Source organism: Lissotriton helveticus, chromosome 1_1 (genome assembly GCF_964261635.1).
Source record: "Lissotriton helveticus chromosome 1_1, aLisHel1.1, whole genome shotgun sequence".
Lineage (NCBI taxonomy): Eukaryota > Metazoa > Chordata > Amphibia > Caudata > Salamandridae > Lissotriton > Lissotriton helveticus.
Window position 1 is genome coordinate 1,067,422,382 of NC_136057.1, and position 288,358 is coordinate 1,067,710,739.

Below are 288,358 nucleotides of genomic sequence, written 5' to 3' on the forward strand. Positions count from 1 at the left end.
AAAAAAACATTTTCAAGGCGTTAGCCCTACCCATAAGAGAGAGTAGATTATCTAACCGCCGCAGATCTTTTTGCATGGCACTCAGCATTGGTTTCACATTTAATTCCACCAAACACTCAAGTTTGGATGTGATGGAGATACCCAGGTATGTCGCCTCACTAACCACCAAAGGGTCATTCATCTCTATCTCCTTATTCACAACAATCTGAGTCTTCTCCTGATTGAGTGCGTAACCCGAAACTCCTCCAAATCTAATCGCCTCGCTGGTAATAGCTGACATATCAATAGTCGGTTTTGTAGTCACAATGGCTATGTCATCAGCATAAGCCAAGATTTTTGGTGGAATAGCCCTATGATATAATTGGGTCTATCTCACTATTTCTTTCCAATCTCCAAATGTAAGGGTCAAGACACAGCGCAAAAAGTAGGGGGGAGCATGGGCTCCCATGCCGGGTTCCTCTAGTTATAGTCAGTTCCTTTGTAAGAGTACCATTCACCATTACCATAGCCCTGGGGTTAACATATAGTTTTTGTACTGCTTGAATAAATCCTGTAGGGATACCCACCCTGGCCATGGCACACCACAAAAATTGCCAAGAGACCCTATTGAAGGTCTTCTCGGCGTCGAGATGAAGCAACCCCATAGGGTCTCCGGCAACTTCAGAGTGGTCAAATAGCGTAATCACTCTTTGAATGTGATTAGCCGTAGATCTTCCAGGCACAAAACCATGCTGATAATTAGCTATAACTTTATGGATGATAGGGGAGATTCGATTTGCTAGAAGCTTTGAAAAGATTTTGGAGTCTGCATTTATAAGTGTGCTCGGCCGATAAGAGCCTAGCTGTTCTGGCGGTTTATTTTTTTGGGGAAAATTACTATCATTGCGCTAGACCATGACTTGGGGGGGTGGCCACCTTTAAAGATATAAATAAATAGGTCCAATAAGATTCCCTTCAATTGATCCAAAAAGACTAGAAAAATCCGGATGGTAAGTTATCTAAGCCAGTTGCTTTTCCTCTCAGTAAATTTTTAATTATAGTAACAATCTCTTCCATATTAGGATTTTCTTCTAATATGTGTTGATCTATTTGAGTGAACCTAGCAGCATCACTACTATCTAAATAATGTTGGATCTCTGCACCATCTCCCCCCCTCCTCAGTGTACAGAGTACTATACAATTGCAAGAAAGCCTCCCTGATCAATTCTGGGTCAGTAATAAAACCTTTCACTGGGTCCGCTATTTCCCGAATCAGGTTAGCAGAAGCCTGCTGTCTCATACGGATAGCTAGCTGGTGGCCAACCTGCTGATTAACCTCGTAAACCAAATCGTTATTAGCTGTGGCTTTTTTTATGGCTTTCTCTGTAAAAATATCTGTGATAGCAGCCTTTGCTATAGCAACTAGGTTCTGTTGTCTATCAATCTCTTCAATCCCTAAATTTCCCATAGTTGCCTTTATCAAACCTTCCTCTGCCAACCTGAGTACTCCCTGCAGCTCTCTCATACTCTCTTTAGCAATTCTATTAGCTTTTAGTGAAAATTGTAGCGTTTCACCACGAATACCTGCCTTTAGGGCGTCCCACACAACTTCAATAGAAGCTCTCCCCAGGTTATCTTTTAAAAAATTAGTGATCCATTCTCGCATATGTATACAATACCGATGATCGGACAGCAACGATTTCTCAGACGTCCACAAGCTTAGGTTTGGATACCTTTGGGTTAAAGTCAATGTGCAGATTAGGGGGTTATGATCTGAAAGAACTCTAGGTAATTTCAAAATTTGGGTTTTAGTTTTTACTGAGTTGGAGATCTAAAAGTAATCTATTCTGACGTGCAGTGATGGGGATTTGAAAAGAATGTATAGCCAGGGTCAGTAGCATTAGAATTTTGCCACCCATCAATGAGCCTGTGAGTATGACACATGTATTTTATAGCCTTAAAGACTTTGGGCTTACGTCCCTTGTACACCCAATCCTCCTTTATTGACCAGTCGCTAGGTAGATTAATATTGAAATCCCCACAAATCAATAACGGTAAAGACCAGAGCAAGAGTTCATTGGAGACATCATTAAAAACAGTAGGGTCGTCTATATTGCTCCCATATATGGCACAGATCATTATCTTCTGCCCCGTCTATTCTGACATTCAGTGATTACCCATCGGCCAAATTTGTCACTCTTACTGCGGGGGAAAGTATATCCTGTGCCCTTGGCTAAAATTGCAACACCCCGGACCCGAGCCCCTTGCGTTGTTGCACAAATCAGTTTATAGCCAAGTGATCTTAGAAGATATGTTTGGGAGCCCTCAATGTGGGTCTCCTGTAGACAAACAACATTGGCGCCCATAGATTGCAAACCGATAGCTACATTTTACTGTTTTTTTACATCATTCAGGCCGCATATGTTTAAAGATAAAAACCTTAGTGCTCCCATTTTTTATATTCCTTTTTCCCCCTCATTTGCACACTCAAGTTTAGCCCCGACCCAACCTTGTGCCATTTTCTGAAGGTTCCTACAAACCAGATAGCCCGGTTTTGCTTGCGCTTATGTCTCCTTGTGTTGAAAACTTGCCTAACCTGTATCAGTTCAGTCCCCACCTGCACCCCCCACCCCCACCAAAACTTGAGGTTACCTGGCCAGCCAGGGCCAGGTATGTGACGTCCGTCATACATTACCCCAGTGAGATGGTCCGCTGAGACCACCTCCCAGAAAATACTTATCATAGAAACTTCAATCAAAAAAACTACTACTACACAAACATAGCACACAACAGCCCCTCAAGCCCATGAACCCTGCCAAACATACCCGTGCTCTGAATCTTTTTGCCGCCCTTACTTATGTCCCAGAAGTTCCTCCAAATACTTTTTGGCCTGTATTTCAGATATGAAGCCGCGAGTGATCCCTTGATGAACAATTTTCAGCCTTGCAGGATTCTGCAGATACACTGTAGCCCGAGTTTTTGAAAGGGGTCAAAAAGTTGTCTGAGCCTCCACCTGCGTACTTTCTTATGTGTTGGTCTTGCGAGATCATACAATGTTTGCCGCTGTAAAAAGTTGCCAAAAAAGAGCAGCATAGCACGGGGGTATGGCTGCGTTGAGGAGTTACGTTTCGCAGACGTTAGGGGGAATCTGTGTGCTCTCTGGATTTCCTTGTCCCAGACTAATGATTGTAGCTCGGGGAATGCTCCCTTAAGAAAGAGACCATAAATTTCCTTGGATCGTCCTTTTCGACACCCTCCGGAATCCCCAGGAAGCGCAGATTATTCTGCCTTTGCCGGTTTTCCTGCTCCTCCAGCTTCCACAGATAGTCTTTGATTGCCCCCTCATGTTCCTCTGTTTTAATTTTGAGTGAGGTAACATCCTTCGCCAATTGCTCACTTCTATCTTCTACTGCTCTGATACAGTCAGAAATTTCGGCACAGGTTTGACCTACTTTCCTCACTGCACCTTGTAGTTTCCTGGCTGCCAGACGAGATCTACGGCTGTCTGCTTTAACTTCGGCTTGAAAGTTTTTAATAGATTGCAAAATGTCAATTAAAGCAGGTTTGTTCTTTCGCCCCCCCCGGCGGAGCCCGTTTCAATAGCAGTTTGATTGCCTCCTGAGATTCCAGAGGCGTTAGAACATATAGTTAGAGATTTATCATTATAATCCCATTTGAGCTCAGTATCCTCCTTGTCTGAGAGTTCATTTATCCTTTTGTACTGATCTCTCATTTTCTTCTTTTTGGTTTTTTTTAGACCGAAGTTTGTGGCTTTGTGCTTCTGATTTAGAGCTATTACTCCATTTGCTTTCTTCTTCTCAAATTGACAGAGAGATGCTCACATCAGATAGTTCAGACTCATCTGTGAGAGAATAGAATTGATCCTGGTTGTCCCGGGATCTTGGCTTGAAGCCGCACTGGGTGGTGTCAGAGTCCAGGGAAGAAGCTGCGGCCACAAAACTGTCTACCTCTTTGATATGGGAAGTCTCCAGTCGGGGAACCATGATGTTATTGCCCTTGTCACTGTCCGCAGGAGTGCTTACTAGCTGAAAATGAGGTGCAGATCCAGATCCGCTTGTGGTAGCCAGGACCGAAGAGGGGGGAGCCTCAAAGAACGGTGGAGCTTTCACCAATAAAGCATTGGATGTGGCCGGGGTGGGGTGCTCTGTAAGTTCACCTACCTTGGGAGCAGATTCATACATTTTGGGGTCGCGCTCCTCCCACTTAGTAACAGCCCTGGCAGTAAAGCTACTCGTAATCAGTGGCTACCCACCGTCATTCTCCTTTGTGATGCGGGCAAATGTTCTTTTTGCGGGGATATTACTTGTGGTTTCGCTCCCCCCGGGGCTTTTCTCAGAGCTTTCAGCTCCGTCTTTTTTCACATCGTTTTTACTCCCATTTTTGTTACCTCCACACCGACCCTTGGCTCCTGTAGGCTCTGGTTTCTTTTGGCGTAAAGCTGTCAGGGTAGCAGTAGTAGTATTATTTCCTGCTGTGGTGTTCGCAATATTTTTAATTTTAGAGGTGCGGCCCCCCCTATTAGCCATCCTTACTTGGATATCTGGAATGTCTTGAAGAAAAAGGGAGAGCTGCAGTGAGGCGGTGCTGGAACAGAGAAAGGATCGCTGGTTCTTGAGAGGAGATGAACTTGGGTCTCTGCTCTGCACTCCTTGATGCTCTGGACCCGGCTGCCAGTTTTGCCGCTCACCACTGCCAGCTGGATTCTCCGATCTCCATCGGGCCGTGCGATGCGCAGGGGAAGGTTGATCATGGATGCCTGATCCGGTGCATCGTCCTCGTGGCTGGGAGGGTGTTTCTCCCCTGACTGATGCCGCCAAATCATGTAAAAAAAGTATCTTGGCTTAAAGTTTAGCTTGGGGGAGCTGCTGCATATTTGTGCACCTTTTCCCACGGATTTTTAATTCCAATGAATTTTGTCTTCGCAAGGTAATGCTCAGGGAAGCATCACAAAGGTGCTGCCATCTTGCCTCCTTCCTCTTTCAGTGAATTTCTAAGGTTTTTAAATTGTTAATTTCTAACTATGCCTACATAGGTAGGACATATGCAGAAAGAGGAAGAAAGGCACAGAAAGAAGCAAGAGAAATGCAGAAAGAGGCAACAGAAGTCCAGAAAGACGAAGAAAGGTGTAGAAAGTAGCAAGAGATATGCAGAAAGAACCAACAGAGGTGCACAAAGAGGCCGTGTTGCAAAGTCATCCTATGCCCCCATCTTTTTTTCTCACTGGTACTGGTGGTAACTGACTCTGACTAACCAGGCCTGGAGCCAGTGGTATGATAAAAGACACTTAGAATACAGTGAAAACACGTACATATACTAGGGTACACTATGGGTTAGGGTACACCTGTGACTGGCATGACTTCCGCTGTAAGGCCCTAGTACATAAAAGGGCAGGGGGATTAAAACTACCTCTAAGTCAGAGGTGCAGAAAGAAGCAAGAGCAGTGCAGAAAGAAACAACAGAGGTGCAGAAAGAGGCAAGAGAACTGCAGAAAAAGGCAGGAGAAGTACAGAAAAAGGCAAAAGGGATACAGAAAGAGGCAAGAGGGGTGCGGAGAGAAGCAAGAGAAGTGCAGAAAGAAGCTACAGAGGTGCTTAAAGAGGCAAGAGCGGTGCAGAAAGAGGCAAGAGAAGTGAATAAAGAAGCAACAGAGGTGCCGAAAGAGGCAAGAGAGATGCAGAAACAGGCAAGAAAGGTACAGAAAGAGGGAACAGGGGTGCAGAAGAAGTAAGAGGGATATAGAAATTTGCAAGAGAGGTGGAGAAAGAAGTAAGAGCAGTGCAGAAAGAAGCAGGAGAAGTGCAGAAAGAAGCAAGAGAGGTGTAGAAATAGGGAAGAGGGTACAGAAAGAGGCATGAGGGATGCAGAAATGTACAAAAGAGGTGCAAAAAGAAGCAAGAGAAGTGCTGAAAGAGGCGGGAAGGGTGCAGAAAGAGACAAGAGAAGTGCAGAAAGAAGCAACAGCAGTACAGAAAGAGGCAACAGAGGTGCAGTAATAGGCGGGAAAGGTGCAGAAAGAGACAAGAGGGGTGCAGAAAGAAGCTAGAGAGGTACAGAAAGAGAAAAAAGGGATGCATAAAAATGCAGGAGAGGTGCAGAAACAAGCAAGACAAGTGCAGAAAGAGGCAAGAGAATTGTTGAAAGAAGCAACAGAGGTGCCGAAAGAGGCAAGAGAGGTACAGAAACAGGCAAGAAAGGTACAGAAAGAAAGAGGGAAAAGGGGTGCAGATAGAGGTAAGAGGGATGCAGAAATTTGCAAGAGAGGTGGAGAAAGAAGTAAGAGCAGTGGAAAAAGAAGCAGGAGAAGTGCAGAAAGAAGCAAGAGAGGTGTAGTATTAGGGAAGAGCGTGCCGAAGATGCATGAGGGATGCAGAAATTTACAAAAGAGGTGCAGAAAGAAGCAACAGAGGGAAAGCTGCAGAAAGAGGCAAGAGGGGTGCAGAAAGAAGCAAGAGAGGTACAGAAAGAGATAAAAAGGGTACTGAAAGACGCAAGAGAGGTGCAGGAACAAGCAAGAGAGGTGCAGGAACAAGCAAAAGAAGTGCAGAAAGAGGCAAGTAAGGTACAGAAAATAGCAAGAGAACATCAGAAAGAGGGATGTATAAAAGGGAAGAAGGGTGCAGACAGAAGGAAGAGAGGTGCAGAAAGAAGCAAGAGAAGTGCATAAAAAAGCAACAGAGGTGCTGAAAGAGGCACAAAGGGTGCAGGAAGACGCAATAGAAGTGCAGAAAGAAGCAACAGCAGTACAGAAAGACGCAACAGAGGAGCAGAAAGAGGCAGGAAAGGTGCAGACAGAGGCAAGAGGGGTACGGAAAGAAGCAAGAGAGGTGCAGAAAGAGAAAAAAGGGGTGCAGAAAGACGCAAGAGAGGCGCAGGAACAAGCAAGACAAGTGCAGAAAGAGGCAAGAGAACTGCTGAAAGAAGCAACAGAGGTGTGGAAAGTAGCAAGAGAAGTGCAGAAAGAGGCAAGTGAGGTGCAGAAGGAGGCAAGAGAAGTACAGAAAATGGCAAGAGAACAGCAGAAAGAGGGATGCATAAAGGGAAGAAGGGTGCCGAAAGAAGGAAGAGCAAGAAAAGTGTAGAAAAAAGCAACAGAGGTGCTGAAAGAGGCACGAAGGGTGCAGAAAGAGGCAAGAGAAGTGCAGAAAGAAGCAACAGCAGTACAGAAAGAGGCAACAGAGGTGCATAAACAGGTGGGAACGGTACAGAAAGAAGCAAGAGAGGTGCAGAAAGAGAAAAAAGGGATGCAGAAAGATGCAAGAGAGTTGCAGGAACAAGCAAGACAAGTGCAGAAAGAGGCAAGAGAATTGCTGAAAGAAGCAACAGAGGTGTAGAAAGTAGCAAGAGAAGTGCAGAAAGAGGCACGTGAGGTGCAGAAGAAGGCAAGAGAGGTACAGAAAATGGCAAGAGAATAGCAGAATGAGGGATGCAGAAAAGGGAAGAAGGGTGCAGAAAGAAGGAAGAGGGGTGCAGAAAGAAGCAAGAGAAGTGCAGAAAGAAGCAAGAGAGGTACAGAAAGAGAGAAGACGAGCGCAGAAAGAGACAACCAGGGTGCAGAAAGAGACAAGGGGTGTAGTAAGAAGCAAGAGAGGTGCAGAAAGAGACAATAGAAGAACAGAAAGAAGCAAGTGAGGTGCAGAAGGAGGCAAGAGAACTACAGAAAAAGGCAAGAGAGTTGCAGAAACAGGCAAAAGCGGCACAGAAAGAGAGAACAGGTATGTAGATAGAGGCAAGACAGGTGTAGAAAGAGGGAAGAGGGTTGCAGAAAGAGGCAAGAGGGATACAGACATTTGCAAAAGAGGTGCAGAAAGAAGCAAGAACAATGCAGAAAGAACCAACAGAGGTGCCAAAAGAGGCAAGAGTGGTGCAGAAAAAAGTAGGAGAGGTGCACAAAATAGTAAGACAAGTACAGAAAGAGGCATGAGGGGTGCAAAAAGAAGTAACATGTGCTGAAAGAGGCATGAAAGGTGCAGTAAGAGGCAAGAGAAGTACAGAAAGAAGCAACAGAGGAACAGAAAAAGACAAGTGTGGTGCAGAAAGACGGAAGGGAGGTGTAGAAAGAGGCAAGAGAATTGCACAAAAAGGGAAGAGGGGTGCAGAAGAAGCAAGTGAGGTGCAGAAAGAGGTAGGAGAGGTACAGAAAGAGGCAAGAGTGGTACAAAAACAGGCAAGAGAAGTGCAGAAAGAGGCAAGGGAATTGCTGAAAGAAGCAATAGAGGTGTGGAAAGAAGCAAGAGAAGTACAGAAAGAGGCAAGTGCGGTACAGAAATAGGCAAGAGATGTACAGAAAGAGGGAAGACAAGTGCAGAAAGAGACAACAGGGGTGCAGAAAGAAGCAAGACAGGTGCTGAAAGAAGCAAGAGAAGTGCAGAATGAAGCTACGGGAGCAGACATTTGCAAGAAAGGCGCAGAAAGAAGCAAGAGCAGTGCACAAGAATCAACAGAGGTGCAGAATGAGGCTAGTGAGGTGCAGAAGGAGGCAAGAGAACTGCAGGAAGAGGCAACATCGTTGCAGAAATAGGCAAAAGGGGTGCAGAAAGAGGGCACAGGTGGGCAGACTGGGGTAGGAGAGGTGCAGAAAGAGGGAAGAGGGGTACAGAAAGAACCAACAGAGGTGCGGAAAGAGGCAAGAGGTGTACAGAAAGAGGTAAGTGAAGTGCAGAACAAAGTAAAAGAGGTGCAGAAAGAGGCAAAAGAACTGCAGAAAAAGGCAAGAGAGGTGCAGAAAGAACCAACAGAGGTGCTGAAAGAGGCAAGAGGAGTGCAGAAAGAGGCAAGTGAAGTGCAGAATGAAGTAAAAGAGGTGGAGAAAGAGGCAAGAGAACTGAAGAAAAAGACAAGAGGGGTGCAGAATGAGGCAAGAGAGGTGCACAAAGAGGCTAAAGGGGTACCGAAAGAGGCAAGAGGGATGCAGAAAGAAGCAGGAGAAATGCAGAAAGAAGCAACAGAGGTGCTGAAAGAGGCAAGAGGGGAGCAGAAAGAGGCAATAGAAGTGCAGAAAGAAGCAACAGTGGTGCAGGAATAGTCAAGACAAGTGCAGAAGCAGGCAAGAAAGTTACAGAAAAGGGGAACAGGGGCGCAGGGGTGCAGAGAGAGAAAGGGAAGAGGGATACAGAAATTTGTAAGAGAGGTGCAGAAAGTAGTAAGAGCAATGCAGAAAGAAGCACAAGAAGTACAGAAAGAAGCAAGAGAAGAGGACAAAAAAGGTAGAGGGGTGCAGAAATAGGCAAAAGGGATGCAGAAATTTGCAAAAGAGGTGCAGTGCAGAAAGAACCAACAGAGGTGCAAAAAGAGGCTTATGACATATTGATCCATGCAGTACCATTTGCTTCTCTAGAATCTTAGGGTTCACCACTGGCGTGCTTGCTGCAGGGAGTGGAGAGGTATGCTATGTGGGCACATATGCTCTGTGAACTGCTGGTCTGTCTTCAGGTCCTTCTGACCCATGACGTGAGCCTTGTAAACCATTGCAGAAGCCTGTCCTGCAGTGCAGTCACTTGCTAAGCACCTACATGCATTGCCAGAGCTTGGGGACAAGATGGCATGACTTCACAAATGTTTAGAGTTAGGGACAAAACAAGCGGGAGAATTAGAAAAATATATATATAATGAGAATAAAACAGGAACATATACAAAGGCAAGGGGGCTTGAGGAGGCTGACAGTTGGAGTGTTTGAAAAAAGGCAAGTAATATAGAAAACAGAGAAGATGCACACAAATAAAATGGGAAAAGATGGGCAGAGGGGCAGAAGGGGAAAAGAGACAGAGTGGTCAACTGTCACAAAAGATTAAGATAGATAGAAAATGAGAAAAGACAGACAGAAACAAAGGTAACAAGAAAAACACACAGATTAAAAAAAAAATCACAACAAAGAGACAGTTATAGTGAGCTATGGCTAAAGCGGAGGCAGGCAGATAGAAAAATAATGCAAAAAGATGAACGAATATTCAGCCGGACAGGTGCCACACAGCAAAGAGACACAGGAAGGCAGATAAAAGGCAAAGAGAATCTAGCTATCGAAAAAGTAAAAGCAAACAGAGAATGACAACAAGGGAGGCAGACAGTTAAAGAAGGTATACACACAAGTAAACCAGGAGGGGAAAATGAAGAAAGGCAGGATAAGGGACAGATACAATAATATATACAAAAAAGCAGTTTAAAAAAAGCAACAAAATAGGTTTAATCAGGCAGACAGACGAACTAAAAAATTACGAAAGACAGAATGAAAACAACCATTAAGCAGTAGGAAAGAGGATAGGCAAATGGCACACAGACGCAAAAGGGTAAAACTGAAATTCAGCAAAAGACAAATGAAATGACAAGCGAATGGGAACTCAGACAGAAAACGGCAACCACACATTTGGGCAGTCATGCACAGCTTGAACATAGGAGAGTCGGGCAGACAGAGAGACACTCATGTACCTATTCACCAACACATGCAGCCACTTACACACCAACTGACAGACTGATGCAGACAGTCACACAGATTAGTCACTCACCCATACATTCACCCAGACACTTATAATCATTCATTCATACAGTCAGTCACACACTGACTGACTCATCATATATATATCACATTCTTAAACTTTTTAGAAACACTCACAGTCACTGGATGATGTAATCAGTGATATAATCAGTGATGTCATATGAGATGTTATCAGTGATGTCACTGACCATGTCATGAGTGATGTAATATGTGACGTCATCAACTGTAAAAAGTTCAATCGGGTCGGGGACAATCGATATTTGCCCGGCGGTATTGCCTCTGTGACCCTCTAGTTATTAAATCAAATGAAGAGGCAGGCGCTGGAGACTGGAAAGCAGGAAACAAGGTTTTTTATTCTCTCCGGAGGAGAACACAACGAAACGGACAGAAGGTATCGTTCTGAGGTGCTCTAACTGTATTCCTGAGGCCTGGCCTCTTATACACACATTTATGACTTTATTGTAGTTTACACATACATGTTAAAGCTTTGATGTACGGAAAAGACATTCTCGGAACTCCCCTTTGGGCCCGTTCCCATACACATTTACAGTTGAAGTCCCCACCCTAGTCACAACAGGTGATGAGCATCGCGCAGCTGGATAATCCGCCGATTCACGGAATGTGGGGGGTTTGATCGGGTCTCATGGGGTGGGGGCTTTGATCAACCCGGGGATTCTTTGATGGGGGAAGCTTTCTATTGTACGGGGAGGGGCAAGGATGGTATCGGCAGAGCTGGGTGTCGGCTTGGGAACGGGGAGGACAAAACGGGCACACGGGGAAAAAGGGGGTTTGCATCTAAGGGCCGGAGATCATGAAAGGAAAGCAGGGAGGTGTCGCGCTGGGAACAGGATGAGGGCCTGGGGCAGAGCAGCGCCGAAGAGGGGTTTATGACTCAAGGCAGGTGCAAGCAGGGGGTGGTCAGCGTGCAGGCTTAGCGAAGGCAAAGGGCTATGTCAGGGGCCAGCGGCATGCAAAAGGGTTTGTTCTGATCGGGGCATCTTAAAATGGCGGGCGCGCACGACAAAAGTGTGGCATCAGGGGAAGAGGCAAGATGGCGCAGATAATGTTCACCAAAACGTACTAATTTTCAACAGTCCTCCCTTTAACATATTCAAGACATCTTGCTGGTTCATTTTCTACTCGGGTCTATTGTGGTGGGCATGAGAAGGAAAACGGTAGGAACCCTAGATGAAAAAATTGTAAACAATACATTTTGAGATTTCTAGTTTTTAGGAGGTGGGCCTATTTGATAAACTTTGATAAACTTGTTCAGCAGGAAGGTCATAGGAATGTAATACAAAAAACGGTTCTGTAGCGAGCAGCAAGTACACATCATAACGTGAACTGGCAGGTTATTACATATTTCAGATTCGGATTGGAGCAGGATCAATACAATGGCGGCTGGGAGAGAAATGAGGCATAGCAAAAACGGTGATTGTGGATGTCAAATGTTCGAAGTTTTACGAGTTCTCATTGTTCTTTGTGGTCTTTCGTTGGCGCTGTTGAGCACCGGCGGTGGAGCTACGAGTCCAGCTCTGTTCTAAGTTCTGCGTTGCAGGGCACGACCCTTTCCTCGCGTTTCTGGTCGGTAAGGTCCTTTTCGCCCTGTGTCCTTTGAGGTGATTGTCAGAAAGTTCCGATGGAAGAAGAGCGTTCAAAACAGTCCATAGGGTAGGTCAGAGGAAAAAGGGGGATGGAGCAAGGCCAAATTGGGAACAAACTAGGGGAACGAGAGACTTCAAATAGGCGGGCGTGTGACAGAATTCAGAGAGCGGGGACTTGTCGACAGGCACTGGACGTCGAGCAGGGGCATCAGGTCGACCCTTTCTTTTCATGCTGTCGAAAACAGTGCCTCGTCCTGCAGCTCTTTTCTGTCGTGGTCTCGCCTTGGCTAATGTCGCAGGTGTTCCTTAGTCTGCAGTCAGGCCTCGTGCTCCCACATCCGGTCCTTCTCTCCTCCAACAGCAGTACCCTTAAACAAGTTTGAAAAGACAGTCTTTAGAAAATTTGCAGATGGAGATAATCAAAAAGTCTATTTCTCTCCCAGCTCCAGGCAAAGAATGAAAATGCTCGTTCTCACAACTGGCATATGAAATGACCGGTGACGGGCCTGTTGGATTTACTTATGACTTTCCTTCATAATTAGTTCACGACAGTTCATCTGATGGTGACCCACCTTCGTGAGACGAACCTGGCGAAGATATGCTGTTCTCTAGAGTTTTACATTTACAAAGGGTACTGTGAGTCATCAACATGGTACTACACAGGTATTTTGCTGAGAGACGAACATGACTAAAACATCTCCTTTCTATAGATGCATCCTGCTTTTAAACTACTACGGGGTTCATTTCGGTTATTTCTTTACCTTGGGCTAATCTGTTAACCTTGTAAAACATCATTCTGGATCCTACGTAACCTTTTACAGCCCGATTACTTAATCAGGAAGGACAGGGGTTTTATGGGAAACAACCAGGGACATATACAGGGGAGGTAACGGGGGTGATCATTTTTTCGGCTTGGGTATTGCGACAATTCGGGGAGGGGAGGGTCGCGTATTCTGAGGTCCTTGTTTTATACTATAGGAGCCGTTGACATGTAGTTCCCTTATTTCGGGTCAGATTAGGGAACCTCTGTCGTCTTACCTGTCCTTTCCCTTACGGCCCCACCTGGGTTCATTGACTTCTAGCGGAAAAGGAGAGGTAACGACGCGGTCTCAGGGTGATTGTATTAAAGACAAGTTTTTGTGCAAATACTGACGGTATTTGAAGCCAATTAGGTGGGGTGCTAGGGGTGGCAGTCTGCCAATTTCGGGGCTAACCACTCAGAAGAGTGGGAGTGCAAAAATAGAGGGAGAGGGAGAGAGAGAGAGAGAGAGAGAGAGAGAGAGAGAGAGAGAGAGAGAGAGAGAGAGAGAGAGAGAGAGAGAGAGAGAGAGAGAGAGAGCAACGGCAGGCTAAATAGTACACGTGCAACAGAGAGGGTGGCAGTGTATTCAAGAAAGGCTATTTAGTGCATTACACAGTAAAGGGCATTCGCGGGTCTGCGTTAGGATCTTGTAATCATGCAGTTTGAGCATTAGACAGGGTAGAGGGGACGCGCCTTGAGAAGAAGGAAAGAAGAAAGGAGGTACCATTTTGTCGCACTTCTCGCATTCTCGGTCCTTCGACCAGTTGGGTCGACGCCTCAGTCACACACACACATTCCCTCATAGTTTCGCATCATACGTGACATGGGTTCATTCGTCCGGTCTGGTTTAAGGGTGATCACTTTGTATCAGGGTTGTGCTAATTTTTCGGGTTTGTTCGGTACGTGAGTAGTCTGCAGGCATGCTTAGACGCCACCTTGCGGCGCTAGTCCGTTTCGTGCATTAGACATGGCAAGGTTTCGGATCTTCGCCACACCTCGGCTGTAATCTCTGATGTAACCTGCAGAGGGAGGAAAAAAGGGGGGGGGGTGGGAGACAGCATTCGCGCACATTCAAATACATGGATTCATAAGTCCTTTACTTACCTCTTACTCGTCTTTCCTCCTCGGGGCAGGGTCCCTGGGGATATGGTTTCTGGAGTCGAGGGGGGGGGTAGTGTGTTCATATAGGTCGTGTGCGGGGAAACGTAAAAAGGAAACCAGAGGTGCCTAGTGCGAGGTATCTAGTCAAAAGGATGTATCTCACTATCGGGGTCCTTAAACCTCTTTCAACGCTGTGGCGTTCTAAGGTTCTTCGGTTCTTGGGCCCCTGATACTTTGGAACGTGGTACTTTATAATATTTACATTATTTTATTTCTCCCTCCTTTTACATTCCCTCATTTACACCGTTCGTTTTACCCATCCTTGGAAGTCAAGGTCTTCCTCTACGCGAGAGTTCATGGGTCAGTTGCGTACTTTGAAGGCGGAGTGTCGTGTTGTTGATCCGATCCGTCCTCCAGGGCTGGGTAACCATCTTCCTTTAACCTTAAAGAGAGAGCAGAGTAGGGTGCACAGAAAAAAACTTTCCCACCGATCCCACATTTTTTAAAAATAAAGCATGCAATACCCGTCCATAGTTTCAAAGACTTTATTTTGCAAAATCATTTCAGCATATGGATTATGAGGGTGCGGTCGTATTTGGCCGGTCGTGGCAATGGCTAAAGTGCATACAGTGGGGGGTTTCGCTTGCAGCAATAAAAACATCGGAAAGTTTTACTCGTTCATTTGTAAGTAACTAAAACGTCTATTAATTGGTTGGGGGTTCGGGGGCATTTATTTTCCTATATGCATACCGTACGTGAGCGTCGTAAATGAGGTTTACATCAGTTATAAAAATATAATACATTGTACATTTGTAATCAACATTTGTAACGGGGATCCTTTCATACTGTTCGTCGTGTGAGTTCTCCTTGTCTTTTCTAGCCAAGTGTACAAAGGATCATATAAAATCTCAGAACATCAAGTTTATATTAGTGCGAAGGAACACCACGAGGTGTTCGTAAGTTCCGATTGATACCAGCGCCATTTTGGGCGGGGCCGGCACAGTCCGGAAGCAGCATCAGGGGGAAATGTTTCCATTACTGGCAGTTTGGACCAGAGTCCTTTTCGGCAGTTCTAGAATTCACGCTAACAGAAGGTGTGGCAATGTCATGTTTGTTTCGTTGGCGATCAAGGCAGCCGTCCCTTACCGGAAACCTGCAAAGGCCGAAGGTTCCGCCGGGGACCTTTGTATGATCTTCAAGGCTGCGGAGATGCTGTCGGAGATGGGGGCTCGTGCTCCATGGGACAAATGTTCGAGTTATATGGCTGGCCAAAGTTACTCTAGTGGCCGGGGCCCGCCTTCCAGCGGATCCAGACGCCATTTTGAGGCCCTACAGGGGCCACTCTCGTCGAGTTTGCAAGAATGGAAGAGATCCTTCGGAGTGAAAGGAAGAGGTCCCTGTTTTGTGTAAGCGGGACGTTCAGCTGGGGTGCAGCTGTGATGCCCCCACCTGGGGGGGCGAGGGAGACTCGTTCACATCGTCTCCTTCTCCCGGTGCACTCCATGCCGCTCCTTTTCATCGCCCCGCATGAAGGTCTCTCCACATCCGGTGTTCCCCAAGTGCCACCATTGTACGTTCGGTGCTGCGCAAGTACTGGGGTGCCACCATTGTACGTTCGGTGCTGTGGAAGTATTGGCACCATCGCCTGACTGGGGGTGTTCGGCGTCGGGCCGGGGGCTGGGAAACCTCCTATCGGTGGAGGTGGGAGAGGCTCGTCCGCGTCGCCTCTCCCTCCCAGCCCAACTTGGACAAATTGTTGTGGAGGTACGTGCAGGACATCCCGCCGTCCAGGACTGCTGCGGCTGTGACGGAAGAGAAAAGGAAGAGGTGCCTCGTTCTCCTCTGGACATGTGGCGGGACTACCTTAGTCTTTCCAGGCCCGTTGCGGCCGGCCAAGGAGACATGTGGCGGGACTACCTGCAAATGCCCAGGCTGCGGGCTCCTGCCTCTCCTCCGGCTCCCCCATACGTTAAGATTTCCTGACCAAGAGTTGGCGGCCGGGCTCGCCTTATATGGGTTGCCGTTGGTTGGGCGTAGCCGTAACCCTGCCCTACTTTGGAAGGTTCCAGAATGGGGGGGGGCGAATGTTCTGTTTGACTTTCATTTTCTACAGTTTATCGTTATTATTCCTTGTTTGTTGTGTTAAATTAAAAGTTCAAGTTCATTAATGGTCTACGGATTTTGTTTTACCATTTCTTTCTTTCCAGGTTGCTTTTATGCTAAGTTTCTGCTAACAGAGGTCGAGTAACACGGAAACACGTATAGAGGGATGACGCAGTTTTGTACATTACATACACACAAACTCAGACGGGGGACAGTACAAGTACGACATACAAAGACCCAAGACAAATATAAAAACAGTTATTGGTCATAATTATCTCTTTCCGTCTGTGAATTTTAAACGAGGCTGGGTTCCCGTCTTGACATTGCCCGACCTAGGAGAACTTGAGCATGCCGCTGAGATTTTCCTGGCGAAATCTGTGCCATCGGGCATAATCAAACGTGGTAGTTCTGTCTGGTCTGTCTATGTAAGTCGGGTTCTTCTTTGTCTCGCGCCTTTTCTCGTACTGTCGGTCTGTCGTTCTTGTCGGCCCTTTGCCTTTACTCACGCTCAGTAGAGTCGGGCATTGGGCTTTCCAGTGTCCGACATACCTACAAAAAGCGCATTGGTCTGACCCTAAGTCTGGTCGTCCTTTGCATAGTGTCGGGGGATAAGTCGTGGGTAGCGGTGTCCTGGGGTTGTCCTGTCGGTATATTTCTCTACTTTGTTTGTCCTCGTCTTTTCTCAGTCGTTGCATAGCCTCTCTGCGCCACATACCGAGACTGTCGAGCATAATTGGCGTTGTCTTATTATTTCGAAGGGCTATTTCTAACGTTTCTATTTTATCAAGGTCAAAGGATCCTGCCAGTGGCCACTGTTTGTCTTGACTCTCTTCGGTATACCTGTGCCATAATTTATTATAAGCTATGGTGACTAACCCATAGTTTATGAACATGTCCTTATTAGGGGTGCCTTCTAGTGGAGCTATATGGTCCACCTCTAACACCCGGTCCGGGCTAAACAGGCTATTTATCAGTGGGGAGAAGACAGACATGACGGCTCATAACGAGGGACTAAAAAGTCAGCACTGCCTATCTTATCACTAGGTGCAAAGACTAGACAGAATATTTCTATTCTACGTTGTTTGCAGGCAGTGAATACCTCATGGACCAAAAAAACCAAAAGACCGATAAATAACAATGGGGAGAATGAGTAGGTCCGCAAAGATCTGCGTTACCTACCCTTTTCACTATCTGCAAAAAGGGTGGTCACTTCCCTGTTTGCAGACAGGGAATCTCCAGGAAACAATATTTTTGCGAACAACAGTTCAGTTTCAAGCAATTATTAAGTGGGGGAGAAAGAAAACAAGCACGGCTGCTACCCTACCTATCCTCCACTGCTTGCAAAGAGAGAGAGCCTGTTGTTTCTCCGTTTGCAGACAGTGAATCTCCAAAATAAAAAAAATAAAAATAAAACGAGCAATACTAGTATTTTTGAACAATCAAGCAATCAAACAAATTTTTTCGCAACTTGTCGTGGCAACACGACCTTACCCGGACCATGTGGACAGTTTCTTGTCTTCCGAATCCAGCGCCCGATCGTCCTCTTTTTCTCGTATTTCTCACGGCACTCCTGATGGTTCCCAGTCAGGACCGTAGATCACTCGAGAGAGGTCTGTTCGGAACTAGTGAAGTTCGGATGATCGGCTGCCAGACGAGGGTCTATTGGGCAAGAGCTCTCCCGATCGTTGCAGTCGTTCACTCTGTCGTCGGGACCTCTCCCACTGGATCCACGAGTCGCTGATGGGCCCCACGCTTGGGACGCCAATTGTAAAAAGTTCAATCGGGTCGGGGACAATCGATATTTGCCCGGCGGTATTGCCTCTGTGACCCTCTAGTTATTAAATCAAATGAAGAGGCAGGCGCTGGAGACTGGAAAGCAGGAAACAAGGTTTTTTATTCTCTCCGGAGGAGAACACAACGAAACGGACAGAAGGTATCGTTCTGAGGTGCTCTAACTGTATTCCTGAGGCCTGGCCTCTTATACACACATTTATGACTTTATTGTAGTTTACACATACATGTTAAAGCTTTGATGTACGGAAAAGACATTCTCGGAACTCCCCTTTGGGCCCGTTCCCATACACATTTACAGTTGAAGTCCCCACCCTAGTCACAACAGGTGATGAGCATCGCGCAGCTGGATAATCCGCCGATTCACGGAATGTGGGGGGTTTGATCGGGTCTCATGGGGTGGGGGCTTTGATCAACCCGGGGATTCTTTGATGGGGGAAGCTTTCTATTGTACGGGGAGGGGCAAGGATGGTATCGGCAGAGCTGGGTGTCGGCTTGGGAACGGGGAGGACAAAACGGGCACACGGGGAAAAAGGGGGTTTGCATCTAAGGGCCGGAGATCATGAAAGGAAAGCAGGGAGGTGTCGCGCTGGGAACAGGATGAGGGCCTGGGGCAGAGCAGCGCCGAAGAGGGGTTTATGACTCAAGGCAGGTGCAAGCAGGGGGTGGTCAGCGTGCAGGCTTAGCGAAGGCAAAGGGCTATGTCAGGGGCCAGCGGCATGCAAAAGGGTTTGTTCTGATCGGGGCATCTTAAAATGGCGGGCGCGCACGACAAAAGTGTGGCATCAGGGGAAGAGGCAAGATGGCGCAGATAATGTTCACCAAAACGTACTAATTTTCAACACAACAGTGCATTGCGGGGGCGTGAGTTAGAGTTAGCTCCGCTAACTATAACGGCTGAATTTCTCTGGTTTTGTATGAGTGAAATGTCAGACTAACTATAACTTCCCTGAAACCTGTGTTTTTTTCAATGAATTTTATGTATATATGTATTTAATCTCCTCTCACTCTTACAAGGAAGGAATCAGCGCTCAGGTTGTAGTTTGGAAGTATTTAATCTGCAAAGGAAGCGATCCACGCGTTTTGCCTCGTCCGAACCTTGATAACGATACAAGACGTCATTGTGCTTCCTTATTTAAATGTACAAATGCCTTTAGTTGCCAACATTAACAAAGGACTACATATTACTTTAATCCAAAAAGCTGGCGGCCATATTGGCCTGGTCACGATGTGAAAATTCAGGAATTGATACAAGAAAGAGAAAAAAACAAGTGTTAATATGCACACAGTGTCATTTCAGCATACCTTGCCCGTGACCACCATACCTGTATGTTCGTCAACGTGACTTATGCATAATAAACATACTTAGGATTGAAAACATCAACATAAACAATGAACAACACATCACTTTAAAGTGAAAGGCTATCAGCCATATTGACCTGGGCACGTTGCTTATTATAATGGTTCTTACATGAAAGAAAAGAAAAAAAGGGTTGTTAATATACACACACTATCCCTAAATAAAGTTTTAGCGATTATAGTTCCATTCCATTCACAGCTTATTTGAGATGTCATGAGTGATGTAACTGACCATGTCATGAATGATGTAATGTCTGAGGTCATTAGCAGTACATTGCGGGAGCGTAAGCTATAGTTAGCTCAGGTAACTATAACTGCTGAATTTCACTGGTTGTGTATAAGTGAAATCTGAGTCGAACTGTAACGTCCCTGTAATCTTTGATTTTTTCAGCACATTTCTAGTTTTTTTTAATGTTAAGTAAGATGCCTATCACAATGGATGGTGGGGCGTTGGAAGCAGGTCCTGGCCTGGCATTGTGCTGCCCCCACGCAAGCTTGCTGCTCTTGCCTCCCCTCCTCCTAGCCATCCATTGTCCAAGTCCGTGTCCCTACTCCCTTATTACAGCCCTGTGTAGCTGTTGTTCTGCCACTGGCCTTCCTGTCTTCTCTGAACAGTTAGCTTGCTGCCCCATCCACCTCCTCCCTATCCTCTGTTGTCTGAATCCATGCACTAGCCTCCTCCCTCCTACCATGAATGGTCTGATGTGCTGCCACTGCCTTCCATTTAGCATGATGTCCCAGTCCATTCCTCCTGCCCTCCACTGCCCAATTCTATGCCCCATCATTGACCTCCTGCTTAACCTCTGTGCTTATCTTGCTGCCCTACTCTCCTTCCCCCTGCCCTCCAATATCTGTGTGCATGCCCCTGCTCCATCCTTTTTGCCCACGATGTTCCATGGACCTGCCCCTCCTATCTACTCTGAGTGTTCTGTTGAGCTGCCTCTCCCCTCCCACATGCCTAGCATTGTCAGATGGCTGTACGCTGTCCCTGCCACCTCCACCCTGCCTGTCCACATTCCATGCCCTTATCCCCTTTCTCCTGTCCTCCATGGTCCATTTTACTGCCACACCCTTCTGCCCTCCCTGGTCTGTTGTGCTGCAACTTCTCTTCCCGCCTGCCCCACGTGGTCTGTTGTGAGGCCCCTTCCCCTGCACTCTCTTGTCTGTGCCCAGCTCCTACCCCTCCCTTATATCCTCTATGGTCCTTTATGCCCATCATGGCCATTGTGGCTGCCACTAACCCTCCCACTTTCCATGCATAGTCTTCAGTGCTGCCACAGCCCCTCCCACCTTCCCTGTGTGGTCAGCTAACTGCCCTTGACCCCCTCCCACCTTCCGTCCATGGTCTGTGAATGCCATTATAGTCTCACTGTTGCTCTCCATGGTGTGTCTTCTAGTGCCCATCCTGCCTGACTGCCGTGGTCAGCTTGCTGCTCCTGCCCTGCCCCCTTGCCCCAAGCCCTCTGTTTTCCATGTGCAGACCCCTATTCCCTCCCTCCTGGCTTGTCTGTTCCATCGTAATGCCCCTGATACCTCCATCCTGCCCTTTATGGTCCGTTATGCTGCAGCTTTCTCTCCTGTCTGTCCATTACGGTCAGCTAGCTGCCATTGCCTCTTCCCCTCTGTTGTCCATGCGCATGGTCCTGTCCCCTCCCTATTGCTTTCAATTGAATGTTATGCTGCACTCCTGCCCCGTCCCTCATGCTCTGCTTGGTGTATTATGCTGCTGCAAACCCTGATACCTGCTCAGTAAGGTCAGTCTGGCACACCTTTCCATGTCCCTCCAGTTCTCTATTATCCGAGTCCATGTCCCTACCCCAATTCCTCCTGCCTTCCATGATCCAATGTACCAAACTTGCTAACATTTTGAACTTGGTTAGAGGGAAATTTTGAAAAAACAACTGGGGTATTGATTTGTCCCATTGACTTACATTGAAAAAGAGGGGCTTGTAGACAAGAGACAAATCAAATAAAGCACATTTGGACTTAAAAACATTGTGTGTTTCCTGGCTGAATCGGGTCTGTTGGCATGTATGGTTGTACTACCACTGCCTCTTCCTTCTGCCCACAATGGTCTATTATATAGCCACAGCCTCTCTTGCCTGTTCTGTATTGTTGGTTTATTGACCCTGCCCCCTTTCCACTGCCCTCCATAGTCCGTTGTGCTGCCACTGCCCTTCTTGCCTGCCCAGTGTGGTGAAATTGTTGCCTCTGCACCCTCCTACCTGACTTTAATTTTCTGAGTCCGTGCCCTTGGCCTCTGCCTCTCAACAGTATCCTAATGAACAACAAGATTGCTATCATTCTATATTTATTACAAAATTGTGGCACGCCTGATGTCATCTTGATGTAATCAAAACTGTAATACCTAGAGCATTTCCTTTAGAAATTACATAGATGAGTGGGTCTTATATACATCAAAAGTATGGTTAGTGCTCTAAAGAACTAAAATGAGGACATATTTTCTGAGTTTTCAAATAGTGACAAAGCACTTGTAAATTGTTTGTTATCTTTATGTTTTTTATCCAGTTAACCACTTGATTAAGTGTTGCACTTAGGGGAGAGGATGTGGTGTTACTTCCAGAGCTGCAGACTGCAACTGGGGATCCAGGTTGGAGTTTCTGCTTCAGCTCGACATTCTGTGATTCTGGTCAAATCACTTAATCTCCCCATGTCTACAACCAAAATGAATTTGTCCTTGTGTGATGTAACCAATGCTCATGTAAAGCACTCCAATACCTGACCAGTCTGCACTATATAAAACTGCAAAACACAAAAAATAAAAAGTGTTTTGCACACTTCTGTCATTGGGCTACACGTGGGATATATCTGGGTGGTATTTGTGCTACATTTGGGTTCTTTTGTCTCTGGTGGCCATCTTGGGAGATTTATTTGTTATGAAGTTTCCTAATTTCCTCATTTACTGCAATCTCCTCAGTAGGAAATGCTTTCAGTTTTTTACTTTGATTCCATCAAGAAGGCTCTCAGATATGTCACACATTTGCCATAAATTCTGAATGTTAGCACTCTAGTTGCTCATTAGATGACTGTAGTAAAACTACTGCTCACTAGGGAAGTCTGCTGCCAGTAGTGAAAGTGCACGCTTCAGTCTGCATGCCAACATTTTTTAATGAAATAGAAGAGGATTTGAGAAGTCACTCAAAATGTGCCCTAATTTTTCTTTCTTCGGCACTAATCATAATTTCTTTGGCAAAATGAACCCCCTAATTGTTTTCCTTTTTAAAGTAAATGTTTTAAGTGTTACCAGTTTATTCCAATCAAGATTGCTCCAAGTGTGCCATACTTTTGTCATAAGTAAGACTGTTAGCGCTCTCGTTGATCTTTAGAACATTCGGGGACATTCTGTCTTTGGGCTATACGTGGGCTACATCAGGATGATATTTGTGCTGCATTTGGGCTCTTTTGTCTCTGGTGGCCATCTTGGGAGACTTATTTGTTATGAAGTTTCCTAATTTCCTCACTTACTGGAGTCTCCTTAGTCGGAAATACTTTCAGTTTTTTACTTTGATTCCATCAAGAAGGCATTCAGATGTGTCACACATTTGCCATAAATTCAGAATGTTATCACTCTAATTGCTCATTAGATCACTGTAGTAAAGCTATTGCTCACCAGGGACGTCTGCTGCTGGTATTCAAAGTGCATGTTTCAATCTGCATGTCAGAATAGTTTAATGAAATAGAAGAGGATTTGAGAAGTCACGCAAATTGTGCCCTAATGTTCTTTCTGCAGCCCTAATCATAATTTCTATGGTAAAAAGAACCCCCTCATTTTGTTCCTTTTTAAATGAAATGTTTTAAGAGTTACCACTTTATTCCAATCAAGATGGCTTCAGGTGTACAATACGTTTGTCATAAGTAAGACAGTTAGCTCTCTAGTTGTTCTTTAGAACACTCTGGGAAGCTACAGTAGAACACACAGGAATCAACTGACAGTCTCTGCCCTTGTTGGATGTACATGTTTTACTGAGAATGTCAGACTTCATTCTCACATGACTGAGAAAGATAATGTAAATTTACAGAAAATATGCTCTCATGTTAGCTTCTAGATCACCTTCCAAACCTCTGTGGGAACGTATAAGAAAATAGTTTTCTCTCACACAAGATTCATGATATCCCAGCAAAAAGTTTTTTACAGGGTAAAATCAACTTAGAACACCCCATAATTCTATTACAGGACCGGAGGCTTCGGATTATGCTTACGATTTCTTTTACTGTCAACACAGCAGCCAATGAAAAACGTTCGTTCAATAACACAAACTACTTTTCCCAATAAGAGCCATCATCTTGACAGTTGACAGTAAAAGAAAGAGTAAGCATAATTCTCGCCTCCATGTCCTTAATAGATTGAAAATTCTTGGCGCGAATGCTAGCAAATTTCTTATTCCTAAAATGTGTATGGTACCATCAACAAATGATTTATAATGTAACTAAAGTCTTATCACCCTTTATACGTTCTCCTTTTGGTGACCCTCAAAACCTTCTACTCACTGCAATGCTTTTTAATGGAGTGCTATCATGTATATTGGTCCCAAGATGGCTGCCAACACTTCTTGGATGAACGTGCTGACAGCCAATCAGACCTCACGATGTGATGTGTGGTTAGGCTCCGCCCAGATATATAAATTACTTTTTCCTTTATTATTTAAAAAACTACTGAACGGATTTACATCATTTCACAAAAAGGGCTCTTTCTGAACCAAGAGCTACCTTTCTGCCAAATTTGGTGTAATTCCGTTCAGCAGTTCGGGTTGTAGCTTTGTTTAAAGTTTCTCTTAGATCTGGGGGTCTCTAGTTGGCAATGGTATTCACCTTTGTCCAAATAGGGACCCTTACATCTAAGTCAGGATAAGGGGATTACACTCCTTAATAACCCCTGCTCACCCCCTTGGTAGCTTGGCACGAGCAGACAGGCTTATCTCAGGGGCAGTGTGTTAAGCATTTGTGAATACAATGCGAGAAAGTATATTTCCTAGGCAAATATTGGATAATAGTAACAGTGCTATATGGAGGACTCAACAAAAACCAGAAGAAACAATGTCTAAAAAATGCAGTATATTTTTTATTTTATCTTGTATGCCTAGTACAGTCATGAAAAACATCCTTTTTTTTGCCTTCGACTGCTGGCAATACATCATACACCTTAATTAGGCCCTTTTTTCGTATTAGTATATAGTTAACCAATAGAGACCGAAAGCTGACTATATAAAACTAGGATCCACCCGGAACTGATTAATGGACCACTTCCGTTCGTGACGTCAGACGCTGGAAGCTTGCCGATCGGAGCTACGTTGCAGCAAACATCAGAATATAGGTAATTCGAGTTGTATGCCCCGTAATCCTCATCTTGCTATTCATATTGCTTCACATTAGATTTTACCATTCACTATTAGTGATCAAGGCATGTTCTCTTTACATGTTGTTGTTATAGCAGTAATCTTTGTTCTACGCCGTGACTGATTCATCCATCGGTACCGGCTTCCATTACTTAAACTATCGACTGCACTCCAGGTTTCATGACAGTGCACCCTACCTATCAAGATATCCGTTGTAGCTCTGTGACGTTTGTCCATATAAACAATTCAAGGTAAATTAAATCTATCCATACACAATCATTATTAGTCCATCTATCGTGCCTCAACATATCCGTCTCGATAGTAGCTTAGGTTAATAAGAGAGGTAGACCCTTAGAGAAAGCTTATTAGTCTCTATATATAACAACAGCCATCATTAGTCAGAAGTCTTTTTGCTATCTGGTCGATGGCCGGGCCAGCTTTACTTATGTAATGTCAATTCGGATTTAGATGTTGTCATCATTTGTTACAATGCTAGCTTCATATAGGGTTACTATCTATTACAATGTTTGGTTTAGAGACTGACTCCCTATCCTGGAAACAGGTGGTTACCACGGGGCAGTTTTTCATAGAGACACATTTAATTTAAACAAAGTCTTTAGTTTTGAACAACCAAGGCCTCATAAGTAGTTTCAGTAACCAAGTTAAAAATCAGTAATTTTATATGTTACCTAGGGTCAACTTATTTCTTAACTATTAGGCTATAATGTAATCTAAAAAATATTTTTGTTCACAGAGACTACATGGTCTATATTGATGATCGTTTTTAATTAATCATGTATCTCTGAAGATATCACAGAACAGGATTATCGCTATAACATAGCTTCTCAAGTAAGTTAAATATCAGTTCATGAGAGCTAGAGTGAGCGTTTATATTTGTGATATTCACTAAATGTCTCCCTAAATAATGTGACTCTGTGCCTTTCAGAAACATAACTATTGAGAACATATCTTCAGGCAATATAGCAGAGCCATCCATGCCTTGCTTTGTTTGCTGTTTTTAAGTAAGTCGACCCCCATAATAGTGTTAGAAAAGGATCAGTACATCTTTCTGACCACGATATAATATCCTATCTTCCTATCCTGTAGCTGATCTTATAAAACCCTTATTCCCCCCCCTCTTATTTTTTTAGGATTTTTCGTTATCAAGAATTGATAATGTCTACCTAGTACTGCAGGACTATACATGTTTTGCATGATCATACATAAAACTAGTAAGTGTATTTCCTCCCTCCTAATCCTCCCGTCACTTTTAATATTTATTGCCTCACGTGGCCTTCCCAGGCCTCTATTATTATTCCTCATATATGGTCGATCATAATATATCCTTCTCCATCACGGAGGCGTCCTAGGCCTTTCTACATAAATTGTGCCTGCATGAATTTCTGTGTCGTATTTTTCAAGTGTCACGTGCTTTAGCCTGTATTCTTATAAATAGTGCGTTCATATTAGTATTATTTTTTGACTGAGTCATGTACCCTTCCCAGCTCTGTTTTGCTTTATTTTGTACTTCATTGTATTTGCTCCCTCCTAATCCTCCCGTCACTTTTAATATTTATTGCTGCCTCACGTGGCCTTCCTAGGCCTCTATTGTTATTCATCGTATATGGTTGATCATAATATTACCTTCTGCGTCACGGGGCCCTACTAGGCCTTTTCTAAATAAATTGTGTGTGCATGAATTTCTGTATCGTATTTTTGGATTGTGCCCCGTGCTTTAGCCTGTATTGCTCCAATTTGTAAATTGATATTAGTATATTTTTTTACTGCGTCACGTGCCCCTCCCAGCCGTTTTACTTTACTTTTGTGCGGCACATGCTCTGTGCTTCATCGTATTTGCTCTCTCCTACTCGTCCCGTGACTTTTAATGTTTATTGCTACCTCACGTGGCCTTCCCAGGCATCTATTCTTATTGATCATATATCGTTTATCATAATTATCCCGTTTACTGCGACCCTTCTTTCGGCGCAGTGCGGGCGTTCTGAAGAGTGGGCGGGGCCGCGTCGGACGTTGAACGTTTGCAGCACCAGCCAGGTAGTGCTCCGGATGTTCAGCGGCCGACGGCAGCATCAATGGTTGAATAAATTGTGTTTGCACGAATTTCTGTGTCGTGTTTGAACTGTGCCCCGTATTTTAGCCTGTATTGGTCCAATTTGTGCATTCGTATTAGTATTATTTTTTTACTGCGTCACGTGCCCCTGCCAGCCATTTTGCTTCACTTTTGTGAGGCACATGCTCTGTGCTTCATCGTATTTGTTCCCTCCTAATCGTCCTCTAACTTTTTATATTTATTGCTGCCTCACGTGGCCTTCCTAGGCCTCTATTCTTATTGATCATATATCGTTTATCATAATTAACCCGTTTACTGCGACCATTCTTTCGGCGCAGTGCGGGCGTTCTGAAGAGTGGGCGGAGCCGCGTCGGACGTTGAACGTTTGCAGCACGAGCCAGGTAGTGCTCCGAATGTTCAGCGCCCAACGGCAGCATAAATGGTTAAATAAATTGTATTTGCACGAATTTCTGTGTCGTGTTTGAACTGTGCCCCGTGTTTTAGCCTGTATTGGTCCAATTTGTGCATTCATATTAGTATTATTTTTTTACTGCCTCACGTGCCTCTGCCCGCCGTTTTGCTTTACTTTTGTGAGGCACATGCTCTGTGCTTCATCATATTTGTTCCCTCCTAATCATCCTCTAACTCTTTATATTTATTGCTATCTCACGTGGCCTTCCCAGGCCTCTATTCCTATTTATCATATATGGTTGATCATAATATTTCCTTCTGAGTGACAGGGCCGTCCTACGCCTTTTTTAAATAAATTGTGTTTGCACGAATTTCTGTGTCGTATTTTTGAATTGTGCACCGTGGTTTACCCTGCATTGGTCCAATTTGTGCATTCATATTAGTATTATTTTTTTACTGCGTCACATGGCCCTCCCAGCTCTATTTTCCTTTTTTTTTCTCCCAGGAATTTTAATATTTATTACTGTCTCACATGGCCTTCCCAAGCCTGTTTTCTTACATATTGTACTTTCATAAATATGTATGTTGCATTTTTGTGCTACACCACGTGCTTTGTCTTTCAGCATACGTACTCTCTTAATCGTCATATTTGCTTCTTTTTAATCCTCCCCAGACTTAAAATTTCTTGCTTCCTCACGTGACCTATAGTTGTTTTTTTCTGTGCTCTAGTTGGCCTATGAAAGTTTTGCCTCCTCAGACTAGTATACATTTAATTCATAATAATTGTTAGATTTATAATAAGTGTGGGCGGAAAATTCGTTCCGCTCGTGGAATTTGCAGAAAAATCCACGAGCGGGACGGATTTTCCAACACTGAAGTACATGAAGCACTTACAGAGTTACAGCAGGTGCCCAAGTTGAAGCTAATTTCTTTGTAACCATTTACAAAATGGTTACAAAGAAATTAACTTCAACTTAGGCACCTGCTGTGACCCGGTAAGTGCTTTCTGAGCGGCGCCTCCAGAGTTCGTTGCCTACTTGCAACTATTGTCTGACCCTGCTCTGACCCTCGAAGCAGAGTCAGAGAATAGTTACAAGTATAGCACAATGCTCCTGTCACAAAAATTAAACCGCAACAGGAAGCACTTACAGATAAGGAAGCAGGTGCCGGACTTGAAGCTCAAATTCAGTAACACGTTAAGCCCCAAATTAATTTGTCTAGGTTGAGGCTGGCCAGGTGTGCTTGCCCCCCCATAATCTACAGTGGCGAACCAGAGGGTGCTGTGATGAACCGGAAGGTGCAGTGGTGAACCAGAGGGCTCTGTGATGAACCAGAGGGTGGCTGTGATGAACCAGAGGGTGGCTGTGATGAACCAGAGGGTGGCAGTGGTGAACCAGAGGGTGGCAGTGGTGAACCAGAGGGTGGCAGTGGTGATCCAGAGGGCGGCAGTGATGAACCAGAGGGTGGCAGTGGTGAACCAGAGGGTGGCAGTGGTGAACCAGAGGGTGGCAGTGGTGAACCAGAGGGTGGCAGTGATGACCCAGAGGGTGACAGTGGTGAACCAGAGTGTGACAGTGATGAACCAAGGGTGGCAGTGATGAACCAGAGGGTGACAGTGATGAACCAGAGGGTGACAGTGATGAACCAGAGGGTGGCATTATGAACCCGAGGGTGGCAGTGGTGAACCAGAGGGTGGCAGTGGTGAAACAGAAGGTGCTGTGATGAACCAGGGGGTGCTGTGATGAACCAGAGGGTGGCAGTGGTGAACCAGAGGGTGGCAGTGGTGAACCAGAGGGTGGCAGTGGTGAACCAGAGGGTGGCAGTGATGAACCAGAGGGTGGCAGTGATGAACCATAGGGTGGCAGTGATGAACCAGAGGGTGGCAGTGGTGAACCAGAGGGTGCTGTGATGAACCAGAGGGTGGAAGTGATGAACCAGAGGGTGACGGTGATGAACCAGAGGGTGGCAGTGGTGATCCAGAGGATGACAGAGATGAAACAGAGGGTGCTGTGATGAACCAGAGGGTGGCCGTGGTGAACCAGAGGGTACTGTGATGAACCAGAGGGTGGCAGTGGTGAACCAGAGGGTGCTGTGATGAACCAGAGGGTGGCAGTGGTGAACCAGAGGGTACTGTGATGAACCAGAGGGTGGCAGTGGTGAACCTGAGGGTGGCAGTGATGAACCAGAGGGTGGCAGTGGTGAACCAGAGGGTGGCAGTGGTGAACCAGAGGGTGGCAGTGGTGAACCAGAGGGTGGCAGTGATGAACCAGAGGGTGGCAGTGGTGAACCAGAGGGTGCTGTGATGAACCGAACCAGAGGGTGGCAGTGGTGAACCAGACGGTGCTGTGATGAACCAGAGGGTGGCAGTGGTGAACCAGAGGGTGCTGTGATGAACCAGAGGGTGGCAGTGGTGAACCTGAGGGTGGCAGTGATGAACCAGAGGGTGGCAGTGGTGAACCAGAGGGTGGCAGTGATGAACCAGAGGGTACTGTGATGAACCAGGGATTATAAGTTTGTAGCCAGATTAAGAGAGTTATCAGTAAAATGCATGTTTGATGCGATGTCTGAAGAATTGATACAGTATCAATTAATAGTACAATCCAGGAATAAGAAACTCCAGGAGCGTCTATGGGCACCCAAGAATCCATCTTTAAGGAATGCCATATACGGCCATTGATGTTGAACAATCTCAGCTATGCATGAAGGAAATGGAGAGGAAAGAAAACTTTGTGGGAGAAGTAATGAGTGTCAGTAAAGAAGGAACAGAAGTTGAAGCAGTGATCAAACCTTCCACCTCTTACTCTAGGCCTGAACAATCCAACAGAGTGTGTTACAGGTGTGGCAGTGTGTACCATACAGCTGACTTAAAAAAACCTGGCTGTAAATAAGGATTGCAGGAAATGTGGTTAACAAGGCCATTTTGCTAACGTATGTAGGCAAGGTACCGGGTCCAAGGTAGCTGCTGTGGAAGATGAGTGTGTTGGTAGGGATTGCATACTTGTGGGGGGGGGAGATGCAGACTCTAAATTGACTAGACCTCTTGCATATTTTATCATCAATGTAATACAAGTCAAATTAATGGTTGATTGTGGGTCAATGTATACAATCATCCCAAAAAGCATGTTTTTGGCAGATTGGAAAACGTATCAGCTGTTGCACAGCGACATTCAGCCATGTGGGTATCAGGGTAGACCATAAACCTAATAGGTTTTATGGATGCAGACATCAAGTTTGAAGGTAGGACAACCAAGGGTAAGGTGTATGTTGCAGAATATGGCACCCCAATTCTGGGTTGGATGTACCAATACGATCTACATATCATAATTAATCTTAAGAGCACTCGTCAAGTAATGGTAGTTGATGATATATCACCTGCAAATATTTTGTCAGAAGCTAAAGTGGTCTTTAGAGCGGGATTAGACCTCCTTAAGGGTTATGCTCACAAAATTGTCTCAAAACCTCATGCAATTCCTGTTCAACATATGGTCAGAAGAGTTCCCTTGGTTTCTCAGGATGCTGTGAAAGAGTTATTGGATGAGATGCTTATAAATGGTATGGCTGAACCGTTGGAAGCTTCCACTTGGGCTTCTCCTGTGGTGATCACGGAAAAATCGGACGGGTGTTACAGGTTCTGTGTAGATTAGAGGTCTCTCAACCAAAATATAGAAGTTGACACTTTCCCTCTGCCCAACATAAATGAATTAGTGTTAGCATTGGGTGGTGATAGGTATTTCTCGAAGCTTGATTTGAGAAGTGCCTACCACCAAATCAAGCTCCATGAGGATTCCAAGTCGCCTACTTCTTTCATTACAGTGGAAGGAACATTTAGATTCACATGTATGCCAGTCTGACTATGTTCAGCGGCCAGCGTATTCCAAAGTATGATGAGTGAGATATTCGAAGGAATGTAGAAGATTTTGTACTTCCGAGATGACATTTTAATCTTTGGAAAGGTAATAATAAATTAAGGTACCCCCGAAATAATTTTAGGTCTAGAGGAGACACAGTTCAACAGCATAACTCAACGCTCAGGCCGACATTGCACAAGCTCAAGGATTATGGTTTGACTCTTCGTCAAGACAAATGTAAATGTTTGGTCCTGCAAGTAGATTATTTAAGGTACAGCATCACAGCAGAAGGAGTAAAACCCAAAGGCGATCTCCTGAAAGCTATTGAGATGGCTCCAACCCCTATGGACAAAGACATGTTGACGTCGTTCTTGGGCCTTATTAAAGAAAATGAGGGAGCTGTTGCAACTGTCCATGATGTGCTGGAATTAGATGGTGTGCGCACCATTACCAAGGAGGAGTGGTTGGAAGCCATGACTGGAGATACAGTGGTTGACGAGGTTAAGCGATTGTTGAAGTTGGGTGGAATGAGAGAGAGCTGGGTTCCACTCTGTTAGGTCCTATTTCAGCATTTCGGAGATGATATGGTCTGATGAGGGGCGAGAAGTTTGTACTGTCCAGGAGTCTCAGGTCCAGGTTAATATCAATAGCACATGAAGGGCATTTGGGGCCATCTAGGACTAAGAAGAGGTTGTGAGAGAGTTGGTGGTGGAAATGAATGGATGAACAAGTGGATAAATGGGTTGATGAGTGTGGAGTGTGTAAGGAAGGAGAGAAGAGACTCAAGGTAGGTGCTAAGTTGGATACGGGTCACATTCTGAATCCAGGCAAACCATGGCACACATTGAGCATGGATTTTAATGGACCTATGCATGAGCTGAGGTTAGATGTGAGATATTCCATAATGGTGGTAGAAGTGTACTTAAAATGGCTCATTGTTACAGGTTTAAGGCAAATCAGCACCAGGACTACCATCCTAGCATTAAGTTAAGAGACATTTTTCAGAGTAAGGGTGCCTTGTGTCACCATGATGGACAATGGTACACAGCTGGGTTTTTGTCTGGAATCATTTGGCATTCGAAACAATCACACGTCCTTTTACAATCCTCAAGGAATTGATATTTTGAAAAGGGTGAATAAATTGGCGAAGGGGTGTATTCAGATGGCGGTTGCTGGTGGGCATGATGTGGGTAACATGGTGTCGGACATGATGAATGCTTATCGTACAAACATACATGAGCCTACCCAGAAGTCCCCTTTTGAAATAATTAGAGGAAGGGTAGCAGGTCCAAAGTTATTACCAGCTTGGATAAGAGACAACACTTGGTTTGACAGTGAAGTAAAGGGGAATATGGTGACAAATCATAAGGATTCAAGCAACTTTTATTTCCAAGTTGGGAAGTGGGTCAAGAATCGCTGTCCTCAGAGGGGGGGTGGCTTGTCCAAGTTTAAGAGTCCGTTCAGGATCAAGGAGGTGTGACAGTTTTCTGTTTTGTTGGAAAATGGTGAATGGTGAAACCATAGACGTAGGGCGTTATATCAGAGAGATGGTCAGGGCTGCAGCCCTACCGAACAAAGGAACAACTCCTTTATGCTCTTGAGTGATCATGACATAATTGCTCATCAACAGCAAGCTAGTAGTTCCTCTTAGTTTGGCATAGCCAGTGATTCCCCTTCCTTAGGCACTGGTGTTGCTGGTGGTAAAGATCTGCAAAGTTCAAGTCCAAGAAGGCATCGTCCACCAGAATATCTGAGAGATTTTATTCACTGAAACATGTCCGCTGTATTGTGAATCAAGCTTATATGTTCAACGTTTTGTCTAGAGTTGCTCTCTTATTGTTGTACGTGTTGTGTATGTAAAGTGTTAAGATGTGTTGTGATCTCATGTTGTATATCATGCCATGTCTTGTTTGGGTGTCAACCAGATGGTGGAATGTTGAGTGTCTGCGACACTCTACATTCTGTGTGGTTCTGTGTGGTTCTGTTGGTGGGGAATTCTAGGATCGGTAGTTACTGCGAGCCTGGCAGTGAGGGAAACTGCTGTCTGGTTTGGGTGTTTTTTACTCCTAAATAAAACTGTTGTTTAACTTACCTTTGAACTTGGATCTTCATTCTACGTTACAAGACCATGCTCTACAGGATAACCTACTAAGGAGGTATGGGGCACCAAATATACCAGGGTGCTGTTGGGCCTCCAAACTTTAGGTGATAAATTAGTCCCATCTATCATATGTTATCTCTGTGCACTCATTACATGTCTTGGAATAGTTCTAGGTGTTTTTGAATGGCGCTATTCTTGTCGCACTGTGTCTGGCAGTGCCTTCAATAAGACTGCAAATATGTGATATACTTATCACAAAGGATGCGCGCATTCAACTTGAAACAGGAGAGTTTCTTCACATTGATTTTGCGTTTTCATGAAAAACAACTCGTAATCTGATTTTTCTTCAAGTTACTTCTTTTTAATTTACCAAGAAGGTTTTTTCTTCAAGTGTAATTACTTCATATCATATCCGATTTAATAATGATATTCTGATGGTTCACCGTACCCAATGCATTTCGGGTCAAATACAGTGACCCTTCATCAGGGGTCTGTTCAATGGAAAACAAAATACAGGACCTTAGCAGTCAGGTTCATATTACAATCCGATATATACATGTACAAGACATCACGCCGATATTGGGGGGAGTGCACTGGTGATAAAAGGTGGTGCGGATTTAAAGCGGTGTTTGAATAGGCTCTACTACGGAGTGGAAAGATACAGTTGAAACATAAAAGCATCAGGACATGGTGCCGTGAAGAACGTTATGGTGATGATATCAGAATCATGCTATATGCTCTCAGAGTTTCGACCACCGAGAACGTGTCCCGCTTGGGAGTAAGAAATATGCTACATATTAAACGGAAAAAATAAGTGCCTAGAACTCTCCACCAAGAACGTGTCGCACTTGGGAGTAAGGAATATGCTACATATTAAACGAATACAAGAAAAATAAGTGCCCAGAACTCTCCAAACAAACTTACTTCAGTGAACGCCGTGACGATAGTCTAACTTCCGGGTAGCGAAGCTGTGGATGCCTCTAAACCTTCATGTCGTGTGTTATACCGTGGTGACTCTACTCGCGTGATCAGGGTATGGCAGCTTCACAAATGGCGCCTGTAACTATAGTGATTGGCCGACGCTGGCGGAATGTGGGAGGAGTTGATTCAGAAAGTGGAACGGGTGTATAGAGCATAAAGAAAACCCAATCGTGCAGAATACACTAGCTGTCGTTAATGTTAATGTTAAAAAAGCTTATATAGCGCATGGCTACCCCAGCAACGGGGCGTCCCAGCACTAGCAGACAATTTGAACAAAGCCACTTAGCCCCAGGAAAAGACATGTGGCATTACCTAAAAGCCTTAAATAGAGGGAAACAGCCACGTTTTAATTTGCTTTCTAAATGCCAAGTAATTGTTTATAGCCCGCACCTCCGGAGGGATCGAATTACACAGTTTCGGAGCCAGATACCTGAAGGAGTGGCCTCCCGCTCTGCTCCTTCTGATTTTAATGGTGCAGGCAAGGTGGAGGTCCGCTGAACGGAGGGCACGTGTGGGGACATAAGAGGAGCACAGACTTCGCAAGATAGGGGGACCAGAACAATGGAAAATGTTATGTAGTAGGCAGAGGGCCTTAAACTGGATTCGTTGTGTCACCGGTAACCAGTGTAAGCACCGCAGAATGTGAGACATATGACAGTATTTAGGCAGCACAAACAAAATGCGGGCCGCAGCATTTTGGGCCCTTTGGAGTCTGTTAATAACTGTCTGGTTGGAGCCCAACAATAGAACATTGCAGTAATCTATATGTGATAGAACAAGGGCTTGGACAATGGTCTGGCGTACAGGAGTATCGAAGAAACCCAGAATAGGTTTAAGCGACCGTAGGCGTCCATAGCATACGCCAGCCACTCTTTTCGGGTGTGACTCTAGGGAAAGTGAGTCATCCATAGTCACACCCAGGCTTTTTACTTCCATCTTGGGGACGGGGGTAGGACCCAGGGTGAAGGGCCACCAGCGATCATCCCATTTGTGTGTTTCCTTGCCGATCAAAAGTACCTCCGTTTTTGAAGAGTTCAACTGCAGGCAGTTCATGGTCATCCAGCTAGAGATGGCCAGAATGTCATCTTGAAATTTGGCTTGATCAGTTTCGATGTCATTAGAAAAGGAAAAAATCAACTGCGTATCGTCTGTGTAAGAAGTTAATTTGATCTTACGTTCTTTGGCCAACACTGCCAAAGGGCGGACGTATACGTTGAATAACGTGGGGCTGAGTAAGATTCTATGGGAGACCGTGTCAAACGCCGCACTCAAATCCAGCAGGACCAGAGCTGACGTGCCACCCAGATCTTGTGTCGCCCTTAGTTGTTCAGTGACGGCCAACAGGGCGGACTCCGTACTGTGGTTAGGCCGGAATCCGTTTTGTGATTCATCTAGAATTCCATTGCTCTCCAAATAATTGGTCAAGATGTCATTCACATGTGCTTCCGCCACCATGGCCAAATAGGGGAGCAAAGAGATGGGTCTAAAACTTTCTGGCCTGGAGGGGTCTAAGGTAGGCTTTTTTAGTAGAGGGACAACTTTAGCATGTTTCCACGATTTTGGGATGATGGAACACTGAAGGGATCTAGTGATCAGCTCCCGACCCTCTGCCAAGATGGAATCTTGAAATAGATTAAACATTTCAGGTTTAACAGGGTCCTCCGGGGATCCAGCCAAAAGTTCCATAGTGGTCTGTGAGATAGAAGAGATGGTAAGGAGGGAATAAGGGAGTTCAGGTGAGTCTAAGATTTGGTGTGGGGTCGGAATAGACTTATCAGATTTAAATGAATTATAGATCCCTTGAACTTTACTGACAAAAAACCCAGCAATCTCTTCACATTGTAGGTCAGATGTTATTGTACAGTTACATCCCCCCGGTGACTTAGTCATGTCCTTCACGAAGGAAAAGATGGTCTTAGATCGATTTGTACTGGAACTGATCAATTCCGAATAATAATTGGCCTTAACTTTCTTTATAAGTTTGTGGTAGGCTTTGGTAGCTGATCTGAAATTGGCTTTCGCCAGGGGGTCGTAAGATCGCCTCCAGGTACGCTCTAATAGCTTACATTGCTTTTTCTGATCAGCCAAAGCCCTAGAGTACCTAGGGTGGGATTGTTCTCGCTTGGGCCTGGACAGTTTCTTAGGAATGAGATAGTCAAGAGACGAGTTGACCCAGTCTCTATAGACTTTATCGGTTTCCTCCAGATCTTCGGGCCACTCTGGGTGGGAGTTTCTCAGACTAGTCTCAAACAAAGTGCCATCCAGTTTGTGCCAAGGGCGCCTCCAAAGGGGCGGGAGGGGTTGTTTCCTGGAGCTGGCTGGAATCTTGATACAAATTTGAACCAGAAAGTGATCTGACCAACTGAGGGGACTAGGGGTGGAGGACGAGATGCCAGGAATGTTTGAAAACACCGGGTCAAGCAGATGGCCAGCCAAGTGAGATGACCCTTTGACTAGCTGAATGAGTTGGCAGGCCTCAAGATTACCCAAAAGCTCTCGTACCGCAGGGGACTCATCGCACTCAAGATGGAAATTCAAAGCCCCTAATATGCTAAAGTTTGCAGATTGCAACTCTAGCATAGAAATAGTAGAAACCAGAGATTCCTGGAAAGCGCTAGCGGGGCCCGGGGGGCGATAGATCAGGAGTCCTGTGAGGGTAAAGGTGTCTGAGACCTTTATTTTAAAAAGGGCACATTCACAGTTGACTATGTTAATGGGAGAGAAAGAGCAGGAATAAATGGATTTAAAAATCACAGCTATACCATCCCCTCTTTTCTTAGGTCTATTCTGGGTATGTATCAAATAGACAGGGGGTAATGTCAGAGTCAAAATGGCCGCGGAATCATTTGTAAGCCATGTTTCTGTTAAAAATAGTAGATCAGGCGAATGATCTACCAAAAGGTCATGGACATCCTCATGGTGCCTAACTAGAGACCTACAGTTCAGGCTCAGTACTTTTAAATTCATGACCTTATCAGGCGGTGCAGCCCCTGGGACTTCAGTGGCCATGAAACCACAATGTAAGCATCGTAAGCACTGAGCGCCTGAATGCAATACATGGGTCGCGCATGCAACCTCACAACGGAGGGCAAGTAGTTCCTCCCTGGCGTAAGGGGCCATGTACAGTCAAACTCGACCAGTGGTTCTGGCAACAGGCGACGGACTAGCGCAGATGGGCGCAGACGGGCTCGACTTTGGCGACCCGCCGGCTACCCGCCGCGCGCGTCCGCTGCGCGGGAAGATGTGGATTAGCCTAAATAGGCACCGTCCCCGCCTTTAGCAAAGAAAACACCCTCAGGGGGGGTGCCTAAGGTCATGACCGCCCTCCACAACAAACGGCACTTGCCGCGGTGGAACGAGGCGCCGACCGGAAAGGAGCAGGTAAGATCAGCAAGTTGAAATAAGGTTAAAATATACACAAGTAAACACGATTTGTGAAATGTGACAACGAAATCAAACCACCAAAAAACGAGAGTGAAACTTACGAGTAAAACTAGTGTAACGAGAAAAATGAATTTATACTGCGTGATGTGTCGCAAAGTGTCGAAAAGCAAATTACAAAATAAAATAAAATAAATGTAAATAAATGGGGAATCAACACATAACAGCAAATATAAAATCAGCAAATGTAAGCAAACATATTGTGCAATATACACAAAAAATACTTTCAGAGGGAAATCGAATAGGCCATATTACAATGCTATGAAAGTTCGTATGGGATTAAAGAACACAAGAGAGTTTGATTCTATCATTCATCCCAGCAGGATGCATGGAATTTAGTTTTTTTATCCCCAAAAATTCAGATTTTAGTCGTTGTTTCACTGGATCCATGTCGCAGCGCTGTGGAAGTACCTCTAGTATGGTGAATTTGATTTGAGATATCTGATGTTTAGCTTCCGACCAATGTGCGGCTGCTGTAGATTTCATGTTCTGCAAAGGTATATTGCTTTTATGTTCTGACATGCGAACTTTGATTTTTCTCTCAGTTTGACCAACATAGATTTTGCCGCAGGGGCATTTGATAGCGTACACTACATTTCTTGTGTCGCATGTGCCAGAGTATTGAAGCTTGATCTAGTAACCTTTGGTAGGATGCATAAATATATTTCCAACAAATGACGTTGTTTCAGTGTACACAGTTTTGGCATTTAGACATTCCTTTATGTTTGATAACTTAATTTTTGGATGTGGTCAAAATTTCTTTCAAATTTTTTGATCTTGGGAAGGCGAAGGTTATCTGTTCACTATATAGATTTTGTAGATCTGGTTCTATTGTTATGAGTGCCCAACGGCGGTTAATTATACTTTTGATGATTTGTGCCTCCGTAGAAAATTTTAATACGCAAACAGTTTTTTTCTTTGCTTTGTGGATGGATGATTCTAATAGTTTTTCTCTGGATAATTTATTAACTCTTTGAATGGATTCCTCCAAAACTTCTTTTGGATAGCCTCTCTGAGGGATGTATGACATTACCACGCATACATTTACAACGCCTACCTTTACCACACAATTTTTACAACGCAGGAACCATTACAACGAACTACCATTACAACGCATTTTTTTACAACGCAATACCTTTACAACGCATACCATTACAACGTAAGTATTGGTAAGTATATAAAAAAACATTTAATGTAATTATTTAAAATTAATTTAATCTATTTTAATTTAATATTATTTTTAATTTATTTTTATCCTGTACCCAAAAATGGTAAGTATATAATATTTTTTTTAATGTAATTAATTCAAATGTATTTACCCTGTACCCTTGTACCCCAAAACCCAAACCTAGCCCTGAACCCTAAAAATACCCCTTTACCCCAAAACCCAAACCTAGCCCTGAACCCTAAAAATACCCCTTTACCCAAAAACCCAAACCTGGCCCTGAACCCTAAAAATACCCCTTTACCCAAAAACCCAAACCTAACCCTGAACCCTAAAAATACCCCTTTACCCAAAAACCCAAACCTAGCCCTGAACCCTAAAAATACCCCTTTACCCAAAAACCCAAACCTATCCCTGAACCCTAAAAATACCCCTTTAGCCAAAAACCCAAATCTAGCCCTGAACCCTAAAAATACCCCTTTACCCAAAAACCCAAACCTGGCCCTGAACCCTAAAAATACCCCTTTACCCAGAAACCCAAACCTAGCCCTGAACCCTAAAAATACCCCTTTACCCAAAAACCTAAACCTGGCCCTGAACCCTAAAAATACCCCTTTACCCAAAAACCCAAACCTAGCCCTGAACCCTAAAAATACCCCTTTACCCAAAAACCCAAACCTGGCCCTGAACCCTAAAAATACCCCTTTACCCAAAAACCCAAACCTAGCCCTGAACCCTAATAATACCCCGTTACCATAAAACCCAAACCTAGCCCTGAACCCTAAAAATACCCTTACGTTGTAATGGTATGCGTTGTAAAGGTATTGCGTTGTAAAAAACTGCGTTGTAATGGTAGTTCGTTGTAATGGATCCTGCGTTGTAAAAGTCACGTTGTAAAAGTAGTCCGTTGTAAAAGTTGCGTTGTAACGGTTGTTTACCTCTCTGAGAATATTTGATCATTTGTTCATTGATGGATTCTTCCAAAGTTTTTGGATCTGAGGTGATCCTCTTGAGTCTAATAAATTGTGATGTAGGGAGATGTTATTTTAATGATCCAGGATGAAAGCTCTGAAATAAAAGACTGGAGTTTCTGTCAGTTGCTTTTTTGAATACTTTAGTGTGCAATTTATGGTTTTCAATGTTGATTTGGACATCAAGGAACGCTATAGAGTCCTTTTTGATGGTATGTGTGAATTTGATTCTTTCATTGTGAGTATTAATCTTGGCAATGCTATTTTTCAGTTGTTCTCTGTTGCCTTTCCAAATCAGGAATATGTTGTCAATATAACGTTTAAATGTGATTACATTTGTTGTCCATTGTGGGTTGTTCAAAATATGATCAGTTTCAAATTTAGACATGAACAGGTTGGCATACGAGGGTGCCCCCCGAAGCCCATTGACGTGCCGTTGCATTTGTTGTAAAAGTTGCTTTGCCATTCGAAATAACTATGGTACAATGCGAAATGCATTAACTCAATGAGAAACACTTTGTTGACCTCTAGATCTTCTTCTTTCAGTAAGCTCCATTCTAGGGCTTCAAGGCCCTCATTGTGCGGGATTGAAGTATATAATGCTTCAACATCTACCGTACATAGCCAGTATTCGGTTTTGCTGTCTAACTCGATGGTTTTAAGAAGGTTCAAAAATGAAGTTGTGTCTTTGATATATGTAGCGCACTTTTGCACTATTGGTTGTAAATACCAATCTACATATTTACCAATAGATTCTGAGATAGAACCACTGGCTGACACAATGGGTCTAAAGGGTGATACTTTAGCATCCTTATGTATCTTTGGTAACATGTATAGCTTAGGTCTGCGTGGAATATTGGTTTTGAGGAACTTATGTGTTTTGTCATTTATCCACTCCATTTCTAAGGCTTGATTCAGTATTTGTGTAATAATTTTTTGGTATTCTTCTGTGGGATCATTATCGAGAAGCATATAGATATCTTTATTGCTAACATGTGCATTGACACTTGTTTCATAAAAAGTAGTATCCATTACTATGAGTGCTCCTCCTTTATCCGCTCTTTGGAACGTTAAACTAGAATCTCTTGAAAGGTTTTTTAGAGTACTCCATTCTTTCGGTGACAAGTTCATTTTTCTAGGTTTAGAGAAGTTAATCTTCTATATTTCAGTGAGAACTGATCTTTCAAATGCCTCAATAGTGTAGAACCGTAGCCTTAGGGCCCGGTGGCGCAGGGTACGCCTGAAATCCCCGGGATTCACCTGCCTTGTCAAATACTCTTCGTCTGGCGTAGAAGATGGTATTTATTAGCTGCAGCTAGTAAAGTGGTCTTAGAAGTCGTCAGTACAACGAGGTTCAAAAGAGACTGCCACTTAACTCCGTGGCGCACAGGTTTATATATGGTACAATACAATGCAAAATGCAATCACACAAGAGCAAGAGACATAAACAAATGTTATAAACAATGCCTTCAGCCCAAAGTAACTCAAGTTTCCCGGTTGCGTTTGTTACTCGACCCCTTAAGCAAAACATCGAGTGAATCCACACAATTTGGTTTACAAGCAGAGAAAACACAGCTGTATGTGTTAGAAGAATAGTCGTGAAACAGGAGAATACATGAGACATGTAGCGAAGGACAGCAGATAAGATAACCTGGAGGAAAGAATGGAGTGAGCCAACAAATAGTCCGGACGGGGATTAATCAGCTCAGACAGGAATTAGTGTACTCGGCCAGACCCTGACACTCGCCGGTAAACATGAGCAAAGAAGCCACCTGACACGTGAATGCAGAAATGACAAAAACATCGCGTTTGCCGCGCTGCCTGAGAGAGGGCAACACAAAATGGCGGCGATTACAAAATGGAGGCTGAGCACGAACGAATTCGTAATTTACAGAACCTCAATAGTCTTATGTGAAAACGGTGGACAAAAATTGCTTTTGGGTTTGAATTCTTTCGAAATCTTTTCTGCAGTGTTATCTGTGGCGGATTGAGGTCCTCTGAAGAAATATCTAAGTTTCAGTAATCTGAAAAATTTAAATAGAGCAACTTCTGTTTCTGGTAAGTTCGATTTGTATGTGGGGACAAAAGAAGTTCCCTTGTTTAAAACGGCTGTTTGTGCTTTTGTCAATTGTTTTGAAGAGATATTAATCACTAGGTCACTTTTGTTCGACTCCTTGTTAATCTTTTTGCACATTCTTCCTCGCTTTCTTTTGCTCCTCCTTGTTTTTCTGTAGGTGGTGCATTGGCGGCTGGGCTTATCTCTAAAAAAGCCGTTTTTTGTGCTGTATTGGGTTGTGTTTGTTTTTCAATTGATTTAGGGGCACTGCTGATTGGTTTCCTTGTTTCTGATTTGTCTGTGTCTGAAACAACACTTTCTTGTGATGAATTTGTGCTTGGTTTAAATTGTGGTTGTTGCCATTTTTTCTGGTGGTAAATTTCGGCCCTTGTATAGACTTCGTCTAGTATATAGTCAATCGTATCGCGTCTATACTTTCTCACTTTGCGATCATTAACTTCTTTTGCGTATTAGTCAAGTTTCATGTTGATGTCTTCCAAGATAGTTTGTAAATCAGGGAGTTTATTCAGCTCTTTTTTAATACCTTCCAGTTCTTCTTTAAGGGCTAGATGTAGGTAATTCCGATTTACCTACTCTTAAATACCGAATTTTACTGATTCGGTATTTAAGAGTAGGTAAATAGGAAGGAGGCAGATGTAGCTAATTTTAAATTCAGAATTACCGAATCTGTAACATTCGTTATTTACCGATTCTGTAAATACAGAATCGGTATCTCCCGTTGATTCCTATGGGCTTTGAAGCCCATAGGAATCAATGGGAAATACCGATTCTGTATTTACAGAATCGGTAAATACCGAATCTTACAAGGGTGCAGGGGGTGTCACTTAGACACCCTCTAGCACCCCTAGTACAGGCTTCTGTGACATGTGGCACACATACATGCCCTAAAGGCATGTCTGTGTGTCACATTGCACAGGTGTGCATGCACATATGTGCATGGTCACCTGAATTCGGTATTTTACCACACAATAGGATTGTGTGGTAAAATACCGACTCTTAAGGGCCTGTGGCACTCTTTGAGGTGCCACCTACATCTGGATTTACAGAATCTGTAAATTTACCGATTCTGTATTTTACCGATTCGGTAAATTTACAGATTCGGTGAATTTACAGATTCTGTAAATCTCAAGCCCCCTACATGCCAAACACCAAATACCGGTCGGTAACGGCCGAAATCGGCCGTTACCGACCGGTGTTTGCTCTCCTACATCTGGCCCCTAGTTCCTTAAGGACTTTTGAGAGTTCTTCTATAATCAGTAAGATAAGATCTGGATCAATTCATTATCTGGACTCTATGCAAAAGCACAGAAGAGATATTAAAAGCTTTGCAATTCATCCCTCATTTGGGATCCCTGGCATTATTTTTTAAAAGAACATGCCATGCTAGGCTTATGGGTGAATATGTCTCTTCCATATTAATAAGTTCTGCAATATTTTCTTGGCAGAGTAGAGGAGAGGTATAATTCTGGTAGCCATCCCACAGCATCAGAAATCAAAATATTCAATAAATGCAAATAATTGGATGCAAGAATGCTTACCCACCAAGTAGAATGACGTCAATGTTGTGAGATAAAGGCATAAACACTCCCTTTGTGGGTTACGTTCAAAACAATAAGAAGGGTGATGTCTCATTTTTTGAGGTACTTAGGTATAGCAGCTTAACCACCTTCTTTACCCACCATCTCTTACTTTGCAGACACTCTGAACAGGTTTTTTGCACCGTTTGCATAGCACAATCTCCAGATAATTAGGAAAAATAACCGTTCTTCATATTTCAAAAGCTTTCTTTTTATAATTATAGTCCGTAGAACTCACATCCCTTCTCCTTTTTCATTCTGGTAGTGTTGCTTTGTGTTACTAGCAACTTTTTTTTTTACAAAATATTGTACAAACGTATGTATGCATGACAATTTAAGAGCACAAACATATGTACACAAGCATATGTTACCAAATCCATGCTCATGCACACACAGGCACACATATATACAAACAGTCATGTGCATGTACACACACACGTGGACACACACTGATTTAGGTGAACTAACCACATTACATCTACAGTGCTTTGATTATTGGGTCTGTTGTTTGCACTTCCTGTATAATCTTGCACTGTTTAGCACGTGGCCATCTACAACCAATCAGCCCAAAGGTACCCAACGTGATCCTGTACTTTATACTCTCCATGCCTCCAAACCAGACAATGGAGTAGCCAGAAAAAAATAGCCCCCTCTTTTAACTACACTGCTGATTCCAACAAGAAAGTGAAGCATGTCAGTTAAATTCTCAATAGAACAGCTTCCTTGTCTCTTCCATCGATGTGTCTAACCATTCATTCTTTCACACTTCCACCCACCTGCGATTAGCCACTATTTTACCATTACATTCTGTCATCCATCATTCTTTTATCCATCATTCAATCTTTACCCATTCCATCAATTCATCCACTCTGCCATCCATTCATCCATTCTACCATCTGTCTGTCCATCTATCCAACCTCTCTGCCATCCATTCATCCAATGTGTGATCCATACATTCATCCCTACACTAAGCCACACATCCATCTCTTCTGCCATTCATCCATCTATCCATCCACCCCATCCATCCACTCTGCTATTCATCCATTAGTCCACCAACTCTGCTATCCTTTCATCCATTCACCAACTGTGCCATCCATCAGTCCACTCTGCCATCCATCCATCTACCCATCCACTCTGCAATCACCCATCCACCCACTCTGCATGAAAGTCTTATAGTCTGAATTCAGCAGCGTAATAGGACGGAATGTATGAAGCTCTGTGGTTATACTGAATAAGCAGCTACCTATGTTATGGCATCTATTATTGTAATAACTGCACTTTCACAATTGCTTTATTAACCTTCCTGCTTCCTCAAATTTGCTTGAAAATGCACGATTTTTCTTCTCTTTTTTCAAAATTTTCTTGAGGGTTCAGGCTCGCTCGCTGCGCTCGCTACGGTGCAGTATGCAAATCAGTTTACGTCTCACCACTTTCAAATGTCACCAGCCGCCCCTGGCCGTAAGTAGGGCATGAACATCAGCTGGAAGGAGTATGGTAGGATAAAGTCACAAAGGAAACCCTGGTATGGATTGTGGCACTGCTGTGATAGTCAGCAAAATAAAGGTATTACGAAAATGTAGCCTTATTGGCATCTTCAAAATAAACTTAGGAGCACGGCAAATGAAAACTCTGCACAATCGAGGGAAGAGTATGAGCTCTCACAGACACAAGGATTTATTTATGTACAGCTCTAGCATGTTAGGGCCACACATTCAATTGAATGGGCAGATCTCCTTGAAGCTACCTCTATAGAAAGAAGAGTCCTGGCAGGCAACTTAATGACCTCCATTTATAAATAACACACTGGGCTCTTTTAGTAGCCTAAGGAGTGTGAGATAGAGGTGTGGGCCCATTAGAGGATAAAGACAGGTAGACCGAATTGTTGTGCCCTACGGCATTAGCTATAAAGACTATCCAGCAACTCATTAAGTTAAACATAGACCATAGGTCACAGTGTAGTAGGAGATCATGTAAAATGGATGTGGTATTGGATAGTTGCGGCCTAAAATGCAGGAGAGAAAAGGCACTCATTCTTCCTCTCACTAGGTAGCTGTAGTATTATACAGGTACTTTGGTCTGAGGTCCATGATAAAGTGCTATAGGTGTACGGCCTTCTCACACTACATGGTACTCTGTGTTCCAGAACAAAGTTGACATAATTAAAGAAAAGTGATGTGCTTGCTCCCTTTATTTCATTGTCACTAAACAAGATCTAGTCATAGAATGAGGTAACACAAACTGTTTAGCTCAATATGGATGGTGCACATGTGAGACCTAATACACGAGGGTAGAAAAATAAGTATATGCAAGCAGGTGTTGCCCTCGAAATTATGAAGCCCATGGATAGCATACTTCGGCCCTGTTTCGTCTTGTAGGGGCAGGGAGCAAAGGTATATGCCAATGAAAGAGTGTGCCTGCTCAGGACAATCACACCCCCTTCCCTTACACGGATAGCCATAATACTGTATAGAAAACATCTCCTTTATGGTGAAATGGCGGACAAACTGATGTGATGAAAAAATGCATAGTTGATTTATGTTGATAAATGAAAGTTAAAAAAACAAGATTTATTTTCACAAATCAATATTGTCTCAATATAGCTTGAGCCTCCATCACTATGAGAACTGCTGCTAAAGTCATACAGACTTTAGGATCTATTCCAAGACAGGAAGCCTGCCTTAGGCTTGTATGCTAATTCAGTGGTTGCCTAAGAAGGTCATGTTCACATAAAGAAACCAAGATACATTATTTGCTTTTGAGATGCAAGACATCACTGAACTTGGCCTTATAAAGATCTACAGCTAGATTCATCAAGCTTAATTGCGCTCGCAATGGGCCAGATTCTGAGAATCTGGCCCTTTGCGAGTGCAATTTTTGCATTTGGGATTCATCATCCCAAATGCAAAATTCGCTATTACAGAAATCGCACATTTGCGAGGAATTGCATTTAAGGAATCTCTATTTGAGATTCCTTAAATGCAATTCATGAACCATTTTGAAACTGCGAAATCGCAATTTAGGACCGCTATTTACCACGAAGTCAAACCTCGTGGTAAATAGCTAAAACTTAGAAAAATGCATTTAAATGCATTTTTCTAAGTTGCTTGTTACACACACACATGTCCTTTGGACATGTGTGTGCACAACACATGTGTACATTTTCATTTCAGGGGTGCTACAGGGTGTCCTTTGGACACCCCTGCACCCTTGAAATCGCATCCTTATTTGCGATTAGCAAATTGCTAATCGCAAATAAGGAATAACTCCCCATTCATTCCTATGGGCCTTAGGCCCATAGGAATGAATGGGGAGCTATTCAATAAGGAATAACTCCCCATTCATTCCTATGGGCCTTACCCCCACATGCATCATTGTGACATTTTGCACTTCTTAATTTGCGAAAAATAAGGAATCGCAAATTAAGAAGTGCAAAATGCTATGCATCATTATTTTCGGTATTCATTTGTGATTCGGTAAAAATCGCAATTTTTACCGAATCCCAAAGAAATACCGAATTCTTAAGTTAATTTTCGCAATTCCCATTGATTCCTATGGGCCAAAAGGCCCATAGGAGTCAATGCAAATTGCGAGTGGCACTTAGAAAATTTCATGGGTGCAGGGGGGGGTCCAAAGGACCCCCCCATGCACCCCTGAAATGTATTTTTCGCATCATGTTTCACACACACATGTCCTAAGGACATATGTGTGTGAAACATGAATGTTGGAAAAAAAACATTTTCAGCTTTTTAAACACTTTTTCCAAATTTACCGAGTGGTTCAACCACTCGGTAAATTTGGCACCCTAATTGCGATTTTACAGTTTTAAATTTAATGATGCATTGCTTTTAAGAAATCGCACATCTGCGACTTCTTAAAAGCACCCGCAATTTTAGAACTCGCAAACATGTTACGAATTCTAAAATTGCTTCATGCATCCCAAAAAGCATTTTTGCATTCGCAAACGGCCGATTTTAAGGAATCGCACCGTTTGCGACTACAAAAATGCTTGATGCATGTGGGGGCAAGGCCCATAGGAATGAATGGGGAGTTATTCCTTATTTGCGATTAGCAATTTGCTAATCGCAAATAAGGAATGTGTAGGAATCGCCATTTATTTAGCAATTCCTACATGAATCCCGTTTTGCAAGTCCTTAATAGCGATTCCTTATGAATCGCTTTTAAAGACTCGCAAAACGGCCCTTTCATGAATCTAGCTGCTAGATTTTAAGAAACACAAGTTAGACCCAGAATATAATGGTTACATATTCAGGCTTCGCAATAACCCCAAATAGCCTAAGTCCATTGGAGTACCAGATGGGAGTACCGCCAATTATGTCAGACACACATTTTCAAATTCTCTAGCTGCACTACATGCCTAGGCAGGCGGGCAACTAGAGCCAAATTTCAGGGGGGGGCTGAAAAATATTTCGGGGGGGCTAATTCTTCGAACCATAGACAGAGTGGCTGTAAAATGGGGTGAAAACACAACAAAAGCCTCATTTACAAGTAGATGGTCTTTTAAAGACCTGTTAAGTACTCGGTGTGGCTGCAATTAGATTGTTGCCAGACCCCGAAGCTGTCTCTGCCTGGGCTGACTCACACGACGGGAGGGGCTGAAGCCCCGTGAGCCCAATGGGTGTTGCGCGCCTGTGCCTAGGTAATGTACCTTGACAGTCTACCAAAATGTTTTTAATCTCTGAATTGCTTACATACTGTGGCCTCGATTTACTAACAGTTCATGCTGGGTTTACAGTTTTTCCTTACTTGTGTAACCCAAACAAATCAGGATTTGCTTTGGCAAGTTGGCCAAAGTAACGTAATGGAGCCCTGTGCACTTTTTTTGCAACAAGGAGGGGTGTTCCATAGGTGTACATGGGCGTCAGCATGCAGCCACCCATGGGTTTTGATGTTTTGATGCAAAACACCTTCTACTAACAATTGTAATCAGGTATTTGCACCAAAACCTTAGGCCTTCTTGAGATTGACTAAAGAGAAATGGTTTAATTTACCCATACATTTAAACTTTGCATGTGTGCTGCATTGTCCTACACACATACAAAGTGTAGAGCACACAAATCAAAGTGGGAAAAGTATTAATGCACAGTTTGTGTACTGGAAGGCTTCTCCTGGACTTTCTGTGGACCTTTCCCTGACTCACATGACACACAAGTGCCCTGCAAGTAGACAGGAAGCAGAGGGACTTGGTGAGTGCTGCCTTGAGGGTGTTCTGCTTGTTGACTGTGGAGGGGCTGTAGAAGATGCTGTCCAAGAAGAATAGAGGTTCCAGGGGATTGAATAAATATATACACAAAATGCAAAATGACAGTACAAACATATATGAAAAATGAAAATAGGTGCCCACACACAAATTCAAAAATATTCAAATTATTATTAGAAAATGTGTTTTTCAAAGAAATCACAATACAGTATAATCTAATACAAAAAATCAATTCGAGCTCAACATATTACACAAACACATTCCAATATTACACAGTGTTAACAAAAAGAAGAAAAAGGAGGACGGCAAAGGATTTCCGATTTAGTTAAATAATCCACATAAAATGGATTACAGGTAATACTCCATTCCTAGCTTGCCAATAAATCCTCAACGATGTTTCAACACTATCAATTTAAGGGGTCATCACCAGTACAGAAATAATTTTTGAGCAGAAAGCCCAAGAAATGTTCTAGACCTTTAAACACAACAAAAAACGAATCAGTTTGCGTCTCAAGGAAATGTTACTCACAGAACCTGACCACACTGTAGGTGTTCGATTCTCTTAAGAAACAGAAGACCACTAAGTCCAATGACCCATCTCTCTCGTAATAGTCAGAGGAAAAATATTTATTAGACAATCCAAAAGGTTACATCTTCGATATCAAAAACATCAATCTCACAAATCTCAGTTAGGGAACAGACAATATTTATTGACTCAAGGCAACAATAATGTGCCCTGTGACATAAAATTGAGAGCCCAATGTAGCAAGGAGGCCATTAATTTCTTGGATGTGACTATTAGGCATGAAGAAGGGAAAATGTATACGATCTTATACACAAAAGAAACTCAAAGAAATACATTCCTCTGCTATACAAGCCACCAACAACTTGGTTTAAAAGACAATGTACTGTTTAGTCAATTTCTACGTTTACGTAGGAATTGTACTAAAAAAAAGAGGACTATTTTGTCAACTCTAATAAATTAATCAAAAAATGTAAAGACCGAAAATACCCATACTGACTACTAAGACGTGCAATGAAGACAGCTAGTACACACCAAGGGGGTCGCTCCTAATACCCAGAAAAAAACGATCGACAGATCGTCTAGCATGTGTAACCACTTTTAATACTGTGATATCAGATGTTAAGAAGATAATACGGAAACACTGGTGATCTGTTTCTTTCATAAATCCACTCAGAGATGAGAGATAAGGATCTGTATGAACAGAATTACAATTAAAACCATTCTGAGACTTTCTAGAACAAAAAGAATAAAGAAAATATATAGAAAAAAGATTTTTAATTATATTCTGTTGATAAATATCACACAGCATTGAAAAAGTCACTGGATGACGAAACACGTGCCGGCTATTGTCCAGTATTAAAGAATTCATTTTTGAAATATGAAGGTACTAAAAAACATTCAATTGATTACATCTGCAATAAAGAAAACTCTTCTGTTCAACACAAGTCCTTACTGTTTGTACCTTATATTTTTTTTCAAAATACTTAGTGCTATGGTTTTCCTATTTTGTAATGCTTACCCATTGGGTCTATAGGTCCAACATGAACTCACACCTTTGGTAGTAGGGTGTGGGATAACTTTAATAGGACAATCCAAAATGTACTTCTGATTTCATTACATTGTACCCACTGATATTGTGTGTTATAATGACGTGTGATTGTCAGACCACTACTACCTTTAGTCTATAGCTAATAAATGTTGTAAGGAATGAGGGCATATCATGAGTAGACAAAAGGTTTATTACAAGTTAACAGGTACCTTAAAGCTCACCATTGATAAAGAAAACAGTGGTCCTAGACAATCCTAACTATACTCAATGTGTGTCTGTAAAAGAGTATACTATGAAAACAATTCATATAAGCGAAATTATACAGTCTAGAGGCACATTCAAAAAGGCAATGAAAACATCAAATCATAAATTATGGGCCACCAAAAATTAATTAAATTGCAAACATCAATTTATTTTCACGCTGAGTATTATTCATAGAATGAAATAGATATGTAGAGGCATAGTATGCAGCATGTGATATTGACACAGTTTATTTTCAAGGGGAAAAGGAAGGTGTGAAAGTAAGTGCTCATGTGGAGAATAGAAAATGGAGATGAAGATCATCAAGCAGCATATAGGAAACAATTCAAATATGTTGTGGCAACTGGGATCCGGCAAGATTTCCTGACAGGGCCGGTATCCCTACAATATTAGGCCTACCCCTGTATTCAATTTCATTTTCTGTTAGTTATTTTACAATTTGTGTCACAGTGCAGCTTCATTTGTGGCTGGGATATGAGGGGAGTAAATGTTGGGTGTAGGCCCACTTGGGGTTTGTCGACGTTTTGACTCTAACGCAAAAGGGTAAGTAGACTCCTCTGCTGCGGGTCTTCCTCAGGACAGGGAAGGGGACCTGAAAATTAACCATAGAGTCAAAAGGGTGGCCAGGTAGAAGTAAAGTGCCAAGTAAATTACCCCCAATTTGGTGGTTGTTGAGTTAATGTGCCAGCATGAGGGCCTATGGATCACCGCCATGCTTAAAAACAAATAATTGCTAACCCAGAGCGAAGGTCGTGGTGAGACAAACTCATGAGATTACTTCATGATCGTGTTGCGAATAGTTCAAAATTCATTCTTCAAAATCCTGTGGATTCATCAGGGTCGGGGAATAATCACCCCACAGTGCTCAGAAGCATTAAAAGAAAGGGATGGAACAGTAGAACAAACTCAGGTGTATACAACAGGACACGGTGAGACAACGAGCACCGGCACACACAGTAAACTCACCCACCGGGATGGAGCCGTGTGAGACCTTCTTTCCAAATGCTGCAGTGAGTGCATTCAAATTCAGTAAAAAGGGAGTGGTAGGTTTCAATAATTAGAAAAAGGAGAACTGTCGTCGGTTAAGAAATGCCCATTGTATCCATATACCTTTTGATACGGGAAACATCCTTTACGACGCAACTTTTACCACGCAGTGTCTTTACAACGCAGGTTTTTCAATGCAAGTCATTACAACGAATTGCGCTGGGAGGCGCTCTAGGATAGGTAATAGTTTAATTTACTATCCAACACCTTCCCTACTATCCACGGGGAGTGGATTTGAAATAGTAAATTAAACTATTCACTATCCAGCACCCCCCAACGCAAGTCATTGTAACGACTTGCGTTGAAAAACCTGCGTTCTAAAAGCATGCGTGGTAAAAGCATGCGTTGTAACAACGTACATCCTTTTGATACTGGATCTTGTCAAACGCGGAGACGTGCCGCATCCGTTGGCGTCTCAGAAGCTACAAGAATGACGAGTATCCAGCCGCTTGTTAAATAAGCCAGCGTGCATGTTGCCGAATGGAGCGCACTGTTTACAGCTGTTACGCTCTGATATGTTTAGGTGAAGACAGACTCAATTGAAGGCGCGAGCTACAGTCGGGCTCGTCCGGTGTAGGAAAGGAGACTAGGGAGGGCTACAATTACCCCGTATGGCATCGCTAAAAGGGCAAGATGTGTCGAACCTCATGGGGGCATAAACTGAGTGCTAGACATACATAGAGTGTTATATTTTGTGATACAGTAAAACAAACTATAGGTGGTGAAAATATAAACATCAGATTTCATCATACAAACATATTCAATACAATATATACAATATATTTAAACAGTATATTTAAAATGCAGAAAAGGTGCTGTACAATATATATATACAAGTGAATGACTCTAGCCATTATGCAGGATAGAGATTTGTCTAGTAATCTCCTCATACTCTTTGAGGCCCTTTGTGCAGTGTCAAAAATATGTATCCATTTACATTCACGGGTGTTCAAGATGTTAGCAAAATTACCACCCCGTGGGTTGGTCCGAACTTTATCAACACCCACCAACTCAGACTCTCTGCCGAGTGTCCAAAGGTGTTGAAGTGTTCGGCAAGAGGGCACCGTGGACATTACAGCGTATCCTGCTACAGTGCTGCAAGATACGAGATTTGATTTTCTGCACAGTTTGCCCAATGTAAAGAAAATCACAAGGACAAACTAGAGCATAAATTACACCAGCAGAGTTACAAATGGTGTGTTGTCTCATGGTATGTACATAGTTGTTATATGTACATTGCTTCAGTTCTTTGGTAAGAGGGCACTCCTTACATTCCCCGCATTTGTAATGTCCCAGGACTAGTGGGATATTCCAGAGTATAGTTTGACTTTCTCTAGGTTTCATAGGTAATAATGATTTGACCACATAGGCCCAGATTCATCAAACAAAAATCCGCTCGCAAAGGGGCAGATTCTCAGAATCTGCCCCTTTGCGAGCGGTATTTTTGCATTTGGGATGCATCATCCCAAATGCAAAAATCGCAATTTTAGAAAGTGCTAAATTGCGATTATTTGCATTTAAGGAATCTCAAATTGAGATTCCTTAAATGCAATGCATGAAAGTTTTTAAAATAGCGAATTCGCTAATAGGGCACACAAATTACCATGAAGTACAATTTCATGGTAATTTGCCTAAGGGCATGGCATGTGCGCAACATATGTGCACATATCAATTTCAGGGGTGCAGCAGGGTGTCCTTTGGACACCCCTGCACCCTTGAAATCGCAATCTCAATTTGCGAATCGCTAATTGCGATTCGCAAATTGAGATTGTCTTCCCATTCATTCCTATAGGCCTCTAGGCCCTTAGGAATGAATGGGGAGGTATTCCTTAATTGCGACTCGCAATTTGCGAGTCGCAATTAAGGAATTCTAAGAAATCGCTATTTTTTAAGTGATTTCTTGATGCATTCCATTTTGCTATTCCTTAATAGCGAATCTGTATTTTTCGCTATTAAGGAATCGCATATTGGGTTGTTGATGCATCTGGGGGATAGTCCATAACATTTCTTACTTTTCTGAAAGCATGCATGGGTGGTTCTGCAATGCCAATTTCATCAGCCACCAGATTCCAGTGCTGATTCACGATCGTTTTAACCTCATTGCTCCTTGTGCAAAAAGTAGTAGGAGCGCATATGAGTCTTTCATAGTCAGATTGGTTTTTAGATTTAGGTTCCAGTAGGAATTCTCCATGGCAAAACCAAGCCCGCTTATGTGCATTTTTGATGAGATTCCTGGGGTACCCCCTATCACTAAGGCATTCTAAGAGGTTTGCAGACTCCTCAAATAAATCCTGTTTCTTATTACAATTCCTACATAACCTCAGGAACTGACCGAATGGTAGGTTATCCCTACGGTTACGTGGATGATGGCTAGTGTAGCGTAGGAGGGTATTTCTTTCACTGGGCTTTCTGTAAAGTGTGGTGTGTAATTTGCCATCCTCTTCTTTGATTGAGATATCAAGAAAGTTAATCATTGTGTTACTAAAGTCAAGGGAGAATTGAATGTCCTGAGACTGAGCATTGAGCCACACATGGAAATCCGAGAGCTGCTGTTCATTCCCTTTCAATATCATTAAAACATTGTCGATGTCTCGACGCCATAACGAGATGCATTCTCTGTAGGGGTTAGTCTCGCTGAGGACACGTGTGTGCTCATAGGTGTCCGTGAAGATAATGGCAGGATCTGGGGCGAATCTCGCCCTCATAGCCACACCTCTGGTTTATATATAGTGACCGCCTTCAAAGTAGAAGACATTTTTAGTCATGGCGATCTCTAGAAGGTGGATTATGAAATCAGTGGGAACTTGCCATGGTCTGGGTTGTTTATCAAGAGCCATTCTAATGGTGTCTAGTGCTGCTAGTTGCGGGATGCTAGTATATAGCGATGTTATGTCCATTGTGACCAAGATATTTTCTCTGTGATTGAAGGGACGTTCATCAACTAACTGTATGGTCTGCATGGTATCACTTAGGTATGCTGTGGTGCTTTCTGCAATGGGTTTTAATAACACATCAATATACTTGCAAAGGGGCTCCAGAACTGACCCACACCCTAGTGGGTTATTCAGTCATGTATGCACCTTAGGGAGCGTGTATAGAGGAAACCATCATTCAATCCACTGTCAGTGACCCGTCTTATGATAGCTGCTACATCTTTTGTGGGGTCTATTCTCAACCTAATATAGTTGCCTTCCACCCCCAGTTGTGAGACTATCTCCATCTTATAATCCTCATGTCCCTGGATGACAATGGCCCCACCCTTGTCCGCCGGCTTGATCACTATATCAGTGTTATTTTTGAGCGATTCAAGTAAATAAATGTAAATCAAGTATTTGTAAATTGCACAGCTACCCGTAGGCATCCTGGCGCTGGGGGCCTTCGGGAAGATTAAGCGAGCTATTGCCCAGAGTCACATGGTGCTGGGAAGACCCCTGCTGCCAGTGCCGGGGATCTAACCGTGATCCCCAGCGTCCGGCGTCAGTTTCCCTGGCCGCTGCGCCACACCTCTTCCCTCAAGTGCCTGTCGTTTCTGTCTAGAGATGTTATACTTGATGTAATGTCTTTCTGAGAGGAGCTTATTAATGTCTCTCATAACCACCTGCTCATAGGCTAAAATCCAATGCGATATTAGTTGGGGTGGTGGTGTAAAGGTGGACGGGGGACGTAGGCCCATGTTGGAAGAAGTGGGTTTATAAGGAGTTTTGTTAAAGTAGTGTTTAAGATGTACTTTTCTGAAAAATTGATGTAACTCAATTTTCAGATAAAACGTGTTCCGGGGATTGGTCGGTACAAATGATAAGCTTTTATCTAATATCATTTATTCCTCTTGTTTGAGGACATAGTCGGACATTCTGATGAATGCATACGATGGGCAACTTGTCACCTGCTTATGATAAAAGCAGAGCAACTCAATGATCTAATCAGCTAGGCCCACGGTTTGACATACATATTTGTGGGAAACGTTTTCTAGGGTCCCAGCACAGCTGGGATTAACTGGGGCTAAATTTTGATCATTAGGGTTGTTTAGAATTGGTATCCTGGGACAACGGTACTGGTAAACCAAAACTAAATGCCCAAATGTTCCCATTTAGCCCCTGACTCAGTCAAGATAGTGTGGGTGAATAGTCCAAGGAATACTCAAGGAGGTAGAGTCGGGATAGACATCCAGACTATAGTGACACAGCAGTAATAGTTACTAAGGTTATTACTCAATACTAATCAAATGAGTGCTATTTTAAATAACTGAACATTAAAATCTCTTCTTAAGGTACAGGGACAATGCCCAGGGTTCAGAATGAGGACCGTCTACTAGCATTGTACTAGTCCAGTCACTACTAGGCTAGTCATAGAAATTCAAAGCTGGATCAGGTGACAGAACAGTCAGAACACCTAAATATCCTCAAATATGGCACAATAGGTTATTTCAAAACTCCCTCATCACGTCCACGAAATTACAGTGGCAGAGATCCAGTGGAAACAGTGGCTTCCACAACTGGTTATGAAAGTCACAGAACAACACAGAAGGCTATACAAGTCTTCTGGTAGTGACTAGGGGTTCAAATCGCTATAACTGTAACAATAATTAAAATGGTTCCAAGATCAGGGCATCCACTTCAACATGCCACGCTCAGTTACTAGGCCAGAGGTTGAAGTTGGGGTAATCTAAAAGACTTCTGGGAAAACTATAGAGTGCACATCGGTTCCTCCCCGCACAGGAGGGTCAAGGATGAAGTAGGTGTAGCCCACAACAGCAACTGTATATGGTCGTTCCCAAGGCACTACTGGTGATGAGTGCAGTTGATGACTACTGAGCATTTGGCTGGGGGAGACCTTTCATTGTCATGCCAGGCATAGACCAACGACTATCTCCTATTGGTCCTGTAAGTCAGCTGGGCTCAGTATTTAGTTGGCAGTGGGTCACACATCCTGAGAGGATACAGTCATGTTTCTATCTCCAAGAATGCAGGTTTTCCTACTGGCAGGTTGTATGACATTGCATTGTATTCTTTACTTTTGTGGTGTATGGTGTTGATCTTTAAATGTACCTTGCAGTTACATATCAGAAGAGCCAGGCGAGGATTCGAGCAGAGATGGTCAGTTGATGCGGGGATCTGAGCTAGATGGTCATAACACGTCATTGACGTAACAGTAGACTCTAAATAAATAACTTTATGCTTCATCGTCTCGAGTCTACTTGCCGCATTTGGGAGGGAGGGGTGAGGGGGGGGGGTAAAGCAGACCGAGACAATGAATGTGTGAAAAAGGCCACTTTATGGAACAGGTGCGCATCACATATTAAAAAACCTTGGCAAAAGCCTTCCAAAACTAAACCTCACTAAATACGTAACATCTCTAACCCCGCCCCCTCCCCTAAAATTTCCATGTCCCCGCCCCCACCCATACAATACAACATTATCAATATTACAAAAACATTACATCATCATATCAACCATTAAAACTTATCAAAAGAAGCCCTCCGTTAACCAACTCCCATGCCTGCCCCGTAACATCTGTCAGTCCCCCAAAATGTGTAACCTAACAAAAAACGACCATCCTATCCTATTCCTGTTGATAACCAAATTACCCATCAGTCAACAAAAATCTGCCCAAACTGCCCAACAAACCAAATAGACCCCGCACCGCACCTGCTCCAAGCGATAATTACAACTAGAACAAAACCCCTGCTCCCCTGTTCCAAGAAATGCCAACTAAAAACTGTTGGAAGAAAAACTAAACTAAATAAAAAAAGGCACAAAAAAGGAAAAAAGGTAAATGACAATCTAAGAAGGAAAAATTAGAGGGAGGGAGGGAGGGAAAACATTTCTAACTAAGCTCCCAGCCACCAGGTCACCAAACCTAAAATGGTGGCTGGGAGCAGGAGCCCAAAGCATTTATGCTTGGGCTCCTTTTGGGCTGGCTACCAAAAATAGCCCAAAACTAAAATGGCCGGAGCCTGCACTAACACCCCTCCCCCCCCCCATCTAACCCCTCCCGAATCGCCCGGGGGGACCTCCCTACGGTCGGCTGCCCCCCCAAGCCCCCCTTGGGAGGGAGGGATGAGGGGGGGGTAAAGCAGACCGAGATAATGAATGTGTGGAAAAGGCCGCTTTATTGGAACAGGTGCGCATCACATAATAAACAACCTTGGCAAAAGCCTTCCAAAACTAAACCTCACTAAATACGTAACATCCCTAACCCCGCCCCTTCCCCTAATATTTCCATGTCCCCGCCCCCACCCATACAATACAACATTATCAATATTACAAAAACATTACATCATCATATCAACCATTAAAACTTATCAAAAGAAGGCCTCCGTTAACCAACTCCCATGCCTGCCCCGTAACATCTGTCAGTCCCCCAAAACGTGTAACCTAACAAAAACGACCATCCTATCCTATTCCTGTCGATAACCAAATTACCCATCAGTCAACAAAAATCTGCCCAAACTGGCCAACAAACCAAATAGACCCCGCCACCCAGAAAGGTGGGGGAGTGTGCCTACCCCCCTTTCTGCCCCCCAGTAGGGACAGATTCACAAAAAACTTCATGTAGAAACCTTAAAACATCTAGACAAAACCTCTCTGACCTGCAACAAATACAGATCCATTCCAATCCTGGATAAGTGGACTCCATCTCCACGAAAGAACTCAACCGACTCGAAGCGAATATCTCTGTGAGACACTCTCCCAAAACCTAATTGCCGGGAAGGAGCCTAGCTCGCGGCCGTAATGGTCGCCCTTTAGCTTGGCTCCCGCAGCCCTCCGTCCTGATTGCCTATCCTGTCTTCCATCCTGTCCGGGGACGACACATTTTTGGGGCATTGGAAACAAAACGGCTTGTTTGTACTTACCATCCGACCCCGGGGTCTCGGTGTGCAGTGGCTCCGGAGTTGTGGCCTCCGAGAGATCGGGGCCTCTGCGAGACTTGGACCGGGACCTGGCCGGTGGGATCCGCCGGCTCTCGGCCCCGGCCGAGAGCGAGAACCGGTGTTGGGAGCCGATGTGCGAAGATCCCGGCGATCCTGACCCGGGCCTGCCCTGGTGGCCGCGTGGCCGACGTGGGTGAGAGGGCCGGGGACCTGAGTCTGTGAGGGGGTCTCTCCCCGCCGCTGCTTTGTCCGGCGGCCCTGGTCCTCGGGGCCCGGACTCCGCTTGATTGGGGCACCGGTGCTGGTGCTGGCGGAGACCCGTCTCGGGCAGACTTCCATTTGGCATCGAGGCCGCCCTTGCTGGGACCCCCGGAGCTTGTAAAGTCCTACATTTGAGAACTGTTCTTTCCGGGGGTCTTGGTGAGCGGCGATTGGGCTGATTCACGAAATGGCGGCCGACCCTCTGCAACGAGAATCACCCTGTGGCGGCGGGCCCGTGTTGCCTATTGGTGTGGGGAGCGGATCTGGTGGACGTGAGCCGACGGTCAGAGATATCCTGGAAGCCCTGAGATCCCTCCACGCTTCCCTGGCCCTGGGCGTCTCGGTGGGTACGCCACGATCTGCCGCCATTTTGGGCGGCCATTTCTTCTTGTCGCCCTCTTGTTGCGAAGACTTCATTGCCTCGCCCCCCTCGATTGACTTGAGTGTCTCCGCCACTGATCGAAGATCGTCTAGTGTGTCAGTGACTTTGGGGCGCCCTGCTTTTCAAGGTTCGGACCCCGGGGACTTGGATGCTGTACTGCGACCCTGTTCGACATTGTTGCCTGACACTATTGGTGGACTGCCGACTGTGCCTGCTTCGATGACTTTGCCTGTGTCTATACTTGGGGCCACCTCGCCTGCTCCAGTGGCGCAACTGAACTCCTGTTTTTCATTGCTCGTGCTGCGATATTTGATGCATCGATACTTTCTGTTTGGACTATTGCTCCCTTGTGGATCTATCTACCCCCCACGTAACTATGCTAGTCACCATTCCACTCGATTGCATGCTGATTTAGTACTTAGTATGTGGTTTTACATTGCCATGTGGTGGGTGGGGTTTGTCGCTCGAAAGGGTTGGGGGTGAAATGTACGACTTCCGTTTGATTCCCGGTATACGATTTAGTAGCATAATTGTTTTTAATCGTGGAAAGATGGGAGGTCCCCTTCTCCTAATGTTCTGTGGCACGTGATGGGGTGTCGTCCTGGTCTGTTTTTGATTGTGCTTGTCTGGTTGGGCGGAGGGCTGCGGCCGCCCGTTCGGATTATGGTTATTCTGCTCCTCCCTCCTGTCTTCTTTTCTCCGCTTTTGTTGCCTTTTTGTCTCTTTTTTCTCTCTTACTTCTCGCTATATTTCGGGTTCTGGTTTAGGGCGACAGGCACGCTGTTTGAAGGGTGGGCCATAGCCTTCTACAGGGGTGCAGGGTGGGACGGGTGGGTTGGGCTCTATTTTTGTTTGTCTTCTGGTTCTATGGCCCTTTTGTATCTCTTTTTCGTGAGGCCGCGTCTGTCCCGACCTCCTGTGGTGTGTTTCGGGTGGGGGGTGTGGCGTCGTTCATCCTCCTGCTATGTTTCGGCTGTCTTTCTCCCCGATCGCCATACCCCCACTTGGGCCGCTACTCCTTTTGTCTCCTGTCTTCTCGCCACGGGGGGCCTGTGTCGGCGTGTCTTCTTCCTTTCGTTTTTTTTTCCTTTTCATATTTTCTTATTTTCCTTTTATTGTTTTATTTTGTCTTCCCTCCATTTTCCTCTCCCTTCCTCTTCCCCTTCCCCACTTCGTTCCCCCCCCCCCTTTTTTTCCTTCCTGTGTCCCAGAGGTTATTATGGCGGGCTGGTTTTGATGCATTGTTTTTCCGATCCCGCTGTTCTGGCTTGGTAGTGTCTTGGGTGGCGGGCATGTTACGATGAAAATGCTCAGGGGCTGATTGTGTCTCACGTATCCTGATTTTCTTGAATGCACTGTATTGTCCCCCCGATATTTTGCTTCCATGCCCCCTTATTAATGTTGAGGTTGGTTTGGGATATCGGATGCCTCCGTATTGAAAGTGAGCCTGTCATATGTCTTCTCCCCATATTATAAAATTAAGCCTTATTTACTCCTGTGTTTTAGCCCTTGGGTTTCTGTAATTTTCCCCTTCTACGATTGTACGGCCTCTACTTTGTGTTGATTGATTATGTAATATTTGCCTGGTGACTCCTGATTATTTTGCACATTGCGGCCGGCCGGCTTGGTTGTAGGCCTCGACTTGTCTTTCCTTTGATGTCAATAAAGGTTTTCAAAAAAAAAAATAATAATAAAAATAAAAAACCTAATTGCCTACAAAACCTAGAAACCTCTGAATTCACCTTTTTCCTGGCCCTATCAATGGCCCTAGGGTTCAGCGCCCCTCTCCAGATCCTTCGAGGAACCAACTCTGTCCATAAAACATGACAACCGGACCACTGCTCTTTAATTAAAGATAAATCTTTCTTCATGGCCCGCAGCAATACCACTCCTTTCACTCCACAAAGGTCATTCTCGCCCAAATGTATCAACAAAATATCCGGACAGACACCCTCTACCATTGCCTTTTTTAAGCACGGAATGAGTTCCCTCCAAAGCATTCCCCCCTTTCCCTTCCACACAATATTAAACATTTGGTCATTAAAACCCAACATCTTTCCGAAGTAACTCTGGGCTGCTTGAACCTGGGCCCATTTGATGAACGAATGCCCCACTATCCAAACCGTCAACTCTTTGTGGAGGGGCCCAGCAACAGAACCTGAAAAGAGAAAGATAAGATGAAACTTAAAGCAAAGAGGATGACGCATGCGCCTCCCCTGCATTGCCCCTCACATATCGCCGAAAGCAATTCGATGACCAGCGCCCCAACTGCATAATTTGTCCTGGAGACCACCCTCTATTATGTGCTTCAGTCGCTGCTCCAATCCGGAACGAGTGCGTTCCATATTGCTCCCCTTGCAACCCAATATGCCGCAACGCTTTACGGAACACCATTCGCAGTTGATATGCAGTAACAGGTGCCCCATTGATATGCCAAAAAACAAGCTCACTGTCCAACCCTCCTGACAAGCTCTTCCAACGGCAAGCCAAACGCAAAGGACAAGTCACCCTAGGAACCCTTGCTTCCAACCAAACTCCCTTACCCTTCTTCCTCTGATCCGTGTTAGAACTAGACAGCCAAACATTCACACCTTCATCAGAGAGAAAAACCTCTTGCCAAACAATACCCTTTTTGGATTTGGAACCCAAAAGCTCTGAAACTCGAAAAGCCCCAAAAAACATAAAAGCCATCAAAGCAGCGAACAAACAAGCTTCAAAATTATCCTTGCAAATTAGAGGTAAACCCTCCAACAATCGGGCTAAAGTCTGCCATGATATAGGAGCCCGGGAAAACTGTAAACCTCCCCTTTCTCTAGCCCAACCTTCCAGCATTCTCTTCCCGACCTCACCCGCCGAAGGGGAATAACCCCAAAAAAGTTTTCCCATAAAAGAAATACCTGCTAGCTTTCCTGCTATTGTCACCCGAGAAAGGCCTCTCTCTATAAGGTCCAAAATAAACTGTACCACATTTTCAGAGCGACGCCAAGCTTCAGCACGTCTACAAGCCCCAGATGCCAAAAATTCCTTCCATGCCAGAGAATAAGCCGCACGCGTAGATGAAGATAAGGAACCTACCATCAGTTGTAATACCCTACGTTGGCTACATACCAAAGATGCTCCGGCATTAGGGTCGGTGTCCTGTCCGTCTCCTTGGCCAGCCCACGGAATCTCCCCCACTGCGAACGAGACAAAGCGTCAGCAATGTCATTGTCCACACCAGGTATGTGCAACGCACGAAATGCAATGCCATGCTTAAGGCAGCCTAGCACAAAAACCCTCATCAGCTTTAACACCTGTTCATCTCTGGCTGACTGCCTGTTGACGATTTCCACCACTGCCATGTTGTCTACTCTGAAAAGTACCTTCTTGTGTGCCAATTCCTCCCCCAAAGGGTCAAAGCCACCAACAAGGGAAATACCTCAAGAAAGGTAATGCTTCTCCCCCCATTCCTCCATTCCTGTGGCCACTGTTCTGCACACCACCTGCCTTTCCAGTAGAGACCAAAACCATCACTGCCTGCTGCATCGGAAAACATCTGCACATCCCACTGCACATCCTCCTCTCTGACCAGTGGCACATCATTAAATGATTCCAGAAAAAAGGTCCACATCCGCAAATCCTCCTTCACTCCAGCTGACAAACGCACGCGATGGTGAGGCAAATGCTGCCCAGCCAATGCTCTTCCCAATCTCCTACAAAAAGTCCTCCCTGCTCTAACCACCCTACAAGCAAAATTAAGATGGCCCAGCAAGATCTGAATCTCCTTCACTTTCACCTTTTGTTTTGACAGCATCGTGGCCAGCAAATCCAACATGTTCAGTTTTTTGTCATCAGGCAAGCGAGCCCGCATTGCCACTGAATCAATCTCCACACCCAAAAAGGATAATACTTTAGCAGGGCCCATTGTTTTCTCAGGAGCCAAAGGCACCCCCAATTCTTCCATAAGCTCGTGAAAAGTGTCAAGAGCTATCTGGCACTCCACGGAGCCCGGAGAACCAACAAAGAAGAAATCATCTAGATAATGTGTCACTAACATATGTCCTGAGTGTTGCGTGAAATGCCAATGCAAAAAGGTGCTGAAACATTCAAATAAAGCACATGACATGGAACAACCCATTGGCAAGGCTTTGTCCACATACCATTGACCTTCAAATTGAATGCCCAAAAGCTCCCAATCATCCTGATGGACTGGCAGCAGCCTGAATGGAGACTTAATATCACACTTAGCCATCTCTGCAGTTGCGCCCGCCGTCACGACAAGTAACATGGCCACGTCAACTGAGGAATATGATACCGAGGCAGCCTCCTCATCAATAAAATCATTCACTGAAGACCCCTCAGGCCATGACAAATGCTGAATTAGACTGTATTGCCCTTTCTCTTTTTTGGGCACCACTCCAATAGGTGATATTATCAGATTTTGGATCGACCAGTCATCAAAATGGCCTGTCATCCTTCCTTCACGCACCTCTTTGCTCAGTTTTTCCCGCACCACCTCTCTGTGTTCAGACGCTGACTTCAAATTATCCGCCCACCGTCTCTGTCTAGGTCCCTGATAGCCCAAATGAAAACCATGTTGAAAACCATCCAAAGGTTTATTTTGTTGTCCCACATCCACATAACCTTGAAGAGCCTGTTCCAGTTTTTCCAGCCTAAATAGCGTAGGAGCCCTTTGGCCCAGATCCTTGTGCCCCTCTACCTCCCCTACCCCCTTGGAACTGCTGCGTGGTGCCAGATGTACCTGCCCCTGAATGAATCCCTTGCTGACTACCTGGTGGCTTTGGCCCCCAACATTTAACAAGGGGATGGCACCTACCGCAGTTGGAGCATTCATGTCTGTACTTGCAATACTCCCTAGTACAGAGCCCCTTGTTAAAATCCCAGCACGCTCCAGTTCCTGCTTGTGTAGCTGATCTGCTTCCCACCCCACCCCGGGTGGGCTTTCCCTGAAAGGGCCGATAAATTAACGGCAATCCACTAGCCGTAAAAATAGTTTTGCCGCCTGCAGCTGCCCTCATAGTATGCTGCCAAAGATCCGTATCTAACTCCCCCCACTTTGCCTCAGGATCCCACGCCATCCGAGCCCTAAACTCCTCATCATATTGGGCCCATGCATAACCTCCCCCCGTAAGCTGAGCTTTCCGAATCACATCCATATATTTAAAAATAGATACGCTGCGCTCCGGGAACCTCTCACAGTAAACACTGGCATATATTAGAAATGCTGTCATCCAGTTTCAATAGTCAAGGGTACCTTAGGGCGCTTCGCCAATTCATAATCTTCCTCCTTAGAACCTTCTTTTGACCTAACCTCTCTGTGAAGGAGTTTCAATATCTCCACATACTCACCCTTCCAAATGTGCTCCTTTGTGGACAGCATTAAATGAGCGCCCAGCGGCTTAGTTACTCCCTTATAAGGCAGCTTCTTGATTTTCAAATCTTTGCTATCCAGCGGCTCCTTAACACCCCCAGTAGCATCAGTGTTTGTACCACTTCACACTTTACCCCCAGCTGACCCAATACTGTCATCCGTGCCTACACCTGTGTCCATAACGTACCTTCCTTTAAGCAATCTCCCCTCACCCACCCCACCAACCCCCTCCACTGCCGTCCCCACAGACACCATTTTAGGTTTGGTCTGTGTAACTGTATTCTCACCTGGCTCTAAAGAAGCTTCTCTCGCCGACTCCGCCCGTGGAGCTGAAAAATCCAACAAATTCCTTCCTCGAGGAGCCCTTACTGATGGGCCGCGCTCTCGTCTCTCCCTTGACGGCTGTGCCACTGTGGGAACATGAATAACAATATGTGACAAATGAGAGGGCCCCCCCCCTCGACATCTCGCAATTTCCCTTCTTCAGGGCTATCATCATCATAATCCAACAACACCGGCTCCATCACCAGAAGCCCAGCAGTATCAAAATCAACACCTCGGGTCTTACCCAACCCTTTAGTAGCAACACTACACTTTAACTGATTTGAAAGTCCTCCTGGTGGGGGAGCCGACTGTACCCGCTGGTACCCCCCCCCGAGCGCTGACTCTGTAGCTCCATAGCCGATGGTAAGGTGGACCACCTAGACCTGCTATTCTTTGGGGCCAGCGAGGTCGAGCTAGACCTTCGTGTGCTGACCGCGACGGGCTCCCTCGGTGGTTCGGAAAGTGCCGCCCTAGGCTCTACCCTCACTTCACCTCGGCGAAACTGGGCTGAACCACGCCCTACCGAGTCCGGACCGCCGCGCCGCTCCGATGCCTGAAAAGAAACAGTTTGGACTGGTGTGCTGGGATCCCTAATAAAAATACCTGCCCCAGTCCCTGGCCACTGAGAAACAACCGAACCAGCTGACCGCCTTTGCAACCTATCCAGCGACAAAACCCTGCCTGTACTCCTCACAGGTGTACCCCTCACAGGTGAATCACTCACTACCTCTTCATCATCACTCCAAACCAACCTAGCTGCCGCCACTGCCGAGGAAGGACCCTTACTCAAAACCTTCTCTGCCACACCCCACTCCTCAATCTCCCTCTGTACCCTACCCCTATCAACATTCAACATTCAAGCTCTCAAAGCGCCCCCAACCAGAAGACTGATCATCCAAACCTCGACCACGCACACCCTCTGACCAAGAAGGAAAATTATCCAAACCCCCCCACGCTTTAAGACTACTTGCAGGCTCCAAATCCCTACTATACTGTGGAAAAGCACAAGGAACAAAATGTCCCACACCACCATCCGCTGAAAATGACAATGCATCAGCTGACCGACCTACAACTGTTCCCCTAACCCCTGTCCGCTCCTCACCCACACCAGAAAAAAACCCTTTGCTGGCATCCCCCTCACCCACTTGAGCCCACTCCCCCTCTCCCTTCGAACTCCCTACCACAGAAAAAATATCCCCATGTTCAGATGCTGGTGCAGAAAACAATAAAGGACTACTCAAAAATCCTTCCTCCACATATGGACCCTCCACTAAATCAATGTTAGCACCACCCTGTACATATTGACCATCTGAAAATTCAGCTGCACACATTCGCCCTGGTTCCAGAATACTCTCAGATATCACACCCCCAGCCTGGCACTCTGAATTCAACTGTCCCGGCGCATCCGGAAAAAAGGGTTGAACCTCCCCGCCCGCTTCCCAGCCGCCCCTCCCCTCTCCCAATGCAATCGAGCCTCTACACGTCACACGTGAAGGAGCGCTTGCTCCCGGCCCTGCTCGACGCTCAAGTGCCGTGAGAGAAGCGAGCGCTTCTTACGCCTCTTCCGGCCTCCGCGATCCATAGCGGCCGCAGGGGAAGCCTCACAAACGCCTGAGCGCTCCAACAAACGAGCGCCTTTAGACGCGCGCCCAGCTGAAGGGGACACAACTGCGACCTCCGTCAACGCGCTAGCAACGTCACCAGCCCCCACACAAAAAAAAATTCTAACTAAGCTCCCAGCCACCAGGTCACCAAACCTAAAATGGTGGCTGGGAGCAGGAGCCCAAAGCATTTATGCTTGGGCTCCTTTTGGGCTGGCTACCAAAAATAGCCCAAAACTAAAATGGCCAGAGCCTGCACTAACACCCCTCCCCCCCATCTAACCCCTCCCAAATCGCCTGGGGGGGACCTTCCTACGGTCGGCTGCCCCCACCAACCCCCCTTCGGCCACAATCTTAACGCTCGCCCACAGACGCAGGTTGAGATTTTCAGCACCTTTGGAAGAATTTGCAGTTTTTTGATGTTTTCACCACTAGACTGACGCCGACTTCCGACACGATCACTGGTAATTGCCTCTTCTTGTGCCCCTTTTCCAACCGGTGCATAACGCATCAAGCCCCTTGTGTTGCTAGGATACACCCCAGCACGCACTCGTCAAGTCAACCTCTGATGGCTGCTTGTTAGTAGTATATGGCGTCCTATCACGCTTCACGACAGGCAAGCTTGGCCATATTTGATTGGGGCACAGTATGTTTTGTTTAAAGCAGCCTACAGCGGCTAGCCTGTGGCGCACATAAATTAACCCCAGTTCGGTACAGCCTAAAGCGTCGAGTCTGTGACGTGCATAATTTACCCCCAGCCTCTCAATTCAAGGTTGATGGCTCAGTTATCAAGATTTTGAGCAGTTTCCGACGGTTGTATGTTCTTGCAATGAACTCCGTTGTAATGCATGCCTTTAACACGCATGCGTTACAACGGAATGGTATTTCCACGCTTAACCTTCTCCACGTATTTTTCCGTGGTGACGTCATACGTCGTATAGAGGAAGCGGAATCTTCTTTCCGTTTCCTCTTATACGACGCCGATTGCCTGCACATCTCAACTTCAGGTTATTTTTTTTGGGGGGGGGGAAGCCCCCCCAAGCCCCCTTTTTTTTAATTGTACCCTTTACCACACATGCCTTTACTACGTACCTCGTAGTAAACGTATGCGTGGTAAAGGCTTTCGTTGTAATGCATGCGTGGTTAAGGTTTTCGTGGAAACGGCCGCGTTGTAGTGGCCGTTTCCCGTTTCCGACATTACTTCTTTTACAGGCGCGCCTTTGAGGTCATCCTGCTTGCACCTTCTAGCTAAAAGTGAGATGAATTTACTCCTTTATGTGTCGAACTTTGACTGAGATTGTAAGGTTTTTCTTCCTGATATATTACATGGTTTCTTCATGGGTTGACTTCTTCATTGTTGGTGTTAAGGTCGCTTCTGACTAACATGGCAACGGTGCAACAGATTACAGAACCAACTCCATTTTTATCATGTTCTGGAAAACTATCAAGTTTTCCCAGTGGATTAGACTTTTCAACTACCATGTCGCCACTACTCAAATTACTTCATATTTTTTACTATACTCATTTTCAACAGTAATCCTTTATGGGTTCCGGAGTGGCGTGCTACTTGCCAGAAAAGCGCTTCAACACCCATCAGGGGTAAAAAGTGCGATATGAATGCAAATCTTTCTTCCCCTTTTATCCCTCCGCTATCCTCCTCACTCCAAGTAACTGACTAATATCCACCACTGAAATTACTTCATATTTCACCATATTAATTCACCGCTAATCCTTTGTAGGCTTCCTGAATAGCGTGCGTCAACAAGCGCTATATAAATACAAACCGTTGTCCTCCTCTATCCTTCCGCTATCATTCCAAATCCAATTAACTGACTAACCTATCCACCACTTAAAATGTACTTGCATTTTTCACTATACTAATTCAACACTAATCCTCTATGGGTCCCCGAGTAGCGTGCTACTCGCCGAAAAAGCGCTTTGACGCCTCGTCAGGGGTAGTAAGCGCTATATAAATTCAATTACAATACAATACAATAATGTTTTTAAACGCAGGCAGCTCACTCAGGAAGGGGTGGAGAAATATGTGTCTGCACGCAGGATTTAAGCCCCTTCATGCAAATAGGACCAGAAATGATACATTTATATTCATGACCAATTTGTGTTCAATTGTGCCTCCAAGAAAATTCAGGAGCGGTTGCTGAGTTGCAGGAACCCTACTCTCTCTGTATTCTTAGACTTAACAAACAGTATGTAGCAGTTGGGAAACACTTCCGGGCAAATTGCAGCTCCCGCATGCCAATAAGAGGCCATGGATGAAGAAATTGGTGTGGATGATATTGAGTGCATTGCGTCAACTGATGCTCTGGATGAGTGTGATGCAATGTTTAGTGAGCATGAGTGGTTAGAAGCGTGCCAAAATGATGACGTTTTGAAGCATTTAAGGGAATATATTGTCCACAGTGTAGTTGCCTGGAGAGTGATTTGAAAACATATGCCCAGATTGCAGGGGAACTATCCATAATCAACAGATTCGTTTTAAGAGGTGATTTACACTATCCTCCTGCTAAAATGCATAATCTTATCATTTCCAAGGCGCACTAGGGTCACTTAGGAATAGCAAAGATGTGCATACTCATAAAACAGCACTAATGTTGGCCCCCTTTTAGATACATGTGAAGTTATTGATTGATAAGTATCCTGAGTGTTGATGTCAGATAAGCACTGGAAACTAAGGAAATCACCTTTACTTCATATTTGGTATCCTGTTGCTGCATGGGAAAAGCTTAGTCTTCATTTTTCAGGTCCATATGTCTCCCTCATAGAAGATATGAGGTATGCCATTCTCCTAGTTGATTATTTTTCAAAATGGTTGTATTTCTTCTTTGTTAATTCACCCACTTCAAGTGTTGCAACCACTTTTTGGAGCAACTTTTCTTAATAGATGATTCACCTCGGTTAGGTGTGTGGTTACTAACAACGGCTCCTATTTTGTCTCAGAGCAAATGCTTGAATGTTTTTTATCAGACATGATGTCAAGTATTTGTGTGCTGCTCTTTACTCGCAATCATTGAATTGATTACTTGAGAAAGGCAACAAAATAATTAAAGAGGTCATACAGACTGCCCTCGCATCAGGCATGGCAAACACAAGGAGATGATGGATGGGGTGCTGAAACTTTTCAAACACTCACCCCCATTCACAGATCTGGGTTGAATCCATCATCATTCTTTAGCTCACTTTGCCACTCCAGTTCAGACACAGCTATATGCAAGTCATTCTTGACCCTGTGTCTCATGGGAACAGTCCAGCCTGAACTGCCAAGCCATGTCTTCCCTGGACCGGAAACAAGCATCCTGGAACCGGTTTCGGGCTAACACCCTTCATCAGCCAGGCTAGCTTGAATCCAGTGGCAAAATGAGCAAGGGACCCATGTCTGGGCATACCCTGCCATCTTAGGGTGAACAAAGCAAACACAAGGAGATGATGGACGGAGTGCTGAAACTTTTCAAACATTCATCCCCGGTCACAGATCTGGGTTGAATCCATTATCATTCTTTAGCTCACTTTGCCACCCCAGTTCAGACACAGCTATATGCAAATCAGGCATGGACATTAAGCAATTTCACATAAGGTTTGGGATTTCAACACCACACCACATTACACCACAGTGGTCACCCCTTTTCAGTTGTTGAGAGGCAGAAAGGACCATTCTGCTTTGTTTCCCACTTGGGTGAAGGAACAAGCTGCCCTTCAAAATGAGATTGGAAAAGATACTAAAGTAAATTCAGGGGTCACTTCAAGGGTAGTCGCAAAACAAGCCAAAATGATGCATGATTTCGGCAAATGTGGCACCTTGCACAACAATGAGATATCAGCTGATGGCTCTGATCTGATCAAAAAACCCTTCAAGGTCAGGAAGGGTGAGTAAATATTTTCAACTCCAAAAATAGCCTGCAGAGTTGGTAAGGGTGCAGCTTGGTTAAAAGTAAACAAGAGGCAATTTGTGAAACTGACACATCAACAAGCCAGCATCATAGGCAGGAAGAAAGGGTCTGGCTTTGACCTTGATTGGGCACAATGGATACAACCTGTAGATAAACCTTAAGTACATGCCAGAGGTGAGGTGGTGTCGGTGGTAATTCAGCAAGTCGCATGACACCATCAGGATGTGTGAGGTCACTGGAAGTGAAAGTACTTCTTAAGTTCAGAGATTTTGTTATGTATTCATTTGCCAATTTTCCTTTCAGGTGCAAAGACGTTATGGCACAGTGGTTCCATACCTGTCTAATTCTTAAATGCTTAGATTTTGTGGTTGAGTATTTTGCAGTGCATCTAGTTTCACACAATTTATTTTATTTATATTTAGTTTACCACTTTAATGCTTCATCTCCTGGAACCTACTTACCTCACAGAGGACAGTCACAGAAGCCATTTCTACAGGTTTGACCCAGCCTTAGTCCTAGTCTGGAAGGGAGATGGCAGTCAGAAAATTCCTACTCCTGAATTACAAGGCCTGTCTTCTACAGTTGTGACTATCAAGAGTAATGCATACTGGTGAAAGGCACCACTATATATGGCCAGACCTGTTCAATATTTTTTTTGAATCCACTGAATCTTGGGGGGTGGCCCCCTCATATCTTAAAGGGGCAGGGCCACTGCATGAGCAGCATGTAAGGGCTGCGTCTTCCTGAATCTTCTCCTGGACCAATTTGATTATGACCGGAAGAACGGAGGGACAGGCAATGCTTGGTCAGAGGAACTGCAGCTTCTTCAAATGGGCTGTTGGTCAAATCCCCCCTTCCTCCCACCCCTCACACAGAACAACTGCACTTGGCAGGGGGCAAGAAATGTCAAAGATGCACATTTCCAGGTGCAAAATAGACTTAGGACAGCCTTCTACAAAGTTAGCTACCATTTTGGAAGGACACATGGAATTAAACTGACATCACCTTTTAATCAGGCTAACCACACTTCACACTAGATCAGACTGCCCATGTGTGTGTGTTGGTATTTGTGTATGTGTACACTTTATGTAAGTGAATAGGGTAAAGGACGCTCTTAAGCAGCATCTGAGCACAAACATATGGGGAAGGACTGTAAGTAGTTCCCTCAAAGGAGCAAAATCAACAAGCATTGGCATAGCCAATAGGTCTCGCCTTTGGGACCTTATAAGTGTTTAGCCATGCAACAGTTAATGTTGTTGCAACAAGGATATTGTGCTGCATAACTAAATACTTATAAGGTCCCAAAGGCAAGACCTATTGGCTATGCCAATGCTTGTTCATTAAATGCAGCTTTACTTTCCCCGCAGCTACTGGGCCCCTGAAGCCACTAAGCATCCTTTTTACGATCCATGCAGGTGCGTAATGTCTGAGGTATCCCCAGAGACTAGATTCAAGAACCTCTCCTAAGATGAACCAGGAAAGCTTCTCCCAGTACTATTTAGATAGGATGAACCAGGAAGGCTTCGCCCAATAGCATTTATATAATTCCAAATAACTTGGTTTTATCATTACCAAAAGTCTTTCCTTGAGGACACACATATCCAAGAAAAATGGCGAACGAATGATACCAGCTACTGCAAAAAAGAAAAAGAAAACCATACTTTATTTAAACAGACTTTAGAACAACCATTCAAACCTAGCCCCGCTCACATCTCAAAGGTGGAAATGACCTGCTAACAGCAAACTCAGACTTCAGCCCTACTGAAGAGTGTCTAAGGGGCAGAAACAAGACTCATTAAGAGATCAAAGTGCAAGCACATCGCTTCCACCATGAAAAACGTAATTGGCTCCCATCCCAGCCCATATCACTATCAATACTTGCCTCGCTTCACTACATATGAGTCAGTACATTCCATCAAATCACCCTTTGGCAGGAAAACAAAAACAACTTTGTAAACTGCCAACACAACACCAATAGCAACTGATTTTACCAATTGGAAACCAAGTGATGCTAAAAGCAGAAGAACAGAAAACAACAATGCCCCAAAAATCCGACTTCATCAGTTATTTCTTCAGCTGTGAAAGTTCCACCTCTTCAAAGAGCATGTTATCTCCTTCTGATAGAACCTGTCATATCCTAAGTCACAGACCGCACTGAAAAATGCCATTGTTTAAAGTAAAAGTGTTTTTCTCTTTATCAAAATGTACAGAACTTCGTCAATCACTAGCAATGTTGACAGTACAAATAAATTCACATGATATAAGTACAAATGAAGGGGGGTTCCACAAAGGAGCAAGAAATACCATGCAACCAGACACTCACTCAGGTTGCTTACTATTTCTACGGTGCAGGACTCGCTATTTTGGAAACCTATTTTCTTTATACAAGTGAAATAGGTTTGTCTTCCTCTATCCCAAAATGATATAGTCTGAAATGCCCACGAATGAAAGAAGCTCCATAATAAGAAATATAAAAAAAAATTTAGGTAAAGACTGTAGTATAGCAGATGTGTAGCTAATCATACAATATGTCAGTTCGCACTACCCAAAGAACTGAATGCCGTGAAGGTAGTTTGTAAATATGTTGTGGCAGCACTGGTTACTGAAGATGATCGTTTGAAATAGGGAAACGAGAGACAGGTCCAAGAATCATAAAGATTGGCAGGAGAAACATACAGGGGGGATTTGAAAAAAGGAATGGCAGCATAAGAAACCAACTGAAGGAATATACTCAAAAGAAGTATAAAGCCAGTATCCTCACAGATCCAGACCTAGGAAGTCCAGCAGCCATTGGTTAGTCAGTGGTACTTCTATAAATAAACATGCAGACGATAACGAAACAGAGGGGAAATGGGGCAGAAAAACAGAGGCAAATGAGGAAACACGAAGAAAGCAAATGGGTGGAAGATAAGTAAGCGCATAAAATGTGAGAAAAAAATGCAATTAATCATGAAATGACAAAATAAATCCAAAACCCTGCATGAGCGAACACAGACACACACTAATAACGCTTAGAGGGAGGGTAACAAAAGAACAGAGACAGTGTTGTTTTGTGATTGCCTTTATATAGCGCTTACTACTAAGCATGGGCGTAAAATCCGTTCCGCTTGCGGATTTTGCGGATTTTCGGCAAATTCGCAATCCGCGAACTCTCGCGAACTTGCAGAAAATTCGTAAAATCCGTGCGAAGCGGATTTTTTGCTTGGTCGCACTTGCCAACTAGAATACTATACAATTTCGCGGGAGTAAACACTTGCGAACACGTAGATGCGGCGGGCAGCGACAATCTCGCAATTGCGAGATTGCAAAATTTGCAATTTCGCACAAGAAATCCACCAGCAGGCAGCATAAACCTTGAAAATTATAATTTTTATCAGAATAACTACTCAGGTTGACATTTGCCTGCACTTTTTCTTTGCAAGGAGTCCATTTTGGGGGGGTGGGAGGAAGGAAGTGCCCACAGTCTCCAACTTCCTGTTCCTGTCCAGCAGGCTCCTCCCAGTGCTTTCTTCATGTGTTGGTCACTTTGATTTGGATCTTGACCTGGAAGGGTTACTTTTTGTGGATGCTGCTGGATATTTGGATTTTTGCAAAACTGAAAGCACTCAGCAGGTGCAAAAGTTCAATCTTATCATTAGTAACCTTTCCCTGTAGTGCTTCCTGAGGGGCCCCTTCAGAGTTCATTTGCCTACTTGCAACTATTCTATGACCCTGCTCTGACCCTCACAGCAGGCTCAGAGAATAGCTACAAGTATACAACAAAGGTCCTGTTAAAAAAATTACACTGCAACAGAAAGCAATTACAGACAAAACTGAAAGCACTCAGCAGGTGCAAAAGTTCAATCTTATCATTAGTAACCATTCCCTGTAGTGCTTCCTGAGGGGCCCCTTCAGAGTTCAGTTGCCTACTTGCAACTATTCTATGACCCTGCTCTGACCCACACAGCAGGCTCGGAGAATAGCTACAAGTAGGCCACAAAGGTCCTGTGAAAAAAAATTGCACTGCAATAGAAAGCAAATTACAGATAAGGAAGCAGGTGCCAGCCAGACTGGAAGTTTAAATTCAGTGACACATTAATCAACCCCAAATTAATTCATGTCAGTTGAAGCAGGGCAGGTGTGCTTGCTTTTTTTCACCCCCATAATCTACAGTGATAAACCAACCAGAGGGTGGCAGTGATGTACCAGAGGGTGGCATGGGTGTACCAGAGGGTGGCAGTGGTGAAACAGAGGGTGCTGTGAACCTGTGATGATGAACCAGACGTAGAAACAACATAGTCGCGGTGGTTGCGAGCCGACAAGTAAGTTCGCAATTGCGAACTGGTACACAACCCTCGCGAACTTGCAGAAACCCTTGCGAACACAAAAAAAAAAAATCCGCAAATTCGCGAGAGTTCGTGGATTTTGCGGATTGCGAATCCGTAAATACGCAAGTTCGCGGATTGCCAATTCGCAAAATCCGCCCATGCTTACTTACTACCCCTGACGAGGTGTTGAAACGAAAGGAACAGGAAAGGGCAAAAACCTGTAAACCTATACCCTGTTTTGAGGAGGGGAGTAATCATCGGGCAAAAGGCAGAAAGGATTAAAGGAAATGGTTGACAGACACATGGACCAGGATGGAGGAAAACAACTTAAACTAACATGAGCGATAATGAAGACAGACGTGAAGAAGAGAATAAACACAGTTTAATGAAGACAAACATGTGACGGGAAGAAACAAGCAAACGTGATCTTGATCGCGGGGACGCGCTCTGTGGTGGGGGAGGGGCGGAGCGAGGTGCTTGGGAGAGCAAGGAAAGGAAAGGGTGCTGTGAGGAATGTACACAACGGAAAAAGCAGGCTGGCGAGTAGTGTGCGCGCACCATGACGAGGGAGGCAAGCCATATGGCGCCTCTGCCCATCATTGTGTGTGTAACCGCATGCTCTATGCCTGCCAAAAGCGTGTCGTAGCACTTTGAAAACCCACACACTAAATGTCTCGCCGGGCAGCGCATGCGCTGGCTCAGGCGAGACCTAACAAGGGCTGCCTTCTTTCTATGATAAAGCTGCACCACCATCAGTTTCTGTTAGCTTTGGTTGAGAGGGCACCACTTACTCTCCAAAACAAAAGATGCACTCGCGATCCCACCTCTGGTTTCAGATGGGGGAACATTCAGCAGGGTTTCACGAGCGCTGGGCTCACTGATGGAATAATACATGGTAATACAGAAAGAGGCACAACTTGCACAAGACAGAGCAGCATGGTTTTCAGATGTCATTCACAAGACATCTGCCCTAACAGAAACAGCTGGGCCAAGCGTTTAACATACAGATTAAACAAAAAAACAGGAGCAGAGCGCATGCCTGAGGTACCCCACGTCACTTTGATAAGGTGCAAAACAGATGTAGGAATCCAACTACTCAACACTCACGCCTGACCGTTTTCAGTAAGGCATCTGCAGCACGTAACTAAACAAAGCAGCAGATTAAGTCCTTTATTAGACTCTTGGCATTTGCCCACTGTCCAATTGTAAATGATTAGAGTTTATGTTTTAATGTGTGCCCTCAATAATGTAACAGGAAACCAAAATAAAACGAGTTTAGCATTGAAAATGTGCTTCCCACAAAAGATATAAACCACCATGGGAAAAAAATAGCACATTTTAAAAAGAAAATGTTCACATTACATCATGTAAACATATGATAAAATAGCCTGTTCTAATATTATTGGGAAGAACTCTTCGCTGGTTTACGTGTAAACAGGACACCACCCTATGATTACCACTGCTGCCTAAACGGTCAGGCATGAACCTGTTTCGTCTGTAGATCAGCTTCTTTTCCTGCGCGCGGCTGTTCTGCAAATCGAAAACCTGGCATAGGTCCCAGTTTGAAGCAATTGAAGCCAGCCCTGGGGCCTGGGCTCTCTGTGGCCTGATCACTCTAGCAGACTCCTTGCATGCCTTTCAAATCACCTTGTGAAGGCCCAAAATAGAGTGACTGCTTCCGCCTCGCACACTGCACTGCGCCCTATCGAGCGCTCGTTAGACTCAACAGCGCCCAACGGAAATCATTTCAAACTTATTTTAATTGTTTATTTGGAATATCACGTTGTGCCAAGAAGCATATTGAATTTTGAATGTGATTTGTTGGTTGAAGTTCAAATAAATGACTCTCCTCATATTACGAAACGTATTCATATTTTATTTACGCGGTGAACAGCAGTGTAGCAAGAGTGTAATGGTTTCTGGTGCAAGTTCAGTTGCCGATCGCCCCGATTCTTGCAGGATTATTCTGCATTTCAGCTGCCAGTCTCATTTCCCGCACTTATTGGTTTATCTATCACCTAAACAGTATTTTAATGAACATCGGTGGTATTTTCATGCACTGAGTAAAAATATCAGGAACATCATTATAATTAGAAATGTTATCTCCTTTTGAAATCTTAACTGCAACGAACAAGTACAAGTTCAAAATAAATGAAAAAGGTCAAACCTACACCCAAAGGTGTAATTGCACTAATACTGAACCCATCAGGAGGCTTAGAAGAAAAGACAGGTCTTTAATGCTTTGTGGAATACAAGAGGATATTCTAGTCTACGAGGAGACAAAGGTAAGACATTCCAAAGAGAGGAAGTAACTACAGAGAGCGTCTACCCTGCGCCTCGTGCCATTCTCAAAAGCAAGGGACAGAGAACAAGGGTAATGTTTTAAATGTAAATCCCAGTTTTGAATATATCTCTGAGGCTGAAGATGGGACTAAGGAGTAGAGGATCTTATATCTCCTACGAAAGGACTTACATTTGATCCAGCTGGGTAAATCCAGCCAATGGAGGTTACAACCGATCTGTGAGACCCTTTCAAATTTCTTAAAGCCATAGATCAGCGAGACTACCATATTCCAAATGCAGTCCAGTCGATGTAGAGGAAGGAAGTCCCTTATAGCAAGAGTTGGCATAGTCAGGTCTGGACATGATTAAAGCTTTAACAACAGAGGCTCTGAGCTTTCAGGAACAAAGGAAGGATCTTTCTAAGGACCCTCATCTGTGGGTAGCAAGATGTCTCTTGAGAATGTTGAGTTGACGGATTAGGCTAAGGTCTTTGCTTGGTCAAAATTCCTGGATTTTTACATGTTCAAAAGTTCAGAGAACATCACCCATTACGGAAGGCCATAAACTTAAGAAAACAATTGTTCATCCAGCGAGAGGCAGTAGAGAGGATGCAGTTTACATTTTCTCGAATTCCCTCAGCAAAAAAATCTGAGTGTCAGCATAAGATGTTACCTTGAAATCAAAAGCACGAATAATTGAGGCCAGGCAAAGGACTGAGATAGATATTGAAAAGAATTGGGGAGAGGCAGGAGCCTAGAGGAACAACGCCTTCACCCTGGAAGGAAGTTGACTGTAAAGGAGGAAGAATTGACTTTTTTTGAGAGAGGAATGACAACCATAATTTGGCAGACCCACGTATACCCACTTCTTCAATGTGCTGGATCAGGATAGAGTGGTCACCCGTATGATGCTGAGTAATTCTGCAAAATAAGGTAGGTGGGCAAGTTTCCATTAAGGCCTCTTGTCAGTTCATTATTGGTAGCTACTAATGTTGACTCTAACCCCCAGGCCGCGCCTAAAGCCCATCTAGCTGGTCAGTTCACTCCGCATGGATTTTGACCAGAATAAAAGAAAAAATATATATTTTTCCAGTGGGCCTTCATGGACTCAAACCCAAAAGGCCGTTAATGCAACCCGACCAAGAAGTCACATCAGCAACTGTACGCTCGCATGCTGTTTTTAAGTGGGCTAGAAGCACACAGTAAACAAATTTACATTGCTATGCCAGATTATTTTTGCAATCAACAGTCAATATATATTTTAAGGGAAAGAAGAGCAATTGAAGTACACACTCATAAAAGGTTTCTATAGAGACCGATTCCCACTTAACGTAGAGAAAAGCTGGCTCAATTCCTTAAGCCTTAACAGCCAAGATGTGTTTCCCACTGACATAATTCCGGTTCCTCTGGATTTACAAAATAGATGACAGAGAAAACAATCAACTACAACATCAATCATATGGCATAAGTTGATTATAATTAATGTACAAGAACAGAAATTCCAATTGTGAAAGGCTTTTAAGGGTAGGTTATTAAATATTCTCTTTTTACTGCTTCACCGCTGGGGGTGCTTAGAACATTAGAGTAGCCTAATTTGTTTTAGATGACAGGGCAATGAAATTAAATGTACTGCTTGACTAATGGAAATAATTACAAATAGATAAAAATCAGCCTACAAATCAGTCATCAAAATGTACTTTTTCTACTAATGGGTCTGCGTTAGTTTTGACCAAATGCAGCGTGCTGTTCCAGACAGGAGTTTTACTCATACATTTGAAAATGACACCTGATAGAGGAAGCGAGTGCAGGTGCACAGACCTCTTCCCAGATGATGCTGCTCATGTAGTAGGCACCCACATAGTGAGGCTCTAAAAACAGGAAACACTGAGCAAAGTAAACATTTCAAGGTGGTTTGCAAAATGTGCAAAGCCTTCAGGGCTAAAAGTCCGAATACGGGGACAGTTTGCTACATGTTTTGCAGCAATCTAACACCAAGCAATGTGAGACTAATAATCCAGCTCGAATACAGAAGCAAGAAGTACGGAGGCACATCTGTCAGAGCATGAAACGTTCAACTTTAGAGCATTTTGGACCCCCATCTGGAAGCATTGCCCAGTCCAGTCATGCTCAGGACAGCATTGAAAACAACCGTTAGGAGGCTTTCGGCCCAGAGTTCTCCTTATGGAAGAAGTGACAACACCCCACCACTCAGTTTCAAACCCGGTATGGATCCCAATTATCTAATGTTGACAGGGGAGTGTTCTCTCCAATTTTTTTGTCTGAACATCAAGCAGTACAAAGTTGCCCTTTAAAACATGTCAGAACCAAGCAAATGATGTAGGGATAGCATGAATTGTAAACTATGGGGCACACGTACAAGCACCAATCGCCACGGAAACCTTGAGAAAGGGTCTTTGCCTTATTTACAAGGCCCCTTTCCCGCTATGCTTAGCGTGAAAGGGGTCGGCAGTGAGTGTTGTGGTTGGCGTTCCACCGCAACACCCATTGTTTTTGACGCTGGCCCCTATTTAAAGGGCAGCGTAAATAGAAGGCAGCGCCAAAATTAAGATCAGGAAAAACCTGGTCTTAAGTTGGCGAAATGAGGTGAAATGCTTTATTTCTCCTAGTTTTTGCTTTTTCCATGTGTGCTGCCTTGTGCAAAAAACAAAACACCTTGGATTGTTAATGTGTAGGAAGGTGACCCTTCCTCCACATAACCAATCCTTAAAAAAAATGAAATTTTGTTACTTCCATGTGTGTTGCATTAAAAACTGCTGGGGCTACACTGCCAAGTGTAGCACCAGTGCAGGGGGAAATACAAGGCTGCACCATATCCTTGTAAATATGGTGCAGCCGTGCGTTTCTGAAGTGGCGGAGTGATGCATTAAGCCATGACGGCTAACGCCTCACTCCTCCACTTTCTTGTACATATGCCCCTAAGTTTGTAAAGCATTGTTTGGATCCCTCTAATCTTGAAACCTCCATTTTTTGTGTCGATTTGGAATGCTAGATGTATCTGAATGCTGGCAGATAAGAGACATATTTTCGGTGGGAAAACAAATGGCATAACACAACAAGCCCTGGCAAGGTCAATAGGTCTAAGATTTTGAGCATTGATAATTAGCATCGCCAAAAAGAGGTAAAAAAGAAGATTTTTGCCAATGCCGTTCAGCATTGGCAAAAACTGAAAAAAATGGGATGACACGAGTGAGCGCATGTGTCATAATGCATCCTCCCTTTTTCTTAAATTTACCATTCCAAGATGGAGGAAGCCAAATTTGGCAATGCAATTTTTGATTTTTTTTTAAAGAAAGTTAAATGTGTTTAAAAGCACATTCTAAAAAAAGGAAGCAGCCCAGCAGAAAACTTATGCTGCTGGGCCCTCCAAAATGTATTAATGAACACAAAGATTGTGAGGGGAAGGGGTGAAACAGTTGGCGAAACGCAGAGGAAGGAGCAATGGAGAGCATGACGGGGTGCAACAGAGGAGCTTGAAGAAAGAGGAAAAAAAGCCCCAGGAGTGGTGCAGAAGCAATTGGAAGTTGGAGAGGTGGACAAGGGACCAACAATCTTGGCACAAGCAAGGGAGCAGGTATTTGAGGAGGGAAGCAGCACATGCGAGAACAACAAGAAAGCACATGCACTCGCATGGAGTGGTGAAAGAAAAAGAAAACAGTAGTTTCCTATATGTAATCTATGCTCCAGGGGAGGGACAAATGCAAGAGGAAGAAAAGCCAAAGAATAAGAAGCAAGCAAATAAGATTGACAAGAAAGCCAATAATTGGTAAACATTGGGCTGACCCAAAGCACGCTGTAATTATTGGAATTATCCACAATAAGTATTGACAACAGACAGGTACAATTAGTCTTTAGGCGAGCCAAGCTCAAACTAGCCCCGGAGATTCCACGGTTGAATACAATTCCTGCATGCCTCAGTTATGCAGTGTACAAAAAGTATGTTCCTGGAGGAATTATTTTCATTAAATTCAAATTTCTATTTGTCATATGATCCAAGTTCGTCATCAATAAATCACTCAAAAGCTCTACCAATGACGTAGTGTTATGAACGTAAAAATCTTTTTAGAGAATACATCATAATGACATCAAATCCACTGTACATATTTATGATTCAAATTATGAATATTATATACAGCGGTACAGAAATATAGCAATACTGACGACACCTTATGATCCCTGTAGTTATATCACATCCATTAGTTCTAGGGATTTTTAAGGAAGCTCAACAATCCTCCAAACTGTACAGCAATATACATTCATGGATCAGTTTATATTATGCAGGCTGCAAAGGGTGCTAAGTTTGCAGATTCCCAGCTATTCCTTGGAACCACCAGACTCCCTCCCCCCCAACCCCCCATTGACACTACTTATCAAGGACAGTGGCGGGGAACATCTAATGTCCAGACTGTACAGAGCCGCCATTGCAATGCTCCCAACTAGGGATGAGGGGATATGGTTGGCGTGTGAAAAAGACCTGGGTCAACCCCTCTCGGATACTCAGTGGCGCTCTTTTCGGGAACAAACACGCAAAGTCTCCTTTAACCATACACTTAAAATACTACATTAAAAAATGTTATAGCGGGCTTACATCACTCATGCTAAAGTGCACCAAATGGACGCTGCACGCTCGCACACATGTCCTCGATGCAGCACCTCGATGCAGCACCTAGATGGCAGACTTTGCACATACGACATGGACAAGTGACAATTAATGGCCGAATTTTGGACAGGGGTGTTTGACAAATTATCTCACATGACTGACATGACCATCTCTCCTACACCCCTACAAGCATTGCTAAGATATGTACAAGATCTCCCCAAATCTTCTCGGCGCTTCTGTGCGCTAGCATTATTGTTGGCCAAGTGAGAAGTCACATTACACTGGGGGAGTAAACACCAACTGACATTGACAGGCTGGATGTTCAGCATGTCACACTGCAATACTAATAGCGATCTATATGCTCAATTGCAACCCCCAGCATCCAGACCACTTGAAATTTGGCAACCTTTTTGATCTTACCTGCTGGTACAAACAACCGTGAGCTCACAGACGGAACAAGATCCCCAGTTAGGAACATAACGGGATGAAGGGTAGAGACAAACTAGATTCATGAAGCCAAATTGCGATCGCAATAGCTGCGAAATTGCAATTGCGATCGCAATTTGACGGAAAGGAATTCAAGAAACAAAAATTTCCCAAAAAGCGAATTCGCTAAAAAAAAATTGCGACTTCGCTAATAAATTCGCAGAAACCTGGAGGATGAGCATTTGCGAATCGGAAATTGCAAAAACCCATAGATTCTGCGAATAATATTGCGAAGTTGCAAAACAGTCGCAATTGCCATTCATGAAAACTCGCTAATTGCGAATTACGAGAAAATCGCAAATAGCGAGGCGCAAATTAAGAAGAACTCAAATCAGGTGGTAACCAGTAAGGAAAAAATATATATTTATCAAAAAACGATTAAGTAACTCCCAACTGGTGCAGGGCTGGCCAAACACTTTTAAGGACATGCAGCTGGAGCCTGGGGATTCCCACAATGCCTGGACTCTACATGCTGGTGAGGCGGCGAAGGCTGCAGCGAGCTGCACGGAACAGACGGAGGATACAGGAGCGGATATTCCGCCAGCGGGTCACCCTTCTGGGCCAAACCAGGGAGCAAATCTATGCTAAGTACCGCCTGAGTGGGGCTATGATAATCAAGCTCATCCAGGACCTAGACCCCCTGATGCAGCACCCAACAAGGAGGACCAATGCCGTGCCCACACATGTGCAGGTATTGTGCTGCCTGCACCTCCTGGCCTCCGGAAGCTTCCAGGGGATGGCCGCTGTTGCAGGGGGGATATCTCAGCCCACCATGTGTCGCTGCCTAAGGAGTTTCCTGGATGCTATGCTGACCAGGCTACACCACTATATATCATTCCCCACCAGCCAACAGGACCTCAATGAGACCAAGCTGCAATTTTACAATGTAGCTCAATTCCCACACGTCATAGGATGTATTGACTGTACGCACATCCACATTTGCCCACCTGCAGAAACGGAGTACATGTATTGCAACCGGAAAAGCTACCACTCCCTCAACATCCAGATGGTGTGCAATGCAAAAACATTCATCACGGACATTGTGGCACAGTATCCGGGGAGCACACATGACTCCTTCATCTTCAGGCACAGCGGCATCCACACACGACTGGCCAGGGGAGACTTTGGGGAAGGTCACCTACTAGGTAAGTACACATGCCCCAAAATTGTACACTGTGATCATGTAGCTGCGCAGAACAGGCACTCACCCTCTGCTCCTTTCATTCAGGTGACAGCGGCTACGCTCTCCGTGAGTACCTCCTCACCACATACCTCAACCCTGCAACACCACAGCAACAGCGATTTAATGCATCACACATTCGCACAAGGAATTGTATTGAGAGGACATTTGGGCTGTTGAAAAGCAGGTTCCGCATACTGCACAAGACAGGTGGGGCCATGAAATATAGTCCTGAGGTCTGCTGCCGCATCGTGGCCGTGTGTGCAATACTTCACAACATTGCTACCAAGCGCAGGATCCCTGTTGACATCTCTGGCAGTGAGTCTGAAGGGGATCAACGCCCACCTGCACATGCGCGTCATGCACGCAGGGAAAATCCTGCTGAAGGACACAGACGGTGCAACCAAATCACAATGAACTGTTTCTAGTGCACCCACTCCCCTCACCCAGCACTTCACTCATGCATGACACTGGAAATAATGACATGAGTCTGATGTATTATCATAGAATAAATATTATTGTTGGTTGCACAATAATATGGCATTATTTCAAACTGTACCATTAGAGGAGTATTGCTTCATACTACTCGACATTTTGTAGGGGGCATGCTTATGTCAGCAGCATGTCCCTGCCCTATGAACATCAATGTCATTGGCGCCTCCGGCGCGCGGCTCCCAGTCGCCTCTCGGGCTCTCCCTCCGGCTGAGCACGTGATGCCGCAGTGGGTCTGCTGCTGCGGCGTGGAACACTACCATGTGACGAAGACAGGCTGCTGTGAGTAGATGTCCCCTCACTTGTGTCATCCCCTCCTGCATGGCCATAGCCATTTGGCTGCAGAGCCTGAACAGCAGTGGTTCCCTGCTCCAGTGCCCGTGCCACGTCCTGATTGCATTGGACCATCTGGAGTTGCATGGTCAGAGACCTACGGGCCAGCTGGGAAGTGGCGTTCCCAATAACATAATTGGAGCGCGTGTACACCGTGAGGCGTGTGAGGAGCTGGCGGTGGGGGCAGAGGTTTCGCTGCCTAACCATGGCCGCAGTGTTTTCCTCCATAGCTGTGGTCATCCGGTCGGACAGATGGGCAATATTCCTGCCTGTATTGTGCAGCTACAGGTGTATAGCTGCAAGGTGTCGTGCCTGTAATTGGTGCACGCGCAGCATGCGGTACTCTATTGAGAGCCCTGGCACACGCACAGTCATCCCCCTCCTGGCGGTGCGTGCTGTATTTTGGCGCCGCTCCCTGACCTGCCTGCTGGGCTGGGTGGGCACAGTAGGTGTGCGCTGTGTCGCTGGTCTTGCAGCTGCTGGGATTGCTGATGCCACTGGCATGGGTCTCACTGCTGACGATGGTGGTGCGCCTGTTGTAGCTGGCCTTGCAGGTGGTGGTACGCCTGCTGGCACTGGTGCTTGGGCAGATGGAGCTGGTTGTGTGGATGTTTCTTCCTCACCCTCAGGATCCTCTTGTGTGTCGTCAATTTGCAGCCCCTCTCTTTCGCTGCTGGTGTTATCAGCGCCACCTGTGATGGAAAGTGGACGTTGATTAATTACATGTATCTTTGACATGTGAGGTTGCTACATGCATGCTGGCTACAATTCCCTGACTGGCTGTTGCATTGAGTACATTAGGACATGTCTGGCTGCATGGGAATTTAGAACATTGTGGTCAGACTACATGTCCCACAATGCTATAGGGATATTCTGGTGTGCATGGGCTGCTTGACTGGGGTTTATTATGAGTAGCTATAGGGTCATGGCCATTGTTAGGGGACAGGGTCGCAGTCGCATGGCACTTACCTTGGCTGTCTTGGGTGGGTCGGGATGAGTCCAGGCGGGATACCCCCACGCATGCCTCAGGTTGTAATGTGTCCTCAACACGATCCTCCAATGGGGTGTTGGGAGGGACTGTAGGCTCTCCCCCTCCTGTAGCAAGGCGCTCACCCAGCCTCTCAGCCACCCTCTCCTTGGCACGACCTCGGAGGTCGTACCACCTCTTTTTGAGTTCATCTATTGATCTCTGTGTTACTCCAACAGAGTTCACTTTCGCGCGTATGCGCAACCACAGTCGGCGTTTCTCGGCCTCTGGCACCCTCCTGGAGTCCGTGCCAAAAAGTTTGTTATGGTCTTTACAGACTCCATCGATTAGATATTCCAGCTCCTGTTCGTAGAATTTAATTTTGCGCTTTCTCCCTGTGTCACTGGGCCCCGGTTCTTCCTGTGACATAGCTGCAGCCTGCAGGATCCAAATGCAAAAACTGGAGGTGGTTGGAGTGGAGCTGTGAGCTGTGCTGCTTCCAATTCTGCCTCAGTATTCTGAATGAGGGAGGGAACAGCCTGCTTCCTGGTTGTGATGTCATCACTGTGCTCGAAATGTGAATTCCCGTTTTTGCGATCTCGCTATTAGCGAGATCGCAATTTCAACACGGAATTTGACCGTTTTTGCGAATTTTCTGTTATCGGCTTTTGCGGCCAAATGCGAATCCCTATATCTAGTCGCAGATTTACATGAATCCCATTATGCGAATTCTAAATTGCGATTCGGTATTAATCGCAATTTAGAATTCGCAGAATAGGGTTTTCATGAATCTGGCAGATTATTACTACATGCATGATAGCTGTTTATAATAAAATGTCGTGTTTTCCCAACTGGAACAGGACAGACGATGTTGTATTACGTGTCAGCTACTATGTAAGCATATGGGCCTTCACTGTACTATTTGTTTATGTGGAAATGATAAATAAACATTTTAAAAAACATAATGACACAGTCCATATGATTTGAATCATTTTCTTTTAACTTTAAAAACGGACTGCAACACCATGTAGTGTCAATAATGATATGAGAGAGGACAACTGTTGACGTTTCTGTCTCAGATGGCACAAACTGGTTGGCAAGACCACCATCAGGACTCAGTGTTGAATATTACACCGGGGTCATGTGCTTCAGAGATTGGAAACATTCAGAAGATTCAAAGGTTAGAGATAATCCCATAGTTCAAAACGGACCATATGTTTTGAGGGTGTTCTACCACAGCATTGAAGTTTTAATATTAACCTCCACTTACATCGACTCCACAATAGCGGTCGGTTACCAAAATATTGTCACGGTAAGTAAATGTGGACATAAGAATAATATTCTGTACTTATAAATTCTTGCCTTGATGAAATTGTAGTAATCAATTTTATGCTAACAATATTGGTGCAGAACAATATTATTGACCTTAATATTTTGACAATACAACTGTACTGAGTCTTTTGATCAGTACCTTATTCCACATTCCTTCAACATCTATTGAGAAGCTGCAAATCAGTGCCACTTGGAAGAACCTGTGATCCAGCTATAGGACCCTGCCAACCACTATCTCCCCTGAAGGGCTGGGGCCAGGCCTGGACCAGAGACTAGAGAGGAAGCCCTGGATCACAACTATAAAGTGAGTCAGTGAGGTCTGGAGCCCAGCTCACCAAGATAAGCTGTACGGAACAGTCTTGTGAGTGCACCAGCTGTAGCACATGAGATCTTCCTAGCTAGCAGCTCAAAGATCCACCAACACCATTTGCTGCATTTATTATGGCCCATGGGAAAAGCCATCACATTCTGTTACCATGTAGGAAGCAGAATGTGATTGCTCTTCCCCTAGGCCCTTCAACGTTCAACCTTCATCCCTGACCCCACCCATGCTCTAGGAAAGCCTATGTGCTCCTTTCAGTTACCTATAGGGGTCTTGAGGATTATTGTGACATCACCTCCTGGCCCGGGGATGTGGAATGAGGCAATGAAGGACGTGATCCAGAGTCCAGAACAACTAACCTTTCATTCTAGAGATCTTTCTAGGCTGAGAGTTATACTGATTTGAAGGTCAGTCCCTATTTCAGAAGATACACTGTCCCCAGCTTTGTCTTTGCTATGTTGCTGGCCGTAGTTAGTGCCCATGGGTCTGTGGAAAGCCATGCCACAGGATTTTCTTGGCCACAACTACATTTCTCTAAATACAGGCACTTGAACCCTTATGTTCTAGCCTAGTAGCCATACTGGTGTACTGGTGCTAGATCCCGAATTAGAGTATTTGGGGGCCAGTTAACCTCCAGTTGACTGTGTCTAGTCACTAGACCCCAGATGCTGTCATTACACCTCAGAAAGAAACAATTTTGCCTGCCTGGCTTGGGTGGGCACTTTGTTGCTTTGGAAGGAATTCAGTGTCCAGTTTGTTGTGTCTTACCAGACGTACCTGAGTTGTCTTTTAAGTATTATTTTTTTAACTTCTAGGTTGCAAGATGGTAAATGTATACATCAATATATATGTCTGGTTATCCTTATTCTTTAGCCTCTTCAGCTAATACGCCAGCCCCACCAGGAGCAGCCTGCCTGCTGCTCAGCCCATCTCCAACTGTCACCACTCATCCACACAGGCACCCAGGCAATCCATGCATCACAGTCAGACCAACATTCCAATACCAACTCTCACTCTGGCTGAGGATCAGGGAAACAGCTAGGCTGAGAAACATACATAAAAACAATCAGGATATAACATAATCCACCTCCTTCTAGGTTGCAAGATGGTAAATGTATACATCAATATATATGTCTGGTTATCCTTATTCTTTAGCCTCTTCAGCTAATACGCCAGCCCCACCAGGAGCAGCCTGCCTGCTGCTCAGCCCATCTCCAACTGTCACCACTCATCCACACAGGCACCCAGGCAATCCATGCATCACAGTCAGACCAACATTCCAATACCAACTCTCACTCTGGCTGAGGATCAGGGAAACAGCTAGGCTGAGAAACATACATAAATACAATCAGGATATAACATAATCCACCTCCTTTTAATTGAAAAATAAAAGTGCAATAAAACATGAGTAGCTATAAACAAGAATATACATAAGCGGAGAAAAATTTCAAGACTCAGGGAAGCAAAACTTAAATACAACTTCGCAGGAGCCTGAACACTAAGAAATCAGGAAGGAAAGGTAACATATTGGCAAACAATAATAAACCCATCCTCCCCAACAAAACATTTCAGAAAAACGTAAGTAGAAAGGGTAGCCCCACCCTTGGACAAACACCCATGACCACAACAATTGGGTGAAACCAAATGTGTAAGAGACAACAGCCAAAACATCAACCCTTATTTTATTTTATTTTTATTTTAAGGGTTTTATATAGTGCTGGCCAGACCCGAGGGTATCAGAACGCTTTACAACCTTATGTCATTTCGCAGTCGGGCACAAAGTAAAATAATATGGAACAATAGTAAACATATTGATTAGTGACAAATTCTGTTCAGGGAGGAGGGACAAAGGTAGCCATCGAATACAATAGAAAACACATTGATACGTGACAAATAATGTTCAGGGAGTGAGGACAGAGGAGCGAGTCAAGAGGAATGTGATGTAAAAGACATTTTTATTGACGTGATTATATACTCTAATGGGCAGGATTATGCGTTGGGCGGCAGCTATCCCTTTCGGAAGAGTTCGGTTGAGGTAGAGGTGTTTAAGCTGGATTTTTAATTTTATGAAGGAGGGGTTTGTCCTGATCTGGACAGGGATGGCGTTCGAAATTTTGGGTGCATTTCCGGAGAAGAAGCGAGATAATGTTTTTTGTTTGCGAGTTTCTGGAGGGATAAGAAGTAGAGTATTAGTACTCCTGAGATTCTTTTTCTGACCAGCCTTGTGGCGGTTGGAAGACAGGTAGGCAGGTTTGCCAGTGTGCAGAGCTTTGTGAGTGAGACAGGTAGTTCTGAAGCTTGCACGTAGTTCGATTGGGAGCCCTTTTAACTCCATGAGAAGGGGAGAGATGTGTTCTTATTTCTTTACTCCCGTGACCATGCTGGCAGCTGCATTTAGAGTTGATCTGAGGGGAGCTAAGTGGGATTTTGCCAAACCTGTGAGTGCATTCCCGTAGTCCAATCTGGATTGAACCAGGAATTGTGTTGCCTGATGAAGGGATGAAGGGCTTTATTTTGTTGAGAAGTTTTAGGTTGAGGAAAGCGCTCTTTGCGGTGTTCTTGATATGTTTGATAATGTCCAAATTGTGTCCAGAGTGAATCCCAGTGAATTTACTGAGTCGGCTGGGATGAGATTGCAGTTGAGAGAATCAATGGTATTTATCATTCTGTGATTAGGGGGGTCTGCTCTTTGTTGGAAATTAGAAGGATTTCCGTCTTATCTTGGTTGGGTTTCAGGTGGTTGAGAGTGTGATTTAGTCTCTGAATGTCACCAATGGAAGAAGTTTCCAGGTAGATCTGTGTATCGTCTGCACAGAGGTGGAAGGGGATGTTGGATTTTTTAGGATGGTGGTGAGCGGCTCCATCTGGATGTTGAACAGTGAAGGGGAGAGAACTGAGCCTTGGGGGATGCCTCTGCTTATGGGCAGAAGGTCAGAGGTGAAATTTTTATTCTTTGGGAGCGGTTCTGTAGAAAGGAGGTAAACCACCGTAGGACAACCTCTTCCACTCCAACACTTTCTCGGAGTACAATAATGAGCAATTTGTGGTCTACCGTTTCGAAGGCTGCCGATAGGTCCAAGAGTATGAGCAGACATCATCGGTCTTTATCGAGTGATTTGTGGACATCATCTATGACATTCAGGATTGCTGTCTCCATGCAGCAACCTTTTCTGAAACCCGATTGGTGGGAGTCTAGATGGGTGTTGCTTTCCAGGTGTTGGGTGAGTTGAAGGAGAACACATCTTGTTATGTTATGTTATGTTAAGGGGGTGCTTATAAAGCGCACTGTCACCGTGAGTTTCATGGCGCTGATTGGGTGCTGAAAGGAACAAAGGGACTTTAGCTAGATTGTGGGAAGAGCCAGGTTTTTAGTGATTTGCGGGATTGGATGAGAGTGTTAGAAATCCTAACTGGGAGAGGAAGGGAGTTCCAGAATTTGGGGCCAAGGTAGGCGAATCTCCGACCACCAGATCTACAGAGTTTAATGGAAGGGACAACCAAGAGGTGTAAATGTGATGATCTGAGGTTACGTGAAGGACAATAGGGCCGAATGAGGGATTTCAGGAAAGCGGGGCAAGAGCCAGAGAGAGACTTAAAAATAAAGCAGCCAAGCTTGAAGGCAGCCCTTAGGCTGACAGGGAGCCAGTGCAATTTGATGAGGAGGGGTTTGGCAGACTGCCATTTCGGTATCCCGAGGGCCAGTCTCGCCGCCTGGTTTTGAATGATTTGCAGCCTATAGATGGAACATTTAGGTAGACAATGATAGATGGAATTAGAAAAATCCAGGCGGGAGAGGACGAGGGCCATGATAACTTGCAGCAGAGCATCGGGGGTGAGGAGGTAAGCCACCTTCCTAATCCTGCGCAGCTGGAACATGCAGGAGGAGACCACCGTCCCCACCTGCGGCCCGAGAGATAGCCCAGCGTCAATGGTGACCCCGAGGCTTTTCACCGAGGCCACCGGGATAGGAGGGGAGCCAAGCTCTGCCGGCCAGAAATGTGGACCCCAATGGGCGGCACTCTTGCCAGGCAGGAGGAGCTCCGTCTTTCCTGGGTTCAATTTGAGCTGGTTCTGACACATCCACTGAAGGATGTGGGACATAACTGCCTGGAAATTGGGAATAGCAGAGGGGGAGTTTAAAGAAAAGATGAGTTGCAGGTCGTCCGCGTAGTTAAAGACGGTGACGTCCCACTGCCTCAGAGAAAAAAGAAGAGGGCGAAGATAAAGATTAAAGAGAAGGGGGGATAGAGAGGAGCCCTGGGGCACCCCACAAGGCAAGTGCTCCCTGGGAGCCCTGAATGTGCCTAGGCTGAGATCTCCCAGTGAGGAAGGATTTGACCCATGCCAGCGCCAGGCCCTGGATGCCGGCCTGTTCGACACGGTGGAGGAGGATGTTATGGTCCACCGTGTCGAAGGCGGCCGACAGATCTAATAATACCAAGGCCTGGGGGGTACCCTTGTCAGCTCCGTCTCTCAAGGTGTCCAGGACGGCCAGGATCACAGTCTCCGTAGAGTGACCAGGTCGAAAACCGGCCTGGTTGACTTCGAGAAAGTTAGAACTCTCGATGAACCTAGAGAGACAGGCAGTGACATGGGCTTCCAAGATTTTAGAGAAGAAGGGTAGGAGAGAGATAGGGCGATAGTTCACCGGGACGGCGGGATCGGCTCCAGGCTTCTTCAACAGAGGCACCAGAACGGCCTCCTTGAAGGAGCTGGGTACCGTCCCGGAAAGGAGGGAAGAATTAAGCACGGGAAGGATGCAGTCAGGTAAAGAATGGCAGATGTCCCGTAGTATAGAAGGCGGACAGCGGTCGTCAGGAGAACCAGACTTAATACGAGCGGCCAAAATGGCTAGGGATGTGGGGTCTAAGGGGGTGAACTGAGTGATGGAAAGAGCATTGTGAGGGGGAGTAACAGAATCAGCGCCCGGTGAGGTGACCGGAATAGTGTCCTTAATCAAAACAATCTTCTGTATAAAAAAAGTGCTGAGTGCATTACAGGATTCCTGTGTAGGGGCCTGAGTCGGGAGCGTTCTGGGATCGGAGGTGAATTCATCCAGGACTCTGAAGATCTCCTTCGACTTGCAGGGGGCTTGTAAGATTCTCTCTGAGGCATAGGCTTTTTTAGCTGCAGAGATGGCAGATTTATACTTATTACGGACTGCCACATAAGTGTCTCTGCTTGACAGGCAGTAATCTCTTCTCCACCTACGTTCTGATTGGCGGAGTTCCAGCTGTATGGCTTTTAGATGGGGAGTAAACCATTTATGAGAATTGCTGTGTCGGGATCGAGGGAACTTGATTAAAGGGGCAAAGATGTCGCTAGCTAACACAAGCCAGTTGGAAACCTGGCCATCTAGCTCGTTGATGTCAGTATTGTTAAGGGTAGGGGGACGTGTGTGAGACAGATGAGATAACAATTTGGAGGAATCGACAGCCTTCCACTTACGAGCCATGCCACCCTTCCGCGGGGGACTCCTGATCTGACCAGCCACCGAAATGGTGGTGTCAATAAGAAAATGATCAGACCACACACAAGGTGTGGTAAGCGGGCAGGAGGGCTTCACCCCATGGACCCAGATGTGGTCAAGTATGTGACCGCCACTGTGAGTGGGAGAGGTGACTAATTGGCTAAAGTTCAGGCTCGAGAGACCTTCGAACAATTCGGTGGCATGGGGACCGGCATCCTTATGCTGGAACCAGTAGTTAAAGTCCCCAACAATAGCTATACGTGGGAAGGAAGAAGCTAGACTGGCAAGCTGTTCAATGAAAGATGCAGGGAAGGAGGGCATGGGCTGGGGAGGGCGATAGAGTACCATAAGGGTAACTGCACCTACCTCAGTCCCAAGGCTGAGAACCAGATTGTCCACTTCAGGGAGAATCATGGAAGTGGAGGCAATAACCTTGATGTTCTTACGTATTACCGCTGCAACCCCCCCCCCGGGGCGGCCCCCTTGGCGGTTGGTGTTAAGCAGATAATAGTCTGGAGGTAACGCTGCCAGTATGTCCGGGAGGGAGTCGTCCGTGAGCCAGGTCTCAGAAAGTAGGAGGACGTCAGGCCTCTCAGTCGAAAGTAAGTGAAAAATGTCAGTTTGATGTCTGACAAAGGAACGAGTGCTTAAATAAAGTAAACGGATCTGTGACTCGGAGGTGATAGGAGAGGTGGGAGGAGTGACCGGACCCAAATGGGGGGGAAGGTCACCTGCGATTCCAAGTGAAGTGATCCGTGTCCAGATGTCCAGCGGTAGGGGACAAGCGGCGGATTGTAGGTGCATGAGGACAGAAGGAGGGTAAGAAATAGTGGTGGCAGCGTCCCTGGCCCCTGGGCCCGTCCGGCCGCGGACGGGCGCAGACGGGCTTAACTCTGGCGCAACTCCGGCGCGCCGCCGGCGCGGCCGCATAGGGGACGTTTAAATAGGCGCGTGACGCAGGAGGTGGGAGGAGCCAACAGGGCGGGAGGAGTGATTTTTAAAAAAGTGGATGGCGTCCAGCGCTTGCAATCAGCGGGACGAAGGGCTGCTCTTCAGTCAGCAAAGGAGGAAGGTATTTAAAAGCAAGTTGTAGCGCCCAGCGCGCGCGAGCCCTCTGCCACAGGGCTGCTCGTCTGTACACCAAAAGAAGAAGGGGCGTGGCCTAAATAGGCGCGTGACGCAGGAGGTGGGAGGAGCCAACAGGGCGGGAGGAGTGATTTTTAAAAAAGTGGATGGCGTCCAGCGCTTGCAATCAGCGGGACGAAGGGCTGCTCTTCAGTCAGCAAAGGAGGAAGGTATTTAAAAGCAAGTTGTAGCGCCCAGCGCGCGTGAGCCCTCTGCCACAGGGCTGCTCGTCTGTACACCAAAAGAAGAAGGGGCGTGGCCTAAATAGGCGCGTGACGCAGGAGGTGGGAGGAGCCAACAGGGCGGGAGGAGTGATTTTTAAAAAAGTGGATGGCGTCCAGCGCTTGCAATCAGCGGGACGAAGGGCTGCTCTTCAGTCAGCAAAGGAGGAAGGTATTTAAAAGCAAGTTGTAGCGCCCAGCGCGCGCGAGCCCTCTGCCACAGGGCTGCTCGTCTGTACACCAAAAGAAGAAGGGGCGTGGCCTAAATAGGCGCATGACGCAGGAGGTGGGAGGAGCCAACAGGGCGGGAGGAGTGATTTTAAAAAAAGTGGATGGCGTCCAGCGCTTGCAATCAGTGGGACGAAGGGCTGCTCTTCAGTCAGCAAAGGAGGAAGGTATTTAAAAGCAAGTTGTAGCGCCCAGCGCGCGCGAGCCCTCTGCCACAGGGCTGCTCGTCTGTACACCAAAAGAAAAAGGGGCGTGGCCTAAATAGGCGCGTGACGCAGGAGGTGGGAGGAGCCAACAGGGCGGGAGGAGAGATTTTTAAAAAAGGTTCTCCCATTCTTACTAGGATTAAGAATGGGAGATTGGATATGGGCCTGAAGTTGTTGAGATCATTTGGGTCAGAGCCAGTTTTTTTAGAAGTGGCGTGACTTGGCCGATTTTGAGACAGTCGGACATGGTTCCGGTTGTCAAGGAGCTATTTATGATCTTGGTCCAGATCGGGTCTAGGGTGTGTTTGAGCTTTTTAGCCAGAAGGGCCGGGATAGGGTCCGCAATGTGTGACGAGGGATTGGATCTGGTAATCATTTCAATGATTTCTGTTTCAGAGATGGGTTTGAACGATTTCCAGTTGGTATGGGTGTGTCTGGTTGGATTATTTTCCTCTTTGCCATGGGGTAGGCTATCGCTGGGTGGTCTTCCAGGGAGAGCTCGATCTTGATGATTTTATCGTTAAAGAAATTGGCAAAGTTATCACACAGGTCTTTGGAAGCCTGCACTGAGGTTGAGGGGGCTTTGTAGTTTATTGCCTAATGAGATTAAAGAGTTCTTTGGGATGGTTTTTGGCATTGTCTAGTGCCCCCTGGAAGAAATAAGTTTTTTCATTTTTGTTGTGCTTTTTATTTTTCCTGCGTTCAGATTTGAGTTGGTCCAGGTGGGTTGTGGACGGGTTGTTTCTCCAGAGTCTTTCTGCAGCTCTTAGTCTTCTTCTTTCGAAGTTTAGGTCTGAGTTGAAACAGGTTCTTGAAGGAATGTTCCTGATTCTTTATTGTTTTAAGGGGGCTGTCAATGTCAAATAGCACTTTATTTCGATTAATAAAAATCATAAAAGCGATCACAGAAGTACATTATACAAAAATATTAAAAGCGTTAAAATATTATCATGATTAATATACAGTAAAAAGTTACACAAAAACATTTAGTGATAATGGGCATATCTAAGAATTAAAAATATCAAAATTCATTAACAGAGGGATATGATCACTTCTCCAAGTCACTAAATGCCACTCTCTTGTTCTTATTACGTACAGCAGCCACCAGGAAGCTAGCAACTCCAAACATCACTTTCGGAGTGCTTAACAGTTGTAAAAACATCAGTGCTGGTTTAACTTGGGTAAACCCTGCTTCTCTTAACAGTGGCACTAGGTGTTGCTTCCTGATATCAGAATAGTGCTGACAGAAAATAATGAAATGCAAAAGGGTTTGGGGAGAGATATTATCACAACTACAGGGGGGTGTAAGGTCTGGTTTCCCCCACACATATGAAGTACCCAAAGTATACTGAACAATATTTAGTCTAAATCTAATTAAGAGATGTCGGTTATGTGGTATTGATACAATTCTGAGGTATGGTTCTAGATGTGGAGTAGTCTTTAAAACATAATTGGATCTAACGTGAGGTTTGTTCATTTCCACATTTTCCCGCTCTTGCTCAACCATCCTCATAAAATTCATCGTTATCCACTTTAGGTCACTTTTTTTGCAACAGATGCAGGAAATAATAAACCTCTTGCCGCCCCAGTTTAGCAAAAACATCTCTAATGTAAGATAACCAGGGTATTTTATGTGCTTTTTCAAGTGCCATTACATCTTTTAGAATAGCATGATTCAGTGAAATCTCCTTGTTTATCCAGGTTTTAGCCCAACACATTATTGGGGCTAAGCGTATGAGATCGGAGATATAGCTCAGTCCCAGCTCAGTATGTAATGTAAACACAGGCGTGGATTGAGGGACAGCTAACAGGGTCCTTAAAAACTTGTTCTCAATTTTTTGTAATTTATCCTGTTGCAAATTGCCCCATAGTGAGGCCCCGTACAGCGCTATAGATAGGCATTTGGATGTATAAATAGATAAAAGGGCCTCCATAGGCCTAGATCCCAACCGCCTTGCAAAGTCCATTACGGCAGAGGACGATCTTGCAACCGCCAAGCACTTCGCATTTATTTGAGGAGCCCAGCTTCCCTTTAAGTCAAAAATAACACCAAGATACGTAAATACTGGGACAATAGATAAAACCACACCATTGCAGGAAAAGGGCAGTGTTTTGTGTGTCTTCAGCCGTTTTCCAACCACCATGACATGGGATTTCTTACTATTCACCCTCAGGTCCAATGATTCCATAAAGCCACCAAAAGAATCTAAAAGTCTCTGCAGTCCCAGTCCTGTGCGGGCCAGCAGTACCGCATCGTCTGCATAGAGGAGGACCGGGACTGCAGAGTTACCCACATGGGGGGTATCCTGGGTGGCCGTTTCCAGATGTTTATTTAGGGAATTTATGTAGAGGGTAAAAAGCAGAGGGGCCAGGATACACCCCTGCCTTACCCCCCGCTTAGAGTCAAAGTGGCGGGTGCACCCCCCTTCCCTGTTAACACGGATGTTCGCCTTCAATCCTCGGTGAAGGGTATCTAGAAAATTCACCAAGGATATATCAATTCCCAGATTCTTCAGAATTTCCCAAAGTTTCCCCCGATTTACCAGGTCGAAGGACGATGACAGGTCCATAAACCCCATATAGAGCATGCCATCCTTCGCCTGGTTATACTTACTGATGAGCATCTGCAAATTAAGGCATTGATCTAATGTGCCTCTTTTTGCACGAAACCCATACTGAAGGTTAGAGAGGACCCCTCCATCTTTCAGACAATCCTCCAGTTTTGAGAGAATCACTCGGCCCAAGATCTTAACGGCAGAGTCGATTAGGGAAATTGGTCTGTAACAGGAGGGGTCACATCTCAGGCCTTTTTTAAACACCGGTATTATAGTGGATGTAGACCAGGATGGGGGGAAGCCTTTAGTGCTGACTGAATTGAAAACATTTGTAAGGACCCTGGCCCATAAAGTAGGTTGAGTCCTATATAGGTCTCCTGGGACCCCATCGGGGCCCGGGGCTTTATTTTTTGAGGTATCCGCAATTGCCCTTTCAACATCAGCCAGTTCAAATTGTAACGGTCGGGAACTATGTGTGAGTATGGGATCGGATGGTGTAGTTGTAGTAACATCCTTGTTGTCATAAATCTTACTAAAATGAGTTACCCATAGATCATCTGCAATCACACAGTCCAGGGCAGCATTCTCTATACTGGAGAAATACGGATGGTTAATTATGCCCCAGAATTTACCGCTATCCTTCTGGGTATCTGTTGAACTAAGATCATTCCATGCTGCAACTTTAATGGCCTTCTTCCTCGCCGCTACAGCTTGCTTATAAGTGCTCCTCAGCCTAATTACAACCTCCATGTTCCTTGGTTTCTGTTTCAGGGCATATAGTAATGCTTTATGTGCTTTGGAGCAGTTACCATCAAACCAACGTGGGTGGTTGGATGCTTGAACCTTGGATTTGATTTTTAAGTCCTGATTGACCCTATTACAGATGGAAATAAATGCTTCAATGATGTTGGTTCCACAGGCCGTAATATCAAGACAGACCGCAAAATCTGCATCTGCCTCGATAAGTAGTTCTGACATAAACGAGTCAGGAACTATCTTTGCCCAGTTAAGCCTCCTGAACTGATCTTTTGGTTTCAGGGTGTTTGAAGTCATACCAGTGGTATCTCGTCTGATTATTACATCCTCTAGATCCAGCTCCAGGATAAGGGGGTTATGATCACTATATGCCGAGTCCTCAACTTTGTATGAGGTAACTACAGGAATCAGACCTACTGAAACAAACATATAGTCAATGATGGTACCAGACTCTCTCCCTTTGAATGTCGCTATCCTCTCTTCATCCCTAAACCCATCTACCTCAAAAAGGTTAAAACTGGCCAACAGTGCCTCCAGGGCTTCCCCTTGTTGAGTGTGTTCAAAAGGTACGACGGAGGACCCAACGGGGCCCATCTGCTGATCCGCCAAACAGTCCCATCTGCAAGGGTGAATATTAAAATCTCCCATTAACAGGGTTTCGAATGAAGTGCTATGCAGACTTTTATATTCGTCTAAAAAACGCTTTACAGCACTGAGATGAAAGTTACGTGTTTCTCTCTCTAAAGCAGAAATTAATTAACAAAATAGTGGTATGGTTGGGGCCATCCCATTCCACAATTAATAAATTATCAGAGGCAAAGTCAAGCTTTTTAAATGATCCTACCAGGTCTAATGAGGTCAGCAAGTGCAATCCTCCCTTGGGTCGACCTCCCAAGCCTGGGACAGCCTTCACAAAAAAGGAGGAGAAGCCATCTAAGCAAAAGCTATTATCTAAGTCCCAGGTTTCTTGAAAGGCTATTATATCATGGCCTTGAATGAAATTAATCCATGATGCATCATTACATTTATTTTTTAAACTTGCAATGTTCCAGCTTAAAATCTTTCGTGAGCTTCTGCTACCTGCCCTCAATTTTCTTTCCTCATTAAATGAATCATGATTAACTAGTCAATCATTTGTTTCCATATTTGTCAGTGGGATAAATCTATTTTCTAGGGGTATGTGTGTACTGCAATCATTAACAGGGGGTGATTTTTTACTAAGGGGGACTGTATTCCAACCCCCCTTTCTTAGGTTAGCCTGTCTGGCCTGGTAGGAACAATTTTTTATATGAGACCTCCCTATAGTACAACCACTGATGGAACGGGGGACCGGCCTATTGTTCTGAATATCAGTTTGGGGTGGATAAAAGTAACCCAGTGGTAAAGGCCTGATGCATGTACCCGTAAGTTCAGACCCATCCCAAAACATTCTGTTCGCAACATTGGGGTAATTAAAATTTATAACCACGCAGTCCCCTGGTAGGCATTTTCGCCGCCTGCCTACCCACTCTGCCCGCCTTGCTGAGATGATATTCTTAGAAATATCATCTCCACCACTACAAAATTGGGAACACCATGTTTGTGCCCTAGTCAGCAGATCATAATCAGTTTCTACCATTCCGGGTTTCAGGGGAGGAATTCCAGTTAGGACAGCTACTAAGGGTGCCGCATCTGGTGGAAGATTCAAAATACGGCTCCTGTTCACGGTAAGTTTGCTGAGAGTAGTTGGTGGAGAGCTAGTCTTCTGGTCCCCTATATAAGATTGTGCAGTTACAGGAGGACCAGACTGCCCACCTATGATTACCTGTGTATCTCTGGGCCCAATTCTGTCCTCACAGATTTGCCCTCCTGGTATTTCATTTGCTACACACGGGCTAGAAAGCGTTTTAGGTTTTACCCCCCCATCCTTCAAGATCGTTGGCCTACAGGAATCTGCTTTATACTCCTTTATAAAATTATCAATGTGTTTACATTTGTCCAATAGTTTGTGTACGCAGGAGTTTAAGGTGTCAACAATGTCCTTGGCAATGGCTACAAGAGCCGGCTCCAAACGAGACTCAAACATCCCCTCCACTATATCAGCCAAGTAGTCCAAGGACCTTTTATCGTTTGTATTCAGTCCGACTCTGTCAGGTAGGTCCAGATCCAGGGAAGATTTATTATTCCTGCTGTCCTTTTTTACGTGCCTGCTTTTTCCCTTCTTCCCCTTGCAATCTCTATGCTCTTGTACTGGTGCTTGTCCAGGATAATCTTGAACCATAGACGGTGTTTCTTGAGGGGGTATAGGAGCCTGAGGTGGATGTATGATGACAACGGCAGGCTCAAGAGGGATAGGGAGGACACTAACTGGTGACAGAGCCTGGTCTAACACAGTGGGAGATGTATCCGTAGCACCCAGGCCTAATTCCTTTTCAGCAATGGCAATTTCCTCATTTAGAGCCCCCACGGCAGAGGTTAGGTAAGAGATTATCGTATCCTGTTTGTTAGCCACCTTTGCGTTCTTACCTTCACAGTCATTTTCCTGTCTCAATAGCTTGCGTTTCCCCATGTTGAGGACCAGGGGGTATGGCCTGTCCTGTCCTCTGTTGTCCCCTGACGGCCCGCCCTCTGCCCGGGCTCCGGCCAGCGCCGTCCGCGTGCGTCCGCGGCGCGGAGGAAGCTACGAGAGTTTATGCGCCTCTGGGCGCACAAGGCAGGAAGTGGGCATCGGGGATCCGGCACAGGGGTCGCTGGGAGCCGTAGTTCCTCCCCACGGCGGCCGGTCTTGATGGTGACACCGGCGGCGGGAGTAAACTAACGGCGTGACCCCCCCCAGCACCCAACAATGGTCCTCCAGTCAGGTAGGGTCCTTCCTCACCCCTCAGGAATTGTCAGAATGCCCCCGCTCCTCAGTGGGAGCTACGAGAGTTTATGCGCCTCCGGGCGCACAAGGCAGGAAGTGGGCATCGGGGATCCGGCACAGGGGTCGCTGGGAGCCGTAGTTCCTCCCCACGGCGGCCGGTCTTGATGGTGACACCGGCGGCGGGAGTAAACTAACGGCGTGACCCCCCCAGCACCCAACGATGGTCCTCCAGTCAGGTAGGGTCCTTCCTCACCCCTCAGGAAATGTCAGGGGGCTATTTGGCAAGTATGTGGGTCATAGTTGCATTCGACCACCTACCTCTCTACCTCTCTATTTCAGGTCAGATTTCCTTTTTATTCGATCTCTTTGCCTCTTTTGTCCTGGACTTCGGGGGTCTGCACCACTGTTTAGGGTAAAAGGACTACTATCTTCAACTACTAAACATTGTAATAGGACCACTCCTCTCACCACTCCCCTCAGGGGGTTGTCTAGACCTTCAAGGAAATAGACATTGGACTACATAGACTACATAGATGCCATAAGGCCAGTAAGATTCCAGCTCTAACCGTCTCCCACCTCCAGACAAAATTCCAACTGCTTCCAATTCAATGACTTTTCTCAAAGCTGCTACTACCCCCTCCCATACCCACCTGCCCGACCAAACCCATCACACCACACAGCAAAGTTCCTTTTAAGAGCCCCATAATCATGAGCCTCTGACCTTTTTGCTTCCGTCCTTCCTCCTCCCCTCTCTCTCTCTCAGGACCCCCCCTGGCCCCAGCATCCCCGAGTTTCTTTGGTGCTTCCTCACCTTTGCCTACCCGCCCACATCTAACATGGAACTCACAGGCTCTAACACACACAATATCATCTACCCCACTGGCCTTTCAAAAAAATCGGCCAAACGGTTCAAACACAACCTCATCAAATCGCACCCTGAAACCCTCTTCGCTGATCCCTACTTCTCACCACGCAATGGACATTCAACTATGGACATCATCTTCCACACTAAACAGAGAGCACAATGGAGGAAAGTATTCCTAGTCACTTTTCCTATCTCCTCCACTAGAAAATCGGCACACGGTCTAGCTATTTATATTGCCCCTTCCCAACTCTTCCAAGGTACAGCAACAATCACTATCTATAACAACGGCACCATCCTCTTACAAGCAAATGACCGTAGTTTAAACCTCCTAGACAACATCTTCCATATCATTAAAGAACAAGTGGACAAACCGCAAATGGCTCTTTTACCCACCTACACATACTGCAACACTAGCAGGGATGTTATATCCCTATCCCACCCTCCTCTCCCTCTCTCCCCTCCATCTCTGGCTCCTGATTCTCCTGTTTCTTCTCCTTCCGTGACCCCAGTTACCCAGACGTACACCCCCACCTATACAACTAGCAGCACCACTCCGGCACAGCTCACGCTCCCCCTACCCATCATGGCCGAGACCACTCCTGCTCCTAACACTCCCACGAATACCACTATAGACTGGACCTTAGCTTTTCACCCCTTCTCCCCTCTATTCCCCCTTCCGATTCCTTTGATTCATCTGCTTCTGCTTCCGCTACCCCAGCTACCCCAGCTACCCTGGCTACCCTTACCTATACAGCAAACAGAGAGGCAAACACTGATTCCATACAACTCAACCTATCCCCCTCCAACTCATCCCAATCTACTCACATACCTAAATTAACAGCGGAACCCACTACGGGAACCATCATTGTTCACCCTCCTTCCCCCACTCACAATATCACACCTTTCATGTACTTGACTCATGACAACCAATCCACCACAGCTCAGTCTCCTGCACAACACGGTCCATCCCTCGACTTCCCTAACACCAGTTCACCCTCTAAACAACATTTGCCCCCCTCCTCACCCCCACTCATGCCCACCAAAAAGGCAAACCCTCTATCGAACCATCTACATCACTTTCTCTGCCACACACGCACACAGCTGCACAATCGAACGCACGCACCCCGGTACCAGCACACTCACCTAACAAACGGACACCCCAGGCACACACATTAAGCGCATCTCCCCACCCCGCCACAACCCCAGCAGACACTAGACTGGATGAGATCATATCCGCACTTCAGCTAATCAAAGAAGACCTTCACGCTTTTAAAATCATGCCATTGAATCATCCATGGCTCCCAAGAACCAACACTCCTAACAAGCCCCCACACACCCACACTGCACCAAACACATTGCTCCCAGGTGGATATCAGTACCCTTCCGTAACCTACCCTCCCGCCCTTCGCGTACCAACAATCATCTCTCCGAGACCGATCTCCTCTCTCTCCTGCTCTCCTATGAACTGCCCTCTATTACCACTGTTCCTCTTACACACATGTCCATACCCGCTATCCTAGCAAACCCTCACAGGCCCTCGTCTCACAACAACAGAGGACTCATCACCAATAATCTCTGTAAAGTCCCACTCATCCAGGAACTCACCTCCTCCCTCATCTCCCCCCCTCTCAAATGCTCGCTCCTGAATTGTACATCGGCATCGAAACACGCCACTGACATAGCTGACCTCATTATCTCGACTAACCTTGACCTCATCATACTCACTGAAACATGGCTTACAGACTCTTCCTTGCCCCTAATCGACATTTTGGTTCCCCCTAACTATGACATCATCAGACTAGATAGGTTGGGAGGCAAGATTGGAGGTGGCATCGCGTGCATACACCGTAGCAACATCACCATAAACAGAGCCATACCCTCGTTACTCCCCTCTTGTGAATACATCAATCACGACATCAACAGCAATTGTAAACCTGTCTGCTTGCTTCACATCATCTATCACCCACCTGGCGACAGCCTCCTATTCACAGAACACCTCATGGACCTGATCACATCACTCACCGGTCGACGAAACGCACACATTTTCCTTTGGTGACTTTAACCTCCACTGGAACGACCTTAACGACTCAGTAGTCAACAGCCTCAAAAACTTCCTCAACGCCTTAGACGTCATCCAATTGTGCAACAGTCCGACACACATTAAGGGCGCCATCTTGGGCTTAATAATTGCTAAGACTGATGCCACCCAATTGGAATCGATCCTCCCCTGTGACTGGTCTGACCAACACATCATCACTTCTTCATTAATGAAACAATCAAGTTGACCTCTGCCCAAGTTACAAAACCTAAGATATGGAAAAGGGACGGGAAAAAGCTCAACACAAACTCCTTACCCATATTTAGCAAAAATCTACTTCTACCCCCCGCTGGAACTTCCAACGTAACTGACCTCACCAACCACTACCTAAACTCCATGACTTCGATAATTAACAAATTTGCTCCCCTGGAACTAAAGAGAGTCCCCACGAAAGACTCCAAACCCTGGTTCAACGGTCTCCTTAACAAGGACAGACGTTCTCTCAGAACTGCCAAACGCAACTGGAGATCAGTACCATCCGCCAATCTCCTCCTGATGCTAAAAAGAAAGAGAAATGCTTATTTTCGTAAGGTCAAACGCACTTAAGCAGACTTCTTTAGCCAACAACTTGACCAGGCAAAAAATCGCCCCAAAAAACTTTTTGAATGAATCAAAACGCAATCTAAGGACCAACCGCAAAGGACACTTGAACTAACTCACCCACAACCATCCTGTGATGACTTCTCTAACCACTTTTACCTAAAGACGGAGAACATCAAGAAAGATCTCCTCAAGGACTTAATCTCTCACTCTGGCCCCCTCACCAAATCCCCCCACCTACCCTCAAACACCTCTCAACAAATCCCATCAAAGCTTACATTGAAAAACAACGCAACATGGTCACACTTTCACTCCTACTCTGAAGAAGCTATAGGAAAATTTCTCAGTGCCCTGAAGCCTTTCAATCACCTCACGGACCCTCTCCCTGCAAATGTGGTCAAAGACCTCACTCCTTTGCTACTACCCATATGGACCAAGATCATCAACAGTTCACTTCAACAAGGCTGCATCCCGGACTCACTAAAGGTAGGGCAAGTGTCTCCCATCCTTAAGAAACCCACAGCTGACCCCACAGACCTCAACAACTACTGCCCAATCTCCAATATTCCCACCCTAGCCAAACTGCTGGAAAAATGTGTTCATCACCAACTGACAAAACATATCGACCACTTCAACCTCCTAAATAAACACCAATCCGGCTTCCGGGCAAATCACAGCACGGAATCAGTCATGACACACATCATTGATGATGCACTTCAACTTCTCGATCATAACAAAGCATGTCTCCTCATCCTACTAGACCTTTCCTCAACATTCGACACGGTCAAACACGATCATTTGACAGATCTGTTGAAACACAGAATGGGTCTTTCAGGACCAGTGCTAGACTGGTTTACCTCTTTTCTGCATAACCGGACTCAAAAATTCAAGGTCAACAACACACTGTCCAAACCAGTTCCTGTTACGTTAGGTGTCCCACAAGTTTCCTCGTTATCCCCTACACTCTTCAACCTCTTCATGGAAGCACTCACCGATCTGTTACAAACATCCAACGTGCAATTCCACATGTATGCAGATGAGACTCAACTCTACCTCAAAATCAACACCTTGGATGACATAAGTTTACTCAACAATACTCTTAAGTATGAATCACCTCAAACTGAATGCTTTAAAAACTGAATTCCTCCTTATTGCTCCACCCTCCAAAGTCCACACTATGCAAAACCTGATAAAATGCCCCACAGCACTTGATGTTCAACCAACCATCGTTGATTCGGCGAAATCACTTGGTATAACTTTGGACAGTAACCTCAATATGCAGAAGCATATTAGTAATGCAACGAAGGGAGCCAATTTTCAGATCAACACACTAAGGAAACTGAAGCCCTTCCTACCTCCCTTCAAGTTAGCGGTTCAAGCCCTAGTTTTACCTCGGCTGGACTATGGAAGCATCTCGTTATGCGGTCTCCCCAAAGCCGCTACAGCTCCTCTAAAAGCCTCCACCAATGCGGCAGCAAGACTCATCACTAGCTCTAAAGAAAGGGCCCACATCTCCCCAGATCTAAAATCTTTAAACTGGCTGCCATTTGAAGCCAGAATCCACTTGAAAATAGCTTGCATGATGCACAGGGTCCTACATCCCAATGCGCCCAGCTATCTCACACAAAAACTCACAATATCTGGAGGATCAAGATCAACAAGAAGTGTGGACAACCTCCTTCTGAGACCACAAATATTCAAAAAGAAAAAACTTATAATCGCTCCTTCTCAGGAATGGCACCTAGGATTTGGAATGCCTTACCACCAGAAATAAGACTGAACCCCTCCTCGTCTTCTTTCAAACTGGAAGTAAAAGGCAACCTTATGGCTAAATTTCCATAAACTTTGCCTCACATGACTGTTGAGAACCCCTATTCCATTCTTCCTTCCCACCCATTTATTGCTTGGCTCTTATTTGTACAGCTTTGTTCCATTTATTGTTGTCGGTTTTACCATCAATGTATTACCATCATCTTTCAAAACCAACCGATATTGCTTTGCACCTTATCTGACTTTCCCTTCTATCTGTTGATTGTCCTTGCTGCCCTCCTTTCTGGCCCTGTTTATCCTTAAATGTCAGATATGTTTTTTTGCTTTTTATTAAGCTTTCTGATGTTATACTTACGGTCCTGCTTATTTTTACTGTTTGTTTTGCCTATACACTTTTTTTTACTGTATAGCGCTCTGTTACCCGCAAGGGTCTTGTTGGCACTCTATAAAACGTTCAAATAAATAAATAAATAATAAATAAATAGTGTGAAGTAAGTTCCATTGTAGATAGGTCACATGTGGTGTTGGGAAGGATTGAACTTATCTTTTTTTCCAGGTCAGTAAGGGGAATCTGTCTTAGATTTCTCGCCCAGTGGGTGGATTCCTGTGTACGAGGTAGGCAATGGATCTTTTTGTTGATGTGAAATAGAATGATGTGGTGATCTGACCAGTCGACAGGAAGGATGTAGTCAATAGTGACTATATCTTCGCGAGCTATGATTGCGTCCAGGATTGAGCCTTTGTTGTGTGTTTGCTCTGTGCAGTGTTGGATAAGATTGTTGTTGCGTAGAAGTTCATTCATGGATTGGATAAGAGAATTATTATCATCATTCCAGTGAAGGTTGAGGTTGCCTAGTATTATGGTGTTAGAGTCCAAGAGTGAGCAGTGTGTTATCAGATCCGAGAGGTGTTCTCCAAATGAGGGGGTGTTTCCTGGCGGATGGTAGAGAAGATGGTAGTAGAGCGTTTTGTTGTCAGCGTCTTAATGGTAGATATTCGCATGAGTTATATTTGAAGGAGTCTGATCCGTTACGGAGATGTTGCTCTTGTGGATGATTGCAATCCCCCATCTCAATGATTCTTTCTGTCTTTATTGATGATTTAAAACCCCGGAGGCACAGGCATGTTCATGATAGGGGAAGAGGATTCATTCAACCAGATTTCTTTGATGAACGTGATGTCTATGTCATGGGTGAGGATGGATTCTGCCAGCTCTGTTGCATGATTGGTAGCAGATCTACAGTTTGTGAGCATGCAGTCGGTCGACCCCTTATTGTTGCTTTTCTTCATTAGGGGAGCCAAGGGGATATTAGTGAGAAGGGCTGGAGGCCTCGGCATTCTTGGTGAGATGCTGTCTCTTCCAAATCCAGTGATAACCTGGATCTCAGAGCTGGGGTTGGCAGCTGAAGTTGAGTCATAGGATTTGGTGAGATCAAACCCCTGGACATTACAGCGCTTGTTCTTTTGGGTCTTTGCGACTGGTTCAAGAAAGGGGTCGTGTTCCAGCTGTGCTGTTGGAACTTGGGAATACTTGTTAGATTATTGTTGGTAGCTCTGGGTGAGGGGTGTGGGTGATTGGTTGACTTTGGAGGTGTGTTTAAGTTCACTAAGATTTTGTTGAATCCCTGTATTACGATCTCTTGCTGTTTTTCAAACAAATCCAGTCTCTGGGTCACATTCAAAGAGGAAGGGGAGTTTCGGTTCAGGATGTCCTGGGTGGGGCAGTCATAGGAAGAAGAGAGCTTGTCAGTGGTAGTGATGCTCCCAGTGTTACTGTTGCCTATGTTCTCCCTGATGATGGCCGTGGGCCAGTGGTGTGAAGAGTCACATTGTGAATCAGGCGGTAGCTTCTGGTGTGCCTGTGGAAAAAGAGAGGTTGGAGCTGTTGACTCCGGATCGGTTTCGCTAGTTGTTTGCAGGTAATAGTTTTGTGTAGAGGGGGGAGCAGTGGAGGTCAATGGGGGATTGTATTGTCTCAGTAGAGACGTACCTTGTGTTTGCTATGGATGAGAGGTGTGTATTTTGCGAGTCAGGGGTCGTGGAGGAGGCGTAGAGGGTGTCGTCGGAGGTGGATAAGTTGGTGGAATGTGTCTTGGGGTTGTTTTAAGAGTTCTCCAGTGGGACGGTAAGGGGATATGGAGTTGTTGGAACAGGAGTGGTGTAAATGGGTGAAGGCATTGCGAAGCATGGGGAACAGGGAGTCACATGAGTCAAGGTTGTCGTTGTTGGCTTGGATCAGGACTGTACCATTGCTGTAGATGTTCGCAAAGGTGTTGCCTTTGTCCATAGGGCGGTTTGGGATTGAGCACATCAGTTTGCAGCTGAGAGGGGTGCTAGTTGTTTTGGTTATGTGAAGGTGTATTCTAAGAATGGTATTCCAATTCGTAGTGCTCTAGGAGTGGAAGGTGAGATCCATTTTCTGCTGTCCTTTGGAGGAGCAGTGGTATATGTCGGCGATTAGTGTTTCCGGGTGTTGTCTTATCAGCCTGTGTTTGAAATTTCTTTTCACTTTGGGTGAGAGATTAGGGGGAAGATGATGGAGAAAGAATTAGGTCCATGGGGTTTCAGGCAAAGCGGTTCAGAGGCGCTGAGGGAGGTTAAATTGGTCGGTATCATTTTGATTCTGTTATATGAGTGGCTTTCCAACCCGAGCTCTCCTCAGTCTAATGGACTTGGAGAGGTAGAACTAGTAGGTGTCAGGGTCTAGTTCAGGGGCCAAGGACTAGTATCGCTCCTGGGGTTTAGAGAAGTAAAGTGAGACGGGCGGTGTAGATCAGGCCGTCTGCCTTCCTCCATCTGTGACCCGGTGTGCCGCCATCTCAGGGTCAGGCACCCAAGTTTCCTTCCATTGCATACGAACAGTTCTTCATCTTTTTTGCGGTTTTTGTTATTTTAGAGGTAGAAACCTTTATCCTAAAAATCCGCAGAAAGGCATGAGATGGTGCTTTGGGTGGCAGGCGCTTGCGCTGCGAGGTAGTAACCCCACCTCATCGTTATAGACTGAAAAACGAGGAGCCGCCATCTTAGGGTCAGGCATCCAAGTCCTGTGCCTTCCACTTCCAGGGCCAGTGCGTCGATGGCAGCTGTCCCTGGGAGCCGGTGAATGGCCCTTCGCCCCCCCCCCTCTCAGTCACTCACCAGCGAATTTGTAAGCAGCACTTTTCTTTTGCAATTTGTAACTTTTAACTGTAACCAAACACCGTTGAGCTACCTCTCCACCGAGCAGTGCTACTCTGGGCACACACTGGTACAGTGCACCCCACGTGAAACTTGATAATACCTTGTAAACACATGTAAAACTTAGGCATCACAAAATACCCAAACCAGTGATATCTGAAGTTCACTATTTTAGCCTACAGATCAAAAATCGCGAAAAAATTCCAGGTGAGTAACAATATATGGCACTTTACAGATGTATGCTTTACAAGTTGGGACCCTTTCACATGTAATCTAGTGTGTAACTAGTTAATCAATAGAGTCATATCAAAAATCTAAACAAGTCTGTCCTAATGTGGATTGGTGCTTACGACCACAGTCTTGTTCATTGCCCCATGCTTCACATCCAGATAATCTGATCCAAAGTAAACAGTCTTAGGTGAGCGTGTCACTGATCTTGACCTGTGGCATGCAAAATTCTTACCTGGTGTGCATGTCACAGCTGAGAATTCTGCTAAGAGAAGTCATCCTCAAATGCGGCTGAACAGAGCTGACAAATGTAACTGGGGTTAACCTGAGGCTTAGGCATTGCAGCTAAAGCACTGACTCCCCACCACAAAGTCGTACTCAGGGCAGCTGAGAAAATCAGCTAAACGCACCACTGCTGAGACACAAGCAGACAACTGGTGGCTGCCTCCCCGCAGCATAAGTGGTGCCACAACTACCCAAAATGGCTGCACCAAATACGCAAACGCCAAAAGGCTTCAGGCGCATGCGTGTGTGCGTGCGCCAAACGTCCTTGAAAAGAATTACCTCCTGGATGAAGACACAGAATATTACAGATCAGCTTCACCCGACTGCATCCACCAAACCCAAGATGGCGGCACGCTGTTGCGGCAACCCCGGGTGGCTCCAGGCGCATCCATCCAGGTGAACGTCTTGTGTCAACTCCGTGAAGGCGTGGATGAGAATCCTCATGACGGTAAGACCGCGCACGCTGCAAACGACATGCACGCCCTTTTTTCAAACCACAACCCTGCGGTGAAACTGACACTAGTCCAGTGGGCCATAATATTGGTATTATTCCCAAATTTTTAACATCATTTAAGCACTCTAACAGCAAAAGTCCCTCTAGTGTAGCCGGCGACACGGACAGGTTCCACAAAACACTGTGCATAATGAACAAAGGACACACGCGCAGGGCAGACCTCTCTGTCAGATTCAATTCCAAAGTATGAAGAACGAGTGTGTAGCGATTTCCGCTCCAGTGCAGATAACAAATCTGCTTGTAGACACCAAACCAGTAAAACTAGAAGAGAAATTTCCCTAATGAAGTAGAATGTACAACAATTGATATGTGGACGTAGTGAGGCTCACACCACTTACCCACATGGAACATAGTCATTTTAAAGAGTCCAATGGAGCATATACAGGCTGGGGTTGTCCATTGACAAGGACACTGCTGGGGCTGGCTTGCCTGTAACTCCATTCTTGATGCTTGAATCTTTGTTCCTTGTAGTTACTTTGGTTTCTGGTTCATCATGTCCATACCATGTTCAGGTTCTTGTTATCTTGTATCTTGAAGCACGCTTGAGTCTTGGTCCAGGTCATCGCCAAAAAATGTTGAGTCTTACCAGACATAGCCGAGTATTATTGTATTGGCCTGGAAAGAGGCCAAGGTAATTCCCCTACTTAAAAAACCTGCACTTGATCCGGCCAAATCAGAGAATTACTGCCCAATTTCTTTGCTCCTTTGGGCGGCAAAGATCACACAGGCATATGTGAGCTCCATCCTGTCGGATTTCCTGACCTTGAATATCACACAGGATCCCTCCCAGAATGGCTTTCGACCTGGTCACAGCACAGAGTCTGCCCTCCTGGCTGTGACAAAACATCTCTGGTCAGCATTGGATGCTGGTCAAACGTCGGCGCTGATCCTGTTGGATCTGAGTGCCTGTGTCTCAGACATACTGCTGAGACGCCTGGAGGAAGTGGGAATTACTGGCTCGGTCCTGGAGTGGCTTGCCTCAATCCTCCATGAGAGGTCATTTTCTGGCGAACACTCTGTGGGGTGCCACAGGGTTCTTCCCTTAGCCCCCTGCTATTTAATATCTATGTCCAACCGCTGGCTGCGGTAGCCATTAGCAGGGGTCTGACCATGGTCTCCTACGCTGCAGATACGCAGTTGGTGGTGGCCCTCTCGAACAACACCGAGCGGGACGCCCTTAACTTTCAGGGCGACCTTGCAGCAGTGGCCGGGTGGATGACCACCAACTGCCTCCAGCTGAATTCTAGCAAGCCGGAGGTATTGTTCGTGAGAAAGGACCATGGTCAGTGGAGTGAACTCTGGTGGCCAGCTAGCCTGGGCAGGGCCCCCTCCCTCTAACAGGCAGTGAAACATCTAGGTGTATGGCTGGACTCACCTCTTAACTATCGAGTCCAAACCAAAAAGACGGCAGGGACCTGTTTGGACTCCTACGGGGGGCTTAGACCCCTGTTGGGCTTCTCTGATGCACCTACGCTTCAGGTAATCATTTAGGCGCCTGTATTGTACAGACTTGATTTTGCCTGTCCTCTTCATCTGGGGTCCAACAAGGCGGAGGCTCTGAGGCTGAAAAGGGCACAGAATGCGGCAGCAAGAACCCTTTTAGGTTTGCGCATGCCTTGTTCTGTGTCCGAGGCCATTCGCCGTCTTCATTGGTTACCTGTGGCCAGGTGTATTGAATTCAAAGCCTTATGTATCTCCTTCAAAGCTTTGAAACTAACAACCCCCTCTATTTTGGCCAACCTCCTTTTGCCATATGCCCCCTCACGACATCTCCGCTCACAGGGTCAGCACTTGGAGGTGGTTCCCTCGACACGAAGAGTTCGTGCTGGCGGCTGTTCTTTCCGTAGTTGAGCGGCCATCCTTTGGAACGCACTTCCTGTGCATATTCGTGGCCTTAGCAGCTATCTAGAATTCAGGAAGGCCATCAAGACTGATCTTTTCCCTGCGCCATAGTCCGTATCCGCTCCATCTGCTTATGTCAGTCTTTCTTGGTAATAGCTCTGGGACGCCTCTTTGCTGGGGCATCCAGGCATTCCATGCATCACACTCACACCAACATTCCAATACCAACTCTCACTCTGGCTGAGAAGCAGGGAAACAGCTAGGCTGGGAAACATACATAAATACAATCAGGATATAACACAGTTTTACAGCTCTAGAGGGTTACCTATCAGGTGCATCGAAACTCAATAACATGCCAGAACCAGTATCTGAAATCATTATCATTGCTGTGCAAACTAAGAGATACATTTGCCCTTTGAAAAACAGCAACGTTAGCATCTGCCTTTTTTTGTACAGATTTATGAAATCAAGATTCTTGTGCTATTGTTTCTGCAGTCCTGTCATTAGGAGTGCAGATTCTGGTGGTCTGAGGTTTCAGACTCAAGTTCTGTTAATACCTTCGAACGAATAACATTGGCCATAGGCCGCCACGTTAACTTTTTCTATTCCCATTAGTGTATACGTGCAATGATTTTTATTAAGTCATAATTCTGACCAGGAAAATTATAGAGTTTTTTTTTTTGGGCAGTCATGTTTTCATGGGTAGTGTAGTCTTCATATATGTATTAACATCTTTTTCTTTTCTATGGTAAAGGGAGGACTGAGTGGTATTACTGTATTTACTGCATTCTGAGGGTCTTAACCTACATCACCTTTTGAGTAAGCCTTGAACTGCTTTGCCTGATTATCACTGAGAAGACTGCTTGGTCCTTTCATTATAGGGTCTAATAGAAGTATGCCCCCAGGATACCTGTGTTAAATGACTCCATTTGACACAATTGGAACAGAGTAATCTCTAACTGCCCTATGATTCCTGGGACCGATGCCTAAGGTGCCCATCCAGTGTAGAGGAGAAACACAATACTTTGCCCAGTCCTGCACCTCTAGCAAAAACCAACAATAAGCATTTGAAAATGTTTGTTTGTTTGATGATGTCAGCTGGAGTTTCAAGATCCATTGTGACATCATTCACCGGAGGGCCACTTTAAGGTCAGGCCACAGTCTAGTAGGTATTTTTTTTACATACCATCTGGTATGCTATCTGACATTCATTTTGTGCTATACCCGATGTAACGATCAGATGGACCAGAAAGTGCCCGTTCACAGGAGCCTGCAAAAAGTTCTGCCTCCATAATATGTTTACATGGGTCCATTTCCAACCCACTGAAAATGTCTGTGAATGCAGGGATGGTGCTGGTGACAGACAGCAGAACTCCATCTCCGCGTTTGTGTTCGCTCTCTATGCACTGCACGTCAATATATATTTTTTAAAGCAACCATTGTTCTTTTAGGGATTCAGTGAAGGACATCAATCAGATGGAGTGATACATGACAACTCCCCCCCCCCCGCCCGATGCCAGCAGCCACCATTTACAAGGTAGAAGGTGTCCTGGGGGGCAGCTTCCCTAGCAAATGTATTCCCTTTTTTTACCCCACCCCCCAGTTCCTTTGGGTCTCCGTAAAACATCGGTGCCTTGTGAACCCAAATGCAATAGCAAATCATTGATACACTGCTTGCCAAATTGCCTCTTTTCATCCCCAATTAGGTAGTGTTATTTGCGAGTCAAAAAACATGTGTGATTGGTAAAGTACACTTTGCACATCACAGCTTAGTACTTATGATGATTTGTATATGAACGCAGTATGGCTCCAGATCTAAATGGTTCCAATATTAGGGCCAGTATACGCTCCAGAAAGAGAATGCAAGTAGAGGGAACCAGAACATTTCCATTTAACAGCATCACACTGGAAGGAAATACACTGAACCTAGGAAGTTTATCAAGAATTCTACCTTCCTATTACTGTTGCAATGTAACTGGGAACTGGAAAGAACCTGATGAACTGTAGGAGCACATGTCATGACAGTTTTGGTATTCCTTCAGAGTCCTCATAAACTTCCGCTCTACCTCCTTGAAAGAAGTGCTCAAGTACTCATCCTGTTCATCTACTAATTTTACACAATTGCCTTGTTGCATTACATCGAAGATCTGAGAAAGCGTCACCATCGCAAAGGTTTCTCAAGGAAGTGACAGATTTGCATTAAGCAGGAGCACCACAGCCTTGAACCCTTCAGTTTTATTCTGTTTGTGTTGAAGCCAGAGACAAAACCCCTGTTCCTCTGGTTCTGCATGTAGAATCGAATGGCACTTGAGAGAAATAACTTTTGAGCCTCTCTGATGACATCTGATCAGACAATTTTGAAGCCAGGTACTGACACAGCAGCGACTGATGGAACAAGGGTAGAATCTTCTTATCCTCCTGAATCCAGTGGACTGGGCTTTCAATGTACATTGCTATAGGAAGTGGAACACCAATGCAGTCAGAAGATATTTATCTATAACATGGATTGTTGGAGGAGAGTGACCTCCCCCCACATCCCAAGATTACGTAGTGGAGGTTTTTCCCTTTCATGTTGGGAACCTTTCAACCGTTCATGGTCAAATCATAAACGCCTTGACCATGAACTAGACTGTGAAGAATCCGACATGGCATGGTTTCAACATCCCATGGACAGAAGTAAATGAGCCGAAGGGGTTTGTTGTCACTTTTTAAACCATGAGGCGCTGGGAGGATGATGGCAAATCTCTTTTGTAGGACATGTCCTTTATTAACTTAAATCAGTGCAAGTATTACGTGTTTGTGACAACTCATAAACGTGTACAACAATACACTAGGAACACCGATGTTACACTGTTGTAATATTATTGGGGAACAATATGTACTAGACTTGCTTTATAAATCCTCAATTAGTTGACGGGTGAATATCTGGAACATTCCTTTTACTTTGCTCACTTTGATATTATGGACCACGTCAATCATATGCATGATGGTTCTATACAGATATCATGAACACAGCTGCCATTCATCACCTAAATCTCAACTGTAACAAGAGCTAGAGGTCCTGAAGGATTGTGAGGTTGAAACATTGATGGGGAAAATGCACCTATTTCCCTCTAGTCCTCTACTTCGCTCCGGGCGGGAGGCTTCACTCCTTCTCTGCCCCAGCTGCAATGAATTCAGTCATATTGCACATATTGCTTCTGTCTTCACCCATCACTACCTTCCTTGGCAGCCTCCTGGCAGGTACATGGTCAAGTCCTGACAGGCAGATGAAAAAAGGCTGCCCACATGGTGGTCTCAGTAATGGGCTGGAAAGCTCCAAATGTAGAAGTTCTGATGATTGAAATGTTCAGCAAAGCAAATCAGAGACGTGAGGCACCTGGCATGATCAAAACACGGCATACAGTGTGCGACCAAACCGAGGCAGAAACAAATGCTCTAAAAATGGGAAACAATCAAAATTGTTGCTCACTTCAGCACCTAAAATGAGAAACTGATTGGTTGCAATTTGGAAGAGAGTACTCCTTTGAGGACAAGGTCTCATCCAACCAACAACGTGCATACCTACATGAAAAGTTACACTGTGTAAGTGTTACAAGAGTAGCAATAGCCCAAGCAAATGTCAGGAGAGACCTCTGGAAGTCACTGAGTCAAGAGGCAAAGTAGCACCTCAATTGGGAAATCTGCTGCCAAAAGCAGGGTAGGGAATTTGGAAGAGACAACTTTACTGATTACGACGTGAAGTCAGAAATCCTCACATTATTGCTAAGCATTTGATAATTCATGTAAGTGCTCCTGATCCACTTACCACTCCCTTATTTCTTCAATAATATTGGTTTTAGTTTATGTTATGGGTTAATTACATGCTACACAACACATATTCGTTTGTTACCAATATACACAGACCCATACCGTGTTTATTATGTAAATGCGTCCAACAGTACCGTGGTTCAGGTTTTATGTAGTTGATTACTCAGAATAAATTAGCAGTAAGGACTTACTTACATTCTTCGAAACCTTGCCTATTGTTTAAAAACAATACACAAGAAGTGAAGTTATCAGCTTCTATGAAACCGTGTTCATCATTTAAAACAATCACCAGAAAAGAAAATTCAATCCAAACAGAAAAGCACAAGTATATTCAAACAGACTTAATTTTCACAGTTATGAATAAAGACATGATACAATGTGCATTTATATTTTAAACATATGCCTAACTCAACAGTATACATAATTTGAGAAGGAGGATACATAAAAGAGAAAATACCTGATAATTATGACATAAGTATCCATCAGGAAATTCTTTCTACGTTCATAGCACACCTGCAGAAGGATTACGTTGATAAATACGGAAACCTTCCATTTAGTTCAAACAAAATACCTGTCCGTGGATTTAGAAGTTGAGCTTACACAATGCTACTTGTACAGCCTTTGTTGTAACAATGAAAATACTACTATCTCTACCTACAGTTCTCCAGAAGTTAAATTGAAGCTTTATTACCACATCCAGATGTAATGATGGGAATTCTATTCTCTGAATACTATTATACTGGTCTAGCCCCTGTAGTCTTTTGAGGCGTTTGCTCCCAATTACTGGATGCCCATTATTATATCTGGACAGTATTTTATTTTTAAGCAAATATGGATATGTATTTGGAAAATTGTATTCACAGACAGGTAATTTTTATATCCAGCATTGGTGCACATGGTCTTTTAATTGCATAACAAGCAGTGCTTACCTTGCATGGAGTGTACTGAGTTGCTTCTTCACTTGTATATATTAGAACATTCAACATAACCAGTGGCAGCTGCCATTAACAAAGGGTGGTGGGCGAGCATTGTGGGGGGGGGGGGTGGATGGGGTAGTGTTACAAAATAAAAAAAACGGACCTGTAACCGCCGGCCGCCTCCCGCATCGCTCCCGCTGCCTCTTCCTGGTCCCAGATTTCCTTGGAACAGACTCCCATCCAATCGCCTGAGCGGGCAGGAGAGATACCCTCCTCAGGTCATGGAGTCTGTGGGGTTTCTCCAGTCCTGCAGCTGGGCTGGAGAAAACCTAAGTGAGCCAGGTTCCACGTTCAAGATTTACACTGCAACCCTAGGCAGATGTCTCTTTTTGTCTGCATAAAAGTGTGGAGGGGAGGAAAATCATTAGCCAATTACTCATTACTGTGCCCATAAACTAGGACTCTGAAGAATCACAGACTCCTGATCCAAAGTTAGTTAGTTTATTACAAAGCCAAGAAAAGTTAGACATACAAGCACCTCAAGACGAGGGTGTAAAAATACATTGGAACTAATACAAAGCCAAATCTACGACTGAAATTGAGACGGTGCAGCATGCACAGAATAATCAGTTCCAGATTCAGAATACAGAATATGATGGCTCCAATGTCCAAATTACCCTTCATCGGAGGTTTGTAAGTGAAAAGCATTAGTATATCCCTATACTACCACTAATGGGACATCCCTACTTAGCATTTCCCAGTCAAGTTCTGTAAAGGTGTCAGCACGTGAAGGCTTCCTAAGAAGTCCATACACGTTGAATGGGTCAATTAGCATAAATCTGCAGAGCTCATTCGAAGAATCTCTCTCTCTCTCTGCGAAGCAGAAGTCCCTGAACTCTGTCCCTAACTTCAATACAAGAGCTTCAGGTAGCATCCCAGAATACATGGTGGCATCATCCCATCCAAGCAAGCCACCTCCTTGTAGGTTACTTTCCATATGTCAGCGATGCTCCCAGGCCTTGACTCAATGACCTTGATTCCCAGGCTAGCTCCAATGAGAAAGAACACTGTCCCTCATTATCAGCATCGCCGTTCAATGTATCTTTTCCTCCCTAAGCCTAACTCCTAAAACAAAGGCATTATTCAAACTATCAAGGATGAATTTCTCCACCTGCAACAGAAACGTGAGAAAGAACAAATTCCACCTGCGCATGAAATTCACTAACGAGTCCAACATGAGAGCCTCCAGGGAGAAATACCACTTAGGCCTTCAGAAATCTGCAAACATAAGAAATGACACATAACTTTATGAAGCACACGTATAACTAAGCATGTTTAAATCAATGCATTACACAAGTGTACTAACTGCAAAAATATTTGCTGGCCACATGTTCAATTCTACACATTAAGGTTTTCATCTAGACACATGTAATTGCAATGTTGATTTATTTACGTTTACTCTGAAATACACCTATCACTTCACTTTTGACGTTATTACAGTACACGATCTAATGATCCAATGTTAGCACCATAAAGGAATATATGTGGGCGCGAACTACCCATGATTATAGTGCACCCCTACTATTTAAATAGAAAAATCGCGCTCTATCAGTCCCCCTTTTGATGACTAGTGTCATCACACACATTTTCAACTCCCGGTAGAAAGAACAGACCTAAACAGAAGTTGTAGCCAGTCTTCCCTGTCAAAACTTCTCCAAATTCTTGAGATTCTCACAGTTACTGTCCTTCAGTCTGTTCAGTCTTCTCTCTCACTGTCTAAGAAAAATTTCAACCTGTCTTGACCTATGCCATTTGTAAGCTCTCACTGTTCCCATAAACAAAATGATACACACCACACCTATTATTATTGGTTTAAAGATATGACCAAAAATTCCCTTTCCAAGATTTGGAAACCAACTCCCAATTTTCCCAAATCCTTTACCAACCTTGCTCCAAACTCCCTTAGTTGCCAAATCATGTATCTCATGATGAATCTCAGTGTTGTTACTTATATATTTTCTCAGAACCTTGCTATGGTCTGAGATATAAGTACAGCACTGTTAAACCCTCAGCATTTTACAGACTCTGCCCTCTATTGCTAATAACACATCTAAAGCAAGATGGTTTTGCATCACCATAGCTCTTATCAAGACTATCTCTCCATCTACAAGTAGTAATGACTGAGCTGTATTGACTGATAACCTATCCACTGCAGTCGACAATTGTATAATCTTGACGCAATTTAAAACTACTCTCAAACTTGGTATCAATGCTCCAAACACATCTACAATCTCTCCTGCACTTGTACCACACCTTTCTCTATGTGGTGATTTCCATTCCAACGTCTTCAAATCCTCCTCATGGTACATCTTAGGAAACACAACAGCCACATAACATGTACATTACCATTCAGTGGAAATCGGACATACGCATTTCTCCTGCACACAAAATACACATTCAGCACCACTTGTACTATGTCTTGCAAGAACCTCTTTGCAGTGGTCTCAATGGTGAAGATATGATCACACACACTTTGGCCCACAAATATCTTGTGATAACTAGTCTGTACTTGTCTGATGCGAAGCTTTCCTCACTGTTCCCAATCTAAATCTATTGGACCATAACTTGTCCTGGCCTTGTGAGCTATCTCTTCATTGGTCCACTCAACATTTCTTTTTTCTATTATTAAACTTAACTGCTAAAGATCTATGTCTTTTTTTCTACTTGATCTACAAATTTCTTTTCTATGTCAGTCAGCATGCATGTCAAATTATGTCTCTGTGCATTAGCCATAATTAACGTAACAGTAGGTATGAAATACTTTCCTATCCTCTCTTCTTGCTTGTCATAATCATACTTGTTCAAGTGCTTGTATGCTGGAACCTCTGATAGCACTACATCATAATTTGAGAAATACTACTCACAATTACCTTTACCATAAAATATGCTAAGCAACAAACTACAAGTAATACCATACATCAGAGGCAGATGATGGTATCTGATACCTTCCTCAACTGATGCAGGTAATTGAATTTGCACATAAGAATCTCTTACGTCCATCATATTTACATACTCATACAACAACTCCACATAAGCATTCAACATATAATCACTTTTAGATAAATCTACGTGCAACAAGTGAATAGTCTGATCAATCAAAGCACTAGCAGCACCTAATGTACCTTCATTTGTGCTAGAAGTGGTAGGTGTGGACGTCCCATATACTCCCACCCCATCAGCTTTGTGTGAACCTATAACGGTCATAATAATGACTGTAGCTATAACTACGATTACTCCTACTATAAGTGTACCTATTAGACATTTGTATCTACGGTTCGACTTTCCAGACTCCATTCTCAACTGAGTTCGGATTGTGACTGTAAGAAGATTAATGCAACGTCTCTTTCCCAGCCTCTTACAGTTGCACAACAAAGTTCATACACAGAGTTCCTTAGAGTCGTGGAAACAGTTCTCACTCAGTTTGTTGCACAATTATTTACACAGCTGGAAGACTTCCCTAGCCCTTTTCTTCTTCTACGGAAAAGTCCCTAACAATATTCTTCTTCCACTGTGGGCTAGGTTTTCTTCTTTTGAACACATTTTATTTACAGTTCACAGTTCAATTCACATCCCTTATGAGATTAGAGCCAATTTCCTCAATGTCACGCTGCAAAAGTTTAATACAAAATGTAACACTCTCCTGAGCTGGTAGCTGATACCCAAAAGTTGGTAACGTAAAATCTTCCAAAATCAAGCTACATAAGCCACTCAGTCTCAGTGGATCTGGTACAGTCAGTGTCAAAACGTCATTAGCTTCTACTCCAGGGACTAACAGTTCAATTTAATTATCAACACTGAAGTTCCTCGCCTCACTCGTCCGGACCTCATGGGTCCCTGCATCTGTGACCAAGTAAGTCCACTCATGGGGCAGTGTATCTCTGGTACGGTAGTCTCACTCTCCTTGATCTCCTCAAGCTCCCTTGTGCTTATTCTGTGTCACTTTGATCCGACTCAGACGCTTCAGATATGGGAGCAAGATCTCTTTCCAGTGCAAGTCTCAGGTTCTACCTTTTGTGTCTTACAGGCCACAATTCTCTTGAGACTACAGTTTTCTTCCGCAGCTCTCAAACACTTTCCACACCAATCTGTTCAGCTGAGTCTGACTCTCTGCCACTTGCAACGTTACAGTCTCCCTCAGAGTCTGTACCTGGGCCTTGTGTAGTGTAACCCCATTCAGCTGAACCTGGTGGGTATTGATGGAGCGAGATAGAGAATAACTTTTTATTCCAACTCGTGAAGTCATACTTCCATAAAATAAAATAATCCTATTAATGATTTGTGATGTATTTGTACTAAATCAACTTAGATTAAACGTATACACGCGGGAACATTAACATATGTGCTCATAAATGTGCATTACTGTTGCCTCTTTTTGTTCGTGCAAAAATAATAAATTAATTTTGTCGTTCTGTCATGTCATAACTAACTGCAGCTGAATTTTAAAAGTGGCATGTGCTTATTTTGCCTTCCTTGTCTATGTGATGTCATTCTACTCTCTATAGGTGCATAAAGGATTTCGTGGAATAATGAAGACTGGTAGATATAAAATGCTGCTTTATTTGTTTGCTTTGTGCTAGGTAACATTAGACTAATGGGTGGGTTAAATAATTAGCAAACAAAGGGTGGAAACAGAATGAATAATATTTCTTTCATTAATTATTTTCTTGTCTTTGTTTATACATTAGAGAAATTAAGTTGACTGCTTTGGGCCTAGTTCACTCGAGTTTACTAAAAAGATGAATATAATTTCTGCACGAAGCCTGAGATGTCCTTTCTAAAGTTTTCCATCGAAGTAACATTTGTTGAACTGTGATGAGGCTCTAACATTATTCTGGTCGGACGTGGCCAAGGTCAGGAACCGGCAGAAGGAACATTTGATAACTTGGCATCCGAGGAAGTGAAATGAAACCAGTGAAAAACTATGGCAAATTGTTGCAAGCAAAGGAAGCCTCGGAGCACGTACAGTAGAGACAATGGAGTCTAAGAAAGTAACGGAACTGATGTTTTGAAATTATGGGGTGACATGTCACTTGTCACTTTTGAACCAATGGGACTTCGACTTTTGCAGAAAGTTTTACTTTTACTTAGATTAGCTTAGCGCAGAAAGGTATAAAGATCCATGCCCCGTGGATGGGTCACGCTGCTGCTTTCTAACCTTTGGATGAGGGTGTCGTGCTGTCGGACTTTGCTTGGAGCACGTAAGATACTCTAAAGACTTTACTTTATTTCCATTTATTTAGTTAATTTAGGGACTTAGGTTTTGAGAAAAAGCTAAACTTATAATTCTTTGCAAATAATCTGAATTCTATATGATGCTTTCAAATATGCTTACAATGATTCTAATAAAAATGCTTTAATAAAACTATATTCTTATAACTCAAATAAATAGTTAATAAAATCTTACTTTTGAAAACAAGCTGGTCTTGTCATTTCGAGAGTGCAGATTATCATTAGCTAGATGCCATCGCCATGGTGGCCAATTAAATAGTTAGGATTTGTTTAAATAATGTCCTTATTTACCGCGGATGTATATAAATGTATATAAGTTGTATATAAGTTTAATTAGGCCACATGATTCAGTTGGTCAAAATATGTCAGGTTTTGTTAATGGGTCCAAGTTTTTAAGTGGTGATTTTTAGAGTGTGTGGTGAAGTTAGGTAGCGTAATTTCTGACATATTTCCTATAGGCCACTGGATCAATTCTTCTGGTAGCAGATTTTGATGGTTGCTATGGTAATCAATGTATTAAGGTATAAGTATAGGATCGATGTTTAACACATGTTGAGTTTGTTTTCCGTGCTATATGTGAGTTGTACCGGTACAGATAGTGTGATGAGAAGGTAGTCACACAGTACATTTGATCTGTTTCAGAGTAGTGGTATCGTCGTGTATCACTAGTGTTGTGGTCGTGCAACACATGTTAGGGCTAGGTGTGAATGTTGCATAGTGAGGATTATCTAAGAAATTTGAACAGCATGAGAATAGGGACAGTGAGCCCGCTCTAAAACTCACTGTGATAAAAGTAATAGTATATATTCGAGCTTGAGTGAAGGGTAATTTAACGTCGGTACATGATTATCTATAAACAGGTGAGAGTCCTGTAGAGATACATGTTTCATATCTATAAACAGGTGAAAGTCCTGTACGGATAACGTCGTTTATTTTATTAACGGTGCATGATATCTATAAACAGGTGAGAGTCCTGTACGGATTTCATGTGTGTTTGATTTTAGGGTCTTCCCGTTTGAAAGTGCATGATTGTTTTGTAATTGTGTTCAAGTTGAACTTTTGAAATAAGTCACTTAGTTGTGCATTCTGGAGGGAAAACAAGTTCATTAATTACTTGTTTGAAGGGTAGAGTAAAAAGATTACTATACTGCCAAATGTGTATTCTGTGAGAATAGCGTCGTCTATTCCACGTATAGAATTCTTGTGTGATTGAAATTTTATCACTTATTAGAGAAACAGACAGATGAGTCTTTCTTGTCGTTGTTAAAATTTAAATTTCACCGAAAAAGCGTTCTTAAAATGGCGCTGTGAAAAGATTTTGTGAAGGAGGGGTGAGCGCTGGGAGTGAGAAGCTAGAAACCGCAGCTGCTGTGTACGTCACAGAGCCGCGCTGTGATTGGGCGACATACGTCACAAGCTGTGTTCTGATTAGCTCTTAAATCTCTGACGAGCTGATAGCTGATTGACTCTTCAATAAAACTCTATTATTATTGGGTGAGTAAGGTGGTGACGTAGCTCAATCCTGATTGGCTTGTTGGTGTGTTTCGCGCACGGATTGGTTGATTTTGCGGAACATCCCGGAAATAATTTTAAAACAATTTTATTAATTGAATTAGATTCTTAAAAATGAGTTATCATTTTAAACATGTTGAGAAAAAGCCTACGTTGTTTCAGAAACTTAAAATTTTTATTTCACCTGACAAGAAAATAGAAACGCGAGGTGGTAAATTACTTCATAAATATAAAACACCTGCAGCGTATATGGAAGGTGAATATGGCTATCATATAGTTTTATGGTTTGATATTTGGAAACACTACACAAAAGATGATGGTGTTTTGACTTGGCCGGACGATGGTTCTTTTAATGTAAAGGTTTTAAGTAATTTAAGAGAAAAGATGAATGCTCTGATACCAAAGCCGAGACCTACTCAATTTGAAGCTTTAGTTGAATGGGAGGATGAAATGTTTCAACTACAAAGAGAAGCGAGTGGTATTAAAAGACCTCCTAAAATACCAAGCTATAGAAGGGAAACTCATGAAGATAGAATGCGAATGTGGAGACAGGGAAGCATGAGCGATGGACTTTATTTAATAAGAGAAATGGTTTTAGGATCTCCTAGTGAAAAAAGAACTGAAAAGAAAAATAATGCCCCATTAGAAAGTGAGACTGAAGATGCAGTTTTAGAAGAAATTTTCACTTCTAATAAAAGAAATGAGCCTTTGAGACCTCCTCTGTCATGGTCTACTCAGATGGTTTCTACAGAGACTACACCGAGTGCACCACCGATTAGTGAATCTTCTAAACTATATCCAAATAATTCTGAATCTTTTGAAACTCCAGAAAAATTAGAAACTGGGAGAAATGCTGATGTCTGTATTGGAGGTAAACATTTTTCGTTAATTCCAAGAGAAAGGGAAGCTCCCAAAAATTATATGAGAGAAGTTAAAATTGAAGAAGTTGAAAATTCTTCTGAATATTTTCGATCAAAAGAAGAATTAATTCGGCAAATGACAAAAGGCATGGAAGCTGTGACAGTTCAGGTAACGATTGGTCCTGTTCAGCCTGTTTTTGAACGAAATGAAATTAACAAAACAGGTTTAACAATTCCTTTAAATGCTGAAATTCAAAGGGTTGCTGAAAAACTTTACTCAGATATATCTGAAGTTAATTCGGGAAAAACGAGAATGCCTGATCTGACTTTTAATGAAGGTTCTTTTTCCAAATCACCGATGGGTGCAGAATCTGATGCTGAAACTTCTGAAATTAGAAAACAAAATTCCAAACTTGATGTAGCAAAATTAAAAGCTAATTTGGAAGAGTTCATTATTGGCACAATTGGTCCTGATAGTTTAAAATTTTGCCGTGATGATGAACTCCTGTTCATCTGTAAGAGTATTCAGTGGAAAGCAAAAAATAAATATGATCAATTAGAAGAACTGGCAGCAGAACTTGAAATTGATTTGAACAGACAAAAGAATTTTGGAAAACATTATAGATTGGATTTTACAGAAAAGGATATTGAACATTTGAATTCAATGGGAAGGATAATGCATATAAAAGAGTTAATTGTTTACATCAAAAAATTAGGTGAGTTGAGTAAGTGGAGAGTGAAATGGACAAGAAAGAAGGAAGATGAGAAGTTAGAGAAATTGTCAAAACAGTTTCCAATGAGAGAGATTGCAGGTGGAGGATATGTTCATGTCCCTTGGTCAAGACAGGACATTCTGTTGTTTACAAATGACTTTCCTAGATTAAGAGAAAAGCCTGTTGAGTGGTATCGTCAGGTAGACAGGTTTATAAAAGTCTCAAAAGTTCTGTGGATTGATCTAGATGGATTCTTTGACATTGTTGTCCCATCAGATCTTTGGACAGAATGTAAACTTTCTATAAGTTGGCCAAAAGAGGAACCTGAGCGAAATATAGAAACAGGTGCTCCAGCTCCAATAGTAATGGATTTTTATGAAAAAGTGATTTTATGGTTAAAACAAAAAAATCCACCAAAAGAGGTTGACTGGGTTAAAATAGATAGAACTAATCAAGAACCGAAAGAATCAGTTCATTCATTTTATGAAAGGCTACTGTTAGTTTTTAAACAATACAGTGGCTATGAGAAACTGGATGAAAAGGATATGAGCCATTTTATCTATAGATTCATTTATGGTCTAAGACCAGAGGTTGGAGAAATGATCAGAAATAACATTGTTGGTTGGCAATCACTTTCAGTTGATGATATTTTAAGAAAAGCTAAATACTGCAGTGATGAGTTAGAAGTGAAGCAGAAAAAGCTCAAGGAGAAAGCGATGTGGGCTCAAGTGAAAGTGGCTGAGCAACAGATTGCTAGTCTTGGAAACAAAAATACTAATTTTATTCAAACTCAGAATTCAAATCAGGGTCAAGGAAAATTTTAATTTAATATTAATAGAAAATGTAATCCTAAAGTTGAGGAATTAAAACAGAAATTACCTTGTTTCAATTGTGGAGAAATTGGACATTGGAAAGACTAATGTAAGAAACCATCTAGAAATTTAAAAAGTCCATTGTTAAATCCACAGATGCAGAGTGATGTTGATCTGCAGCGACAGCTACAGTTGCAACAGAATTTAAATGATTTGAGTCTTCAGCGACAGCTGCAAAACCAATTGAATCACCAGCAAAATCAAATACCGCAACCTCCTTTCCCTACTTGTGGGGGAAGTCAAAAATATAATCCAAGTGTGGGATTTCAAGGAGATGATCAGGTAATCAGAACACAAAGGCAAATTGTGCAAAATGCTTCAGGACAATTTTTGTTAGCTGAGCAACAAGAAAGTGATTCTGATGATTGCTTCTGACGGTGCCCGAGAGAGGGGGAAAAGTGCGTTATTGGAGCCACTCTTGAGGTTGACCAGTCTGGTCCCTTTGTAAATGGGAAAGTTAATGATGTAGACATTACTTTCTTAGTGGACACTGGTGCTACCCGTTCTACTGTTAGATCAGTGGAAATTGAAAACCTACCTCTCTCTGGGGAAACCATCCAAGTTGTTGGAGTAATTAATCAACAGATCAGAACGGATCTAACTGATCCAGTACCAGTTGAAATTGGAAATTTCAGAGACAAACACAGATTTGTGGTCTGTAATAGCAGTCCTGTGAATTTGCTGGGGAGGGATATATTGTGCAAAATGAATTGCAGAATATATTGTTCTCCTGAGGGAGTCGAACTACAAACAATGGAGGAAGATGGTTTGTATCGAATGACTATGATGTTGGTAGAAACAGAAGAATCAAAATTGTTTCCTACTTTTGAAAAAGATAATTTACCAGAAGAGCTCAAAGAAACAGTAAAAGCTGAAATTTGGGATTTGACTGGAAATGAGATGGGTCTGATGAAACATGTCGATCCAGTCAAAATTACTTTAAAGCAGGGAATAGAATTTCCAAATATTCCTCAGTATAAAATGAAAGCAGAGACAATTGAGGGAGTTATTCCTGTGATTGAAAAGTTCATTAAACAAGGTGTTTTAAAAGAAATTGAGAGCAGTCCTTGTAATTCACCGATTATGGGAATCAAGAAATCAAATGGAACATATAGGATTGTTCAGGATTTGAGAAAAATTAATCAAATTGTTGTACCATGTTGTCCTGTGGTTCCAAATCCTGCAGTTATTTTGTATCAGATTCCACATGATGCAGAATGGTATACTGTTATTGATCTTTGTAATGCATTCTTTACTGTACCATTACATCCTGAGAGTCAAGAAATGTTTGCTTTCAGATTCCAGAGTAGGACCCTCGCATGGTGTAGAATTCCTCAAGGGTATACAGAAAGTCCTTCTATCTTTAATGAGCTGTTAAAAAGATCTTTGGAAGATCTAGATTTACCTGGCAGGTCAACGTTGGTGCAGTATATTGACGATTTGTTAATATCTGCTAAAACAAGAGAAAATTGTGTGACAGACACGATTATTTTGCTAAATCATTTAGCAGATGAGGGACATAAAGTGTCTCCAGCTAAATTGCAGTTTTGTGAACAGGAGGTAAAATATCTAGGTCACAGAATTGCAAAGGGAAAGAGACAAGTGACAGTTGAGAGAATTAAAATGATTCAAGCAATGCAACCTCCAAGAACACAAAGACAGGTCAGAATGTTTCTGGGAATGGTTGGTTACTGTCGACAATGGATAAGTGGATTTTCGGTAATTGCGAAACCACTACAGAGATTGACAAAATCAGATGTAAAAGACCCAATTGTTTTAAATGAAGCTGAGTTTGAGTCTTTTGAAAATCTAAAAAGAAGTTTGTGTGAAGCTCCAACTTTAGGCATGCCAAATTATGAAAAAGGTTTTGAACTATATTGCAGTGAAAGAGAGGGATGTGCTTTATCTGTGTTAATTCAAAGACATGGGAATCTAAAGAAGCCCATTGCATATTTCTCTGCAGTTCTTGATCCAGTTGCAAAAGCCTTACCAGGTTGTTTAAAAGCAGTTGCTGCAACAAGTGTCAGTCTTGAGCAGAGTGAAGGAATCATAATGGGATTTCCTGTGAAAGTTTTTGTGCCTCATTCAGTTGAAATATTACTGACAAGAGGTAAAACTCAGCATTTAACTAGCAGTAGGTTGACTAAATATGAAAAAATTATTCTGGGAGCTGATAATGTTTCTATTGCAAGATGCGTAAATCTGAATCCTTCCACATTGTTACCTGATTCTGAAATTATTGACGAAAATGACGTGGAACATGAGTGCTTGGATGTTATGGAATATTGCACCAAGCCTAGGCAGGACATTAAAGATGTTCCTTTGCCTGAATCAGATTTCGTTTATTTTGTGGATGGTTCTTGTTTGAGGTCAGAAGGAGGTGTTTTAAAAGCAGCTTATTCAGTTTGTACAGTTGCAGATGTTGAAGAAGCATCATGTCTTGAAGGAATTCGTTCAGCACAGGTGGCTGAATTAATTGCTTTAATTCGTGCTTGTGAAATATCAAAGGATTTGAGAGTTACCATAATAACTGATAGCCAGTATGGGTACGGAGTTGTGCATGATTATGGACAGCTCTGGTCTCAGAGAGGTTATTTAACTTCAACAGGGTCACCAATTAAAAATGCAGTATTTATCAAAAGATTAATTGACGCTATACAATTACCTAAAGAAATTGCTGTGGTTAAGTATGCAGCACATACAAAAGGTGTGGATTTTATCTCCAAAGGTAATGCTTATGCAGACGAAACAGCAAAGTACTGTGCGAAAAATTGTCGTGCATACAATCGGGGAAAAAGCAAAGAATGTGATTCAAATTCATTAATGCTAACATCAGTAGTGGAAACATGGCAGGAAATCAGGGATTTGCAAAATGAAGCTGATGATGAGGAAAAGGATTTGTGGTTAAAAGCAGAATGTAGACCACGTGATGAGGATGGAGTATGGACTTACAAAGATGGCAGAGTAGTTTTACCAAATTGTTTACTTGCTGACATGGCCAGATTATATCATGGTCCTAGCCATATTGGAAGAGATTCCATGATCAGACTTTTTAAAGAGATTTGGTTTAATACCAAATTTAGAACTATTGCTGAATCTTTTTGTCAGAGGTGTTTAACTTGCCAGCAAATGAACCCAAACAGAAAGTCAGTTGTAGGTACAGGAATTATAGGTCGAGAGGGTGGTCCTTTCACCAGATTGCAAATGGATTTCATTGAGATGCCCCTACACAATTGTTTGAAATATGTTCTTGTGATTGTTTGTTTATTTTCAAGATGGGTAGAAGCTTTTCCTACTCGACATTGTGATTCAATTACAGTTGCAAAACTGTTGCTTAGAGAAATCATTCCAAGGTACGGTTTTCCTGTCACTATTGAAAGTGATGGAGGGAGCCATTTTGATAACAAACTTATGAAATTAATTTGTGAAGCATTAAACATTGAGCAGAAAAATACACTGTGCATACAGACCAGAGGCATCTGGAGTTGTTGAGCAAATTAATGGAACAATTAAGAACAGGATTGGAAAAATGTGTCTAGATACAGGTGTAAAGTGGACAGATGCTCTTCCACTAGTTCTAATGTCATTAAGGAGTACACCTGATAAGAAGACAGGTTTGAGTCCTCATGAGATTTTAATGGGCAGGGTCATGAGGCAAGCTTTTGTTCCAGTTGGCAAATTGTTGAGCATTAATGACAGTGCTATTTTAGAATATTGCAAGAGACTGTCTGACGTAGTGACTTCTGTGTCTAATCAGGTGGGAACTGGAGCACAATCTGATGAAAAAGTGCAGACTCATGATCTGAGACCTGGAGATTGGGTCAGGACTAAAGTTAATCGAAGAAGAAATTGTTTGGTCCCTAGGTGGCAGAAGCCTAGGCAGATAATTCTAGTCACTACAAATGCAGTAAAATGTAAAGGATTGAAAAGGTGGATTCATCCCAGTCATACTATTCCAGTACCTACTCCCGATAATTCTGATGAAGAAAGTGATTCAACAGAAGATTCAGATTCTGAAGTAGAAAGTGAGAGAGTTCCAGATTTTGAAGATCGACAAGGAGGTCGACATCTGAAAACTGTACCTGTGAATGGAGAATTGACAAGAAAAGATTTGGAAATCATTGAAATAGATTCTGAAAATGAAGATCTGCTAGAAAAGAAAGTAGCAGAAGAATCAGTCAAGAAAGTAAATGGAGTAAAATCTATTGAAAATTTTGAAGACAGAGAAACTGAGATAATAGAAATTTCTGACCAGGAGAGTATCGAAAAACAGAAACAAAGCTTTGAAAGAAGGAATGGTAATCCAGGAACTGGGAAGCTGAAGGTAATTGAAGAAGAGGAGGAGAACGAATTACCAAGTACCAGTGATGGAAGACAAAGTATACTTCCTAACAGAGTGAAACTGCCGAGTAGAAAAGTTCCTGTGTCAAGAATCGAAATTTCTGACAGTGACTCTGGAGAAAGTGACGTGGATGATGAAGATGGAAAAGTAAAGAAAAGATCTTGGAAGTCAGAAACAAATGTTTCAGAACCGAAAAGAAAGATCTTGAGAAAAGGTGATTTGTGGCCAAGCGGAAGTGGAAGATTGAGAGTCAGGATAATTAAAAATTCTAAGGAGCAGGTGGATGAAATCACTAGTCAAAATGAGCCTGAGAAGAAAGCTGAAAAAGGGAGGAAAATAGAAGTAGTGTCTAGAAAAACTAAGAGAGTTGTGAAGCCAAATCAGAAATATAGGTCTCCTGAATGGACTTATCTGATAATTCCTCCTGTTATTGAGATTAATAGTAGCAGTCAGGAAGATGAAATTGAAGAAATTAGTGACAATGATTGAAGTACTAATTTATTAAATTGGGTTTTGTTTTTTTATTATTTTGGCAAAAGGCCGAAGAAATTGTGTTAGGTGACACAAGGTCGAAGAAAACTTGTTTAGCTGTGAAAATTTTGTGACATAAGGTCGAAGATACATTGTTAGGATTAAGTAAAAAAAAAAAAAAAAATTCTTTTAAAAGGGGGGTGTACATTTTAGAAATTAATATTTTAAAATAATTTTTGTTTCTTTTTCTCTTCTAAGACAACGTTTGAGAAAAAAAAAATGCCTTACGTTATGGAACGGAGTACTTCGAAATGTTCTATATTCAAGAGATGCTGTAAGATTACTCTGGTATGTGTGCTTGTGTTAATTCTGCTCTGGTTAGTTTTAGCTGTTGTTATTCCTTTTGAAATCAACAAAAATTTACACAAAGTCAATATGACAAGCAAAGCTTCAATTAGTCAAAACAAACATAGTGCAACAAGCAAAGTTATTGATCACAAACCTGAAATTCATCAGGACAAATCTATTAGTGATTTTTCAAGCAATACATTCACAAGGCTTTTAGGAGAATATGTTAAAGTAATGGACGCTAAAGACTGCTATGTTTGTGTAAAGTTACCTGCTTCTGTTTCTGAGGGAGTAACATATAATATGCTTCCTCTTACATATGGTATAACATGTAGTGTGTTAGCTAGTTTGTTCTATCAGACTGGACGTTTAGAATACTATTATTCAAATTTTGATGAAATATTTGCGAACTTAAAAATTGAGGGTGTTCTGAATAAACATAAAAAAGCTAAACAGATGAGGGAATTTTTCTTAGTAACTAACGAACTTACTTATGAGTATGCTTATAAGAATAATCTAACTTGTAAACTAAGTACTGAAGGAAAGAATTTCCTGAACCTTGTTGAGGAGAGGAGAGCAATTTATAAAAGGAACGAATTAGTTAAGCAGACTAAATCTAGATTCTGGCAAAAAGAAGATGAGAAGCTTAATGGCAAAACTTTTGATAATGTTGCAATTCACATAGATAAACCAGTTAGTGGTAAGCTTTGTATTAGAAGAGATAATACACTTTTTGATAATTATTTTGTGGGTGCTAGTAATTGTGAAGACACTTATCAGATTATGGGAGGTTGGGGATTCAAAGGTGGCAAGGATCCAATTTTTCCTGGGATTTATTTTATTTGTGGTGACAAGGCTTATTATAATCTTCCAGATCATTGGTATGGGACTTGTTTTGTTGGAATTGTTTTTCCAAAGATATTTCATGTTGATAGAAATACAGAAGGTTTGTTCAAAATTAATAATCATGCAAATAGATATAGAAGAGAAAGTTTCACAGAAATTTTAGGAGATATTTTTGAAGCAGTGATACCTATAGTAGGTATAACCTTGAATGCAGGGTAAATTAGAAAATTATCCACAATTGTCGATAGATTGTCCACTGATACAGCAGATGGTTTCCAATTAGTGAATGTTGAAGTTATTGCAATTAGAACTATGGAGATGCAAGATCGCCTTGCTTTAGATATACTTCTAGCAAAAGAGGGAGGAGTTTGTGGCATTTTACATGTACAACATTGTTGTACCTACATACCTGATGAAAGTAAAAATATTGATATGTATATTAAGAATATTACAGAAATGCATTCGGAGATAGTTCCATTAGAAGAGGAAGATTTCTCAGAGCGACTTTCAAAAAGGTTTCAAGCTATAAAAACCTGGTTTCAAGAAATAGGTGGTTCAGTTCTTGGCAAGATTTTAACACCTTTGATTGTGATAATATTTATAATAGTTCTAACGAAAATTGGTTGTTTATTACATAAAAGAAAGAAACAAATGAAAGAAAAGAAGAGAATTTATAAAATAAAAAAGGAAGAAGAAAATGAAATAGAATTACAAGAATTACATAGGGCTCGTTATGATAATTGCAGAGAATTTGCAGAAACGAATTTTTAGAATACTAACTCAAGTGAATTTGAATCATTTTCTATTTAGTTTAAATTTTCTAAAATGTGGGTGTGGTGTGGTGATTTGTTAATCACCAGATGAGGGAGTTGATGGAGCGAGATAGAGAATAACTTTTTATTCCAACTCGTGAAGTCATACTTCCATAAAATAAAATAATCCTATTAATGATTTGTGATGTATTTGTACTAAATCAACTTAGATTAAACTTATACACGCGGGAACATTAACATATGTGTTCATAAATGTGCATTACTGTTGCCTCTTTTTGTTCGTGCAAAAATAATAAATTAATTTTGTCGTTCTGTCATGTCATAACTAACTGCAGCTGAATTTTAAAAGTGGCATGTGCTTATTTTGCCTTCCTTGTCTATGTGATGTCATTCTACTCTATATAGGTGCATAAAGGATTTCGTGGAATAATGAAGACTGGTAGATATAAAATGCTGCTTTATTTGTTTGCTTTGTGCTAGGTAACATTAGACTAATGGGTGGGTTAAATAATTAGCAAACAAAGGGTGGAAACAGAATGAATAATATTTCTTTCATTAATTATTTTCTTGTGTTTGTTTATACATTAGAGAAATTAAGTTGACTGCTTTGGGCCTAGTTCACTCGAGTTTACTAAAAAGATGAATTTAATTTCTGCACGAAGCCTGAGATGTCCTTTCTAAAGTTTTCCATCGAAGTAACATTTGTTGAACTGTGATGAGGCTCTGACATTATTCTGGTCGGACGTGGCCAAGGTCAGGAACCGGCAGAAGGAACATTTGATAACTTGGCATCCGAGGAAGTGAAATGAAACCAGTGAAAAACTATGGCAAATTGTTGCAAGCAAAGGAAGCCTCGGAGCACGTACAGTAGAGACAATGGAGTCTAAGAAAGTGACGGAACTGATGTTTTGAAATTATGGGGTGACATGTCACTTGTCACTTTTGAACCAATGGGACTTCGACTTTTGCAGAAAGTTTTACTTTTACTTAGATTAGCTTAGCGCAGAAAGGTATAAAGATCCATGCCCCGTGGATGGGTCACGCTGCTGCTTTCTAACCTTTGGATGAGGGTGTCGTGCTGTCGGACTTTGCTTGGAGCACGTAAGATACTCTAAAGACTTTACTTTATTTCCATTTATTTAGTTAATTTAGGGACTTAGGTTTTGAGAAAAAGCTAAACTTATAATTCTTTGCAAATAATCTGAATTCTATATGATGCTTTCAAATATGCTTACAATGATTCTAATAAAAATGCTTTAATAAAACTATATTCTTATAACTCAAATAAATAGTTAATAAAATCTTACTTTTGAAAACAAGCTGGTCTTGTCATTTCGAGAGTGCAGATTATCATTAGCTAGATGCCATCGCCATGGTGGCCAATTAAATAGTTAGGATTTGTTTAAATAATGTCCTTATTTACCGCGGATGTATATAAATGTATATAAGTTGTATATAAGTTTAATTAGGCCACATGATTCAGTTGGTCAAAATATGTCAGGTTTTGTTAATGGGTCCAAGTTTTTAAGTGGTGATTTTTAGAGTGTATGGTGAAGTTAGGTAGCGTAATTTCTGACATATTTCCTATAGGCCGCTGGATCAGTATCCAGCCTCTTCAGGAACCCCCACAGCTTGGCTTGCCCACTCCGGTGGCCTTTCAACCACTGCTGGATTATTTTCAATGAGGGAAGAGCTGTTTCTCCCGAGGGTCCTGAAACTCTGGAGGTATAGGAGGCCTGAATCCAGTTAAGCAAGCCTCTGCACTTCACAGCAATGTTCATCACCAAGAGCACCTGGTAAGGACCTCGCCAGCATGCATCAAGACAGTTCTTCCTCACATGCTTCAGGACCAGGACTGAGTCCCCTGGACACAGGTCATGACAAAGGTCCTTCAAGGTCAGTGCAGTCGCAGCTTCAACCTGGTGAGACACAGAATGAACCACATCAGCCAATCCCTTGCAATAACCAAGGATCACATCATCCGTGATGTTTATCAATGCTGTGGATGGATGCAAATTTTATGCGGGTATAATCCAGTTATCCTATATGGAATACTGGTAAAACTCATCAAAACCAAAGGCAACTCATGTTAGGAAGGGTGTCCGGAATATGGGCAGCACCCATATTGTAAATTAAGTTACCGATATTGTGTATTAAGTTTGGCCACTAGATTGAGACATTGTATGCCTTATGGTGCTTTAAAACACTTATAACGTAGTTTAATGCATGTTTATGGAATTTCTTGCTTATTTGTTTAAGTCTTTAAAAATATGTTGAGGATGCTATTAGAACCACTTTATAGAGTGATTAAGTTTGTGCTCGGCATATGCAAAACGTTGTTTTCCCTCAAGCACACATGACTGCTGCCTCTTAATTGAGATCCTTTTGACAGTTGGCAACATGCACACTTGTAAACCCTTCATGCGCTTAACCCTTACGAGAGCTATATAAGATGCACAAGAACAATGAGACACCCTTGCTCTCGGCTTTCCGTTTCCCGCTTACCTGAATCTTGCAGACTTCTCCTCATCCCTGTTTGGACTCATCTCCTCGCATCCTGCATTCCGGGGTTGCCAGGATGACGTCTTCACTCCACTCTCTGCTTTCAGAGGTTTCTCTGCCCTAAAAGGAAAGAGTACTCAAAGTCAAGTAAGGCATTTCCTGTTCTTCACGCATAACGTAGAAAACTCGGGCAATCATTACAGGTACTTTAAAAGCTTTTACTGACTCCAGTGACATTTGGGTGATTTACAAAGAGAAACTCATTCTTATTTCCCTCAACGTTAATACTTTAATGCTCAAGTGAACATTTCCTTTACTCGCGAGTCAACATTGTTTAACCCAGTGACGTTTGATACTTTTATGCTTGAGTGAACAGTTTATTTACTCTCGAGTGAACATTGTTTAATCCAGTGACTTTGAACTTTTAAATTATGATGTCACGATATATTGCAGAAAGAAACATTTCAGCAGTAAGCGTAAATGATGTTTAATGAATAAGAATATCGGACAGTGAGCAGACATCCTATAGTGCAGAGTTAATACATGTTATTTGTTTTGCTGCAGAAACTCAGACGAGTGCTTAAAGATAGAAGAGGTCGTAGTCCACAAGATGGTAAAGAGTGAAGATAACTCTTATTGTGGTTTATATTGAATTTAAGAGTGACAGTACAAATTAGCTGCAAAGTTAAAAATAGTATTATGAGGCAAAATTACACATAATGAGGAATTTGATTTTCTGATTATTGTATTATAGATACCAGAACATAAAGATCTTAGAAAGTGTATTCAGTATTAGCCCTCATCTGAGAAGTGTATCCAGACACACAGGTGTGCCTTGATACGAAGATGCCAGTGTGATTTCTTTTTCTTGTTTTATCCCATTTTCCCATTCCCCCAGGGGTCTGTTCAAGCCTTGGCATCTCAATGAAATCCATTTGGATTTGGTTAAAAAGACCCCCGACCATCCAATGTGACTCAAGGCAACCACAGTTTTCTGTCCAGCATTCAGCTGTTGACAGGTAACACATCGATTACACACTCCTTCAGCAAACACACAAAACCTTGGGTTGAACCACGTTTATCTGAACACTAGCACCATTGCATCTCTCCCAATGTGAACTGCTCCATGAATCTGTCTTGCCATAGGATTCAGTAAACAATCTGAGGTTCTGTGGTTTTCGACTTCGCTTCGTATTTAGCCGCCATTTTGTGTCCAGCAACCATTTTGTGTTGCCTTCACTCAGGCAGCACGGCGAACGTAGTGTTTTTGCTTTTCCCGCTGCCATGCGTCTCTTCTGTTAAAAAGTAACCCTTTGTCCTTGTTTATGAAACCGATGTCAGGGTCTGGCCGAGTTTATTAATCCATGTCTAGACTGATTGATCCTTGTCTTAGTTGACTGTTTGGGTCCCACCATTCTTCCCTTACTTTATCTTATTTGACTGGCCTTCACTATTCTCTCCTTGTATTCTCCTATTACACAACTATCCTTTGAGGCACGTAGATACGTCCTGCCACCTGCAAATTGGATTACAGGCACTAGCATTGATTAACTTGGGGGGAGGAGAGAACACGGGGTCTGAAAGAATGGCGTATTCAAGATACTTGATAGCTTGTTTTCGAACTTTTCCTATTTGTCAGTTTTGTATGTTTTGGGAGTAGACGTTGTAAATATGTGTGCTATAAAAGATTGTGCGCCACGGAATTAAGTGGCAGTCTCCTGAGAACCTACTCTGTACTTCTGGGACAACTGTGCTTAGCTGCAGCTAATAAACCCGATTTTCTACGCCTAACAGAGTGTCTCGTGTCTCTGTCCTACAAGGCAGGTGAACCCGGAGATATTAGGCGTGCCCTGCGCCCCTCGGCCCATAAGGCCCGGTTCTCCATCTGGTGACACTGCTCTACCTTCGTTTGAAACCCAAATACCATAATTTCACTTTTCACAACCTGCTTTAATCCAACCAGCTTCTTCTTGGTCTGACACTTCTCCTTGCCGACGCCTATGCTATGTTAGATGCACTACACGGAGGATCTCATTGAGAAATACTTGGCATGAATTGTAGAATATATAAACACATAGCAGCATATGCCTCACAGATTTCTCTTTCGCTTGTTGTGTGTTGGCTAGAGTTCATTCATCATGACATTAACTTGGAAAAAGACAGATCTTCATTGCCTTCCTGAATTGCAGTTGGTTTTAAATTATTCTTATCTTTAACCCCTTCCATGGACGATGAATTTTCGTGCTGAGCGATCGTTTTTGAAAGTGGGCCGGATTCAGACAGCCCCCGGCCATCCTCCGCACACGCCCACAGTGATGCATAACGGCAGTGGGCCGTCGTGAGCATGCAAGGGGTTAATGAGAGTTACAGAGTTTAGTAGCTTGTGCATAGAAGACTGCCCACTCCCACAATAACTTTATTCTTCTAAGGTGGGATGATAAATTGTACTGTCATTCTGGAGCTAAGTGTTCTCTTCTGTGAATATCTTTTAAGCTTTACTTGGTTGAAAGCTGGGCTATTGGTGTTGATGGTTTTGCACATGAGAGTTCAAAATGTTACAATGGGTTTCTATTTATGTGCTTCTACAGCCATGTTGAATGTGTAGTAGTTTCGTTGTTATAGTGTTCTGAATTATTTGCAGTCATCAGAGATCTGTGTTTGAAAGAACCTGGTATACCCCATTCTCATACTCAAGATGTGACATATCAAAGCAGGTGATTGCCTGTAGCTTCTGTGGTAATGCTAAAAGCAAAAGGAACAAGCTACTTACCTTCCATAGCACCTTATCTTGCCGAAACTCTATCTAACTGTAGATTCCTTTCCTTTAAATATTACCCAGGCGTCAAACTGGATCCAGAATGTTTAAGTGAGCAGCACCCCTGCACACCAGTAGGTAATGTCGTTCAGCTCCGCGGGGCGTTTGCCACGCCGGAAGTGACATGTACGGCACCCCAGAGCACTGACGTGAGTTTCTTTTCTTGACTTTCCTTGCCAGAAGCGGGGACCCACAAAGAACACATGCAACTGGTGCATTAAGCTAAGGCCCTTAAAAAGGAAACAGCCCTTAACTTTAGAATCAGTTTGCAGAGCAGTGAGAACGGGTAGGTCATCAAGGAATCTGCAATAGATAGAGTCTCTACCAAATAAGTTATTACCAAAGGTAAGTAATTTGTTCATTTGATAGAGATTTCTAGTCACAGATTTCTTACCTTAGAATAAACTCCCAAGCAATACGTCACCGAAGGAGAGACTGTGATATGAATTACACTAGAAAGTACTGTACGACCAACCAGGCAAAATTCCTGTCACGCCAGACCAGACTATCCAGGCAGTAGTGCTACGTAAACATGTGCAAGGGAGCCCATGTTACTGCCTGACAGATATTCAGGACAGGAACTCTGTGACCTAACACAGTGGTCGCAGCCTTAGCTCTGGTGGAATGAGTTAGCAAGCCTTCAGGAGGTTGCTTTTCGGCCAGTGCGTAGCCGATCTTGATGCAGAGCACTATTCATTGTGAGATGGTCTGTTTCTGCATGGCCTATACCTTCTTCGCTGAGACGTATCCCACAAAGAGTTGAATGTCCGCCCAGAACTCTTTTGTGCGGGCAAGGTAGAAAGACAACTCTCTTTTTGGGTCAAGCTAATGGAGTCTCTACTCTGAGGCAGAGCATAAAATGTAGGTAGAGTGATGGATTGGTCTACGTGAAAGGGAGTTCCCACAATTTGAAGAATGGATGCTCTAGCACAAGGGACCAGTTTGTTTGGGTACTTGTTGAGGTACAGAGGCTGTGCTGACAGTGCCTGTAACTCACTGGCTCTCCGTGCAGAAGTTATTGCCACTAGGAAGGCTGTTACTATGGTAAGAAGCCTAATTGGGCAGTTATGCAGTAGCTCAAAGGTAGGGGTGGAGTTTGTTTCTGCTGAATTTCACAGAATTACATTAAAATGTAACAAGATTCAACAAAATTCTGCGACGGTGTGGAGTGGGCTTTACGTGCTCTTTTGGTCTAACAAAATAGAGAAGCCAAATCCTACTCGACAACCTTACATGTTCTGCAATGACTACTGCAGAGTATGTAAGGGCGCCGCTGCTGAGTGGTATGCAGTGGTTTCTAAACTTTATAAACTACTGCATATCACTCTGCAGTGTATACCCCTCAGCGCCTTTTCCATACTCTGTAGTAATTAGAGATTTACGCAGAGTGCAAGGGTGCTGAGGTGTATGCACTGCAGTGGTTTCTAAACAGGGCTGCAAGAGGGAGCAGGACCTGAATGTTTAAAAAACACTGCAAATAAAACTTTAATCTTCTGTGATTTTTAAACATAGAAGGACTGTTAGACTTGCGTATTTCCCCAGTCTTTTTGCTTTCTGAGCTCTCGGTTTTTTACTCTGTTTTTGCTGGTTCAGTGTCTCTGCGCACTTTCTCATTGATGTTCAGTGTTAAAGTGCAAGTGCTCCTGTTGTAAATTATGTTATGGATTAGTGTTTCCATGATTGGCATATTTGATTTACTGGTGAGGCCCTAGTAAAGTGCACTGAGAGTGCCAGGGTTGGTAAATCAAATGCTACTTATGGGCTTGCAGCACTGGTTGGCCCACCCACCGACGTAGCCCTGAAAAGGTAACTCAGACCTGCCACCGCAGAGTCTGTGCTCAGTTTGTAACTGTCATATCGACCTGGCATGTGCACCCACTTGCCAGGACCCAACCATCCCTTTTTCTACATATCAGTCACCCCTAAGGTAGGCCCAAGGTACCCCTGTAGGCAGGGTGCTGTGTATGTTAAAGGTGGGACATGTAGTGATATGTGTGGCATATCCTGGTGGTTAATTACAGTGTATTTCGTTTTTCAACATGGCAAGGCTGCCTGTTCCCATTGGACAGAATGGGGAGTTTGTTCATACCATCTTATAAACATAATTACACCTGGGAACAAGGTAGAAAAATAAAGTTTAATATATCTGGATGTTAAAATGCATCTTTTAGTGAAGATGATTTTTACTACTTTTAGAAAGAAGGTATTTTCTTTCTTAGCCATCCTGTGTGCCTCTGGTGGGGTGGTGGATTTACTGGCTTTGGGATAACAGGGGCTGGAGAGGGGCAGTGGCTCCAGAGAGCTTGATGGGTTAGGGCTGGACTGAATAGACCTGGGTTGCATTTAGAGTAGTAGGAGGAGATTCCCTTGCACCTGAATGGGCCTGGTCTGCTTTGCACAATGGTCTCCATCCCTGCCAGGAATCTGTACCAGTGAGGACAGAACTGGTTTGGGCCTTCAGAGAACAAAGGATTTTGGTGTATAAATATTGGGGCGCAGACCCCAGAACTTTAGAACTCTTTTGGACCAAGAAGACTGTAAAGAAGAAGAGCTGGAGGAGGAACTACCACTTTGCTGTGTGCTTTTCTGTGTTGGCCTGCAGTGGCTGCTGCCTTCTTGGGCAGTGAAAGGACTGTACTTGAACTTTCTGCAATCTCTTTTTGTGAGTTTCTCCTAGGGCTTGTGATAGAGCTTGACCCCTGTTCAAGAACAGCAAAGACTTCAAGTTCTTCTGGCCTCCGCACTGGGAACTGCATGTTTTGTACTGCAACAGAAGAAAAAGCAACCCAACACCGTCTACGACGCCGCTGCCAACTCCGTATCCTGAAGACACCGAAGAGGGCACTGCCGCAATGCAACCTTGGTCTCACCGATGACATCTGTTGACGCCGCCACCGAGCCGCTGCTTGCACCGCATCCAGTGGGCACCACACTCTGCACCGCCTCGCTTCACATCGTCACCCTGGTATCCCCGTGGTTCAAGGGCACTGCTCGTAAGTTGCACAACGTACCGCCCTCATTCCGCACCGCAGCCTTGGCCTACCGACGTCGGCGCCATCGACTCCAGTTCATCAGCTGACGACAGCAATTCAGCAACGATGATGCCGCTGCTTGCACCGTGACCTGCCAGCACCGTGGCGAGCACCCCGACGAGCACCGCATCACTTCACGCCGCAGCCCTGGTCTCACCGATGCCGCTGGACGACCGTCACTGAGCCACTGCGTGCACCACAACCTGAGGGCACCGCCTGCTGCACCGCTGCACTTCGCACCGCAACTTCGACGCCTGCCGACACCTGCCGACGCTGCTGCTCCTGACTTCAACCGCGAGGAGTTCCACCTGCAACCCATGTGACTTCAAGGGCCCGACAATTCCTGAACCAACCTACGGAACAGACGCCTGCAGACGCCGTACCGTCGCAGCTCAACGAGAGGTCGTTGATGCCCTGCCTTTCTAAAGGTACTGTTTTGCGGCTTTTCCCGACACCGTAGCTGGCCCGTGACGCCATGGTCACCCAGAACTGAAATGAAATGAAATGAAAATGAAATGAAAATAAAATTTGTAAAGCGCTACAGCTGCCCTCAGGCGTCCAGGCGCTAGGACTAAACGAGAGTGCCCTCAGATGGACAAAACAAGGATTCTAGTTACTGAAACAAAAAAGTTTTAAGCTGCTTGCGGAAGCTGGTTAGATTGGGATTGTTTCTCATGTGCAGAGGGAGGGTGTTCCATAATCTTGATACATTATAGGAGAAGGAACGTCCTCCCGCTCTGGCTCTAAAGATTCTAGGAGTCTTGGCCAGAGATGCAGACGAGGAACGAAGCACCTTATTGGGCAGATAAGGGGAAATCAAGGAACAGTTGATTTCTGGGCCCATTTTCCAGAAGGCCTGGTGAGCGATGCACAAAGATTTAAACTTTACTCTGTCCTTGACTGGCAGCCAGTGCAACGTTCTTACCCAGCTTTTATTGAAGTTCTTCGTGGGACTCCAAGTAATGCACGAGCCGCACAATTTTGGGTGCGCTGAAGTTTTTGGAAGGTGTAGTCCGGTGCTCCAAGATAAAGGGCATTATTAAAATCCAAGCGGGATTGAACAAGGCCCTGTATAATTATCTGCTTGGCCTCAAATGGAAGGAGGGGAAGGATTTTTTTTATCACCCTAAGGAGGCCAAAGCAGGTGGCCGCCACCTTGGTAGCCTGTGTATTGAAGCTCAGCGACTTATCTAACCATACCCCCAGACTTTTGATGTTATCTCTGGGGGCAGGGGCCGCCCCCATGCTCGCGGGCCATAGCAGCTCCAAGGTAGAAGGGGCTGCCGGGCCCAAGAGCATGAGCTCGGTCTTATCATCATTGAGCTTCAAACATGAGCTCATCATCCATCTCCTCACCTCCTCCAGACACACTGCTAAATTAGGCGGTGATTGGAGGCCACTCTTCTGCACAAAAATATTTACAACAAGGGGTGGTGATGGACAGAGTCTCTGAATTAAGCAGAATACTCTCACCCAGTCAAGAGATCAGGGCTAGATCCAACACCGTTTTTTAGCTCATTGCACCATCCCAGTTTCAGAACCTGGCTGTATGCAAATTAGTCTGTCCCTGGCCCAGTGCATCATGGGAACAGGGCAGACCAGACTACAAAAGCCAATTCTTACACTGGGAAGGAAACAAGCTTCCGGGGACCGGTTTCTGGCATTTCAGCCGTCTTCGGCCCGGCTTGCTTGAATCCTGATGGTGCAATGAGCAAGGGACTCACATCTGAGTATACCCTTCCACGCTTAGGGTGGACAAAAATATTTACAACAAGGGGTGGTGATGGACAGAATCTCTGAATTAAGCAGAATACTCTCACCCAGTCAAGAGATCAGGGCTAGATCCAACACCGTTTTTTAGCTCATTGCACCATCCCAGTTTCAGAACCTGGCTGTATGCAAATTAGTCTGTCCCTGGCCCAGTGCATCATGGGAACAGGGCAGACCAGACTACAAAAACCAATTCTTACACTGGGAAGGAAACAAGCTTCCGGGGACCGGTTTCTGGCATTTCAGCCGTCTTCGGCCCGGCTTGCTTGAATCCTGAAGGTGCAATGAGCAAGGGACTCACATCTGAGTATACCCTTCCACGCTTAGGGTGGACAAAACTATTTACAACAAGGGGTGGTGATGGACAGAGTCTCTGAATTAAGCAGAATACTCTCACCCAGTCAAGAGATCAGGGCTAGATCCAACACCGTTTTTTAGCTCATTGCACCATCCCAGTTTCAGAACCTGGCTGTATGCAAATTAGTCTGTCCCTGGCCCAGTGCATCATGGGAACAGGGCAGACCAGACTACAAAAGCCAATTCTTACACTGGGAAGGAAACTAGCTTCCGGGGACCGGTTTCTGGCATTTCAGCCTTCTTCGGCCCGGCTTGCTTGAATCCTGATGGTGCAACGAGCAAGGGACTCACATCTTTTAATGTGTCCAAAGCAGATCCCCTCCTGTGCCAGGGTAAGGATAAACAAAAGAACCTGGGAGAGTGGTGCAGATCGAGGGTCAACTTTTTTATCTGTACACCATTCCTCAAACATGCTTCAATGACAGGCGTATACCGGCTTGGTGGAGGGACACTTGACTGCCACAATAGCATTGTAGACTTTGGGCAAAGGGTCTAAAGCTGTCATCTGTTGCCGCTTAATCTCCTCACATATGAATGGAGCATTTTGAGGTTCGAGTGCAGGACCCTTCCCTGCTGCTGTGACAGAAGATCCTCCTGAACTGAAGAGGCAGTCTGATCGGAGGACCCGTGCTCATGCTCAATAGTTCTGAATACCAGACTTTCCGTGCACAATCCAGAGCCACACAAATGACTTGGGTCCGGTCATTCAGACAGAGCTCCACTTAAGACTCAAAGTGTCCACAAGAGAGAGCAGATTGGTATATTATCGGGGTAGCGCTACAATGGTTCAGTAATTTCTTATGCAACAGAACTCAAACTGTTAATCTGGGTTCATATAAATCGTGTCCCTTGTTCCTGGATAAGAGGGTGCCACAGGGCTCTTGTCTTAGCCCTACGCATTTTTATTTATATGTTGCTCCCCATGCCAAGATTGTCAAAGTCCTTGGCTTTGAAATACTGTTTTCTGCTGATGATACACTGATAATAATCTCTTTTGACAAAGTTCTGGCCACAGTAAAAGACAGCTTCTCAGCCAGGATGAAAGCAATTGCTACCTGGATGACGGAGAATTACCTTCAGTTGAATGTTGGTAAAACTGAGATTATTTTGTTTGATATGGGCAAACAGATTTGGGCCCCGATTGGTGGCCCTCAGAGCTAGGTATGGCTCTGACTCCTAAACAGGCAGTAAAGAATTTAGGAGTCTGACTTGATCAACCTCTCACTATGAAAGAACATGTTGTCTATTACAGGTACCTGCTTTCAAATGATGCACCTCTTGGGGAGAGCTGTTTAAAGCTAAGCGCGAGGACTGGGCGGATATCCTGTATCTTTTATTTCTGGAAGATAGGCGATTAAATAGAATAGCGGAATCATGGAAAGGCTCAACTATAGTGGCAATCCACAAAAAAGGTGATAAAGCTGAGTCCAATAACTATCGCCTAATAGCTTTAGTAGACAATGAAGCAAAATACTTCTCAGGCACTGTATTAGAGGAGCTGACAAACTCGGCAAAGGTGAATTCTATAATACCCCTGAATCAGACCGGCTTCCGCAAAATGGCAAGTACATACACAAACATTCTCACAATCTCGCTAATAGTTGATGCAGCCAAAGCCTCAAAAATACCTTTACATTTATGTTATATTGACTTCAGTGCTGCCTTTCATAACGTTGATAGGGTCAGATTATGGGGAAAACTGGCTCAATGGGGCATACCTCAGCACACTTTAAACATGCTAAAACTTCTGCACACGGATACCTGGGTGCAGGTGAAACTAGGTGGTGGCACACACATCTCCGCAAAGCTTCCCACAACAAAAGGTCTGAAACAGGGCTGTGTGCTGTTCTATCTGTTTATGGCTGACCTTCCAAAGGCGCTCAACGCCTGCAATTCCCACTCACCAAGGATTGGAGGGCAAACACTGTCAAATCTCATGTATGCCGATGATGTAGTTTTGCTCAGTCACACGCAAGTTGGTCTCCATCGTCTACTGACGGCAATGCAGAACTACGCCTCAGAAAACAACCTAAAAATAAACTTGAGCAAGACACGGACAATGTCAATAATCTATAAAAAGAACCTCCAAAAATCGGGTTCCTTGGTGGTACAAAACTTGTCCCAGTTCAAGAATACAAGTACATTGGAGTGATATTTGACAAGGATAGGACGTTTAGAAGTCAGAAAGAGGAAGCTAGAAGGAAAGGTGTGCTGATTGCCTTAACAATGAAAAATCTTGCAAGCAAACTGATGGGGCCTACCCTGACTCCGCTTTTGAAAGTAGTCCGGGACACATTACTCCCCTCAATTACCTATGGCAGTGAGGCAATGCAGGGAAGAGATGTAAAAGAGTTGGAAAGCACACAGGTCAAGGCATATAGAATCTTGTTCAGCCTTCTATCCTACACATCACCTGCTCAAATAAGGCTGAAGTTTGGTCTCCTACGGCAAGATCTAGCTAGGCATGGTGCATACATTATCTGCTTGTACAGGATCAGAAGTGCCACTACAAATACATTAAATTATCTGCTGTGGCAGGATATACAGCACAGGGAGCATTCCCAAGCCAGAAGCTACCTACAACAAACCCTAGAATCTATCCAACTCACAGAACTTTGGAATGCACAAATCGGCTATTCCAATTTCAAGAAACTGGTCTGGAAATCCTTAAAACAAATCTCTTTGGGGGAAGACAAAGCAACCTTCTCAAACAGATCGCATGCCTGGATGACCCTTAACTCCTATAAAACACTGGCTCCACAATTTTATTTCAACCAGGGCTACTCGAAGTACATAAAAATGAACTTTTTGAGGCACAGGATGGGAATCCTTCCATGCACTCAGCACCTTCCACCATGGCAAAGGCCACTAGCACATGAGTCGTGCAGGCTGTGCAACACCAAACGAGGTGACATACTACACTTAATCTTCCTATGCAAGGACCTGCACCAAGCTCGGAATCAGCTTCTTAAAGAACCCTTCAGACAGAAAGGCATTAGGACCAGGAGACAAGCAGTGTTAGCATGCTTAAATCCAGGACATACACAATTAGATTGTAGATTGGTCAAATTCCTTATGCTGGCTGAACAAAAATGCTCAAGTCAGCCGAAACTGAACAAGGCCCGGGCTGCACAAGGCTAAAAAACATATGTCCCTAACCAGACCATAACAAAAACATATTGCCAGAAGTAAAGGGTTAACCCCCCACAACAATCGGAGATAAATGGACTAAAACAATCATGATGACCTACAAAGAATCCCATGGCTGGACAAAAATAACACGTATCCATAATTCATAGTAGTAAGACACTCAAAGTCCCACACAATGCCTACAACTAAATTGGACTTTATACTGGTAAAGATGTTCCCAATAAGGGGTTTTAAATTTTGTTTTAACTAGATACACTGTTGGACTTGGCCCTTTTTCCTTGAATTTTTCGCTTTTGTGGGAATGAACATGTCACGTGGATGTATTTCAAATGCAAATGTTAAATGCTGTGCCATGGTAGAGCAATGTATAGGCCATGTGTGGTGCGAAATGCAGTGATACATGCTGTGCAACGGTGTGCGCAGTCATTTTCACCATTGTAGAAATGCACCTTTGTAAAATGTCACTTTTAAAATGGACGCCATTTCTGTCTGCTTGTGCCGCCTGACTGAGGTGGGTTAGCGGTCTAGTGTTTGAAGTGACAAAGTGCTCTATACTCCCCACAGCGACAGTTGAGGCTGGAACTGCCAGGGACCTTCTAGAAGCTTCCAGCCTTTCTGGTATAGGTAGAGCAGTAGAGATGCCATGTGCTCAGTCAGAACGTGGACTTGAGAGTGAGGGGACCTGCTGCCAAGGGGTGCCGCCGAATGGGCCTGTGTGCAGGCCCCTGAGCCCATATGTACACCTCCACTATCCACAGGGTCAGTGACAGCCCGCTGCTGGAGTTCAGGCTGCTGTACCAGGATGAGTGCCACGTTACAGGGGATGATGGTTCCAGGGAGCTGCTGTGCTGTACTGATGAGTACTTACTGACTGCTGACCTGGCCTAGCACTACCTGCCTGCTCTCCTGCCCTAGCGCCTCGTGAGCGCTACACCTGGGCCCTGGCAGCTCCCTAGCACCTGGAAGAGGAGAGTGCTTTGACTGACTGCCAAGGAGCACCTTTAACTGCGCCCATAAGGAGGTGAGGAGCGCAACCTGTTGTCCCTGAGTCTGCTGGTGGGACCTAGCGCCTCGTGAGCTGTCCATGTGGACTGCCTTTACCCTCCCCCTGCCTGCACTCTAGCTCTGTACTGCCCAAGAGCTATGTGCAGATGGCCAGTGAGGAGAGAGGAGTGTGGGCGCTATGTCCTTAGGTGGAACCCTTAATCTGTGGCAGCTACCTAGCGCCTCGTGAGCGCTATATTCACATTGCTGGTGAGGAGCGCTACCTGTCGTCCCTGAAGCCCTGGTGGGACTGAGCACATCGTGAGCGCTATGGGGAAGAGGCGCTGAGGCCTGCAGCGCTGTGCTGTGAAAGCGCTATATTTCAATTCCCCTGCATGTGTGCTGAATTGTGGTGCTGCCAGACTGCCTTATTCGCATTGACTGTGCTCTGCTTGCTGCCAAAGCGTTCCAACTGTGCCCAGGAGAAGAGGAGCGGACGTCTGCAGCCCCGGGATTCTAAAGCACTACGAGGGAATCCCGGCGTGTGAGATTTCTCACCTGCCTGCTTGGTTGACAGTGGGCAGCTGCAACGCATTGAGGGGCATTGTACTCCTCAGGAGAGGAGAGGAGTGAGAGATGCTCCTGCCCTGCCTCAGTGCTTTGCGCACTTTGCTTTTGCTGTTTTTGCAGTCAGCCCTGACTTTGCGGGACATAAGGCATTTATGCTACTGATGATGCCTCCATGTCCCCACGTGTAGGCCTAATGCTAACCGGATCTCTGAGGTAGGTATTTCTACTAATAATAATGTTTTCTCCATAAGGCCTACATTGTTGGAGATCTGCATGACAGGGTCTTCAGTCTATACCTACTGCAAACACGATTGTGCCCCACGCTAAAAGGAGTAGGCCTCATGCTATGCATGATGTGAGCTATGCTCAGGAGGATGCCTAATGTATTGGTCATGTTGCAGGCCTACTTTGAGCTGTGCAAAATGTGATGTTGCCTTTCAACTTAAGGTTATTTTCACTGCTGAGGTTCATGCCTAATGTTATGCCTCCATGCCCGTATGTTCCCAGGCTCATGCTTTGATGTTGATTTGATGGTGCAGAGATGTTTTCCTTCTAAGCCTCATGTGTAGGACCCATACTGATGGTGTGCCTTTATGCCTAGGGAGGCGCCTCATGATTTATGTCTAATGTGATCTACTCTTTGGAGATACCGCATGCTAAGGCTGTCCCTTCAATGTTAATATGATGCATGCCTAATGACCTTGCAGTGTTGCCGCTATGTTCCCATGTTGCTGCCTACATGGCTGGTTTTATGTTTAGGCCTAATGGTTGTGTGCTAATATGATTTCCTCTTGCATGTTTATGCTGATGCTAATGTGATTTATGCTACGCACATGATCTAGCCAGTAGCTACTGGCTGTTACACATCGAAAGCTGATGGACTTTACATTTATTCTTTGCACTTACCTTTATCCTAATTGTATCTTGTGATGGTTCTGGCAGCAGCCCGATTGGCCCTGTATTCCCAATATTCCCTTTGTGTAAATGGTTACCTGGTGCCAGTTGGCATGGTGTTCATACCTGTGGTGATATCCTAACATGTTCTGCATAGTACATATGCTGTTTTGCACCTAAACCGGTGTGGTCTCTTTTTGTAGTGTGCCTTGTGTGTCGCCTGTGTGTGCTGGGCAGATGCTTTGCACATGTCCTCTGGAGTTTGGCCCGTCCGCTCTGCACCATGCTACCCCATTTCTAACATACACATACTGATGAATTTGTTAATTTATTTTTATTTTTGTATTTTATGTAATAATATTGCAATGGTATTAAGTAACTATGCAGGAAATAAAGAATCTGAATCTGAATCTGAAGCCTTTAGTTGTCTTCCACTTTCTGCGAGGAAAACTTTGGTTCAGGCTCTTGTTATTAGCCACCTGGATGATGGCTATGCCTCATTGGCTTCAACAAATGAAACACTGCTCTTCAAGCTGCGAGTTGTTCAGAACACCTCAGCCCGCTTCATCTGTAATCTTCCTGCTGGTGCTGCGTCCTCTCCTCTTTTGCGCTCATTACATTGGCTGCCAGTTCATAACGGAATTATTTTCAAAGTTTGCTGCCTTACCCACAAACATCTGGTAGAGAATGGGTCTTGCTATTTATCTGCTAATTTATTGTCTAGTCAGGCTATAATGATCCCGAGACAAGGCCTAACTTACCATTCCCTGGGTCAGAAAGTTTCAAACTTCTCATAACTTTCCCCTCTCTACTGGAATGAGTTACCATTGCATATTCATCTGAGCTCTGACCATGTTAAATTCAGGAAATTACTGAAAACAGTCCTGTTTTATTATTTTTAACTTTCAGACCTCCATTTCCTGAAACCTGTTTCTTTGCTGAGATACCCCTGCTGGGGTGATGTATGCGCATTATAAATTAAATTAACATAACATAACACCACCACTGTGCATTGGTGGTCTGGGAGTGAGCACCGGGAAAGGTCGAGGTTGCTCAGCCAGCGCCACTCTGGTTCCTTCAAAGGACTCCTGAGTCCCGGCTGGTGCTGAGTGCCAACCTGATGATGGAAGACCAGTAGGGGACCCTCCTGAACTCCAGGGACCAAAAGGCACTCCAGAGGGGTAGAGCCACCCAAAAATTAAGTGCATGGCCTCATAAAATTCCTTACGTTGGGAGGGGTTACTCCGGCGCTCTGAAATTCAGAAAGGCATGGAGACAGTGCAGGTTTCACCACAGAGCTAGGCCTTGCGTGCCGATGGCCCTGCAAGTCATCCGAAGACTTGCCCGGTGAGTTCGAAGATTTATTCCACTTCCTTTTCTTTATCTGGGACTTCCCTGATGATTTAGAGAGGGACAACAATCACCAGGTATGACTCCATTAATAATCTCAGTACCTTCCTCATGACCAAGACCGGCAACATCATGCAGACAAACAAAGTCCGGCAGTGAGGAGCTTGAGGATTCGCTCCCTCGGTGCCTTGGGATGCAATGCACAGCAGTCCCCGCATACCTTGGCATCATGGTCACGTTCCAAACACTAGAAACAAATACGGGCCCGTGACGGACACCTGAGACAAAACAAATGCGGGTCTGTGACCGACATCTGTTGATGACAAGCACTGCATGGCTTAAACAATGGCTTTCTGGTGGACATCCTTCACACCAGGAGGGGTCGTGGCTGACAAGAGGGCCGAGTAGGAAGCACTTTAAATTTAAAGCTCCATCCCCACGTGGCAAATATCCAGCTGAATCCTGTGATGCATTTGAGCACCAGCCTCACCAAACAGATCAGCCCTACTGCACAGAAATCAGTTGGGGTGCTGCCTGGTGCAGTGTGGAACCCAAGTGCCCCCGGGAAAGGAGCTGCCATTTTGGATTGCCGCAACAGCGCCCGTGGCGTGAATTCGGGTAGGACGGTGATGGGACACGGGGTGGTGTTGGAGACCTGTGGCGCACTGCCATGACAGTGGTGGCGGTGCTGAGATATACAACCCGGGAGAGCTACACCTGGTGACGTTCGCGCTGCGGATTCCTATTCAAAAGTGAGCCGGGCCGGGTGGTGGTGTCGGGGAGGCTGAGAACTGCCCGTACTGACGAGACGTGACCTCAGAAGGGGGGGCTCCCACCATAAAGATCCGGAGGGGGAGGGGCGGGAGCCCGGACCCTGTATAGGGCCGGGACTTGATCCCCCCAAAGCTGTGGGCCGCAGACTATGATGGGGCCTGCACCCCCACCACCAGTAACCCAAAGAGCGGGAGAGTGAGGCGGGAGGTGCCTCTCACTGTGGACGTGAGCTGCATCATACCATGGGATTCCCTAATAATAATAATAATAATAATAATAATAATAATACTGAAGTTTGTAAAGCGTGAACAGCTACCTCACAAGGAGGTGTCCTGGCGCTATTGTAAGCATCAAGATGGACTGAGTGGTAAAAGCATCAAAAAAACAGATTATTTATTAAAACGCCATGTCTTTAGCTGTTTCCTGAAGACTGGCCCTGAATTTGCATTGTGAATAGAAAGTGGTAGGGCATTTCACAGTTTTGCAGTTCTTGCCGTAAAAGCTCCACCCCCGAGGTGAGACTTCGCGAATCGGGGGACAAAGAGCAAGTTCAGAGTATTCGAGCGCAGTGACCGTACCTGCCTATAACGGGGAAATCTTAATTTAAGATAATTTGGGCACTTACCCTGCAGTGCCCGATAGGCCAAAGTCAGGGCCTTAAATTCAATCCTGCTTGCCTCAGGTAACCAGTGCAGACTGCGCAGATGCGGGGAGACATGCTGTCTGAAAGGAATATATTTAATCAGCCTCGCAGCCGCATTCTGGACAATCTGTAGTCGCTGGGTCACGTGCTTAGGCAACCCAAGATAGAGACCATTAGCGTAGTCCAGCCTGGATATTACAGTGGCATGGACTACTAATTTACGACAATCTTCAGGCAGTAGGTCCAAGAACTTTCAAAGATTTCTAAGTTTAGTAAAGCACCCCGCTGCTACCTGATGAATATGAGCAGAAAAAGAGAGTGCATCATCCCATCTCACCCCCAGATTTTTGACACTAGTGCTGGGGAAGGGAGGGGCCCCATTTCAGTAGGCCACCAGAGATCGGGCGAGGGCACAGGCCCCTTTCCAAAGAAAATCACTTCTGTTTTCCCTGCATTTACTTTTAATTTATTTGTGTTCATCCAAATAGCGATGTCACAAAGGCAGCCCTTAAAATTACAGAAGGCCTCCTCTGTCGGCTCTTGGTAAGAAAATACCAGCTGTGTGACATCAGCGTATGAAATCGCTTTGACACCCCAGTTGGCTATTGAAGTAAAAAGAGGGGCTAGATAAACATTAAAAAGTAGAGGGCTTAGGGTAGAACCCTGGGGAACACCACACCAAAGAAGTTTTGGTTTGGACCAAAACGGGAGTAGGGCAACTTTCTGTGATCGAGAGCTCAGATAGGACTGCACCCAGGCATCTTCTCGCCCAGGCCAATACTTTCCAGTCTCTGAAGCAACCTGACATGATCAACCGCGTCAAAAGCTGCAGATAGATCCAGGGGCACCAGTATTGCTGATGCCCCTGAATCTAATGCCCATCTAACTGATTCTGCCACCTCTATAAGGGCGGTCTCTGTGCTGAAACCAGGCCGAAAGCCTGACTGTGTTTCATGCTTGATAGCATTGCTTTCAATGAAGCAATTCAAACGATGTTGAATTGAGGCTGGTCGGGGGGGGAAGATACGATGGGCTGAGCCCGGCCAATGAGGCAAGCACGCAATCACGGTGGATCTCCAATGTGAAAATCCCAGAGGGGGAGAGCGGGAGCTCGAATGCTGGACAGGGCCAGGATTAGGCTCTTCTGAGGCTGTGGACTGCGAAGTTAGCCGATGCCTGTGCTTACACCGACGGGGCCCCATCGAGCAGAAGTGTGTGAGGGGGGCCTTGTCCAGAGGACGTCAGCCGCTGGGAGGTGAATGCCACTGAGGGCCCAGTTAACCTGTGGAAAACAGCAAAAGGGATGTCCTGCAGCCATGCACATTACATGAGACTGGAGGTTTGCTGGGATGCCCTGAAGCACGTTGTGGTCCTGGAGGCGTATAAACATCTGCAGGCCTGGAAGTTGTGGTATATAAATAAATAATACCGGATCTAGGTTTTACTGGATATAGTCAATAACAGATAGCTCAATAAATAAGAGTCAAGATTCGAGGTAGTAGGAGTTTGCAGGTTTAATATGTTATGTTATATGTTATGTTATAAAGTATTTTATTACGCGCTCTGCTACTACAGAGTATCCTGGCGCGATATGTAGGCACTAAACTGACCCAGTCCTAAAAGAAAGAAGCAGAGAACTAGATACTAAGATTAAAAAGATGGGTTTTTAGCCCTTTCTTAAATCCTGCCAATGTGGTTGCTGATCGCAGAGAGAACGGCAAGGCATTCCAGGCCCGTGCTGTTTGGACTGAAATTGACTGACCGCCCAGTCTCGCATATCTGATTTTAGGTATGGACATCAGACGAAGATTGGCCGATCGAAGAGCACGATGAGGCATGTAAAAGGAAAACCTCTTGTGCAAATATTGTGGGCCTTGCAAATGCAGGGCCCGAAAGGCCAGAACCAATGATTTAAACATAATGCGATGCGCCACAGGGAGCCAGTGGAGCTCACGAAGATGGGCACGCGCACTGGTTCTTCGAGAAAGATGGAACAGAAGTCGTACGGCCGCACTCTGTATAACCTGCATTCGCTTGACAAGGTATTTGGGAAGACCACTATAGAGAGCATTGGCATAGTCAAGCCTAGACAGAATAAGAGCACGCAGGACAGTCTCCTTCGCCTCCCTATGGAGAAGTGGAAGGAATCGCTTGAGTGACTTTAAGGTGGCAAAACAGGTTGCAGTAAGTTTTTTTATATGGGCTTCAAACTTAAGATCCTGCCCAAACCAGACCCCCAGGTTTTTAGCCGGGCCTCCATGGTAGCTAGGGCATGCCAAATCTGTCGGCCAGATAAGCTCTCTGAAATTGGCCGGAAAATTGCCATAGAATAGTAGCTCAGACTTGTCCTCGTTGCATTTAAGCTGGGCTGAGACAAGCCAACGGAAGACATTGGTCAGACAGGAGCGGACTGTCTGGGCGTCTAAGCAGTCCTTAGGCCAGGTGAACAACAGCTGCGTGTCGTCAGCGTATGACATTATTTTGGCTCCCCACTGCTCAGCCAGATAAATCAGCGGAGTCATGTAGACGTTGAACAACAGTGGGCTCAACGTCGAGCCCTGTGGTACCCCGGTGGTGAGCCTCTTGGGTGATGAAGAGAAAGGAGGCAACCATACCTGCTGCGACCGCCCAGACAGAAAAGAGGACAGCCAGGCCAGAACCGCACCCGACAGCCCCACCTCCGCCAGCCTAGTCAGCAGCTGGGCATGGGGCACCGTGTCGAAGGCGGCAGATAAGTCCAGCAAAACCAGGACCGCTCTGCCGCCTCCGTCAAGACACTCCCTAATGGCCTCAGAGACTTCCACCAGAGCCGTTTCCGTGCTGAAAGCAGCCCTGAACCCTGATTGAGCCGGGTGCAGGGCGTGAGAGGACTCGATGAAAGCATTCAATTGCCTAAAAACTACTTTTTCGGTCACTTTTGCTAGTGCCGGGAGCAGAGATATCGGACGATAGCTAGCGGTAGACAGGGGGTCCAGGCTAGGTTTCTTCAGCAGGGGAAGAAGTTTTGCCTGTTTCCAACAAAGAGGCACTGAGGCAGAGGCCAGAGACATGTTAACAACCTGGGTAACCTCCTGATACACCAGACTGGCCGCTCCCCCCAGAACCCTAGCAGGGCACGGGTCAGAGGGTGAGCCAGACTTTAGCGACTCCAAAATGGACAGCACATCAGCTTGCAGAGCAGGCTCAAAAGTGGAAAATTGACTAACATGTTGCTCAGCATCCATAGCAGTATTAGGTGGAGAGGACAGAGGAGGACTGTCAGAGTTTAGAAGCTCCTCTTGAATTTTTTTGATCTTATTATCAAAGAAACATGAAAGTTCCTCACACCACAAGTCGGAGGCCGGGAGAGCTGGGGAGACAGCGCATGGTGAGAGGAAGCTCTGAACAATGGCAAAGACTTCTCTGGCATTGTTGTCCGCCTTCTCAATCCTTCCTGAAAAGTAGCTACTTTTAGCGGCCTTGATTTCAGCATAGTAAACTTTCTGCGCCTTTCGCAGCTTGCTCTTAAGTTCGGGGCAGAACTCAAGGCGCCAGGCTCGCTCCAGCTTCTTGCACCCTAATTTAAGTTCTCTAAGCGCATGAGAGAACCAGGGTTTGGAGGGAGACGACCTCGACCGCCTGCTACCGCTCTTGTTAGTCTGTAGAGCGGCACTCTGTTCCACCCAAGCATTGAATGATTCCACCGCAGAATCCAAATTCAATGGCAGGGTCGGCCGGTGGGACGTGAGAGAGTCTGAAAAGGTAGACAAATTTATTCTCTGGGCATGAGAATGAGGGGCAGAAGAATTCTTCGGACCTTTTGACTTTATGGGCCAGGTGAACAGAATTAAGGCATGGTCTGACCAAGTGACCCACCTAGGGGGTAGCATAGAGATCTCAAAGTTGGAGCAGACTAGGTCCAACCAGTGGCCAGCCGCATGGGTGGGGAAGGTCACCCATTGTGTAAGATGCGCCAGCGAGAAGACTTCCGCCAAGCCGATCGATTCTGGTAGGTCCATCGCGTCCATATGAATATTAAAGTCCCCCAGAATAAGATATCGAGAGAATTTAAGGGCGCGGGGGACGATAACCTCCTCAATATTACCGGCAAAACAGCCCGCATAGCTAGGTGGGCGGTAAAGCAAAGTACCTCCCAAGGTGAAGTGGGGGGAGAGGATCACAGCGAAGTGTAACATTTCGGTTTCGCCAAGTGAGTCGGGCGGTTCACTCACCAAAGTCCAGTGGTCTCGGTAGATTACAGCCAGACCGCCACCTCTACCCTTCGGACGGTCCAGCCTGGTGATCTTGAAGCCGCGTGGTATAGCTAGTTCAACCACCGGCATGCATGACTCAGAGAGCCAAGTTTCGGTGAGGAAAAGGAGATCAAGCTCCTTCTCATCAAGCAGCTCAAATATATCAGCCGCATGTTTGACCATTGATCTGGCATTGATCAGGCCGGATTTAATCGTCTCTAGGTTGGTCCTGGGCGCAATAGTCGGAGATTGAAGGCTAGAAAAGCAGAACCCACATGTCGGGCAGCGGCGATGCATGTCCTTTAGCACCTCCCAAGAATTGGCGGCATCGCAGCTGAAGGTTTTGAGGGCACACAGCTCCTCAGAAGAATACCTCAGAGAGCCAGCCTGAGAGTAGCGAGGGAGATGCGAGGGTGCCCCGGCCCTGGGCCCGCCCGGGACACGGACGGGCACAGACGGGCCCTCCTTTGGCGCTCCTTCGGCGCGCAAGCGGCGCGCCCGCAACGCGCGACCGCTGCGCGCTCGGCACATTGCTACGTTTAAGTAGGGGTGGGCGAGGCAGGAGACTAGAGAGACTAGAGCGCCAACCCCGGTGCAATGCGGTCCCGCCTCACTTCCGGGAACCGCTGGGGCCGAGCGCTGAGGGCGGCGCTGGACAGACTGTGCAAATAACGCTATGAGAAAAAGTGCAGCGTGCAGTGGACTCAGGCGGGGAGGTAGGCAAGATTACAATTTGATTTTTTAAAAAGCGGCAAAAGCAAGCAATTTAATTTTTAAAAAAGCGAGCGAGAGATAAAAAAAGCAGCAAGAACAGGCAACTTTAAAAACGGCAGAGATAACAGTGCAGGAAGGGCGGATAGTACTCACATAGCGTCGCACTGGCCTCCCCTCTCCAAATAAGTAGGGGTGGGCGAGGCAGGAGACTAGAGAGACTAGAGCGCCAACCCCGGTGCAATGCGGTCCCGCCTCACTTCCGGGAACCGCTGGGGCCGAGCGCTGAGGGCGGCGCTGGACAGACTGTGCAAATAACGCTATGAGAAAAAGTGCAGCGTGCAGTGGACTCAGGCGGGGAGGTAGGCAAGATTACAATTTGATTTTTAAAAAAGCGGCAAAAGCAAGCAATTTAATTTTTAAAAAAGCGAGCGAGAGATAAAAAAAGCAGCAAGAACAGGCAACTTTAAAAACGGCAGAGATAACAGTGCAGGAAGGGCGGATAGTACTCACATAGCGTCGCACTGGCCTCCCCTCTCCAAATAAGTAGGGGTGGGCGAGGCAGGAGACTAGAGAGACTAGAGCGCCAACCCCGGTGCAATGCGGTCCCGCCTCACTTCCGGGAACCGCTGGGGCCGAGCGCTGAGGGCGGCGCTGGACAGACTGTGCAAATAACGCTATGAGAAAAAGTGCAGCGTGCAGTGGACTCAGGCGGGGAGGTAGGCAAGATTACAATTTGATTTTTAAAAAAGCGGCAAAAGCAAGCAATTTAATTTTTAAAAAAGCGAGCGAGAGATAAAAAAAGCAGCAAGAACAGGCAACTTTAAAAACGGCAGAGATAACAGTGCAGGAAGGGCGGATAGTACTCAATACAGCATAAAGGACAGGAACAGGACAACCTGCACAGGAATGGGATGGCAGCGCTGCCGGGGGCTGGATCAGGATCGGCGTAACATTTTAATAACAGTACACAAGTATATATATACTAAAACAATTGCATTACAATACATACGATAGGCGGAGCAGTGGGTGTGGTCAATAGCAGTCGCGAAAGATAAGGGTAAAAGTAGGTGTAACAAGAGGCGTGTACATAGACATGTGATGTAAACGTAACAGAATATGTCATAAATGGGGCGGAAACATGGAGGGGCTACCTAAGGAGCCGGGACCTCTAACCTAATGGTGCGCGCAAACTGACAATGACGTGTTACTAGGAGAAGCTGGGGGCTATGAACTCTGTGCTAGGAGTAGAGACTGGAGTCTGGAGAGTCAGGGCGACATGCACCTAACCCTATCTAGTATCTGATGTTTAAAGGACATGTTGATATAAACTAAGAGTCAGGAGGGGAGAGGCTAACGGACTCCAAGACTGGAGCATGCATTATTCTACATGTAGTGCGTGTTGAGGAATATTAAATGACCATTAATACAGTATTTCTCTTACATGGAGACGTAAAGGCTAGACTGTGACGGAAACTATTGATGCGATTCAGTAGCTTAGGAATGCAGAGAAGGAGGGCTGGACTGATAACTAGAATCATAACATACTCTTGGCAGACTCAGAGGCAGAGCCAGGCTGAGCCGGGCACTGTGAGGCAGGAAGTAAGTGAAGGGTCGAGGATACAGGTGGGGGCTGTATCGCTCCTCAGCGAGGGTTCAGGAGACAGGAGCTGAATCTGATGTCCGGGCCCTTTTGAGGCCTAGAAACGGGGACTTTACAATGAAATAACGTGCACACTGAGAAACGTGGCAACGTAACTTTACATAGACCTGGTATTCATAGTATTCACGAGAACTGGAAACTGGCATACTAGAGATGGACACAACTGTAATTGCGTCTCTAATCAAACATGGGGAATACATATGCATATTAATCATGCACACATAACATAAGATGGAGGACACGTAGGGACACAGAACATGGCAAAATTTACTTTTCCACATTCCCTCCTTGTCACTACGTTTCCATCAGGAAACATCAATATTCATGATACCATCTATCATTTCATACAGTATCATTTGCTCGTCTCGAATTTTCTTGGAACGGGATTTAGAACGGGACTTGGGACTAGGAATACAAGAGGTAGCACAAATGCCGCAAATCGCAGGGCCACATTGTATACAGAGGCAGCAACTGAATATGATCGCTACTGCAATACCCAGAAATGACAATACTTTCCATCCCCAGGCGGAAATTATATTCCAGAACCAACCGGACCATGTCCAGGTGCCTGGATCTTGGTGTAACATATGGGCAATTTTATGGAGTCTGGTTATAGCTGAATAAACAGACGGCGCGTTATTAGGAATGAAAATGCAGCAACTAGATCCGATGACTCTACAGGCCCCGCCCCTATCGGCCAGTATGACGTCAAGGACGAGACGATTCTGGAGCACGACAATTCTCATAAAGGATTGCTCTTCGGTTAAGTTACCTAGAGCAGAAGTAGTCTCAGTCACTACTGCTTCAAGTGTTCTGGTTAATCTATGTATCAGTTTACTATTTACAACAGTGCCTAAGTAGGGGAAGACACCTTTATTGATATCTATGTATTGTTCTAGAGCAGTTTCAGTATAATCGACAATCGGGAGGTCTCTCTTGTGTCTAGTATGTACTAGGTGGGAATTCCTATGATAGTCAGGTGGGGCTAGAAAAACTGGTGGCAGTAGGAAGGCAATGTAACAGGTTCCCTCCCAATCGAGGGGCAGACGAACATATGCGGTCTGACCACAAACAAAATAAGAATGACGTGAAGCTTTGAAAATAGATTTCCCACTGTCACTATACTTGACAATAGTAGTACAATCACTATGGCCTACATGTACGGAACCATTCTTTCGGACACATAATTCGCCTTTAACTGGTAGTACTGACATAGCAGGTAAGTCTGGTGTAGTATCAGACTGAACATTCAGGACCATGAAATTCGAAGAATAATTACCCAAATTATAAACTTCATTTTCTAGATCTAACCCTGTTCTGTGGGGAAGACCTTGCTTGTCTGGAAAACATGTACTGTTAAGAAAAGACATATCTGTTGAGGATGACGTTAACGTGGACCATGCTCCACACGAACCATTATGTGAAAATGGATAAGGAAAGAGTGGCAGAACTCCCTTCGGTGTCTGGAAAGGGGGGAGTCGACCACACACCCAACAATTAGTGGCATTGCTGGTCTGGTGTGAATAATGTAACATGCGGATAAAATAATTATTTCGCATAGCGAGACGATAAGAGAGTTCATGAGGAGGCAGATCACTAAACGTGTGCTCTACTGTAGCATTAGCAGACTTATTTACATGAGAAACTGGAAAATACAAATAAAATGCATAACCTGTGCAGGTAATCATAAGGCTGAAAAACAATATGAAACTTAGAAAAACGATACATCGGATTGAGTTTTGACTAACTCTCTCACTATGGGGGTCTATTATATACATGTCAGAAACCGGTCTAACCGTTTCACCTAGGGGAGGACTTAGACAATCAAACTGGCTGACTTATTTTACTAGACCTTAATTTGAGCTTATACTCCTGTTGCGGAGTTTTCTCTAACGGGGAGGGTTCAATATCGTTGTCTTTTGCGGGACAGTCCTTAAGATCCTCGGAAATGTTCTTTGAAACAGGCTTCAATCCAAAAAATCTTTTCACATGTGACAGGTGGACCCAGCCCTTCCTGCCTTCTAGCTTGACGGCAGTACGGGTGGCCAGGAGGACCTGTCGGGGTTCCTTCCAGCGGGGCTCCAGCGGACTTGAACGATCAAAGTTCCGGACAAGAACCATGCATCCGGGAACGATGTCATGCGGTGCCACCTCGGTATTGTCTGGAAATGCGGCAGCAACCTGTGAACGACAAGAGTTGAGGGCAGACGTCAAGGAAGCTAGGTAATCTGTCAGCATATTACTTGAAACATCGGTAATACTTCGAGGTCTAGGTGTACCCCACATGTTAGGGGGGCGGCCGAATACGACTTCATACGGGGACAGACCTGATCTGGAGGGTGCGACCATGCGCATATAAAATAAAGCGACTGGCAGAGCTACTAGCCAGTCCACACCTTTCTCTTTACAAATCTTGGCAATACGGATTTTCAAGGTTTGATTATGTCTCTCTACGAGACCGGCTGCTTCTGGATGGCGTACACAATGGAACTTCCACTGGTACCCTAACAAAAGGGAAACATGTTTCATCAACTCGGATGAGAATGGCTGGCCGTTATCAGAATATACGACTCTAGGGAGTCCATAACGGGGGAAGAACTCACAAACCAACTGTTTGGCAGTGGTCGCGGCTGTGTAATCTGGGACTGGATATGCCTCTGTCCACCTGGACAAAGCGCATACCACTACAAGGACATACTTGAAACCTCGACATCGCTCCATCTGAATATAATCCATTTGGAGGACTTCAAAAGGGTGGTCAGGGGGCTGGAAACAACCTTGTTCCACCGGGACACTTTTACCTGGATTAAACTGGCAACATATCATACAGGTACGGACTTTCTGCTTGGCTGCAGCTCGTAAATGCTTGTTGAACCAAATGTTCTGGATACTGTCTAACATAGCTTTTTCTCCTAAATGTGCTGGACTATGTGCGGTATTGATAATGACTTGAACCATGGAGTCGGGGAGAAACCATGTGGCTTTTCCCTTCGTTACCCATCCCTGATCTGTCTGGACCCCTCCTTGTTCGGACCATTTCTTGATTTCATCAGGAGTAGCATGTAACTGGATATCTATGACATCTTGAGTAGGGTCCTTAACTGTCATACAGGTAGTCGGATCTGGAGTATGTGTCTGTGTCGGATTAACTGGAATGTCTGGAGTCTGTGCTGTAAGCTTGGCTGTGCGATCTGCTAGATCATTACCTTGAGAAATAATGTCAGTAACTTTCGTATGTGCCTTGCATTTCATGATAGCAATAGATGTCGGTAAATGTATGGCATCTAACAGAGCTTGAATAAGGAGACCATGCTGAATCTTGGTTCCATGAGAAGTCATGAAACCTCTCTCCTGCCAGAGCACTCCGAAGTCGTGTACAACTCCAAATGCGTAGCGTGAATCTGTGTAAACATTAACTTTCAGGTTCTTAGCGTGTATGCAGGCTTGTGTCAGAGCAACTAGCTCTGCTGCTTGAGCAGACAGGGTGTCAATACGGTGTGTTTCTATAACTTCAGTGTCAGTAGTCACTGCATACGCGGCTACTAGTTCTCCTGTACTTGTTCTCATACATGAACCATCCACATAAAGTGTCAGGTCTGGATCTGGTAATGGAATATCTGTCAGATCTTGTCTTGGCTTAGTCATAATATTAACTACTTCCACACAGTCGTGTGTGGCAGGATTCGAATTAACTGATGGTAACAGTGTAGCAGGATTTAAAACGTTGCAGCGTCTGATTTCTATGTGTGGCTGGAACAGTGTCAATTCATAACCTGTTAAACGTGCAATTGTCAAGTGCTGAGTTTGTGTTCGGTTTAAAAGAACTTCCACGGAGTGTGGAACTTGTACTGTCAAGGAGTGTCCTAATACTATGGAATCACTTTGTCTGATAGCTAGTGCTGTGGCTGCAACTGACTTGAGGCACGCAGGCAGAGCCTGGGCTACAGGATCTAGTGTGCTCGAAAAATAAGCACAGGGCTTGTATTGTCCTGCTTGATCTTGTGTGAGAACAGATAATGCTGTACCTTCGCGTTCTGTGACGAAAAGTGTGAAAGGCTTACTGTAGTTCGGTGTAGCTAGAACAGGAGCTTGGCATAAAGCTTTCTTTAACTCATTGAAACTAAGTGTATGTTCAGATGTCCAAGGGAGGACAGTCGATACGGCTGCCTCCTGCGTTGTTAACTGTATCAGTGGTTTAGCTAGAAATGCATACTGAGGAATCCATTGTCTGCAATAAGAAGTAAGGCCGATAAAAGCACGTACCTCCTTCTGTGTCTTGGGCTGAGGAAGACTCGCTATTAACTGGATACGGTCTGGTGTCAACTGCCTACCCCACTTGGACAGCAAGTGGCCTAAATAGATCACTTGCTGGACACAGAATTGAAGCTTCGAAGGGGACACCTTGTGCCCCATCTCGGCGAGAAAATACAAGACTGTAAGTGATGCTCGCTCGCAAGCACGTTCAGAACGGGCTGTGATCAGTAGATCATCGACATACTGGAGCAGGGCAGTGTCAGTTGGCATGTGAATGTTGTCTAGTTGTCTCTTAAGTGCTTGACTGTAAATGCTAGGACTTTCTGTGAAACCTTGAGGAGCTCGTGTGAACATATAGCTCCTTCCATTTAAACAAAATCCGAAAAGAAACTGGCTGTCTGGATGAATGGGGACACTGAAAAACGCGTTCTTGAGGTCTATGACTGTAAAAAATGAGGCTTCGGAATCAATGGCTGTCAATAGGGAAGAGATATCTGGGACAACTGGGTACTGGGGAATAATACATTTATTAAGTTCTCGTAGGTCAATCACTAATCGATATACTGGGGGTGCATTTGGATCAGTACGTTTCATGACTGGAATGATCGGAGAATTACATACATTGGAGTCAGTTTCTACAACTACTCCTTGAGCGATGAGCTCGTCAATAATTTTGGATAAGGCTGCTACAGCCTCAGGTGGCAATCTGTACTGTCTGATTCGTGGTAACACTACACCTGGCTTGAGAGTCACACGATGGGGTGTGATTTGCATATAACCTACATCAGTTGGACCTTGCACCCATAGATGCTGCGGAACATTAGACAATCTCGGATCAAAATCTCGTAATACATAGTGACCCTTGAAGTCACGTAGAAACAGGCGTATTCCCTCTGGGGAGCAGCAAATAACTGCACCTAATTCTTTCAGTGTTTTAATGCCTAACAGATTTTCTGGACACGACTTTGTAAGTAACAGATCAGTAGTTCGGGACAATGGACCTACTTCTAGAGTAACTGGCTTAGATATCTCGTTTACAATGGGCTTTCCTGAAAATCCAAGGGAAATATTTCTAGAGCCTGAGAGCGGAGCCCCTGGAACTTCGGCGTGACTGATGGTCGTCCTACTTGCCCCTGTATCAATCAGAAACTTTCTGTCTTTCCCTAGTACTTGACTATGAACATAGGGACCTTCTTGATCTACAGGAATCTCGATGAGAGGCAAGCCTACCTCCCTCTCTAGGCTGTTTCATGAATATGGCTGATACTCTGGATACTCAGACTGTGCATACTGGTACATCTGCTGTGTAACATGCTGTGTTGCAGCAATAGGCTGCGGTGCTGGAACTGTCTGTTGTGCATTCTGTGACTGAGAAGCCTGTGAAACTTGTTCTTGTCTAGGCGGACGTGGTCTTTCTTTAGTCTTACCAGTAGCTATATTGTGTTTTAGAACTGCACACTCGTTTATAAAATGACCTGGCTGTTTACAATAATTGCATGTCCCTTTAACGGGAGCTGTAGGATGACTGGCTTGATTCGGACCCCTCTTCTGACTGTCTTGAGGAACAGATTGTGCAACTAGTACTTTCATTTTCGTGTCTTTCATACGTTTTCTTTCATGATCTTGCTCTTCTCTGATTCTATTCTGGTGGTACTGAAGCATCTGTAACATCTGGGACGGGGTATTTGCTTGCCAGGTACTTTCAACTTTCAAAACTCGATTCTTAACTTGTGGACTCGAATTCTCGACTAATTTAGTAACAAAAAGATGAGGGTATGACTCGCTACTCGTCTTGAGGCCACTGTTTATGATAAAACATTTTTCAAATCTAGAATAAAAATCACTAGTGTCTTCATCTTGTTTCTGTTTACAGGCTGAGATTGCATCCCAGTCTTCCTTTTTAGTTGCTAATAATCTGGGCAAAACTTGTATTAACAGTTCTGGTAATTCTTTACATTTCTCTCCAAGACCGGTACCTGGTACTCGTATCTTATCTTCAGCTTCTAGAACTGCCCAATCGATCTTTTTCTCTCCCACCTCCCATTCTTTTTCCTTGAGTTTTTCATATACCCCTGCGGGCAACAGGACTTTTAGCATTTTAATTATATCTGGATACGTGTATTCTCCCATACGGAGCATGTCCTTTAATTCTCGGTGGAACCCTGCTGGATCTTTGTCATGACAGGGAATTAATTTCTTCATCTCTAAGAGTTCCATCTTGGTAATCGGAGTGTAAACAAACACTCGTTGCATTTCACCATCTGTTGTCCTGACTGGGTGTACTTCTCGTAACGGATTCTGTCTATCTATGTAAAAGGGTTTACTTTCTGGGGGTGAGACATGAACAAAATGCGGGTTCAAAAACGTTCTATATTTGTGACGCTGTTCTAGAATGACACTAATTAAATCGGTACCTAAACCTTTCCATCTATACTGGAGTAACTCGTTCAGGACATCGTTTAACGGACCTGGATCAGAATGTTGACCCTCATACAGAGTAATGAGGTGTTGGATCATATACATACCCACCAGTCGCTGCTCGGCTGGGGGCAATTTCAGAAACATTTGTGCCACTATTTCGTCTGGAAAAGTGGTAGAATCAGTAATCCATCGGACTGCTGATCGGACTAGTTCTTGTTCATGCATAGTACTTAACTCACTGTAACCGATTCGTGATTTCAGAATGTGATCGGTAGCTTGAAATACTTGTTCTAGAGAACCTTGTTCTGGTGCTGGATGAGGAACAGTTTTCTTGTAGTCTAGACGTGAATGTCGGTCTGGAAATCTAGATTTTCCTACATACGCTATTCTAGTGGGATTCTCGTCCTCTACCTCTTCAGTAGAAGAGTCATTCTCTTTCTCGCTTACTTGTGCTGCTTTACGTTGTTCATGTAACTTTATTATTTCTTTACGAATTCTCTTGTACATACTCTCTATACTACTGATAGTCTTGTGCTTACCCTCGGCTATATTATCACTCCACCTTGTCAGGATTCTCATTTCGGCCGGATCTTTGGTCGGGTAGTCTTGTTCTCTTATTAGACAATTAATCAGAAACTTTAATATCATGAGCTGGATCTCAGCTTTCCTTTGAGACATGGCTTCACCAATACTTTCTGGATCATCCCCTGTACGGATGAAACAATATATTCTGTCTAGATCTCCTTTCATATCTGGTAGGGTGTCTAAATACCCGGTCACCCGTCTTACACGGATGGAATATATTACTGTACTATCATCACCTGCAACCGGATCATAGCGGCATTCAGTAAGAGCTCGTCGGATATCTGCAACGGACTTAAATTTGGGCGTACGTTGTAACGCACATTCATGTAACTCGGCCAACGTTCTACGTTGGTGTGGTGGCGGGGTACCAGGAGGACCTCCTCCTGCGGCCCCTATGCTGGAATCGTCGACTGATACTCTTCGTGCTGGTAGAGTGGGAAATTGTAATGTGGGCTGAACCGGGGGTACCGTAGCAGGTACTCCGGTGTCTGGAGGAGCAGGATTTACATTATTTACAGGGACTGGCGGAACAGGATTTGCATATTCCGGAACCGTGTCGTCCAAGTAGGACGAAATAAAAATATCAGCTGCGGTCGGTTTGTGACGTAGCTTGGTCGGAACTAATGGTGGCGGAAAATTACTGGATGCCTCCAGGGTCGCTTTTGGCAAGCCCTCGGCAAGAAGAGGATACATACCCTTAATGAGGGCATGCCTCTGTCTATCTGACTGTTCAGTTTTGACTCGTTCACCTATCTCGATTAGTTCCCTTTCTTGGGCTCGTTCTAAGGATTCTCTACTTAATTCTAACCTTCTGATTTCCTTTTCGGTTCTTTTATGAGATTCTTTGCGCCATAACTCGATGGCATCTTTCTGTGACTGTCTGGCTTTCTTTTTCCATAATGCTTCTTCTACTCGCATGATGCACTCGGCATCCCATGTACCCGATACGGGCCATCTATACTTTTCTTCTAACTGTTTGGTATACTCTACCCATACATCTAGATACAATATGGCACTTATGCCATGCTTCTGATACATAAAATGACCTGGACTGTCCCTAGGCGGGACAGGAACTGCTTCTTCTAACAGACCTTTTCTAGTTCTTAACTGACGTAGTCTGGAAAATAACGGCATGACTGAACTGTAATCTAGACACAATACAATACACAATGAACACGATAATTACTCCACATTCATACCACGACATTAAAATACATGAAGAACATTTAAAATAACAGTTCGAACAGAATACTACCTGGAATACTGGAAACAGAATACATGAATTTCTCGAGAACAGAACTGACTAGAACAGAAACTAGATGTACTGCTAAAACAGTACGAAACTTACCGGTCTCATAAAGAGACACGTCAGGACCCGCATCCACCGGAGTGGACACTTCGTTTTGGGATCTGTGTAACACCAAACCCCACGGACCAGAGACAATTAGATTGACCCTGTCTAGATACTACCCCAGCAATGGTACTCACCGGGCAGCAAGAACGGAAGGCCTCGGACTAGACTGGACTGCTTCGACGCCGGACGGACGAACTTCGGACTTCTGTTACGGGTGGGCCTCCGGATACCTCGGACCTTGGACTCTCGGCTTGGGCTCTGGTCGGGACTCGCCGCGTTCCTCCACCGCCTCGTCTGGATGCTGGACCGCCACCTCCGTCTCCTCCGTGGGCCTGAGGGATACTTGAAGCAGAAATATCTGCACGTGCACGGTATGGTTCCGTCACGGCTGCAGAGGGTCAGGGGGCCGGCGTGGCTTCACCGGCGCGTGGGGAAAGGGCAAGTCCCTATTCGGGCGCCATTATGTGGTATATAAATAAATAATACCAGATCTAGGTTTTACTGGATATAGTCAATAACAGATAGCTCAATAAATAAGAGTCAAGATTCGAGGTAGTAGGAGTTTGCAGGTTTAATACAGCATAAAGGACAGGAACAGGACAACCTGCACAGGAATGGGATGGCAGCACTGCCGGGGGCTGGATCAGGATCGGCTTAACATTTTAATAACAGTACACAAGTATATATATACTAAAACAATTGCATTACAATACATACAATAGGCGGAGCAGTGGGTGTGGTCAATAGCAGTCGCGAAAGATAAGGGTAAAAGTAGGTGTAACAAGAGGCGTGTACATAGACATGTGATGTAAACGTAACAGAATATGTCATAAATGGGGCGGAAACATGGAGGGGCTACCTAAGGAGCCGGGACCTCTAACCTAATGGTGCGCGCAAACTGACAATGACGTGTTACTAGGAGAAGCTGGGGGCTATGAACTCTGTGCTAGGAGTAGAGACTGGAGTCTGGAGAGTCAGGGCGACATGTACCTAACCCTATCTAGTATCTGATGTTTAAAGGACATGTTGATATAAACTAAGAGTCAGGAGGGGAGAGGCTAACGGACTCCAAGACTGGAGCATGCATTATTCTACATGTAGTGCGTGTTGAGGAATATTAAATGACCATTAATACAGTATTTCTCTTACATGGAGACGTAAAGGCTAGACTGTGACGGAAACTATTGATGCGATTCAGTAGCTTAGGAATGCAGAGAAGGAGGGCTGGACTGATAACTAGAATCATAACATACTCTTGGCAGACTCAGAGGCAGAGCCAGGCTGAGCCGGGCACTGTGAGGCAGGAAGTAAGTGAAGGGTCGAGGATACAGGTGGGGGCTGTATCGCTCCTCAGCGAGGGTTCAGGAGACAGGAGCTGAATCTGATGTCCGGGCCCTTTTGAGGCCTAGAAACGGGGACTTTACAATGAAATAACGTGCACACTGAGAAACGTGGCAACGTAACTTTACATACACCTGGTATTCATAGTATTCACGAGAACTGGAAACTGGCATACTAGAGATGGACACAACTGTAATTGCGTCTCTAATCAAACATGGGGAATACATATGCATATTAATCATGCACACATAACATAAGATGGAGGACACGTAGGGACACAGAACATGGCAAAATTTACTTTTCCACAAAGTGAAGGCAAATGGGCAAGAGATACCAGTGCATTTGCTGTGGATGGCCTTGGGGGTGTGCAGTATTCGATGAGTGGCCTGAGTGAAGACAAATGGCTGTGAGTCGGCCAGGGACCTCGACTTGAAGGGTGTCAGAATTGCGGAAGGCGCACAACACTACAGACATAACCCAGAACTTGGCCAAGACTGGTGGACTCCTGAGCCTAGTTAAAACCCTGTTCAACATGGGGAAAGATAAAGGCACCAGGGCTCAGTCTAATAAAATATTGAACTATGCGCAACCCCTCTATCAGGGCCTCAACGACGCACCTTTTAGCAGGTAAAAGACGAATGAGGGAGACAGGAATGAAGTACAGCCTCCTCTACCCGGCTAAGCTCCAAACTGAACACAAAGGCAGGGCATTCTTTTTTGGGTCGGTGGAGGGGGCCTCAGATTGGATGGACACCACAGGGGATTGGGAAGCCCAAAGGAGGTCAGTTAAATCCGGGGACATGCACAAACTCGATGGATCCATCGACGAGACGGTGTAGACTGTCCGAAGAACATCGACACCAGATCATGGGTGATTCTGGAAGAGTCAGAGTATGTGAAGATAGTACCTTGCATGTGGTGGAGGGGTCGTTGGACTCTGACTTGACCTCATCGGAGGTTATCCCTGACACTAATGTCGGCGGAGACCGACTGGAGATACAAGAGAGCTGGTATGAAAGATTGAACACTCAGAACAGTGATGGCGGGAGGACTCAATACAAATGTCTGTTTTTCCTTTTCTTTCTATATGATTAGTTGGTGAGGAATACACTGTATACGTATGTCACATGGGTGGGACATGCCCCTCATTAGGGTCTGGGAACTGCCCAGGGAGCTGGAGGCTATGGCCTCACGCCCCGTAAAGTGCCCCGTCGCTTGCATGACACCTATTTAGAGGGGCCTGTTCTGCGTTTAATTAGGAAACTGTTAACTTATGTAATTCAATTGTGGATATTGCTGCAGGGCATGAAGATGTTGCTTGAGAACTCAGATGGGGTGGTTTAGAGCGGGGGATAGGATTGTTCGCTTTCTACAAAAGTGGGAGGGATAGTCCTGTTGCACTGCCCAGTGGGAGGGGGGGGGGAGTTACTGGTACTCAAACTGTTCTATTAATTGTTTCTGGTTTTCAAGGAAGTTCAGGGGATCCATGTCTGGGTTGTAATATTCTGCAGTGCGCTCAGTCTAAAGCTGGCATGGCGGGATGGGAATGGAGGTATGATGGAGAGTGCATGTACTTATGGCTCCCTCCTTGACAAAATTACTTACCTTGAATATACGGGGATGGCAATGCTTAAAAAACGTAGAAGAGTGCACTCCTACTTACGACTGTATAAAATTGGTATAGCAGGTCTACAAGAGATGCATGTCTGGGGTGACACATTGCCATATATTCGACACAGATGGAGGGCACAGCTGTATACCACTTAATTTTCGTGGTTTGCACGAGGAGTGCTCATCTGGATGGCCCCGAGGACCCCCTTTCAGCACTCATTGACCCACCCTTTGTGGCAAAGTTGGAAGAAGAGATCTCTAACTATTTTGCGACTAATTGGAACTCAGCATCCTCGAGGGGCATGGAATGGGAGGCGATGAAGGTGGTGGTCCGAGGGTTCTGTCTTGGCATGAATTATGAGGTTCGACAGCAGCTCAAGATGGACATTAAAGTATTGGAGGAGTACCTTGCTGGGTTGGAGGTGCTATTACCATGCGAATGCTGGGTGTTTGAAAGAGTGACAAATAGTTCCACCACACTACACATCAACAGCAACTACACACGGAGGCACTACTTGCCAGACTGATTAGTAATGGAAGCCGGTGTCCCGCATCGTACAGATGCAGTCTGCAGATGGGTGTACTGTGTACAGTCAGCAACAAATTGTGGACATTTTAGCGGACCACTTGGCCGGGGTGAATGTGGGGCACCCTATGCCAGTTATGGACGGAATGGCAGGGTTGAATACAAATTTTTAAGGCTCCAGAAATAAAGCTTGTAATAGCTAAACAACACAATTCTAACTCCTGGCGTAAAAGGGGAGACATGCAAATGCTATGAGATCTAACACCAACTGAGCGCAAAACTAGCCATAAGAAAATAATTCTAGGTTGAATACAGCACCCACAAAAAAACAGAACGTGGGCAAGCATTTGTTTGGCAATGCCGTCACAGGCACAGGGTGGTAAACTATGAAACCATTAACCTTGTTTAGGATGCGCTACCAGAAAATAAACCATAACTAATCTAAAACTGGTAAAATAAAACCTGTGCTCTGGGTTAGTTATCCAAAGAAGGTCTCGTTCAACCCCCATTTTTTCTTTAAGATCTCAGTAGCGGACTACCAGTAAGTTAATTTGGAGAAGGGAAAAGATGGGAAAGTCCAAGGTCCAAGAAAGACTTTTTAACATATGATAACCAGGGGATAGTGTTTACTTTATCTAGTTTTACACAGTCCTCCAAAATCTCTTTTGTGAGTATACAGAACAGAGAAGTCCATACTTTTAGCCACAGGACCATCTGCCACGTACAATCTGAAGACTATGTATGTAATGGGGGAGCAGCTAGGAAACATTGCCATCAGTTGGCTGATCTAAGTGAATCTCATAAAATTGACCTCTGTTGCCTGAGTCTTGGATACAGTAACATTCAAATCACACACTGTATGAACTATTACCAGATATCAATTAGATCTTGAGCACTGGGCCTCAATTCTCTTGCATTAAAATTACTCCAGTATTTTTTGGCAGATAGTGCCTAACTGTTTTTCTGCCATTTTTCAATTCAGTACCAAATCAGGCAAAATGTGTAGTGCCTCATGGTTCGGTACTCTCCCCTCTTCTTTTAAATATTTGATGTTACCATTAACCTTCTTGTTGTATGCTAAGGGAGTACAGTTTTACATCTTCAATGAGAAACCCAACTGGTGTTTAATCCAGCAGCTCTGTAGGCAGGGTCTCTTTCCACCCCTGGCCCCATGTGTGTTGGATTAACTGATGTCATAATCAGCACCCACCAATAGATGGTCTCTCGTTTTCTTAAATTGAGACCATTAAAAACAGAATTTCTTTTTGCAAAAAAATACAAATGGCTTACTGGCCTGCAAGGATGGGGTGTTTCCCTCCTGTTTGAACTATGCAAATGCCAAGTCCTTTTTGGTGCCTGTGTGCGTTGAGGTTGTGGATAGTTGTCAATAAAGAACTGTGACTGAGACCTTGGAGTTAAGACTCTAAGGTAGTGAAAGATTCTCACAGTGCCTCTCAGTGGGTCATACAGGTGCTCGAAAACATACTAATACAATTGTTGGCCTCTTTGCAGAGTGCTCATTACAGTAGTCACGTATGCCAATTGTAATTGTGACTCTGTTCGAAAATGTGTGAAGGAAATACACGGATGTTGAAATATTGACAAAGTAAAAGTAAAGCAAATTCTGTGTTAAAGGGAGTGTGTGTCTGGGATAATGAAGTGAAGGAGCTGCTAGAAATTATATGCAGGATCAATGTGTCAAACTTGAAAGAATGGAAGGCTATTCTGGCCTTGCCAGAATTGAAAGTCTTAACTTACAGATGGTGACATATCTTATCGGCACTCAGGACTTCAAATTCATTACTTACAGATCACAGCATATTGTAATGTCCCTTAGGACCAGGCAGCAGATAATTTGTTGGCATACCAATCACTCTTTTACCCATCACTAACATTGTGATCTCAGGGTGGATCTTATACGATGCCTCATATAAGAACATGCAAGTAACATTTCTTAAACTTTTTCTGTTTGTTGCAAGGGAAAAAGCCACTTGATCGGTAGATAAAGGACTGCTATTTGAACAGCAGGATCATCAGGAGTGAAATCCAATTTACCTAAGGCATTGCAATAAGAAGGTACATGTATGTTTTTGAGTGATGGGTGAAGGGTCAGTGCTGAAGTCTTACTATTTTTTGAAAAAGTAACTTGGAGAGCCTGATCAGTGGTATGTGCATATACATACTGCAGCAGTTTTGGGAGCACCCACCAAAAGCCTGGATCAGCTGGAATTACTTTTTATCCACGCACCATGGAACAAATCTTTGATCCATATTTTAATTTATATATATACGAAGATATTTTTGTAAAGATTTTTTTTGAAACAGCAGTTTAAAAATCTACTCTACCTCACGCAGCTGTAAATGTGCAGCATGTACTATTCATTAACGTGCAGTTTTTGCATTTTATATCTTAGGTAAAGCACACGTCTGACGTGGACTGTTTCCTTCTGCCAAAATACAGTGGGGCTCTCAAGCGAAAGGCTGAAACAGAAACAAATGGAGGTAGAAAAGCTGTGAAAATAAGGAAGTATGATCCCTCCTGTTTGGACTTCAGTTTGACCTGTATTGTTGTTAGTAGAGAAATTAGGCCACCATGTGTGATTTGTGGTGTGACCATAGCCAATGACAGGTTAAAACCAACAAAACTAAGGCGTCACCTGGAAATGAAGCATGGGCCTATTGCAGGAAAGAGTAGAGAGTTTTTTGCCAGGAAGTTGAAAGGGATGACTCAACAGAAGGAAACACTAGAAACTGTGACATCCACCACAGCAAATGCAATGAAAGGATCATACCAAATGGCATACTATATTGCCAAAAATAAAAAGTCATTTACAGATGGAGAAAAAGTGATTCTCCCAACAATTCTGGATGTGGCTAAGAAAATGCTTGGTGGAAAAGCAGCAGAGAAGGTCAAAACTATACCCGTGTTGGACACAACAGTTTGGCACCGCATCTCTGACACATCAGAAGATATCCATGGATAACTCATAGCCTGTTGAAATTAAATTTGCATGCCTTGAAGTTGGATGAAGCAACTGACTTTTCAAATGAGGCAAATTTAATTGCTTATGCCCGATACTGTTATGAAACAGCAATATTGGATGATTTTGTATTCTGCAAGCAAGTCAAGCGGTGAGCAACAGCATCTGGCTTTTTGACATTGTCAATAACGTCCGGGATCATCATGGATTAAAATGGGAAACTTGTGTAGGAATCTGCACGGATGGTCCTCCTTCCCTATGTGCTTGGCGGGCTGGCTTAAAAGCTGAAGTGTTGACAGTGGCTCTAGATATTCTATGGCCCCACTGTATGATACACTGGGAAGCCCGTGCTGCCTGAAACATGGATGGTGAAATTCGGGTTGTACTGAATTCTGCTGTTAAAATTGTTAATTTCAATAAGACCCACCCAGTAACAGCTCGCCTATTTGCAATTTTTTATGTAGAAATTGGAACTGAATATGATGGCTTGCTGCTTCATACAGAAGTCAAAGGGCTTTCCCAGGGAAAAGTGCTGTATCAAATATTTTAATTAAGAAATTAAGTATGCAGTTTCTTCTAGATTTGGACTCCTGCTAACTATGCAATCCCTGCTGGCTTGTCCTTTTGGCATACCTTGCTGACATCCTTCAGAAACTGAATTCCCTGAATCTGTCTTTGCAAGGAGCTGAAATCACTTCTTTCACTATGTACAAAAAATATCTTCTTTAAAAAAGAGCTGGAGTTATGGAGAAGAATAATTGATGCTGGCCTGTTTGAGCCACTCTCATGTTTAGCAGATGCTCTTGAGGAAACAGAATATGAACTTCCAAATGTTGCTGAGTTAATAAAAAATCACCTGACATCTACTAGGGACAGTTTTCAAAAGTATTTACCAGAGGAAAATAATGATATCAATGACTGGGTCTTTCAACCATTTCTGGCAGATGCAGGCGTCCATCTCGCGAGTTCCATGCTGGAAGAACTAATTGATCTCCAGAGTGTCCGCACACTGCAGATGCAATTGAGCAAACTTTCATTGGGGGAGTTGTGGATGAAGATATCTGCAGAACATTCATCTTTAAGAGAAATTGCTGTTAAAACTCTCTTGCCTTTCATAATGTCATATTTATGCAAGATTGGGTTCTCGGCACGGTATTGAAGACTAAGTACCACTCAAGGTTGGAAGTTGAGCACAACCTCAGGATGGCAATAGCAAAAATCCATCCACAAATTGACTGTCTTTGTGAGGAAAAACAAGCACACCCATCACATTAGTTTAGAATGTGTTTTTATCAATCTATGTCAAATTATGTGTTCAATGTCGAAAATAAAGCACCATTGTAAATTGTATTGTGAAAAATTGTTCTTGGAGACTATTTTTACAAATAGGGACCCTTGCTGCTAGTCAGGGTAAGGGGGATACACTCCTAAAATAACCCCTGCTCACCCCTCTGGTAGCTTGGCACAAACAGACAGGCATATCTCAGAGGCAGTGTGAAAAGCATTTGTGAACACATACAGTAATAGAGTGAAAACACTACAAATGGACACCACACCAGTTTAGAAAATAAGTCATCTTTATCTAAACTAAAACAAGACCAAACAACAAAAACCCACAGTACAGTATTACAAATAAGGCTTCCAAATTGTACAAATAGTTCAGTTCAATACAATCTGTAAATGCAACAATTTTCTCACAAAGTACCTTGGATGTGTCACGTAAAACAAACAAAATGGCCTCAGGGAAGATGATGCATTAGTTCCTTGCTTCAGGGGAGGTGATGCATTGGTTCCTTACTGCAGCTCAGGGGAGGTGATGCGTCTGTTCCTTACCGGAGAGGAGGTGATGCATCTGTTTCTTACTGCAGCCCCCAATGATGCGACAAACCTGGCGCCTCGGTGCGACGATCCGGTACAATGCGTGGTGTCATGCAGGTGCACAGCAGGCTTGCGCTGGAATCTGTGTGGCAATCGCGGACTTCGGAGATCGTTACACCCGATGCGTCATGCGGCGATTTCTCAAGCCAGGGCAGGCGCTGCGACCGATTCTTTGACCGAAACGGGTACGGGTACGGATGCGACACTCTTCTTCGATGTTGCGTCGATTTTCCAGCTCCCAGCGACAAACAGTCTCCAGAGGTCCTAAACAGCAGCAGGAACCTCTTTGCAGGTTGGAATTCCCGGCACCGAAATTCAGGGGAGCTGGTGGTGAAGTCTTTGTGTCCCTGAGACTTCGGAACAGGAGGCAAGCTCAGTTTCAAGCCCTTGGAGATCTTCCTCAAGATGACAAAGTAAACAGCAAAGTACTTTTCTCCTTTTTTTGGCAGCAAACAGACACTGCAGGCCAGCACAAGATAGCAAACAGCACAGGGGCAGTATTCCTCCTCAGCTTATCCAGCTCTTCTCCTTGGCAAAGGTTCCTCTTGATTTCCCAGAAGAGATCTAAAAGTCTGGGGTCTGGGCCCCTCTTTTTATACATCATGATCCTTTGTTCCCTGAAGGCAGAGAGTGTCTGTACCTAGTCAAAACCAGTTCTGTGGGGCCCTTTACAAGTGCACAACAACCTCCATTGTCCGTGTGAGCCCTGAACCAGACACACCAAAGGGGGGGGAGCCGTCATTGTGGAAGGCAGGCACAGCCCTATTGAGGTGAAGGAGCTACTCCTCCCACCACTCCAAATGCAGACAAGGCCTATTCAGCACAGCCCTGACTCATCAGACTTCTGGAACCACTGCCCTTCTCCAGACCCTGTCATCCAAAAGCCAGACATGCAATACACAAATCTAGCGGAGGCACACTCGATGATCAGGCAAGAAAATACTGTCTTTCTAAAAGTGGCATTTTCAAACAGAATGTAAAAATCAACCTTACTAAAAGATGCATCTTAACATTCTGAGTTCAGGCATACTAAACTTTATTTTCCTATCTTGTTTCCATGGTCAGTTATGTTTATAGGATGTTATAAACAATCTATCCATTCTGGCCTATGGGAATAGATAGCCTTGCAATAGTGAAAAGCGAAATTGGCAGTATTTCACTATCAGGACATGCCACACATATCAGGGCATGTCCTACCTTTCACATACAATGCACCATGCCCACAGGGGGGAAACAGCCATCACAACGGGGCATAACAACGCACTACCATTACAATGAAACTTTTACAAGGCAAGATCCATTACAACGCATGCTTTTACAACGAATGCCATTACAATGCAGATGCTATTACAACGCATGCCATTACAGCGTAAGTATGGGTAAGTATTTAATTTAAATAATATAAATTGAATTTTAATATCATTTACTTTTATTAATTTTAATAATTAAATGCAATTTAATGTAATATATTTTAATTTAATTTAAAGAATTTCAATGTAATTTATTTTAATTAAACCCCAAAACTATCCAGCACTTACACTTCTGTTGTACCCCCATGGAGTCAGAATAGTAATTAGTACCCCTACACTATCCAGCACTTACCCTACTGTTGCACCCCCCCTGGAGTAAGAATAGTAATTAGTACCCCTACACTATCCAGCACTTACCCTTCCGTTGCACTCCCCTGGAGTAAGAATAGTCATTAGTACCCCTACACTATCCAGCACTTACCCTACTGTTGCACCCCCCTGGACTAAGAATAGTGATTAGTACCCCTACACTATCCAGCATTTACCCTACTGTTGCACCCCCCTGGAGTAAGAATAGTGATTAGTACCCCTACACTATCCAGCACTTACCCTTCTGTTGTACCCCCCTGGAGTAAGAATAGTAATTAGTACCCCAACACTATCCAGCACTTACCCTTCTGTTGCACCCCCCTGGAGTAAGAATAGTAATTAGTACCCCTACATGAACCATCACTTACCCTTCTGTTGCACGCCCCCCTGGAGTAAGAATAGTAATTAGTACCCTTACACTATCCATCACTTACACAACTGTTGCACCCCCCTGGAGTAAGTATAGTAATTAGTACCCCTACACTATCCAGCACTTACCCTTCTGTTGCACCCCCCTGGAGTAAGAATAGTAATTAGTACCCCAACACTATTCAGCACTTACCCATCTGTTACACCCCCCTGGAGTAAGAATAGTAATTAGTACCCCTACATGAACCATCACTTACCCTTCTGTTGCACACGCCCCTGGAGTAAGAATAGTAATTAGTACCCTTACACTATCCATCACTTACACAACTGTTGCACCCCCCTGGAGTAAGTATAGTAATTAGTATCACTACACTATCCAGCACTTACCCTTCTATGTCACCCAACCGGAGTAAGAATACTAATTGGTACCCCTACACTATCCAGCACTTACCTTTCTGTTGCACCCCCTGGAGTAAGAATAGTAATTAGTACCCCTACACTATCCAGCACTTACCCTAATTTTGCACCCCCCTGGTGTAAGAATAGTAATTAGTACCCCTACACTATCCAGCACTTACCCTACTGTTGCACCCCCCTGGAGTAAGAATAGTAATTAGTACCCCAACACTATCCAGCACTTACCCTACTGTTGCACCCCCCTGGAGTAAGATTAGTAATTCAATAGCGCGCTACTCACCCGGAGGGTCTCAAGGCGCTGGGGGGGGGGGGGGGGGAGTCTGCTACTGCTCGAAGAGCCAGGTCTTGAGTTGCTTCCTGAAGGATAGATGGTCCTGGGTCAGCCGGAGGTGGATGGGGAGGGAGTTCCATGTCTTGGCTGCCATGTAGGAGAAGGATCTTCCTCCGGTGGTGGCTCTGCGGATGCGTGGTACGGCGGCGAGGGCGAGGCTGGTCGATCGTAGCTGGCAGGTGGGCGTGTAGAAGGTCAGGCGGTTGTTGAGGTACCTGGGGCCCAGGTCGTGGAGAGCCTTGTGTGCGTGGGTGAGGAGTCTGAACGTAATCCTCTTGCTGACGGGGAGCCAGTGCAGGTCTCTCAGGTGTCCGGAGATGTGGCTGTGTCGGGAGATGTCCAGGATGAGTCGTGCGGAGGCGTTCTGGATGCGTTGGAGTTTTTTCTGAAGTTTGGCTGTGGTTCCGGCGTAGAGGGTGTTTCCGTAGTCCAGTCGGCTGGTGACGAGTGCCTGGGTGACCGTCTTCCTGGTTTCGGTGGGGATCCACCGGAAGATCTTTCGGAGCATACACAGGGTGTTGAAGCACGACGACGAGACGGCGTTGACTTGTCTGGTCATCGAGAGGGAGGATTCCAGGATGAAGCCCAGGTTGCGTGCGTGGTCCGTTGGCTTGGGAGCAGTGCCCAAGGCAGGGGGCCACCAGGAGTCGTCCCAGGTGGAGGGCGATGATCCCAGGATGAGGACTTCCGTCTTGTCTGAGTTCAGTTTCAGGCAGCTGTTCTTCATCCACTTGGCGACGTCTTTCATCCCTTCGTGTAGGCTGGTTCTGGCGGTGGCGGGGTCGTTGGTGAGGGAGAGGATCAGCTGGGTGTCGTCGGCGTAGGAGATGATGTTGAGGTTGTGTTGGCGTGCGATGGCTGCGAGGGGGCTCATGTAGACATTGAAGAGGGTGGGGCTGAGTGATGACCCTTGTGGTATGCCGCAGATGACTTCGGTGGCCTTGGATCTGAACGGGGGGAGGCGGACCCTCTGGGTTCTTCCGGTGAGGAACAAGATGATCCACTCCAGTGCCTTCTCTTGGATTCCGATGTTGTTTAGGCGCTGCACTAGGGTGCAGTGGCAGACCGTGTCGAACGCTGCGGAGAGGTCCAGGAGGATGAGGGCCGCTGTTTCCCCGTTGTCGAGCAGGGATCTGATGTCGTCTGTGGCTGCGATGAGGGCGGTCTCGGTGCTGTGGTTGGCTCGGAAGCCGGACTGCGAGTGGTCGAGGGATCCGTTCGTCTCGACGAAGGCGGCAAGCTGTCTGTTGACGGTCTTCTCAATGATCTTGGTAGGAAAAGGGAGGAGAGAGATGGGATGGTAGTTCTTGAGGTCGGTGGGGTCCGCTGTTGGTTTCTTCAAGAGGGCGGTGAGCTTGGCATGCTTCCAGCTCTCCGGGAAGGTGGCGGTGTTGAAGGAGGTGTTGATGATGTCCCGGAGTTGGGGTGCGATGATGGAGTTGGCTTTGTTGAAGACTTGGTGGGGCAGGGGTCGGTTGGTGATCCGGAGTGGATGGTGTTCATCACGCGGGTGGTGTCTTTGGTGCTGACCGGGGTCCAGGCGCGGAGGGTGGTGGTGGGGGCGTTGGCTCGGTGGTTGGGTGCATGGTCTGTGCGCCGAAGCTTTTGTGTATGTCGGCGATCTTGCCGTGAAAGAACGAGGCGAGTGAGTCGCAGAGGTCTTGCGAGGGAGTGATGTCCTTGTTTCCAGCGCTGGGGTTGGAGAGCTCTTTGACGATGCTGAAGAGTTCCTTGCTGTTGTGGGCGTTGTAGTCCAGTTGTTCCTTGATGTCTTCTTGGTGGTGCGGATCAGCTGGTTGTGTTTGCGGGTGGCGTGCTTGAGGGCAGTCATGTTGTCTGTGGTCTGGTTGTTGCTCCAGGCTTTCTCGAGGGTACGGCAGTTCTTCTTGGAGTTCTTGAGTTCGTCGGTGAACCAGGAGGCTTTCTTGCTGCCGGGTCTGCTGGGAGGGGTCTTCAGTGGTGCGAGGTTGTCAGCGCAGTTGGTGATCCAATGTGTGAGGTTGCTGGCTGCTTCGTTGGCGTCCGTGGTGCTCTACGTGCTCTTTTGGTCTAAGAAAATAGAGAAGCCAAATCCTACTCGACAACCTTACATGTTCTGCAATGACTACTGCAGAGTATGTAAGGGGGCCGCTGCTGAGTGGTATGCAGTGGTTTCTAAACTTTATAAACTACTGCATATCACTCTGCAGTGTATACCCCTCAGCGCCTTTTCCATACTCTGTAGTAATTAGAGATTTACGCAGAGTGCAAGGGTTCTGAGGTGTATGCACTGCAGTGGTTTCTAAACAGGGCAGCAAGAGGGAGCAGGACCTGAATGTTTAAAAAACACTGCAAATAAAACTTTAATCTTCTGTGATTTTTAAACATAGAAGGACTGTTAGACTTGCGTATTTCCCCTGTCTTTTTGCTTTCTGAGCTCTCGGTTTTTTACTCTGTTTTTGCTGGTTCAGTGTCTCTGCGCACTTTCTCATTGATGTTCAGTGTTAAAGTGCAAGTGCTCCTGTTGTAAATTATGTTATGGATTGGTGTTTCCATGATTGGCATATTTGATTTACTGGTGAGGCCCTAGTAAAGTGCACTGAGAGTGCCAGGGTTGGTAAATCAAATGCTACTTATGGGCTTGCAGCACTGGTTGGCCCACCCACCGACGTAGCCCTGAAAAGGTAACTCAGACCTGCCACCGCAGAGTCTGTGCTCAGTTTGTAACTGTCATATCGACCTGGCACTTGCCAGGCCCCAACCATCCCTTTTTCTACATATCAGTCACCCCTAAGGTAGGCCCAAGGTACCCCTGTAGGCAGGGTGCTGTGTATGTTAAAGGTGGAACATGTACTGATATGTGTGACATGTCCTGGTGGTTAATTACAGTGTATTTCGTTTTTCAATATGGCAAGGCTGCCTGTTCCCATTGGACAGAATGGGGAGTTTGTTCATACCATCTTATAAACATAATTACCCCTGGGAACAAGGTAGAAAAATAAAGTTTAATATATCTGGATGTTAAAATGCATCTTTTAGTGAAGATGATTTTTACTACTTTTAGAAAGAAGGTATTTTCTTGCTTAGCCATCCTGTGTGCCTCTGGTGGGGTGGTGGATTTACTGGCTTTGGGATAACAGGGGCTGGAGAGGGGCAGTGGCTCCAGAGAGCTTGATGGGTTAGGGCTGGACTGAATAGACCTGGGTTGCATTTAGAGTAGTAGGAGGAGATTCCCTTGCACCTGAATGGGCCTGGTCTGCTTTGCACAATGGTCTCCATCCCTGCCAGGAATCTGTACCAGTGAGGACAGAACTGGTTTGGGCCTTCAGAGAACAAAGGATTTTGGTGTATAAATATTGGGGCGCTGTGGTATATAAATAAATAATACCGGATCTATTTTTGAATGAATGAATGAATAACAGATAGCTCAATAAAATAAGAGTCAAGATTCGAGGTAGTAGGAGCTTTCTGCAGGTTTATTACAGCATAAGGACAGGATCAGGACAACCTGCATAGAATGACCCAGCAGCTGCTGGGGCTTGGTCTGGGATGAGCGCGCTAGCTTTTAATAACAATACATCAACTTATATACATAGCGCAAACACATAGTATTACATTGCAGTAGGCGTAGCAGTGGGTGGAGCAGAAGGCGTGACGCGTAGCAGTCGCGAGAGATAACAGTAAAAGTAGGTGTAACTGGGAGTATACATAGACATGTGATGCAAACGTAACAGAATATGTCATGAATGGGCGGAAACATAGGAGGGGGCTACCTAAGGAGCCGGGACCTCTAACCTAATGGTGCGCGTAAACTGGCAATGACGTGTTACTAGGAGAAGCTGGGGGCTACGAACTCTGTGCTAGGAGCAGAGACTAGAGTCTGGAGGGTCGGAGCGACATGTACCTAAACCCTATCTGGTATCTGATGTTTAGGGAACATGTTGATATAAACTAGGAGTCATGAGGGGAAAAGCTAACTTGACTCTAAGACTGGACCATGCATTATTCTACATGTAGTGCGTGATGAAGAATATTAAATGACCATTGATACAGTATTTCTCTAACGTGGAGACGAGAAGGCTAGACAATGACGGAAACTATTGATGCAGTTCAGTAGCTTAGGAATGCAGAAGAGGAGGACTGAACTGATAGCTGGAACTATAACATACTTTTGGCAGACTCAGAGGCAGAGCCAAGCTGCACCGGGCACTGCGAGGCAGGAAGTAAGTGAAAGGTCGAGGATACAGGTGGGGGCTGTATCGCTCCTCAGCGAGGCTTTCAGGAGACAGGAGCTGAATCTGTTGTCCGGGCCCTTTTGAGGCCTGGAAACGGGGGCTTTATAATGGAATAACGTGCACACTGAGAAACGTGGCAACGTAACTTTACATAGGCCTGATATTCGTAGTATTCACGAGGACTGGAAAATGACATACTAGAGGTGGACACAACTGGAATTGCGTCATTAATCGGACATGGGGAATAACATATGCATATTGGTCATGCACACATAACATATGATGGATGAGGCGTAGGGACATAGAACATGGCAAAATTTACTTTTCCACATTCCCTCCTTGTCACTACGTTTCCATCAGGAAACATCAATTTTCATGATACCATCTATCATTTCATACAGTACCATTTGCTCGTCTCGAATTGTCTTGGAACGGGATTTAGAACGGGGCTTGGGACTAGGAATACAAGAGGTAGCACACATGCTGCAAATCGCAGGGCCACATTGTATACAGAGGCAGCAGCTAAATATGATCGCTACTGTAATACCTAGAAAGGACAGGACTTTCCATCCCCATGCGGAAATTATATTCCAGAACCAACCTGACCATGTCCAGGTGCCTGGATCTTGATGTAACAGATGGGCAATTTTATGGAGTCTGGTTATAGCTGAATAAACAGACGGCGCGTTATTTGGAATGAAAATGCAGCAACTAGATCCGATGACTCTACAGGCCCCGCCCCTATCGGCCAGTATGACGTCAAGGACGAGACGATTTTGCAAAACGACAAATCTCATAGCAGATTGTTCTTCGGTTAGGTTACCTAGAGCAGAGGCAGTCTCATTTACTACAGCTTCAAGGGTTCTTGTTAACCTACGGATCAGTTTACTGTTCTGGACAGGTCCTACAAAGAAGAAGAAACCTTTATTGAAATCTGTATACTGTTCTAGAGTAGTTTCAGTATAATCGACAATTGGGGACTCCCTTCTATGTCTAATGTGTACTAGATGTGTGTTTCTGTGATAATCAGATGGGGCTAGGAAAACAAGTGGCAGTAAGAAGGCAATGTAACAGGTTCCCTCCCAATCGAGGGGCAGACGGACATATGCAGTTTGACCACAAATAAAATAAGAATGACGTGAAGCTTTGAAAACAGATTTCCCACTGTCACTATACTGGATAACAGTAGTACAATCACTATGACCTACATGTATGGAACCATAACTACGGACACATAATTCGCCTTTGACAGGTAGTACTGAAATAGCAGGTAAGTCTGGAGTAGTATCAGACTGAACATTCAGGACCATGAAATTCGACGAATAATTACCTAAATTATAAACTTCATTTTCTAGATCTAAACCTGTTCTGTGGGGGAAACCTTGCTTGTCTGGGAAACATGTACTCTTAAGAAAAGACCTATCTGTTGAGGATGACGTTAACGTGGACCATGCTCCACACGAACCATTGTGTGAGAATGGATAAGGAAACAGTGGCAGAACTCCCTTCGGTGTCTGGAAAGGGGGGAGTCGGCCACACACCCAACAATTAGTGGCATTGCTGGTCTGGTGTGAATAATGTAACATACGGATAAATGAGTTGTTGCGCATAGCGAGGCGGTAAGAATATTCGTGAGGAGGCAGATCACTAAACGTGTGCTCTACTGTAGCATTAGCAGACATATTTACATGAGGAACTAGAAAATACAGATAGAACGCATAGCTGATGCAGGAAATCATAATGCTGATGAATAATATGAAACTTAGAAAAACGATACATTGAATTGAACTTCGACTGACTCTCTCACTATGGGGGTCTATTTTATACATGTCAGAAACAGTCTAACCGTTTCACCTAGGGGAGGACTTATACAATCAAACTGACTGACTTATTTTACTAGACCTGAGCTTTAACTTATACTCCTGTTGCGGAGTTTTCTCTAACAAGGGAGGGGTTGTAATAATGTCTTGTGCGGGACAGTCCTTTAAAACAATGTTTTGACAGTCTTTGAAATCTTGGGAATCCTTGGAAATGTTCTTGGAGACTGGTTTCAATCCATTGAAAAGTTTTACATGAGAAAGATGGACCCACCCCTTCCTGCCTTCCAACTTGACGGCAGTACGGGTGGTCAAGAGGACCTGACGTGGCTCCTTCCAACGTGGTTCCAGCGGACTTGATCTGTCGAAATTCCGGACCATCACTAGGGAGCCTGGAACGATTTCATGTGGTGCCACCTCGGTATTGTCTGGAAAGGCGGCAGCAACCTGTGAACGACATGAGTTGAGGGCAGACATCAAGGAAGCTAGGTAATCTGTCAACATATTACATGAAACATCGGTAATACTTCGGGGTCTAGGAGTACCCCACATGTTAGGGGGCCGGCCGAAAACGACCTCATACGGGGACAGACCTGATCTGGAATGTGCGACCATGCGCATATAAAACAAAGCGACTGGCAGAGCTACTAACCAGTCCACACCTTTTTCTTTACAAACTTTTGCGATACGGATTTTCAGAGTCTGATTATGTCTCTCTACGAGTCCGGCTGCTTCAGGATGGCGTACACAATGGAACTTCCACTGGTACCCTAACAAAAGGGAAACGTGCTTCATTAACTCTGAGGAGAATGGCTGACCGTTATCGGAATATACGACTCTAGGGAGTCCATATCTAGGGAAAAATTCACGAACCAACTGCTTGGCAGTGGTCGCGGCTGTGTAATCTGGGACTGGATATGCTTCTGTCCACCTGGACAAAGCGCATACTACTACAAGGACATACTTGAAACCTCGACGTCGCTCCATCTGAATATAATCCATCTGGAGGACCTCAAAAGGGTGGTCAGGGGGCTGGAAACCACCTTGTTCCACCGGGACACTTTTACCTGGATTAAACTGACAACATATCATACAGGTACGGACTTTCTGTTTGGCTGCAGCTCGTAAATGCTTATTGAACCAAATATTCTGGATACTGTCTAACATAGCTTTTTCTCCTAAATGTGCTGGACTATGTGCGGTATTGATAATGACTTGAACCATAGAGTCGGGGAGAAACCATGTGGCTCTACCCTTCGTTAACCATCCTTGATCTGTCTGGACCCCTCCTTGTTCAGACCATTTCTTGATTTCATCAGGGGTAGCATGTAACTGGATATCTATGACATCTTGAGTAGGGTCCTTAACTGTCATGCATGTAGTCGGATCTGGAGTATGTGTCATGTTAACTGGAATGTCTGGAGTCTGTGCTGTAAGCTTGGCTGTGCGGTCTGCTAGATCATTACCTTGGGAAATAATGTCAGTAACTTTCGTATGTGCTTTGCACTTCATGATAGCAATAGATGTCGGTAAATGTATGGCATCTAACAGGGCTTGAATAAGGAGACCATGCTGAATCTTGGTTCCATGAGAAGTCATGAAACCTCTCTCCTGCCAGAGCACTCCGAAGTCGTGTACAACTCCGAATGCGTAACGTGAATCTGTGTAAACATTAACTTTCAGGTTCTTGGCATGTATACAGGCTTGTGTCAGAGCGACTAGCTCTGCTGCTTGAGCGGACAGGGTATCAATACGGTGGGTTTCAATAACTTCAGTGTCAGTAGTCACTGCATATGCTGCGACTAGTTCTCCTGTACTAGTTCTCATACATGAACCATCCACATAGAGTGTCAGATCGGGATCTGGTAACGGAATGTCTGTCAGGTCTTGTCTTGGCTTAGTCGTAATGTTAACTACTTCCACACAGTCATGTGGGTCTGGATTTGAATTAACTGATGGTAACAGTGTAGCAGGATTCAGGACGTTGCAGCGTCTAATTTCTATGTGTGGCTGGAACAGTGTCAATTCATAACCTGTTAAACGTGCAATTGTCAAGTGTTGAGTTTGTGTTCGGTTCAAAAGAACTTCTACGGAGTGTGGAACTTGTACTGTCAGGGAGTGTCCTAAAACTATGGAATCACTTTGTCTGATAGCTAGTGCTGTAGCTGCAACTGACTTGAGGCACGCAGGCAACGCCTGGGCGACTGGATCTAATGTGCTCGAAAAATAAGCGCAGGGCTTGTATTGTCCTGCTTGATCTTGTGTAAGAACAGATAATGCTGTACCTTCACGTTCAGTAACGAAAAGTGTAAAAGGCTTACTGTAGTTCGGTGTAGCTAGAACTGGAGCTTGACATAGGGCTTTCTTTAACTCGTTGAAACTAAATGTATGGTCAGATGTCCAAGGGAGGACAGTCGATACGGCTGCCTCCTGTGTCGTTAACTGTATCAGTGGCTTGGCTAGAAATGCATACTGGGAAATCCATTGTCTACAATAAGAAGTAAGGCCGATAAAGGCACGTACCTCCTTCTGGGTTCTGGGCTGGGGAAGACTCGCTATTAACTGGATACGGTCTGGTGTCAACTGCCTACCCCTCTTGGACAGCAAGTGGCCTAAATAGATCACTTGCTGGACACAGAATTGAAGCTTCGAAGGTGACACCTTGTGCCCCATCTCGGCTAGAAAATACAGAACTGTAAGGGATGCTCGCTCGCAGTCACGTTCGGAACGGGCTGTGATCAGTAGATCATCGACATACTGGAGTAGGGTAGTGTCAGTTGGCATGTGAATGTTGTCTAGTTGTCTCTTAAGTGCTTGACTGTAAATACTAGGACTTTCTGTGAAACCTTGAGGAGCGCGTGTGAACATATAGCTCCTTCCATTTAAACAAAATCCGAAAAGAAACTGGCTGTCTGGATGAATTGGAACACTGAAAAATGCATTCTTGAGGTCAATGACAGTGAAGAACGTGGCTTCGGAATCAATGGCTGTTAACAGGGAAGAGATGTCTGGAACAACTGGGTACTGAGGAATAATACATTTATTAAGCTCTCGTAAATCAATCACTAATCGATATACTGGGGGTGCATTTGGATCAGTACGTTTCATGACTGGAATGATCGGAGAATTACATACATTGGAGTCAGTTTCTACAACTACTCCTTGAGCCATGAGCTCGTCAATAATTTTGGATAAGGCTGCTACAGCCTCAGGTGGCAATCTGTACTGTCTGATTCGGGGTAACACTACACCTGGTTTAAGAGTCACACGATGGGGTGTGATTTGCATATAACCTACATCAGTTGGACCTTGCGCCCATAAGTGCTGTGGAACATTAGACAATCTTGAATCAAAATCTCGTAATACATAGTGACCCTTAAAGTCACGTAGGAACAATCGTATTCCCTCTGGGGAACAGCATATAACTGCACCTAATTCTTTCAGTGTCTTAATGCCTAATAGATTTTCTGGACATGACTTAGTGAGTAACAGATCAGTAGTACGGGACAATGGACCTACTTCTAGAGTGACTGGCTTTGATATCTCATTAACTATTGGCTTTCCTGAAAATCCAAGGGAAACATTTCTTGAGCCTGAGAGCGGAGCCCCTGGAACTTCGGCGTGACTAATTGTGGTCCTACTTGCCCCTGTATCGATCAAAAACTTTCTGTCTTTCCCTAATACTTGACTGTGAACATAGGGACCTTCTTGATCTACAGGTATCTCGATGAGAGGCAAACCTACCTCCCTCTCTAGGCTATTTCATGAATATGGCTGGTACTCTGGATACTCGGACTGTGCATACTGGTACATCTGCGATGTAACGTGCTGTGTTGCAGCAATAGGCTGCGGTGCGGGAACTGTCTGTTGTGCATTCTGTGGCTGAGGAATCTGTGAAACTTGTTCTTGTCTAGGCGGACGTGGTCTTTCTTTAGTCTTACCAGTAGCTATATTATGTTTCAGAACTGCACACTCGTTTATAAAATGACCTGGTTGTTTACAATAATTGCAGTTCCCTTTAACGGGAGCTGCAGGATGACTGGCTTGATTCGGACCCCTCTTCTGACTGTCTTGAGAAACAGATTGTGCAACTAGCACTTTCATTTTCGTGTCTTTCATACGTTTTCTCTCGTGTTCTTGCTCTTCCCTGATTCTATTCTGGTGATACTGGAGCATCTGGAGCATCTGGGACGGGGTATTTGCTTGCCAGGTGCTTTCGACTTTCAAAACTCGATTTTTAATTTGTGGACTTGAATTCTCGACTAATTTGGTAACGAAAAGGTGAGGGTATGACTCACTACTTGTCTTGAGACCACTATTAATACTGAAACATTTTTCAAATCTAGAATAAAAATCACTAATATCTTCATCTTGTTTCTGTTTACAGGCTGAGATTGCATCCCAGTCTTCTTTTCCTAGTTGTCAATAATCTGGGTAAAACTTGAATCAATAATTCTGGTAATTCTTTACATTTATCTCCAAGACCGGTACCTGGTATTCGTGCCTTGTCTTCAGCTTCTAGAGCTGCCCAATCGATCTTTTTCTCTCCCACCTCCCATTCTTTTTCCTTTAGCTTTTCATACACCCCTGCGGGTAACAGGACCTTTAACATTTTAATGATGTCTGGGTAAGTGTATTCTCCCATACGGAGCATGTCTTTTAATTCTCTATGGAACCCCGCTGGATCTTTGTCATGACAGGGAATTAATTTCTTCATTTCAAGAAGTTCCATCTTTGAAATCGGAGTGTATACAAACACTCGTTGCATTACGCCACCCGCCCCTTGGACTGGGTGGACTTCTCGTAACGGATTCTGTCTGTCTATGTAAAATGATTTACTTTCTGGGGGTGAGACATGAACAAAATGCGGATTCAGGAACGTTCTATATTTGTGGCGCTGTTCTAGAATGACACTCATTAAATCGGTACCTAGACCTCTCCATCTATACTGGAGTAACTCGTTCAGGATATCGTGTAACGGGCCTGGATCAGAATGTTGACCCTCATACAGAGTAATGAGGTACTGGGTCATATACATACCCACCAGTCGCTGCTCGGCTGGGGGCAGTTTCAGAAACATTTGTGCCACTATTTCGTCTGGAAAAGTGGTAGAATCAGTAATCCATCGGACTGCTGATCGGGCTAGTTCTTGTTCATGCATGGTACTTAATTCACTGTAACCGACTCGTGATTTCAGAATGTGATCGGTAGCTTGAAATACTTGTTCTAGAGAACCTAGTTCTGGTGCTGGATGATGAAAAACAGACTTGTGTTCTAGACGCAAAGGACGATCTGGAAATCTAGATTTTCCTACATACGCTATTCTGACGGGATTCTCGTCTTCCTCTTCAGGATCAGAGATACTTTCTTTCTCGCTTACTTGTGCTGCTTTACGCTGTTCGTGTATCTTTACTATCTCTTTACGGATTTTCTTGTACATACTCTCCATAGCACCGACGGTCTTGTGCTTACCCTCGGCTATATTATCACTCCACCTTGTCAGGATTCTCATCTCGGCGGGATCTTTAGACGGGTAATCTTGTTCTCTTATTAGACAATTGATCAGGAACTTTAATATCATGAGCTGAATCTCGGCTTTCCTTTGAGACATAATCTCGCCAATACTTTCTGGATCATCCCCTGTACGGATGAAACGATATATTCTGTCTAGATCTTCTTTCATATTCGGTAAGGTGACTAGATACTCGGCCACCTTTCTTACGCGGAATGAATATAAAACCATATTATCCTCGCCTGGGACTGGATCATAGCAACATTCGGCAAGGGATTTTCTTATTTCTGCAACAGACTGATACCTAGGCGTACGCTGTAATGCTTGTGCATGTAATTCGGCTAACGTTAAACGCTTGTGTGGCGGCGGGGTTTGAGGAGGACCTCCTCCTGCGGCCCCTATACTAGAATCGTCGACTGACATTCTTCGTCCTGGCGGGGTCGGTAATTGTAACGTGGGCTGGACTTGTATGGCGGACTGGGCCAGGGGAGCTGTTAAGGGCACCCCGGTGTCTGGAGGAGCATGAATTACCTGGTTTACAGGGACTGGCGGAGCGCGAACAGGATTTGCATATTCGGGGACTGTGTCGTCCAGATAGGACGAAATAAAAATATCAGCTGCGGTCTGTTTGTGACGTAGCTTGGTCGGAATTAATGGTGGCGGGAAATTACTGGATGCCTCTGGGGTCGCTTTTGGCAAGCCCTCGGCAAGAAGAGGATACATACCCTTAATAAGGGCATGCCTCTGTCTGTCTGACTGTTCGGCTTTGACTTGTTCACCTATCTCGATTAATTCTCTTTCTTGGGCTCGTTCCTGGGATTCTCTACTTAACTCCGACTTTCTGACTTCCTTCTCGGTTCTTCTATGCGCTTCTTTACGCCATAACTCGATGGCATCTTTCTGTGACTGTCTGGCTTTCTTTTTCCATAATGCTTCTTCTACTCGCATGATACATTCGGCATCCCATGTACCCGATACGGGCCATCTATACTTTTCTTCTAACTGTTTGGTATACTCTACCCATAAATCTAGATACAATATGGCGCTTATGCCATGTTTCTGATACATAAAGTGACCTGGACTGTCCCTAGGCGGGACAGGAACTGCTGCTTCCAGCAGACCCTTTCTAGTTTTTAACTGACGTAACTTGGAAAATATAGGCATGACTGAACTGTAATCTGGACACAATACAATATACAATGAAAACACGAAATCACATCACACTCATACCACAACATTAAAATACATGAAGAACATTATAAATAACAGTTCGAACAGAATATTACCTGGAATACTGAGAACAGAAATAGAACAGATTTTCTCGAGAACGGAACAGACTAGAGTTACTGGATGCACTGCTGTAACAGTACGGAACATACCGGTCCCATAAAGGGACGCATCAAGACCCGTATCCACCTAGGTGAACACTTCGTTTGTGAGTCTGGGCACCACCAACCCACGGACCAGGAGTCAATTTAGATTGGTCCTGTCTAGATACTACCCCAGCAATGGTACTCACCGGGCAGCACGGAACGGAAGGCCTCGGACTGGACTGGACGACGGACGACGAACTTCGGACTTCAGTTACAGGTGGGCCTCCGGATACCTCGGACCTTGGACTCTCGGCTTGGGCTCTGGTCGGGACTCGCCGCGTTCCTCCACCGTCTCGTTTGGATGCTGGACCGCCTCCTCCGTCTCCTCCGTGGGCCTGAGGGATACTTGGAGCAGAAATGTCTGCCAGTGCACGGTATGGTTCCGTCACGACTGCAGAGGGTCAGGGGGTCGGCGTGGCTTCACCGACGCGTGGGGAAAGGGCAAGTTCCTGTTCGGGCGCCATTATGTGGTATATAAATAAATAATACCGGATCTATTTTTGAATGAATGAATGAATAACAGATAGCTCAATAAAATAAGAGTCAAGATTCGAGGTAGTAGGAGCTTTCTGCAGGTTTATTACAGCATAAGGACAGGATCAGGACAACCTGCATAGAATGACCCAGCAGCTGCTGGGGCTTGGTCTGGGATGAGCGCGCTAGCTTTTAATAACAATACATCAACTTATATACATAGCGCAAACACATAGTATTACATTGCAGTAGGCGTAGCAGTGGGTGGAGCAGAAGGCGTGACGCGTAGCAGTCGCGAGAGATAACAGTAAAAGTAGGTGTAACTGGGAGTATACATAGACATGTGATGCAAACGTAACAGAATATGTCATGAATGGGCGGAAACATAGGAGGGGGCTACCTAAGGAGCCGGGACCTCTAACCTAATGGTGCGCGTAAACTGGCAATGACGTGTTACTAGGAGAAGCTGGGGGCTACGAACTCTGTGCTAGGAGCAGAGACTAGAGTCTGGAGGGTCGGAGCGACATGTACCTAAACCCTATCTGGTATCTGATGTTTAGGGAACATGTTGATATAAACTAGGAGTCATGAGGGGAAAAGCTAACTTGACTCTAAGACTGGACCATGCATTATTCTACATGTAGTGCGTGATGAAGAATATTAAATGACCATTGATACAGTATTTCTCTAACGTGGAGACGAGAAGGCTAGACAATGACGGAAACTATTGATGCAGTTCAGTAGCTTAGGAATGCAGAAGAGGAGGACTGAACTGATAGCTGGAACTATAACATACTTTTGGCAGACTCAGAGGCAGAGCCAAGCTGCACCGGGCACTGCGAGGCAGGAAGTAAGTGAAAGGTCGAGGATACAGGTGGGGGCTGTATCGCTCCTCAGCGAGGCTTTCAGGAGACAGGAGCTGAATCTGTTGTCCGGGCCCTTTTGAGGCCTGGAAACGGGGGCTTTATAATGGAATAACGTGCACACTGAGAAACGTGGCAACGTAACTTTACATAGGCCTGATATTCGTAGTATTCACGAGGACTGGAAAATGACATACTAGAGGTGGACACAACTGGAATTGCGTCATTAATCGGACATGGGGAATAACATATGCATATTGGTCATGCACACATAACATATGATGGATGAGGCGTAGGGACACAGAACATGGCAAAATTTACTTTTCCACAGCGCAGACCCCAGAACTTTAGAACTCTTTTGGACCAAGAAGACTGTAAAGAAGAAGAGCTGGAGAAGCTTTGAGGAGGAACTACCACTTTGCTGTGTGCTTTTCTGTGTTGGCCTGCAGTGGCTGCTGCCTTCTTGGGCAGTGAAAGGACTGTACTTGAACTTTCTGCAATCTCTTTTTGTGAGTTTCTCCTAGAGCTTGTGGTAGAGCTTGACCCCTGTTCAAGAACAGCAAAGACTTCAAGTTCTTCTGGCCTCCGCACTGGGAACTGCGTGTTTTGTACTGCAACAGAAGAAAAAGCAACCCAACACCGTCTACGACGCCGCTGCCGACTCCGTATCCTGAAGACACCGAAGAGGGCACTGCCGCAATGCAACCTTGGTCTCACCGATGACATCTGCTGACGCCGCCACCGAGCCGCTGCTTGCACCGCAACCTGTGGGCACCACACTCTACACCGCCTCGCTTCACATCGTCACCCTGGTATCCCCGATGATGCTGTTTTGCGCCGACATCATTGCCACTGCTTGCTCCGTGATTCAAGGGCACTGCTCGTAAGTTGCACAACGTACCGCCCTCATTCCGCACCGCAGCCTTGGCCCACCGACGTCGGCGCCATCGACTCCAATTCATCAGCTGACGACAGCGCTTTAGCAACGATGATGCCGCTGCTTGCACCGTGACCTGCCAGCACCGTGGCGAGCACCCCGACGAGCACCGCATCACTTCACACCGCAGCCCTGGTCTCACCGATGCCGCTGGAAGACCGTCACTGAGCCACTGCGTGCACCACAACCTGAGGGCACCGCCCTCTGCACCGCTGCACTTCGCACCGCAACTTCGATGCCTGCCGACACTGCTGCTCCTGACTTCAACCGCGAGGAGTTCCACCTGCAACCTATGTGACTTCAAGGGCCCGACAATTCCTGCACCAACCTCCGGAACAGACGCCTGCAGACGCCGTACCGTTGCAGCTCAACAAGAGGTCGTTGATGCACTGCCTTTCTAAAGGTACTGTTTTGCGGCTTTTCCCGACACCGTAGCTGGCCCGTGACGCCATGGTCACCCAGAACTGAAATGAAATTAAATGAAATGAAAATGAAAAGAAAATAAAATTTGTAAAGCGCTACAGCTGCCCTCAGGCGTCCAGGCGCTAGGACTAAACGAGAGTGCCCTCAGATGGACAAAACAAGGATTCTAGTTACTGAAACAAAAAAGTTTTAAGCTGCTTGCGGAAGCTGGTTAGATTGGGATTGTTTCTCATGTGCAGAGGGAGGGTGTTCCATAATCTTGATACATTATAGCAGAAGGAACGTCCTCCCGCTCTGGCTCTTAAGATTCTAGGAGTCTTGGCCAGAGATGCAGACGAGGAACGAAGCACCTTATTGGGCAGATAAGGGGAAATCAAGGAACAGTTTATTTCTGGGCCCATTTTCCAGAAGGCCTGGTGAGCGATGCACAAAGATTTAAACTTTACTCTGTCCTTGACTGGCAGCCAGTGCAACGTTCTTAACCCAGCTTTTATTGAAGTTCTTTGTGGGACTCCAAGTAATGCACGAGCCGCACAATTTTGGGTGCGCTGAAGTTTTTGTAAGGTGTAGTCCGGTGCTCCAAGATAAAGGGCATTATTAAAATCCAGGCGGGATTGAACAAGGCCCTGTATAATTATCTGCTTGGCCTCAAATGGAAGGAGGGGAAGGATATTTTTTATCACCCTAAGGAGGCCAAAGCAGGTGGCCGCCACCTTGGTAGCCTGTGTATTGAAGCTCAGCGACTTATCTAACCATACCCCCAGACTTTTGATGTTATCTCCGGGGGCAGGGGCCGCCCCCCATGATCGCGGGCCACAGCAGCTACAAGGTAGAAGAGGCTGCCGGGCCCAGGAGCATGAACTCGGTCTTATCGTCATTGAGCTTCAAACATGAGCTCGTCATCCATCTCCTCACCTCCTCCAGACACACTGCTAAATTAGGCGGTGATTGGAGGCCACTCTTCTGCACAAGGGAGACCACCAGCTGGGTGTCGTCCGCATAGGAAATGATGTTAATACCATGCGGACGAACAATCCCAGCCAGCGGCCTCATATATGTATTGAAGAGCGTAGGGCTCAGTGATGAACCCTGAGGAACTCCACACCCTAGAGGCCTGCTCGATGAAACGGATGTGCCGTCAAAGACCTGGAAGGTTCTATCCGTTAAAAAAGACTTGAACCAAACCAGGGCTTCTCCGGACACTCCTAGGTCGGCAAGACGGTTCATCAGAATTTTATGATGCACCATATCAAAAGCGGCACTCAGATCGAGGAGGATCACTGCCACTGACCCCCCCCCCCGATCCAAGAACTGTTTGGATTTGATGTTCACGATGCTGTGATAGCCCCAGATGGAGCTTTCGACTTCAAAGAACTTTATTAACTTTAATAACTGAAGATTTCTAAGTACTGTATTGTGGATTTGCATTGTTTTTGGTCTAGTCTTAAGCATAAAAAATATTGGATATTTTTATAAACTGGTGTGGTGTCCTTTTCTAGTGCTTATACTGTGTTACTGTTGGTTATGCGCAAATGCTACACCCACTGCCTCTAAGATAAGCCTGACTGCACATGCCAAGCTACCAAGGGGGTGAGCAGGGATTATTTTAGGAGTGCAACTCTTTTATACTGACTGGAAGGAAGGGTCCCTACTTGGAAAAAGGTGCAAACCCGTGCCTACTAGAGACCCCCATTTCTAACAAGAACTGATCCCTTTTCCAGCCCTGTTTATATACAATTTTGCTGCAGATTAACTATGCTGGTAGGGTGGTCGAATTTATCAGTAATTCCCCAAATTCCTTTAATTTCGCTCGCGGAATTAACATTCCACTCAGGCCTACTCGAAGGAGCACACATCAAAAATGTGAAAACTAGACTGAGGTTCCACTGTGGCATAACAAATGGCTCTGGTGGGAAGATATCCTGAAGACCTTTTAGAAACCTATTGACAATAGGTGATTTGAAAAGATTTAGCTGATCTGGCAACCGCATAAATGCTGAGTAGGCAGAAGGATAGCCTTTTAATGTGCCCAAAGCAGATCCCCTCCTGGGCCAGGGTAAGGATAAACAAAAGAACCTGGGAGAGTGGTGCAGATCGAGGGTCAACTTTTTTATTTGTACACCATTCCTCAAAGATGCTTCAATGACAGGCGTATACCGGCTTGGTGGAGGGACACTGTACTGCCACAATAGCATTGTAGACTTTGGGCAAAGGGTCTAAAGTTGTCATCTGTTGCCGCTTAATCTCCTCACATATGGATGGAGCATTTTGAGGTTCGAGTGCAGGACCCTTCCCTGCTGCTGTGACAGAAGATCCTCCTGAACTGAAGAGGCAGTCTGATCGGAGGACCCGTGCTCATGCTCAATAGTTCTGAATACCAGACTTTCCGTGCACAATCCAGAGCCACACAAATGACTTGGGTCCGGTCATTCAGACAGAGCTCCACTTAAGACTCAAAGTGTCCACAAGAGAGAGCAGATTGGTATATTATCGGGGTAGCGCTACAATGGTTCAGTAATTTCTTATGCAACAGAACTCAAACTGTTAATCTGGGTTCATATAAATCGTGTCCCTTGTTCCTGGATAAGGGGGTGCCACAGGGCTCTTGTCTTAGCCCTACGCATTTTTATTTATATGTTGCTCCCCATGCCAAGATTGTCAAAGTCCTTGGCTTTGAAATACTGTTTTCTGCTGATGATACACTGATAATAATCTCTTTTGACAAAGTTCTGGCCACAGTAAAAGACAGCTTCTCAGCCAGGATGAAAGCAATTGCTACCTGGATGACGGAGAATTACCTTCAGTTGAATGTTGGTAAAACTGAGATTATTTTGTTTGATATGGGCAAACAGATTTGGGCCCCGATTGGTGGCCCTCAGAGCTAGGTATGGCTCTGACTCCTAAACAGGCAGTAAAGAATTTAGGAGTCTGACTTGATCAACCTCTCACTATGAAAGAACATGTTGTCTATTACAGGTACCTGCTTTCAAATGATGCACCTCTTGGGGAGAGCTGTTTAAAGCTAAGCGCGAGGACTGGGCGGATATCCTGTATCTTTTATTTCTGGAAGATAGGCGATTAAATAGAATAGCGGAATCATGGAAAGGCTCAACTATAGTGGCAATCCACAAAAAAGGTGATAAAGCTGAGGCCAATAACTATCGCCTAATAGCTTTAGTAGACAATGAAGCAAAATACTTCTCAGGCACTGTATTAGAGGAGCTGACAAACTCGGCGGAGGTGAATTCTATAATACCCCTGAATCAGACCGGCTTCCGCAAAATGGCAAGTACATACACAAACATTCTCACAATCTCGCTAATAGTTGATGCAGCCAAAGCCTCAAAAATACCTTTATATTTATGTTATATTGACTTCAGTGCTGCCTTTCATAACGTTGATAGGGTCAGATTATGGGGACAACTGGCTCAATGGGGCATACCTCAGCACATTTTAAACATGCTAAAACTTCAGCACACGGATACCTGGGTGCAGGTGAAACTAGGTGGTGGCACACACATCTCCGCAAAGGTTCCCACAACAAAAGGTCTGAAACAGGGCTGTGTGCTTGCCCTAACCATGTTCTATCTGTTTATGGCTGACCTTCCAAAGGCGCCTGCAATTCCCACTCACCAAGGATTGGAGGGCAAACACTGTCAAATCTCATGTATGCCGATGATGTAGTTTTGCTCAGTCACACGCAAGTTGGTCTCCATTGTCTACTGACGGTCAATGCAGAACTACGCCTCAGAAAACAACCTAAAAATAAACTTGAGCAAGACACGGACAATGTCAATAATCTATAAAAAAGAACCTCCAAAAAGCGGGTTCCTTGGCGGTACAAAACTTGTCCCAGTTCAAGAATACAAGTACATTGGAGTGACATTTGACAAGGATAGGACGTTTAGAAGTCAGAAAGAGGAAGCTAGAAGGAAAGGTTTGCCGATTGCCTTAACAATGAAAAATCTTGCAAGCAAACTGATGGGGCCTACCCTGACTCCGCTTTTGAAAGTAGTCCGGGCCACATTACTCCCCTCAATTACCTATGGCAGTGAGGCAATGCAGGGAAGAGATGTAAAAGAGTTGGAAAGCACACAGGTCAAGGCATATAGAATCTTGTTCAGCCTTCTATCCTACACATCACCTGCTCAAATAAGGCTGAAGTTTGGTCTCATACGGCAAGATCTAGCTAGGCATGGTGCATACATTATCTGCTTGTACAGGATCAGAAGTGCCACTACAAATACATTAAATTATCTGCTGTGGCAGGATATACAGCACAGGGAGCATTCCCAAGCCAGAAGCTACCTACAACAAGCCCTAGAATCTATCCAACTCACAGAACTTTGGAATGCACAAATCGGCTATTCCAATTTCAAGAAACTGGTCTGGAAATCCTTAAAACAAATCTCTTTGGGGGAAGACAAAGCAACCTTCTCAAACAGATCGCACGCCTGGATGACCCTTAACTCCTATAAAACACTGGCTCCACAATTTTATTTCAACCAGGGCTACTCGAAGTACATAAAAATGAACTTTTTGAGGCACAGGATGGGAATCCTTCCATGCACTCAGCACCTTCCACCATGGCAAAGGCCACTAGCACATGAGTCGTGCAGGCTGTGCAACACCAAACGAGGTGACATACTACACTTAATCTTCCTATGCAAGGACCTGCACCAAGCTCGGAATCAGCTTCTTAAAGAACCCTTCAGACAGAAAGGCAATAGGACCAGGAGACAAGCAGTGTTAGCATGCTTAAATCCAGGAAATACACAATTAAATTGTAGATTGGTCAAATTCCTTATGCTGGCTGAACAAAAATGCTCAAGTCAGCCGAAACTGAACAAGGCCCGGGCTGCACAAGGCTAAAAAGCATATGTCCCTAACCAGACCATAACAAAAACATATTGCCAGAAGTAAAGGGTTAACCCCCCACAACAATCGGAGATAAATGGACTAAAACAATCATGATGACCTACAAAGAATCCCATGGCTGGACAAAAATAACACATATCCATAATTCATAGTAGTAAGACACTCAAAGTCCCACACAATGCCTACAACTAAATTGGACTTTATACTGGTAAAGATGTTCCCAATAAGGGGTTTTAAATTTTGTTTTAACTAGATACACTGTTGGACTTGGCCCTTTTTCCTTGAATTTTTCGCTTTTGTGGGAATGAACATGTCATGTGGATGTATTTCAAATGCAAATGTTAAATGCTGTGCCATGGTAGAGCAATGTATAGGCCATGTGTGGTGCGAAATGCAGTGATACATGCTGTGCAACGGTGTGCGCAGAGTCATTTTCACCATTGTAGAAATGCACCTTTGTAAAATGTCACTTTTAAAATGGACGCCATTTCTGTCTGCTTGTGCCGCCTGACTGAGGTGGGTTAGCGGTCTAGTGTTTGAAGTGACAAAGTGCTCTATACTCCCCACAGTGACAGGTGAGGCTGGAACTGCCAGGGACCTTCTAGAAGCTTCCAGCCTTTCTGGTATAGGTAGAGCAGTAGAGATGCCATGTGCTCAGTCAGAACGTGGACTTGAGAGTGAGGGGACCTGCTGCCAAGGGGTGCCGCCGAATGGGCCTGTGTGCAGGCCCCTGAGCCCATATGTACACCTCCACTGTCCACAGGGTCAGTGACAGCCCGCTGCTGGAGTTCAGGCTGCTGTACCAGGATGAGTGCCACGTTACAGGGGATGATGGTTCCAAGGAGCTGCTGTGCTGTACTGATGAGTACTTACTGACTGCTGACCTGGCCTAGCACTACCTGCCTGCTCTCCTGCCCTAGAGCCTTGTGAGCGCTACACCTGGGCCCTGACTGCTCCCTAGCACCTGGAAAAGGAGAGTGCTTTAACTGACTGCCAAGGAGCACCTTTAACTGTGCCCATAAGGAGGTGAGGAGCACAACCTGTTGTCCCTGAGTCTGCTGGTGGGACCTAGCGCCTCGTGAGCTGTCCATGTGGACTGCCTTTACCCTCCCCCTGCCTGCACTCTAGCTCTGTACTGCCCAAGCGCTATGTGCAGATGGCCAGTGAGGAGAGAGGAGTGTGGGCGCTATGTCCTTAGGTGGAACCCTTAATCTGTGGCAGCTACCTAGCACCTCGTGAGCGCTATATTCACATTGCTGGTGAGGAGCGCTACCTGTCGTCCCTGAAGCCCTGGTGTGACTGAGCACATCGTGAGCGCTATGGGGAAGAGGTGCTGAGGCCTGCAGCGCTGTGCTGTGAAAGCGCTATATTTCAATTCCCCTGCATGTGTGCTGAATTGTGGTGCTGTCAGACTGCCTTATTCGCATTGACTGTGCTCTGCTTGCTGCCAAAGCGCTCCAACTGTGACCAGGAGAAGAGGAGCGGACGTCTGCAGCGCCGGGATTCTAAAGCACTACGAGGGAATCCCGGCGTGTGAGATTTCTCACCTGCCTGCTTGGTTGACAGTGGGCAGCTGCAACGCATTGAGGGGCATTGTACTCCTCAGGAGAGGAGAGGAGTGAGAGATGCTCCTGCCCTACCCCAGTGCTTTGCGCACTTTGCTTTTGCTGTTTTTGCAGTCAGCCCTGACTTTGCGGGACATAAGGCATTTATGCTACTGATGATGCCTCCATGTCCCCACGTGTAGGCCTAATGCTAACCGGATCTCTGAGGTAGGTATTTCTACTAATAATAATGTTTTCTCCATAAGGCCTACATTGTTGGAGATCTGCATGACAGGGTCTTCAGTCTATACCTACTGCAAACACGATTGTGCCCCACGCTAAAAGGAGTAGGCCTCTTGCTATGCATGATGTGAGCTATGCTCAGGAGGATGCCTAATGTATTGGTCATGTTGCAGGCCTACTTTGAGCTGTGCAAAATGTGATGTTGCCTTTCAACTTAAGGTTATTTTCACTGCTGAGGTTCATGCCTAATGTTATGCCTCCATGCCCGTATGTTCCCAGGCTCATGCTTTGATGTTGATTTGATGGTGCAGAGATGTTTTCCTTCTATGCCTCATGTGTAGGACCCATACTGATGGTGTGACTTTATGCCTAGGGAGGCGCCTCATGATTTATGTCTAATGTGATCTACTCTTTGGAGATACCGCATGCTAAGGCTGTCCCTTCAATGTTAATATGATGCATGCCTAATGACCTTGCAGTGTTGCCGCTATGTTCCCATGTTACTGCCTACATGGCTGGTTTTATGTTTAGGCCTAATGGTTGTGTGCTAATATGATTTCCTCTTGCATGTTTATGCTGATGCTAATGTGATTTATGCTACGCACATGATCTAGCCAGTAGCTACTGGCTGTTACTCATCGAAAGCTGATGGACTTTACATTTATTCTTTGCACTTACCTTTATCCTAATTGTATCTTGTGATGGTTCTGGCAGCGGCCCGATTGGCCCTGTATTCCCAATATTCCCTTTGTGTAAATGGTTACCTGGTGCCAGTTGGCATGGTGTTCATACCCGTGGTGATATCCTAACATGTTCTGCATAGTACATATGCTGTTTTGCACCTAAACCGGTGTGGTCTCTTTTTGTAGTGGGCCTTGTGTGTCGCCTGTGTGTGCTGCGCAGATGCTTTGCACATGTCCTCTGGAGTTTGGCCCGCCCGCTCTGCACCATGCTACCCCATTTCTAACATACACATACTGATGAATTTGTTAATTTATTTTTATTTTTGTATTTTATGTAATAATATTGCAATGGTATTAAGTAACTATGCAGGAAATAAAGAATCTGAATCTGAATCTGAAGCCTTTAGTTGTCTTCCACTTTCTGCGAGGAAAACTTTGGTTCAGGCTCTTGTTATTAGCCACCTGGATGATGGCTATGCCTCATTGGCTTCAACAAATGAAACACTGCTCTTCAAGCTGCGAGTTGTTCAGAACACCTCAGCCCGTTTCATCTGTAATCTTCCTGCTGGTGCTGCGTCCTCTCCTCTTTTGCACTCATTACATAGGCTGCCAGTTCATAACGGAATTATTTTTAAAGTTTGCTGCCTTACCCACAAACATCTGGTAGAGAATGGGTCTTGCTATTTATCTGCTAATTTATTGTCTAGTCAGGCTATAATGATCCCGAGACAAGGCCTAACTTACCATTCCCGGGGTCAGAAAGTTTCAAACTTCTCATAACTTTCCCCTCTCTACTGGAATTAGTTACCATTGCATATTCATCTGAGCTCTGACCATGTTAAATTCAGGAAATTACTGAAAACAGTCCTGTTTTATTATTTTTAACTTTCAGACCTCCATTTCCTGAAACCTGTTTCTTTGCTGAGATACCCCTCCTGGGGTGATGTATGCGCATTATAAATTAAATTAAATTAACATAACATAACACCACCACTGTGCATTGGTGGTCTGGGAGTGAGCACCGGGAAAGGTCGAGGTTGCTCAGCCAGCGCCACTCTGGTTCCTTCAAAGGACTCCTGAGTCCCGGCTGGTGCTGAGTGCCAACCTGATGATGGAAGACCAGTAGGGGACCCTCCTGAACTCCAGGGACCAAAAGGCACTCCAGAGGGGTAGAGCCACCCAAAAATTAAGTGCATGGCCTCATAAAATTCCTTACGTTGGGAGGGGTTACTCCGGCGCTCTGAAATTCAGAAAGGCATGGAGACAGTGCAGGTTTCACCACAGAGCTAGGCCTTGCGTGCCGATGGCCCTGCAAGTCATCCGAAGACTTGCCCGGTGAGTTCGAAGATTTATTCCACTTCCTTTTCTTTATCTGGGACTTCCCTGATGATTTAGAGAGGGACAACAATCACCAGGTATGACTCCATTAATAATCTCAGGACCTTCCTCATGACCAAGACCGGCAACATCATGCAGACAATCAAAGTCCGGCAGTGAGGAGCTTGAGGATTCGCTCCCTCGGTGCCTTGGGATGCAGTGCACAGCAGTCCCCGCATACCTTGGCATCATGGTCACGCTCCAAACACTAGAAACAAATACGGGCCCGTGACGGACACCTGAGACAAAACAAATGCGGGTCTGTGACCGACATCTGTTGATGACAGGCACTGCATGGCTTAAACAATGGCTTTCTGGTGGACATCCTTCACACCAGGAGGGGTCGTGGCTGACAAGAGGGCCGAGTAGGACGCACTTTAAAGCTCCATCCCCACGTGGCAAATATCCAGCTGAATCCTGTGATGCATTTGAGCACCAGCCTCACCAAAAAGATCAGCCCTACTGCACAGAAATGAGTTGGGGTGCTGCCTGGTGCAGTGTGGAACCCAAGTGCCCCCGGGGAAGGAGCTGCCATTTTGGATTGCCGCAACAGCGCCCGTGGCGTGAATTCGGGTAGGACGGTGATGGGACACGGGGTGGTGTTGGAGACCTGTGGCGCACTGCCACGACAGGGCTGAGATATACAACCCGGGAGAGCTACACCTGGTGACGTTCGCTCTGCGGATTCCTATTCAAAAGTGAGCCGGGCCGGGTGGTGGCGTCGGGGAGGCTGAGAACTGCCCGTACTGACGAGACGTGACCTCAGAAGGGGGGGCTCCCACCATAAAGATCCGGAGGGGGAGGGGCGGGAGCCCGGACCCTGGATAGTGCCGGGACTTGATCCCCCCAATGCTGTGGGCCGCAGACTATAATTGGGCATGCACCCCCACCACCAGTAACCCAAAGCGAGGGAGAGTGAGGTGGGAGGTGCCTCTCACTGTGGACGTGAGCTGCATCATACCATGGGATTCCCTAATAATAATAATAATACTGAAGTTTGTAAAGCGTGAACAGCTACCTCACAAGGAGGTGTCCTGGCGCTATTGTAAGCATCAAGATGGACTGAGTAGTAAAAGCATCAAAAAAACAGATTATTTATTAAAACGCCATGTCTTTAGCTGTTTCCTGAAGACTTGCCCTGAATTTGCATTGTGAATAGAAAGTGGTAGGGCATTTCACAGTTTTGCAGTTCTTGCCGTAAAAGCTCTACCCCCGAGGCGAGACTTCGCGAATCGGGGGACAAAGAGCAAGTTCAGAGTATTCGAGTGCAGTGACCGTACCTGCCTATAACGGGGAAATCTTAATTTAAGATAATTTGGGCACTTACCCTGCAGTGCCCGATAGGCCAAAGTCAGGGCCTTAAATTCAATCCTGCTTGCCTCAGGTAACTAGTGCAGACTGCGCAGATGCGGGGAGACATGCTGTCTGAAAGGAATATATTTAATCAGCCTCGCAGCTGCATTCTGGACAATCTGTAGTCGCTGGGTCACGTGCTTAGGCAACCCAAGATAGAGACCATTAGCGTAGTCCAGCCTGGATATTACAGTGGCATGGACTACTAATTTACGACAATCTTCAGGCAGTAGGTCCAAGAACTTTCAAAGATTTCTAAGTTTAGTAAAGCACCCCGCTGCTACCTGATGAATATGAGCAGAAAAAGAGAGTGCATCATCCCATCTCACCCCCAGATTTTTGACACTAGTGCTGGGGAAGGGAGGGGCCCCATTTCAGTAGGCCACCAGAGATCGGGCGAGGGCACAGGCCCCTTTCCAAAGAAAATCACTTCTGTTTTCCCTGCATTTACTTTTAATTTATTTGTGTTCATCCAAATAGCGATGTCACAAAGGCAGCCCTTAAAATTACAGAAGGCCTCCTCTGTCGGCGCTTGGTAAGAAAAGACCAGCTGTGTGTCATCAGCGTATGAAATCACTTTGACACCCCAGTTGGCTATTGAAGTAAAAAGAGGGGCTAGATAAACATTAAAAAGTAGAGGGCTTAGGGTAGAACCCTGGGGAACACCACATCAAAGAGGTTTTGGTTTGGACGAAAACGGGAGTAGGGCAACTTTCTGTGATCGAGAGCTCAGATAGGACTGCACCCAGGCATCTTCTCGCCCAGGCCAATACTTTCCAGTCTCTGAAGCAACCTGACATGATCAACTGCGTCAAAAGCTGCAGATAGATCCAGGAGCACCAGTATTGCTGATGCCCCTGAATCTAATGCCCATCTAACTGATTCTGCCACCTCTATAAGGGCGGTCTCTGTGCTGAAACCAGGCCAAAAGCCTGACTGTGTTTCATGCTAGATAGCATTGCTTTCAATGAAGCAATTCAAACGATGTTGAATTGAGGCTGGTCGGGGGGAAGATACGATGGGCTGAGCCCGGCCAATGAGGCAAGCACGCAATCACGGTGGATCTCCAATGTGAAAATCCCAGAGGGGGAGAGCGGGAGCTCGAATGCTGGACAGGGCCAGGATTAGGCTCTTCTGAGGCTGTGGACTGCGAAGTTAGCCGAGGCCTGTGCTTACACCCGACGGGGCCCCATCGAGCAGAAGTGTGTGAGGGGGGCCTTGTCCAGAGGACGTCAGCCGCTGGGAGGTGAATGCCACTGAGGGCCCAGTTAACCTGTGGAAAACAGCAAAAGGGATGTGCTGCAGCCGTGCACATTACATGAGACTGGAGGTTTGCTGGGATGCCCTGATGCACGTTGTGGTCCTGGAGGCGTACAAACATCTGCAGGCCTGGAAGCGAAGCCAGATGGGCAAGAGATACCAGTGCATTTGCTGTGGATGGCCCTGGGGGTGTGCAGTATTCGATGAGTGGCCTGAGTGAAGACAAATGGCTGTGAGTAGGCCAGGGACCTCGACTTGAAGGGTGTCAGAATTGCGGAAGGCGCACAACACTACAGACATAACCCAGAACTTGGCCAAGACTGGTGGACTCCTGTGCCTAGTTAAAACCCTGTTCAACATGGGGAAAGATAAAGGCACCAGGGCTCAGTCTAATAAAATATTGAACTATGCGCAACCCCTCCCTCAGGGCCTCAACGACGCACCTTTTAGCAGGTAAAAGACGCATGAGGGAGACAGGAATGAAGTACAGCCTCCTCTACCCGACTAAGCTCCAAACTGAACACAAAGGCTGGGCATTATTTTTTGGGTCGGTGGAGGGGGCCTCAGATTGGATGGACACCACAGGGGATTGGGAAGCCCAAAGGAGGTCAGTTAAATCCGGGGACATGCACAAACTCGATGGATCCATCGACGAGACGGTGTAGGCTGTCCGAAGAACATCGACACCAGATCATGGGTGATTCTGGAAGAGTCAGAGTATGTGAAGATAGTACCTTGCATGTGGTGGAGGGGTCGTTGGACTCTGACTTGACCTCATCGGAGGTTATCCCTGACTCTAATGTCGGCGGAGACCGACTGGAGATACAAGAGAGCTGGTATGAAATTCTGAACACTCAGAACAGTGATGGTGGGAAGACTCAATACAAATGTCTGTTTTTCCTTTTCTTTCTATATGATTAGTTGGTGAGGAATACACTGTATACGTATGTCACGTGGGTGGGACATGCCCCTCATTAGGGTCTGGGAACTGCCCAGGGAGCTGGAGGCTATGGCCTCACGCCCCGTCAAGTGCCCCGTCGCCTGCATGACACCTATTTACAGGGGCCTGTTCTGCGTTTAATTAGGAAACTGTTAACTTATGTAATTCAATTGTGAATATTGCTGCAGGGCATGAAGATGTTGCTTGAGAACTCAGATGGGGTGGTTTAGAGCGGGGGATAGGTTTGTTCGCTTTCTACAAAAGTGGGAGGGATAGTCCTGTTGCACTGCCCAGTGGGAGGGGGGGAGTTACTGGTACTCAAACTGTTCTATTATTTTTTTCTGGTTTTCAAGGAAGTTCAGGGGATCCATGTCTGGGTTGTAATATTCTGCAGCGCGCTCAGTCTAAAGCTGGCAAGGCGGGATGGGAATGGAGGTATGATGGAGAGTGCATGTACTTATGGCTCCCTCCATGACAAAATTACTTACCTTGAATATACGGGGATGGCAATGCTTAAAAAACGTAGAAGAGTGCACTCCTACTTACGACTGTATAAAATTGGTATCAGGTCTACAAGAGATGCATGTCTGCGGTGACACATTGCCATATATTCGACACAGATGGAGGGCACAGTTGTATACCACTTAATTTTCGTGGTTTGCACGAGGAGTGCTCATCTGGGTGGCCCCGAGGACCCCCTTTCAGCACTAACTGACCCACCCTTTGTGGCAAAGTTGGAAGAAGAGATCTCTAACTATTTTGCGACTAATTGGAACTCAGCATCCTCGAGGGGCATGGAATGGGAAGCGATGAAGGTGGTGGTCCGAGGGTTCTGTCTTGGCATGAATTATGAGGTTCGACAGCAGCTCAAGATGGACATTAAAGTACTGGAGGAGTACCTTGCTGGGTTGGAGGTGCTATTACCATGCGAATGCTGGGTGTTTGAAAGAGTGACAAATAGTTCCACCACACTACACATCAACAGCAACTACACACGGAGGCACTACTTGCCAGACTGATTAGTAATGGAAGCCGGTGTCCCGCATCGTACAGATGCAGTCTGCAGATGAGTGTACTGTGTACAGTCAGCAACAAATTGTGGACATTTTAGCGGACCACTTGGTGAATGGTGAATGTGGGGCACCCTATGCCAGTTATGGACGGAATGGCAGGGTTGAATACAAATTTTTAAGGCTACAGAAATAAAGCTTGTAATAGCTAAACAACACAATTCTAACTCCAGGTGTAAAAGGGGAGACATGCAAATGCTATAACACCAACTGAGCGCAAAACTAGCCATAAGAAAATAATTCTAGGTTGAATACAGCACCCACAAAAAAACAGAACGTGGGCAAGCATTTGTTTGGCAATGCCCTCACAGGCACAGGGTGGTAAACTATGAAACCATTAACCTTGTTTAGGATGCGCTACCAGAAAATAAACCATAACTAATCTAAAACGGGTAAAATAAAACCTGTGCTCTGGGTTAGTTATCCAAAGAAGGTCTCGTTCAACCCCCATTTTTTCTTTAAGATCTCAGTAGCGGACTACCAGTAAGTTCATTTGGAGAAGGGAAAAGATGGGAAAGTCCAAGGTCCAAGAAAGACTTTTTAACATATGATAACCAGCGGATAGTGTTTACTTTATCTAGTTTTACACAGTCCTCCAAAATCTCTTTTGTGAGTATACAGAACGGAGAAGTCCATACTTTTAGCCACAGGACCATCTGCCACGTACAATCTGAAGACTATGTATGTAATGGGGGATCAGCTAGGAAACATTGCCATCAGTTGACTGATCTAAGTGAATCTCATAAAATTGACCTCTGTTGCCTGAGTCTTGGATACAGTAACATTCGAATCACACACTGTATGAACTATTACCAGATATCAATTAGATCTTGAGCACTGGGCCTCAATTCTCTTGCATTAAAATTACTCCAGTATTTTTTGGCAGATAGTGCCTAACTGTTTTTCTGCCATTTTTCAATTCAGTACCAAATCAGGCAAAATGTGTAGTGCCTCATGCTCTCCCCTCTTCTTTTAAATATTTGATGTTACCATTAACCTTCTTGTTGTATGCTAAGGGAGTACAGTTTTACATCTTCATTGAGAAACCCAACTGGTGTTTAATCCAGCAGCTCTGTAGGCAGTGCCTCTTTCCACCTCTGGCCCCATGTGTGTTGGATTAACTGATGTCATAATCAGCACCCACCAATAGATGGTCTCCCGTTTTCTTAAATTGAGACCATTAAAAACAGAATTTCTTTTTGCAAAAAAATACAAATGGCTTACTGGCCTGCAAGGATGGGGTGTTTCCCTCCTGTTTGAACTATGCAAATGCCAAGTCCTTTTTGGTACCTGTGTGCGCTGAGGTTGTGGATAGTTGTCAATAAAGAACTGTGACTGAGACCTTGGAGTTAAGACTCTAAGGTAGTGAAAGATTCTCACAGTGCCTCTCAGTGGGTCATACAGGTGCTCGAATACATACTAATACAATTGTTGGCCTCTTTGCAGAGTGCTCATTACAGTAGTCATGTATGCCAATTGTAATTGTGACTCTGTTCGAAAATGTGTGAAGGAAATACACGGATGTTGAAATATTGACAAAGTAAAAGTAAAGCAAATTCTGTGTTAAAGGGAGTGTGTGTCTGGGATAATGAAGTGAAGGAGCTGCTAGAAAGTATATGCAGGATCAATGTGTCAAACTTGAAAGAATGGAAGGCTATTCTGGCCTTGCCAGAATTGAAAGTCTTAACTTACAGATGGTGACATATCTTATCGGCACTCAGGACTTCAAATTCATTACTTACAGATCACAGCATATTTTAATGTCCCTTAGGACCAGGCAGCAGATAATTTGTTGGCATACCAATCACTCTTGTACCCATCACTAACATTGTGATCTCAGGGTGGATCTTATACGATGCCTCATATAAGAACATGCAAGTAACATTTCTTAAACTTTTTCTGTTTGTTAAAAGGGAAAAAGCCACTTGATCGGTAGATAAAGGACTGCTATTTGAACAGCAGGATCATCAGGAGTGAAATCCAATTTACCTAAGGCATTGCAATAAGAAGGTACATGTATGTTTTTGAGTGATGGGTGAAGGGTCAGTGCTGAAGTCTTACTATTTTTTGAAAAAGTAACTTGGAGAGCCTGATCAGTGGTATGTGCATATACATACTGCAGCAGTTTTGGGAGCACCCACCAAAAGCCTGGATCAGCTGGAATTACTTTTTATCCACGCACCATGGAACAAATCTTTGATCCATATTTTAATTTATATATATATACGAAGATATTTTTGTAAAGATTTTTTTTGAAACAGCAGTTTAAAAATCTACTCTACCTCACGCAGCTGTAAATGTGCAGCATGTACTATTCATTAACGTGCAGTTTTTGCATTTTATATCTTAGGTAAAGCACACGTCTGACGTGGACTGTTTCCTTCTGCCAAAATACAGTGGGGTTCTCAAGCGAAAGGCTGAAACAGAAACAAATGGAGGTAGAAAAGCTGTGAAAATAAGGAAGTATGATCCCTCCTGTTTGGACTTCAGTTTGACCTGTATTGTTGTTAGTAGAGAAATTAGGCCACCATGTGTGATTTGTGGTGTGACCATAGCCAATGACAGGTTAAAACCAACAAAACTAAGGCGTCACCTGGAAATGAAGCATGGGTCTATTGCAGGAAAGAGTAGAGAGTTTTTTGCCAGGAAGTTGAAAGGGATGACTCAACAGAAGGAAACACTAGAAACTGTGACATCCACCACAGCAAATTCAATGAAAGGATCATACCAAATGGCATACTATATTGCCAAAAATAAAAAGTCATTTACAGATGGAGAAAAGTGATTCTCCCAACAATTCTGGATGTGGCTAAGAAAATGCTTGGTGGAAAAGCAGCAGAGAAGGTCAAAACTATACCCGTGTTGGACACAACAGTTTGGCACCGCATCTCTGACACATCAGAAGATATCCATGGATAACTCATAGCCTGTTGAAATTAAATTTGCATGCCTTGAAGTTGGATGAAGCAACTGACTTTTCAAATGAGGCAAATTTAATTGCTTATGCCCGATACTGTTATGAAACAGCAATATTGGATGATTTTGTATTCTGCAAGCAAGTCAAGGGGTGAGCAACAGCATCTGGCTTTTTGACATTGTCAATAACGTCCGGGATCATCATGGATTAAAATGGGAAACTTGTGTAGGAATCTGCACGGATGGTCCTCCTTCCCTATGTGCTCGGCGGGCTGGCTTAAAAGCTGAAGTGTTGACAGTGGCTCTAGATATTCTATGGCCCCACTGTATGATACACTGGGAAGCCCGTGCTGCCTGAAACATGGATGGTGAACTTCGGGTTGTACTGAATTCTGCTGTTAAAATTGTTAATTTCAATAAGTCCCACCCAGTAACAGCTCGCCTATTTGCAATTTTTTGTGTAGAAATTGGAACTGAACATGATGGCTTGCTGCTTCATACAGAAGTCAAAGGGCTTTCCCAAGGAAAAGTGCTGTATCAAATTTTTTAATTAAGAAATTAAGTATGCAGTTTCTTCTAGATTTGGACTTCTGCAAACTATGCAATCCCTGCTGGCTTGTCCTTTTGGCATACCTTGCTGACATCCTTCAGAAACTGAATTCCCTGAATCTGTCTTTGCAAGAAGCTGAAATCACTTCTTTCACTATGTACAAAAAATATCTTCTTTAAAAAAGAGCTGGAGTTATGGAGAAGAATAATTGATGCTGGCCTGTTTGAGCCACTCTCATGTTTAGCAGATGCTCTTGAGGAAACAGAATATGAACTTCCAAATGTTGCTGAGTTAATAAAAAATCACCTGACATCTACTAGGGACAGTTTTCAAAAGTATTTACCAGAGGAAAATAATGATATCAATGACTGGGTCTTTCAACCATTTCTGGCAGATGCAGGCGTCCATCTCGCGAGTTCCATGCTGGAAGAACTAATTGATCTCCAGAGTGTCCGCACACTGCAGATGCAATTGAGCAAACTTTCATTGGGGGAGTTGTGGATGAAGATATCTGCAGAACATTCATCTTTAAGAGAAATTGCTGTTAAAACTCTCTTGCCTTTCATAATGTCATATTTATGCAAGATTGGGTTCTCGGCATGGTATTGAAGACTAAGTACCACTCAAGGTTGGAAGTTGAGCACAACCTCAGGATGGCAATAGCAAAAATCCATCCACAAATTGACTGTCTTTGTGAGGAAAAACAAGCACACCCATCACATTAGTTTAGAATGTGTTTTTATCAATCTATGTCAAATTATGTGTTCAATGTCGAAAATAAAGCACCATTTTAAATTGTTTTGTGCAAAATTGTTCTTGGAGACTATTTTTACAAATAGGGACCCTTGCTGCTAGTCAAGGTAAGTGGGATACACTCCTAAAATAACCCCTGATCACCCCTCTGGTAGCTTGGCACAAACAGACAGGCTTATCTCAGAGGCAGTGTGAAAAGCATTTGTGAACACATACAGTAATAGAGTGAAAACACTACAAATGGACACCACACCAGTTTAGAAAATAAGTCATCTTTATCTAAACCAAAACAAGACCAAACAATAAAAACCCACAGTACAGTATTACAAATAAGGCTTCCAAATTGTACAAATAGTTCAGTTCAATACAAGCTGTAAATGCAACAATTTTCTCACAAAGTACCTTGGATGTGTCAACGTAAAACAAACAAAATGGCCTCAGGGAAGATGATGCATTGGTTCCTTGCTTCAGGGGAGGTGATGCATTGGTTCCTTACTGCAGCTCAGGGGAGGTGATGCGTCTGTTCCTTACCGGAGAGGAGGTGATGCATCTGTTTCTTACTGCAGCCCCCAATGATGCGACAAACCTGGCGCCTCGGTGCAACGATCCGGTACAATGCGTGGTTTCATGCAGCTGCACAGCAGGCTTGCGCTGGAATCGGTGTGGCAATCGCGGATTTCGGAGATCGTTACACCCGATGCGCCGTGCGGCGATTTCTCAAGCCAGGGCAGGCGCTGCGACCGATTCTTTGACCGAAACGGGTACAGGTACGGATGTTATGTTATGTTATGTTAAAATGGTTTTTGTAGAGCGCACGGCTACTCAAAAAGAGTGTCCCGGCGCTTTTAATTGAAGAAGGCTGCAGTAAACTAACATAACACATTAAAAGAGAAAGAAACACCAAAATAAAAAAAAATAAAAAACAGCACACAAAGAAGGCCTACTGGATAAACAGCCAGGTCTTGAGGTCCTTTCTAAAGGCTAATAAACCAGTGGCTCCCCGGAGGGAAAGGGGCAAAGAATTCCATAATTGGGGGGCCAGTAATCCAAAGGAGCGACCTCCCAGACGTGCTCTCTTCACTCGTGGGACAGTAGCCAGAAATAAGGATTCCGACCTCAGAGAGCGAGCTGGTTGGTAAAAAGTCAGTCTCCTCTGGAGATACTTCGCTCCCGACGCATGGAGGGCCTTATATGTCAAAGTCAGAGCCTTGAAGGCGATCCGCTTACGGATTGGGAGCCAATGCAAGGTCTGGAGCAAACCCGCAGCACTGGTACGCCTGTTCACTCCGTAGATCGCTCTTGCCGCAGCATTCTGTACAACCTGTAGCCGCTGTAACAGGTACTCTGGCAGGCCCAGGTATAGAATGTTCGAATAATCCAACCTGGAGCCTATCAGGGCCTGTACAGTCAGCTTCCGGTGCTCCTCCGATAACAGGGGAAGAAACCTCCGAAGCATCCTGAGGAGGCCAAAACACATGCCCGACACCCCCAAAATCTGGGCCTTCATTGTCAGCCCCGTGTCCATCTTAACACCCAAGTTTTTAGCCGTTTGGGATGAACACGTAGGGGGGAACATGTCGATAGGCCACCAAGCCTGCCAGTCTGGCTCCGTGTCGCACCCAAAGAAGAGTATCTCGGACTTGTCGGAATTGCACTTGAGGATGTGCAGTTGGAACCATTGAAACACAGCCCCAAGGCAATCCCGGATACTCTCCCCCTCGAAATCTCCTCCTCTCTTACACGAGAAGAGGAGCTGGGTATCGTCGGCGTAAGATACGATCCGGGCCCCAAACGACTCCGCCAATGCCGCCAAAGGGGTCATGAAGATATTAAAGAGGGTCGGGCTCAAAATAGAGCCCTGAGGGACCCCGACTCCCAGAGGAGGCATCACGGCGGAATCAGGTGAGGCCCAGACCGTTTGCCGGCGGCCAGCTAGAAAGGAGGAAAACCAGCTGAACACCGTTCCCCGAAGTCCTATCTCGTAGAGTCTTGTGAGAAGACCATCATGGGGAACGGTGTCAAAGGCCGCCGACAAATCCAACATCACCAGCATGGCTTTACCCCCTGAATCCAAGATCTCCTTGATTGTTTCGGAGACCTCGAGGAGCGCAGTCTCCGTGCTAAGATTAGGGCGAAAACCTGACTGGGTGGCATGCAAAATCTCGTTCGCCTCTAGAAAATTGGAAAGCACCGTCTGCACGTGCTTTTCAACAATTTTCGAAAGAGCCGGCAGCAGAGAGATAGGCCGATAGTTAACAGGGGCCTTGGGGTCCAAGCCAGGCTTCTTGAGCAGCGGGATGACCATTGCCTGCTTCCAGGCCTGCGGGACCACTCCCTGGCTCAATGAAAGATTTAGCAGCGGATTGACCAGAGGATTGATCACATCAGCCAGTTTCGCCAGTATCTTAGCAGGGCAAGGGTCCAGGGGCGAGCCAGATTTCAAGTTGGCCATGAGTGCTAAAGAGGCGGACTCCGATATGGATGGAAAAGCGGCCAGTATCAGACCAGGCGCGGCCAGAGGCGGTCGAATAGCCTCAGTGGCAGTCCGCACCGCGGATGTAGCCGATGGGAAGGAGGCCTGTATAAGTTGGATCTTGCTCGTGAAGAAACCGGCAAGATCCGCCGCCCAGGAGTCAGAGGGCCTCTCCTCAGCGATGTTTATCCGTGGAGATGTAAATTCCCTGACTATAGAGAAAATCTCCTTGCAGGAGTTGGAGGCAGCTTCTATCCTCCCTGCCAGGTAGGCTTTCTTACCTAGGCGAATATCCCGGTGATACTCCTTAACCATGTTCTTAAAAGTCACCTTAGCCTCCTCCTCATATTTAACGCGCCAAGCTCTTTCGGCTACCTTACACTGCTGCCGCTTAGCCGACAGTGCAACGGTAAACCAGGGGGCGGAAACTCGTTTAGGAGTACGACGGGGGGCTAGTTCCGGGGCAAGATCGTTAAGCCTGTCAGTCAGCCATATCTGCAGGGACTCCAAGTCCTTCGTCAGGTCTCCAGAGAGAGGGCAAGGATGATCCAGAGCAGCCTGAGCCAGCATCTCAGGGGTCACTCGATGATACGCCCTATGGGTTTGACCATACTGCAATGGAGCGGCAGCAGTCAATTTAGCTGTGCCACAGATGGAGAATTTAGCCAGCCGATGGTCTGACCATAGAACCGGGATAATCTCTACCACCTCTAAAGGGGAGGTTGAGAACACCTGGTCTAAAGTGTGCCCCTTGTCGTGCGTCGACCCAAATAGATAGGGATGCAATCCCAATGGTGCCGTGGCCTCTAAGATTTTAATAGCGGCCGCATCCAACGGATCATCCATCCGGAAGTTAAAATCCCCTGCCACAATGCAGTGTTCTGCTTTCAGGGCCAAACTCATGCGACACTCTTCTTCGATGTTGCGTCGATTTTCCAGCTCCCAGCGACAAACAGTCTCCAGAGGTCCTAAACAGCAGCAGGAACCTCTTTGCAGGTTGGAATTCCCGGCACCGAAATTCAGGGGAGCTGGTGGTGAAGTCTTTGTGTCCCTGAGACTTCGGAACAGGAGGCAAGCTCAGTTTCAAGCCCTTGGAGATCTTCCTCAAGATGACAAAGCAAACAGCAAAGTACTTTTCTCCTTTTTTTGGCAGCAAACAGACACTGCAGGCCAGCACCAGATAGCAAACAGCACAGGGGCAGTATTCCTCCTCAGCTTATCCAGCTCTTCTCCTTGGCAAAGGTTCCTCTTGATTTCCCAGAAGAGATCTAAAAGTCTGGGGTCTGGGCCCCTCTTTTTATACATCAACATCCTTTGTTCCCTGAAGGCAGAGAGTGTCTGTACCTAGTCAAAACCAGTTCTGTGGGGCCCTTTACAAGTGCACAACAACCTCCATTGTCCGTGTGAGCCCTGTACCAGACACACCAAAGGGGGGGAGCCGTCATTGTGGAAGGCAGGCACAGCCCTATTGAGGTGAAGGAGCTACACCTCCCACCACTCCAAATGCAGACAAGGCCTATTCAGCACAGCCCTGACTCATCAGACTTCTGGAACCACTGCCCTTCTCCAGACCCTGTCATCCAAAAGCCAGACATGCAATACACAAACCTAGCGGAGGCACACTCGATCAGGCAAGAAAATACTGTCTTTCTAAAAGTGGCATTTTCAAACAGAATGTAAAGATCAACCTTACTAAAAGATGCATCTTAACATTCTGAGTTCAGGCATACTAAACTTTATTTTCCTATCTTGTTTCCATGGTCAGTTATGTTTATAAGATGTTATAAACAATCTCTCCATTCTGGCCTATGGGAACAGATAGCCTTGCAATAGTGAAAAGCGAAATTGGCAGTATTTCACTATCAGGACATGCCACGCATATCAGGGCATTTCCTACCTTTCACATACAATGCACCATGCCCACAGGGGGGAAACAGCCATCACAACGGGGCATAACAACGCACTACCATTACAATGAAACTTTTACAAGGCAAGATCCATTACAACGCATGCTTTTACAACGAATGCCATTACAATGCAGATGCTATTACAACGCATGCCATTACAGCGTAAGTATGGGTAAGTATTTAATTTAAATAATATAAATTACATTTTAATATCATTTACTTTTATTAATTTTAATAATTAAATGCAATTTAATGTAATATATTTTAATTTAATTTAAAGAATTTCAATGTAATTTATTTTAATTAAACCCCAAAACTATCCAGCACTTACACTTCTGTTGTACCCCCATGGAGTCAGAATAGTAATTAGTACCCCTACACTATCCAGCACTTACCCTACTGTTGCACCCCCCCTGGAGTAAGAATAGTAATTAGTACCCCTACACTATCCAGCACTTACCCTTCCGTTGCACTCCCCTGGAGTACGAATAGTCATTAGTACCCCTACACTATCCAGCACTTACCCTACTGTTGCACCCCCCTGGACTAAGAATAGTGATTAGTACCCCTACACTATCCAGCATTTACCCTACTGTTGCACCCCCCTGGAGTAAGAATAGTGATTCGTACCCCTACACTATCCAGCACTTACCCTTCTGTTGAACCCCCCTGGAGTAAGAATAGTAATTAGTACCCCAACACTATCCAGCACTTACCCTTCTGTTGCACCCCCCTGGAGTAAGAATAGTAATTAGTACCCCTACATGAACCATCACTTACCCTTCTGTTGCACGCCCCCCTGGAGTAAGAATAGTAATTAGTACCCTTACACTATCCATCACTTACACAACTGTTGCACCCCCCTGGAGTAAGTATAGTAATTAGTAACCCTACACTATCCAGCACTTACCCTTCTGTTGCACCCCCCTGGAGTAAGAATAGTAATTAGTACCCCAACACTATTCAGCACTTACCCTTCTGTTACACCCCCCTGAGTAAGAATAGTAATTAGTACCCCTACATAAACCATCACTTACCCTTCTGTTGCACACGCCCCTGGAGTAAGAATAGTAATTAGTACCCTTACACTATCCATCACTTACACAACTGTTGCACCCCCCTGGAGTAAGTATAGTAATTAGTACCCCTACACTATCCAGCACTTACCCTACTGTTGCACCCCCCTGGAGTAAGAATAGTAATTAGTACGCCAACACTATCCAGCACTTACCCTACTGTTGCACCCCCCCTGGAGTAAGAATCGTGATAGGTACACCTACACTATCCAGCACTTGCCCTTCTGTTGCACCCCCATGGAGTAACATTAGTAATTAGTACCCCTACACTATCCAGCATTTACCCTACTGTTGCACCCCCCTGGGGTAAGATTAGTAATTCAATAGCGCGCTACTCACCCGGAGGGTCTCAAGGCGCTGGGGGGGGGGTCCGCTACTGCTCGAAGAGCCAGGTCTTGAGTTGCTTCCTGAAGGATAGATGGTCCTGGGTCAGCCGGAGGTGGATGGGGAGGGAGTTCCATGTCTTGGCTGCCATGTAGGAGAAGAATCTTTCTCCGGTGGTGGCTCTGCGGATGCGTGGTACGGCGGCGAGGGCGAGGCTGGTCGATCGCAGCTGGCAGGTGGGCGTGTAGAAGGTCAGGCGGTTGTTGAGGTACCTGGGGCCCAGGTCGTGGAGAGCCTTGTGTGCGTGGGTGAGGAGTCTGAACGTAATCCTCTTGCTGACGGGGAGCCAGTGCAGGTCTCTCAGGTGTCCGGAGATGTGGCTGTGTCGGGAGATGTCCAGGATGAGTCGTGCCGAGGCGTTCTGGATGCGTTGGAGTTTTTTCTGAAGTTCGGCTGTGGTTCCGGCGTAGAGGGTGTTTCCGTAGTCCAGTCGGCTGGTGACGAGTGCCTGGGTGACCGTCTTCCTGGTTTCAGTGGGGATCCACCGGAAGATCTTTCGGAGCATACACAGGGTGTTGAACACGACGACGAGACGGCGTTGACTTGTCTGGTCATCGAGAGGGGGATTCCAGGATGAAGCCCAGGTTGCGTGCGTGGTCCGTTGGCTTGGGAGCGGTGCCCAGGGCAGGGGGCCACCAGGAGTCGTCCCAGGCGGAGGGCGATGATCCCAGGATGAGGACTTCCGTCTTGTCTGAGTTCAGTTTCAGGCAGCTGTTCTTCATCCACTTGGCGACATCTTTCATCCCTTCATGTAGGCTGGTTCTGGCGGTGGCGGGGTCGTTGGTGAGGGAGAGGATCAGCTGGGTGTCGTCGGCATAGGAGATGATGTTGAGGTTGTGTTGGCGTGCGATGGCAGCGAGGGGGCTCATGTAGACATTGAAGAGGGTGGGGCTGAGTGATGACCCTTGTGGTAAGCCGCAGATTACTTCGGTGGCCTCAGATCTGAACGGGGGGAGGCGGACCCTCTGGGTTCTTCCGGTGAGGAACAAGATGATCCACTCCAGTGCCTTCTCTTGGATTCCGATGTTGTTGAGGCGCTGCACTAGGGTGCGGTGGCAGACCGTGTCAAACGCTGCGGAGAGGTCCAGGAGGATGAGGGCCACTGTTTCCCCGTTGTCGAGCAGGGATCTGATGTCGTCTGTGGCTGCGATGAGGGCGGTCTCGGTGCTGTGGTTGGCTCGGAAGCCGGACTGCGAGTGGTCGAGGGATCCGTTCGTCTCAAGGAAGGCGGCAAGCTGTCTGTTGACGGTCTTCTCGATGACCTTGGCAGGAAAAGGGAGGAGAGAGATGGGACGGTAGTTCTTGAGGTCGGTGGGGTCCGCTGTTGATTTCTTCAAGAGGGCGGTGAGCTTGGCATGCTTCCAGCTCTCCGGGAAGGTGGCGGCGTTGAAGTAGGTGTTGATGATGTCCCGGAGTTGGGGTGCGATGATGGAGTCGGCTTTGTTGAAGACATGGTGGGGGCAGGGGTCGGTTGGTGATCCGGAGTGGATGGTGTTCATCACGCGGGTGGTGTCTTCGGTGCTGACCGGGATCCAGGCGCGGAGGGTGGTGGTGGGGGCGTTGGCTCGGTGGTTGAGTGCGTGGTCTGTGCGCTGAAGCTGTTGTGTATGTTGGCGATCTTGCCATGAAAGAACGAGGAGAGTGAGTCGCAGAGGTCTTGCAAGGGAGTGATGTCCTTGTTTCCAGCGCTGGGGTTGGAGAGCTCTTTGACGATGCTGAAGAGTTCCTTGCTGTTGTGGGCGTTGTTGTCCAGTCGTTCCTTGAATGCTGTCTTCTTGGTGGTGCGGATCAGCTGGTTGTGTTTGCGGGTGGCGTGCTTGAGGGCAGTCATGTTGTCTGTGGTCTGGTTGTTGCTCCAGGCTTTCTCGAGGGTACAGCAGTTCTTCTTGGAGTTCTTGAGTTCGTCGGTGAACCAGGAGGCTTTCTTGCTGCCGGGTCTGCTGGGAGGGGTCTTCAGTGGTGCGAGGTTGTCAGCGCAGTTGGTGATCCACTGTGTGAGGTTGCTGGCTGCTTCGTTGGGGTCCGTTGTGCTGGCGGGAGGGTTCTGGCTGAGGGAGGTGGTGAGCTGGTCGGCGGTGATCTTGTTCCAGCTCCTGCGAGGAACCTGTTGCGGGTGGTGTTGGTGTCGTTGTTGTTCTCCAGGTGGAAGTTAAAGTCCCCTAGGAGGATGTAGTCAGCGGAGGGGAGGGCGTGCGGGCTGATGAAGTCTGTGATGTCTTCGCTGAATTGTGTGCGTGGTCCCGGGGGTCTGTAGATGAGGGTGCCTCTGAGGGTCGTCTTGGGGTCGGTGTGTATCTGGAAGTGGAGGTGTTCGGCGGCGGTGAGGGTGTCGTCGGAGTTGGTCGTGATGCAGATGGTGTTCTTGTGTACGATGGCGATGCCTCCTCCAGTCTGGTTGACGCGGTCCTTCCGGGTGATCTTGTATCCGTCCGGGATGGCGATGTCGGGGGCTGAGGAGACGGTTATCCAGGTTTCCGTGAGGAAGGCGACGTCTGGTGAAGTTGTGTCGAGGAGGTTCCAGAGTTCCACGGCGTGTCTGTGGATGGAGCGGGTGTTGAGCAGGATGCACTTGAGGTGGTTGTTGCTGGTGCTCGGCTTGGCAGGTGCGGTGCAGGTTCGGAGGCAGGTGAATCGGCAGGCTTTGCAGGTGAAGGGTCCGTGGGGTGCGTTTTGGGGTGGCTCGGTAGCAGGCGGGGTTCCGTCCGGCATTGAGTGTGTTGAGGGCTGTGGCGTTGTAGGTCCGTTGGGTGGTCTTGCATCGGCGGGGACCAGGGGTCCTGGTGCTGGGCGCGGTCCAGGCGCGGTCGGGCGCAGACGGGCTTGCCTTTGGTGCGCCTTTGGCGCACCCGCTGCGCGCGTCCGCGTGGGCGTCATAACTAAGGAGCCGGGAGGGAGGAGCAGCTGGGTGGCGGGAGCGGGGCGGCGAATGGGCTGGAGGGGGGCGGGGCCTCAGGGAGGCAGCGGTGGGAAAATCAGGCGGAGGGCGGCTCAGCGGCGGCTGGGTCGTCCGATCAAAGTGTCAATCGGCAGGGCAGAAGCGGCAACAGCGAGGCAGGAGGCAGCAGAGCGTGGGGGCGACCTAGACCTAGTGCCCCTATACTTTCCAGCACTTACCTTACTGTTGCACTCCCTGGAGTAAGCATAGTAATTAGTACCCCTACACTATCCAGCACTTACATTTCTGTTGCTTCCCCCTGGAGTAAGAATAGTAATTATTACCCCTACACTATCCAGCACTTACCCTACTGTTGCACCCCCCTGTAGTAAGAATAATAATTAGTACCCCTACACTATCCAGCACCTACCCTACTTTTTTTACCCCCCTGGAGTAAGAATAGTAATTAGTACCTCTAAACTATCCATGACTTACCCTACTGTTGCACCTCCTGGACTAAGAAAAGTAATTAGTACCCCTACACTATCCAGCACTAACCCTACTGTTGCACCCTCCTCTGGAATAAGAATAGTAATTAGTACCCCTACACTATCCAGCACTTACCCTTCTGTTGCACCACCATGGAGTAAGAATAGTAATTAGTACCCCTACACTATACAGCACTTACCCTTCTGTTGCACCCCCATAGAGTAAGAATAGTAATTTGTACCCCTACACTATTCAGCACTTACCCCACTGTTGCATCCCCTGGACTAAGAAAAGTAATTAGTACCCCTACACTATCCAGCACTTGCCCTACTGTTGCACCCCCCTCTGGAGTAAGAATAGTGATTAGTACCCCTACACTATCCAGCTCTTACCCTACTGTTGCACATCCCCTGGAGTAAGAATAGTAATTACTACCCCTACACTATCCAGCACTTACCCTACATTGCACCCCCTGGGCTAAGAATAGTAATTAGTACCCATAGACTATCCAGCACTTACCCTACTGTTGCACCCCCCTGGAGTAAGAATAGTAATTAGTACCCCTACAGGATCCAGAACATACCCGAATGTTGCACCCCCTGGAGTAAGAATAGTAATTAGTGACCCAACACTATCCAGCACTTACCCTACTTTTGCACCCCTTGGACTAAGAATAGTAATTAGTACCCCTACACTATCCAGCACATACCCTAATGTTGCACCGCCCTGGAGTTAGAATAGTTATTAGTACCCCTACACTATCTAGCACATACCCTAATGTTGCACCCCCCCCACCCCCCCGGAGTAAGAATAGTCATTAGTACCCCTACACTATCCAGCACTTACCCTTCTGTTGCACCCCCATGGAGTAATAATAGTAATTAGTACTCCTACACTATCCAGCACTTACCCTACTGTTGCATCCCCCCGGAGTAAGAATAGTAATTACTACCCCTACACTATCCAGCACTTACCCTTCTGTTGCCCCCCTCTGCAGTAAGAATAGTACTTAGTACCCTTACACTATCCAGCACTTACCCTACTTTTGCATCCCCCTGGACTAAGAATAGTAATTAGTACCCCTACACTATCCAGCACATACCCTAATGTTGTACCCCCCTGGAGTTAGAATAGTTAGTAGTACCCCTACACTATCCAGCACTTACCCTATTGATGCACCCCTCTGGAGTAAGAATAGTAATTATTAAAAAACATTATATTTAATATAATTTAAAAAAAATATATTTTTTCAAAATAGCCACGCATTTAAACAAAATTAATAATCATTAAAAAATGTTATAGTAATAGAAACAATGATTTAAAATTAAATAAATAATTTTACAATTAAGCTAAATATAAACAAATGTAATTAGTATACATTTTCCCACGCTTTGCCATTGAAGTGAATGGGAATAAATGTCCTTCTTTTATTTCTCTAGTTCACAAGGAGATGGCCGCATCTATGTTGTTCAAGTTCATTATGTGTGGATCGCGGGAGTGAATATAAGCAAGAAGGAGCAGCTAAAAGGTAAGAAAGTGTTTTAAGGATATTACCTTGTTTAAAAAGTAGTAGTTTCATTTTAAAATATATAGAAAAAATCAGTTAAAAAAATGTGAGACTGCTTTTATTTTTTTTGTTTATTAACATTTTTTTAAAATTAAGTTTTAATTTTATAACATTTTAATGTTTTAAAAATGTACAGAATGCTTTATTTTGTTTAAAATACTTTTTTAATAATAATAGTAAGTTAAACATAAATAATATATAAATAGTCCATTTTTCATTTTTGTTGCTCCAGATGATGTTTACGCGTTAACGTGATACTTGAATGCAGCCATTTTGAGGAGTGTCACCGGACAGAGCAGAAGCTTGGGAGACCTGCGCTCAGGTAAGAAACTTTTAACTACATAAATACAATAGTGCATGAGTGATTTTTATTGCAAAGAGAGGCGAGGGAGGTTTTCAGATGTTATAAATGTGTTTAATTTATTTTATCGTAACTTGTCACCAATTATGTTGAAAGAGTAAGCAGGAGAAGATATACTTATGGATTTCCTAGTGGAAAATCGACCTTTTTACTTTTCGATTGATTTATTTGGAATGCTTTAATTTTGTTTGTACTTTTTCGGAAATGGACACGCATTTTTTAAAATGGCTTAGTTGAATAAAAAAAAGGACTTTGAAGAAGACTTAGGGGCTGATTACGATGTCGGGCGGATCGCCACCGCCATTGTGGCGGTGGCGATCCGCCCGACATTTATGCCCGCCCGCCACCCATTTCCCCCCGCCATATTACTATGGCGGGGGGACCGCGGCGGACGGAAACACCGTCCGCCGCTTTCCCGACCCGGTCACCTTGCAGCCAGGGCGGAAAAGGTTTAATATGACACCGCCAGTCATATTACAATGGGCTCAGTTAGATGCCTTTCAGGAATGCGGTCTTCACTCTGGGGGCCCCCTTTGGGCCCCCAGAGTGAAGGAGAGGTGGGGGGTACACACGGGGGTACCTGTGGTACCCCCCAGCATTTGCATACACGAAGCGGCAGGCACCGCCAGCCATATTACAATGGGCTCCGTTAGATGACTTTCCGTGGTGGCATCCTATGGGCCCCCAGAGTGAAGGAGAGGTGGGGGGTGCACACGGGGGTACCTGTTGCACCCCCCAGCATTTGCATACACGAAGCGGCAGGCACCGCGCGGTGCATGCCGCTTCGTGTATGCAAATGCATACATGCATTTTTAGCATTGTGGCGGGCGGTGCTGAGAGCACCACCCACCACAATGTTAAAAATGATCCCCACCACGGGACCCCCGCCCTAATGGCGGGCAGTCCCAATCTCTGTGAGGATGGCGGGCGGGCAAAGTCCGCCCGCCATCCTAATGACCCCCTTCATTTTTGGAAGAAATAGTCTTTTTGAAAATGGGTTGTTTTCTTCAACATTTTTTGATGGGATTTTTGCAAGTGGATTTGTGATTGGAAAAAAGACAGTCATGGACAACATATTTTGGTTTGTAAAGATAAAGATTTGAAAAAAGAAAACATCTAAGGTAAGGTAACCCGACGTCCAAAATTTTTAAATGTTTAAAAAAAATGCCAATTTAAACAGGATATATATTTTAGGGTAAAACAGGAAAGTAAAAGTGTAGTGTGTATTAGTAATGTAGTTTGTTTGCGACATTATCCAGGTAGTCTAAAGCCACGCACAACGTAAATTGTTGTAAAGTTGCCAATAGTCTTTCTCCCATTTCTTTTGATATTTTGCTAATTAGTGGATTTAGACTACCTGTTACTGCATGTGACATTCTCATTTCTTGGAAACTTTGCTCCTTCCTCAAAGTTTCCAAAAAATGATAAAAGTTTGGGTGAGCTTTGCCAATTGTATGATTGAAGGAGTTGTGCCATCCCTCTATGGCAGGGGTCTTCAAACTGTGGGGCCCGACCCCCCAGGGGGGTCGTGGAGTGATAGAAAGTGGGTTCCACCTTCCAGGTCACACTTCTGTCTATTATTATTATTTCCAAAAAGGTGTCCTGGGGCTAATAACCATCTGCTGGCTGAAATGACAAATAAAGACACAGAAGGGGAAGGAGAACCAGCCAAATGAGGTATACAGGGTATAGGGCCAGGTTTTTATAGCTTCCTAAAGGATAAGAGATCAATGGTGGAGCGAAACAAAGGTAGGTGAAAGTTCCATAACTGTGCGGCCCGCACCAAAACAGTGAGGCCGACTATTCATTTTTTTTGCAGTAGGGAACAATAAGAAGAGTGGCACAGGCCAAGAGGAGCATACTGGTATGCCCAGTGAGGAGAGATGAGAGGGTGAGAGATGGTGGGATGAGAGAGGACAGCATGGGAGCGAGAGAATTAGATTTATGAGGCCAGGGATGAGGAGAAATGTGAAGTGCCGAAGAAGTGCAGAAACGCAAGAGGAGAAGTGAGTGTGAGCGAAAGGTAAGGGCACAGAAGAGGGATACTGTTAAACGGTGAGAGAAGATAGCTGAGTGATGATCTGTGACATAAAAAGAGAATTTGGTCCGACGTGGGTGAGGGACATCAGCGGTGAGGGAAGAGAGGGAGTACTGAGCTGGGTGCTGAGGTAATAGGGGAGAGGGACGCTAGTTCAAGAAGGTGTGGAAGAACAAAGGGGAGATGTGAAAGATGAATGGTGGACTGGACAGGTGTAAGATACAAATAGACAGAAATTTGAAGGAAGAGACTTGAGGTGAATGAGAGGTGCTGAGGGGAGAGAGAGGTGATGTGTAGAGAGAGGCCATGAGATACATTTGAGAGAGGAGGGCAGTGAAAAGACAGAATGGCAAGAGGTGATTAAACAAGAAGTGAGAGGTTGAATGGGGAGAGTTCAGAAGTTGTAAATAGGGGTGGAAGAAAATGGCTTGCAAAGTAAGAGAGGGATCCAGGGTTGGAAGAGGAGAGAGGGATGGAAGGGAGGGGGTGAGAGGAAAGTGGCATGGGTAAACTGCTTAACTCTGCATAAGGCTGCCAGGGTTTTAAGGGACCCTTGCTGCTCCCGGCCAGTGCCAGGTGAGCTTCTAATGTGGCAGCACTTATTCCTGAGGAGTGGAAGGCCCTTCACAAAGGTTGACTAGACATCTTTCTGTTGTTTATTGCTGTATTTTCATCATAAACTGGTACTGATGAGATGAAATCTTTCCTCAGTGTTACTGTGTGTAGAAATGTCAAAATAATGAAGCAATACTATCCCAAAATATGCGGCATCACATAGTATTATTTATTTTTTCTTACCATACAATTTAGTCAAGCCTGCCGCATAATTTGGCCCTCACCTGCCTCATAATTCCAGTAGCTCTGCCTATAGGTTTAGAATTGTTTGTCAGGAGGGGTCCTTACTCCTGAAAATTTTGACTGGGGGGGTCTCAGCATCCAAAAGTTTGAAGACCTCTGCTCTATGGTATTGTTTGTCTTTGCTCCTCCTTCTTAGCAGCTCGAGTAGCAGTTCCACCACTCCACATTGAAATGTGGCTTCTTCCTGGAACCTGATCTGCTTAGATGCCCAATCCATGTGTCTTCAAAATAATTTAGTAGGGGGGCCAATTTTTCTTCGTTTGTGGTATAAAAGATTCTGTAATTGCAGTGTAATACTCGTCTACACTATCAGGAGGAACAAAGCAAAGTGCAGTTAGGTTTTTTAGTTCGTATTGTAGTTTGCTATCCGATACATAATCCACAACTAAGGATGTTTTTTGTATCTTACGCCAAAATGTCTGGGAAAAGTGGAAAAAACATCCCTGAATTTGTGTATCCACGTACATTTTGGTAATAACATTAATCATTGCAAATTCAAATTCAATAATAATTTTCCTAGGACTTTTGTTGGATGTTTTGGATTTTAACACTGTTAAAAGTTCAGTGTAAGTTGTGGATTGTTTATCAGGTAGCAAACTGTATACTAAAGGGACTACTGTATTGTTAATTTCAGCATGAATGGTGTACATTTGGGTTAAAGGATGGGGCGTGCTTTTAAACGTCCCATCTATCATCCAAACATCACTATTCACCAACTTAAGAAGATTACGTTGTGTGCTAAATATGAGGATTCTTTTCAGAGGGTTTTTATTGTCATGCAGTAAAAAAGGTTCACTGGAAATAGAAACAGAGATTTCAGGAGGAATAAGTATGTCAGAGAATGTTTGTGGTGTAACTCTTTGTGGGTTACTTGCCTCTTTGTTGCGTTTTATAATACCTCTCAGATTGGGTATAATGGGCATACTGCTGGCAACATGAGTTGGGACATGTTGTGCAACCTCCCTCAAAATTGAACCACATGAGTCAATGGAGGTGCTTGCAATTTCCTTCATTTCATTTATTGTTTCTCTTACCTCAATCTCCATTGCAGAGGCAGAGTGGTTATGGTCTGTGGTTCTTAAAACAGAGTCACCCAGAGTAACTGCTCTGCCTTTGCAATGGGTTGAGTAGTATTGCACACCTCAAATGACACCTTGGTTCAGTTAGTCTCTCCTTGCAATAAATGTACCCTGCATGCTTGAGGAGGCGGTTTCCCTTGCTTGATGTAATTTGCTGTCTTATTTGATGACATTATCTGAATTGAAGTAAAAATGTAGAAAACAATGTAAGTTTTAATCTCATTTCAGATAATTGTTTTTTTTATTTGTTCATTTTTAAAGTCTGTTCTAAAACCATTTATTGATGATTAACTGCTTTGTTTGGCAAACATTATATCTTCCTGTGGAAAAAAAATATTTAGATTTGAGAAATTGTTTCAGTTCTAATTACCTTTTGGATTGGTGTTCTTTGCTACTCGTTGCTCTCTGTTCTTTGTATATGTTTACAATGCTGATTCTTTTTTTCTGGAAGTGAAAAGAATACAGCTTTGAATTATTTATATGGATTTTTTGGTGTGTTGCTCGTCTTGGAGAAAAAAGTGTTAGTTAAATTTTCTCCAGTTGACCGGGCGGAAAAGGGTTTAATATTGTGGTAGTGTCTGTTAGACACCGCCAGCCATATTAAGATGGGTGCGGAAAGATGCCTTTCCATGGCGGCATTGCCGCCACGGAAAGGCATGCGGGAAATGACCGCGGTGGCCCGTTGCGGGCCCCCAGGTACTCTGTGGGGTGGGGGGTGCATATGGGGGTACCTATGGTACCCCCCAGCAGTTCCATGAACCATGTTGTGCATGGAAGAGCACAACATGCCTTCCTGGCATTGTGGCGGGCGGTGCTGAGTGCACTGCCCGCCACAATACCAGGAATGCATGATGTGCCCGCCTCTGTGGCGGGCGCATCCTAATTGCCCCCAGGGGACCCCCGCCCTTATGGCGGGTAGTCACTTTTACCGTGAGGATGGCGGGCGGACAAAGTCCACCCTCCATCCTAATGATGCCCTTAGTATTGAATTACACATTAAATCACAATTTGTAAATATTAAAATATTTTAAAAATAGAAAATTTAATTTAATTTCAAAATTATGTTTGTTTTAGGAGCGGGATGTTGTGTTATTAGGGGATAAGGGTCGGGAGTGTTTTAAAAATATTAGTATTAAATTACACATGAATTTTAAAAAAAATTACATTTTAAAATATTTTAAAAATAGAAATGTTAATTTAATTTAAACAATATGGGGGTCGATTTTGATTCGGGAAAAACTGCTCCGAATAGCCGTACAGAGCGTTTTTCCTGTACGAATCGTACCCTGCAACGTCCCCCGTACGTACGACGAAGTACGATTCGTACCAGGAGCTGTACTCCGTACGAATCGTACAGAGACGCACCTTACCCCACAATCATGGGGTGTACGGACCGTACGGTATGTATGTGATTGTGTGCTTTTCCGTATGAATCGTCCTTACCTGACGTGGACCATACAAATCGCGTCCTCATACCCCGGTCCGGATCGTACTCGTCGGGTCGTGCGGCATGTTTATGATTCGTACGGAGAGGGCTCCGGATACGAATCGTACGGACGCTTTTTTTCCAGGATCGGAATCGACCCCTATATGTTGGTTTTAGGAGCGGGATGTTGGGTTATAGAAGGGATAAGAATGGGGAGTGTTTTAAAAATAATTCTATACATTTAGAAATTAAAATAAAAATGTTTAATTTAAAATATTTAAAAATACGAATTTTAAAAATAAAATGGAAATGATATCTTTGTTTTAGGGGTGGGATGTTGGGTTATTAGTGGATAAGGGCGGGGAGTGTTTAAAAAATATTAGTATCACATTATACATTCCATTTAAAATTACAAATTTTAAAATATTTTATAATTAGAAATTTAGGGCCTCATTAGGATGATGGGCGGACTTTGCCCGCCCGTCATCCCATCGTAATTCGGGACCGCTCGCCATAAGGGTGGGGGTGCCGGGGGTGCTATTAGGATGTGCCCGCCACAGTGGCGGGCACATCCTGTATTTTCAGCCTTGTGGCGGGCAGTGCTCTCTGCACCGCTGCCACAATGCTGAAAATGCACTTTCACGTTGTCATTTACAAAGCGGCAGGCACAGGTACCCCCCATGTGCACCCCCCACCTGTACTTCACTCTGGGGACCCACAGGGGGCCCCCAGAGTGAAGACCGCATGCCTTTCGTTGGCGGTATCGCCGCCGCGGAAAGGCACTGTAAACCAGACATCATAATATGGCTGGCGGTGTCTGTTAGACACCGCCACTATATTATTCCTTTTCCGCCCCGGCCGCAAGGCGACCGGGGCGGAAAAGCGGTGGACGGTCTTTCCATCCGCTGTGGTCCCTCCGCCATCCTAATATGGCGGGGGGGGAAATCTGGTTATGATATCGGGCGGATTGCCTCCGCCAGGCTGGCGGTGGCTACCGCCAGCCTGGCGGAGGCAATCCACCCAATATCATAATGGACCCCTTAGTTTTAAGTTTAGGAGTGGGACGTTGGGTTATTAGGGGATAAGGTTGGGGTTTTAAAAAATATATATTTTACATTTATAATTTTAAAATAAAATTATAAAGATTAATAGAGTACTGGAATGATTATCCAGCAGTTTAACAGAATTAATGTCTATTGGTGTGTGATTTAATTTTTATATATGTTTACTGACCAGTACTCTACTGTCCAGCACCTTCCCTGACTTTAACCTAACTGGAGTGGGAGTAGTAAATTATATATGGTTAATGGCCAGCACCTTCCCTGACTTTATCCTGACTGGAGTGGGAATAGTAAATTATATATGGTTAATGTCCAGCATCTTCCCTGACTTTTACCTAACTGGAGTGGGAATAGTAAATTATATATGGTTAGTGTCCAGCACCTTCCCTGACTTTAACCTAACTGGCATGGGAATAGTAAATTATATATGGTTCATGTCCAGTACCTTCCCTGACTTTATCCTAACTGGAGTGGGAATAGTACATTATATATGGTTAATGTCCAGCATCTTTCCTGACTTTAACCTAACTGGAGTGGGAATAGTAAATTATATATTGTTAGTGTCCAACACCTTTCTTGACTTTAACCTAACTGGAGTGGGAATAGTAAATTATATATGGTTAATGTCCAGCATCTTCCCTGACTTTATACCACCTGGATTGGGAATAGTAATTCATATATGGTTAATGTCCAGCACCTTTCCTGACTTTAACCTAATTGGAGTGGGAATAGTAAATGATATATGGTTAGGTCCAGCACCTTCCCTGACTTTAACCTAACTGGAGTGGGAATAGTAAATTATACATGGTTAATTTCCAGCACTTTCCCTGACTTTATACCAACTGGAGTGGGAATAGTAAATTATATGGGTAATGTCTGACTTTAACCTAACTGGAGTGGGAATAGTAAATTATATCTGGTTAGTATCCAGCACCTTCCCTGACTTTAACTTAACTGGAGGGGGAATAGTAAATGATATATGTTTAATGTCCAGCACCTTCCCTGACTTTATCTTAACTGGAGTGGGAATAGTAAATTATATATGGTTAATGTCCAGCACCTTCCCTGACTTTATCCTAACTGGATTGTGAATAGTACATTATACATGGTTAATGTCCAGCACCTTCCCTGACTTTAATCTAGCTGGAGTGGGAATAATAAATTATATATGGTTAATGTCCACCACCTTCCCTGACTTTATCCTAATTGGAGTGGGAATAGTAAATTATATATGGTTAGCGTCCAGCACCTTCCCTGACTTTATCCTAACTGGAGTGGGTATAGTAAAATATATATGGTTAGTGTCCAGCATCTTACCTGACTTTAACCTAACTGGAGTGGAAATAGTAAATTATATATGGTTAGTGTCCAGCATCTTCCCTGACTTTATCCTAACTGGAGTGGGAATAGTACATTTTATATGGTTAGTGTCCAGCACCTTCCCTGACTTTAACCTTACTGGAGTGGGAATAGGAAATGATATATGGTTAATGGCCACCACCTTCCCTGACTTTAACTGAACTGGAGTGGGAATAGTAAATTACATATGGTTAGTGTCCAGCACCTTTCCTGACTTTAACCCAACTGGAGTGGGAATAGTAAATTATACATGGTTAATTTCCAGCACTTTCCCTGACTTTATACCAACTGGAGTGGGAATAGTAAATTATATGGTTAATGTCTGACTTTAACCTAACTGGAGTGGGAATAGTAAATTATATCTGGTTAGTATCCAGCACCTTCCCTGACTTTAACTTAACTGGAGGGGGAATAGTAAATGATATATGTTTAATGTCCAGCACCTTCCCTGACTTTATCTTAACTGGAGTGGGAATAGTAAATTATATATGGTTAATGTCCAGCACCTTCTCTGACTTTATCCTAACTGGATTGTGAATAGTACATTATATATGGTTAATGTCCAGCACCTTCCCTGACTTTAATCTAGCTGGAGTGGGAATAATAAATTATATATGGTTAATGTCCACCACCTTCCCTGACTTTATCCTAATTGGAGTGGGAATAGTAAATTATATATGGTTAGCGTCCAGCACCTTCCCTGACTTTATCCTAACTGGAGTGGGTATAGTAAAATATATATGGTTAGTGTCCAGCATCTTACCTGACTTTAACCTAACTGGAGTGGAAATAGTAAATTATATATGGTTAGTGTCCAGCATCTTCCCTGACTTTATCCTAACTGGAGTGGGAATAGTACATTTTATATGGTTAGTTTCCAGCACCTTCCCTGACTTTAACCTTACTGGAGTGGGAATAGGAAATGATATATGGTTAATGGCCACCACCTTCCCTGACTTTAACCGAACTGGAGTGGGAATAGTAAATTACATATGGTTAGTGTCCAGCACCTTTCCTGACTTTAACCTAACTGGAGTGGGAAAAGTAAATGATATATGGTTAATGTCCAGCACCTTCCCTAACTTTATCCTAACTGGAGTGGGAATAGTTAATTATATATGGTTAATGGAAACCACCTTCCTGACTTTATACCAACTGGAGTGGGAATAGTAAATTATATATGGTTAATGTCCAGCACCTTCCCTGACTTTATCCTAACTGGAGTGAGAATAGTAAATTATATATGGTTAGTGGCCAGCACCTTCCCTGACTTTAACCTAACTGGAGTGGAAAAAGTAAATTATATATGGTTAGTGTCCAGCATCTTCCCTGATTTTATCCTAACTGGAGTGGGAATAGTACATTTTATATGGTTAGTGTGCAGCACTTTCTCTGACTTTAACCTAACTGGAGTGGGAATAGGAAATGATATATGGTTAATGGCCACCACCTTCTCTGACTTTAACCGAACTGGAGTGGGAATAGTGAATTATATATGGTTAGTGTCCAGCACCTTTCCTGACTTTAACCTAACTGGAGTGGGAAAAGTAAATGATATATGGTCAATGTCCAGCACCTTCCCTGACTTTATCCTAACTGGAGTGGGAATAGTAAATTAAATGTGGTTAATGTCCATCACCTTCCCTGACTTTATCCTAACTGGAGTGGGAATAGTAAATCATATATGGTTAATGTCCAGCACCTTCCCTGACTTTAGCCTAGCTGGAGTGGGAATAGTAAATTATATATGGTTAATACCCAGCACCTTACCTGACATTAACCTAACTGGAGTAGGAATAGAAAATTATATATGGTTAATGTCCAGCACCTTCCCTGACTTTATACCAACTGGAGTTGGAATAGTAAATTATATGTGGTTAATGTCCAGCACCTTCATTGACTTTATCCTAACTGGATTGGGAATAGTACATTATATATGGTTAATGTCCAGCACCTTCCCTGACTTTAACCTAGCTGGAGTGGGACTAATAAATCATATATGGTTAATGTCCAGCACCTTCCCTGACTTTATCCTAATTGGATTGGAATAGTAAATTATATATGGGTAGTGTTCAGCACCTTCCCTGACTTTATCCTAACTGTAGTGGGAATAGTAAATTATATATGGTTAGTGTCCAGCATCTTACCTGACTTTAACCTAACTGGAGTGGAAATAGTAAATTATATATGGTTAGTGTCCAGCATCTTCCCTGACTTTATCCTAACTGGAGTGGGAATAGTACATTTTATATGGTTAGTGTCCAGCACCTTCCCTGACTTTAACCTAACCGGAGTCGGAATAGTAAATTACATATGGTTAATGGAAACCACCTTCCTGACTTTATACCAAGTGGAGTGGGAATAGTAAATTATATATGGTTAATGTCCAGCACCTTCCCTGACTTTAACCTAACTGGAGTGGGAATAGTAAATTATATATGGGTAGTGTCCAGCACCTTCCCTGACTTTATCCTAACTGGTGTGGGAATAGTAAATTATATATGGTTAATGTCCAGCACCTTCCCTGACTTTAACCTAGCTGGAGTGGGAATAGTAAATTATATATGGTTAATGTCCAGCACTTTCCCTGACTTCATCCTAACTGGAGTGGGAATCAGGACCGGACTGACTACCAAGCAGTATGGAATGCTGCCGAGCTGGTGGCTGGTTTAATTACAGTGGGGGCTGATATTGTTCACGGGGAACTGTGTGTGCTTCGAAATAATTAACGCAAAATAAATTTCGTTTAGCACACACAGGTCTCCATGAACGAAAGCAGCCCCCAGCTCAGCAGCATTCCAAACTGCCCAGTAGCCAGTCCGGCCCTGGTGGGAATAGTAAATTATATATAGTTAATGTCCAGCACCTTCCCTGATTTTAACCTAGCTGGAGTGGGAATAGTAAAATATATATGGTTAATGCCCAGCACCTTCCCTGACGTTATCCTAATTGGAATGGGAATAGTAAATTATAGATGGTTAGTGTCCAGCACCTTCCTTGACTTTATCTTAACTGGAGTGGGAATAGTAAATTAAATGTGGTTAGTGTCCATCACCTTCCCTGACTTTATCCTAACTGGAGTGGGAATAGTAAATCATATATGGTTAATGTCCAGCACCTTCCCTGACTTTAACCTAGCTGGAATGGGAATAGTCAATTATATATGGTTAATACCCAGCACCTTCCCTGACTTTAACCTAACTGGAGTGGGAATAGTAAATTATATATGGTTAATGTCCAGCACCTTCCCTGACTTTATACCAACTGGAGTTGGAATAGTAAATTATATGTGGTTAATGTCCAGCACCTTCATTGACTTTATCCTAACTGGATTGGGAATAGTACATTATATATGGTTAATGTCAAGCACCTTCCCTGACTTTAACCTAGCTAGAGTGGGACTAATAAATCATATATGGTTAATGTCCAGCACCTTCCCTGACTTTATCCTAATTGGATTGGAATAGTAAATTATATATGGTTAGTGTTCAGCACCTTCCCTGACTTTATCCTAACTGGAGTGGGAATAGTAAATTATATATGGTTAGTGTCCAGCATCTTACCTGACTTTAACCTAACTGGAGTGGAAATAGTAAATGATATATGGTTAGTGTCCAGCATCTTCCCTTACTTTATCCTAACTGGAGTGGGAATAGTAACTTTTATATGGTTAGTGTCCAGCACCTTCCCTGACTTTAACCTAACCGGAGTCTGAATAGTAAATTATATATGGTTAATGGAAACCACCTTCCTGACTTTATACCAAGTGGAGTGGGAATAGTAAATTATATATGGTTAATGTCCAGCACCTTCCCTGACTTTAACCTAACTGGAGTGGGAATAGTAAATTATATATGGTTAGTGTCCAGCACCTTCCCTGACTTTATCCTAACTGGAGTGGGAATAGTAAATTATATATGGTTAATGTCCAGCACCTTCCCTGACTTTAACCTAGCTGGAGTGGGAATAGTAAATTATATATGATTAATGTCCAGCACCTTCCCTGACTTTATCCTAACTGGAGTGGGAATCAGGACCGGACTGACTACCAAGCAGTTTGGAATGCTGCCGGGGCTGGTTTAATTATAGTGGGGGCTGATTTTGTTCACGGAGACCTGTGTGTGCTACGAAATATTTAACGCAAAATGAATTTAGTTTAGCACACACAGGTCTCCATGGACGAAAGCAGCCCCCAGCTCAGCAGCATTCCAAACTGCCCAATAGCCAGTCTGGCCCTGGTGGGAATAGTAAATTATATATGGTTAATGTCCAGCACCATCCCTGACTTTAACCTAGCTGGAGTGGGAATAGTAAATTATATATGGTTAATGCCCAGCACCTTCCCTGACTTTATCCTAATTGGATTGGAATAGTAAATTATAGATGGTTAGTGTCCAGCACCTTCCTTGACTTTATCCTAACTGAAGTGGGAATAGTAAATTATATATGGTTAGTGTCCAGCATCTTACCTGACTTTATCCTAACTGGAGTGGAAATAGTAAATTGTAGATGGTTAATGTCCAGCACCTTCCCTGACTATTATTTAAGTGTATTGGGAATAGTAAATGATATATGTTTATGCACGATAAGTTTTTGAAATGATTAGTCATTTATCTAAGATTTTACTATTACATATGTAATTTGCTGTGTATTTAATACATTTAAATAAATAATTGTAGTAATATTACATTATGTGTTATCATATGTTAAGAAATATAAGAGATTTTTTTGTGTGCAGTGATAATGTATTTGTACTGTGCAATTGATGTATATTTTATAATTTACTAATAATAAATACATTTCTTATTTAAGGTAATTTAAGATAGTACATTTATCAAATAACTACATTTAAGTTAAATATTAAATAATAATACATACATATAACAATAATGAGGCGTTTTTATTTTTTAAAGAAGCTTTGTTTTTGTAGAGGTAGGTAGAAAGAGAAGAACAAAAAATATTTACAGAATGGAATACACATTAGTAAAAATCCAGAAAACATATCAATTTTTATTTTAGAAAGATAGTTTATTTTGTACATATTTATTAGTTAATGCAATTTTTTTTGGAATATAACATTTGATGAAATCATTACATTTTATAACCGGAAGAATTAATATTTTGATTTACAAAACAAACCTTTTTTATAACTTTAGAACAGTTACTGGGAAATATTATTATATTTATAACATTAATAAAAACATTTTTTGAATACATATACGTTAAAATAAATGATTGTATGTTTGATTTTTAAATAATATTGTAACAATATAATGCTGTAGTTAACAATCTACAACATTTGGAAAAAATATTAATATTATGACATGTAATTATAAATCTAATTAATATTATTAATATATAACATATTAATAATATGAATTATTACATCGTTGCATTGCATGAAAATAACTTTTTACAACAGGTAAGTTTTATTTTACGTTTCTACATAATTAATGTGCATTTTAATAATGTTTAGAATTAATAAAAGTACATACAGAATTATAATAATAATAAATATATAGTTATATTATTTTAATATTATAATTTTACAAAGCATAATATATTATAAACTAATTTTTAAAGATGTAGAAATAATTATACAATATAAGGAATATAAATGTAACATTTATAGTTTAGTATATTATTTACTTTTTTAATTTCTTTTAATATGTTTAAGCAGCCATTTTAATTTTACAGGGACTATTTTGTAACCGCATAATGTTATTTTGGGTCATTCAGGACTGTAGAAGCTCACGGTTGGACGCTGCGTCACGTTGAGAAAGGTAAGGGGAATTTTAATTATTATGGGGTGATTCCGATCTGGGTGGGAAAGCACTCCGACTGAGCCGGATACGCGTGTTTTCTGACCGATCTGGACTCCTGCAGTCCGACCGAGCGAGTATGATGCAGCCGTATGCTGTTGGACTCGGTTCGGTTGGACTCCCATAGGAGTCAATGGGAGCCGATCGTACGACGCGTACATGGGCTCCCATTGACTGAATGGGTATGTCGCGGACAAGTGCGCCCCATACAGTGGGTACGCGTCGGTGCCATCTGCACCGTACATGCCTGTGTTGGAGAGATCCATGGGTCTCCCCCTGTGTCCGAGTCGTAAGGCTGCGTGTAACAGGGGGTCCGACTCTGACCCCCAAATTCCATCTCTTGGAGCTATGGCGAGCTGGACGCTCCAACTCGATCCGGCTGTCCGAATCGAGCATCGTACTAGCTCGGTCATGAAACGTCTCCATTGCGTGCCACGGTTTGCTTGTGACCGAGTTATACGGAGCGGTTCGGACCCGGAAATGATTTGGACGGAGATTTCATGCTTGTTCGCATCGTACTTCGACGTCCGGATTCGTGTACGATTTGGACGGAAATCAAGCCTACGAATCGGATCTGCCAATGCCGAACCCGATTCGATGCCCTACCGACCGAGATCGGAATTGGCCCCTATATCTTACTTAATACTTATGTTTGAGTGTAGTTAGGATGTATAAAGTGTATTTGTTGTTAGGTCGTCGTGTTTTGGTGAGCTATAGGTGTTAGTAATATTTTAGTGAGATGTCTTGAGTTAGTATTTGAGGCCTAGTGTAGATAGATGATAATGTGAGTAAACATGTGTTGTTTGGTTATTTAAAAGAAATGTTAGAGTATTTAATTTCTGTATTTGGGTGTATTTGTGTGGGTGGGTATGCTTTCGATATTTTTTGCAGGTTACTGTCAATCGATGTTACGTTGGGGAGAAAGGCACTTTTTTTTTTAAAGAAGTGTGTATTAGTTGGTTCAACTAATATTGTTATCACACTTTCTTTCATTTGTCGGGTTTTCCTGGAGCGATTTTTATATTTTTACATATTTTTTGGGTTTTTGAGGGTTTCGACTACTTGGATTTGTCGAGGATAGATTTATTTTGGACTTGTTGGATTTTTGAGGGGCATTTTTTTAATACCATGGATTAACAGACAGATGCAAGGATTATTACTTGTTGGAATATATCGTCTAAAGCAACATAAATCGTAAGTTTATTTTTTCTATTTATTTGGTTGGGAAATGTTGTTATAAGTAAATGTGATATATAGTATATTTTGATAAATAATATTTAATTGTGAATATATATTTAGTATATTAAAAAAAAAAATATATATATATATATATATATATATACCAATTAAATATTATTTGGTAAAATATTATATTAACTAGCAGCCCGTCCCGACGTTGTCCGGGTATGAATTGCTGCCGGCCAGTAATATATTGTTTTTTAGGATTTCGTTTTGATAGCACTTCTCATCTGTGACAGGCCTGTGAAATGCTCCGATTCACAGTGCACTGCTGATGCACTTAAGAGTGCGCGTTCAGTAGTGTGTGAACTAAAGTTTCCCTACTTTATTTTTCCTTGCAATATTACATAGCGTGAACTCGACAACATGGCATGAGCACAATTTACATTACAAAAGAACACATTCATTTGTGGTAGGCACGGGGAGACAAAGCGATTTGCCTGGAATCACAGGATGTTGAGCTGATGCCGAGATTCGAACGTAGTTCCCCAGCTCTAAAGTTCGCAATTCTAGAACTTGTGGCGGGAGGTGTGTCTAAAAGTGTATGTCGGTGCTGGCTATCAATGAAAGTGCATTTTTCAAATGGGTGGTGAAAAAATATGAGTATGTTGCTGGAGATGTGGGCCGCCGTGCCTCCAATGTACTTACCGGGGGAGGCTAAACACCCATTATTCCGCAACTTTCTTTCCGCATACCATCACTCCGCATACTTTCATTACGAAAGTACCATGACTCCGCAATGCCATTATAACGCATGGCATTACATTTTATATACTTTTACCACGCATACATTTACAACGAAATTCGTTGTAAATGCATAAATGGTAAAAGCATGTTTTTTTTAATGATTGGATAAGGTAAGTATGGGTATAGGGATATATGTTTTGGGGTACTGAGGTATATGTTTTGGGGTGTATGGGTATTTTAAGGGTTCAGATATAGTTTTAGGTTATGGGGTACAGGGGTAGTTTTAGGGTTTAGGGATAGGTATGTGTTTTGGGGTACAGGGGTATTTTTAGGGTTCAGGGCTAGGTTTGGGGTATAGTGGTATTTTTAGGGTTCAGGGGTAGGTTTGGGTTTTGGGGTACAGGGTATTTTAAGGGTTCAGGGCTAGGTTTGAGTTTTGGGGTACAGGGGTATTTTTAGGGTTCAGGGCTAGGTTTGGGTTTTGGGGTACATGGGTATTTTAGGATTCAGGGGTAGGTTTGGGTTTTGGAGTACAGGGTTATTTTTGGGTTCAGGGCTAGGTTTGGGTTTTGGGGTACAGGGGTATTTCTAGGGTTCAGGGGTAGGTTTGGGTTTTGGGGTACAGGGGTATTTTAAGGGTTCAGGGCTAGGTTTAGGTTTTGGGGTACAGGGGTATTTTAGGGTTCAGGGCTGGTTTTGGGGTACAGTGGTATTTTTAGGGTTCAGGGCTATGTTTGGGTTTTGGGGTACAGGGGTATTTATAGGGTTCAGGGTTAGGTTTGGGTTTTGAGGTACAGGGGTATTTATAGGGTTCAGGGCTAGGTTTTGGTTTTGGGGTACAGGGGTATATTTATAGGGTTAAGATGGGTTAGTGTTTAAGGGTGTTGGGTTATTTTAAGGAGTAAGGGTGGGCTATGATTATGGGGTTCAGGGGTATTTAAAGAGAGCAGGGTGGGATTAGCACATGATATGAGGCATGGCATGAAGGGCGGAAAGTACCGCGCCCCCATAATTTGTCACGCCCCCAGCACACACCCACAGCACAATGCAGACACGCCCACAAGGGACAAGTTTGCTGGCACGGTTCTTTTACCTTTTAAATGTATATGGTGGGCCTCTGCATAGCCTATGTCCTGCTGCTGCAACTGCCCTTTCCAACACTGTATTGGGTGTTGTGATTGGTGCTGTGGTTCCTGAGATTACCCGCCTCAAAGGTTTGGGCTCTCTCTTTATTATATTAGTATAGATATATGTGTGTAAAGTGTTTGTTTTGTGAACGAAATGTAGTTAATAGTTGTGGAAATGTAGTTTATAAGATGCTTTTGGCTATTAGGGATAGGTAGTTGTAATGACCGGATTTCCTGACCAAGTTATCAGCTCACCCAAACACCACAAACCCAGTCATCACGTAACTTCATCCCTTCCCAGACCCTATTTACAACAGTACCTGGGTACTTACCTGGGAATGGGGAACTCACAATATACAAAGCTTACACAGCTAAAATACCACTAAAAGCTAGAGGATTACCAAGAACTAACTATAGAAATCAGTAATAACTACGGAATTCCATGGTATATCCTATGATCTCACCTTATAGCCCCACGACAATCTGGCCTGGGCTAACCTACTCTCACTCGTGTCGGAAAGCAGCTCTTTCCCACTTGTAGTCCCACGACGATCCGGCCCGGACTACTCTACCCCCTCGCTCCTCGGGGAGCAGCTCCAATATATAACGCCCTATCCTGAGCGATCTCTCTTTTTATTATCCCCACTTGTTGTCCCACAACGATCCGGCCCGGACTACTCTACCCCCTCGCTCCTCGGGGAGCAGCTCCAATATATAACGCCCTATCCTGAGCGATCTCTCTTTATAGTGTCCCCACTGTCCTATTAATACCTCCTGCTCTCTCTCTTATTGGGAATTTCCTAAGTACCTAATATCTACTGGAAATATCTTCAATCTCATATGAATTATTATTATCCCTCATGTAATGGATAGGAGATCCGACCTTCTCACACAAGAACTGCCAAATTATTACATTCAAGAATTATTCCCTAATATGATTCACTCTCTCCCCTGTCAGCAGTTACCTTCTCAGAAGGGAATGTCCCATCCTTCTGTTCGTCAGCACCTGGCTAAAAAGAAAGGTTAACCCCATCATGGAAACAACTTTCAAATGTAAAAGGGGTCTCTTTATTACACAACTAACAAGCAATCACCAACACATACATGTATATAAAGAACTGAAAAGTAAAGATGGTTAAACATGAATGCTCTTTATGATACAATGATAGAATGCAATCACCAACACATATGAGAAAATAAAAGGAAAGCGATTAATTGTGGCATAGAAATAGGTAGCTGAAAGAAAAGTGATTGATTATGAACAGATATAATGAAAGTATTCTTAGAACAACTCACCCTCAGAAAGGGGATCCAATTCTCTCTGTCCCTCTCTGGTTGAATCAGGACTCTCTGCTCACTGAGCCACCATCATCAACGGGCCTACCTCTGTTGTTCCTCATGGCCTCTGCACTTCACTGGCTCCCACTGCACTTCAGAAATAACTCCACCAACTGTCCTTATCAACTCCAAAGAATCATCTCATCACTCCAACTGCCAGCTCCTCCTGGTTTCTCCAACAGACAAATCCTTCTGACTCAAACTGTAGCTGTCTCCTTCTCAGCACACTGCACGTTTCCTTCTGAGCATGTAATTCCAACCGCTCCAAAAACCATCTGCCCCCTCTGCTCTCTTGCCCTCTGATAATATAGAATGCTCTCTCCTCGTGGAAATTTCCAGTAGCAGACCGAATCCCACCGAATGTATGCAAGAAAGGAAAGGGTTTCTCAATCTACACCGGGACGCGACTCTACAGGAAACCACGATTGGAAGGCACGCCCAACATCCCAATCAGCGGCCGGCTCGCAAACCAACAAACACCCACCAGTGGGAAGCGCACCGGACCGCTCAAACAGATCAACAACACGAGAGTCTTGCTCCACCTGCTACCAGTTTATCTACTGTAAGCAGAGAGGATCCGTCATCGGCAAATATATCAGTGATTAGCATAAGATACGATTTACTAGTGCCATTATCGCCACTCTATCCTGCAGAACCTAAAATCCAGTGATCTCTTCAAACGGAGGACCCACCATACCTACAGATAGGTTCATGTTTATTGCGAGGAAGGACATTCACGTATAACCCCACTACTAAAGATTGTCATCAATCTTGTTCGTATATAGAGCTCCACCTTCCTCAACCGGCAACCGAACAGTGTCCACCCTATTCTTCCGTGCCAACATCGCAGGAAGTTACATCAATACGTTTTGGGTACTTCTGAACAATTCATCATGGCTTCCTGATGAAGGCTAAATAGCCGAAACGCGCGTAGTAACACTCAAATCTTTAGCCATGTTTTTTAATGTAATCTTCTAGACAGCATTACAAATGTAAATCTCAAACAATCTGCTTAGAGAAATAAATATGCATAACTTCATGCTGTTGTAGAATAGACAAATATGACGGAGACCAAAACATAATGAATGTATAAAAGATATTGGTTTTTCCCTCCCTCCTCTCCCCCCCTTTTTTGATATATGATTGTTCAATAAAAATACACAAACCTTATCTGTACCGTGCACTCTTTTGATGATTTAGTGTTCCTCCTTTCTTGTCAGTAATTATCCACCCTTTTACCTTGTTCCTAATTATTGTATTGACACACGAATCCCACCGAATTCCTGTGCCAGCTCCCAGGCTCCCTGCGCACCCGCAGTGGCCACTTGCGTGTTGCGTCTAGGACCCAAGAGACAAACACATTCCTTAGATAAGACCCAGTCTTCACCGGCTCCTCTCTAGCACATAACAGGCTAAGCTCTAAACATTACCTTTACCCTCCAAGCGTCTCAGACAGCTGAGGCAAGAACAAAAATGGCTTCTCTCTAGTTTAGGCCTCCAGGCCCGAAAAGAGGCACAGAATCATGTCAAAGTACATAGGTAAACCCTACAAATAGGCACAAATAAGGCTAAAATAAACGATTCATGAGTATATACTGAGATGGCGGTGGGCCATAGTCACCATGAGTCCAAATAGGACAAATTATCCGGGCACTACATTCCACCCATGACTATTGTCCACCAACATCGAAAGTATCAGGAAATCATGTTGGACAAACAAAATAAACAAAAACAATTCTAGAACAAAACATATCCAAAAGACATGGCACACAAAGAAAACAACAACACAATGCAACTAAAAACAAAGAACCAAGGGATACACCACCTAAAATAGGTCAAAACATCAGGTAACCACCCTAGGAACTAAACCCAGTCTTTTATCAAGGGTCCCTTAAGCTCAATAACAAGAAAGAAGAACAACCCCATTTCTACAAAATAGCAAATCTAGTACTATGCATATCAAGCAAGGAATCAGATAAAGCTATCAAGGTGTATTTAACATGTTCATCTAAAAGATAAGTCAGTCTATTAACCCCTTCGATGCTGATGACGGAGCGGTTCCGTCATCAGCATCGGTTGGGCTGTGCTGATGACGGAACCGCTCCATCATCAGTACAGCCCTCTGGGGGAGCGCTGGCGCTCCCCCCCTGGGGCACCGATCGTGGTGGCAGTAGTGGGGGTGGCAGCGGAAGACTTTGCGCTGCTCCCCCGCCCCCCTCTGCACTTCCTGGTGACGTCAGCGCGCTGTCGCGCGCGCCGACGTCATCAGGAAGTGCTAGACGCGCTGGAAGCCATTTGCTTCCAGCGCGTCGAGCAAGTAGGTCTGTTTCCTGCTCTCCGGTGGGGTGGGGGCGACCATTTCTCGGTGCCTTGAGGCATCAGGGGGGAGGAAACACTGTTTCCTCTCCCCTAATGTCCCAATGCAGGGCATTCCTGGTTCAGGATCGCGCACAGCGTCGCGATCCTGCACCAGGAATGCCCCACTAGACACCAGGGATGTTTTTTTTTCAGAAAAGGAAGCGACCCCTTGAGCAAGGGTCGCTTCCAGGGGGCACAAAAATGCAGTACAGACTTTTCTGCCCCCCCCCCCTGGGGGCAGATCGCTCGATTTAGCGAGCGATCTCGATCCAGGGGGGGCAGAAAAGCCCACTGGACACCAGGGATTATTTGTTTTGATAAAAGGAAGCGACCCCTTAGGTAAGGGTCGCTTCCTAGGGCATTTTTTATTTATTTAGACTTTTCTGCCCCCCCTGGGGGCAGATCGACCGTTTTATTCCGGAATCTGGACCCAGGGGGGTCAGGAAAGCCCACTAGACACCAGGGATTGTGTTTTTATTAGTAAAGGAAGCGACCCCTTGGGCAAGGGTCGCTTCCAGGGCCATAAAAATTTAATGTAGACTTTTCTGCCCCCCCCTGGGGGCAGATCGCCCATGTTAGCGCGTGATCTGGACCCAGGGGGGGCAGAAAAGCCCACTAGACTCCAGGGATTTGTTTATAATTGTAAAGGAAGCGACCCCTTGGGGAAGGGTCGCTTCCTAGTGGCCCATAAGTTTTTTTAGACTTGTCTGCCCCCCCTGTGGGCAGATCAGCCGTTTTTTGGACCGCATTTGGACCCAGGGGGGGTAGAAAAGCCCACTAGACACCAGGGATTTTATTATATTTATAAAGGAAGCGACCCCTTGGGCAAGGGTCGCTTCCAGGGGGCATTATAAATATTGTAGACTGTTCTGCCCCCCCTAGGGGCAGATCAGCTGTTTTTTTTAGCCTTTCTGGATCCAGGGGGGGATAGAAAAGCCCACTAGACTCCAGGGTTTTTTTTTTATAGGGAGCGACCCCTTGGCCAAGGATTGCTTCCTTGGGCCCATTTGTTTTCAAAAGTATGTTCTGCCGTGTCTTTATTTGGCCTCTCTGCCCTCCGTAGGGTTGCTTCCAGGGGGCCCACGTTTATAATGATTTATAATCTTCCCCCCTTGGGGACAGACACCCCATTTGTGACATAGCCTGTTGTAATGTGTGTTGTTTTTGTTTCTTCTAATGTGTATTTTGTTTTTTTTTGCAGTGTGCGGTACCGTTACTGGTGGTTCTGTTGTTCTGCTGTTTCTGTAGTTGCATGTGTTTGGTAAGAGACCTCTTTTTTGTTCAATTGTAATGTAATTGTTTATTTTGCAACGTGTGTAGTAATACGAGTATGTTTGGTTTCTGTTTTTTGTGATTGTAAAACATGTTTTGCATTTGTTTTTGATGTGTCCTTCTGTAGATGTAAGTTTTTTTTTCTTCTTTCTAGTGGGATATCGTTGCCTATTTGCTGTGTCTTTACACAGTAGGTGCTGGTGAGTGTAGTTGTGTCTTGTAAGTGAATTGTATATTTTTTCTAAATATAGATTTTTGTGAAAAGGTCTTACATTTTTTATCTTACTTTGCACAGTGTTGGGGTTGTTGAGTTGTTTGTGCAGACTCCTTTATTTGTAAGGATAATGGCTAGACGCCGGATTACTGCTCAGCAAGTTGTTGGAATGCTTTTTGATTCTTACTCTGACCATGGTCCAGAGACTGACTCTGATTCTGAGCCAGAGGTGGGAGGTGAAGATTCCGGTAGTGAGTTTTCTCTACACATGGCTTCATCTGATGATGAAGACACTCTGAGTGCTGATGAAGCTACTTTTGGTGTGGATGATGTGCCTGTGGTTGCGGAGGACATTGCTGTGCCTGTGGTTGCGGAGGACATTGCTGTGCCAATAGTGCGGCAAGAGACATCTGCGCTGCAGCCTGGGGCTGCTAGACTTCCAGTTGGTGTAGTGAGACAAGAGGCAGCTGGGCGGCAGGTTGCAGCTGCAAGACTTGACGTTGAAAGTTCTGCCTCCGGGTTGCACCAGGCATGGTGCAGCCGGCATTGCCTGAATTTACTGGTGTTCCAGGGTGTAGGGTGAACACTGAAAACTTTTTGCCTATTGATTTTTTTAAGTTGTTTATGGATGATGTGTTTTTGGCAGAGATTGTAGAGCAGACTAATTTGTATGCTGAACATTTTTTGAGGGTGAACAGTGCCAGCCTTAAGCCCCACGCTAGAGCTACCCGGTGGACTCCCACAAATTTGGAGGAGATGAAAAAGTTTTTGGGTTTAACTTTTTTGATGGGCTTGCTTAGGAAACCATCAATGGCTTCATATTGGTCTACTAGTCCCTTGATGGCAACAGCTATATTTCCAGCAGTCATGAGTCGTGATAGGTATTTGCTTCTGCTTCGGATGATGCATTTTGTTGACAATAGTCTTGCATTGCCACGAGATCACCCTGATTGTGACCGTCTTTTCAAGATTCGGCCTGTCATTGATCATTTTGTTGATCGATTTTCTGAGATCTTTTATCCTGGGAAATAAATTGCAGTGGATGAGTCTTTGCTGTTGTTCAAGGGCTGCTTGGTATTTCGGCAATACATTCCTAGTAAGAGGGCACGCTATGGAATCAAACTGTATATGCTGTGTGGCAGTGAGACTGGATATGTCTCTAATTTCAGGGTGTACACTGGTAAGGAATCCAGGATTAACCCCCCTGGTTGTCCGTCGACTTTTGGAGTGACTGAGAAAATTGTGTGGGAACTTGGTCGTGGATTTTTTAACAAAGGCCATCATTTGTATGTCGATAACTTCTACACTGGTGTGCGGTTGTTCAGGGAATTGGCCAAAGTGGACACTGTTGCTTGTGGCACAATCCGCTCAAACCGTAAAGGTTTCCCGAAAGAACTTGTTTGTCGAAAGCTTGCTCGGGGACAGTGCAGTGCATTGCGTTGTGAGGAGCTTCTAGCTGTGAAGTTTTCAGACAGGAGAGATGTCTACATGTTGACTACAATACATGATGAAAGCACTGAACCGGTGACTGCTTGGGATCAGGTTGCAGAAGTGCACAAACCTGTGTGCATAATGGACTATAATAGGCACATGGGTGGTGTTGACAGAGTAGATCAGAGGTTGGAACCGTATGCTGCTCTTCGTAAGGCTTACATTTGGTACAAGAAGTTGGCTATCCATCTTTTCCACTTGGCAACCTTTAATGCTTTTGTTGTGTTCCAGAAATCTTGTCCCCAGTCAAAGATGACTTTTGCAAAGTTTCAGGAGTCTGTAATAGGCAGCCTTGTTTTAGTGGAACAGGCAAGTGTTCCTAGAGTTGGAGTGGTGGAGGATGTTGCCAGATTGAAAGATCGCCACTTTCCTGATACAATTCCTCCTACAATCTCAAAAGACTTTCCCAGTCGGAGATGTAGAGTCTGTTGGCGAAGAGGTTTGCGGAAGGAGGTTCGTATGTACTGCCCCGACTGCCCTTCAAACCCCGGGCTGTGTGTACCTGCTTGTTTTAGATTGTACCACACGCAAAAGAATTTTGGGGAGTATCAATGAGTGGTAAAGTGAACTGGTTGGTCTTATTGTTCAGTTTCAAAGTTTGCATTTGTGTAGTCTTTTTAGATTTAGTTGTTGAGTTAGTAGATTTGTATCAATGCAATTTGTTTTTCTTTTTCTTTTATTTAAAAAAAAACTAAAGTATGATGTTGGTTTGCGTGTAGTGTCCATTGTCTGACGGTGTGCATGGTTTGGCGCTTGGCTGCCGGTGTCTGTGGACTGGTGATTGTCTGGCGGTGTCTGTGGACTGGTGCTTGGCTGGCGGTGTGCGTGGTCTGGTGTTTGGTTGGCGGTGTGCGTGCTCTTGCGCTTGCCTGGTGTTGTGTTTGGATTTGTCCTTGGCTGGTGGTGTGCGTGGAGTGGTGCTTGGCTGGTGGTGTATGTGGAGTGGCGCTTGGCTGGTGGTGTGCGTGGAGTGATACTTGGCTGTCTGTGCACGGAGTGGTGCTTGGCTGGCGGTGTGTGTGGAGTTGCGCTTGGCTGGTGGTGTGTGTTGAGTGGCGCTTGGCTGGTGGTGTGTGTGGAGTGGTGCTTGGCTGGTGGTGTGTGTGGAGTGGTGCTTGGCTGGTGGTGTGCGTGGAGTGGTACTTGGCTGTCTGTGCATGGAGTGGCGCTTGGCTTGCGGTGTGCGTGGAGTGGTGCTTGGCTGGTGGTGTGTGTGGAGTGGTACTTGGCTGTCAGTGTGCGCTGAGTGGTGTTTGGCTGGTGGTGTGCATGGTCTGGTGCTTGGATGGTGGTGTGCGTGGAGTGGCGCTTGGCTGGCGGTGTGTGTGGAGTGGCGCTTGGCTGGATGGTGTGTGTGGAGTGGTACTTGGCTGTCTGTGCACGGAGTGGTGCTTGGCTGGCGGTGTGTATGGAGTGGCGCTTGGCTTGCAGTGTGCGTGGAGTGGTGCTTGGCTGGTGGTGTGTGTGGAGTGGTACTTGGCTGTCGGTGTGCGCTGAGTGGTGTTTGGCTGGCGGTGTGCATGGTCTGGTGCTTGGATGGTGGTGTGGGTGGACTGGCGCTCGCCTGGCGGTGTGTGAGTAGTTACTTTCTGTTGGTCACTACACACACTGCTAGTTGAGTGACACTCCACGCAGTCCATCATTTTGTGTTGTTGCAATGTCAGAAATGTGGGCGTGTGAAAGTGATGGGCCCTTGAATGGCGCTGTCTGCTGGTGTGAGTGTTGAAATGTGATGGGTCCACGGCTGGCGGTGTGAATGTTTTGTATGTGTCACACGTACGAAAGGTGTATGAATGGCCTGTAAAGAGGTTGGTACCTTGACGTGGCTTTACAGCTCATGAGCTGTGAGTCAGTGGTTCAGTTTATCATACTTTCAATTATACGCAGTGTATTTCATTTTTGTGAAATTACTTGCGAATACAATTGTATGTACTGAATCATCACTCACCCTCGTGCCAAATCCAACCAGTATGTGTGTGTGCTTGCGGATTAGATGGCTGTGCAGTAATATTTGTCTTTTATCTCTTTCTGAAGTAGGGTGTACCTTGTCCCTTATTGTGATTGTTGTAATGTGTTGCTGTTCCTTCCGGATGGTGTCAATGGTCTGGCTTGTATCAGGTATGAAAGGTGCATGAATGGCCTGTAAAACGGTTGGTGCCTTGTCGTGGCTTTACAGCTCACGAGTTGCGAGTCACTGGTTCGGTTTTTATGCATTTATTTATTGACAGAGCATTTCATTTTTGGAAATATCTTGTTAATAAAATTTTATGTACTGAACCATCACTCGCCCTCGTGCCAAATCCAACCTGTATGTGTGTGTCTTTGAGGAATAGATAGCCGTGCTTGAATGTTTGACTTTTGAGTAACTCTGTTAAGGTGTACATTAAAGCTATAAATCACTTACTAAATTTAGATATTATTGTTAAACCATGGAAGTATATGGTCATGTCTTTCTGGTGAATTCTATTGTTGATTTTTATCCACAATCTCCTGCAAACTTTAAATTGTCTGTCACAATTTAAATGTAATATTGTCCCTTGAATCGCACGCTCTCAAATTGAAAACTTAATTCTCCACCGTACGATTTGGACCTTTTCCTGTTGCAGCCACTATGCCTACCACAGAAATGTGAGGAAAATGTGTTTTTTTGTCAAATTCTTAGCTTTGCAAGGGATTCTGGGTAACAAAACCTGGTGGTAGGTAGTCGAGTCACCCAAAAAGGGCAAGATTTCACTGGGAAATTGAGGTGCGACCACGTTGCGTTTTGCGCTGTTTCATGTCGCAGCCACTATGCCTACCCACGCAAGTGAGGTACCATTTTTTTCAGGAGACCTGGGGGAACGCTGGGTGGGTAGAAAATTGTTGATCCACGCAGATTCCAGAACTTTCCACCACAGAAATGTGAGGAAAATTTGTTTTTTTGTCAAATTCTTAGCTTTGCAAGGGATTCTGGGTAACAAACGCTGGAGGTAGGCAGTCGAGTCACCCCGTCCTGAATTTCCCTGGGTGTCTACTTTTCAAAAATGTATAGGTTTGCTAGGTTTCCCCAGGTGCTGGCAGAGCTAGGGCTCAAAAACAAAAGGTAGCCTCTTTGTCCAAAAAGGGCAAGATTTCACTGGGAAATTGAGGTGCGACCACGTTGCGTTTTGCGCTGTTTCATGTCGCAGCCACTATGCCTACCCACGCAAGAGAGGTACCATTTTTTTCGGGAGACCTGGGGGAACGCTGGGTGGGTGGAAATTTGTTGATCCATGCAGGTTCCAGAACTTTCCACCACAAAAATGTGAGGAAAATGTGTTTTTCTTGTCAAATTCTTAGATTTGCAAGGGATTCTGGGTAACAAAACCTGGTGGTAGGCAGTCGAGTCACCCCATCCTGAATTCCCATGAGTGTCTAGTTTTCAAAAATTTATAGGTTTGCTAGGTTTCCCTAGGTGCTGGCAGAGCTAGGGCTCAAAAACAAAAAGTAGTCTCTTTGTCCAAAAAGGGCAAGATTTCACTGGGAAATTGAGGTGCGACCACGTTGCGTTTTGCGCTGTTTCATGTCACAGCCACTATGCCTACCCACGCAAGTGAGATACCATTTTTTCAAAAGACCTGGGGGAACGCTGGGTGGGTAGAAATTTGTTGATACACGCAGATTCCAGAACTTTCCACCACAGAAATGTGAGGAAAATGTGTTTTTTTTGTCAAATTCTGAGCTTTGCAAGGGATTCTGGGTAACAAAACCTGGTGGTAGGCAGTCGAGTCACCCCATCCTGAATTCCCTGGGTGTCTAGTTTTCAAAAATGTATAGGTTTGCTAGGTTTCCCTAGGTGCTGGCAGAGCTAGGGCTCAAAAACAAAAGGTAGTCTCTTTGTCCAAAAAGGGCAAGATTTCACTGGGAAATTGAGGTGCGACCACGTTGCGTTTTGCGCTGTTTCATGTCGCAGCCACTATGCCTACCCACGCAAGTGAGGTACCACTTTTTTAGGGAGACTTGGGGGAACAGCTGGGTGGCTGGACATTTGTTGATCCACGCAGATTCCAGAACTTTCCACCACAGAAATCTGAGGAAAATGTGTTTTTTTGGTCAAATTCTGAGCTTTGCAAGGGATTCTGGGTAACAAAAGCTGGTGGTAGGCAGTCGAATCACCCCATCCTAAATTTCCCTGGGTGTCTACTTTTCAAAAATGTATAGGTTTGCTAGGTTTCCCTAGGTGCCGGCAGAGCTAGAGTGCAAAAACTACAGGTAGGCACTTTGCCATAAAAGGGTCAATTTTTAACTGCAAAATTCAGGTGTGACCACGTTACATTTTGCGCCGTTTCCTGTCGCAGGCACAAGGACGACCCACACAAGTGAGGTACCGTTTTTATCGGGAGACTTAGGGTAATTCAGATTTGTAAATCAACTGTTATTACCAATTGAGTTTTCATGCATTTCTCCCTTCCCAATGAAAGACATTGTGTAAAAAAAAAATCTTTTTAAAAAATGACCAATAATTCTCATGCTAGTATGAGTATTCCCAATTTTGAAAATGTGCAATTATATACTGCTTCTAGACTCTATAATTTGTACCCAATTCAGAAATACATAGGTGCCTTTCATACCGATTTTTCCACATATACATTTTCCAAGAATAAGTGCTCTATACCCAGTAAATAAAAAAAATCATTGGAATTTGCTGCACCGTTTTTAGATCTGGGTTCGTCGGGTTCTTGGAGAAACTACAATTCCTATATATCCCCACAACCAGGAAGGTCTAACAAATGTAATGGTACATTGCTTTCCAAGAGCTGTCAAATTTACGAGAAGTTATAGGTGAAAACGTTGCGACAAAAGGCAGTTTTTTTCAACAAATTTTCAATTATTCCAATATTTAACTGTTAGTTTCTACAAAGAAACCTTCATGGATTTAGACAAATGACCCCTTTTTGAATTCAGAAATTTGTCTACTTTTCGAAAATGTATAGCTTTCCAGGAACCCTTATTGCTTTCAAACTCATTTCTACCATTAACTGGGAGGTGAAAAGCTCTAAAAATAGCAAAAATAGGCTATGTCCCAGAAAAATGGCAAAACTGTGTGAAAAATGTTGGTTCTCTGACAAAAGACTGTCATTCCCTAAAAGCTGAGAAAATGGAGATTTCAGCCCCACAAACCCTTTTTTGATACCATTTGCAGGGAAAAACCCAGAGGCTTTCATTTGCAGCCCGTTTTCCCCATTTTTCTGAAAAAAAGAAAAATGTCACTATATTTTGGTTAATTTCTGGGACCCCTCCAAGGGAAATCACAAACCCTGGGCACCTTTAGAATCCACATGATGTTGGAAGAAAAGGACGCAAATTTGGCGTGGATACCTTATGTGGTCAAAAAGTTACAGGGGCCTAAGCGCGCACTACCCCAAATCGCCAAAAAAAGGCTTAGCACAGGAGGGGAAAAGGCCTAGCAGCGAAGGGTTTAAGAACCCTAACATCAGATCAGGAAACTCTACAACTGAAATAACTGAACTAAGAGATTCAGACTTGGAAACAGAGTGATAGTAGACCACGCCAAAGGCAATAGGCAGAAGTCATAACTCACCTAACCCAAAGAACAGTATGTACCTAATCCCTTAGTATCCACTATGGAGCATATGTATGCACCACCCACGACACTACACCTCAACATCCCAATGCTTTCTATTCTCTGGCAAGACTGTCCTACTGAAAAACAGCAAAGGTATAGGACAGATATGAACTAGATAATTGCAAATTCAATCTACACTAATGCTAAGATGGCATAACATATTAAAATCAGGACATCATGGTGGTAATTGATGTGTATCACAGGGCATCAGATCTCAAAAGTAGCTCGCTCACTAACTATATTGCACCCCATGACCCTCAAACATTAATACAAAAATTGGTGAACCAAAGGCTCAACCATCAAAAAGGCACTGCATCTTTTAATTTGTAACTGGAATCATAGCAGATCATTCATCCAAATAACAGGACTGGAAAAGAAAACTATCATTGGGGCCCTGTATCTGTTGACTGCAAGAGTGGCAACAAAACAAAATAATCAGCTTCTGAGTAGAGTCCAAATGTCCATGGAGCATTCACTGAACGGAAAAATCATGGGAAAAAATTGGGTACAAGATTGCAGGCCATAAAACCATATTAATAAGGGAAAATTCACATTGCAGACTACTTGTGTGATGAAATGGATACATAATAAAACATTATCATAACTAAATGATGGTTCTTTTTAGATCTTCACTACATGAATGGAAAAAATGATCATTTATCACTCAAAAAGAATCAGAAAACTGCAAATTCTTCTGCCAAGGCAGCCAACTGTAGACTCTAATATGAATTGTAAAGTTCAGTCTGTAGCCTAAAAAGCTCTATCAAAAAGAAAGTCCTCTTCAGTGGAAAAAGGAGAAAAAATAAAACAAAACCAAAGCCTTCTCAAGGGGAATAGTTCACAGTCCCTTTCATAAGCAGTTCTCCTGTGTGAAAAACACACCGCTCTCAAGTTCTTTTCACGTGTAAGAAAAAGTTCTAATCACAGCACACTCTTTTTGAAAAGGTGTAATCCATCTTCATCTGTATTCCTCTGCCAAGGAAGAATCCCATCCGATCTGGTCATCAAGAAACATCAGCACCCGTCCGCCATCAGCAATAAGACACCGCTTTCGCCGTCCGCTCGGGTCTGGTCTTGCTCCAGGCTTGGGGGGTGGGTTGGGGGGGGGCCCACTCACACCAAAAATAACAAACAAAAATAACAAACGAAAATAACAAAAAGGAAAGGGAAGGGGAGGGCCACACACACCCCGGCATGATCTGGCAACCTGAAACGATAGACAAGCATCACTCATCTTACAAAAAAAAAAAACTTCAATTCAAAAGCACACTTTTTTTTTTAATTTCCCTCTAAGAACCCTGTGGTTTATAAAATCCTGCTCTAAGTCTGGGGAATAGTTTAAGAAAACTACCTGCATTATATTCTCTAAATTTATTTGGGCGAAATCTAATTTTTCTTTCACATCCAGAGGGGCTGGGTAGCCAGTTTCACTCCTCTCTCAGTCCTAGCTCCCATACCCCTCCCTTCACTGCAGCTCTCCGCAGTCTAAAATTGCGTCGCAGCCAATGCTGATCTCACTGCAGGAGCGAAGCGCCTGCCAATTTTTCTGTTTACATTACTGAGAGAGAGCCTGTTCATATTGCAAGTATCCCATATCTGAAGTCAATGAAGCTTACTGGGCCGACTGTGTTTATCTTACTCCAAGGGCCAAGCGCCTGCCAAATTTTCTGTTTACATTACTGAAAGGAAAACTATTCGTCTGCAAGCGTCCCTTATCTCTAGTCAAGGAAGCTTTCTGGGCCACTGTGATGAGGAGCGACTTGACCCCTCCCTTCATGTCAACATCTTTCCGCGGAACAGAATTGGGTCATGGCCAATAATAGCAAACAGGGATGTCTCTGCACTCCTATCCAACCCCTCCTACACAAAAAACTCCGGAGAGGACAGAAGGCCTTGTAGAATGCATGCTATCTCTTCAAGGTCAGAGCCTAGTTGTTCACAGCTTGTGAAACTTTTAAAACACTTTCTTCCCAGGGAAGCCTTACGCTCTACTTTCTAAAAAATGCTCTACACTTTTGTTTAACTAATTCAGACGAATTTAAACTAACATTTGTCTACAGCCTTATAAAAGACTAACTTAAAGCAAACTAAACACTCTGGCATTATTAACAGCTAAAGGGCAAAACATTTAGCAACATTAAAAATCACATACAAAAATAACATGATACTTCTTGTAACGATATTTGAAGCAGCATCAATTTTAAAATCGGGAAAAAATATTTTGTGATTGAAGTTACCAAATTAACTTCTGTTTATCAAGACTACATTCTTAAGTCATGTGATCTCCCATAGGCAGACCACATTCCCTCCTACACTGTTCTGTTTAGCATCTTTTAGTGCGCAAATTATACGGAGACATGGGCATTTATCTTTAGCATTCAGATTTAAACAAAAAGGGGCAGTTTGCTTCTGGGTCAACTCACAAAATATTATTGAATCCACAATACCAGTCACACCCAATTAACTGCTGCACACATGGTGGTGCATTTTCCTTTTTAAAAACAAATTATCTCATACACTGTTGCCAACTAAAACTCCTCCACTGGATGTTTATTTGAATCCACCCGTGTGTACCTCGCAGTCTGACTGGTTGATTTATAACACTTCCGACCTCTGAATCAGACACATTAAATCCTGTTTTCAAAGGTATATCCTCACACAATTGTGGATGCATATTAAGCCGCATGTTTAAATGAACACTGCTGTGTCCGTACAAGATATCACCTCTCTACCAGCTAAAATACACTCTCTCCCCAAGTCTGCAGAACCATGGGGAATCCGAGAACTTATCTCCCACGTTTTCACATAACACTTGTGCACATTTTTGAAACACATTTCCCTGAACAGTTGGAAAGGATCCAGCCCTTCCCAGCCCAATGGAACAAGCCATTCACAAGCCTTATTTACAAGACGCTATTCACAAGTAACTCAACAAGCTATTCACAAGCCATATTGTACAGAATACATCACACTTAATAATGCATAAGCCACGCAGCAAGCTATGTACAAGCCTCTTTATACAGACAGATTATTTTTCTTCAGAATACAGTCCACTTCTTCAACCTTACAACTGTCACAATGCCAAGATATACACCATTTCTCTCTGTACTTTTCCTAGTCATGACGCCAAGATGTAATTGATTCCCTTATACGGTTCAACCCTTCAATCCTGTAAGTTCAAACACCAAGATGTAAGCAATCTCCTTAAACTCCACCCGTTCAATCCTGTAAGTCAGGGGCCAAATGTAGTGCAGTACCACTACATTTCCTTACACTCCACCCGAGACTGTTCTTAATGTCAAGTGTAATGAAAATCATTACACTTCACGCACTCCACCCGAAACTGTTCGTGACGCCAAATGTAATGACCGGATTTCCTGACCAAGTTATCAGCTCACCCAAACACCACAAACCCAGTCATCACGTAACTTCATCCCTTCCCAGACCCTATTTAAAACAGTACCTGGGTACTTACCTGGGAATGGGGAACTCACAAAATACAAGCTTACACAGCTAAAATACCACTAAAAGCTAGAGGATTACCAAGAACTAACTATAGAAATCAGTAATAACTAAGAAATTCCATGGTATATCCTATGATCTCACCTTATAGCCCCACGACAATCTGGCCTGGGCTAACCTACTCTCACTCGTGTCGGAGAGCAGCTCTTTCCCACTTGTAGTCCCACGACGATCCGGCCTGGACTACCTTACCCCCTCGCTCCTCGGGGAGCAGCTCTAATATATAACGCCCTATCCTGAGCGATCTCTCTTTATAGTATCCCCACTTGTAGTCCCACGATGATCCGGCCCGGACTACTCTACCCCCTCGCTCCTCGGGGAGCAGCTCCAATATATAACGCCCTATCCTGAGCGATCTCTTTATAGTGTCCCCACTGTCCTATTAATACCTCCTGCTCTCTCTCTTATTGGGAATTTCCTAATTACCTAATATCTACTGGAAATATCTTCTATCTCATATGAATTATTATTATCCCTCATGTAATGGATAGGAGACCCGACCCTCTCACACAAGAACTGCCAAATTATTACATTCAAGAATTATTCCCTAATATGATTCACACTCTCCCCTGTCATCAGTTACCTTCTCAGAAGGGAATGTCCCATCCTTCTGTTCGTCAGCACTGGCTAAAAAGAAAGGTTAACCCCATCATGGAAACAACTTTCAAATGTAAAAGGGATCTCTTTATTACACAACTAACAAGCAATCACCAACACATACATTTATATAAAGAACTGAAAAGTAAAGATGGTTAAACATGAATGCTCTTTATGATACAAGGATAGAATGCAATCACCAACACATATGTGAAACTAAAAGGAAAGCGATTAATTGTGGCATACAAATAGGTAGCTGAAAGAAAAGTGATTGATTATGAACAGATATAATGAAAGTATTCTTAGAACACCTCACCCTCAGAAAGGGGATCCAATTCTCTCTGTCCCTCTCTGGTTGAATCAGGACTCTCTACTCACTGAGCCACCATCACCAACGGGCCAACCTCTGTTATTCCTCATGGCCTCTGCACTTCACTGGCTCCGATTGCACTTCAGATATAACTCCACCAACTGTCCTTATCAACTCCAAAGAATCATCTCATCACTCCAACTGCCAGCTCCTCCTGGTTTCTCCAACAGACAAAGCCTTCTGACTCAAACTGTAGCTGGCTCCTTCTCAGCACACTGCACGTTTCCTTCTGAGCATGTAATTCCAACCGCTCCAAAAACCATCTGCCCCCTCTGCTCTCTTGCCCTCTGATAATATAGAATGCTCTCTCCTCATGGAAATTTCCAGTAGCAGACCGACTCCCACTGAATTCCTGTGCCAGCTCCCAGGCTCCCTGCGCACCCGCAGTGGCCACTTGCGTGTTGCGTCTAGGACCCAAGAGACATACACATTCCTTCGATAAGAACCAGTCTTCACCGGCTCCTCTCTAGCACATAACAGGCTAAACTCTAAACATTACCTTTACCCTCCAAGCGTCTCAGACAGCTGAGGCAAGAACAAAGATGGCTTCTCTGTAGTTTAGGTCTCCAGGCCCGAAAAGAGTCAAAGAAGGCACAGAATCATGTCAAAGTACATAGGTAAACCCTACAAAAGGCACAAATAAGGCTAAAATAAAGGATTCATGAGTATATACTGAGATGGCGGTGGGCCATAGTCACCCTCAGTCCAAATAGGACAAATTATCCAGGCACTACAGTAGTCTAGGCCTCTTGTTGATGGGTATAGGGTAACCTGATTTTGGAGTAGTTCAAAAAAAGTTTGGGTTTGTTTAGTTAATTTTGGACCTATTAGAGTTACAGATTGTTCCATCCGTAATTCTTGATAGCTTTGTTCTTTCTGTATAGATTCCAGTGGTTTCTGTAGAGTAGGTTTCCCTCTGCTTGTAGTTGCTGAGAAGGCATTATGCCATCCTTCAACACTATTATTTGTTTTGGCTTCTTTGTTTAAGGTACTTAGGTACACATTCCACCAAGGAATGTGGAACTTTGGTTGTCTTCTATGCCCTGATCTGTGTAGTCTTCCCACCCAGGTGTCCTCAAAGTAGGCAAGGAGTGGGCTTAATTTGCCTTTGTTCCTTTTCTAATGGGGCTCTCTATTAGAATATTGTAGTGCTCTGCTACATCAGTGACAGGTACATATGCCAGTGCTATTAGTTTTTTAACTTGGTAGTTAAGTACTATCTGTAGCATATTGTACACTTAGGGCCCGATTCCGATCCGGGTCGGAAAGCGTTCCGACCGACACAGACTGGTATTGAAGTCCGATCGACTTGTACAGGTGCCGCCGCTTGGAAACTGAACCAAAACCTTCCGACCGACTTGGAACGGCTACAGTTCCGACCGACACGAACACGCGCCTTACAACCAGCCAAGTACGATGCAATGCGTCGCGGACAAAAGTGAGTCACACAGAGTCCAAGCCGTACAACCGATTTACACAGACCAGAGATATTGGCAACTTAAAAGAGCCCGTCGCGACCGGCGAGTTCGTGAAACATGCAACATAGCACAATGTAAGTGTGACCGACTCGGATCACACCGCAAGTGATGCCACAGGCGTACGACCCGGACAACTGAACGTCCCCGTCAGGCCTAAAGAAATGATGTAATTGACACCGAAAAATGCCAAACAGGCAGTTAAGAATCCACAAAAAACACATTTCAAGCCAAGACACACCCACAACTCCACCAATAAAAAGGGCAAAAATCCAGACCATGATCCTTTGCAAATCTCACAGACCTGCAAACGGACAACACCACCACACTGAGACATAAAACCACAACCTACACACTACACAACATTAGCACCACACAATAGGCACACTCACAGTCACCCAGCCATACACATACTCACCAACCCTCACTACTACACACACACACCCATCCATCTCCACCACCACCACCCATCACTATGCCCCCAAAGAAGAATCCAAAGTTCACAGACAGTGAGTTGGAGGTAATGGTAGAGGAAATCATCAGAGTAGAGCCCCACTTATTTGGTTCCTTGGTCCAACAGACCCCCCTATCCCAGAAAAACAAGATATGGGTGAGGATTTTCGACAAGGTGAATGCCTTAGCACCTACCATGCGCACAATGGACGACACTAGGAACCGGTGGTACGACATACGCAGGAGGGCCACGAAACTCATCAGCAAAGACCATGCCCTGCGCCAGCCCACTGGTGGTGGTCTTCCTGCAAAACCAGTGTATTTCACTTCCTAGGAGGAGAAGGTGCGGGCCATGTTCGCACCAGTTGGCCTCCCAATGATTGCCTGGAATACCAGAGCCTGGTGAGTACACAAATAACTATTCCAAAATGTGATATCACAGCAATTAGCACCCACAGACAATAATGTCAGGGGAACAGAGAAAGCATTCACCACTGTCATCAAGCCACATCAACCTAAACATAGCTATCCTCTCATGTGTATGCCACCTAGAGAAACACAATACCCGCAATGTCACAGTAACATGTACCTAGGGCAATACATGCACAAACCAAATGAAAAATACTCCCGTGATTTGGCCCCATACACCACCAAACACCATCAGCCATCAAGCTACCACAGTTACACACACTCCCAGGGAAGCCGAGTCATAGGAAGGAAGGTCTGGCATGCTGGATAGGTGGGTGTAGCTGAAAGCAGGGTGAGATTCATAGTCCCAGGCCAGAGTCCCCATCCCACCTGACCCAGGAATAGGCCCAGGCACACCCCACAGGGAGTGTCAAAGTACAGGCAAGATTGGAGACCCTGCTCTAGTGTGGGGAGCACAAGGCCTTTCTTGGACTTGGGCACCAACAAACACCAAGACACCACGGTCAGGCAACTTAAACATGTACCCAGACTCACTGGCTTGTAAGCCAGGCCCATGGGGTCTCATCCAGTCCAGGGGGTAGAAGGAGTGCAACCTCAGACTGCAACTCCCAGCAGGCCCTGCCACACACACATCTCCCACCAATAACAAACAACACACCTGGGACAAAACACAACCTGAGACTCAAGGTAAACCGACTTCCAAGATGCCTGACACTGGGCCCGGGGGGGAGGATATGCAATCCATGGTGGTATTTGTGTCCTGATGCAGATTGTAACTACAAACATACCTGCAATGTCACTGGCAAGATCCCCATTCACAAAAGTCACAAAACTGACTACAAATACACAGCAAGCCAATGGGATTTGAACACCAGTCCCATGCAGCAGCCATCTTGTCTGCACACATCCTATACCAGGAAAGCTGAGTCACAGGAACGAAGCATGGGTTTGCTGGGAAGGGGGTGGAGTCAAATGCATGATGGGGGTTGGAGTCCCAGGCCACAGTCTCCATCCCACCTGCCACAGGAATAGGCCCATGCACCAGGCACACCTCACAGGGAGTGTCAAAGTACAGGCAAGAATGGAGACACTGTGCTCTGGTGTGGGGAGCACAAGTCCTTTCTGGGACTTGAGCACCAACAAACACCAAGACACCACTGTCAGGCAACTCAAACATGTACTCAGACTCCCTATCTTGGAAGGCTGGCCCATGGGGTACCATCCGGTCCAGGGGGGAGAAGGAGTGCAACTTCAGACTACAACTCCCAGCAGGCCCTGCCACACATACCCCTCCCACCAACAACAAACAACACTCCTGTGTGAAGCAGGGGAGTGCACGTTTTGCAATGTACATGTAAGGCACCTTAACAATACATGTCCATGCACACAGGTCTACGCGTACATAAAACGCGTCTGGAAATTGTACAAAACCTGCATCATCATCTGACTGTGATAATTTAGGACAAAGCCATGCACACACACCCATCATGAAGCATTGTACAGAATTGAATGTGTGTGATACGTTTATGTGTGCTGAACCACTCACAGCTGCAGCTGGGAAAACTTCAAGAACAGACGAGGAAGATTCACAGTTCCAGACTCTGGTTGACACAGAGCAGGCTGGTGTGGATGCCTCTCACTCCTCTGACGACGACCATGAACAATCTGGACCCTCCAGGGGGGATCAGCGTGCAGCAGCAGTAACATATGCACCCCCTGACACCATTCCTGTTCCATCTGACAGCACCCAGATGGCCCCTACTAACACGGACAGACAAACCCAGCCCAACACTGAGGGCACAGAAACACAGGAAAGCCTGGAGGTGGCTGCCAATTCCACCAGTGCCATCACCAGAGGAGGCCCAGTGTTGCCTGTGCCTGAAACAGCAGAACCTGCTTGTGGTGGTAGGGGTGGTATGAGTGGGGGTAGGCTGAGGCCACCCCATGGCGTGGTGCTGAACCCCAAGGTGATCCCCAATTGGTACGCATTATAAATGCGTACCAGCAATGCACTTTGGCCACATTGTGGGGCACCTCAGGGACATTAAAGAACAACAGTCTGAACATCATGCCAGATGGAACGCACACATGTTGCGGGTGGAGACACACATGGCCCGCATGGAGTCAAAGATAGACAAGTTGAATGATGTTACGGCGGTGCACAGAGACATACTGGGATGCCTGCGTCAGATTGCAAATAACATGGCCCCACCTCCCTGTGTGCCCACTACATCAGTTGCCACAACAACTGCAACTGCCACAGGTAGGGATGTGGACTCTGATGAAGACTCCAGTGCACCGCCACAGCCTGCACCTGAGGAACCCCCCCCCCCCCGAAGAAGCCGCGGGGTAGTCCAAAGAAGGACAAGTGAGAGGCAGCTAGCCCTGCACATAACCCAGGAAGTGAACACCTTTCCCTGATGTCTACCATTGTGTGTAAACCCTTCACCTTGTCGACTGTCCCCATCTCTCCCACATGTGATGGGGGGTCTGAACTGAACCAATGGATCTACTGACTGTGGACTTTACTCTGCCAATTCCACCGACCAACCCTACCAACTCCTCTGTGAACTTTGGAATCCCATTGCACTGTACAGCACTCCATGTCACCTATATTATCCACACACATGTATGTAAATAAACACTACAAATCACAATTGTTGACTCTGTGATGAATTTGACTGGTTTTGACACATATAGGTGATGAAATGCTAAAGTGAGACTGGGCAGGAGAACCATTAGAGTAATCTAAACACTGAAAATTGATTCATGTTGATGTGACACATTTGAGAGGTGCACACTCCTAAGTCAACACAGCACCAAAGCACCATGCCCATCACATTTCTTTTCAGACACATTATGAACTGCAAGTACACACAAATGCTGAATCAGAGCCAATCAGCCCTCAGGTACAGCATGCCAAAGTTTCACTGATGTGTGGACACAGAGGAAGCACACCACAAACTGGTGCACACTTTTATTACACATACACAACTAGTAAACAGAACATCAGATGCAAGGTACAATCACATAAAAGTGAGCAAATATGCAACCAATATGGCAGACATGCCAGCATCGGGGTGTGGGGGATAATGTTTCCGGGACTCATGAAAAGTTGCATCCAGTGACCGTATTGTGCGTTTCAGAGGTTACATGTCACGAGACAACAGCATATGGACCCTGTGAATGACAGACATACAACAGTATTGAAATCGCTACACAACTGCATACATCTACAAAACACATTACATACACAATTCAAATAACTTGTTAAAATATCCAAAAATTCATGGCAACACTGATTGGGAGGACATTGTAACTCAAGGGACACATAAATGCTACAATCATGACACGTAGAATTTAGAAACACAAATACCCACACAGTGCAAAACCAAAGAAATCAGGTGTAGCAAGATTTCTTGCCAGCACATCACTGTATACTCACAATCAGGAAAATAAGTTGTTGATGAGCGGAGTCTGTACATCCCCTCGCCCTCATTGTCACTCGCAACATGTCCCAGGCCAGGATCCTCACATGCTGGTGGTTGCTGTCCGTCATCATCTTCGATGAGAGGCACCTCCTCCCTCACGGTCATGTTGTGTAGCATGCAACACACAATAAATATCTTGCACACTTTTTCTGGTGCATATTGGAGGGCCCCTCCTGTCCGGTCCAGGCAGCGGAATCGGCTTTTCAGGAATCCAAATCTCCGCTCTATCACTCGCCTGGTCCACCCATGTGCCTCATTGAAACGTATCTGTGCAGGTGTGACAGGGTTCCTAAGAGGTGCTAGCAACCAAGGCATGTTAGGGTACCCAGAGTCACCTGCACACAAACAGACAAACATGTAATGGATCAGGAATGAGCGTGTAATCCAAAGATACCTAAGATACGTAAGGTAAAGCGCTACTACTCACCGACAAGCCAGGCACACTGGTTCTGCAGCTGTGACATCAAATGTAGTATCCTGCTATTCGGCATGATGTAGGCGTCGTGGGTGTGAAATTGACATGTCCGTAGACATACCACTTAGGCATTTATAGAGTGAAAATGTTTATGCTTGCGGTAAATCTGGTCCTGTGCATGTGGTGGTACCAGAGCCACATGTGTCCCATCAATGAGCCAATGACATTTGGCATCCCTCCCAAGGCATAGACATCTCCCTTTATGCCTGGCATTTGTTGTTGGGATGGAAATCGGATGTATTGGTCCAGATACAACAACATTGCCTCCAATACATCACAGAGAACATGACTGAACATAGTTTGTGACATCCCACCAGCACCAGCCACTGTGCATTAGAATGTTCCTGTGGCAAAGAAATGTAGGGCTGCCATCACCTTGACCTTGGGGGTCAGTGCAGTTGGATAAGCACGTCCAGGTTGTAAATGTGGGGACAACTGCACCTCCAAATCCTCTATCAGCTTGCGCGTGAATCGGTACCATCGGATGCAGTCTCATTCAACCATGGTTGCAAGGTTTAGGAAGGGTCTGTGGACATTAGGTGCCCTGCAGTACATGGGGAAACAAAGGAAGTATTTCACTTCACCCACATCTGTGGCAATGACCAGGCCAAATAACACAAGGTACATCACATCAGAACACAATAGAGTCAGGTGTGTGCAATTCAGCATGGACACATATGTCACACATGTGCCCCTCAAAAAACATGTCACCTCCACATGGTGACACAACAAGTGCCATGCTCTGCTGTTGACAAACTGTGGGCCCTGTCACAGTACTTCGGAACGTATGGTACAGGACAAATACACACCACAATGGTTAGTGAGGATAGTTGTGTTGTCAATATGACAACGGGCTGCCAGTCACACTCACGGGAAACATGTAATGTGACATGGACACAGTCACCATGAAACGTCTGATGTACACGTCCCAACATAAGCAAGACACACAGGATGTGCAAACAGGCTTGTCTGCATGTCAAACGTGGATGTCTGTGACACACAGGAACAACACAAAAACACAGGTGTTGGACTTGGCCCTTTTTCAGGGTCATCCCTGAATTTTTTGCCTTCCCCCTGTATTTTGTTTGACCTGTTTTTCTTGGTTTTATGACTCTGGCACTTTACCACTGATGATCAGTGCTAAAGTGCATATGCCCTACCTATGGTAAATTGATGTACAGATTAGTGACTCCATGATTGGCTGATTTGGTTTACTTGTCAGACTCTAGTACAGTGCACTGAGTGTGCCCAGTGCTTGCAAACCAAATGCTGCTGGTGGGCTTGCAGCACTGGTTGTGCCACCTACAGAAGCAGCCTGTAAAAGTGTGTCTCAGGTCTGCCATTGCAGAGCCTGTGGGCAGTTTGGTACTGCCATGCTGACTTGGCAAGTAACCCACTTGCTAGTCCCTAAACCTTCCCTTTTCTTCATATCAGACACCACTATGGTAGGCCCAAGGGCAGGGTGCATTGTAAGTATGAGGTAGGACATGCCCTGGTGTGTGTGGCATGTCCTTATAGTGAAATACAGCTATTTTCGTTTTTCACTATTGCAAGGCTACCTGTTCTCCATAGGCCAGAATGGGCAGTTAGATTATTACATCTTATAATCCTAACTGAGTCAGGGAGCATGAGCTCAAAATGATAAAATACATCTTTTAGTGGAGTTGATTTTAATATTCTGTGTTTGAAAATACCACTTTTAGAAAGTAGGTGTTTTCTTGTCTAACTAGCCAAGCCTGCCTCTGCTAGGTTGTGTATTCCTTGTCTGGAGTTTGAGTGACAGGGCTGGGGGATCCCAAGAGACAGGATCAGCCCAGTGGTGAATAGAGAGATCTGCATCCAGATGGGAGGGAGGAGTTGCACCTAGGTCCTGAATAGAGCTGTGCCTTCCCTCCACAATGCTGGCTCCACCTCCTGTGGTGCGTCTGATGTCTCTGCCCTGCACTGTGAAAGGATAGAAGGAATTGCGATTCTCCTATTAACATGACCAGAGAATCTGGATTTCATTAAAGATACGGAGGTTAACATTATGCATGAATCTTTTAATGCAGTCACAAGCAGCCACACTACATCATAGGCAAAAACAGTTCTAGAATGCAGTGAGCACAAGTAAAAAAAAGGCATGAGCAACAAAAAGACTGCCTCTTTTAAATAGAATGAAGCAACAAATGTTTCATAAAGCTGAGATGCAACTTGACCTTTAGAGTGAAGAAAAAGCGGGAGTCCGAGGAAGGAAACAAACTGAGGAGGATTAGAGGTGATGAGAGTAATTCATCAGGCTTAGTTATCTGAAAAGAAGGAAGAAGAATTAAAAAGGTATAAACATCAACATAGTAATAACTACTCCGTCCAAGGGAGGGACGGGTGGGATAATGTTAGCTTCCGTGTCCTTAATGAAATCTAGATTCTCTGGTCATGTTAATAGGAGAATCACAATTTCATTACAAGACAGGAGGCTACATTATGCATATTGGTAGCCTTGAAGGACAACATCAGACATATGCTCAATAGGTTTACAATAATGATGAGCAAAAGTGGAAGCATTGGACCAATCAGCCCCTTTAAGGATATCATCTAACTTACCACCAGACCAGAAGGATTTACTAGCCATATCACCTCTGAGTGAGTGGGCTTGGAATTTAGAAAGGTGAATACCATCGAGGCTCATTGCTGATTTGACCCATCTAGCTATGGAACAAGAAGAAACTGGCTTAAAGGGTTTAACAAAGGAAATAAGAAGTTGATTAGCATTCTGAGGGCGAACATCTCTCATTCTGAAATCATATTCTTTCATACAATCGACACCACAAAGTCTTTTGCAGGAATCAAAACGAGGGTAAAAATAGATTCTGACATAGTTTTGGTCCTTCTAAGGATTTCAAACTTAACAACATACATGTCATAACATCTATTAAACATATCAAGGGATTTTACATCAGATACCCTACGACAAGAAATAAAACATAAGAGAGTAGCAAGTTTAATGGAACGACATTTTCTATTAAGTGAAGGATTATCAGGCCAAGAAGAAAAAAGGTCTAGGGTAGCTTTAACACCCCACAAGGATTGGTATTTAGGTCTAGGAGGTCTTCTCAGTCTAATACTTTTCAGAACTCTACAAAGGATAACATTTTTACCTACCGTATTACCGTTGACAAGGGAATATCCAGCAGAGATTGCTGATCTATAACAATTAATAGATCTATAGGAAAGGCCATTGTCAAATTGATCGACAACAAAATTAACTATGTTGACGATAAGAGCCGCCACGGGATCCAAGTTCCTCTCCATGCACCAACAAAACCATTTTCTCCAAATGTTATTGTACCTATAGTGTGTTCCTGGTGCCCAGGATTTTCCGAGGAGAGTGAGAACTGATGACGAAAGTCCAGACAATTGTTAGATTGCCTGACACTTTCCAAGCAAGAAGGTTCAAATTCCCTGAAAGGATTAGGTGGTGATATTCTCCGTCTGCGTTTGAAACCAGACCCTTTGCTGCTGGAATTAGGAAGGGGAAGTCGCAGGACAACTCTAGGGTTGTCGGGAACCATGCCTGAGAAGACCTAAAGGGAGTTAGGACCAAGGAGCACTGGTCTTGTCTCACCTTCTGCAGAACCCTTTGAATCATGGCAAAGGGAGGGAACGCATAAGCCTGTAGGTGAGACCAGCACTGGAGAAAGGCGTTTACCGCAAGAGAGCCCGGGTCCGGCATCCAGCTGAAGTACTTTGACACATCCAGAGGACCCCAAAAACGAAAGAGAGCATTGAAAAAGTTCACATTGAGTTTCCAGTCACTGAAGTCTAAGAGGAATCTCGAGTTCCAATCTGCGGAAAAATTCGACTTTACCTGGACATATTCTGTCTTCAGGGAAAACTTGTGTTCTAAGCAAAACATACAGAGTTTCTTGGCTAAATCGGAGAGGTCTGCTGATCTGGTCCAACCAAGGCAGTTGATATAGGAGACTGCGGAGATGTTGTCCATTTTGAGGATAACAGATCTGCCCTGAAGTGAGTGTTTGAAGCTCATCAGGGCGTATAAGTCTTCCGTGAGCACCAAAAAATGTATATGGTGGGAGGATTCTGCAAGAGACCAAACACAACCCGTGTTTTGGTCGAGGAAGTGAGCGCCCCAATCGTGAAGGCTCGCGTCTGACTCCAGGACAAATTCCGGGGTTGAGCCGAAGATTGCTTTGCCATTCCAGGCATCCAAATTCTCCAGCCATCAAGAGAGTTCCGACCTGGCTTCCTGATCTAAGGTCATATGGTCTCAGCACCAAAGACCAGACCTGAGAGCTTTTGCTTTTATTCTCTGAAGAGCACGGTAATTCAGTGGCCCCAAAAAAGATAGCTTGAATAGAAGAAGAAAGCAGGTCCAGTAATTTCCGAAAGGTTAGAGATTGTTGTTTCAGAACAAATCTGATCTCTTTGAGAATCTTGGCGATCTTCTTGGTGGGAAGAAGAAGGCAATTCGAGGTATCTACGGTGAACCTGAGGAATTCTAGAGATTTGGAGGGGTAAGGATAGATTTTTCCCGATTTATAATGAATCCGAGACTCTCTATAAGACCCATGGTGGTCTTGAGGTCTTCCAGGAGTTGAGAGTGGAGTTGGGACATGATGAGGATGTCGTCTAGATAGATAATTAAGCAAATGCCTCTTTCTCTCAAGAGAGAGACAATAGTTCTCATAATCTTGGTGAAGCACCATGGGGCAGCGGAAAGTCCGAATGGGAGGTCCTGAAATTGAAAAAGATGGTTTCCCAGATGAACTGAAGAAAGGGTTGGTGTTCTTCGGCCGTAGGGATTGTAAAGTAAGCGTCGTTTAAATCTAACTTGACCAATCATTCTCCTTCTAGAAGGAGGTCCCTGAGGAGGTGAATACCCTCCATTTTGAAGTGTCTGTAGACCAGATACTTGTTTACTTCCTGAAGGTCTATAACCGTTCTCCAACCCTTTTCCTTTTTTTGAACCAGGAAAAGGGTGCTGACAAATCTCATTAGAGACCATGGAACTTCAACGATAGCGCCCTTCTTTGACAATTTTTTGATGCTCCTCTGAAAGGATCAAAGGTTTGGGCGTGTGTGTTTGAAAAGGGAGATCTATAAAGTCTATTTTAAAACCCTGAACGGTCTCCAGAACCCATGGATCTTGAGTTAGAGATTCCCATGCGTGATAGAAGTATTTGAGTCTGCCCCCTACCTTTGGAGGGTAAAAAGAAAGAAGATGACTTACTTGGAAGGTTGCGTTGTTGGGAGTTCCACAGGATGAGTAACCTTTGTTTCGAGAGCCTCTCCCTCTTTGAGGATAGAAGTGGTGGTTAGATGGGTAGAATCCTCTAACTGATCCTCTGCCTCTGAAGTTTGAGAAGGGCTGATAGATGCCACGGCCGGAAGAACGGTCCCTTCTTCCAGCCTGTCCAAAAAGGTTATTGTTAAAGACGAGTTTCATATTGGTCTGGGCCATGTCGAGGGCAGTAAAAGTAGAAACGTATTTTCCTATAGATTTAATCATGTCTTCGCCAAAGAGGAGGCCCTTAGGGTTCTGCGAGGGCTCTTTTTTGGCTAAATCACCCAGCTTGGGATTGATCTTAGTAAGGATGGTTTTCCTCCTCTCGATGTTGAGACTTGAATTTGCTTTACAGAGTAAAACAATGGCTATTTGGCTCCAACCTCTCAATCAATCAATCAATCAATCATATCATTTGTAAAGCTTATACTTACCCGTTGAGGGTCTCAATGGTGCTGGGGTGGGGAATGCTGCTACTGCTCAAAAACCCAGGTCTTGAGGAGTTTTCTGAAGGTCAGCAGGTCTTGGGTCTGCCGTAGGTGGATGGGGAGGGTGTTCCAGGTCTTGGCGGCGAAGTGGGAGAACGATCTGCTGCCTGAGGTTGCTCTTCGGAAGCGGGGGACTGTAGCGAGGGCGAGGTCGGCGGAGTGGAGCTGGCGGGTGGGGGTGTAGAAGCTGAGTCGTCTGTTGAGGTACATTGGTCCGGTGTTGTGGAGTGCCTTGTGTGCGTGGGTGATGAGCTTGAAGGTTATCCTCTTGTTGACCGGGAGCCTGTGCAGGTCTCTCAGGTGGGGTTTGAGGTGGCTGCGGCGAGGAATGTCGAGGATCAGGCGTGCAGAGGCGTTCTGGATGCGTTGGAGCCGTCTCAGGAGTTTGGCCGAGGCTCCTGCATAGAGGGCGTTTCCATAGTCCAACCTGCTGCTGACAAGGGCCTGGGTGACTGTTCTTCTCGTTTCAGTGGGGATCCACTTGTAGATCCTACAGAGCATGCAGAGGGTGTTGAAGCAGGAGGAGGAGACGGCGTTGACCTGTTTAGTCATGGAGAGGGTGGAGTCGAGGATGACCCCTAGGTTGCGTGCGTGATCGGTGGGTGTTGGAGCGGTTCCGAAGATGAGGACCTCCGTCTTGTCCGAGTTCATCTTCAGTCGGCTGTTCCTCATCCATTCAGCAACGGCCTTCATTCCTTCGTGAAGGTTGGTTTTGGTGGCATAGGAGAGGATGTTGAGGTCGTGCCGAACGGCGACGTGGGTGAGCGGTGCCATGTAGATGTTAAACTGGGTTAGGCTGAGGGATGAGCCCTGGGGTACGCCGCAGATGATCTCGGTGGCTTTGGAGCGGAAGGGGGGAAGGCGGATTGTGGAGGCATGTTCGTAGTGTGTGGTGACAGACTGTGTTGAAGGCGGCTGACAGGTCCAGGAGGATGAGGGCCGCCGTTTCTCCGTTGTCCAGCAGGGACTTGATGTCATCAGTGGCGGTGATGAGGGCAGTCTCGGTGCTGTGGTTGCTGCGGAACCCGGACTGGGAAGGGTCCAGGATGTTGTTCTCCTCGAGGTAGCGGGTCAGTTGTTCGTTGACGGTCTTCTCGATGACCTTTGCTGGGAACGGGAGCAGGGAGATGGGCCGGAGGTTCTTGAGGTCCCTGGGGTCCGCCTTGGGTTTCTTGAGTAAGGCATTGATCTCGGTGTGCTTCCAGCTCTCCGGGAAGGTTGCTGTCTCAAAGGAGGTGTTGATGACTTTCCGGAGATGGGGTGCAATGGATGTGCTGGCTTTGTTGAAGATGTGGTGTGGGCATGGATCTGACGGAGATCCGGAGTAGATGGTGTTCATGATCTTGATGGTGTCATCGTCGTTGATGTCGTGGGGGCGGGGGTCTCAGTGGTTGTCGGGGCGGTTGTGGCGTTGAAACTGTCGTGGATGTCTGTGATCTTGCGGTGGAAGAAGGTGACCAGCGAGTCGCACAGGTCTTGCGAGGGTGGGACGTCGTTGGGGTTGGAGAGTTCCTTCACGATGTTGAAGAGCTCTTTGCTGTTGTGCGCTTTGTTGTCTAGGCGGTCTTTGAAGGAGACCCTTTGGCGGATCTGATGAGGTGATGGTGTCTGTGGGTGGCATTCTTGTGGGCGGCGTGGCTGTCCGGTGTTCGTTCATGGAGCCAAATCTTCTCCAGCTTTCGGCAGGTTTGCTTGGAGGCCCGGAGGTCTTCAGTGAACCAGCTGGCTTTCTTGTGGTATGATTGTTGGAGGGATTCTTGATCGGCCGAGGGTGTTGGTGCAGTCGTTGATCTACTGTCTGAGGTTGCGGGCAGCGGTGTCGGGGTCGGTATGGTCGGCGGGTGGGTTCTGGGCGAGGGTGGTGGTTAGCTGGTCTTCGGTGACTTTGCTCCAGGAGCGGTGAGGCATCTGTTGGGTGCGGTGGTGCGTGGTAGGTTTCTTGAAGGTGAAGTGGATGCAGCGGTGGTAGGTCCAGTGGAGTTCGGTGGTATGGTTGAAGGAGAGGTGGGGGCTTGCGGACAAGATAAGGTCAAGCGTGTGACCGGCGGAGTAGGTGGGTGTTGTGACGAGTTGTCTGAGTCCGAGGTTGGCTAGGTTGTCGATCAGGGTGGTGGAGTTGGTGTCGTCATTGTTCTCGAGGTGGAAGTTCAGGTCCCTGAGGAGGATGTAGTCCATGGAGGAGAGGGCGTGTGTGCTGACGAAGTCGGCGATGGAGTCGCTGAACTGTGGTCGGGGTCCAGGCGGCCTGTAGATGAGGGTTCCTCTGAGGGTGGTGTTGGGGTCGGTGTGGATCTGGAAGTGCAGGTGTTCAGCAGTGCTGAGGGTGTCGTCGGTGTTGGTCGAGACTCTGAGAGTATTCCTGTGGACGATAGCGATTCCTCCTCCCGCTCTGTTGGTGCGGTCCTTGCGGGTGATCTTGTAGCCTTCCGGTACGGCTATGGCTATGTCGGGTGCCGAGGCGGGGTTCTGATGTGGTTGATGTCAAGAGGTGAGTTGTAGTTGTCAGACTCTTCAGCCAAGTCCAAGATCCAGGTGAGGGGGCCAAGAATGTCAAGCAGTCGATCTTGGCAGTTCTTGAGGGCTCTTTCAAGACCTTTCCTCTGGTCTTTTCCTAGTTTAAATAGGAATTTAAACAGATCGAGGTCAAGGTTTAGAGTCTGACAGACCTTGTCTTGAATGGAGGGTCTTGGACATTCTGATTTAAGTGTGTTTCAAGTCTCCCTTTCAAGGGGTTTTCTAAGCCATCTTGTAATACATTTGGAAACATGTTCTTGGGGGAACCATTTCAAGCTATTGGGGTGGGAGATGTTGAGGGGAGAGAACATTTCCTCATCCAGAGGGTCGAGGATAGCGTTCTTAGAGGAGGGGGAGGAGTTGAGTTCAAATTGGTTATTAAAGTCAAGGTCTTCGTCATCCAAATCAAGGACAAATTAATTATAGGGATTTTGAAAAACTTCCTCCTCCTCAGAGTCGATACCTGCATCGTTTGAGCACTATTGTAATTTGTGTAGCTAGGTACACCCAAGATGTTTGTGCCACTACGGACACCCATCATATTTGTGTCGCGAGGGACACCTGTAAATTTTGAGGCGCGATGGCCTCCCATCAAGATTGAGGTGCCATGACCTCGCGTAGTTCTTTCGCAGTGTTTGGACTTCTTGGTGCTCTTAGTATGAGGGAAGAGTTGAGGATCACAAGAAGAGGTGTCATCATGATCAAGTAAAAGGGGTCTCTTAGATGACATAACCTTTTTTAGCGTGTCCATCATGCAGGACCTCATTTCTCTTTGTAGGAAATTTTTAAATGAGCCACTTATGTGGTTCGGGTAACTAGCAGTGGCATCGTCAGACTCCATATCAGATATAATGTTAATTGATTAGGCACTTAAAAAATGGCTTACTGCTAGTCGGAGATTTGTAGTGTGACTTGATCACAACAGGTACCAGTAAGGGTTAATAAGCATTAAAAATATATATTATAAGTCAATGAGTTGCCTATTTAGGAGAGAGAGAGAGGAGAGAAATATTGTGTCTTCCCTAATTAAAAGAGTATAGGTTGAAGATTCAATTAAGGCTAATTTCTCTCCCCTTTTTTTTATGGATATCAGCTTAGAAGCGAGGAAACAGTAACAAGGCAGCAGCTGAGTGTGTAACTGACGCGCTCGATCCCAGCCGCTGTCGGAGAAAGCAATTAGAGAAAAGGCCATAAGCAAGCGGGGCACGCGACTCCACCGTTGCTAAGGACAATTCCTCAATATCAGACGAGGAGAGATGCGCTGGCAAACACGGAGCGAGCGCTAGTAGAAATAGATTAAAAATTTAAAAATTAAGGAAGAATACGCATGGGATGGTGCATTAAGGAGAAGGAGTGGGCGCTTTGAGAAAACAGAACGCCCGCGAGTGCGAGTGCAGGCCCACACGAGATTACTTCGGTGAGGAAGGAGAGGGGGGGTGGGCAGGAGACAACAACCAGTCGAGGGAGGGGGAAGGAAGGGTTTGGGGAAGAAAACCCAGATTAAGGCATAACTCAGATCGAGCTTGAAATATCAAAAGGCCATCATAAAGCAAGACAGTTAGTAATCGTTATAGTTAAACATTGAATAGCTTTAGGCAATAAGGTAAAAAATACCAGGTAATAACCATAATAGATAAAGTAATAAGTAGGAGTAAGGTCAGCCAACTTAACTGCTTGCGAGCCACATTTAAATGAGGCAGTCTGTTTGTTGCTCATGCCTTTTATTACTTGTGCTCACTGCATTCTAGAACTGTTTTTGCTTATGATGTAGTGCGGCTGCTTGTGACTGTATTAAAAGATTAATTCATAATGTAGCCTCCTGTCTTGTAATGATATCATGTCAACAAAGTGTTCCAGGGCTGTGCCCTTCCTCCACAATGCTGGCTCCACCTCCTGTGGGGTGTCTGATGTTTCATGTAAACAGAGTGCTCCAGAACTGGTTTGGACTGGGCAAAGGCCCTTCTGCCCTCAGAGGACAAAGGATTTTGGGGTATAACTATTGGGACCCTGATCCCACGAATTTAGATCACTTTTGGACTACAAGCAGAAACCTTTGCTGAGGAGAGAAACCTAAAGAAACTGAGGAGAGACTATCCCTAAGCTGAAGTGCTGCTTGGGTGATTGGCCTGCAGTAGTTGCCTGATTGCCAAAGAAAGGAGAAAGGACTTTGTGTGCGCTTTATTCAACTTGTGAAGGTTCTTCAAGGGCTTGAGAAAAGAGCTTGCCTCCTCCTGAAATCTCAGGGACAACAGACTTCAACCCCCAGCTCCCCAGAGTTCTTTGGAAGTGCTTGTTGCTGTTTTGGGCCTTCTGAGGGACTGCGTGTTGCAAGGAGCTGGAAGTGCGACTCAAGAGGAAGAAGCAAGTCGGTGTCGCTGCTGCTGCTGCTGTCGCATCGTGTATGTCGCTGCTGTAGCTGTCGTATTGCACCGCAATCGAGAGAAGCATCTCGCACCAAAGAAGAAGCGTGTTGCCGTCGCAGCCGCTGCCGTCGCATCTCTGAACAAGGATGTCGCCGCTGTAACTGACGCATTGCATCGCATCGAGAAAAGCACCTCGCATCCACAGAGAAGCGTGCTGTCATCTGAGCCGCTGTTGTCGCATCTCTGAACAAGGGTGTCGACGCTGCAGCTGACACATCGAGCGGAAGCGTCTCGCATCGAGGGAGAAGAGTGCCGCCGCCAAAGCCGCTGTCATCGCATCTCTGAACAAGGGTGTCGCCGCTGCAGCTGACGAATCGAACCGAGACGTCTCGCAACATCGGAGAAGCGTGCCGCATCAGGAAAAATTTGATGTTTTTATTTCTTTGCACCGGATTTTGCCGCATTTCCATTGTTGCAACACTTTAGTTGCCCTGCGTATCGCATCTTAGGGTACATTGACTCAAAGTGTCGCATTTTAAGAACTAAGGAGAACTAAGCTAAAACTACCATTTTAAGTATAGTATTATGGATTTTTGTTGTTTGTGGTCTTGTGTTAAGTCTATATAAAGAATACTTATTTTTAATATAAAACCTGTGTGGTGTCCATTTGTAGTTTTGTCATTTGATTACTGTAAGTGTTCACAAATGCTTTACACACTGCCTCTGAGATAAGCCTGTCTGCTCGTGCCAAGCTACCAAAGGGGTGATCAGGGGTTATTTTCGGAATGTACCCCCTTACCCTGACTAGAGGCAAGGGTCCCTATTTGTCACAAGTACCAACCTGTGCCAACAAGAGACCCCCAAATCTAACAACAGGACCAAGTCTGATGGAGGTTGGGGGGAGGACCTACTCCCAAATACAAATATGTCCATGTCCCTAGTATTGTACGAAAAGTACTCATTATGTACCACACAAAGCAAGCCCATGGACACACATTACATATCATATGCCATGTATGGTTCATGTGACATGGCAATACTCAATGTGCCCAGTCACTGTGGACAGGCCACGTGTGTTGGCCACCAAAGTCCTGAAGCACAGTAGGGAGGTGCATCACACACAATGCGGTATGGTGACCATGTGTCATGGTACATCCTGGTAGTGTGTACCACATTGTGCACATCAGACATGCAATGTGTACACATGTATACACACATGTGATGGAGCATGAACAGTGAATGCCTGTACTGTGTGACAGGCTGTCACTGTGTTGTCCAGCCCCCTGCGTCCATATCAAAACAGTTTGGTGGGCAGGCTCTGACTACTGAATGCAATGGTGACACTGGCATGTGCGATTCCGTGAGATGCGTCGGACACTTGTGCACCAATGCGCACGCACGCCCTGCTCATGGGCTGTAATGTCTCCCTATACGGGTGCGATTACTTGAGACACGTCGGACACTTGTGCACCAATGCGCACGCACGGCTTGCTCATAGGCTGTTATGTCTCTCTATGCGGGTGCGATTCCGTAAGACGCGTCGGACACCTAGGATCCAAGGCGTACAAACCCATTAGCAATTGGCTGTCATAGAGACAAGCCTTGTGTTTTGCTACGTGTATGACTCGTGTGCTGCCAGATTCAGTTGGGCCTATGCAACATTGTTGCAAATTCAATGGTGTCATGATGCAGAAAGTTTGAACGGCGCTGAAGGCGTGTTCGATGCTTTCCAGGACATGGATTGGGCCAATTCGGATAATGCGAACGAGTCTGACCTATCTTTTTGCCCGCATTGAACAGATACTGCCTCTGTAGCACTGATTTAAGGCTGTGTGTCCCCCTGAGGCAGCACTTGCTTGCACTACATACCACAGGACTGGGTCACATCACACCACTGCTGCTTTCTATGCATCCTCTGTCTCCTGCAATTACATGTACTGTGAAGAGGGCCCCAGCATTCACTGAGGAGGAGAACCAGGCCCTGCTGGACAGCCTCATCCCACAGTACTGCAAGCTGTATGGGAAACCATGGGAGCAGGTGAGTGTGGAGTACACTGCCTTGCCATTTTTACATGTAGTCTGACTGACACTACTAGCATTGTGCCCTCAAAGGGAAAGCATGCACACTGATTAAGTTTAAGTTTGAGAGTGTGGTGATGTATGGACACAGCTGTCAATGTTTCAGATTGACTTACTGTCCTATTTCCCGTATTTAAATGTGTTGATGTATGACATACAAGTGACTAATAGTGACACTTCCTCACATGCAAAAGTTAGCATTGATGAAGATGGAAATGTGACAATGTCTGCCATTCCAGCCATATCAGCATACAATAACTGTGAGGGAAACTAAGAACTGCTGCAATACACCAGACATGTAAGGGTAGCAATCTGCAGGACGGCCTCATGGTAGTTTGGGAATGAGAAATTGCCAATTTGTTGCAGTGAGTTTTTGGAGAGTTGCACCACAGCTGCAGACTATAGACCCCAACTATCCTCACTGCTGTGTTCATGATACAGAGCAGTATGTTTGGCGCGAAAGTTAAGCAAACACCTGTAACCCTCCACCCCCCGGTAGTAAATATGGTGCCTAAATTGACATGTTGTTGTTGGCAGTGTTCACTAATCAATGTGGGTCATGCAATCTAGGAAGAGGCTGGTGAGGGGGTGTAAGTGGAGTGGGCCACGTGATAGGTCTGCCCGTGCAGGTACACATCCTGTGCAAATCTGTGCCTCACAGTGTCCGGTTTGAGCAGTGAGTGGGTGTCCACCCTTAGGCCATTGGTCTGCCGACACTGCCATGTACTTGATGTCCGGCTTGCACAGAGGACAGCTGACCATTACCACAGTTGCAATACCTGAATACATGACCACAGTTGCAATATCTGAATACACGTTATGCACTGCCAAGTTCGACATGTGTGTACAACTGTGTGTTTGTTAACACGGGACATGTGTAGTGATGTTGTCTCGCATTGTCATCCTCACAGGTCACTGGCCATGAGAAAAATTAGATTTGGCTGACCATCGCCCGGGAAGCTAGGTCGGTGGGGGTCTACAGATGCTGAGTCCGTAACTGCCAGAAGAGGTGGCAGGACCTTTGTTGCTGAACCCGGGGGATATCAAGGGTTCAACTGAAGCTGTTGCCACCTCGCAGGAGGGTCGGATGATGGACCCTGACCCCCCACATGCTATGTATCCTGGCAATGGTCTCTCCAGACCTTCATGGGCAGATGTAGGCCACACAGCAGCAAGGCTGGGGTAAGTCCATGCTTTGTAGGTGTATTTGGTTGAACCTGCTGTTTGTACTCCTTCAGCCAAGTAACAATCACACAGTTAGTCTGTCAGCTCAGGCAAGTCCCATGTGGCTGTATGTGGTGTTGCTCCACCACGAAGGGAACCTCTTTTAGTTCCACAAAGCTGCACAGCCCTTCACATTGAATCCAATGAATTAAGTTCATGTGTTTGTGCTTTTTACTCGTTTTTATCTGTTCATTTTTACTCTTGTTGATTCAATTCATTTTGTTCAATCCTTTTAAACGACCATTTTCAAAGAAAGCTCAGGAGCATGGGGTGAATTGCATGCCAAGATTTATTTTCAAAAGGCCCAATGCATTTCGGGAATTAACACTCCCTTCATCAGGGACATCTAAGGGTACAAACATTGTTGCCCCATTCACATCTGATGCCCAGGTGTGTCCTTTCCACTATTTCACTTGTGTCACTTGGGTTGTGTGTATTCCTGTTGTCCAAGGGAATGTTGACACCAACATCAGCAAAGTGTTCATTGACTTGGGCTACATGGGTGAGGCTAATCTAGGACTTGTGTCAGTTCATTTATGGATTATTCACATGTGATCTGTATTTGATCAACATCTCTGCAGTAATTGCTGTTGCGGGTCAGAATAGGAGTGTGAGGTATTGACCACACACTCATGCAGCAGGCATGCACCATCGTGACACCTCAGACATTTGATATGTATGAGTTCCAGCACAATGCATGATCACCTGCATTTTACTCCTGATTATCCCATGTCGTACATGGCCCATGGACAGGTGTGCCGCTCGGGTCCCATGAGATACAGTGGCCTCCTATTCTTGTGTGACAGTTATTAACATGTGTCTGACTCTGTGACAAGCTGGCCTGCCATAGCTTTTTGTATTTCAGAGGGTTGCTATGTGTTTGACATGAACAGACATCTGACATGTAACTATTGGTTCCACACGTAGGGCATACATATGTGTGTAGTAACTATGATGTGCATTTTGGTGTACTCAACAGATTTGTGTCATCTGGTTTACTAAGTACTTGTGATGTCCTCTATGGTTAGGTATACAGAGTTTTAGTCCCACATACTGTGATGTCTCATGTTGCTTCTGTGACTTTATCATATTCTATCAAATGTGTGTATATTGTGGTGACCATGTATACATGACCACTACCATTGACAGTGCAAACATTGGTGTGACAAGTTGCTGAATGTGAACTAGCCATGCACTGACCCTGTGACAGTAGTCAGTACTGACTGATGGGCTAGACTGGCTTGTGGAATCATGTTAGAAACTAATATCTGGGGCATACTGTATTGTGACGTGTGCCTTGTACTGCAGCCACATTGTGCTAACTCTACATTTCCAGTTATGGGCCATATTGGTGGCTGCTAATGGAAGTAGGATCATCATATCAACAATGAGATCATGCCATCACAAATGTTGTTCCAAGACCTGAGTCAGTGGCCAGGAATGTGACATGTGTGTCACAACACATGACAGTTACGTTCAGAGCAGATCAGAGTCCGGGGTAGTCTGCCAATGCCTGCACATGTGCTGTTCGACATCACACATACTATGGGCTGGCAAGTCCATTGTCATCATGGGTACTGGGGCATGCTTCCCTGGCAGACTCATTGGTGTTAAATGTGTGTTAGATAGTGATTTGGTGTTTATAGGATGCCAGGTCTTGCTCAGTAATGTGTTTAGCATTTAAGGTAATTTGTCCAGTAAATACAGGTGACTGATGTGAATCTGTTTCTCCTCCATGTTGATCAGCATCATCAGCAGGCACTGGAGGGGACAGCTCCACAGACCATGAGGAGGGCTGGATCCGCTGTAAAGGAGTCCCAGGGAGCAAGTGGCATGGGGGGTGAGGGAAGCCACACTGAGGGCGAGTCAACAGCCACTACATCTGCTGTGGACGACAAATGCTCAAGTGATGATTCCCAGGAGGGTGCGGATGTTTCAACACCAGAGAACACTGACAGTGCGTCTATCCCCGCAACCTCCACCATCTCCACCCTCCCAGTTGCACCCATCCCAGATGTCCATGGAGCCACCGTGTTAGGGCAAGAGTCTCCTTCAGTCCAGGTACCGCACACCCTGCATCGGTCTCCCCTGCTGCCCTGAGTGTTGAGTCTGTGGACCTGCAGAAGTAGATCCATGTGGGGCAGACATCAATGCTGAGTGTCCTCCATGCTCACACTAATCTGTTGACACAGTTGGTGCCATTTGTAGAGGGCATGTCAGCAACCATGTCTGCCCAACAACGGATCAGTCAGTCCATGACCTCCTCACTGATGGCAGCAGTGTCCCTCCTTCAGCAGTCCCTCACCCCACCTACCTCGGCACCATCCAGAGTGACCACTACCCTCCCCAAAACAACTACACTTACACCTGCACCGTCACACTCAACATCAGCCCTGAGCAGCACACACACACGGAAATCCAAGTCTAAATGCACCAGCATGCACACTCAGGGGACTGACAGCACACACACAGGGGATAGGGTGCAGACACACAGCCAAATATCCACAACAAGCCCGCAGTCCTCAGACACCTCTCCCTTTAAGACCTCTTCCTCTGACTCCCCTGCTAAGCCCCCTTCCCAGAAGCTCTCCCTCTGTGAGCTTGGCCTCTTCCCCTCAGATACACCTGTGCCAACTCGTAAGGGGAAGAGAAAGTCACCTTGCCAGGAGGGTATACCCACCAAACCACGCACACCCTCACCCAAGAGCAGCGACACAGAGCCCCCCGCCAGAAATCAAAAAGAACCAGGAAGACCTCATGACATTCACACACTCCCACCACACATTCTCCGTCCTCAAGCTCCCATGCCACCACTCCTTGTGTTCCCCATCACACCCTGCCCCAGGTTCACCCACCCACCGATGGTGCATCCCCAAAGTCATTAGGCCTTCCCCCCCTTCCACAGACACTTCCACAACACCTGGCTCTGTTCCAGCAACTGCAGTGGAGCCTGTGCCCCCCCCAACTGTCCTGGACACTGCAGTGGAGCCCCAGCACACTCCATCGGACATGCTCACTGCACTGGAGACCCCACACACTGATCCTGACCCATCAACTGCAGTTGCTCCTGTGACCCCTGTACCCACCACCACTCCCCTGCCCCACTCTTGTGCACCATGATCCTGTCCCTGCGGTGCATGGCCTGCCACCACAGATTCGCCGCCAAAGGGTGATGTCCCCTACTGTGTGTCAGTGCAGGCAAGCTATGGCTGACATGTTGTCAGTTGTCCCCCATTATGGACTGATGTCATGGACTGGCCATTGGCCTTATTGCATTTGGGGCTTTAAATTTCCAAATACTAGTACACAGAGAACGGTGAGGGTTACTCAGTCAGCACAGACAATAACCAAATTCATATATGAAGTAGTTCCAATAGTTAACAGTCCAATGTCAGCTCAAAACCTCATTTGGATCCACCAAAAAAATCCAATAATGTCCATAATAAATATCCAATGAATTGAGGGCGCTCCCTCAATTCATTGGATGCTTTAAATTTCCACTTTACGTTGCAGAATAAACTTATGTTTTGTTATTGCTTTGATTTTCTTCTCATGTACCCATGTTACTGTGGTGTGTAATGAAGTTGCTGTTGTTCTATTGTCATTTGCCAATGTGTGATATGATGTTGTGATGTGCCTCATGTGTGCCATGGTACATGAGTCATATAGCAGTATGTCTCCAAATCATCATTGTGTGTCAATTCAGATTCGCAAGCTCACAACTGATGTTGCACAGGGATTGGGACAGCCTTTGGAGTATGTCACATCTTTGTTTTCCACTGTTGCACATGTTTTGTACTGACATGTGTGCACATCTTCCTTCTTACTGACTCAGCCCATCAGCACCAGACATGCATTTTCGTGCATGGGTGATGAACAAGTCATCTGTGTCATCGGTGCAACTTGGCAAACAATATGTTTGGAGTATGTGCTGGTGACCTAAGGGGCACTGCAGGACACAGGCTGGTGTGAACCGAACCTTCAGTCAGAATTAATAGGTGGCTCACTGGCAGACTCCTACTCTGACATGACTTGGCCCTGCGCAGACGACTGTTGGCACAGCTGAGGTTACACATGAGTGGAGTCACCTCATGGCAGTGTGTAACCTCGTGTCATTGACTGGGCCCATCTGTTCTGTTCTGTGTGCATGTTTTAGTGGGTTACCATGCTTTTTTACACACAGCCTACATTCCCTGCAGCTGTGCCTGACTGTGATGCTTGTTGAGTTGCCCTGTGTTTGCCATAGGTGTTAGGACTGGGTTTCCTGGTATGTGGCCACATGTCATATACTGGTTATAGGGGAGTCAACGGTGTGTGTGTGTGATGTAATGGCCCTGGTATGTGTGCAAACTTGACTTGTACATAACCAGGTTTCAGCCCTGCACTTTGGTGTTGCCAAAATCAGGTTGGTCGTCACATTGTGGTGTCTTCATGTGCCTGGGTAACTTGTATGTATGTGTCCGTGCTTACACTCATCAGAACCTAGCCTTCAATGTCTGCTGCTGTGAAAAAATTTTCTTTGTGGGTATCCATGTGCTCTCCAGTGTTCGGGGACTGTTCCAAGGATCCCAATGTGTCAGATAAGTGTCACGTCATGCACATGTACCTCATAATATACAGTGTGTGGTTCATTCGCAAAGGATGTTGCCTGGTCATGTGTGATGTGTTTGTACACCTTAGATCCCCCTCCACCCCTGTGATTTTCATAGGTGCATGTGCAATGCCAGCAGTACCTGTGGGAATGGCTGCTGCACATTGGTGCAGATGAAGGTGTGTGGCATCTGGAGTGGGCAAATGTAAGTGTTTTCATGCCTAGGACACTACACTACATACAGGGAGGGCTGACGTCACAGCACATGGCCATTTATTTATCTGTGTGAGTGTGATGTCAGTTTGTCTGTCACTACCTGCCACAGTGTGCACACCGCACATGTGTCTGTGCTCAACAGCAGAGTGTACTTCCAAAGTGTTACACGCAGAGGGCTCATCATACAGGCTACTGTTGCAACAATGTGGGCTCCTTGTGGATATTGATGGAGTGGGTCTGTCTCTTGCTGTTTGTTGGTGTGCAGCCAAGCTTATGTCACATGACTGTGTTATGTGACCATTAATGTCACAATGGCTGATTGGCCACATGTATGTAGCCAGTTCCTTTGTGACTTCTGGATGGCAGTGTGTACACATATATCTGTTTTGATTTAAACACCACAGGATGTGTGTCGTACTAGCCTGGGTACACTAAGACATACACACATGTGGTGTTCATTTTGCAGTGTGGGGCTAGCTGGTTGTGTTTGGGCACCGGGTGTTGGTAATGCTGTACTGTCCCTGGCACTCCTCCCTCATCATTCGGTGCATTCTTCATGGTTATTACATTCCATTGTTGCCATGGAATGGGTCTTGATTACCTCATGGCTGCAATCTATACAGGATTCCTTGGTATGTGTGTCTGTTTGTGTGCATATGTGTGTATGCATTCTGTTGGGCACTACTTAATTCATGTAGTTGTACACTGGAGACAATGTCAGCTTCCATGTGCCCTGCTACTCTGCACATGTCAGAGGGATGTTAGTCGACGCAGGTCAATTCCACTCCACAGATGTGTATTTGTTTACAACACACCCACTACACTACTTGAGGTGTTACGACCCGGAATCTGACGTGCAGAGCAGCATTGTCTGTCAATTTTGGACAGGCACTCATATTTGGATCCCTGCGGTGGGGTGGGGTTTGGCACCATTGATGCTATGTTCACGATGTGAATGGATTTATGGTGCCAGAATCAGCTTTTGGTCACAGTTGCAGGGACTTCACACACAATACACAATCTTGGCATGATGGGAAGGTGAGGGGTGCTGGCACTACAAGACATATGGGTGGGACTGCTGATAGTGATGGGCATCCACCCCCAAGTGGATTTGGACCACTGGTGGTGATAGGCAACCCCCCTATGGGTTAAGGACTAGGCATCCACCCCCTATGTGCTGGAGAATGCTGGTGGTGATAGACACTCACCCCCATGCAGGTAGAGTATGCGGGTAGTGATAGGCATCCACATCCATACAGGTGGAGTATGCAGATAGTGATAGGCATCCACCCCCATGTAGATTGTGACTGCTAGGGGTGATGGGCATCCCCCCTAAGGCTCAAGGACTGGGCATCTACCCCCTATGTGCTGGGGAATACTGGTGGTGATGGGCACTCACCCCCATACAGGTGGGGTATGCAGATAGTAATAGGCATCCACCCCCATGTAGGTTGTGACTGCTGGGGTGATGGAAATCCCCCCTAAGTCCCAAGGACTGGGCATCCACCCCCTATGTGCTGGGGAAAGCTGGTAGTGATAGGCACTCGTCCCCCTTCCAGGTGGAGTATGCTGATAGTGATAGGCATCCACCCCCATGTAGGTTGTGACTGCTGGGGGTGATTGGCATCCCCCCTAAGGCTCAAGGACTGGTCATCCACCCCTTATGTGCTGGAGAATGCTGGTGGTGATGGGCACTCACTTCCATACAGGTGGAGCATGCAGATAGTGATAGGCATCCACCCCCATGTAGGTTGTGACTGCTGGGGGTGATGGGCATCCCCCCTAAGGCTCAAGGACTGGGCATCCACCCCCTATGTGCTGGAGAATGCTGGTGGTGATGGCAACTCATCCCCATACAGGTGGAGTATGCAGATAGTGATAGGCATCCACCCCCTGTAGGTTGTGACTGCTAGGGGTGATGGGCATCCCCCCTAAGGCTCAAGGACTGGGCATCTACCCCCTATGTGCTGGGGAATACTGGTGGTGATGGGCACTCACCCCCATACAGGTGGGGTATGCAGATAGTAATAGGCATCCACCCCATGTAGGTTGTGACTGCTGGGGTGATGGGCATCCCCCCTAAGGCTCAAGGACTGGTCATCCACCCCTTATGTGCTGGAGAATGCTGGTGGTGATGGGCACTCACTTCCATACAGGTGGAGCGTGCAGATAGTGATAGGCATCCACCCCCATGTAGGTTGTGACTGCTGGGGGTGATGGGCATCCCCCCTAAGGCTCAAGGACTGGGCATCCACCCCCTATGTGCTGGAGAATGCTGGTGGTGATGGCAACTCATCCCCATACAGGTGGAGTATGCAGATAGTGATAGGCATCCACCCCCTGTAGGTTGTGACTGCTAGGGGTGATGGGCATCCCCCCTAAGGCTCAAGGACTGGGCATCTACCCCCTGTGTGCTGGGGAATACTGGTGGTGATGGGCACTCACCCCCATACAGGTGGGGTATGCAGATAGTAATAGGCATCCGCCCCATGTAGGTTGTGACTGCTGGGGTGATGGGCATCCCCCCTAAGGCCCAAGGACTGGGCATCCACCCCCTATGTGCTGGGGAATGCTGGTAGTGATAGGCACTCACCCCCATGCAGGTGGAGTATGCTGATAGTGATAGGCATCCACCCCCATGTAGGTTGTGACTGCTGGGGGTGATGGGCATCCCCCCTAAGGCTCAAGGACTGGTCATCCACCCCCTATGTGCTGGAGAATGCTGGTGGTGATGGGCACTCACTTCCATACAGGTGGAGCATGCAGATAGTGATAGGCATCCACCCCCATGTAGGTTGTGACTGCTGGGGGTGATGGGCATCCCCCCTAAGGCTCAAGGACTGGGCATCCACCCCCTATGTGCTGGAGAATGCTGGTGGTGATGGCAACTCACCCCCATACAGGTGGGGTATGCAGATAGTAATAGGCATCCACCCCATGTAGGTTGTGACTGCTGGGGTGATGGGCATCCCCCCTAAGGCTCAAGGACTGGTCATCCACCCCTTATGTGCTGGAGAATGCTGGTGGTGATGGGCACTCACTTCCATACAGGTGGAGCATGCAGATAGTGATAGGCATCCACCCCCATGTAGGTTGTGACTGCTGGGGGTGATGGGCATCCCCCCTAAGGCTCAAGGACTGGGCATCCACCCCCTATGTGCTGGAGAATGCTGGTGGTGATGGCAACTCATCCCCATACAGGTGGAGTATGCAGATAGTGATAGGCATCCACCCCCTGTAGGTTGTGACTGCTAGGGGTGATGGGCATCCCCCCTAAGGCTCAAGGACTGGGCATCTACCCCCTGTGTGCTGGGGAATACTGGTGGTGATGGGCACTCACCCCCATACAGGTGGGGTATGCAGATAGTAATAGGCATCCACCCCATGTAGGTTGTGACTGCTGGGGTGATGGGCATCCCCCCTAAGGCCCAAGGACTGGGCATCCACCCCCTATGTGCTGGGGAATGCTGGTAGTGATAGGCACTCACCCCCATGCAGGTGGAGTATGCTGATAGTGATAGGCATCCACCCCCATGTAGGTTGTGACTGCTGGGGGTGATGGGCATCCCCCCTAAGGCTCAAGGACTGGTCATCCACCCCCTATGTGCTGGAGAATGCTGGTGGTGATGGGCACTCACTTCCATACAGGTGGAGCATGCAGATAGCGATAGGCATCCACCCCCATGTAGGTTGTGACTGCTGGGGGTGATGGGCATCCCCCCTAAGGCTCAAGGACTGGGCATCCACCCCCTATGTGCTGGAGAATGCTGGTGGTGATGGCAACTCACCCCCATACAGGTGGAGTATGCAGATAGTGATAGGCATCCACCCCCTGTAGGTTGTGACTGCTAGGGGTGATGGGCATCCCCCCTAAGTCTCAAGGACGGGAAACATCCTTTACAACGCAACTTTTACCACACAGTGCTATTACAACGCAGGTTTTACAACGAAAACCATTACAACGCATTGCGCTGGGGGGTGCTCTAGGATAGGGAATAGATTTAATTTACTATCCAACACCTTCCCTAGTGTCCACGGGGACTGGAGTTGGAATAGTAAATTAAACTATTCACTATCCAGCACCCCAAAGCGCTGTTCATTGTAATGGTATGCGTTGTAAAAACTGCGTTGTAACATCATGCGTGGTAAAAGCATGCGTTGTAACGTCATACATCCCTCAAGGACTGGGCATCTACCCTCTATATGCTCGAGAATACTGGTGGTGATGGGCACTCACCCCCCATACAGGCGGGGTTTGCAGATAGTGATAGGCATCCACCCCCATGTAGGTTGTGACTGCTGGGGGTGATGGGCATCCCCCCTAAGGCTCAAGGACTTGGCATCCACCCCCTATGTGCAGGGGAATGCTGGTAGTGATAGGCACTCACCACCATGCAGGTGGAGTATGCTGATATTGATAGGCATCCACCCCATGTAGGTTGTGACTGCTGGGGGTGATGGGCATCCCCCTTAGGCTCAAGAACTGGGCATCCACCCCCTATGTGCTGGAGAATGCTGGTGGTGATTGGCACTCATCCCCATACAGGCTGAGTATGCAGATAGTGATAGGTATCCACCCCTGTGTAGGTTGTGACTGCTGGGGTGATGGGCAACCCCCCTAAGGCTCAAGGACCGGGCATCCACCCCCTATGTGCTGGAGAATGCTGGTGGTGATAGACACTCACCCCATGCAGGTATAGTATGCTGGTAGTGATAGGCATCCACATCCATACAGGTGGAGTATGCAGATAGTGATAGGCATCCACCCCCATGTAGGTTGTGACTGCTAGGGGTGATGAGCATCCCCCCTAAGGCTCAAGGACTGGGCATCTACCCCCTATGTGCTGGGGAATACTGGTGGTTATGGGCACTCACTCCCATACAGGTGGGGTATGCAGATAGTGATAGGCACCCACCCCCATGTAGGTTGTGACTGCTGGGGTGATGGGCATCCCCCCTAAGGCTCAAGGACTGGGCATCCACCCCCTATGTGCTGGGGAATGCTGGTAGTGATAGGCACTCACTCCCATGCAGGTGGAGTATGCTGATAGTGATAGGCATCCACCCCCATGTAGGTTGTGACTGCTGGGGGTGATGGGCATCCCCCCTAAGGCTCACGGACTGGACATCCACCCCCTATGTGCTGGAGAATGATGGTGGTGATGGCAACTCACCCCCATACAGGTGGAGTATGCAGATAGTGATAGGCATCCACCCCCTGTAGGTTGTGACTGCTAGGGGTGATGGGCATCCCCCCTAAGGCTCAAGGACGGGAAACATCCTTTACAACGCAACTTTTACCACACAGTGCTATTACAACGCAGGTTTTACAACGAAAACCATTACAACGCATTGCACTGGGGGGTGCTCTAGGATAGGGAATAGATTTAATTTACTATCCAACACCTTCCCTAGTGTCCACGGGGACTGGAGTTGGAATAGTAAATTAAACTATTCACTATCCAGCACCCCAAAGCGCTATGCGTTGTAATGGTATGCGTTGTAAAAACTGCGTTGTAACATCATGCGTGGTAAAAGCATGCATTGTAACGTCATACATCCCTCAAGGACTGGGCATCTACCCCCTATGTGCTGGAGAATACTGGTGGTGATGGGCACTCACCCCCATACAGGCGGGGTTTGCAGATAGTGATAGGCATCCACCCCCATGTAGGTTGTGACTGCTGGGGGTGATGGGCATCCCCCCTAAGGCTCAAGGACTTGGCATCCACCCCTATGTGCTGGGGAATGCTGGTAGTGATAGGCACTCACCCCCATGCAGGTGGAGTATGCTGATATTGATAGGCATCCACCCCATGTAGGTTGTGACTGCTGGGGGTGATGGGCATCCTCCCTTAGGCTAAAGGACTGGGCATCCACCCCTGTATGTGCTGGAGAATGCTGGTGGTGATAGGCACTCACCCCCATGCAGGTAGAGCATGCTGGTAGTGATAGGCATCCACTCCCATGTAGGTTGTGACTGCTGGGGGTGATGGGCATCCCCCTTAGGCTCAAGAACTGGGCATCCACCCCCTATGTGCTGGAGAATGCTGGTGGTTATTGGCACTCATCCCCATACAGGCGGAGTATGCAGATAGTGATAGGTATCCACCCCTGTGTAGGTTGTGACTGCTGGGGTGATGGGCAACCCCCCTAAGGCTCAAGGACCGGGCATCCACCCCCTATGTGCTGGAGAATGCTGGTGGTGATAGGCATTCACCCCCATACAGGTGGAGTATGCAGATAGTGATAGGCATCCACCCCAAGTGGATTTGGACTGCTGGGGGTGATAGGCATCCCCCCTCAGTTTAAGGACTGGCCATCCACCCCCTTTGTGCTGAAGATTGCTGATGGTGATAGGCATCCACCCCATATGGGCTAGACACTGCAGTAATGATGGGCACCCCTCCTCCCACCCCCTCCATTGATTGTTCCTGCTAGTAGTTATGACTATGTACCCCCTATGGGTGTTGTACTTGACATCTGCGTGGTACGCGTCGATTCCTGTTGTTGAATTTGTCATAAATGTACAGTGCAGGGGTGACATGCGCGATTGGATACATGCTTGGTTCGTCTCGTACCCACTGTCCGTGTTGTGGCGCGAAACAACGCAAAGAGACTCCAGTTCAGGATGCTGAGACGTGCCATCAGTGGTGAACCATTCGGCACGTAGGAAGTGCGCATCGTACTTGCCCGGCCAGAAACTGCTGTTTAAATGCTTCCAGACTAGTTGAATTCTGCAGTTATGGTTCTGGCTCGTAAGGGGAAATGAGCCTGATTTCAGAGCCTACGGCTCGGTCAGCAATCAGACATAATTGGGCATCGTGCTTGTACGGACGGGTCGGCTCCAGGACCGAGTCGGTCGTAAAAGGTATGGCTATGGGCGCCTCTCGGAGGGCTGTCCGACCTGGATCGGAATCGAGCCCTTAGGGTTGATTTTTGCAGATGTCTCCACAGACTCTGGTTAAAAAGATAATAGCAACCCTGGATTCCTGTGTGTGGATAATTTTTTAGTATAGCATTTATCATGGCTAGTTCGAAATCAATAATTATTTTTTTGAGGAAAATAATTATTGCTTTCTTGTTTTATTTTAGTTAGTATATCTATCTAGGTAGTTTGCTGTTTATTTAGTAATAGGGCATAGATGAATGGAATGTTTCAATGGTGGTACAATCCATGCACTGTGTACAGCTGGTAGAATGGTTTTGGACAGACTTTGAAAGTTCCATCCATCATCCAGGTAACACATTGCTGTAATTTAACTAAATTGATTGCAGTAGCAAACATAAGTATTCTTTTATCAGGGCATTTGTTATAAAAAATAAAAAATGGTTCTTTAGTGTGAGTAATGCTTAATTCTGGGGGAATAACTATTTCTTCAAACGTTTTAGGGGCAGGTATGGTACTTGTAGTTGCTTTTTTCTGTCTGGCAATAGTTCTTTTTAAAGAATCTATTGAGGGTAATTGTCCTGGTGCATGGTGAGGTACCTTTAATAATTGCTCTTTGAGTATTTGGGTGGTGGGTGTATCAGTACTAGTGCTTGCTTCTTTAATACTTTCCAAAGCATCTCTAACCTCAATCTCTGTTATATTTGGGGGGGAAGGGTGATTATGTTCTTTTACGGAAAGAACAGTAGTTTCTTGAGTAATAGCGCTACCGTAGTATTTGCTAGGCTTCCAAAATACTTTGAGACCAGTTTGTTTCTCCTGTGTATACACGTAACCCATGTAACATAATAACATTTTATTTTTTTAGACAAATTCTTCTCCTTCAGTCATGTTGTTCTTTATTATGCGGGGGGAATTTAGGGATAAACATATTTTTTAATATAAATAATGATATATATTTTTTAAATACAGTTACATTTCAGTGAATATACTTACAATGTTTAGTTTGATGTCAATAAAAATGTCCAGGAGATGATTTCAAGCTTTTTTTTCAATTTTCTTGATGTATTTTCTGTTGGTAGGAGAAACAATATGTTAATAATTTGATTACATTGTTTGTATCTAATAGGGATTTTAGGGGAAAAGGGATATTTGAGTGGGTATTTAAGGGTGATCTTGTTCAGTTAGATGAGTGTTGAGCAAGTAATTTTGGATGATTTTGCAGTTTTCTGTAGAGGAGATAGATAAGAAATAAAATATATATTAGTGAATTTCGTTGGAAAATTATTTGTAGGTGGATAGGAAAAAATGTAAATATACTTACATTGATTTATATTTTACTGGTGAGGGTGTAGAAAATATTTTGCTGCCTTCAGAAGATATCTGTAGAGGAGATATCAATGTAAGAAAACAAAGATTAGTACATTATGTGTCACAAATAATTTAGGTTGCAAGCTAGTAGTATTGATATATTTTAAATACAGTTTAAGTTACTTAGTGCAGTTTTAAAGATTTCTTCAGTAATGGTAAATTTCCTTCGGGAAACAGTCGGGCAGAGTTTCACCTTCTTTGTTTTTGGTTAGAAGTGTAAAAGAGATGCAAACATTTCACGCTTTGATAGTGTTTATT

The 288,358-nt window shown here is 45.1% G+C and overlaps 2 long non-coding RNA genes across 2 annotated transcripts; both read right to left on the reverse strand.

Moving 5' to 3' along the window:
* Nucleotides 1–116,537: 116,537 nt before the first annotated feature.
* On the reverse strand, nucleotides 116,538–239,684 carry LOC144772168 (uncharacterized). Its single transcript, XR_013599679.1, has 3 exons — nucleotides 239,288–239,684; nucleotides 134,355–134,471; nucleotides 116,538–117,101 (listed from the first exon to the last, which is right to left on the reverse strand). It is a non-coding gene; the product is annotated as an uncharacterized LOC144772168 (long non-coding RNA).
* Nucleotides 239,685–250,568: 10,884 nt separating this feature from the next.
* Nucleotides 250,569–255,464, reverse strand: LOC144820995 (uncharacterized). The gene is made up of 2 exons (XR_013608102.1): nucleotides 254,705–255,464; nucleotides 250,569–251,476 (listed from the first exon to the last, which is right to left on the reverse strand). It is a non-coding gene; the product is annotated as an uncharacterized LOC144820995 (long non-coding RNA).
* Nucleotides 255,465–288,358: the final 32,894 nt, after the last annotated feature.